Source organism: Martes martes, assembly GCF_963455335.1.
Source record: "Martes martes genome assembly, chromosome: 13".
In the NCBI taxonomy this organism is placed as follows: Eukaryota; Metazoa; Chordata; class Mammalia; order Carnivora; family Mustelidae; genus Martes; species Martes martes.
The window spans coordinates 5565906-5854263 of NC_137901.1; the positions used below are offsets into that span (position 1 = coordinate 5565906).

General features: G+C 40.0%; 1 protein-coding gene across 3 annotated transcripts; it reads left to right on the forward strand.

Annotated features, from left to right (window-relative positions):
• Positions 1–72566: 72566 nt before the first annotated feature.
• On the forward strand, positions 72567–179295 carry NETO1 (neuropilin and tolloid like 1; the record flags this gene model as incomplete). Of its 3 annotated transcripts, none has more annotated exons than XM_080821718.1 (10): positions 72567–72594; positions 74591–74644; positions 74878–75015; positions 80910–81158; positions 135952–135993; positions 136073–136239; positions 145798–146026; positions 169632–169745; positions 177685–178243; positions 179235–179295. In XM_080821718.1, the coding sequence occupies 10 exons, from the start codon at positions 72567–72569 to the stop codon at positions 179293–179295; spliced, it is 1641 nt and encodes a 546-aa protein (XP_080677844.1). The 3 variants fall into 3 exon arrangements, with proteins under 3 accessions (XP_080677844.1, XP_080677845.1, XP_080677846.1); XM_080821719.1 differs by having other exon boundaries at positions 136112–136239; XM_080821720.1 differs by lacking the exons at positions 72567–72594; positions 74591–74644; positions 74878–75015; positions 135952–135993; positions 136073–136239 and having other exon boundaries at positions 81108–81158.
• Positions 179296–288358: the final 109063 nt, after the last annotated feature.

Sequence of the window (288358 nt, forward strand, 5' to 3'; positions counted from 1 at the left end):
ATGATGAAATAATCATTTAGAATGAACTGATTTCTTAATAAAACATACATATACAACCATCAAAAATGATCATTTGAAATTTATACTGTCACTGAATTTTCAAATATCGAATTCCTTGAGAGTTGAACCAAATATGAGACTCAATGATCATGATTTCTGAGCAACACTGAAAGTATTTTAAGATGTCCAAGAGGAAATTCAGACGCTCGGGACTGCTGCAAACACGCACCAACCTGGCGGACCTTATCTGTAAAATTTTGTCCCTCCCATTGCCTGCTTCCACCAGGGAAGATTTGGAGATGCAGTAATTGAATGAATAGGGGTAGTTCTCTTGCATGGTGACTCATGCAACGGTTCTCGCGTCCCTCTTCATGTTCTGCGCTCCCCTCCCTCCACTCTGCCCTCTCTCTTCCCCTCTCTTCCCCTCTCGAGGCTGGTCCCACTGCTGAACAGAAGTGCTCACTTCACGTCCAGCCCACCAGCAGCCCTCCCGGTGTCGCCTGTCCCCCGCAGGACTCCCTGTCAAGCTGCTAGCTTTATCTTATCTCTCCAGTCATACATATGCGCTGTTAGCCAAGTGTGCAGTCGATGATACATAAGTTGTTTGGGTTGTTTGATTGATGTTTACAGACACAGAAAGGTATTTGATTTTCTAGTGTTTATTCTAGGATAAGCTCGCATAAAGCTTCATTCTTACAGAGCGGAATATGAATCACATACCAGAAGTAGCCACGTTTTGATTTTAGAAAAGTCATCCTGGGAAATAACTTGCCAAGTGTTCATTTAAAGATTATCTCTTTTAAAATCCAAATTATTCTAGGCTATCCAAAATCTTAGAATCTGAGAGGAAGCATATGACGCGGGTATATAACCAGTGCCAACTTCAGACAAATACTTAAATGCGTGGTTTTCGCCAGTTTTACCTTTTTGAGTCACTTAAAAATCATTTAATATAAAATCCCATGGAAATTTACCAAAAGTATACCTTAAATAGATATAACATTTTGAAAATATCTAACCCATACCGTTAGTCCTAGCTGTGCACAGCTCAGGTCTACAGAGACTTCCGCGGGGCTGGACAGAGCACGGACAGCATCTGCCTCCACCCACCCTTTGCACCAGGTGGACCCCCTTGTGCTCAGGGTACATTTGCTTGGTTGTATCGCCGCTTCTTCCAAATGGCCATCGCTGGAGAGAGGCAAGGAAGGGTCTCTCCAGAGAGGGTTTGTGGCTCAAGCTGCACTTCCCAATGTTTCAGTCTGTCTCGGGGCCACTTCTTAGACCGTCATCTCCTTCCTCTTACATCGGTTCGATGTAACCTCGGCCACCACTTTGTTGATTTGTATTGCTCTGCAGAATAACCAAGCCCCCATGCATCCCTCCTGGCTTCTGCACCTGCTTATTGCGTCTTTGGCTACAGTTATCGTAATTGTACATACACAGTTATTTGGGGGCGTGGGTGCCCAAAGAGGCACCTTGAAGAATCTGCTGCATTCCAGATATCCTTCTCCCTGTCCCTGACATGAAACCCCTCTTCCCAAGATGATCTGAGTCAATTACCCTGGCAGCATATTAACTCTTGATATGCCTGATGGCCAAGCAGGATGAGGAAGCCAACATGACCAGACACTAGCCATAACCTGGAATGCCGTGATCACTTACTCTGTCCCCTGGTACCAGCATATCTCCCTTGGGAACCAGGACTTGTTCAAACACAGTCTGAAGTGGCCAAGACAGGAAGTACAAACTATCTGAGTGGGCCTCTTCTATCACCGCATGCTGGCTGGTTGGGGCATACACTGCATCTTACCAGACAGTTGCTCACGAGGTCCCACCTTTCTCATAGGGTAGGTTCCTTTGCCTAAGTGATTCTGGGAGTGATCCCATGACAACAGCCATCGTCGGAACACTAACACAGTGATAATGACTGGCACTCTGTAGGCAAAGAACGCAGCTGCACAATGTAGCCCTTCTTAGTAAAGACAAACGCTTCCCCTCCAAGGTGGGTCTGATACAAAAGTCTATCATCACACAGCGGACTCATTTTCTCAAAGATTTGTAACTTATCTAGGCTCTGCCTCAGTTTCTGCCGCTGGCTGCTCACGCTTGCAGCCCTGCCAACAATGAATGTCCCTTGGCTAGCAGGTGACCATCCTGCCGAGCTCATATCTGGGCTTCCATCCCGGCAACATGGCGGCTCTGTTCACCAGCGGATGATGGAAATACAGAAGCGAGTACATCTGGAAGTCGGCTGACTTCCACTCAATGAGCTAGCCCATCTACCCGGTCGCTTATTGTCTCTTCTGAAGTGATATGGAAGAAAACCCCCCAAAGCATTCTGCACACTCTTGCCTGTCGTCTACAGCCATACGACCCTGAACGTGCCTGATCTCGTCTGATCTCGGAAGCTAAGCAGGGTTGGGCCTGGTTAGTACTTGGATGGAGGACTCTTGCCTCTGTATAAGTTTCTTCTCCATAAGTTTTTGTCCCAGTCTTTCAGTATCTCTCCTTCAAGTCTTCTGACCACCCAGCCAAACCATCCCTCTGCCCAGGAGTGGATGTTTTTCTCACCTGTATTTCTTCTCCTGACACATAACCACGTGCACTGCTTACAGCTGGCCTCCTGGGAGAATTTCCTTACCACGGTCTTTCAGGGTCCCCCCTCAATGCAAGGTTAGTGCCGTTCAGTGTGGTTTTGCTCTGAAGTAATACATAGAGGCCCATCCTTGAATTAGGCTTGAGATATTGCTTCCTTTTCAGTTGGTTGAAGTACGCCTTCCCAGCACGTGAGGTCACACTTGGGAGCTGAGTGATAGCCGTTGGGGGTTACAGAGGCAGGTAAGCGTGGAGTCTGGGCCGCTGTTTTGTGTGTAGCTTCCCTTGCCCTTGAACCTGCTCAAGGCTGATCCCCAATAAATCCCATCCCTTACATCGCAGGTTGCTGCTGAGCCCCTGACCCCGAAGCCTTGCTGAGGGGTGCGGCGGTAGCCTTCTGGCGATGCTGAACGCCCCAGCTTATGTCATCCCCCGTCCCTTCAGCTACGTTTTAGTGTCTGTCAGCTGGTTTTGGAATGGTAAATAGAACTGTCCCGAAGATGGCGCCGTCTTGCAGCCGACTCCTCGTGGTCCGCTCTGTGGCTTAACTCTTGGGGCTTGCCAACGACACCGCAGGGCATCCGCACGATCACCACACTAGAAACAACCACCATCGGGGCAGCTGCATCGACCGCCCAGACGGCAGGTACTTTTGAACCGCAGCCTGAGCCTGCTGCAGTCTTGCCCTCCTCTCAGCTCCACTTAAAGCCAGCAGCCTTCCAAGTCATCTGATGAATGGGCAGATGAGAGAGGCCGTCTCAGAACACCAGGAGGCTCGCCAAGGGCTGTACTTCTTTCTCAGGGCTCAGCGGAAAAAGATGCGATAACTTCCCCTTTAATTCTGAGGGGTCCCGGCGCGTCCCACGCTGCCAGACTCTGAAAAATTTCACTGATGCGGCATGCAGACCCTGAATGTTCACGGGGCGCTTCTCCCAGCCTTCAGGGTAGACACGACTCATAAGGGCATCCAGAGTGCGCTCTGCTTCAAGCTCCCATGTCCAAATAAATGCTGAAGGCAAGATTTCTAGCTGAGGCTGAGTGACAAAATCAGCAAATATCGCTGCCTGAAAGTAACTATAAATTTGGCCGAAATTGATGACAACAACACTGTGCTCTGGAAATTGACTAAAGGCAAATAACAATCTAAGAACCTCTTATGCCTGTAAAATTTCTGAATTTATGGAAAAAAAAACAAAAAACAATTGGAGTTTGTGCTAGTCTGGCCTGAGGGTGCTTGTACCCCCTGCTTCCAGCTTGGCAATGACAAATTTCTGCCAGGGAAGCGCATACAGTGAGTACAAGATTCTTCTGGTTAACTGGGGCGGGCTCGTCTTTAAGCAGTGGGTGATGACCATGTCCGGCAGCTCTATTCGTGGCCGTGACTTCTTGGAGGCAGGCAAGGGGTGCGCTGTGCCAAATGCTGGGCTCTCTTCGCCTGAGCTGCCATCATGGCCGGACCAAGCATCGTCCTGGTTAAGGCTGAGCACGTGCACAGCCAAGACCAGACAGAGACCAAGCGATTACGCATTCCTGGCCAAACGTGAGCACCATGCATGAGCAAAGAGACCTGAAGAGACCCGGTGCAAACTAAGACTGAGCGTCCATCACACAGGCTGGCTTCTCATATCGGTTTATAAGAAGGAAACAAGAATTCTTGGAGAAGTGGCTTATTCAAGGGCTGGGGCAGGGAACATGCAAGATGAGCCCGAGACACCAGGTTTAAAGGAAGGGCTCAGAAAGAAAAATACAGTAATGGGTGTATGTCAAGGGACAATGGATCCAACTGAAAGAGCTCCCAATGGACAAATCTAGAACAGCTATGCAATAAAAAATGTATTCTTAAAAAAAAAAATGTATTCTTGAATGGTCATCTCAATTAGGAAATAAAGACCCATGACTGTACTGATATGGAAGTGATAAATAACGAAATAAAAGAGAAAAGAGACAAATTTCTCAAGCAGAGTTTCAAATTATGTGTGTAGATACTCTGCCCTCAAGGGGGTGGAGAATAACTCCTTACCTCTTAAGTTCTGCGTGCAGGGAGTGACTTCCTTCCGAAGTGCACACTGCAGAAACGGTTAAGAAGAGGAGATTCACAGTGGAGGAATCTGTCAGGCGCCCCCTCAGGTTTAATATCAACCACAAAAAGGCATGTTGATAGCATGCATTCATGGGATGGTGGGAGGTGCACCATGCCCTGTCTTTGTGTTCTTCGTCCCCAAGACCGGTAACCTGTATTTCATCAAGCAAACCTGTATTAGAGGATATTACCTATCCTAGCTGACTGGTAGTTCTCCAAACTGTCAAGGTCATTGAAAACAAGGAAAATCTGGGACACTCTCTCTATCTGCTGTTGCTGAGGAGTGTTGGTGGTTAAATGTAGTATCATATTCTGCATGGGCTCCCAGAAAAGGTGAAAACCTAGGGTATTTGAACAAAGTGAGTCCTTTGGTTAGTAATGTGCCAGTATTGGCCTATTAATTATGAAAAATGTACTCTGTTATAATGTAAGGTGTTAATGATACAGGAAACCAGATAGGAAATATATAGGAATTCCTATACTACCTTTCAACACTATTTAAACTTGAAACTACACTAAAAAGTTTTTTTTTTGTTTGTTTTTTGTTTGTTTGTTTTCAAATAAAGAAAGACATGGGGCAGACCTGAGGACATCCCCTTTTCAATGCCTTCCCTACTCACCAACAGTTAGATCCATGGAGTTTGGAAGGTGAAGTGGCTGGATACACTCGCATGGAAATTCTGTCCAGTCATGGGCTCACTCTCAAAAATTCAGACATAAAATTAAAAATAAAAATACATACAATCAAATAACAAAAACGGAGTGGAAACATGAGGCTGCTTAGTACAGGAAATACAGACCTCATTGACTCAACCCAGACAAGTACTATTCAAACAAAAAGCGGCAGCAACAATCTGCTGGGACGACTGGCAGACCACTTCCCACCCCCCTCGTGCACTTCCTGCCTTTCCTCTGCTTTCTCCCCTTCCATTTAGTTTCCCCTCTGTTCTGTCTTTCCTACAAAACTCCTTATGAGTCAATGATGTACCATTATAGAATTGAGAATTTTTAAATGAATAAGAGGGGTTCCTGGGTTGATTAAGTATCTGACTTGATTTCGGCTCAGGTCATAATCTCAGAGTCATGAGATCGAGTCCCGCACCGGGCTCCCCACTCATCGAAGAGTCTGCTTGAGCCTCTCTTCTCCCTCTCTTTTTGCCCCTCTCCCTGCTCTCTCTGTCTCTCTTTCAAATAAGTAAATAAAAGCTTTAAAAAAAAATGAGTAAGAATCTTAGACAAAGCTAGTGTTTTATTTTTTCTATAAATGAGCATTCATTTACCTAGAGAAATAGGCTATTGGAATATAAAAATATGAAAGCCAACTTTAAGGTTGCCTCTCATTCCCCTGAACCTGCTGGACAAGTGTGAGGAGTGTCCCTAACCCAGGGGATGATGAAAGCTATGGCTTTTACCAGCTCAGCAAATACATGGCAAAGGCCAAAGGCAGAGAAGAGTGTAAATGACAACCTAACAGCTCAAGTCAAACACACTCTATCACTTCAAACAGAAAACGCAGCTCAAATTAAACTGGCACATTGAAGTCAAGTGCTGCATTTTAATTTAAGGCCTGGGGCATCAGCTAATTTAGTTGGGCGTTAACCAATGTGATAAAGTCTGATTACAAAATGGCAGATGTACCAATGACTGTGCCCCCAAGGACCTGGCATCTAATAGTAAAAGAAATGCATGAAGTGATCAGAATACAATAGGGTCACGGAATAGTCCCAAGGGCTATGCAACACAGAAATGAATGTTTGCCTGATAGGTGCTTGGGTTTTGACCACAGTTCAAACAGGAACCTAACTTATTCACATGGAGGCCTCAGTAACCGCTTGTGGAAATACAAAGGGCCATACATAAGTGATCGAGAAGGGTTGATCAGACAACCTACTATTTGCCAAATTCAGCTTTTTTTTTTTAGGATTTTATTTATTTATTTGACAGATTGAGATCACAAGTAGGCAGAGAGGCAGGCAGACAGAGAGAGGAGGAAGCAGGCTCCCCGCTGAGCAGAGAGCCCGATGCGGGGCTCCATCCCAGTACCTTGGAATCATGACCCGGGCCGAAGACAGAGGCTTTAACCCTCTGAGGCACCCAGGTGCCCCAAACTCAGCTTTCAAACACATTTGCTTATTGTAATAATCCTGCATCTGGTTATCACTAAAGATATTTGTCACACAGGAAGAGAAGTGTGGCTTCAAGAAGTGCAAGAAGCCAGGTTAAGCATCCCAGGTCACCAGGCGGGAATGAAATGGATTTGAAGCCATGCCTGAGAGACCCTAATGTGGAGTGCCCTGCCATTGAGCCACATTCCTGGCAACCAGCACAACTATTCAGTAGAGCCCAAGGAACACACATACGTGTATCTATAGGAAGCCTGTTCAGCTCATCAGTCAGGGTCCAATGAGGACACTGAATCCACACCAGTTGCTTTAACAGAATTGAGAAAGAATTTAACCTCCAAGCAATTGTTACCCAGCTTTTGAGATCTGAGAAGACAAAAAGGCGACACTGGGATATCTTGTGGCTTTGCAGTAGGCAGCTACTTTCTAAGTTTAAGAATAAGGGACAGCACTTGTGATAATTTTGAAGTTTGAAAGGTGGCCCCTTTATGTGAGATACAGATGTCTAAGGACAGCTGTATCTGGCTACGACCCTCATTTAGGAGCTCAAAGGAGAGAACCCCATATATGTGCCAAGGAATAATGTGGTTTCAAGAGGCCAACCCTATGTTACAAAGCAGTCTACCAGAACAGGTCTGAAACAGAGAGAGGGAAGCTTAATAACTACTATGTTCACTAAGGCTGTATTTCCAGAAACCCGGATGCCCTTCTTGCAACTTTCAGAAATTCTTCTTATAGTTGCAACTGGTAATGAGTCATCTACATTACTGAAATTAACTAATATCAGGAGCTGCTATTAAGTATTTTTTTCTCGAAATGCCATAATTTAACAAAAAGAATTCAGAACTTAATTGATTTGATATGTAATTCATGTTAAATTTTATTTATAAAATGATAGTTAATTTTAACTTGCATTTCAAAATTAGTACAGGAGTGTTGGTATTTTTATCATAGACTCACCATTAAATATAGTTCCTCTGCTGCAAACTTACATAAAATATTTACTTAAGCATAATTATACCACAAAAGCTTATTCAAATGCCAAGCTCCTTTAGGAGATTTTCACAGTTGTCTTAAATCTAGACAGGATGGTTAATCACGGCATAATTACTCTGACCTTAAGCCACATATATCTTTTTATACATCATGCTATTTATAGTGCATTTTGGCAGATTAGCATTTCAAATGTATAGGAGCCTGTTTAGTAAAATGAGCCATCATTATTGTCATCGAGAACACATAGACATCCGTGAGGGACAGCAACAGGACTCCACCTAGATGCACAAGGCTCTCCTGGAGACACAAAGGACTATACAGAAGGTCTCAGGCACGCTGTGAATTCACATTTGTGTGGAAGATAACTAATGCACACGTGAAAACTACATTGCTCAGAGTATGTCATTAGAACCAAATGTATGCAATAATCAAAAGTGTTAAAAATTGAAAACAGAGAAAGAAATTCCCTGTGGGACTCAGTGAAGTAGAATGAAGTAGAATTCGAGTTTGACCTTGAAGAATCATTGGTCTCTGCTGTCATGCACCACCCACGCTGAGCACTGTATTAGCATTTAACTCACCCCGCGTTAGCTGTCTCTCCCATCAGTCTCCTGAGCTCTGCAGCAGGGATGTTGCCTTCGTGGGCCCTGAATATTTAGTTTGTTTTAATGAGCATAATCCAAATGTAAGGGCCTATTTAGCCAGAGCAGCTCCAACCGGTTAAACAGTGATTTTGTTGTTTATGCAGTAAAACTTAAACTGCCCCTGCCCCCCTTGCCCCCAGGGGACTTACTTAAAAACAAGTCCCGGAAACCAGTCCCAGGTAACAAAGCCCAAATACAAGGGTGGGTCAGGCCAGGTGGAGGTATCCAGTCGCTGGGGGCACATACTAGCTCCCTAGCTACCAAGTAGTATGGGCCCCGCCCGTTGGGTGCCCTTTGGGTGCCAATTCTGACCAAGGCGATAGACTAGTTCAAATATCTACTATAGGGCAAATTGTAATTCAATTGGTCACTTATGTGTGACCTAGCAGGACTGTGCAGCTTTCTCTGTGTGTTACAATCTCATTGGCCACCTGTGCATGGCCAGGCTCAACCACATGGCCTTTGCCCTTAAAAGCTAGTCTGTAAGGCAGAGAGGTCGCCTCTTTGTAAGGGGCCGCTGTGGCTGGTGGGTTTGATTCTCAATGCTTAGCGTGAAATAAAGCTTTGCTTGACCTTCGCTTTGTATCAGTCTTGCTCCTTTGATTACGGACCCAACACAAACATTATGTTGTAAGGGACTGGATTACCCATTAATGAAGAGACAACAACCCCTATTCTAGCTCAGAGTCTCCCCAGGAAAGCAGGCATGTCAATGAAAAGAACAGTGTGCTAACCCAGAAAGGCAGACAATCCACCTACACCCAAGAGAGAAGTAATGATGTACCAGGCAAAATAAACAGCCACATATAATACCAATTCCATGAGTTTTTATAGGTGTTTCACCCGGAAAACCACCACTGTGATTGAGATGTGGAATATTTCCACCGTCCCGCAAAGATTCCTCAGGCCTCTTGGCAGTCTGCCCTCCTTCTGCCCCCAGCCATAGGCAACCACCGTTTTGCTTTCTGCTATTATAGATAAGTTGATAGTTCATAAAAATGGTATCATATAATATATATGATTCACATACATGTAGCTATGTGTGATGAGGGAGCAGAAGGCTGGCTGAGGACGAAACAGAAGGCTGACACCTCGCAACCTCCCCCTCACCCCAAGCAAAAGGCTGACACTTCACAATCTCCCCCTCACTCCCAGCACTCCTGGGTGGGACAAATGTGACATTCTTTAGGAATCTCCCAACTATCTTGATGTTAACGGTTTGCTAAAAGGGAAGGACAACCTTGATCAAGCCGCAAGACCTCTGGTATCCCGGCACCTTGTAGGTCCTCTTCAGCATATGAAAGCTCCGTTGAAACCTCCCTTTCCCTCACCTTCCCCCAACTGCAGGGTACATAACCTGCCATCCCTCACAACCCAGGGCAGCAGCTCTCCATGCCCACGGGTCCTGTCCCCGTGATTTAATAAACCACCATTTTGCACTAAAGATGTCTCAAGAATTCTTTCTTGGTCATCAACTCCAGACCTCACCCCACCGAACCTCACCTATGTTCTAGAACGTCATCATGTGTACCCAATTTAGTGACTGGTTTGTTTCATGCAACCTGATGATTTTGAGTTTCATCCATTTTTTAAAAGATTTTATTGATTTATTTTTGAGAGAGAGTGAGCGAGCACATGTGTATAAGCAGGGGGTTGGGAGGGAGCAGAGGGGGAAGCAGACTCCCTGCTGAGCTGGGAGCCGACCGGAATCGTGACCTGAGCCTTGGCAGATGCTTCACGGATGGACGCACCCAAATGCCCAATTTTCATCCATTTTGTTTCACGTACCAGTAGTTGGTTTCTTTTAATCTCTGAGTAGTATTTGTGATGCTACAATTTTAATTTTTAATTTTTTATAAGGAACATATATTTGGTCTTTGTCCTTTCTGGCACAGAGCTCCTAAAAACCTTGGAATTTTTTAAGTGGTGACAGCAAAAAAGGTGTATTTTTTTTTCATGTTAATGAGGCGACTTTTGGAAAGCACCTAAGGATGAGGGCTTGTTGCCAAAGGAGCCAGCCATGTGATTAGAGGCTTGGAGTTCTATCCCTCAGACTTCTGGGGGAGGGACGGGGCCTAGAGGTTGGATTGATTGTCTATGGCTAATTTAATAAGTCATGTCCATGTAATGAAGCCTCCATAAAAACCCAAAGGACAAGATTCAGAGAGTTTCTGGGTTGGCAAACACAGGGAGATTTGGACAGAGTGGTGCTCTTAGAGAGGGCCGGGAAGCTCCATGCCCTTCCCACATACCTTTCCCTGTGCATCTCCGTCTGGCTGTGCCTGAGTTATATCCTTCTTTACTAAACTGGTCATCTTGTAAGTAAAATGTTCCTCTGAATTCTGTGAGCCACTCCAGCAAATTAATCAAACCCCAAGAGGGAGTCATTGAAGGCTCCAGTCCATAACCAGTCCGTCAGAAGCCCTGGTGACAACCAGGGCTCGTGATTAGCATCTGAACTGAGGGGAGTTTAATGGAACTGAGCCCTTGGCCTGTGGGATCTGTTGCTCTCTCTTGGTCATATCAGCACTGGGCTGAATTGTAAGACCCTCAGCTGGTGTCCAACAACTCATGAATTGGAATTGCTACTGGAATTTTAGTATTCAATTGTATGGACTTTTTGTCTGTTCAAGTGTTCATGGGTATTGGTGTTGATTCCAGTTGGGGGCTTACGCATAAACCTACTATAAACCTCTTATTACAAGTTTTTGTGGACACGAATTTTTCATTTCTTTTGAGTAGACGCACTTCTTTCTTTTTTATGGCATTATTGTTTTGGGCCCCTTGTTACCGCAGTTGAATCTCTCTGTTACGTATCATAAAAGCTAAATCTGATAAGTCATGTATATATTAGAAGTACATTTTCCCCTTCTGTTATTTAGATAATTCCACTGGTCTTCCTTGTTTATTTTTGAATATTTAATATTATTTTCAAATGATCAAAGAACCTATTCATTTATAAGGGAAACTAGTCTGTGTGATTAGACTGTCTTATAAATTAATAACCAATTTTAAATTGAGTTTTGAAGAAAAAGCATGTAAGGAGGCAGTTAGGACTTACAGTGGTCAAATCACACAGCTTCAGACATCCTTTGAAATAAGAAAGTGAACAAACTATTACATCTCAAATCAGGCATTGCTTGGAACACAATACAACTATTAACCACATCCACTCCAGACAACAACCACAGAAGTGGGTATTTTTATATTTCAGATAAGAAAATGAGAGATTCAAATGTTAAGTAACTTGCCCAACATCACAAAGCCCATAATCAGGAGGACTTGGGGGACAGTGGTGGGCTCAATCCAAGCCATCTTCTCCAGGTAAGCAGCGGGACTTGGGGGACAGTGGTGGACTCAATCCAAGCCATCTTCTCCGGGGACCACACACTAAACCTTCAGTGACTTTACTAAACTTTGCTGACTGAAGGAAGGAACCATGACTTGTCACTCTGCATCCCCTGTGCCCACTAGAGTGACTAGACATTCAATAAATATAACATATTTAATTTAATAACTCCAAAGTTTTCAGTAAAAAGCTCTGAACATAAAAAAAAGTTGGTTCTTTGTATTTCATTAAAATTTTCAGATAACATTGCTCATCATATTTTTTTAGTTAATTCTTTTTGATAAACTCATGAGTCAACAGAGCTCTCCTGGAAGTGAGGAGACTGTATGCTGTGGGAAAACTCTCCATCCGTGATGAATTACATTCCGGGAAACAGCCTTCAGTGTGTTCAGTCAACACCAGCTATTTGTACAGAGCAGACAGACTCGCTCTGAGACCTGGAAATCTAACTCAGTTCCTTCTATTGAACTCCACATAAACTCAGCTTTTACCTTTCCTTTTGGGGGGAAAAAAAAAGTAAGAGAAAAAAGAAATCAAAGTTTAAAAGAACAGAAGGCACCTCCCATGGAGGAACGGCTATCCCCAGGAAGTTTCTATTCGTGGGCCAGAGTCTGCTCTGTCAGGTATAAATTATGCAGTGGCAGAACTAAGTGATGGAATGACTATAACTTACTGGCAGTGCTCAGTAGGCATAATTGACATAGGATTTGCAGGTCCCATCTCCTGAACTCATCTAAGCCTTTTACGCCTCTGGAGCTGATGTTTTTTGATGTCTACAAGTGGGCCACGAGGATTTCCAATGGACCCAACCTCTGAGTGGTTTGCACCCACTTGAGTCAAGTTGCATTCACCTCATCATCCTGTTCTTATCCCCATAGGAAAGGAAAAGAAGCTGACTTCAGTCACTGCTATGCATGTCTAGCTATCAGAAGGGACTGAAATGCAAGGGAAGCCAGTGTTTTAGTCCATAGATGGAATTTAGGCAATGATGAATTATTAACTCAAGCACAAATAACCCATAAGTCTTCATACTGTTAAATGCTTTGATACCTATTTTATTCATCTACTTATTTAAAGATTTTATTTATTTATTTATTTGAGAGAGAGAGAGAGAGAGAGAGAGAGAGCACTTGAGTTGAGGCAGGGAGAGGGAGAGAATTTCCAGCAGACCATGTTGAGTGCAGAGCCTGATGCAGGGCTCGATCCCACGACGTGAGCTGAAATTAAGAGTCAGATGCTCAACCTACTGAGCTACCCAGGCATCCCTTGATACGTATTTTAAGCTCTCTTTTGTTCACATTATTCCAGACCAAGAAAGATAATGAACTTAAATGAAAATTCAGAATGGGAAAGGGATTGATATCAGGGAAGAGATGCATCTGTTCATGGGAAAATACCATTGTTGCCCACCATGTCTAGGACCCTAAATGGTACTAAAGGGAAAGTTAAAGCTTCTGCTGCTTGAATATGGATGTTCATCTGCATGTTCCCTTGAAATAGATGATGAGAAGAAAGGATCCACATTCATTCTTCAGTGATGTAGGGATAGAGAAGCTATTCTTTATAAAAATAAATTCAATTAAAATAATAAAGGTGAAAACATTTCAAAATGATAGAGTGCTTATTATATAAATGTAGGAAATTTATTACAAACCTACCACAGAGTATAGATATTTAACAGAAATCAAACAAGAATAAGAACATGCTCTTTTCTGTCCTATTTCCTAATCTCTACTTCCATTCTGAATTATATGACAAGTTAAACATCATGCTTGGCCTTGAGAAGTGTGAATAAAAAGGAGTTTAAAATAGCTGTCAAATCACTTAAAAGTATGGAGATTGATGGGCCATTTGCTCTTGAGTTAATTATTCACATTACCTAAAATTCTATCTATAAACGGAAATGTCAGCTTTCTTTGCATTTCAATTAATTTTTTCTTGAATTCCACAATTATTATTTCCTTAGTTTTTTGTGCTTTTAAATAACCTTTTACTTCACTGACAATATTGATTTTAATAATCTTCCCTTAGATTTATAACTTGGTGTGTGGTGGGTAATGCTCACAGTTGCAAAAAACAATAATTTACTGATAAATACATAAAACTCTTCAAAGTGTAATTAATATATCAGTAAAATAGCATTTACAGCCTTGTATCAGAATATAATACTAAAATGCTGAATTATAGAACTGGTCATTTATTTTAAGGTTTTCTATACAGTGACAGAGAAAAGTATAAATATTGAACCCCTCAAAATTAAACACTGCTCTAAATTAGCCAGTGTGTGTTGAATTTTTAAAACTTGAATATTTTTTCAATATCTATTGAGGGGCTATTATGTATAGCATTCTGATACTCTATTCAAAAAAAATAAGAGATGTGAGAGCACCTAAGTGTCTTAGTCCATCGAACATCCAACCTTTGGTTTTGGCTCAGGTCATGATCTCATGGGTCCTGGGATTGAGTTCTGTGCTGGGCTCTGCACTCAGTGGGGAGTCTGCTTGAGATTCTCTCTCCCTCTGCCCCTCCCCTTCTTGCATGTGCATGTGTGCTCTCTCTCTCTAATAAATAGATAAAATCTTTTAAAATATTAAAAATAATATATTAAGTGACTGTAGAGGGAGAGAACAGTTTAGGCTGGGGAAAAAACTTTAAAAAGTGATTTTTTAGGAGTTATGAGAGGAGAGAAAATTGCACAGTAAGGAAACCACATATGAGCATGTTGGATTCAAGATACATCTTAAAGAAAACTAAAATTTGGGTGGAAGAGAGAGAGAAAGCAAATTCTAGGGCAGTGGAGTGGTTTGAACAAGATATGGAAATAAAAGAGATCATAGCCTATGTCTTCCACATTTGGACAACCTATCTGGCCAGAAAATGGATTTCACTTGGGAGCATATGGAGAAAGTTATGTTACATGCACTTATTTTTAATTATAGGAGGATTCTTATGGCAACATACAAAACAGCCCATTTCTCTGCGTAGCTGCTAGGCTATCTAGATGCTAACATGAAAGTACTTTGTCCTGAACCACTCAGTCCCTCCTTCTCACTTACCTCTTCATGGGTAACAGAGGGCTGGTGGTTTGAAAAACTGCTATAGAAATATGACTTGGCTGAGGGGTGTGAAAATGGTTTCGCAAGTCCAAGGATCGATGCCAGAAGAGAGAAGGTATTTTTATGACATTTTAGTCTAAATGACATTGGTTCTGGGTAAATTTCTCTGTCAGTTGGCAAACCGGTTTCTTCTCTTTCCACGCATGCTGTTGGAACTTCCATCCTGACAGTGATCCTGATGTCCTTAATTGTCTTTTCCTTGTCTGTGTCTCTTCCTGGGTGTCATGAAAGCCACAGAATGTAAATGGTGTGAAAAGAAGAAAAGTGCGTTTTTGCTCAGCACCTGAAAAGAAGAGAAAAAGAATTAGGAAAGTAAGAAAGACTCTGCTTCTCAAAGACTCTGTTTGCTTCGTCACATTTCCCTGGCTTTCCTGGATGTTGGGTTTTAGTCATGTGACCGATTTGGGAAATGGGTTGTGCATGGAGATGCTGTCATTTTGGGGCTGTGGGATTAAAAATCCAGGGTGTTTCCATTATTTCTCTTTTCTCTTGGAAGTGCCTGTTAGAAGTCTCTGGAAAAGGAGATGATGAGTCTTAAAATAAAAATAACCCAAAAATCTGTGAAAGTTGCCAGACCCACATGGGACTTTGTACAAGAAATAAGCATTGTTTAATAATAATTTTGTGGTTTGAATGTTACAGCAGCCAGCATTAATTATTCTGAAGGAAATACATATGTTCCTAACCAACTTAATGCTCGTTTCTCATGCTTGATACTGAAATGTGTTAGAAGTCTTGTTTAAGGTTGAAACAATGGTTTGGTAAAATGTAATACTGCTGGAGAAATTAATGTCGAATCTTCAAGTACCACCTCAACTTCAATTGCACGAAGAGGATAATTATAATCAAAGATATCCTAAATTTGAAGGTCAAGGTAAAAAAATAAACCCATCTGAGGAGACATTTACATGAAGATCATGCAGCCAATATCATATGGATAATTTGAGATCTTGAACTTGTAATATTCTGCACATGTCCCATAAGTAAATAACAAATAAGTCAGTACTTCAATAATTCATTAAGCAGCAATTCCAGTTGATTTATTCTATGAGGGCTCAAAATATTTTTTGACATAAATTTAGCCATTATCCATAATATAGGTCACTACTTTTTTCTTTCTTTCTTTTTTTCACAAAAGCCCTTGAATAGCGCTATCACATTTAAATTGGGCCCTTAAAATAATTTCTGCAAGTATATACAGAGAATGAATTATTTTTTAACCTGAAAGGTTTTACCAATGCAGTTGAACTACTTTTGAGTAAAAGACTTGCTTTTGAGAAAAATTGGGTTATCAGTGCTGTGTGAAGGAAAATGCTATATTTTACTCATGAAAACAAAAAACAACCATTCCCCACCCCTGCCCCCCCAAAACAAAACAAAACCAACCAACCAAATAAGCAAAACACTTGTTCTCTGGGGTACATTAAGAAATTCTCTAAAATCATGTGAGGAAATTACTATTGTTTCTCCACCATTATGCTAACTGATAGAGGTGTCGTCTCGAAACTTGATTCCCATGTGAATTTACCTTAAATTGTAAGTAGAACAAGACTGCAAGTTTGAAGGGATTGTGCAGGAAAAGTTAACACAACAGGGTTAGCAGGGTCCGTGGGCACCAAGTCTCTAATGGGCGTTCCTTGTAGACATCGCGTGTGCTGTCTCATCTCCAGGCTGAGAGGGTTAGCGCATCCTGTGTGATTTCACAGGGAGAAGACTCTTGGGGGTTTGCACCCGATTTCTCCCTGATTTTGTCCCATCTGCCTTTTCCCTTTGTTGATTCTGCTTTGTGTCTTTTCACTGTAATAAATCATAACCACAAATATGATGATACATGGAGTCCTATGACCCCCCAGGACCCCTCAACACAAAATGAAAATTACCAAAATTGTGCATTTGTCTGTGGAGAACTTTAAGTATGAGCTTCGTTTTTTAAAGATTTTATTTATTTATTTGGGGGGGGTGGAGAGAAGCAGACTCCTCACTCAGCAGGGAGCCTGAGGGGCTCAATCCCAGGACCCTGAGATCATGACCTGAGCCAAAGGTGGATACTTAATGGACTGAGCCACCCAGGGGTCCCCAAGCTGCTTTTTTAAAAAGCAGCACATTCCCTTGGGCTCTTATGTCCTCACTCAGCTGGAAAGAGAGGGAAGTTCCAGGAACAGGGATTGGAGCTTCTACAGGAAAATAAAATGCAATTAATGTGAATTCTGAAAAACTAGACTATGTCAAAACAATAAATAGAAGTCACAATTAGGGCTCAACCTACAAATCTGTCTTTAAGAAACATAAATGTCTTATTTCATATATCAACTTGTGGTTTTATAATTCTGCAAGCAATTACTTGGCTGAAAAAAAATTTTGTACATATCATAAGAACAAGGACTGATTTACTATTCACTTTCAAAATACCCTCATGTATGCACACAATTTCCAGGCTTTTATTTTGCCCATTTTATCTCTTAACTTCTGTGTTCCATGGTCAACCTATTAACTGTACTAAAAATTTCTTTAAATCAAAAGATCTACACCTTACTTTGATTTCAAATGTTATGGTATCTCTTTAGGCCTTATTTGACTATAATCTACAAATTTGGTTGCTGGCTTTTGGGGATTGAAAGATGAAATATCATACTGTAAAAGAATTTAAAAAAAGTGTTATTGATAATTTGCTTCTATCACCACATTTTTAGGAGAAAGATACTAAATATTGAATAATATGATTGCTCTAAACCTACTCCACATTGTCATATTTTTAGGACTGGTTAGTTATTTTTAAATGTATGTTATGGACATTTTATATGCATTTCAGCTGACAAGTTTCTTAAGTGCAGAACTTTGATATACTTTTGAAAAATTACCCAGAATTACATCAGTAATACTCAAATAATATTTTAGGTTTTTGAAGTAGTAACTTCATATCACATGTTCCAGGGGTTATCAGAACAGTTGACCATGAGAAATTAGGTGGAAGGGATGATTGCCCAGCAGCCCATTCTGAGAGCAAAAGCACAACCCTGCAGAGTATGACACTCTCTTGTAAGAGTAACATGGGTGGCACAAGGAGTGGGTTTGTAGAAGGAAAACTGATGGTTGTTGTTATTAGACCCACTCTACAAAACTCCTGAACATTTTCTGTATCTTCCTTCTGGTGCTCATGTTACTTCACTTTCTGCATTTCTACATTCATTTATGAGTGACCAACCCACTGTAGAGACTCTGGACCATTTCTTGAACTTTGCAGCCACTTTTCTCTCTACCTTGGCATGGCCATCGCCCAAGTAAAACCAATGTCCTGGACATTTGGAATTTCACTGAGGCCCCGAAGTTCACGCAGTTTGGTTTCTCAGGATTTACCCACAACCCAGCCAGCCTTGGGGACTGAAGCAGAGAGACCAGCAGTTCTGAACTCTAGGTACCCTGAAGGTTTGCATTAATGCCCAAGCTCAGCCCCATGTCCAGGCGTTCTGATTGAATTCCAGGGCCTGGCTGGGTATAAGCATTTGTAAACTCTCTCCAGGTTCTGGGGATGGATAGCCAAGAGGAGCCTTGGTAAACACGTGATTGCAAACCTTGCTTCTCTGAATACCTTTCTCTAGTAACTGTTCCAAAAATGCGTGCATGGTAGAGCAGCTTAGGGTTTCAGAGAAGAAATGACAGAAAGGCAGATCTTCAAGCACGGAGTAGCCAATGGAGGGCTGGGAAATGAAATGGTCTGGACAGCAGTGATGGGCACTGGCATACGGGCAGGTGCATGGCTTTTAGCTCTAACTTTTTGGCTTCCCTATGTGTGGGATCCTTAGACTTCAGGTCCCACATCTAACCCATTAAGTAAGGATAATACTACTTTCATTTCAGGTTTGCTGTAAGAGTTAAAAGAGATCGATAAACGTGAGGATTAGTGTGTATAAAAAAAAAAAAAGTCTGGTCCAACTCTGGCAGTTGATATTTTACAAGTATCAGATGTATGCTCTGAACTATTTTTCTTTACCTATGGCAGTGATAAGCACTAGTTTTTATTGAGCTCCACCTGTGTATTAGACACTCTTCTAAATATATGACATATAGATTACTTCAGCAGATTTAATTTTTCACCGTATTCTCATAGACGAAGAAGCTGAGGCATGCAGAGCTTAAGTAACTTGCCCAATAGTAATAATAGGAACCGAGATTAGATTTTCAGGGGAGCCAAATCGAGAGTTTATATTCTAAAATTGCATTAGACCACTTTCTTTATCTACACTTCACCTTACTATGCCTCCTGTAATATGTAATGTCGTTTGTGTGCTACATGTATGTTTATTATTATCTCCCCAATAGGATCCTAAGATCTTTATTTAAAGAGAGTGTCTTAGCTCTTTAGGTTCTATAATACGTTATATAGTGCTGGACACATTGTATATCCATTTCATAAGCACATGCTCAGTTGCTTTGAAAAGTTTACTGAAATTCACCCCAAGTCTTAGGAAAATGTATCTAGGGATTTTAACAAATGAGGATAAAATAGCATATTTTCAAAAATCTAAATTTTTTGATCTAAGAGTTGAATTTAAGATTATTATTATAATAGATGTAGTAGGAACTGAAGAAGAGGGGAAGACCCTCATGACATCATCCATTGACTGTCTCTCTTCCCTATCAGACTTCTACATGAATGTAATGATGCTTTGATGAATATTGATAAAACTGAGTGCCCTGTGACCTATTTGCTTTGTACCAACACTGATTAATAAGCATTAATTTAACTCAAAAAAAAAAAAAAAGAATCAGTCTCTAAACTGGAAACCTTTTAAGGATGAGTGGGGTTGTTGCCTGATGCTCTAACTCAGCATTTGCTTTCAGACAACTAGAGTTTGCATTCTCAGTCTGTTGCAGAGCTGTGAGATGTCCAGCATGTATTTTTGCCTTTCTACATTTCGTTCTTTCTTTCTACAAACGAGTATCACAGGTGTCCTGTAAATAAGAACTGAGAAGTGTATGCTAAGTACTTGATACAGAACTTCTCACATGCTATCAGCTAGGTGAGTGGAAGCTGTCATTGTTGTTTACATGTGCCCATTATGATGGATATAATATAGCTCCTTGCAGTGTCCTAATTACCAACAGCTTAAAGCTCAACACATTGAAATCCAAGATTATTTTTCTGATCTTGAGAAATAAATACCGTAAGAATCAAAGTAACTACTTTTTCACTTTGTCATTTATTTAAGATTTGGTGCTTATTAAATTAAAGTTATTAAATTAAATTAAAGTAATGTTATATATCTCTCTGAATACAGTGTTGTAAAGTTCACGGAACTTTAGTGTGATGCTGAATGCTTGCAACTGTGAGTGTGTTTAGTCTGAGAAAGAGGCCTGAGCTAAGTCAGAAATCTATATACTATAGGAAGAAATTATAGAGAGTCAAAGATTAATATACCTGCAGACATTGTATTTCATTTCCTATGGTGTAAAAATTTAATTTTATTTTATCAAAAACCATAAACCTCAGGTAATCTTAAGCAAATTATTTTTTAAAACTTGTGGTAAGAAAACACAGGTGAATAATAAATAAGATGCTCACTTACTGTATTAAATATGTGTATAATGCATATTTCAACAAATATGAAAAGTGGCATTTGAATGTGTAAATGATACATACAAATGAATGGCATACACAGTTCTCAATTCATGGAAAAAATGTTATTTATTGTTTTCGGGTATGATGCCCCCACATATTTTCCAAGAAATGGATTATCTCTGAAAATATAATACTTATATTTTTTCCTTTTTCCCCCAGGTTAGTCCATCTCACAAAGCTTCAAAATATATTATTTTTATTTCAAAGTAAAAAAGATATGCTTACTTATTCACCTTGTAATTATTATGAAATTACCATTTTTCCATAAATTTAAAAGCAATTACCATATACCAACACATCCTAGCCATTAAGAAAGAAAAATCACTGAATAACTAGAATTTCGTCCTTAATGAAATTAATATTGCACTCCCCTTATTTTGATCATTAGTCAATTAGCAGTGATGATCAAGCATTATAAAACTCAGGAAAAGTTAGTAGAAAGGAGAGAAAAGTGGTGCAGGAGTCTTTAGAACTGGATTTAAATCTACTTTTATCAAAGATAATATCAACACCCTTTAAAAGCAGATGTTTTTGTGGATGTCAGTGTACATACTTATAAAATGTGACAGTTGACCTTGTTCTGTGAAGTGTCCTCCAAAAAATAAATTGCTTGATTCAATTCAGAAAACACTGAATAAATATTAGCTATTTATTAATATTAAGGTCACTAATTTAAGCTTCCCCTTCTTTGTTTTCAATTGGTAAAGCAATCAGCATATTTAAGCAATCATTCACATGTATCAAGCAATCTGATATATAAAAGGTACCTTTCTTTTAATAAGAAAAATAATTTATAATGAAAGCAACCACCCATAAGAAATCTGCTTAGGAAATTTAAGTTTTCTAAATTCTTCCTTTTTCATATGTGCTCACAATTCCGATAAAGCATATAACAGCTCTCATGTATTTGACTTCCTAAACACAAGTTATTTTTATTTTCTTGTATGCCATTACATAAAATCTAATTTGCATCATATGATGGTCTATAAAAGGTTGCCAGACTAACTCATGTGTTATGACTCTGGATATGTTAGCATGCTCTGGAATCCTAATAGAATATAGTGTTGAAAATACTCAGCATTTCTTTCATGAATCAGTACTCTGTAGTTGAGAGCAGTGATACCCCTGGGCTTATTGATCAAAATCCTTCTCAAGACTTCTAAAATTTGTAAGTCACATGGGAATTTAATGCAATCCTGCATTATTCTATTTTATTACTTGCTTATGTTTTCTAAAAGGGAGATTATTACATTTGATAAACTAAAAAAAGAATAAGAATAGTAGCTAATTGATTTGTTTTAGATTTTAAAATAGATATTTTAAAATTTTATCTCCAACTCTAGAAGACCAGCATTTCCACCAGTAATAACTAAAAGAATGTTAAAAGTGACCTTAAGAATCTGTTTAAGGGTTGGGACACCTGGGTGGCTCATTTGGTTAGGCATCTGCCTTTAGCTCAAGTCATGATTCTGGGCTCCTAGGATAGAGCCTGCACTGGGCTCCCTCCTCAGTGAAGAGTCTGCTTCTCCCTCTCTCTCTCTGCCCCTCATCCCACTTGAGTCTGCTTCTCCCTCTGCCCCTTAACCCGGTTCATGCTCTCACAAATAAATAAATACAATCTTAAAAAAAAAAAAAAAAGTATTTGTTTAAGGGCATCAGAGCATGACCAAAGCAGCACTGATATTAAAGTCAATGTCGTAGAAGGAGGGAAGCGACCCATCTTTGGCAACCCTTTTGTCCCTGGGGTATTTGCTGATTTTTAAGCAGCAGCTGATACTGAGTAGAGCTTTTAGCAGTTTCAAGAAGTGGTATTGGGAGCATAAGAATGTTGAATTCAGGATTCATCAAGGAGTTGTTGCCTCAATAAGCATACCGTACTTTTAGTTTGGACCAAATAATGACTATAATGAAGGAATAAAAGGAAACCTGGTAAGCCAGGTCTCATAAAAACTCAAAGCTAGGTTTAAGTAGCCAAATTTTTACTTGGTACATAATGATTTGCCCTCCTCCTCCTCCTCCTCCTCCTCCTTCTTCTTCTTCTTCTTTTTAAGATTTTATTTATTTATTTGAGAGAGAGAGAGCAAAAGTGGGGGGGGGGGCAGAGGGAGAAGCAGGCTCCTCACTCCTCCCTCCTCACTCCTCACTGAGCAGGGAGCCTGATGTGGGGCTTGATCCCAGGACCCAAGGATCATGACCTGAGCTGAAGGCAGACACTTGACAGACTGAGCCACCCAGAAGCCCAATCCATCCTTATTCTGTTTGTCATAAGTATAATTCCTTCTCTGGAGGAAAAGAACATCGCCTAGATTCTTTAATTATCTTTCCAATTTTTTAGACACAACCATTATTCACTGGGAAATAACAATGCATAAGAAAGTCAAGAATTGACAAAAAAAAAAAAATGAAGACCAATAGGCCACCACAATATTACAATTAATAATAACTTTAAAATAACCATGAATAATCTAGAATATCAGAAGAGATTAAAACACTATGCAAGATGATCAAGATAAATTCTACAAGTGAAGAAAATATAAAAACATAAATTAAGTCAATCAATAGTTTTAACATTAGTTTAGACACACTTGGAGAGAGGAATAGTAAACTGGAGAGTAAGTCAGAAGAAAATATACACATTGAGGCATGGAGATAAAAGCCTGAATTATACAGAAACAAATGAAAGACAAAAATGGAATATAACAAAAGGGCCTGAAATAACTGTGCTTTGAATTTTGGAAAAGAGGAGAAAGGATAAAAGAAAAATTAGACCAAAGCGATATTCGGAGATGTAATAGTTGAGGTTTCCACCCCCGCCCCCCAAAAATTAAAAACCTTGGTGTGAAGGTCTATAACTCCAAGCAGGAAAATATAAAGGAAACCACACAAGCATATCATAGTAAAACTGTTAAATTTAAGATAAAGAATCTTAAAAGCATCCAGAGAAACGTTGCCATTAAAGACATAGATGGCTTTTCAACAAGTGAGGATAGGAAACTAAAGAAAATGGGTAGATCAAAGTACAAGACAAAAATATTGTCAATTTAGAATTCTATACATAGCAAAATGTCCTTAAAAAAGGAAATAAAAATGAGGATTAATGAAAAGCAGATCTGCATTAAAAGAAATAATCTTCAGACAGAAGAAAAATGATCCCAGATGGAGGTATAGATAGAAAAAAAGGAATACAAAGCCCTACTAAAAGTAAATCCATGGATATAAATGAGTATAGATAGACTAAAATAATAATGATAAAATCTTGGGTATGTAAAAGTATATAAAAGCAAAATAGTTGGCCCCAGTGATACCAAAAACTGAAAGCTGTTTTGGGGAATAAAGTAAGAGTTAACATGTTTTAAGTTCCTTATCATTTCTAAGTTAAAAGTCTAATGCACATTAGATTTTAATAAGTCTAATGATGCATTTTGTAATTTTCAGATTAATACTAAAAATTAGCGAAATGACCTATAATACAGGAAAAACACAATACATTACAATTTAATTATTTGAAAATTAAAAGGAGAAAAGAAATAGAGGAGTATAGACGAGGCAGGACAAAAAAGGCACAAATAATATTATAGTTGATTTACACAAATTTATAGCAGTAGTCACATTAGAGATAAATCAAATTATCCAATTAAAATTCTAGACTTATCAGACTAAGATTTATGGTGCATCTACTATAAGCTTCTTGCAAAATAGATCATTTAAGTATAAAGTTATACTTTTTTTAAACTTTTTTTTAAGATTTTAATTAATTATTTGGCAGAGGGAGACACAGTGAGAGAGGGAACACAAGCAGGGAGAGTGGGAAAGGGAGAGCAGTCTTCCTATGGAGCAGGGAGCCCAATGCGGAGCTCGATCCCAGGATCCTGGGATCATGACCTGAGCCGAAGGCAGGCACTTAATGACTAAACCACTCAGGCGCCCCTAAAGCTACACTTTGAAAGCAGACATATTGCAAAAGATAGTAAGTTGCAAATATGAACCAAAGGAAAGTTGGGAATAATATACAAAAAACAGATTCAGTATTCTTTAAGAGAAAATATATCATTGAGACAGACATTTCAAAATGTGAAAGGATCAATACATTAGAAACATATAAAACATCTAAATGTGTTTGAATCTAATAATATAGCCTCCTGAAGTTAAAGGTATCAGAACAAGTGACATATCAATTTTAAAATGGAATTTTGTATAATTGTGTTAAATTAGCTCTTAACTAAATCTCATTTAATATTATAGGAAAATAATAATTTGTCAGTATCAGTGATTATCAGCTAATTAAACAACTTGAAAAAATTGAAATAAAAAAGATAATATTATTTCTCATTTCGTTCTCTGTTTTCTCCTCGGTGCAGAAATTTTCATTCTGTCATGTTTTAAGAACACAGAGATGTACGGGCGCCTGGGTGGTTCAGTGGGTTAAAGCCTCTGCCTTCAGCTCAGGTCATGATCTCAGGGTCCTGGGATCGAGTCCCACATCGGGCTCTCTGCTCTGCAGGGAACCTGCTTCCCCCTCTCTCTGCCTGTCTTGCTGCCCACTTGTGATCTGTCTGTCAAATAAATAAATAAAATCTTAAAAAAAAAAAAAAGAACACAGAGATGCTTCCTATGGGAAGTAGAATCTTTACTACTATTGTTTCCAATTTATAAAATAACTAATATTAAAGATAACGATAAAATTAAAAGCAATCTCTATATTGTGGCTTTACATTTTCAATAATGGGGAGTTTCAACGAGTTTTTTTTAGATTTATTTATTTATTTGAGAGAGAGACATTACAGAGGGAGAGGAAGAGAGCACAGAGGGAGAGGGAGAAGCAGATTCCCTGCTGAGTGGAGAGGCCCACGTGGGGCTCGGTCCCAGGACCCTGGGATCATGACCTGAGCTAAAGGAAAATGCTTTGCTGCCTGAGCCACCCAGGCAGCCCTTGAAGAGATATTTAAAAATTACTAGAGGGGTGGCTGTGTCTTTAAACTTTGTCAAGGATGATTCATTGTAATTCCAAAAAGATTTCAATCAAGAAGCTATGAACTGTTAGGAATATTGTGGATTATTAGTATTTATTTACCAAAGGCAGTAGTGGAGGCATATGGACATTTCCTTTTGGTGCCTCTTGTTCCTCATCGCATAGAGATCTTAGCACCACACTGGGCTCCAGGCAGTGGTGTTGGGCTATCAAGACTTCACAACTATGCCCCTCTGGACTCGCCTGGGCCTCAGACCTTTGCCTCCACTCTTCTGTCACCAACTCATATGTTCTCATGCTTCTGAATCTGGATGGGTAGTTTCATAACTTACATATAAACAATGGCTTTTTAGAGGCCTATAGGTTTGTAACCTATTTTTCAAGTTATAATTTCAAGTATTAATTATTCTACCCACTGAAAAAAAGTGATTAATAAAGAAAATAAAGATAAAAATGTTGTTTACGGTAAGGTATTACCAGATTTCTTACATCTAGGACCTTACACTCATAACCATTTTTAAGTAAATATTCAGTGATTTTGTTTAGTGATGGTATCACTTCACTGTTGTTTCTGCTTATGAATAGGATGTTGTTTTCCATTGATATATGGATTGATTTTTTTTTTTTTTGCTAGACTTTGAAAGAAATAAACACAAGAGGAGAAAATGAATAAGCACTTGACTTGGCACAAAATCAAATAGAATAAAAAATCTTCCATAGATATGCTTTGATTACTGTGTAATATCATAAATCGAGCTTTCCAGAAGTTCTTGTAGAACATGGTAGAAATGTTGCATTTCTACACTGCCAGCATAGGAGTGGAAACTCTTTATTTGCTTATTTGTTTATTACAGAGAATGGGTGGTAAAACACTTTGTATGATTTTACCCCAAAATATCTCACATTCTTTCTTTTTCTTGGATATTCCTATAGACTAATGTCTTATTCTTTTGTTTAAGGATTTCAAATTCTCTATAGAAAGTTGTGTGTGTGTGTGTGCGCGCGCGCGTGCGCGCGCGCGTGTGTGGTGTGATTCATAAAAAGAGAAAAGAGAGATGTCATATGTTCTTTATATACACTAAATTTAATTTGGGATGAAGTAATGTATACAGGCATAAAAATAGTGAGAATTTTCTATTGCTTTGATACTTTTTATTATCCATTACAGATACACATATTTTCTCTTTCCCACAGATATAAGAGAAGAGCTCAATATTATTTTTTCATTTCTAGAAAGAACAGAGACCATAAATGTGATGACTATTAGCTTGTTAAAGTCTAAGTCTAGTGCTTTGTGGAGTCAACTTTACATGTATAATGTTTATTTATCAATGGGTTTATTTATTTTGGGCTGAATTTCATTTGGGGAGAATTCTGAGCAAATTAAAACTGCTACACTTTAATATGAAATATATAGCCATAAGGAAGACAACCATTCAAAATGACTCATGATCAATTATAACAAGAATGAGCCGCATGGTCCTGCTTTTTTTTTTTTGGAGGTGGGGAGAAGGAAAGTGACTTTAATGAGAAACCAAAATATAGAGAGGCAAAGTGCAAATTGTCTACCCCCTCGTGGTCCTTCTTTTAAAAAGCTAACAGGATTACTTCCCAAGTTGGGGTGAAACCAAATTTTTGAAACTAAAATGGAAGAAGTGTGAAAAAGAAGGGAATGGGTACTTTTGCTGAGATGTAGATTTCCAACTGTCATTAAAGAGTTTTATCTGGGCTGATTTCGATGTTATAGTGCGGAACCCAACTTAGAATCAGTTTGCGGCTTTCTCTTCACTAGGCATCTAAGTGAGTTGCTCTGTGTTCTTTGCTGATGCTGATGTCCATGTAGCTACAGAATGACAACAGAATGGTGGCTGTCATTGGAACTGTTTGTTCTTCTGAGTTTTTGCTCTTACTGAGTTGAAATGTGGGAGCTCTTTCAGTCTAGATCTGCCAGTGGCCCCAATTCTTTTTGTGGCCATACTGGATAAAAACAGAGGAGAATACTAACAAATGCTTTCTTCTTTTTTTCCAGAAACATCTTCACCTTGTAGAAGTCTGTATATTCAAAGCCATGGATCATCTTTTTTTTTTTCCTAAGAATGCCATAAAATACATCAAGTTACATTACAATGCTGACTCTATCCGACTAATTGTGCACCAGAATAAGAACATGTTGATGATAAACGCTGAGAACAAATCAACCAAGACCAAGATCAAGTACTCTTAGTTGACCACATATCATTTAAATATATGTCAAATAATTTATACTGAGTACCTCCTACCTTTAGGTAGAAGGGATGCAAGTGTTATCAAGATGTATTCCCTATAACGGAGAACAATTTTCAATCATGCCATTACAAAGCTGTGACCAAGACTATGGAAGGAGCCTACAGGCTTCAGAAGACATAAATAAGAGAAGGTTTTCTAAAGAAAGTTAACTTTAAGAAAGAGTACTCATGAAGAATAGTGATTAGCCAAGGGAAGAAAGTAAGGGTGCGGCTGGAACCTAGTGAGGGTCTGATAGAAGTTTTATAAGAGCATTAATCATAATAATAGCTATAACAATTCATGTACGGCCAACAATATAGACCGAGTGTTGTTTTAAGTACTTTTTTTCTTAAATGACCTCACATAGTGCTCATGACCACTTTATGACAGAAGTAGTATTACTACATACCTATTGTAGATGAGGAAGCTGAAGCACAGAGATGTTAATTAACTTCCCCAAGTCACACAGCTAACAATTGGTGGAGGCAGGTAATCTGTCTCCTCAGTCTTACTCTGGTCATTGTCTTAAGGAAGAAACCTTTCTGGAGTGCCAAAAAAACCTTTGATCAAGACACATGTATATCCCCCCTTTCTCATTAAAAGGGCCATTTCCAATAAAATTTTGCTCTTTATGCTTTTTTCAAAACTTTTGTATATTTACATTATTTTTATTATCTGTATATCTACAATAATTATAATGACACACCAATTGAGAAGAAAACAATATAGGGTCATAAGAACATTTTAATTTATGTATATATAATATATATTATACACAAATACATATAGAGAGATATTATGGATGTTCAGTGAAATATTTTTAAAAATCAAAGCACACTATATTGGGATGGGATACTGTGGGGAAGATGAAATGCAATTAGAGGTTCAGAGAGGAAAATGCAACAGTATAAAATTCACAACTTAAGAAGAGTATTTCTTTCTTTTTTTTAAAAAAGAAAATGTTTATATGGCGTGTTTATAATCCGTGGCATATATTTAGGGGAGATAACTCAGTTGTAGTTCATAATGCCTACATTTACAACATTACACAATACAGCCTTTATAACGATTTAAACTCACGATGAAAACCTCAAATGCCAATTTGAAACGAGAGGTGATACTCGAGAACTTCATAAAAAGTACCTGCTCTTTCTCCAAAACCCAGAAACCATATCTTTCTGCCTCCTTCCTTCGCACCGAAGAAAAAGGAGACACCCGCCAGTGTGGCCCCATCCAAGGGAACGTCACGAAGAACTACCCAGAAGGTGTTAGGAAGGACAAGTAGCTGGTTAAGCTACAGAGCCTGAGAAATTCATTGATGAGGGTTAAATTACAAAACGTTTTGGTTGCTTGTATCTCTGTAAGTACATCCGGATTCTTAGGAATGATGCATGTCTGCACATGGGACATCTTAGCAAGTAATTTTTGACAAGGGAAGACCCAAGAGACCTGTTCTCCCTTTTATTTTCACTCAAGTTCAACAATGGTAAGTCACTTAGGAAAAGTATTTGGCAATGAATCTTCTGAGATTGTTAAGAGCTTTAGAATGTCTATGGTCTGGCGTGCCTCCAGGGCAGTGTTCCCAATCCAGATTAAAACAAGTTCTGCAGAAGGAACTAACCGAGAGTGACTTGGTAATGCTAATTATTTGAAACTGTTGGCTCCAGAGATTTAAGAGCATTCTACAAGCCACGGCCAATGTGACAGAGCTGTCTATTTCCCTTTATGCCATAATTCTAAGAGAAGTGATTGTTGCTTTCCAACAACGGAAAACTTAGTCTGTACTGTTCCTTCAACCCCACCTGATGGCAGATGGGGGCAAATCCCCAGAGAATGAAAATGCTTCTTTAAGTCACTTTCTTTTTCTACTCCACCCCCCTCACATTCCCGTAGGTAAAAAACAAACAAAACCAAAGATAAAAAGTTCAAAGTTTAAATTTCAAACTTTCTAAACACAGAAGTGAGCCTCCGCCTGGCGTGGAATGGATAAATGCTCTCAGAACGTGGCGGGCAGCATCCGCATCACCTGGAGGAACACCTGGAATGTGTTAGAAACACAGACTCTGGGGCCCAGAATGATGAGTTGAAGCCTCTGGGGTGGGACCCTAAGTCAGTGTTCTCCCCAGCTCTCCAAGTGCTTCTTGCACACACTGAAGTTTGGGAACCGCTGGCCTGGAGTAATGTCCACGCTCCTCGGAGCCATCAGAGCCTGGTTTGAATCCCAGCTCTGATGCTCACTGTGCACATGGCATCTGCCCATTTCCTTAGCGCCTCTTGGTTTTAGTTTTATTATCTTCAAATTGCAGACAGTATGGACTACGATGAAATTCTAATAGACAGGATGGCACAGCTGGCTTCTCAGTCACCGACACTGAAGTGCCATATAAGGGGATGATGGAAACGGAAAGTAATCTGAGCCTTAGAACAGAAGACACTGGAAGCCGAGCCAGATGGGTGCGTGCACACACACTGGGAGAAAGTTACTCCTGCTGTCTGCTTGTAACAGAACGCCGCCAACCCACCCACCCAGGCTCTAGGGGTCATAAACTTCCTGAAATTGATCATGCTGAGTCTTTCCCAACCTGCCAGGTGCATTTCCAGGAAATGGCACGGAGATGAATGGACGATTACTGGGTTGTGAACATTTAATATTCTTGACTCTTCACAGATGCTCACTGTGAAAAGCACTAATTCAGTTAAATTAACGACTATTAAGAATTGGTGAGTCAGTGTGGGGGTCTAACAGTTACTCACTGTTAGTTACTGTTAATTTCAAGAGAAGACATATCCCATATTCAGAGCAAACAGTTGATGTTTTCAGAGATAAGGCAGTGAGGAGTTGGAATGTCTCTTCTGTCCCAACGGAGGGCTTCCCAAATCAGGCTGACATCCATCAGGAATCTGAGCAGAGTGCCCCATTAGAGAAGCTTCCCCTATAATCCTAGTTAATATTATTTAATGTTCCTTCTCTCTCTATCCCTTTCTCTCCTTTATTTTTCTTTATAACATTGATTGATATCTGATCTTTGAAACATACCTTCCTAGGTGCCTGAGCTCTACAAAGGAAGGACTCTGCGTGTTTGTTCACTGTTGTGTCCTCTGCACATAGAAGCATGCCTAAATACGGTAGCTGCTCAATAAATAAATATTCTTTGGATGAATGAATTATTCTCTTTGCTGTTTTCATCACAGTAGGCTCATCAATACACATTCTTCAATATACAATCTTTCATTAGGCACTACATATCGTGCCACCTATATTCTATTTTGAACAGCAATGATTCCAAAAACTTTACGTTATCAGAAGCCTAACACTCCTATATGCCGAAGTGGTCAGTGTCCCTTCTTAATTAGAATTTAACACTGCAGCCCATTTTCCGTTGTCTTTGAAGCACTGTGAAGTAGCAGTCTAAAGATGTACGCCTCCGTTTCCATGTCATCCTTTTTTTTCCCCAATATTTAACATGAAAAAATAGAAAGTACACAATGTCACATGAAAATACAGGGGAAGAATTTTATTTCACTTCCTGAGGTAAATCTGTATTTGGAAGGATAAAAACGAAAGAAAGGCAGCAATTCACAGATCTTGTGGCGGGGGCGGTGGGGGGGAGTCGGATGGATGGTGGGAGGACGGAATGACTAAGAGGAAGTGCACAGAAAAGAATGAGACATCGATTTGCTTTTACAGCTCCTCTGACAGGACAGTCAAGAACGCCAAGAGCAGAAGAAGGACAGATCCGAGAGACAGAAGGGAGCCTGAGGAGCCGGGGGAATCTGCCTTAGAGGAACACCTGCGTGAATATAGCTCCCTTAGTCCTTTAGAAACGTATCTGTGTGATATTTCTTGAGGGGGGAAAAAAAAAAAGAACCACAGACAATCACTGCAGTCAAGTAATTCAAGAAGGAAGAAGGAACTATCAGGATTAGATTTATGGCTCTGCAGCTTAAGAAGAGTTGAAACTATTTTAAAGGAAAAAAAAAAAAAACTAGGAGAAAATAAAGACACCAACTTTCTGATTTTATGTCAAGGAAAGACCAAAAGGAGACTAAATCTCATTTCTTCTTAACATGGGTCTGTGGAAGTTGGCACTTATCTCTTTCCCCGTTTCTACTATTATGCTTCAAGAATGCCCTCAAGAGTCTGTATCCTCAGAATGATTGGGATGTCAGGTCTAAGGGGTGGAAGCGCATCTCTGGGCCATGGCCCACAGGTTCCTGTATCACCAAGAGTCCTGCTGTGGAATTGGGAGGACGGGTCGGGTCATCAGGGCATGGGTCAGGAAGACGGACCTTCTGAGCTGGACGATCCCACCCACTGCCTGAGCCCTTAATTTTAGAGGCAAGATTATCTATTATGTATTATGATCTGAAAGTCTTCATTAGGGAACCCTTTCACATCGCTTTGCGTGGACAGAATCTTGTGTGTGATTACGATGTCGATATATTTCCCTAAATCATGCCCTCCCTTAGAAAACACAGTCTGGGTTTCCACAGTGTGAACTCTGACCTTCACAGACTAATCCATTGCCTACAAAAGCCCCATTATGCACACTGCTGTGCATGAACTGTATTATTATGGGAGCTTTGACACACCCTTTTCATTGACGAATCCTTCAATTAAATTTGAACAGTGTTTAGACTGGCAGATGCCTTGAACATAGCAAGCTTAATTAACAACCCTATTTATTCTCAGTTTCACCTGGTTTAAGAATCTTTATTTGTCTGAAAAGGAATAATTTGAACGTGATTTTCCATCCTTTCATTCCTAAGCAGGTAGGAAGCAATCACGCTCCATTCATGGTGCTGAATAAAGTAGATTCACAAAGGAAAAGTTCACACAATATCTAAAAACTTGTGAAAGTCCAGAGGCAGAGTGTCAGGTATGAGCCAGTCATCCATGGAGCCTATGGACCAAATCAATACAAACCAACATCTAAACGCCCACCAATCACAATTGATTTCTGTTTGAGTTTTTTAAAATTTGTATGAAAGTAGCAAAATATATATTAAATTAGATAAAAATTACCATTATATGTACAGGCAGACATTACTCAAGAGGTAATAATCAAGATCTTTGTTAGTAAAATGGAAATTCAATGAAAATGTTGATATTTTCGAAACATTTTCTCAAAGGGAGAAGAAAAGTGAGAACACAAAATATCTTCCAAAATAAAATTTTATTAGGTCTAGATATTTAATATTGACTTTGGATGTTCTCTAGTCCTCTCCTTTAACACCATTTTAATATTCACTCCCCAAAACATTTGAGTTAATAACAAGAGATCTCCTGTAGGAATAAACTTAAACTGGCATCCAACACTATGACTGCAAATGGTATTCAATTCTGATATTTGGTCTACAGGGTCATATTTATCTGAACATTATTTCAGTATTAATACTATAACATGGCCATTTCAATCTATGGGGGAAAGATGGATTATTCAATAAATACTGGGATAATAAGGCAGCCAGTTAGAGAAGAATCACAATGAATCACAAGTTTACAGCTTTTACCAAAATAAATTCCAAAGGGATTTATTATGTGAAATAAAAACAAAACAAATCATAAAGCACTAAAAGAAAATATAGATTATAAAACATTTGGAGTATGGAAGATCTTTGTAAACATGAAACGGAAATCAAGAATCACTAAAAAGAGACATAAAAAGGTTATTACCTAAAATTTGTGGTATTCTGCATGACAATAAGTTACCACAAATGTGGAAAAAAAAAAAGAAAAAAGCTGAAGTTGAAAATGAAGAAAATCACTTGTGACAATGTGACAATCACGGCATGGTAAGCTTCATATTCCTAAATACCAACAATAATAATTATAGATAAATAAACCAATGGGAAAATGAGGAAAGGAACTGTCAGAGTTCTCCATAAATAGGAATGACTTTCAATCAACATAACATATCATTAATCTCATTCATCATATGAAGAAAGAAACTGAAAGGGATGATATATCATTTTTATCGAGCAGTTAGCAGAGACCGAAAAGTTAGGTAACTGTTGGCAAAATGTGAGAAAAGAGGCATTCTCATCTTCATTAATAATTATTTATTATAGATAATTAAGGAAATCATAGATAATTAAGGAAACAACCAACCCAGAAAATTTAAAGATTCAGCGGATTAAAAAAGGTAGATGCTTTTTTCTCCCTGCATCCATGTCTACCAATCTCAGGGTCGTTGTGCAAATGTTGCCCAGGAGATCATTAAGAGACCCAGGTTATTCCCTACAACTGCCCGGCCATCCCCTAGGAAGACATCCATCCATCTCCGCACAATGGGAGGTGGATGGCTGCTCGTTCCGCATTCTGACGGAATGGAGGAGAGAAAGGCAAGTTCCAGGGCTCACGATTCCCTACCAGTCCCTGCCCAGGACTTTCCCTACTCTGTTCCAGATAAGAGGACAAAGGGAGTCCCTAGAGAACCCTAGACTGATGACAGACAGGCCCGGGGAATGAATGTATCTGTGCATTCACTGAAGGTAGTGAGACACTTGTCTCCACTGGAATATGTCTGGACTCCCCGACCATAAGCAGGAGGGAAGGTAGTGAGCAAGTGTGATGAGTTTTTTCTTCTAAGCTTGGGGTTGACCTGGGGGACATCAGGTGCTTAGCTAGTGTGCTGGCAGTCTCCCGATGACCAGCTGCTGCTACTTTGCCAGAATCAGATTATCAAATTAGACTGGCAAGAATCTGACATTTTGTCAAGGATGAGCTTAATATTTGCAAAGACTGAACCCAAGAGATCCAACCAAAGGAAAGATTTGAAACCATCAACTCAGCTCTGCAAGGTCGTTTCTCACCACCTTGACATCCTTTGGTCTTGAAGAACATGAAAGGTCTCTGGGCAAGTTTTGCACTTCCTATTACGTACAAAGTTGAGAGTTATTTTGTTATGAAAATATTTTATACTCAGTTGCACAACTGCTATAAGCTCATGTAATATTTTCATGGATCCATGCTCCACCAACCCTCAGAATACAGCCTTGTTTGTTATAAGTAATTCTAGACAGCCAGGTATATCCTGCTTAAAGGGCTTCATAGATAAGCAGTCCTGCTAGCAAGCACGGTTATCCTCTTGCATGAATATCTGATAATAGGATGTTTACAAGCAAAAAGTTCATTCACATTCTTTTCCTTCTTGGGGTCTTCCCACTGGTGTTGGGAGAGAGGAAAGCATAGAATTGTTGCTTAATCCCCCTGCAATATTCTTTTCCTCATGATCCACAAATGACATTTAGTTTTCATGTCTCTTTATTTTACCCAACTCTTGAGAAGTCCCTGAGATTTTCATTCTTTTATGAGAATAACATCTTTTTGAAGTCCAGATTGCTTATCCTGTAGAATCCCCTATATTCCAAATTTCTCAGGTTTGTCCTTTCTTTCTCATTTTTAGAACACAAGTAAAACATTGCTGGCCAGAAAACTACACAATACTACATATATTATGCCATATACAGTTTTACTTTTTTAATCCCTAAATTATTTAGTACCAGTTATTATTGATAGGATGTACAGCAAATGCTACTCACTGACTGAGGAGTTAAACTGTTAACACCATGAATTAATAGCGCCAGGAAAGATTAGTCACTAGCACAAAAAAAAAAAAAAAAATCAAAGGAAGGTGACTTTCACTTGCATCTAAACGCTTCATCAAAAACATGGTTACTTAGATACGCGGCTTTCCTCAGAACCAGGAATTCTTGCCTCTTGGACTCTAAATGGATTCTAGATTGATAAAGCAATGGGAAAATGGCCCACTTAGGGTGGGTATTGACTGCAGAAGGTGCCATTCCTAGTTTGATTTGCGTCTCTTAACTGTTTTCAAGAAGATAAACAAATGATTCTTGGCTTACTTCTTATCTATACAGTTCTTGAGTTCTAAAATCTAGATCAAGATTTGTGTAACCTTCAGTAGACACTGCATTGATTCTGTGAGCGTATTGCATACCTGGGGGGTGCCATGAATTGCTGTTTTATCACCTTATCATTTTACTAAACGCTCAGATAATTTTCTTGGTGATATTTATATCTTAACTGTCCCTCTTGATACAAAAAAAAACATTTATTTGCCTTTTTATTGAAATGTCGTCATACATTCTTAAATTGAATGTGAGTCTCATTGATTTTTTTTCTCAGCGAACTCTTCTGTGTAGACTGCTAGGTAATTTCTTCTTATGAATATAATTTTTATTCATTCTATTGTCTCTGTACATAATATCAGGAGACACTAATTTGATATTAAATGGTTTTTCACATTTGTAAGTTTACAATATTTTCTGCTGAAAAATATCAGCATCTCACAGTCATACTTTAGGAGGGTCCTTTATCCTCAATCTTACTGAGCTCTTAAGCTTCTCAGAAGTATATCTGACATGCTCTTATAATACTTCATGTTTTCTCAGTATGAAACCTTGATGATACCCAGGTAACTTTCTATGTCAAATCATCATTTTCTGAGAATTAAAAATGAATAAAAATATTAGGTATTATAATGACATTGCTCTTCGTCATACATACAGGTGACAAGACATTAGATGATTATTGATTCTAGCAATAATAATTGTTTTATAACCAAGAATGAATTTGCACAGTTGAACTACATACTGGGTATCCTTCTGTTGAAATGCAACAAAAAGAATTATTTGGGAGAAATAATTATTTTAAGCTATAGGAAATGAAATGCTGGAAAATCATATTTTGATAGTTTTAGAGAGAATGATCCTTCTTAGTTAAGACCACTCTCTCAAAACATGTTTTACTATCATTTAAAAAAATATTAAAGGGCGACCAGCTATAAAAACATTTCTGGAAATAAGTGAAATCTTGCTTATTTCCACATCAGTATCCACAGAAAAGGACTTGTAATGTAAGCAGCTTCCAAGAATGAAGAAGTCTACTGGTAGAGGATGGTAGGAGGTGATGGTGATAGGGAAACATTAGAAGAATGTATTTTGAGAATAATCTACAGGATGAAGAATGACTCTCTCTCCTAAGGGTTAAAGAAAGGAGTATTTTTGGACTTGTAACCAAAGGAAAAACCGTCCACTTGAATCTCACAGTCCTTGACATTATTACGGGTGATGGTCACAGTATAATTTAATAGCCAACACTCTCAAGATTATGCCTATGCACATACACTCTTTAGGGACAAGATAAGTAAAATTATATCATTAGATTATTTTGTCATTTGCATAACTAATTAAGTTTGTTCTATTCAATTTTTATTTTCTAAGACTTATTAATCAACACACATTTAGCATCTAAAAGCCAGGCATGAAACTTGATGAAGTTAAGAATATATATAAGTAATATTTTTAATTTGATTAATATTTGAAGATTTCATTTCATTATTTATTTGACACAGAGAGAGAGATCACAAGTAGGCAGAGAGGCAGGAAGAGAGAGAGAGGAGGAAGCAGGCTCCCCACTGAGCAGAGAGCCCAACGTGGGGCTCGATCCCAGGACCCCGAGATCATGACCTGAGCTGAAGGCATAGGCTTAACCCACTGAGCCACCAAGGTGTCCCTAATTTGATTAATGTTTGAGTCAGTCCCATATGTTCTTCTGATTGAAATCAGTTGTCACAGGATTAAGTCAATCATAATAGGTTAAATTACTTTTTGTTTAATTTTTCCAACACTTGAGTGTGGTTTAATTTCTACTTTTTAAGATCAAATATTCCATCAGAAAATATCATAAATCCAAATTCCATTTCAGACTTAAAACTATGTAATTTGTGACAAAGGCATTAATTTGTCCTATTAATAGCCTCTGAAATACAACATCATAATTGATAATACAATGTAGTTAGGTGGTAAATTTTGGCCAGTATAAATGATTACACCCAAAGACTAATAAAGGTTTAGAATATTTGAACAAGTTCAATGAATTTTACTAATAACTTTCTTTGGGAGATTAATGCGTAAAATAAAAGCGAAGTCAGTTTCTGACTTTACAGTTAAATTATGTCAAGGATTTTTATCATTTGATTACCATGTGAGATTAAAGTAAAGCACCATGTGATCTCTCCTCTTCAAAGTTAATGTCATGAGAAAAAATTGTCCCTAAATCATGACTTTATTTCTTGTAACTAAATCATAAACCATCTCTTTTTTTATCTGGTTGCCAGGAAACTTAATATATGTGTGCGCATATATTATAATAATCATAATATATGCTTAATTTTACTGATGTGTTGTATGTAGTATGTAAGTTTTTATGATTCATGTATTTAGATATTTGTGATACAGATTTGTGTCAATATTTCATTGATATATTTATATGCTATTTCTTATCACAGGCATTCACTATAAATTAGCTAAAATATATTTTTCATAGCTCAAAGGAATGCTTATGATAAAATAAATTTTACAATCTGAAACCTCTCTCTTCCTGCTCTCCAAATAGAACAGGCGGGACCCATGAACGCAAGCCCCACTAACTATTCAGAGCCACACGGTCCAGGGGACCCGTCCTTAGGGCAGCAGTCAGATGCTGTGGTGTAGATTGATGCCGGGTGGACCTGTCCTTTCTCAGACTGACCAGGTTTTTGATTTGAGGATAGGCTTCTACTCACTAAAACTCCCACCACTTTCCTTATTAGAGAAGACATTCTGTTCTTTTAAAAAACCAGGCACCATCAATTTCCAGGCTGAACGGGGTTTGCCAAAGCCTTTGGAAATTTCTCCTGATCCTATTGATTGCTCCTCATAGATGGTCTCTTCACAACTTTCCTACAAAATCTTGTCCAATCTGAATTCTGTCCATTTCCTGGCTCTCCTCCGTGGCAGATTTCTAAGTCTTAAGATCTCTATGTTATCAACTTGGAATATAATAAATGTGTGGATCAAATAACAGCAGATAGTAGAGTTTACCAGACAAACAAGCATTGTATAGATTGCTGCTTGAGATGTGTGAGCACCAGCCAGATGTGTTCTGTCCTTGACTGTTTATTGTAATATTTTATCATTTACTTGCTAAGATATAAAATACCAGTTGCACAAATATATCAATAGTGCAAAGTGAGGAGGCTGTCACGAAGCATGGCAACAGCAGAATTTATAATATGGATTTCGAAAAACTATAACGAAAGGCTGAAACAAGAAATACGAAATGACATATAGAAAAAAAAATGTCCAGTCTCGTATGTCGATGTGTTTAAGGAAGAAGGATTGCAGGATTGAAAGAAGCAGATTCCAGAGTTAGATGGAACTGGGATCAAATCAATGAAATATCACTCTTGCTTTTGTGACTTCAGTCAATGATTTATTTCCTAAGATTCAGTTTCCTTTTTCCTAAATGAAAATGTGAGGATTAAACAAGATAATACGCATAAGATGCTTAGCATGGTACATGACACTAGGTAATCACTCTAGAAATATCATTTGCTCTTATGACAATCACCATTATCATCGCGTGGGAGAGGCTGAAATTAAAATTGATTCATTAAGAAAAGCCTGGATTAAGAGTTAATCACAAGCATAATATGAGCTGCAGAAAAAGGTTGTCGGTTGTACCCTATATTATGAGAAAAAAAACAGAGCTACCTCAACGTTCGTAAACAACCTCTGTTAGTTCATGGCCTGACGCTTCCTGACCTTGAAAGTGCGCATGAGTCACCTGGGAATTGGATCATATCAGATGCTTCCAGAAGTGCGGGTGAATTCTCAGGATCATCGTGCCAACTGCCAGGCAGATGCTCATGCTGCTGGCGGTGGTCATAAGCAAGAACGAGTCTAGAGTGTATGTTTCACGCGAGGTACTAAATATGAGGAATATTGACCATCTTTCAAGGACATGCTTTTAAAGAAAGTAATGAAGAAAATGAAAGATCAAAAATTTGTTCAAATTACAAGATAGTTAATAGAAGGCACTGGGTATAATAGCACAGACCTTAATTGTCTTCAAGTTATATGAAAAGCATTACAAATAATGTATTAAATCTTTTTAAAAAAAACTGCTTTTTTCTCATATCCCACATTTTTGAAGATTAGGAAACTTATGAACACTTTAAAATACTAATTTGGGAAACTTAGCAAATGTCATGTACAAAAGTGCCAAAAATTATTCTATGTTCAATTTTGCTGATGTTATCTTGTTAAAGGTCTAAAGTTAATTTTAAATATTTATTAAACAAACTTTGAATATATGTCATTGTACTTTGCCTGGAAATTCTGTGAAACACTCTGCATTTGAAAATTCACACAGAAGTAGGTGAGACACATATAGAAATATCTATTTATCATATAATAAATAAAGCATAAGCAAATACAAACCAATTTATGAGATAGCTATCATAATAGATAAACTGAGTGTCCTAGAGAAACAAAGATACAAAATGTGTTAAATTTTGCAACAGCAAACGAAATTGAAAAAGGTTCCATAATATTCTAAGAGTCAGAGATACAGCCAAGTTCTACATCATATTTAATTCATTTTTCTGAATAATATGTCATGCTTTCTTCCTAAAATAATCTTAGCCATTTTCATTATTATAGTTTATTGTGGTAATGCATCTATGAAATTAATGGTTATACCTGAAAGTCATGGTTTATAATCACCATGTGATAACCCCTCATCCTTTTAAATTGTTCTAAATGAAACATCAAATTTCAAAATAGTTGGCTTATTCTGAGGTTGCCTCATTTTCATACTGGTTTTCTGCTTCCTTGCCAGAATCACTATTAAATAGATTGCAAGTAGCACTAATAATAGTACTTTCCTTTAGGGACTGCTTTGTCAAGGTTACAGACTGTATGTATTAGTTTAAAAATAGGGGGACCCAAGTGTGTGTGTGTAGGGGGTGCATGTATGTGCATATGTGTGTGTAAGTGTGTGTTGAGTTAGATTTTCTTAAAGTGTTTCCATATTGCCAGCATTATTCAGATTTCAATGTGGACGGGTGGCAGGGACAATAAGAATCTTTGCCCACGGTCAGCATTTTATCTTTCCAGAAACTATGGCCAAAATAAATCCACAGCTATCATAATAGATAGGGGAGGGGAGAAGCATTTGAAGAGCTTGAAATGTGTAGGCGTCCTGCTATGCATGAAATGTTAGAAATAAAATAGATCAATTTATGTTCAATTTTAAATTTTAAAGCAAATGTCAAATGAAGTAGTGATGCTCCAATGATCTAAAGAAGCAATGGTAAAAGTGGCCCTCGGAGTTCCCGAGCTGTGCTGCCCACTGGGCGTCCTAGTGTGGGTGGTATTACCATGCACGAGTCTGCCTCCTAGACGTGGTCACCGGCTGAGATAAGGATCGCCCTGTACAAAGGGTGGAAATTGGGAAGACAAGAACTTTAAATGTTCTCTTTGACCTGGACTCTTTCAATTCTGGATGAGCCTGAGGCTCGTGGAGAACATGGCATTTAAGGGGAAATGACCACACCTGAATTACAACCTTCCTGGCTTCCTGCAGATCAGAGCAGGTCGGCTGATCTGTTTTGTTCTGTGAGCTTTGTTTGTATTTTGATACAAGGCTATAGGCAAATTCGCCTTCATAGCTCATGATTCTAGAGTCAGGTGAAATCACTGTGGTCTGCTTAGTTAGTGGCTTAAAGCCTGAAATAATAGTTTTGTCAAAGGAAGACTTGCGGCCGCACAAGAGAGAGCCAAGGCCGAAGGACGTTGCTGTGAACCCAGGTTTCTCCAGGAACGTATCCTAGGACTCTGGGAAGGTAGGAATGCATACTTCATTTATTTTTTTAAAAGATTTTATGTATTTATTTGACACAGTGAGAGAGATCACAAGTAGGCAGAGAGAGAGGGGGAAGCAGGCTCCCCGCTGAGCAGAGAGCCCAATGTGGGGCTCGATCCAAGACACTGAGATCATGACCTGAGCCGAAGGCAGAGGCTTAACCCACGGAGCCACCCAGGCACCCAGAATGCATGCTTTAAAACCATGTTCATCTCCTCGAATCCGCATGTGGGGGCATTAATGAAAAGAGACTCATGCTGGTGACTGCTAACAGCCAGGTTAAAAGAAACACATAGGAAAGGAAATAATGGAGCTCTCCAGGATCAGTGAAAGATGAAAGGAGAAAGTCTCCTGACTTCCCTGTTCCAGAGCATCTTTTGAAGTAGAAAGACAATTTAGCTAAGCCTTCATTTCAAATAATGCCCTTTTGGGAAAATCTGGAGGGGCCAGATAAATGAGGTGGGGGTATGGTACCGTGGAAATCACGCCAATGTGTCCATTTCTCGTAGCGTAAAGGAGCAGGGGAAGAGCAGTGGTTGGTTGATGGACAGGTCCTACAGATTATTGGAAGAGAATGAGTACGACACCTTCAAGATCAGCATAACTCACCCTTAAATAAACTGCTATACGCAGAGTGACGAAGTCACTAAAAATATCTGTAAAACAATATATATGTGCAGCTGCCTTTCTTATTTTATTAGAGTTTGAAATGGTCACACTTGGAAGTGGTATTCACAATAGTCTAAGAAATTAATTTGTGTTTGGCTTTTCCTCAGTTATCGTTCAGGGTGGACCTGAAGTGTGGAAGACGTGCCCAGCGCTCTTAAATGCCTGAATTGTGGGGTCACTGGTCCTGAGAAAGATCCGAGTGCCTTTGTATGTACAAATAGATATGATGTGTCTGTATTGGTGCTTCAGATTTACCTTTTTCATCACACAAAGTGGATAAACTTCGCCCTGCTTCTTTGATGAGCTGTGGGTCCTTCCCATTAACACAAGCTTAGGAAATCCCTCTGTTCCCGACTTAGATGGAATTCTGCAGATTGAATGATGAGAACACAATTTCTCCTCTTGTATAATATTTGAAAGGCCAATTTATTGAAATACAGTTTTCACACCAGCTTTTTACAAGTAGAGACAGGGTTTCCATCTAGGTTTTTCAAAAGTAAAAAGGTTTTGCTTCAGATACATGCACGTTTTGTAATGAGTAGCACGAGGATGTGATTTTTGCTTTACTGTTGCCTCCCTTTGAATATTAAGCTGTGACTATTACTTTTCTCCAGTAGAAAGTGCTACGTAGTAAAATTGCTCTGTTTCTTAAAAATACAGTTGTTATTTTGTAGGTCAAAGAACTAAATTTTCTTCTGTACCTCACAGACTTTCCAAAATCGTATCTTAGATTTTATATCAAAATATTTATTAGTAAGAAGAAAAAATATTAAAAAGGAAATATGAAAGACAGAATAACTGATAAAAGTTAAACCTATTAGAGAGATTTTTTAAAAATTTTTAGAAATTATTTGAAGACTCGGTTCCTTGATGTTTTAGACAGTCTAATATTTCCCATGATATTCTGTTTTATTTTAATTTCTATATAATATTATCATGCTTGTGATAATATTATGATGATATAAAATCATGTCAATTTTATGAATACACATACAGTTTAAACTTAATTGCAGGAACTTACCGAAAATCATAATGTTCTAAATGTAGTGTGGTGTCCTGGATTGAGTCCTAGAAGGAAAAATAAAAGATGTTAGTGGGAGGAAAATCCTAAAATGTAAATTAAGTGTGGACTGGAGTTCGCAGTGGTGAGATGGTTTTGGTTTCTCGTCTCTGACAAGTGTGCCAGGTACCGTCTACATCAGCGGACACTAGATGAGGGCTTACAATGACTTTATTACCTTTGTGGCTTTTATGTAAATCTAAAATTATTCCAAAGTAAGATTTTTATTTTAAAATTATAAAACCTCGATCATGTATTTCTATGCCTCTATAATGGGAATTACAAGTAATAACATGACCTTTTTAAAATAATTTGTAGGAAAGAAAATATTAATTACAATTAAAATCTGGTTGTTACATTTCCCTAAAAAATTCATGGTAAAAATTAGCTTATTTTCTTGTCCTGGTAAATTGTGCCATGCTGCTGGTGGTAATGAAGGTGAGTTTATTAGTTATGATGAGTCATTTTCATACCTTCATTTGTTTAGCAAATTGCATTTTCTATTTAATACACTTTTTAATTTTTATTTTTTAAAATATTTTATTTATTTGTCAGGGAGAGAGAGAGAGAACACAAGGAGGGAGAGGGACAGAGGGAGAAGCAGACTCCCCGATGAGCAGGGAGCCCAATGTGGGGTTTGATTCCAGGTCTCCGGGATCATGACTTGAGCTCAAGGCAGAGACGCTTAACCAACTGAGCCGCTCAAGCTTCCCTCTCTTTAATGCATTTGAGAATATCTTTTTGGATCCATAAGACACTGATCCATTAAAAGCCAATAAATGAAAAAATATTCTCCGTGACAATAGACTATCTCTTACATCAGAGTCTAGGGTTAAGATCGTTGACTCCGATGTTTCCCAGCTATATGAAGTGTCACAAAGATTGTTCCCTTAGATCAAATATTGCTACCAAAGAATGACACACCTACAGTGTTACTCCCACCCACCAGAGAAATAAAAAAATTAGCAATACTTGTCACAGATAACGCACTCTATTTACCAGATGCTAAAGAGAGAAATCCACTCACCAAATTTTGAATTGATAATAATCATCTCATATTAAACTCAGAGTCTGGCAGGAAAGAGACACAGATTTAAGGTTCGGGGAATCTGCAGCCAAAACACAAGGGACACATCTACTTTTACTGACAATGTTCCCCAAAGTCTAAGGATAACTGACAGATACTTACCGAAGATGAAGGCTGGATGATAATCAGATGTGAACTGAAAGCTCGAGAAACTGACATTTTATTTAAGCTCGCATAAGGATGTTTATAACAGCCCGAACTGGAAACAACCCAGTGTACGTCAACATGTCAATGAGAAAACGCACTGTGGTCCATTCACACACGCACCGGAACTAGGACGTTATCATGAAGGTTTAAACTGCCACGAGGCAGAAAATAGTGATGTTGCTAAGAAAAAAGAGGAATAAGTTTGGGATGGAGGAGAAAGATGAAATTTGTTAGACAATACAAAGCAGAGAAAATGCAAAGAATATGATCCCTGCCCTCATTGTTTAGTTGAAACCAGGCCTATAAAGAAGATTCTCCTCTAGGTTTATTAGTTTAAAATATAATGTATTTTTTAAAATGACTTTCTCACGGCCAGAGACCTCTTAGTAAGTGCATAGTAGTGAGGAGCAATCCATTAGTATTTATAATTCTTTTAATTAAAACAACACTTTGGAAAAACAAACAAACAAACAAACAAACAAACAAAAAAACACTTTGGGACGCCTGGGTGGCTCAGTGGGTTAAGCATCTGCCTTCAGCTCAGGTCATGATCCCGGGTCTTGGAGTCAAGTCCGACATCAGCATCCGGCTCCTTGCTCAGTGGGGAGGCTGCTTCTCCCTCTCCCTGCTGCTCCCCTTACTTGTGCTTGCTCTCTGTCTCTCTCTGACAAATAAATAAATAAAATCTTAAAAAAATAAAATTAAATTAAAACAACACTCTTCTGAGTCTCAGAAGTAATTTTTTGTACTGTTTCTTCATTTTATTAGTGTATTGTTTGATCCATAGGAGAAGTGCATAAAACTAAATGCTTTTTATTTTCAGTCACTTATGCAGAATATATTGAGTAGATTGGATTATACTTGTGCACTTAAACATAAAATAACATCGAAATTCATATACTTGAGTCTAAAGTAAAGATGGCATAGGAAGTCTGGGTAGAGAGATGACCAGCTTCCTTTGACATTAACAGTTTAATGATGCTAAATTTTCTCTGGACTGGGACTTAAAATATCATTAAATCTCTACCCCAGGTATCCTTCTGTGGGGTAAAGAACATTCCATCTGTGAGCGAGCGTCTCTCATGAGACAAAGAATTTACAAAACTTAGTTTCATGAACTCACATTAGAGCCAAATGGATGTTTTCTATTCTGTCTTTTACAAAAAGTTAATTTTTCCTCTTTTGCAGGCCAATGTTATAAAAATTACATGAATACTCTATGCTTCATTTTATTGAATTAGATGAAATACGGTCTATGGTAACTGAATTCTGAATGTTTTCATTGACACTCTATCCTTTTAAATGTTCAACCTTCTGTAGACATAAGTAATTTAATTAGAATCCTGCCTGGTAGGCTACCAGAAGTCTTATTAATAGAAGAAACATATTTAGAACTGAATTTCTCTTAAGGGATGCTGCTCTTACATATACTTGATACATTTAAAAATATTTTAAATAACTACATCCATTTCAATAGTGTTGGTTCCTGTCAAAATTTACATTATAATCTTCATGAATGCATGTCACTGTCCCGTGTGTTATGTGATTTAATGCCATAAATTCAAGGAAGTTATTGAATGTAATTATCAGTATTTACATAGTAGGGTTTTTGACAAATGCCCAGAGAGTAGTAAAGTCTGTTATGTTTAGAGATAAAGAGTATAGGATAGGTTTGCTTTATATTCTGATGTTTGCTATTGCTTTTTTTTTAAGATTTAAAATGATTTTTTAAGTTAGCATATAATGTATTATTTGCCCCAGGGGTACAGGTCTGTGAATCGTCAGGCTGACACACTTCACAGCGCTCACCATAGCACACACCCTCCCCAATGTCCATAACCCAACCACCCTCTTCCTACCTCCCTCCCCCTGGCAACCCACAGTTTGTTTTGTGAGATTAAGCGTCTTTTATGGTTTGTCTCCCTCCCATTTACTATTGTCTTTAAGACTATACTGTTTCCATAGTTATGGCAAGAAACTCAAAAAGCCTTTTTTTCTTTGTAATATGCTAAAGGATAACTTTATAATACACTCATAGTATAACATTCCCTGAACAAGCTACCTTTTAAATACAGCTTTTATCTTATTGTCAGACCCCACTATATCAAGCGTGAACTATGAGCAGGAATTTTTGATTCTGAATATGAATGTTTACTATGTTTGGGATTCTCATCAAAACAAGCTAAAGGAAGGGGAGAGACACAAAAATGATTTTTAGCTTACTTGATATTGTTATATTACTATCATTACACAATTTCATTTTTATTCATGGTACTCTAAGGCACTCATTTGTTTTTCCAAACCAATGCTTGAAAATTAGAGCATAATTTGCTGTTTCTTATATCAGTCGAGACCCACTGTGACTTGGAAACAGTAAACATTTGACAGAACCTTCTGGCGCGGAGGTCCTCTCTCCCCCCACTTTCGCATCTGAAGTCCATGAACTGTCCTCCACTCTCCCCTCAGCACCTAATTCTGTTTCTCAGGATCTCGTCCCTTCTCTCTGCAGTCCTTTCTTTGCACCCTGTGAGGACAAAGCTGGCAGAGAAGGATGCTTGGCCTCTCCCTGGAGAAATGGGGAGATGAGCAAGACAGGAGTTGTGGCGGTGAACAGAGCTTCACGTGCAGAGAGAAGTGTGAGCTTTTCAAAAGCATGATTCGAGCCCCTTGAGCTTCTTTGTTTGTTTTCAGGGCTGCTTCCTGGAGGGCAGCAAGGGTAAAACCAGCAAACAAAGGTAAAGAAACACCTTGGCCTAAACGGCGATTGCTGAGAATTATCTTTCTTGAACTCTTTGGTTTCCGTTTTCCATGTGCAGCTTTAGAACAAGGTGAGCTCCTGTGTTTGCCCTAAATCACCTCCCTGCCTCGGCGTCTAATGGCTTAAATACACCCGTCATCTCTTGCGCTGGGAAGTCCTATGAACAGATTCAGCAAGACTTTTCATTAAGGAAAAAAATAAAGATGGTTTCTATTCACTCCTTTCATTTTCCTCAAGGAAGGGGATTTTGTTCTCAATTTAAAACCAAATACTATTATCAATATCCCTTGGAAATTCTACTTAATTAAAACACTCTAGTCATAAAATCTGCCAAATAAAAACTTCGTTAGGTTTTTCAATTAACTGCATTTAATTAGAACTATATAATATGAAGTAGATAGGCCTGTGTACCTTATCCTAATCAAAGAGGTTTGGGTTTGGTCAAAATAAAGAGAACATTAAAAAAGTAATGGATATCCATGGGATAAAATGTTCTTCATTCCAAATTAAGCTCTCCTCCCGCTGACACAACAAAGGGAAAAAGCCTCCCATTCTTGTGCAGTGTTTGTCAGCCATGCCTTCCCTGGACTCCAGCCTGTTGGTGCAAAGGGGCTGGGGCTCAGACCACAAGGAAGTTCTGTGTCTGTACCCAGTGCAAACCCACATTACCTGACCGTGTTCAGGGCACGGACTTGAAAAACAACAACAACAAACTGCATGTAAGTCATTCAACTTACGCATTTTATTTTCTTCAGCTCAAAAAAAAAAAAAAAAAACCCAAAATAATTTCTACTAGCATTCAGTAACAATAGGACAAGATCCTAGCCCCGTCTTTAAAAAGAAAGGGGAAGAAAAAGTTCAGCTCTCAGGAAAACTATGCGATCAGGGTCTGTCATCTGTACTTCTCTTTAAGGCGATGGCAACCTTTTCCAATACGTGAACAACAGCCGCATAAGAACAGCATGCTGGGCTGGAGGTCCACTTCTTTTCACGAAAATCACATTTGCGACAAAACATTTGGGAATAGAACGTCCTGAGATCAGCTGGGACAGTCCCCATTTCTGGTCACAGTCATAGATTGAGAGTTCTAAATTTGTGTTAGGAAAACTTTCATGCTCATAAAATCGTGATGTGGGGGTAAAGAGTTTCTTTAGAGTCGTTCAGACTGTAGTGAGAAGAACAGAAGCATGTATTTTAGATTTGGAGGCTTGGAGAGAGGGCTTGGTCTTAACCAGAAGCAATCTGGCGAATGTGGGCATTTTAGAAGCAGAGAGAAGGCAGCTCAGCAAAGCCCACGTCCTGACCTCAGTCAAAGGGAGGACAGCAGAGGGACACCTGCAGCCTGAGGGATGTTCACGCCTTTGACTTAACTGGCCAAGGTACTTATTTGTTTGGTCGCATTTTGACTTATTTCTCTTGCTTCTTCAACTGCATTAATATATTATAAGCCTTCCTAATAAGGTCATACCAGCTGCTATGATCCAAAGCAAGACTGGTTGGAGGGGAAAGCCTAAAGCCTCAGCCCACCCACAGGGCACTGTGGAGCGCGACCCGCCAGCCGGAGTTCGCCTGCAGATTTTGTGGGCTGCAGGCTACGACGGAGGCAGCTGGGGAGAGGCTCCCGAAGCCGCGGACATCTGGATCGTAGAAAATCGTCTATTTGACACATGGCCTGTAGCCGAGGACCTCACGACGGCGGTCATGACTGTAGTAGGGTGGCAGCATCTTCTGGAACCTGCCCTTTTTTCTGTAGGGACCAGAGTGGTCAGCAGTAATATATTGGGGCTCTGAATCATTTCGATCAGGAAAGCAGAGTGTTTCTGTAAAGGATCAGATACTAAATATTTTAGGCTTTTTGAAGCACCTCTGATCTCAGTGACATTTCTTCTTCTTGTTTGGTTTTAGGATCTTTTGAAACCATAAAAACCAATTTTCGTTTATGAACCATGCAGTGGTAGTTTACAGCCTGAATTTGGCCTACAGGCTGTAGTTTGCTCACCCCTGATTTATATGCTTAAAGGTGGCTCTGATTTCTGTTGTGCTTACCTCCCCTTCCAACACAGTGTAGTCTGGATTCACTACCTTGGCGGATGGGAAGGTGCGGCTCCACAGGCTTCTGCCCGGCCCTCCTACCATAAGTGACATCTGTGACCTGGCTCCCACGTGCTCCCATTCTAACAGGGATCATGATCATACATGGGGTCTCTACATAGTAAAGCCAACCTAGACTTTGTGTCCAGCAGTGCTCAGAATGGCTGGACATACCCTTTCCTCCGTATTATGGGTTGAATTGTTTCCCCTTGTACTGTTAGGTTGAAATACTAACCTCCAGTACCTCGAATGTGACCTTTTTTGGAAATAGGCCATTGCAGATGCAATTGTTCAGATCAGTTATCCTGGAACGGGTGGGCTCTAACCTGACTGGTGTCCTTACAGAACAAGATTTGGACACAGACACAGACACAGAACGAACCTCATGTGAACATGAAGGAAGAGCTTGGGGTGATGTTTCTACAACCCAGAGGGCACCAAAAATTGCGAGCCAGGTACTAGAAGCTCAGGGAAAGGCCAGGAGCAGACTCTCCCTCCCGGCCTCCCAAGGAGCCAACCCGACTGACACCACGGTCTCAGATTTACAGCTTCCAGAACTGTGAAAAAAGACATTTACTCTGTGTGAGCTGCCTAGTTACAGCGGCCCTTGGAAACTAGTATTCTCAGTACACATACGTCCAAGGACATGACTGGAGGGTCCTTGGTGGAAGGACAGAGGCAGTGTTGCCAAGGATTATGGTGGCATCATCGAGTCCTTCCTTCTGGGAGCATGGCCTCCTCTTCAGCGGGTGGGCTCCAGTTTGGAAAGCTGGCACAGGTCCAGAAATGGAACAAAAGATTTTGACATTTGGGGGGAGGAATGCTTCAGCATCCTGGGCATATGTCCTTGATTTATACTGGTAGTTCAAACTTTGCTGACCTCACATCTATGTTGTTCTTAGGGTCCCCGTGTCCTATTAATTATCTCCGTAACTTCCACTGGATTAGACTTCTTTCCTGCACTCATTCCAACACGATAATGGTGACGCTCTGTCCACTTAGTTTCTTTCGTTTTAGGGTCCTGTCATCCCCATGGCTACCAGTGTGCCTAATTCTGTAATGACCTCCCTTGCCATATACCCTGGTGAGGAGGAGGGCCACCACTAAACATTTGGAGATGCTGGTGCCTTTGTCATCAGCTCATTCCTCATGATGGTAGTTAATGGTCGGTCCTTTGGACTTTATTGTGGATAGTAATCCTCTGCAGGTCTTACACAGTATACCCGCCCCAGCATGCCCATTTACCTGAGCCTGCCCAGCCCTTAGCCACTCTCTGTTATAGAACTCTGACATTTCAACTTCACTTAGTGCTGCAGATGCAAGAGACAAAGGAGCGTAGCCATTCATCTAGACTGGAAAGAGGAGAATTAACTGAAAATCTTTATATACATTTGTAGGCTGTCATACCCTGCCTTCATGCACAGAATTTTACATGTCTGGCATCTGTCCTCCCTCCCATTCCCCAGGCAGGAGATCCAAGCTTTCATCCCTGGGGAAATTAAACTTTCTTAATAGAAAGGCAATTCCATGGTCTAGAATTTGGTTATCTCTCAGCATAATTACATCTAGCTTACTTCCAATCATTCTTCAGCAAATCTGACAATAGACAAGTCTTAGAAATGTACCCAAATTTCCTACTATCTTTTAATCACATTATTTTAAAAAAATAAGACAAAGTATGGACAGATCCTTGAGAAAGCCTCCAGGTTGAAGTACATATTGAGGCTCCTCCCAAGATGAATAAAAACAAAACTGACTAAGTATACCAAGGTGACATCTCGTAACATTCAAGATAATCAGAATAAAGAGAATATGCTGAATGCTCCCAGAAATAAAAATGCAGTTAAACTACACAGGAAAGAGTTTCAGAATTTTATTTTTCCTTTTACCAGTTATTCTCAGTACCAGACTCTAAATGCTTTCAAAATACCAATGGAAAAAAATATTTTCAATCTAAAATGTTATACCTCACAAAGCTATCAATTAAATGAAAGTCAAAAAAAGACTTTTCAGTCATGGAAGAGCTCAGAACAATTTCTTCCTCTTGTAAGCTTCTCACAGGAAATTATATGACAGCGCATTTCAGCCAAACCGAGTATGAAACCAAAAAAAATTATTAGATCTGATGTATCATCTAGGTCACGTTCCACTTTGAATACCAGAAAACCAACAAAAACTAGCACAAGCAAAGAAGAACAGGAGGGACACTAACGAGGCGGGTATCCTTTACTCATTTGCACGATGGTTTAAGGGCAGGGTTGGTGTTAGTCTCCAACAATGCTATCCGCAACTGATGACCTCCACCTTGACTCAATTCTCTCATCCTTCGATGGCGATGGCAGGTGGATGCAAAGGATTCTGACACACTCTCTCAGACCCCTGTTCTTAAGGGAAAGAGAGCCTTTCTTCTCACAAAAATAAATAAATAAATAAATAAAAATAAAGAATAGTATCAGTCCCAATCACTCTTCTTGGCTTAAAGTGGTTACTCCATCAAAGCTGGAAAAAGAAGAATTAGTTAGAGTATGTAGCTTAAACTACTGAGAATCCACCTCTTATGATGAAGGTCTCTCTCACTGAAGTCACATTATCTGAGAGTGGGATAAGGTGATCCCCCTGAAAGATTTCATGGATGCTGACAGAGCAACAGAGAACACTGTACTGAAGAATCATAAAACAGTGCATTAAAAACAAAGGAATGAATGAATATCCCCGGGTTTATAACCCAGAGGGCTACCAGATCAGTTGGGAGCTGGAAGAGACAACATTCAGGTTAGAGATTACCAGGAAAAAAAAAAAAAAAAAAAAAAAAAAAGGTAATTCTCCTAGAACACCTGCTAGGCTAAACCTTTTAAAAAATGATTTTATTATGAAGAGGATATTATAGAAGGAAAAAAAGTCTGAAACTCCAGTGAAAAACAAAATTTCTAAGTGAAAGAAATATAATTGCATTCCACCTTTTGACTTTGGAGTGAACACTATTTACATAATCATGTTTTTATACACGCTGAATATTCATTTTTTATTTAAGTAAATATACTAAAATCTCATGAGAGCATGAAGCAGGGGAGCTAGTGTGCCATGAACCATAGATAAATCATTAGCTGTCATTACAAGAAATAAATAGGTCGTGTCTCACATGACGAGAACTCAGGATACGGTGGTCTAGTAACTTCACAGATATGGTTGTTAGCACCCAAATATAAAGCTTCAGGATGTAAAACCTATTGCCTTGGAGGGAAAGAAAGAGGGAAGGAGGAAGAGGTTTTTCATTGAAAGTTTTTTACAAGGGACCGCTGGGTGGCTCAGTCGGCTAAGCATCTGCCTTTGGCTCAGGATCCCAGGGGTCGTGGGATCGAGCACAGCCCCCCACGCCCCCGGACTTATGCTCTCTCTGTCTCTCTCTCAAATAAACAAATAAAATCCTTTAAAAAGTCTTTCCCAATTATGTTATTTCTGTCCATGTTCATGTTATTTGGGAAAAATTAACTTTGTAAAGAGAAGCTCAAGTCATCTCTGTTGGTCTAATGCCAACTCCAGAACCATAGACTCTTTCAAGGTAAGAATTATCCAGTGTCATTTCAAGTTTTCAATAATTTGTAACTTTTTTTGTTTTTCCTTAGATGTGCTTTGTCTGAACAAAATGCAGCCAAGAACTAATTTGGAAACAAAAATGGCCATTTTTCTTCATGCATTCCACTAATGCCAACTTCTTACTATGGGTTGGTATTATCACTGGTCCCAAGTTTGTACAGCCCCAGTTTTGATGTAATGGATGAACCACTGGGCATATGAAAGTGGATGGGTAAATGAAGGTATGAGCCATTATATTCATGCGGTCCATGTGGTGCTCCTCTAGAATACAAAATGGCATATCCAGTCATTCACCTTCTCCCCAGACACTAGAACTTGTCTTTAGGTAACAGTGACAGAAAAAAAACAAAAAGGATCACAAGTAGTTTATCTGTTCATCTTTCTACAACTTAAATGTATCTTCAAATGAACAAAACCAGCAACCTTGAATGAGAAACTAGAAATGTATTATGTCAGGAAAAGAAGCCTACAGCTTGTGAGTGGATGTAAAAGAAAGGAGAGAGAGAGGGAGTGTCTTGCGGCTTGCCACCATCCCACCTGTTTCTGGTGAGCGCGCATCTGTGAATACCTCAGCCGGTCTTAGTCCTGCCTGCCGGGTCCCCCTCCACCTCCCCCCTGCCACTTCTCCACCTGCTCCACATCTCCAGACACCTGGTCCTCTCCCACCAAGTCTCTACCATACACTTGTGGCAACAACTTTATGCACAGTGATATCTTTGCTATTTGATAATCCTTGAAACTGATGTAGCAAAAGGGAATGGATGAAGCATGATGTGACACTTTGTGTTTTTAGTTGCAAATTATGCATTCAGTTGTTTCTCTGACACCTAATCCTTTTTTCTACGAGTGTCACGGGGTGCTTCTAACAGGACCAATATTCTTGAAATGGTTTTTCATCACAGATGTTGAATTTTAATAGAAACACGTCTAAACACAATTTTAAAAGCTTTAGAATAAAAAATCTAAATTTCAGTATGTTTTAGAGAAAATTCGTGTGCATTTTTTTTTGGAAAAATAAAACAACTTAATAATGGTATCAATTATTCTCTACTGGAAATTCTGGAGGTGATTTCAACACCCAAGTGATATCATCAAATAGCCCCTTTCAATCTTTTCAAGCTATCATCTTCAATAAGTTGACATTAGTCTTAAGCTTGACCCCTCGTGGTCAAAGTGGCTATGCGACCATCTCTTTGTACAACCCGAGGAAGTATCCTAGCAAAGAGTTATATGCGAATGCTTACACTAGCTATGAGTTTGCCTCTAGGCTGATATAATAGTTTCAAAACTAATAGATTATATTATCTTATTTCTTAATATTGGGCCCTGTAAAACAAAGTATTTATCAATAGCCAACTAAGACATAGAGATGATATTTTATCTCCTTTTTATTTAGTTTTTAAAGATTTAAAGAGAGAGAGAGAGTACGAACACAAGGAGGGGTGAACAGTGGAGGGAGAAAGAGATTAAGAATCCTTACTTAGCAGGGAGCTCAATATGGGACTCATCCCAGCTCCCTGAGATCATGACCTGAGCCAAAGGTAGACACTTAACCAACTGAGCCACCCAGGTACCCCAAGTTGTGCCATTCTTGATAGTAGTTTCTCTGCATAATAATAGGTCCAATTTATTTATTTGTTTTTTAAAGATTTGTTCATTTATTTTATAGAGACAGAGTCTGTGCTCAAGTGGGGGGAAGGGCAGAGAGAGAGGGAGAGAAAATCTCAAGCAGACTCCCCACTGAGCCCAGAGCCTGACGTGGGGCTCCATCCCACGACCCTGAGATCATGACCTGAGCCAAAACCAGGACTAGGATGCCCAAGCACCTCATGTTTTATCTCAAAATAAACAAATAATAGAAATTCTTTCTCATATACAGAATATTTTTGTTAATTCAATTTCCAAACTTAGGTCTTCCTCCTAAAATATTTCTAAATGGCAATTCTAGTAATTTCTTATCATGTCAATATTCTGCTCATTAACTTACCATTCATTCATTTACACATTAATATTTATTCAATTGAACAAGTAATAATATAGTGGAGAGACAACATGATCTAATGTTGAAATGTATGGACTCTGCAGGAAAACTGCCTAGGTTTGAATCCACTTCTTGGTATATAATTCAATCTCAGGGTGCCTGGGTAGCTCAGTAAGTTAAGCAACTGCCTTGGGCTAGGGTAATGATCTTTGGGTCCTGGGATCAAGTTCTGCATCCAGCTCCCTGCTCAGTGGGGATCCTGCTTCTCTTTCTCTCCCTCTGCCCTTCCTCCCTACTCTCTCTCTCTCTCTCTATCAAATAAATAAATAAATAAAATCTTTTGTAATTCAATCTCATTGTGCCCTAGTTTTTCTATCTGGACCAAAATGAATAAAATACACATACCTTACAAGGTTATCCTTTTTATAAGAGTTACCATATGTAAGTTGCTTAGAATGTCTGGCTCTCAATAATGAGTAAATAATCATTATTATTTAGTTAAATACAAATAAACAAATACATAGTATTGAAGGAAAAGGCATACTGTTTTCTTAATTGCCATATTTAATTGTTTCTGTATGACAGAAAAGACGGCAAAAGCAAAAATAGAGAAGTGGACCTACATCAAACTAGAAAGCTTCTGTACAGCAAACAGTCAACAGAGTCAAAAGACAAACTTACTAAATAGAAAATATTTCTATCAGATAAGGGGTTAATAGTCAAAATACATAAGGAACTCCTAAACTCAACAGCAAATGAACAAACAAATAAACAACAACAACAAAACCTACAGCCAAATAATCTGATTAAAATGGTAAAAAAAAGTTGAATAGACATTTCTCCAAAGAAGACATATAAATATCAAACATACACTATCAAACGAACAAACAAGGAAAAAATAAAAAATAAAAAGCGTGGTAGGGATGGGGAGAAACTGAACCCTTTTTACATTGTTAGTGGGAATAGGAAACGGTGCTGCCCTTATGGAAAGCAGGATGGAGGAAAAATAAAAAGATTGAACTACTATATGATCCAGCCATCTAACTTCTGGATATTTATCCAAAAGCACTGAGATCAAGATCATGAAGAAATGTTTGCATTCACATGTTCATTGCAACATCGTTCACAATAGCTAGGTAGTGAAACCCACCTAAATGTCCATCGATGGAAAACTAGATAAAGAAAATTCAATGTATACACACACTGGAATATTAGTCAGCCTTAAAAAAAAAAAAGTATACCTTGCTGTATGTGCTAACTCAATGAACTTTGAGGACATTGTGTGAAATGAAATGAACCTGAGTGGGACAAATACTGCATAATTTCATCGACGTGAGATTCCTAAAATAGTCACTGTCCCAGAAGCAGAAAGGATAATTGTGGATGTCAGGGGCCGGGAAAGGGGAGATGGAGGGGAGCTGGTCTGCAGGCATCTGGCATCAGTCATGCAAGACGAGAAAGTTCTTGAGATCTGCCCACAACAATATGCATATAAATAACAATATTGTGCCCTTCACTTAAAATTTTGTTAGCAAGTAGATTTCACGTTATGTGTTTCTACCACAATCAAAAAAAAAAAAAAAAAAAAGTCAGTTCAATCAATTCCAACCCCAGAAAAACCGGGTTTGTTTTGGGCACATATCCCACACAATCTGACTGCCGGCTGAAGACCTGTATCGTCCATTTGCTGCTTCGACTCCTGGTAGGACATCACCTCAAAAGCCTCGGCTCTCTGCCACTATCCCCGTGGTCCAGCTTGACCAGAGCAGGATTTCATCAGACAAAATTGCTTTAAATTGCATTGTATCAATTTGGACTCCTTTCCTGTGCAAATGACTATAAACCAATGTAGACTGACTTTTGCCAAACTAGACTTATTGACTCATAAAACCCAAAGACCCAGGAGTAGTACTTTAGACATAATTTAATCCAGAAGCTCAAATTATTTGGAATCATTTGTTTCTGGTGGGGTTTTTTGTTTGTTTGTTTTGTTTGTTCTGTTTTTTGTTGTTGTTTTCTTGGGGCTCTTGGCTTCTTTTCTGAGGTTCCTCTTTATTCCCAGGCTCACGTCTTCCTCTCTGGCAGCCGTCCTACCCTGAAGCCATCCCACCCCTTCTTCGCTAGTGCATCTGTATTATCCTGCATAATACAGATAGATCGTATATTGGTATAAAGTTATCATTCCTGGGGTGCCTGGATGGCTCAGTGGATTAAAGCCTCTGCCTTCGGCTCGGGTCATGATTCCAGGGTCCTGGGTTCGAGCCTCACATCGGGCTCTCTGCTCAGCAGGGAGCCTGCTTCCCCCCCCCTCTCTCTCTCTGCCTGCCTCTCTGCCTACTTGTGATCTCTGTCTGTCAAATAAATAAATAAAATCTTAAAAAAAAGTATCATTCCTGAGTAGGCTCGATAATATTCAATAGACAACATAACCATATCCATAAAACCCTAAGGTAAATATTCATCTGGACATGTGGACCAAAGGATTCTCCCTGAATATTTGACAGAAATAGTGTCATTATATCTCATTGTCTTGATCACATGTTCATTCCTGAGCAGTCACTCTGGCCATAGAATTGTCTGCATTCGTTGGCTGACCTTAAATCATCCTGTAACCCTAGAGGCAGGAGTGGAGCAATGTATTTTTGTATTTCATATTGTTTAAGCAAAGCCTTTAATTGTTAGATTTTAATAATCCCTTTGAAGCCTGTGTTCAATCTTTCATTTCTAGTCTCCAAATTCTGCTTTCAGTGATGGGCTTTTATTTTGCATTCAGTATTTCAGAAGAGCAGATTTTCTTTTCAAGCACCTCTATCCATATGTATGTAGTTACGAATCCTGAGTTGTGTGCCTAAAATAAAAGAATATGAGTCAAAGGTATATACTAAGAATAAATCATAAAAAATCCTTATTGCTAAGGGAAACAAGAACAATGTGTTCCATCTTTAAATTAATATATAGATTGTCTAAGGCAAGGCAAATCCTTCATTTCAAAAAGATGGATAGTATGGTACTTGCAAGTAAATTCTCAATAGATAAAAAGAAGGTATTACATTCAGACATGAATATTTGTTTTCTATCTACCATCTATCTATCAATCATCTATCTATCATCTATTTCCGTACTTGTTTATCCAATCTATTTTCATTTATTGAATGCTTTTTTCCTATTTTGGAGGGTCAAAATTATAACTCTTTCAGTCTTTTAAAGGGCACTACATACTCTTGGTATCACTGTCGAATTCAGTTGGCCTAGGCTTTGCAAATCAGACCCTTTGGCTGTGTAAGAAGTTTACTCTAGCAGCACCCAGCTCTTCATGAGTCAATCTGACCCTCTTCTCTCGCTGCCTTGCAAATCTACTCTCTGTTTATTCAATGCAGAATCTTCTTGCAAAGGAAAATAAAAAACGCCAAGAGAAGAGACTTTCTATAAGAGCTTTGCTCTTCCCTTGAGGACTTTTTCATTTGAAAAAAAAAAAAAAAAAGAAAAAGAAAGAAAAAAGTTGGGAGAAATTCCAAAACCAAACAAAAAGATTAATTGCCATGGCCACAAACTGGCACCAGTCGTGCACTGGACACGAGGTCGACCCTTCCCTTGAATTCTCGTGACTCTTCCTCGGTGCGTGCTGTAGGCGTCTACCGCTGTTGCACCTATTACAGATATGTTTCCCTTTTTCAGTTTCGAAAAAAATTTTTGCATTGAGTGTAAGATTTCAGGTGGAGTCTCATCTCCTTGGTAGCTATATGCATGTCATGAGGAATGCGTCAGTCAAATTTGGAAATAAATTTGTTTTCCGGAGCAAAGGGAGACAGCCGGGTGTAAATCTAGCAGACTAGGTACTCGGTGAACAAAAACATGACTAGCTCTATTTTCTTCTTTCTGAACTCAGTCTAACCCTCAAACTCTAATAGTTGCTCAAATACAGGAAAAGAGTTATTTTCCATACTGAGGATAGCATGACCGCTTATGATTTAAAACTCCCTTCCTCCCTTCCCCTCATTGATTCTAGACCAATGACTAGGTTCAAGGACAAGCATGCCCCACTTGGGGAAATCCTACTATGGCTTTGAGAGGAACAGAATTAGTAGCAAGAACTGGGAATGAATGAAAAGCTGCCAGGCTGGAGACAAATATAATATAAATATCAATAAGACAATTTGGATACCCCACGACTCAGAACTTAATGATTTGACAAGGACACCTGAAGCAGGTACTGATAACAAACTACTGGAATGTTTCCTTGAAGCCTTTCCAGAATAATGGCTTACAATGAATCATCTGGAGATGCTGTTGTCAAGGGTACGTAGCACCTCCAAGATCCACTCCCAGATTCTGCTGATGATCTCTTTTGTCTCAGAACAGATAGGACTTCCCCAGTTGAGCCACCCTGAGACCTTAACTTAGTAATTAGTCTGGAGTCAATGAGGGGAGATGAGGTCAGACCTTGAGAAAGTAATTATAAACCTCGCAACATTTTTCTGGAGGGAGGGAATTCCACAGTTTTGAAACAAGGGGAGGCTGCTCTAACAGGTGTAGATGAGACACTTAGGCTGGCCCAGAAGAATTAGGGGTATCTGAATAGTCAAAGTTCTCAGGCATGGCGACCGCCAACTCACAGGTCTCAGGATCCCACTTCCTTCCCATCACAGCCTGACTTTCGTATAGACAGAGTCGTGATAGGCAAATGCCAGGGCACCCTGTTCTATTTTTCTGGGTCAACTTTCCATATACAAAAGTCTTAGCAATTGTGATGTTACATAGTGTGCTGGGGGCATCAGGATTCCAATTATCCCCATCAACGGGTATCTGTTACTATAAGGCCAGTGAATTCTAATCCAGAATCCCATCCTAAGGATCTGCCTTCTAGGAACACTTTGGGTACCAAATCAATTGTTTTCTTTGTCTTCCCCTTGGAGAAAACCAAAACCAAACCAAACAAACACAAACACACAAACCAAAAACAACCTCTGGAATAAGAATCTGTATATTAAATGGTTATTTTAGAAGTTCTTCTAGGAAGTATTATCAGGGTATTGGGCACTGAGGCTAGGAAGGGATTTAGCCGTGTATGTGTGTGTTATCCAACAAGCCACGGGTGTGGGCAGCTCCTTAATCCTGCTTTGAAGTCTGGATCAGGGTCAAACATGTACTTGGAGATGGCGCTACAGAGTGTGTGAGGGACACCAGCTCCTAGCAGTCATTGTTTGAAAACTGCTTGTAGTTTTCCCTGCTGAGAGCTACTCAGGAGGAGGCCCCCCAGAGAGAGCCTGTAGAAAACCCTCTGCAGGTGCTAGCCTTGGAAGAGTAAGCCAGTGTGAATGGACAGGGTAAGTAAGGCCCAAGAGGCCTCTATGCTTATTCTTTTCATTGGCCAACTTTGTTTTTTGCATTGGTTGTATTTATTTTTAATAAATGTCTGCTAGAAATTTAAAATATGTTTATTTTTGTCGGATTTAAATTTCTGTGTATGACCTTATATCTATGTGTTCTCAATCTTTGCTAACTTTAGGTATATTTAATCAGTTTCTGAGATGATTGCCTTAAGAATTTTAAACTAGTTATTATTTAAAAGAATTTTCTCACTATTTTTTTGTTTATTCTTTTTTAGAAAAATGTTCATCTGAGGCTAAATTTTAGCTGCATATATGTTCAGGAACATTCTTTCAGTTTACTATGTTCTTTTTTTCTACAAATATATGATAACATTTTTTCCTTCATGATGTTTATTTTGCTTTGATTCTATTTGGTTAATATTAAAATTGTCTTCCATATATACATATTTGCCTGGGATGCCTTTTACTAATCATTTATTCTATGTCTGTAAACTATGTCAAATATTTCCCTTATAGATATCTTATTGATGGATTTCATTGTAGTTGATATCATTTGACATTGAATCAGAAAGACTCATTGCATTGACATATTTAATCCTTATATGTTCATAGCAAATTAAATTATAATTTAAATAATTTTTGTAGATCTGTTGTAATTACAGTTTTCCTTTTTTTTTCTTTTGCTTTATTTATTTAATAATTTATTGTTTTTACTTGCATCTTCCATTGGATGGGTTGAATTTTTTTTTTTTTTTTTAAGATTTTACCTACTTATTTGTCAGAAAGAGAGAGAGCACGAACACTGGGGGGCACCAGGGGGAGAAGGAGAAGTCTACTCCACACTGAACAAGGAGCCCCATGCAGGGGTCCATCCCCCAGGACCCCGAGATCATGACCTGATGAAGGCAAACACTTAACAGACTGAGCCACACAGGTGTCCTGAATGAGTTGAATATTTCTTAATTGACATGAACATTTTACGTTGTTCTAGTCATATAGTGATAACCTCTAATTTATTTAGACAGAGTTATGCTTGTATTCCCTACCAATAGCTTGTGATATTCAATATCTATATTTTTTTATCCAAACCAGACAGGAAACTTAGAACACACTCATCCTCTCTGTTCTTGCCACCTGCCCACCATACCCAATATATGTCAATTGCTCACTTAGAGAACAATACATTTTTCTAAGACTTTGCTCACCTTTACCTCCATATTGCAATATATCCTCCTGAAGTCATTATTCTTGCTGCTATAACTAGCATTCTTTAAAATCAGATGTGCTGAAAATATCTTTCTTTTCCATCTTGAATTTAAGCAATGGTTTATATGCAATGCTTTTCTTTAACCCTGATAATACAGGCCTCTTGACTTTTTGTGCCCAGAAGGTCTCTGTGAATATAATTCTACTTTTCAGAAGATTGCTGTGAATATAGTCTACTTTTCTGAGGCGCTCTCTGTTTTTTTTTTCTGTTGGGCTTTGTTTGCTATTGTTTTTCTCTTTCCTTTCTTCATAATCTTTCAGAACTTTCTCCTGCTTTTGATTTTATTAAATGTTGTTATTGGATTCAAGTTGTTTCTTTTTCTCCAAAATGTGCTGCTCAGTACTCATATGTGTTTTTGGCTTGATGTCTGATAAAATTCTTTAATTACGTTATTATTAACTTAATATTTCTCATATTTTGTCATTTTTAACCTTTCTTTCATTCTGAGATGTATGCATAACCTGATATGTCTATCCCCTGTATCCATTAATATTTTCTTGATGTCTTCTGGGAAAGAAATTCAATTTTGACCATTTCAATACATTCATTACGTTTTTTAACATTTCAACAATGATCATTTGTATACCCAAATTTCCAATGTCTCCTTCTGTGTCAGTGATCTATTCCTAAAATAAACCAACTCAAAACCTAGTGGCTTAAAACAATACTCAATTTATTAACTCACGAATTTGTGGTTAGCAGTTTGTACTCTGCTCAGTTGGGTGGCTTTGTAGCTGGTTTTATATGAAGTCATTGATTCAATAGTAGTCATTAATGGCTCAACTAGTGTTGGATGGTCTAAGATCATCTCACGCAGATGTCTTGCAGACGGTGATGGCATTTGGCTGGGAGTTTGTTGCTCTAGAAGCCTTCACTGGGATGGCACATCTATGTTCCAGATAGTATCATCCTTCAAGAGGCTGTCATTTTTCACCAATGATGATGGAAGACTTCTCATGAGCAGCAAGTTGAGTCCAGTTTATAAGCACTTGCTAAGTCTCTGCTTATATCACGTGTGCTAATGTCTCATTGGCCAAAGTAAGTCACCGGGGTTAGGTGATGGAGAAGCGAACTCCAGCATCTTTATGGGGGAAGCATCAATGTCATATAAAAGACTGTGCAGAGAGAGAGGAAGGAATTATTGTAACCATGGATGTCAACCCTCTACTACACCTTTGTAACTTCTTAAAGTTTTCAATAGCCTTCTTTTATGGTGAGTATTTTTTTTATGCGTGTATATGTATTACAGAGTGCTTGTACAAAGTCATTTGTTATTCTCTTGGGACTAGCAGCTGTCTTGAGAGGATGCTTATATAAAAGAAAAGCAACAATTCGAGCCCTAGTTTGTTCTTCTCCACCTGAGTTTGGAGTATGTCTCAGGATAGGAAAGCTCTAGTGTTTTCATCTTGACTTCCCCATCCTTTGTGCACCTTATAATAACACCGCCCCAGGTATTACTCTTGTTCCAGGGCATCCAACACCTTTAGTAAATGCTTGATCCAAGAAGGAGTGGATATGGACTAAGTGAAAGGATGCTGGTAACTTCATTATTTCAATGGGTCCCCACTATAGCCACACTCCTGTATCTCCCTGGGTATTTATTGCTCACCCAGATGCATTCTAGCGCGAGGATGGCAATGGGGTAGGTATGCCAGATTATATTTCCAAAGATGGTTGTCATCATATCTCTAATGCCACATGTTCTTCTGCAATGCTACCATGTCATTCCCCTGCTGTGAGGTGGATCCTAATTCTCTATCTCCTAGAAACTGAGTGGACCCTGTATTTGGTATTCCTTTGACCAATAGAAGATGACAGAAATGATAATGTGCCACTCGAGGCGTCCATTTCCACCGGGCCTGAAGTTAGCATTCCCTGTTGAGTCAGAAAGCACTGTGAGAAATGCAGGCGGTCTTGAGGGCACCAGTGTGAGAAGCCCCAGTCGTGTGAAAACACCAGAGGACACATCATTGAGGAGAGGGAGAGAGAAGAGCGTCAAGGGATTGGAATTGCAAGTAAGGGAGTTTTCTGAAGTTGAGCCTCAGTTCTGGCTACTTTGGCTGATACCAGCTTCATGGAGCAGCACCAAGCCACCCTTCCACACTCTTCCTGAGAGTTTGTTTTCAAATGAAGCCTTGGGGCAGTTTGTTACACAGCATAGCATTAGTACTTCGAAGGGAGAAGGTGCTGCTGTGAGAAAAGGCTGAAACAGATGGTGCTGTCTTTGGGACGGAGCTTCTAGAAGTCAGAGGCCTTGGGACCCCGAGGGAACTGTGTGTAGGAGCAGAAAAGACAACGCGTAAATTGTTGTCAGAGGCAGGAGAAAAGTTGGCAGCTACTGTGTTGTGATAGAAAGTGTAACACGACTGTCACCTGCGTTAATGTAGAAAATAGAACGTATACCTAGTGATGGAATGGATTTGGCTAAGGAGATTCCTGAGAACTGCCGGCAGGTTTCTTAGAGCCGGTGCGGTAAGACACAAGTAGGGAGGGAACAGCTACAGGTGGAACTGTTCATCTTCCGAGCAGAATTTAGAGGAAATAGAAAGGAATCAGAACTTGCTATGTTAAAAAAACAAAACTTTTTGTCATTCTCAGCCTTTCCGGATAGCAAAATACTCTCAAATTTGAGAAATGGCTTAAAAAAAAGTCGGCCTGGGGCATAGCCAGTAAAAGGGAGCTTGAGAGGAAATTCAAAACAAGGTTGAAGTTATAAGAACCTTGGTTAAAAATTCGGAGAGAATAAAACGTGTCAAGAATCTCCGGTGAGTCTTGTGCATCCTCTCAACTAGACCCACAGGACCAGGGAAGACCTTGAAGGCGTTGTTCCACGTGCCTCATGGTTAGCCCAAAGCTGGAGAAATCGCTCAAGGAGATTAATGAGTGTAATTTTTATCTGATGGAGGGGAGCCCCTCTAATAAGATCTACAGGAAACCCACAACATTTTTAATAAAAGTATACTTTTAATAAAAGTATACTGACAGAAGCTTCTGGAGCAATGCAAGGGTATATTTACAGCATTAATACAAACTCTCAGGTGTGTCTGGGTCACCCAGTCAGTTAAGTGTCCCACTCTTGATTTCAGTTCAGGTCATGATTCCAGGGTCCTGGGATCAAGTCCCTTGTCGGTTCCACGCTCAGTGGGGAGTCGGCTTGGGGGTTCTCTCCTTCTCCGTCTGCCCCTGCCCTTGTTTTCTCTCTCTGTCTCTCAAGTAAATAAATAATTTAAAAAAAAGACAAACTCTCCCTCAGCAACCCCCCCCCACTCAGCCTCTAGCCTATTGTGTCTTTGCTGCAAGCCCCAGTTTTCTCAACATAGGACACTAGTGTGTTTGATTTCTTAAAGAGCCTCTCACAATATTTGTATTGTTACGAGCATGGCCGTGATATAGGCCGACATTTCTCAGCTCAGCCGTGAATCAGCATTGTTCCATTAAACCGTAAAACCACATATGTCTTAATGATAGAACTATATTCTAGGGATTGATAGAGCTAGAGATGTAAATGCAGATATAATACAGACAGAGATATAGAAATAGGTTTGGGTGTACATATTATCCATGTACTTATGTTTTTATGAAATTGCTTCCATCTACCAAGACACAAAAATAGGTAGTTTTCATCACTGTGTTAATAAAAGTAGCAATATTTATTTACACACGCCTGTCAGTGTGCACAGTGCCTTATATGTAAATCCATTTCATCATTAAATAACTCTGTATATCACTATTCCTGTCTTACAGGTGAGAGAAATAAGCTAAGAGAGTTTAAGTAATGTTGATGTGTTTACTAACTGACAGAGCTGGCATTCTCACAAGAAATTCCTGACTCCAATCTTCTCAACTTGTACACATCACATTTAAACAATGTAAAAAGCTTATTAAGGAATTGTCCTTTCTTCCAACAGGTGATGTTATTCAGCTTGGTTATATGTAATGTGTCCCCACCGGCTTTCTCCTTATGTTGTACATGCGTTTCTTTATGAATGAGCGTGCAGGTATTTATTCATTCTAGCAAGACTTTAACAACAGCGCAATGATCGCTGCCGCTCCCCACTTTAACCTTCTACGTACCAAGGCCTTTCCGTTCCCTAAGCTTTTTTTTTTTTTTTTTTCCCTACATTCACCTGCTGTTTTCTTTAATTGCTCTTTGAATTTCTTTTTAAATACTAACCCTCACGGACACTTGCGCCCAGCAGCGGCAGTTCTAGAAGCGTACACACTCTAGCCGGGAGTAAGTGGAACAATGGCAGAAAACATTAGGTTTTCCTCTGAGCTCAAGGAAATGCATTCAAGTTGAACAGCAAGGTTTGTTTGTGTTTTCAGCTGTGAGTTGGAAGATCTGGAATCCAACAGTTACTGTGTTACAAATAAAGTAACACTGTGGAAATTACTGCACTTCCTTTGGCCTCATTTTCTTCATTCTTAAAATGATAAAATGGGAGAAGATCAAGTATTGCCAACTCACATGCATATGGAAGTGAGGCAAAGAAGTCTTAACAATTCTAACTCTACCGTGTGTCCCCAACAGTCAAAACTGGTGTCATAACAGTATTGGCAGAGATGTAAAACTGCTGGTGAAAATGGTATAGAAGTGTGGATATTTCCTACATCGTGTCTCAGAGTAGTGGAGGATGGCGGAGATTGTAGCGCGTGATCAAACATTTGATTGAATTAAAAAGGCTGCGGACATTGGGGAGGTTAGTTAATTGTGGTCCGATCAGGATTTTTCAGAGAAGCAAGGATTATTAAGCATTGGACTTAATAAAATACATACCTCAAAAGCAGCAACTTATAACCTTTGGGCAAAAGAACTCTGTTGTGCTTCTAAATTATGAATTAAAATGATTTTAACTTAGTTGCTCTCGGATGCTAACGCCAGTGTTACTCAGTTCTCATACCCTGACCTTGTCGGACGGGTTCCTGTAATACCAAACATGCCATCCAGCTTGCAGTCTCTAAGCAAAACCTGAAAACAAACATCTTTTTAATAGAGGATTCAAATTTGTATCCTATGCATATCCAACAGTTCTTGTGGGTCCCTCTCATTCCTTACCTGTCTGTTCCCTTGATAAAGGCGCATCCTGTGCAAAGGACTGTGTTCAGACAGCTTTCGGAGTGCCCCTCAGAAGGTTAATGCTTTACATCATTTCCAACAACCTCTTCTTTCCTTCTACTCCGTTGGAGAGCATCCTTTTAGAAGGAACTATAATTGCCACAGGAGGGTGTACTGTGCAGAGCCACTCATAACTACAACAAATCCTTTATTTCCAAGCTACATATATTGAGAAATGAACTATGTATGTCAATTAGGAAACTATTTGCAGACTACTGTTTAAAACAGTACATTTACAAAAAGCACTGATAGCATTTTTCCCTCGATGTTTTAAAATCATCATAACTGTAACAGCCTGGCAAAAATTTTGCTGCAGGATCACTCCCTTCTGAAATTGTATTTTCTTTTCTTTTTATTTATTTATTTATTTATTTATTTGCACCTTGGTGCTAAAACGGGGGAAAGGACCATTTTAAATTTTTCTTGTCTTGCAAAAGGAACAGAGAACTTTGGGGATGTTTCTTGATACATATTGAATATTAAAGAGAATGGATGGCCAAGAAAAGAATAGAAACATGAATTTGCTATTATATGTATTTAAAAAAAAAACAACAACAGTATTTTCATTCAACATTCATTTCCATACACCACAGCTTGTTCACCCTTTAGAATTATCTCATGAGTCAGACATAAGTCCTGTCCTAGCCCAACATTTAGCCTTATTTTCAACAAGCACATCCTGGCTTTTGCTGTTTTCTAAATCATCTACTTAGCGCCCAAGAAATCATAATCATAGTATGACATGCCCTAACAATGCAAAAGAAGACAATTTGGATGATGCTGTTAACTTTTATAATTAAGCGTAGAAAATGATACCTGATGCAAACAATAGTCACATATGTGGTTTAGCAACTTTAACTGAAACTTTGTATTTCTTAAAGGACAGTTTGTCATGAAATGTATACATTTCTTTTTTCAGCTTAACTTATACTTACCAAATGTGGTTAGATTCCTTTTTCAACTAGTGACTGTTTTTTCCCCAAAATTACAGTGAGTGGTTGCTGTGGCCTAAGTCAGTACAGAGGCGGATCCTTTAGGGAGAACAGTGTACCTTCCTATGTCAGGATGTATCTTCTAGATGTTTCTTTTGTCGATGCTGATTTACAGAATACTAGCTATTAATTAGGCTGGTGACTATTAAAAAAAATCCTGATGTTATCTTTATAAGCCACTGTCAACTAAATATTAATCACAAGTATGATAAAGCTTTTCTAAATTTTCCCATAGACAGATTCCCATGGAGTTATTTTTACTTGCCTCATTTCCCCAAACAGAGATAATACATTGTTCCTGGAGCACAACCATCATGGGATATGAAACATTGTGGACAATGACCACACATCTGTAAGTACTGATGACAACTGGTGGAATAATGCGTTCTGAAAATTCTTGCTCACAAGAGGCTAATATTCCTGCAATATCTAACCATACCATGTATTCATACTTCTAAGAACCCCATGTTTTATTTCTCTGTCATGTTCATAAGGTATCCTGCCTGGTTGAAATGTAAGATTTCAATGATTTTAACTATCTTCTGTATCACGAAGATTTTCTACGCTGCCCCAATATATTTACAGATTGTTGAAGGTAAGTGGCTTCCCACATTGGTTCAAACTAGTTTCATGTTAGACAATTGGAGATAATTTTTAAAGATATTTTGATATTTGGCAGCATTTATTAATAATTGTTTTTGATAAATTAATACCATGACGTGTAGATTGACGAGCTAGTAAAATGGAAAAAACAACTTTATGTAACTATGCAAGTAAATGAAAATAATTATTTAAAATAAGTTTATTTAATACAGAGTGTCAGAAGCACTATTTGGTTTGCTGCTTTTGTAACATCATCTGTTATGGTCATAGAAAAACAACTTTGAGGACGCCAATACTGCAGATAAATTAATGAAAGAGTCCTAGAGGATCTGAAGCTTTCTAATTTTTTCTACAGAGCTATGATCCTCAGACCAATACTACTTGCTTTTGAATCAGAAGAGCAAGCATCCTACGCCAATTCTTTGAAGGGTTTTGGGAATCTTTCTTAACATTTATCGTTATAAGATACAATGTAAGGAAACCAACGTTACCTTAATCGGGTTCCAGAATTATGCGTTCTGCATTCTTTTCTGTAAGTAGAATATACTTCAGTGCTAATTTTGAAGAACTGTGACAGGCACCATCTTCTGGGATAGCACATTGGGTTTACAAAGCTATCAGTTTATAACCACTCCCTTTCCAAACCATCAAGTCTTGAAACCTGACCATATGTATGCATAACCTTCCATGGAGAAGCTGAGCTTTTCCCATATGTTGGTTTTTCTCAGAAAGAAAAGTCTTGTGCTTTCCCATTAGGGAGGTAGCATTACTCAGCAAGTGGTGGTTCTAAACTCAAAAGTGAAAAGGCAGTTTGCCAAGACAGCAGAATGTGGTGGGTAGTTTAAAGTATTTCTGCATGCCTGTGTAGGAAAATGAATAGAATTTTCAAGGAAAAGTTGCAGCCACAGCCCAGGAGGATTGGGCAATAGTGCAAAACCACATCATCCATTGGCCTCAAGTCTCTGGGTGAGTGGGCAGAGGACCTGGTCCAGGACAGGCATGCTTCTGCCCTCAGCACTGAGGTCTGAGCAGAAATGTCACCTCTCAGGCCCAGACACTGCCCAGGAGAGCTCTGGGGTTCATAAATCAGAGAGGCCACTATGTCTGAGAATTTGACATCCAACAGAGACATATGGAGCCACTAGGTTATTGTGGAGGAGTGAGAAAATGGATAAAAAGTTTTCCTCACCCTCCCCTTTTATCCTTCTGGGATTTCCTTCCTGAATTCCTTGCAAGAACCACTTTTGTAGCAAAATTTAGGAATGGCCACTTCCTTGGCCCAGTAACACAATCTTTGTGTTGGGAAACTGACCTAGGCAAAGGCGAGGAAACAGGTTAGACTTACTTGAGTGGGTGGATTTAGCAAAGTCCAAGTTTGTGTTCTCTTATGTTCAAATGGCAACTGAGGAATGTAGTAATTTCCCTAAGATATTTTTTAACATTGTTACTATTGAATGGTTTTATCATTTTCCTGAAGAAGACATATTTTCTGGATGTAAAACATAATTACCATCCAGTTTTAAAAGTTTCAACACTCTACAATCAATATTTGGGGATGAACATCTTTTGAGGACCCTCCCTCCCACCTTGGGGACCTGTGTCTTTGTCACCTATTCACACATCTACTAGCCACTCTAAAGGTCTGCTAACCACCCTCTGGTCACTCCTGCTTCTTTGCAATTGGGGCACTTCTTCCTCAACTCCACTCCCATCCACCCCCAACACCCATGTTGGGACAAGAATCACATGTGGGTCCTACGACTCCCAAGGGACCTCCTGCTTACTTCTCCTCTCGACCTTTTTACAGGTACAAACCTGGCCAGATATACACCGGTTTTCTGGGGGCGCTCCTCCTGATTTCCCATCCAGCCACCCACCCATCCACCCATCCCTTGCTATTTCCTTGAGCTCCTAGCTCCTTTCTCTGGCTCCCATCAGGTGGGGTTGGCTCTGTCGGTGCGCAGTCTGTCTGTTCCTCTAGCTCTTGGTTCCCCCCTGCCCCATCTACTCCCACCCTCTCCGTTCACTGAATGGATGTAAACACACACACACACACACACACACACACACACACACACACCCCTCTCTACCCTCCACCTGGTCACTTTTACCCACCTCGAGGACTTGCAGCTGCCTCGAACCCAGAAACCAAAAGCTCAGTGGAAGGAGACTTGGACGTTGTGTCTGGACTCGGGGATCCCCCCGCCCCGGCCTTGGGGGTCGCCTCACTGTGCCTTTTGTCACGTGGCGGACCGGAGCCCTCCACCCTCGCGGCCGCGGTGCCAGGGGAAGGCGCGCAGCGCGCTAGCACGGCCACCCGCATGCACGTCCCCACGTGGGCCGCCCCGCGCCGCAGCAGCAGGTGCCGCGAGGGGGAGGCCAGGCCGGGAGCCCGGCGGCGGCCGCAGCCCGGCGCTAACGCTCTTCCGTCCGCTCTCAGGGCCCTGTCCTCTCCCCTCCGCCTTCGGAGGTGGTGCCCCGCGTCGCCGCACCGCGCCTCTCCGCTGACCGCCTCCCGAGTCCTCCCTACCCCCCAATAATCCCCGCCATCGTCCCCAACCCGAGCCCCAGGCCGCGCTCGGGGAGTGGGTGGGGGAGCAGCCCTGGGGTCCAGGACCACGGAGGCGGTGGCCGGGGGTAGCCGGCTTCGGGGTGGCGGCGAGGTCCTGCCCGCGGCGGTGGTGGCGCGGGCGGTCCGCAGCGGCCGGGGAGGGCGGGACGGGGCCGGCGGGGAGGAGGCGCTGCTGCAGCGGCCCGGGGGACTCCCCCTCACCCCCGCGCGCTCGGGCCCTCCGCCGGGCGGCCCGCTGTTCGCTCTGCCTCCGCGGTCGTTCATTCGCATTGTACGAGCGGGGCTTTTCCGGGCCGTTTCCCAGCAACTCTCCCCCGCCCCCTCCTGAGTTCACCGCGCTGCGCCCGCGCGTGTCGGCGCGTGTCGAGGTGGGGCGGGAGGGGCTCTGTGTTTGCCCTGGGGCTGCGATGTCGGGGCGGGGATGAAGGCGTGCTCGCAGAAGCACTTTGGTGGGGGCGACCTCCGCATCAGGCCGGGCGATTAACCGCGAAACTTTTGCCGCTGCCTCTCCCTCCGGCGCGCCCCCGCCTCGTCCCCCAGCCCGAGCGCGCGGTAAACGGCCCACCTCCCCCCACAAGCCCCGATGAGAGACAGCCCGCTTCCTCTACACAGACGCAATATAAGGGGTGGGAGACACAGCGACCGCAATCTCTAACCGGTGAAAAGTGAAAACTGAACCCCGGAGGGAATTTTCACGCGATGGACCCTCCCCCTTGCTCGCCTTTCATCGGGCATCGGGGTCCAGCTTTCGGGTCCCCTCAGCCCGGGCTGGCCGAGTGACGGATCCCAGCCTGGTCCTCACCCCCTCCCCCTTCCCTCCCCCCACCCCCACCCCCCCCAGGATCCGAGCGGGTGTGATGTCCTTGCAGCCGCCGCCGCCGCCCCAATCCGCCGCGCACCAGCCCCGGGGGCGCCGGCCGCGCCGCGCTGCCCGATTTCGCCCCGGCTCCGGGCTTCCTGGAGGGTCGCGCAGCCCACGGCTATGACTCAGGCGCCCACTTGGTAACTCTGCCATCTTCCTGCTCCTTCCCCCTCCCTCCCTTCCCCGCCCCCTTGGCCACCCCCGTTTCCCTCCGCCACCCTCACGCCCTCCTCCCAGACGCCCACCCACCCGCTCCTCTTTCCGCAAGATCGCAGAGGTGGCGCGGAGCCCGGCGAGCCGATGACGGACCCCTTCCTCCTGTCTTCAATGCCTCAGCGGAAGATCCCCAAGGGCTGGAGAGAGGAGGGCTGCCGCTGGACATCCTCCCGGAGAGGTTGCTCCGACCCGCTGCTCGTGGTGTATGAAACTGGGGACTGAGCGAGCCCCAGCCGCCGCCGCCGCCGCCCGCCCGCCCCGTCGCTGCCGTCGGTCTGGACTGGCCCCCGCCTCGCCGCGCCCGCCGCCAGCCCCGGCCCCGGCCCCGGCCCCGGCCCCGGCCCGGGCGCCCCGGGGCTCGCCCCGCGCCCGCCGCCGCCCGCGCGCAGACTGCCCGCGCGTCCTCCTGACAGCTGCGGCGGCGGCGATGATGCAAAGGAGGAGGGTGCTGCCGCCGGCGGCGCTGATGGTGGCGGTCGGCGCCCGGGTGTGATGCGAGCGTCGCGGCGGGGATGCTGGCTTCGCGGCGGTGAGCGAGCGGGCGCGAGCCAGGGCCGGAGGACGCCAGAATTCGGACCTTGCTGCTGTGTGGGCTCGGATCGCTCTTCCCCCCCGCGGCCTCCCCCCTTCGTTTGGTTCCTGGTTTGCACATTTAACCCCCCCCGACTCCGTCCTCTCCCCACCACTGGAAGTCTTCCGGGCTCTAAATGGAATTAGTGGAGATCGGAGCCTCTGGTGTAAGGAACAGACATGATCTATGGACGCAGTTTGTTTCACAGTGAGTACCTCTCCCGCCGCGCGGGTCCACCTGCGGCCCCTCCTCCCGCCCTCCTCCCTCGTGGCCGAACGCGCAGGGGAAAGCCTCGCCGCCGCGCTCCAACCGGACCCCGCAGTCCCCGCGAGTCCGGGCACCTGTAAACTTTCTGGGCTGCAGCACGATCGGTCGAGGCGTGGGGGCGGCGCCCGGGCCGTGGTCGCTGGGGCTCGGAAGCCGCGGGGGACGGCATCCTTTCCGTCCGCAGGGACGTCCTGGGGGCGGAGGCGAGCACGTGCGGGAGCGCCTGGGAGCGGGCCCGGGCGAGGGCGCGGGGGGAAAGGAGCGGAGCGCGGGGCCGGCAGTCTGTGGGCTGCGGGGAATGGCCCTTTCCCGGGGCTTCCGCGGGCTCCTGTTTTCCCTCCAGGAGGGAGTTCAGGGCGCGCCCGAACGCAGCGCTGGTGGGGAGGGCGCGGGCCAACCTCAACTCTGTGGCCCGAAGACCTTTAGTGTTGCGTTCTGGGTGTGCGGGAGCGCGTGCGGTTGGGAGGAAAATGGCTTCAGAAGTCATCAAGCCAAAGGCAGTGGAAGAAAATGTGTGGTGGAAATTCCACCTTAGAAAGCGAGGATTCCAATGTTAATCCTGTGCCACGCAGTTAAAAGACCGGCTTCGTGGATGTGTTGGTCCTAGTACTTGTTCCCCCGTGTGATTCCATCAAAACAGGGAAAGCGGAGTAAAGACAACACCGCGAGTACGTCCCGGTATTGATGGCCGTGTACCTGTGTGTGTGTGTGTGTGTGTGTGTGTGTGTGTGTGTGTGTCTAGAATCCCGGCACATTAAAATGAGATTTCTTTTTTCTGTTTAGACACAGACGACACCAGTTAATGTTTTAGCCTAAAAGCGAATGATCAGGCAGGATTAGGAAGTAACATAACTGGTATACTCTCTCAAAGGCCAGTATAAAAGCCCACGTTCTCTTCCCGGAATAACCTAAAAGCATACATTTATAAGGTCCTGCCGTGAGCTTCGGTTGAGGAAATCATTGCAAATTATACCTTCCCTTTCCCAAGTTAATTTTAAGTGGAAATATGACTATCTACCTAACGGAAGTTACAGCTTCTAGGGAATAGGCAACAAAATAAATAACAGAGATAAAGTAGAAGAGGGAAAACCAGTCATTATGAAGACTAGATTGTTTCATTACTCGTCCAGTTTGAGGTTCTCTAAACATGGTGTGTAAATCAAGGTACAAAAGTCAAGCAGAAGTTTGGCTTGCAGCGGTCTTTGCGGATTCACTCTTGTTAGAGCTCGGGGTCTTTTTTTGATTCTGAAAAACTGGCTCAGTCAGATGCTCATTTCTGGATAATACTGAATATTAAGTCAAAGTTAAGGTTAGAAGAAATTAATTGCGTAGCTTAGGAAGTGCTGAGGAAAGGGGTTACTTGGTGGTATAGTACTTTTTTATAGGAAACATTTGTGTAAAACTGCTTCATGCCCTCAGTCCACATTTATCTGTTTTTCTCCTGTTCCCCTCCCCCACCTGCCATGAGATTTGCCCTAGTATTTATTTTCTCAAATACATCAACACTGGCAGTGCCTTGGGGTCAGTCACAGAGCCCTTCCTCACTGTTGGCTTTTTCCGCCTTCCTTTGGTTCACTCTTCCTCTTCTTTGCTAGCAAAGCCATTCCCTGTGGGCTGTTAGAAACAATACAGGTCCTGAAATCCTACTGTAATGTGCTTGAGTAAACTCCAGCATTGCCTCTGAAGTTTTGAGGTTCGCATTTGCAGCTTTGGGGAATCATTCATCCTTAACTTGTATTACTTCCTGAAGGGAGTTCCAAATTTTCCTTATTTGTACATTTTTAACCAGTTTGGCACATTCTGAGTTAACTTGGAACAGTTAACAATAATACAGTGAATCTGCTTTGATATTATCTTATCTTTATGTTGTTATAGAATGTGATCATTTCGGTGTATATTAATATGATCTCTTTCTAATTTTTCTTTTCTGTTTCAGTTGTAGCAAGTTTAATCATCTTCCATTTGTCTGGGGCAACCAAGAAAGGAACAGGTGTGTTTCTTTGGGAAAATGCAGTAGAAGACCTCTAATTATTTACATTTTCCTATTTTCCCCATATTCCTAATATTCCAGAATATCTGAACATTTTATAGTGTGTATAATTGATTGATTTTGACTAAGACGACATTTCAAAATTAATTTACTAATGGATATTATAAGAATGTCCTCTCTATTTTTAGTTTTATAGAAAATTGGATGATGGCACTTGTTTTTATTTTTTACAGAAAAGCAAGCCACCTCGGAAACTCAGAAGTCAGTGCAGTGTGGAACTTGGACAAAACATGCAGAGGGAGGTATCTTTACCTCTCCCAACTACCCCAGCAAGTACCCTCCTGACAGAGAGTGCATCTACATCATAGAAGGTAAGGGGCGGGACAGCCAGGGCTGGAGAGAGCTCCAAGCCAAACCTGGCCATCACTATGATTTTGATGGACAGTATGCGTATATATTAAAAAATTGGTTTTGGAGACCATACACAGAAATATCTCTTAATGAATCAAATAACTGTAAAACTTGGGATCAAACTAATTACTGAAATTATTAGCAATGGGTTTTGAGTAAGTAAATTCTGGCAAATAAAAGCAAACGGTTTATTTTGCAGTTAACAATTGATTTAGAATTCTTAATTAATTTGAATGGACGCATAGTTGGGATAATATTACCTAATGTATAACAATTTTAGAAACTAGTATTTTATTGGTTACCAGTTAGTAGAAAAGCCTATACATTTGTCATTTTTTCTTTAATAATATAAAGTACAAAAATAGATATTAATGTCAAAATCAATCTATAATCATGTTTCCAAATAGTCTGAATGATAGTTGCCTTAGTTTATGTTAACAAGTGGCATTATCATCCTTTAATGCCAAAGTCAGAATTCCAAATTATGATGCTTCTTTTCATCATTTTCTTTCCTAACTCAAAAGCTAAATAGTTCTGAAAAAGAGATTCATTTCCCTTTGAACATTTCCAATTTCCATTACCCTCGTAGACAGCACTCGATTAAGTAACAGCTTTCTAAAATGAATGATCATTTCATCTAGTGATGAAGATTTCAGTATTATAAGTGTTAATACCTAAAAGCCCCAAACCTGCAGCCCTTCTCCATACCCCACACACATAGACAGATTGGGCCATCTTAATGAAAAAGACAGTGTATACTCAGTGTTTATATCTAAATGAGGGGCATGTTCATGTGGTAGATCTTGGAAAGGAAAAGGCTTTCTGTTTAACTGATTTCAAGAATTCCTATTTAGCAACGATTCTTTTTTTCTTTTTATAACTTTTAGTTAAGGATATTACTTCTCTCCTTTCTGTGGTTGAGGGTGAACTTTTAGCGAAGATATACTGCACTATAAGAAGGAGGAAAAAAAACATAAGCTCCGATAATAAAAGGAGAAAACTGAGAAATCTGAGCTCTGCAGTTTTATTCCTCATGTGATTGATAGAAAAGGAAATTGAAATATGGAAATTCTGGGTTCAACTCAGTTGTTCTCTTCACCAAGTTAATGTTACCTATCTATTATATGTATATCTGTGTGCATACGCATAAAACGTTCAAAGAACTTAACGTATATTAAAACATTTAAACATAGGTGGTAGGTACTTTTTGTTGTCCTCATTTTATGACAAGGAAACAGACACGGAGGTTAAATGTCTTGCTTAAACTCACATAATTTGTGTTTTGAAGCAATAGTATTTTTAAACTTAGAATTATTAAAAAGAATAAAATCAATCTGTTCTCTCATTTAAAGGATTCATTCAGAAGCAGATCTTTGTATATTAATTGTGCTTCCATGTTTATTGTTATTTAGAATTGAAAAGCATCTCTAGCATTTTAGTCTCACATCATGCACATATCTACATTCATTCCTGGTTATGTCAAGGACTAAACATAAAGTTGAGACGTCAGGAGAACATCCTGTTACTATTAATCATACTTCTGCACTCTTTTTGAAATATTTCATACTAGCCATTGTTTTCTTCCAAACATTTATTTAACCGATATTTATTGAACAATTACTAAGGAATAGCCACTCTTCTAGGTACAGTTTAGAGAGCCTTTAACAAAACAACCATGGTACTTGCCTGTGGAACTTAAAATGTGGTCTGGGGACTGTGCCTCATTCAGTCAACAGTCTAAAGGGACCCCCAAATTAGCAGTGTTTGGAGCAGAGAGGAGAGGAGCCTACGAGAAGAAGGAGATGATTTCACTCAGTTTTGAAAAACTTCAGGGAGGTAATTCTCTATTCAGAATGGCCTGTGCAAAAGTTCAAGATACGGTGTGGTCTGGACCCAGGTGAAGCTTCTGCGTGGTGTGAGGAGAGGGAGAAGCAAGGAGTCTCAAGAGGTCGACCGTCTCAGATAAAGGAGATCTTGGTATTTTGTCTGGTCCAGCTGTGAAAGTTTGAACTTGGTATCATAGACAACGGGGTGAAATAATTTAATTTAATTTAAGTGGAAAAATAATTTAAGTGGAAAAATAATAAGCTGATATTTTGGTGAGGTGATAGAAGGAAAAGTAGTAAGCAGAGACTATTGTGAAGGACCACATAAGCCATAGCTCTTATGAGTAAGAGCTAGTATAGTAAGAGCTTGAACAACACAAGTAACATTGGCTGTGGGTCAAAGGGAGAGATAAGAGGTCTTTAGGAAACTGAGTCACAAGTGCCTGGATGTAGGCAGGAGATATAGGAAATCCCGACGTGATTCTTGGTGACATATAGATGGAATTTCCATGCCAGGTAAAGAATATGGGTGGAGAAATAGGGTTTAAAGGAAAAATAATGAATTCTGCTTTGGTGTTTATAGAGATGTCGCGTAAAGAGATTGGATATGTGAGTCTTTAGCTCACTGGAGAGCTCTGGGCTGAAAATAGATATTTATAGGTCATAAATATGGATTGTTGTTGAGGCTCTTGGTATGAATAAAATTATCCAGAGAGAGTATTTGGAGTACTATTTTATAAATCTTTCAAAAAATACAGATCCCTGGGTCTGTCCCCAAGAAGTCTGGTTTAATTTGTCTTTGATGGAGCTGCAGGCATCATTATACTGTAATATATACATCCATTGGGATGCCAGTGGTACCCAGAACTCTGGTCTAGAAATAGTGGAAAGAAGACATAAAATGGGTCTCTGCAAAACAGCAGGTAAGGGATGGGAGAGTAAGGAGAAGGCAACAAGGACTGTGAAGGACAAACCACAGAGATGGACTAGAGGTCAGGTAAAAGATGTCCCAGCACATAATGGAGGTGGCATTTCAGCAGGAAGGGAGTAGCCAAAATGCCAACTATTACAGCAAAGAAAAGTAAGGTAACAGCAAACACATCTATTGCATGAGGCCACTGAGAAGCTGATAGTAACTTTAGGACGTGTGCACTCATTGCCCCAGTGGAGGTGGGAACTGGCTCACGGTGGGGGGGGGGGGGGGCTGTTGATGGACCCACTGTAGGAAGGCAGTTACTTTCTTTGTTTTTTTGTCTTTTCTGCTTTCAGGGGGGCAAATTGTCATGTTTAATTCTGAAAAGAGTAGCCTCTTCTGTAGAAAAAGGTGAATGTAAAATCCAAGAATGGTCTAAATCATCAGTCAAGTTTCTTGAGGTAGGACAGGTTCTGAGGAACAGTGGAGGTCACAGAAAGGAAGATCCCTTTCGTGGTTTCAGGTTGTCCTAAAACTCCCTCGAAGAGGGGGCAACTGCACATAGCAGTTTTCAGGTGAAAGTACTCAGGTCTTCAGTGTGCCCACGGGCAGGCTAGGAGGGTAAGACCTCTCGTAAAGGAACGTTAGAATCAGGTACCAGACGCCTTAGAGAAAACGTGGACGTGAAAGGCAGCTGTGAATTGAGAGATTCGAAGGGAAGGGAAACGTTAAATGTAAGGAGCTGAACCTTGAGAGCTTCCAATGCCATCCAGGTACTATAATCACTTGTTTTGAATTACAACAAGCACGTGACATGCTCACTTATAAACCCTATTTTATTGCCTTTGAAAATTCAGTTAGTGGAATTTTGTATGTGAGTGTATGTCGTTCACTTCAACATGCTGACCAAAGGAAGATGAGCTGTCCATGTAAGTGGGGCCTGCCCAAGGCCATGGTGATAGTATGTGTCGTAAAGGAACACTGGGAGGTTTGTTCATCCACGTTGGGCAGAACTTAAGCAACAGTGAAAATGAAGGTATGCGTACATGAGTTCATGTTCGATGGTTGTGCCTTTCCTAATAGGGAAAAATAGATGGATGGATGTTGCTTCCTAGAGTTTTAAGTAAATTAGCACAGAGTTGTTCTCAAGGCTTTATTGTTCCCTAGCCATACGTAATTTACGTCTGAAAGAAATACCCTACATTCTCAAATAGCTAATTTCCTTATAAAACTTATCATACTGTTTTGCCGATGAGCAGATAAACAGGCACAGGCTATAAGATGCTAATGCATACAAATGATATACTGAATTCTACTACATCAGTAGGTCCAGTTTCTTTAGCCTTTGCCTTTTTGTTGCTGGACAAATAATCTCAAGGGGGGAAAAAAACACCTGATTTTCCAAGTAATTTCTTAGGATACTTTCCAATTTACAGATATTTTAAAAAAACTATTGAAACTTCATCAAATCTATCAATATGGTAACACTACAATTGTTGACTTTTGTGAATATACCATAGTGGTAGGTAAAACCATCCCTGGTTTTTCTCGAAGAGTAATAAATGTCTCTTTTACAATGTCTAAAGACTTACAAACATTTTTAGAGATTAAAAATGTTCCCTAAAAGTCTTGTCACATGCATTGACCTTTAACCAAATGAGCTTCGATTATTCTGTACGTCTCTAATTTCCAATTCATCATGTATCTCAATTCCCTCTAAATTTTTGACATCCATGCATGCAAGGCTTTCGTTTTAAAGCCATCAAGGGTGATATTCAATACACATTTAGGAACTGGTGTGGTGTGGACAGCAGTCATTCAGAATGATTACTGACCACATGGGGAGCAGGCCGTGCTGTACCGGGTCATAACTTGCAAGTTTCTGGAGGGGGTTGGTCCCTGATGAGGGCCACACGGCAGGAGAGCACTCAAAGGACTCAAGGCAACAGCTGTTTACTAACTAGGATAAATGTGTACGGATATTTCGACAACTGTTATGGCTATTCTGGGGTGTCCTGGAGGAATACCCGTCTGGAGTGCCAGGATTTTGAGCTGTTTTGGACAGGACAAGGGAGAAACGGGAGGGCGCTAGCAAGTGCGTCCAACGTGGAGGTCTGTAGAGCTGCGAGCCCTCTGAGGCTCTTCCTGACGCCGTACAGAGCTCTAAAACACATTTATGAAGATAACCTCATTTACTATTCACCCAACAGAGATTTTTTTTCTATTTCTTGGCTTTTTTTTTTTTTTTTTTTTGAGAAATCCTCAATGACAAGTACTGTGCTGAGTGCTGAATTAGGAAGGTGAACACATTTGTCTTTAGTGAGTAGATTCAGACGGGTGGTTCTTGTAAGCAAGGTTTTCCTGCATAAACAGGAGTCAGTAAATTGGAGGTAGATACTCCAGAAAGTGCTAAAATACATGAGAGCCCGAAAGAGCACGCTGCGTTAGAAAACAGTGTTTCTGCAGTGGCCAGAGCTTGGGCTGTGTTTGGAGTAGGTAGACCCTGGAAGTCTGAGTAGTAGGATACCCTCAAGGGCCCTGCAGTGTCAAGTGCATCGATCATTTTCCTGTAGCTGATAGAGAGTTGCTAAGTTTAAACCTGAGGGTGACGTGGTGAGATTTGTGTACTAGAAAAATTCTTCTTAATACCCTTGTATATGCACTTGGGTCTAATCAAGACATCTGACTGGGAGTCTTCGAATGTTTGGGTAACTCTATGCTTAACAACTTGTAAGTGGCTTTTGACCTTAAAACTGGACAGCTAAGAAGATATGAGCAAAGTGACAGAAAGATGTCTTTCTACTTTCTAAACCTGATGTTAGTGGTCTTTCACAAAAAATTCTGTGATTTTTGAGGTCTGTGTTAGACATTGAAACAGTCATTTTATATCTGAATAATCTTTTGTGCAACATCACCAGTTTTAAGGAGCATCCCCGAGACATTCTTGTGGAAATGTTATCCCTTAGAATGCTCTGTATACAGGCTTGCTTTGGTCTTCTGCGCACGTCATGCTCAAAGTTTGATAGATGTGCAGGTAAAATCTGATGTAGAATTACAAATATCTACCTAAAGATTGAAAAATGGCCTTCTAGACATAGTCTTTCCTTTTTTTCAGCTGCCCCAAGACAGTGCATTGAACTTTACTTTGATGAAAAGTACTCTATTGAACCGTCTTGGGAGTGCAAATTTGATCACATTGAAGTTCGGGATGGACCTTTTGGATTTTCTCCAATAATTGGACGTTTTTGTGGACAACAAAATCCACCTGTAATAAAATCCAGTGGAAGATTTCTATGGATTAAATTTTTTGCTGATGGAGAGCTGGAATCTATGGGATTTTCAGCTCGATACAATTTCACACCTGGTAAGTGAGGGTTTGGTTTATTTTCCTATGTTTTTTCTTTCTTAGTTGTCTGTTGTCATAGTAGAAGAACTTTTGTAAGACAACTTAATATTTTCTCAAGAAAGTGTCTAGCTCTACTTAAAATCACACCTACGGTGCTTTCTCTTTTCATTTCATAAATTCTGAAAGCAAAATAAATTTTCCTTAAAATTTAGCCTCCACTAGAGGTGAGTGTAATGACTCAGGGGTCTTCATGATCATCAGGAGTACAGTTAATTAAATGGACTTCCATTATGCTGAAATGTGTAATCTGAGAGGCGGTGTGTAATAAAGAAACTAATTACAGTATACATTGAATCCCTATAAACTTGAAAAGGCAATTGTAGTATTGTAAAATGTATCCATCAAAATGATCTTTGGAGAACTTGAATAAAAAATTCTTTTGTCCTGAAAATTATGATTTTTAAAGCAAATGGATCTTACTATAAAGCAGTCTAAACCCTTTTTAGAAATGCAAATTCCTGAGAGTTCTGATGAAAGCAAAACTGAGACCCATAGCAGCCAAATATTCATTTGCAAAGTCTACAGACATTATTTGTCATTACACAATTATGCATTCTATGTCAATTTTCCTTTTAACTTGCTAATATTAAAAAAAGGGTCTATGATGTTGACTGGCTCACTTGATGATGAGTTGCCATTTGTTACAATAAAAATTGGTTATCACATTTTTAAATTGCAACATCAGGCTGAAGCGATTTGATGGAGTGAAGTCATTTTTTTTAATGGAAAGATGACTCAATTTTACATAAACCATGTTATTTATACGTAATTACATATTTTTTCATTCTGTATATATTGCTTTACTAAGGTTATAACAGACAGTAGATGAAATTGTAGTATATATAAAATTTGTTGAAGTTTCCATTACATGTTATGGAAGTAATGTAAGAGCAGGGCTTAGCTGCTCAGTTCAAGCACTGAAATTAAAAAAAAAATAATATAAGATTGATGAGGACTTTGGTTACAATATCATGGTTTATGTTAAATAAGTCATATATTAATCTGTCATATGTATTAACCTTAAACATTAGGAATGTTTTCACAGTATCACTAAGAGGTATTGTGGTTTTAATTCTGTTTTGTTAATACTGGATTTTTCACAGAAGGCACGGTTATTTCATATTGGTGATTAAACTAACTTGATGTGTTCTGAAAAATTGCAAACATTGAGATTGCTCTAATAGTTGCTAGAGTTATACACGGAAATGCGTCTTTTTTTTTTTTTCTTGGCTGATAATTTCGAGTATAACCATGACCTAAAGATAGTTCTAGGCCTTTATAAGTTATGTCTTCATCCTGAGATTGGAAATCATGGGGATAAGGTCTAGGATTTAAAATTGAGGTTGCATAAAGTTGTAGGGTCAACTTTATCAACATAAGCGTTGCTGTCCACGTTTCTAACTCTGCCAGAGAGAACATAAATGTTGGAGCTCAGTGTGGCCTCCCAGGGTTTGAAAAAGCCACTCTGGTCCCTGTTCTTTGCGCCTTGTTTCTTTAGAGTCCCTTTACTATATCTGTCTAAAAAAAGAGATTTTATTGCCAGGAGCTACTGAATCAGAAGGAAACGTGAGGAGATGGTGCCATGAAATTGAGGGTGAGTTAAGGATTGAGCGAGGCTTCTGTTTCTATTTAGATAAACTAGAGTAAAGTAAGGGCAGAGGGAGGTGGAGGCTTGGAGTACGAAGGAAGAGGAGGACCATCAAAGAGAGACTTGTAAACCTCCGTGATTGCGGACGTTGATCGTCCATGGCTCAAGGCCATTGCCTGAGTGGCACAGTCCTCTACAACTCATTTCATAAAGAGGCAGGACTGAGGAAGCCAATTAGTTAATGAAAGAGGAAGGGGGCAGGGATTAGTAATAATTCAGACAGCATTTAGGGAATAGGGAGTCAGGCAGGCCTCAGTCTAATTTGGGCTTAATTTTGATATGGGCGTGCGCTTCAGGTGGTGATTTGGGGAAATTGAAAAGGTAGAGTTCGTGAATCAACTTCATGATTTAAATTACGAATCACTGTTGCTGTCACCAAGTGGTGACACCAGGTGCTGTCACTAGGTGCGGTCTGAGTGGACCCCACATGGGAGGGGGATGCCCCCTGCCCACCAGGTCGCTTCCAGAGCTAGACCCCACCGCGGTTCTGAGGAACACTAGTTTTGGAACAGATCTGGCCTCAATGCTGCCTCTCTTATTTCTTGCTTGCTGTAAACTGTGGACATGATCCTTAATGTTCTATGCCTCAATATTTTAATTTATAAAATAGGGATGATATTGACCACTGCGTTGGAGTGTTCGGAGATCGCTTGTTTGCCAACCAATGCCTGTCTATGGATTTTTCACTTCATATGAGATCTCAACTCTTGGTTGCTATTATTTTTGTTAATTTGGTCATGTGTTCCTTAAGAACAGAGGGGCCTTGTTATAGTTCATTGGGAGAACAAGGGTCCCAGAGACTTTAAATTACAACCGCTCTCGCTCTGATTTGGGCGGCAGATGTGCAAAACGGGTGCCTGTAAGATGTCACTTTTCCCTGTTAGTTTGTTTGAATGGGTCCAGGCCTCTGTGTGGGGCTGTAGTTATTCGCGTTGGAAGCCATAAAATATCTCAAAGCAGAGACAACAGTGGGAAGGCCAGGTGGTCTTTACTATGTTTGTGAGCTTCCTCCAGTCTGAAACCTGGATCTTCACGGATAGTCTCGGAAACTTGAAGTCAGCATACTGAGAACATACCCACTTTTAAGAACGAATGACATCAACCAAGCCAAAAAGACTGAATATGCTTATAGACTCGTATGCATCGATAGCACACACACATACACACATATATACACACATGTAAACCTACAGGCACTTTCAGTAAGAATTCTTGGAATCACACGGCTCAGTTTTCCTTGTAAGGAAACATACGTGCATGGGTATCCGGTTTATAATGAGAAGATTACATGGTGGGTGTGCGATCCACTTATTGAAGCTTAATTACGTGGATGCCTGTTGACTAGCACGCGGCTAAGTTTCGTGATGACCCATCTCTGTGGCACTGGACCAGTTTTCCAAGGGTGCTTTTACGTCTCAGACTGCCGTGGCTCAATTCCTCTGTCCTGTCTCTGCTTTCATCCTGCCTGACCGGGACACTAATTCGGGTCAACCCTTGTCTCAAAATTTGTTTCTCTTTCTTAATACCTGAGTCTCTTTGGCTTTTCTTCCTACACACCTTTAAAAAAAGCCTTTTCATTCTGGGCACCTGCGTTCCGGGGCGATGGTGGGTGGGAGCTAGCGAACTGGAGGTCCTGTGTGGACGTGCAGGGTAGGAGGGCAGAGCCAGGAAAGATGCCACGGAAGCACTGCTAAAGGGGTAGCTCCTCTCTCTCCTGACACACTGGACTAGTCCTCACTTTTTATTTCATGGATTCTGCTTATCTTTTCGTACTGTGTCAGTGCCCGGGCCCACAGTGTGCCGGTGAATCACCCAGGGCTGTAGTCAGGCACGTATAAGAGTTGCGATGTTGAGCAGGACTCAGAGAGCGGTTCGCTGGGTCTTGCCTTGGGATCTGCAGAAGCAAAGGACAAGGGTGGGACCTGAAGAGGGACCAGGGGACCCAGAGCCCTGATGCGAGGCCCCAGGGTGATCTGTAAGGGAACCTCTCTTCTTCCTTTGTAAACACAGTTGTGTTGTGAGTGCTCCTCAACGATGTGCTCCCGCTTCGGAGAAGAAAGATGAATTCAGAATCACCGAAAATGTTAAACGTTACATGATGGACAACTTGGGAGCCCACAGTTAATTTAGAAAACATAAGAAAGTGCTCATTGTAGTAATATGATATTGTTTTCTCATCTTCATAGGACTTTTTTTAATCTTTTTTTTTTTTTAAAGATTTTATTTATTTGACAGAGAGAGATCACAAGTAGGCGGAGAGGCAGGCAGAGAGAGAGGGAGAAGCAGGCTCCCTGCTGAGCAGAGAGCCCGATGTGGGGCTCGATCCCAGGACCCTGAGACCATGATCTGAGCCTAAGGCAGAGGCTTTAACCCACTGAGCCACCCAGCACCCCCCTTTTTTTACCTTAAATAAAGGGAGGGCACGTATTGCACGGAGCACTGGGTGTTATACGTAAATGATGAATCTTGGAACACTGCATCAAAACCCAATGATGTATTGTATGGCGATTAACATAACGCAATAAAAAAAATAAACAAAAAAAAAAGAAAATAGGATAGCTCGAAATAATAAAAATAAACAATGTAAACAAAAAGAAAGAAAGATTTAAATCAAATATATTGCAGAAAAATGAAGAGCGGTTGCCCCAGCTAGGTAGGGGTTGGTGGAGAATGAGGAGGAATTGAAGGAGCCCAGATGGGGACATGGTGACAAGGTATGAACATTATGAGTAAGACTTTCATTTTTGAAAAGGATGTTATATTTTTGGTATGACTTATGTAAATAGAAGTCTTTGAGATTAAAAAAAATCAAAAAAGAGAAATACTTTAGTCAGTAATATTTAAACGAATTTTGGAGCAGAAGAATACCATTTGTCTATAATCCACATTTTCTTTTTTACTCAAACTGAGAATGCTTTTCAAATTGAAAATAATTCTCCCCTACAGCCAGATCCCTATATGCCTCAATTTTCTTTACCACTGGAAAACATAAATGAAGGAGAAATCATGTAACATCTGCTGTGCCCCCAGTCCAGTGGCATTACGAGGGGCTTTATTCAATATTAAGGAAGACAAATATCTAGGATGCTCTACTCTTGGGGAAAGTAATCCTTTCAGTCTCTTTAGGAACAAGTCTCTTTTGGTAGCCTTGTGCTTTTCTTCCTAGTAGAGGCATTTTCTTCTAATCACCAACATACAATGTTTATGATCTTCCTCTTTCGATGATTTCTTTTTCTGAATTAGTTTTATGAAACAATGTGATATATACCCTATTAGAGAAATTCAGCTTAAGGATTGTGCCTCAAAATACCAAACAGGTGAGGCAGAGTCAGGTGTCCCCATGCAAGTGAGTGGAGTTGTTAAATATATTGAGATTATTATGATACTTTGTACTTAAACAGCACCTTTCATCTGAGAGCTCAAAGTGTTTCAGGAACCTTCTGCCCAATTCTTAGCTTCCTCTTAGACTCCAAACTAACTGACATCAAAGGCAGTGGAAGCGATATACCACAGTGATTTAAATCGAGTGTTCTAAAAAGATTTCTATGCATATTAAATGAAATATATTATTTAGGTAAAATATTGTCATGGACTCGATGCTGTTTTAATTATCCCACACAGTGCTTTTCTTCTTTGTATTTGAAATGTGAATGCGTGTGCGAGTATTCACCCTATTGGAAGTTCCTACACTTGCTTCTCTTCATAATCAGAGTTGTGATACCTGCTCTGGTAGGAAAGAAAAAAAAATGCATACATCTATCTATCTATATCATTTTTTTTAACAACTAAATTTTAATTTGAACTTTGCTCTAAAAGATGAAGATATAAAGGGTTTTTTTTTTTTAAGATTTTATTTATTTATTTGACAGAGAAATCACAAGTAGGCAGAGAGGCAGGCAGGGAGTCGGGTGTGGGGTGGGGGGAAGCAGTCTCCCTGCTGAGCAGAGAGCCCGATGTGGGGCTCTATCCCAGGACCCTGAGATCATGACCCGAGCCAAAGGCAGTGGTTTAACCCACTGAGCCACCCAGGCGCCCCATTAGAATAAAGGGTTTTAAAAGCTAAAATTGAAAGGACTTTGATTACTTTGTTTTTTACATATAAATAAAAAATTGCATGACTTTAGATCAGATAGCATTGTGTTGCCTTTCTATTATCTTTACACTGTAGACCCCAAATGGTCTAACTTCAGTCTAGCAAAGGCTGTCAGATAGAATATGTATGAAATAACATCACATTTTCTCTCTTTTTTTTTTATTTCATAATTGAGGTACAGTAACATTGCATTGGTTTCAGATATACAACATAATGATTTGATATTTGTATACACTGGGAAACGTTCAAAATGAGTCTAGTTTCCCCATCACCATATAAAGTTATAAATAATATGCAATACATTAACTAGAGTCACTATGCTGTACATTACACCCCCATGACTCATTTGTTAATGACTGGAAGTTTGTACCTCTTGATCCACTTCTCCAATTTCACTCCTGCCCCCTAGTTCCCTTGATCTGGCTACCACTAAACTGTTCTTTGCATCTATGACTTGGGTTTTGTTTTGTTAGTTCATTTGTTTTGTTTTTTGGACTCCACACATACGTGAAATCATACAACGCTGGTCTTCCTAAGGCTGATTTGCTTCACATAGCATAGTGCCCTTAGGATCTATCCATGTTGTCACAAATGGTAAGATTTCATTCTCTCAATGGCTGAGTAAGATTCCATTGTGTGTGCGCGCGCATGTGAATTAACCCTTTGTATTACATATAATATATATACACACATATATGTATGCACATGTATATATTATCTTCTTCATCCATCATTCACTGATGGACACTTACGTTGTTTCCATATCTTGGCTTTTGTAGACAAGGCTGCAATGAACATAGAGGTGCATCTGTTTTCAAATTAGTGGCTTGTTTTCTTTGAATAAATACCCAGAGTGGAATTGCTAGATCATATGATAGCTCTATTTTTAATTTTTTAAGGAACTTCCATCCTGTTTTCCACGTTGACTGCACCAATTTATATTCCTACCAACAGCGCTTGAGGGGGTCCATTTCCTATGCATTCTTGCCAGCAGTTGTCATTTCTTGTCTTTGTGATGATGGCTATTCTTAGAGATGTGAGCCAATATCTCTTTGTGGTTTTGATTTGCATTTCCCCCTGATGGGGAGATGCTGAACATATTTTCATGTGCCTGGTGGCCATTTACAGGTCTTCTTTGGAAATATGTCTATGCAGGACCTCTTCCCATTTAGAAAATCAGATTGTTTTTTGTTATTGAGTTGTATGGTTTCTCTACATATTTTGTTGTTGGTTTGCTTTACCATGTAGAAGCTTTTTAGTGTGATATACTTCCATTTGTTTATTTTTCCACTTGTTGCTATTGCCTTTAGAGTCAGAGCCAAAAGAAATATTGCCAAGAATGATGTCAAGGAGCTTACTATCTATGTTTTATTCTATGAAGTTGTGTGATTTCTGGTCATATATTCAAGTCTTTAAATCATTTTGAATTAATGTTTGTGTATGGTGTAAGGTAGTGGTCTGGTTACGTTCTTTGCTATGTGGCTGTCCAGTTTTCCCAACACCATTTATTGAAGACACTGTCTTTTCCCCATTATATTCTTGCCTCTGTCATAAATTAGTTGACTATATATGCATGAATTTATTTCTGGGCTCTCTGTTCTGTTCCACTGATGCCAGTGCTGTGCTGTTTTGATTATAGCTTTGTATTATAGTTTGAAATTAAGGAGAACGATACCTTCAACTTTGTTTTTATTTCTCAATATTTCTTTGGTATTTAGGACCTTTTGTGGTCCATGTGAATTTTTGGATTATTTATTCTATTTCTGTGAAAAATGTTATATTTCTGTGAAAATGCCAATGAGATTTTGATATAGGATGCATTGAATCTATAGGTTACTCTGGATAATATGGATATTTTAACAATATAAATTATTACAGTCCATGAGCACAGAATGTCTTTCCATTATTTGTGTCTTCTTCAATTTCTTTCACCAATGTTTTGTGGTTTTCAGTGTATAGGACTTTCACCTCCTTGGATAAATTAATTCCCAGACCTTTTTTTTTTTTTTTCTTTGAAGCAATTGTAAATGGGGTTGTTTTCTTAATTTAAGGATTTTCTTGATTCTTAATCTGATGGCTGTTCGTGTATAAAAAGACAACAGATTTTTGCTATTGATTTGCATTCATTTAATAGTTTTTTGGTGGAGTCTTTAGCATTTTCTGTATTTAAAATTATGTTGTCCTCCAGTAGTGACAGTTTCACTTCTTCCTTTCTAATTTGGAAGCCTTTTATTTCTTTTTCTTGCTCCAGCTAAGACTTCCAACACTCTGTTGAATAAAAATGGCAAGAGTGGGCATTCTTGTCTTGTTCCTAATCTTAGAGGAAAAGCTTTTGGCTTTTCACCATTAAGTAGGATGTCAGCGCCACATCTATAGCCACAGGTGGTGTTTATTATGTTAATGGACGTTCCCTCTATACCTGCTTTGTTGAGAGTTTTTATCATACATGGATGTTGAATTTTATCAAATGCTTTTCATGCGTCTATTTGAGATGATCATATAATTTTTATCCTTCATTTTGTTAATGCGGTATGTTATGTTGATTGATTTGTGGACACTGAACCATACTTACATCCCTGGAAAAAGTCTCAGTCGATCTGGTGTATATTGATCATTTTTATTGAATTCAATTTGCTAATATTTTGTTGAGGATTTTTGTATCCGTATTCATCAGGGATAAAGGCTCTACTTTTCAATTTTCCTTTCCTTCCTTCCCTCCCTCCCTCCCTCCCTCCTCCCTCTTGCTCTCTCTCTCCATTCCTTCCTTTCCACCTTTCTTCCTTCCTTCTTCCTTCCCTCCCCTTCCTTCCTCCTTCCTTCCTTTATTTATTTATTTATTTCCTTCCTTCCTTCCCTCCCTCCCTCCTTCCTTCCTTCTTTTTCTGTCTTTCCTTTTGTGGTGTCCTTGTCCGGTTTTGTAAAATGAGTTTGGAAGCATTTCTCCTTTTTAATTTTTTGGAAGAGCTTTAGAATGATAGCTATTAAAATCTTTGAATGTTTGGTAGAATTCACCAGTGAAGCCATCTGGTCCTGTGTTTTCTTCATTGAGAGGTTGTTGATTGCTGGTTCTATCTCCTTGCTAACAATTGGTCTATACAGATTTTCTACTTTTGATTCAATCTTGGAGGACTGTATATTTCTAGGAATTTGTCCATTTCTTCTAGGTTGTCCAGTTTGTTGGTGTATGATTGTTCATGGTAGTCTCTTATGATCTTTTGTATTCCTTTGGTCACTTATAACTTCTCCTCTTTCATTTCAGATTTTATTTAGATGAGCCCTCACTCTTTTTCTTTGTGAATATAGATAAAGGTTTATCAGTTCTGTTAATCTTTTTAAAAAACCAGCTCTTTGGAACAACTCTTTCCTCTTTTTAGTTTTTATTTGTTTCCACTCTAATTTTATTGTTTTCTTTCTTCTACTAACTTTGGGCTTCATCAGTTCCTCTTTTTCTAGTTACTTAAGTGAAAAGTTAGATTGTTTATTTGAGGTTTTTTCCTTCTTTCTTGAGATAGGCCTCTGAGCTCTTCCAAACTGCTTTTGCTGCATCCCATTGCTTTTGGTGTGCTGTATTTTCACTTTCATTTGTCTCAAGGTACTCTTTTATTTCTTTTTTGATTTATTCATTGACCCATTAGTTGTTCAGCAGCATGTTGTTTAATCCAGTTTTCTTTTTTTAAATTGATTTTCAGTTTTATACATTTTTGGTAAGAAAAGATGCTTGACATATTTTTAATCTTCTTAAATTTATTGAGACATATTTTGTAGTTCCTCTCTATTCCTTTCTTCTTCTCTTGCTTTATTCTGTGGTAGTTTGATGTCTTTTGTGTGATGTTTAGATTCCATTCTTAGCATCTTTTATGTATCTGTAGTTTTTTGCTTTGTAGTTACCATGAAGTTTATGTATCAGTTCAAATATACCAATCTGTTTTAGGTTAATAGCAACGTAAGGTTTTGTTTTTGGTTGTTGTTGTTGTTGTTGTTTTTCCTTAAGATTTTATTTATTTATTTTAGAGTGAGAGAGAGTAAACAGTGGATGGGTAGAGCTTAGAGGGAGAGGGAGGAGGGAGGAGGATAATCTCTAGCTGACTCTGCTGAGGGCAGAGTCCTATTCAGGGCTTGAACCCAGGACCTTGAGATCAGGACCTGAGCCCACATCAAGAGTTAGCCACTTAACCGACTAATCCACCTAGGCGCTCTACAAGTTAAATTTGAATATATTCTAAAACTCTATGTATATACTCTCCTCTACGTTTTCTGTTTTCGATTTCACCTATTACACCTTTTAATTTTGTGTATCCCTTAACTAATTGTTTCAGTTAGGGTTATTTTTACTACATTTGTCTTTTAATCTTTCTGTTAGCTTTATAAGTAGTTTCTTCACTTTACTATGTATTTACTTTTACCAGACAGACTTACTTTCATATGTTTTCTTGTTACTAATTAGTGCTATTTCTTTTCAGCTTAAAGAAGTTCCTTTAACATTTCTTATAAGGCCAGTTTAGTGGTGGTGAAATCTTTTAGTTTTTAAGGAAAACATATCTCTCCTTCAATTATGAGTGATAACCTTGCTGGATGGAGTATTCGTGCTTAGAAGTTTTGTGTTTTTTTGTTTGTTTTGTTTTGTTTTTTCTTTCAATACTTTGACTATTTCATGGCATTCTCTTCTGGCCTACAAAGTTTCTGCTGAACAATCCGCTGATAGTTTTCTGGACATTTCCCTGGATGTAACAAGTTGTTTTTCTCTTGCTGTTCTTAAAATTCTCTCTTATCTTTAACTTTTGACATTTAACTATAACATATCATGATGTGGATATCTTTGGGATTACCTTATTTGCAATTCTCTGGGATTTCTGGACCTGGATATCTGTTTCTTACAACCTATCGGGTCTCCTGGATAGAAACCCCATTGATTTTTAAAGCCAGACGTTTGAGAGGCTCATCTCTCCAGTGCAGGTTCCAAGAGTTGGGATGCCTGATGGAGGGCTCAGACTTCTCCTTCCTCACCGATACATTCCATATCTGTGACATTCTTCCCTCTTCACCTGCTTGGTGGAATTTCTCTGCTTCTTCAGAATTCTCAATATCCTTTGTTGTAGAAAAGCTGTTCAGCTAGTTTTCAAGTCTTTTTCACAGAAAATTGTTCTATATGTCACTGTTGATTTGATGTTTCCATGGAAGAGGGGAGTTCAGGGTTTTCATATGCCACCATCTTGACCCACTCTTTTTTTTTTTTTTTTTTTTTTTAATTACTTATGGGGGCTTATGTTTTAAGGAATAAAATTAAAAACTTGAGAGTCACAGCAGGGACAAAATTGAGTGTGTAATGGATACCAACATGTTCAGGTGAGGGCAGTTTTATCTATCCCCTACTCTCATCCACCCAGCACATCCCTTGGTTCCTTTGAGCTGTACAATATAGGGCTTAGGGGGAGGGATGAGGAATAAAGAGAGAGACAAAATGCTATTTGGTCTTGGTGGGTGTTCAGGAGAGAAGTTGAGAGTGGGAGAGAGGATTTCCAGGATTAGCTGCCATCTGTGCCGAGAATACTAAAGGCAATAACAAAGGAGAAGGAAGATGTTTAAGAAGTTTCCCGTACAGGAAGAATGCCTTCTTAACTTGTTTCCTGGAGAGGCATAGAAAAGTGTTTTAAGTTGTCTATATTTATTTAGTGGTTAATTGCTGGCACACAAGATTAATTATGGCACATCTGGGCCTCGACCACATGGAGACTCGGGCATATTTCTGCTGTAGATGTGGTTTCTTTAGATCTGAAAGAGAGCTTGGAGTTCACCTCATTCAGCCTTTTCATTTTAAGGATGAAGATACCAAAGGTGTAGATAAAATCCGCGGCCCAGGTTTAGGACTCTGTGGAGAAGTTAAGCTACTGCTCGTTTATCTGTTACACAACCATAGTGCTGATACACCTTCTTCAAAGGGTAGAGATTATGACTTTAATTATATCACGTATTGCAAGCACTTTTAGTACAGTTATATTAAGAAGTTTAATTAACTGGTGTATGAATTTAAAAATTTATCTTTTTCATGTTGTCTAAAATGTCTTTCAATTCAAAATGGCCGAAGAGACAATGATTTGTGTCCTCTCCCTCTACCTATGATATTATAAAACTCTGCCTTTCAACCTGTCTGAGTCTGAAGTATGTAATTCATTCCCTGTTCTCAAACATCTGCTATGATGGACATGGTCAGTTGCTTCTAGTATCCAGCACCATCCTTTACTCCAAGGTTGCTGTAGACAGCTGTGTACCCTAAGGACACTCAGTTGAAGGAGAAGGAAGGGCTGATCCCATTTACATTCAGATGCCCTGGCGCAGAGCTATATCCTGAAATCAATACCGCTTACTAATTTCACAAACGTGTATTACGGACTAGCTGAGGCCATGCCTCAATCAGTCATAATAACATCACCTCTGTACCCAATCACACAGTAGTCCCAGCATCAAAGGACCAGCGTCCACCCTTCCTTTAGAGAGTCCTAATGAGAAATTGTATCATTTAAGCAAGAGGAACATCTAAAAAAAAAAACCAAACAAAAGAAGGAAATAATGCGTATGTTCTGTCTTCATTTTGCATTGTCATGTTTTTTTTTCTGGATGTCTGGAGTCACTAAGCTTCTTGGTAAAAATAATCAAGAAAACTCTATCATTTCTTTTATCACTGCATATTCAAGAAGAATGTGTTTCAAATTATAAACATCTGATGTATTTTGCCTCAGATAATATTACCTAACTATAATTTTTTAAAACATTTTCTTCTGTAACAATTTGCGTATAGTTTGAGACTTAATGTTATTTTATTTATATGCATAAAATCAAAGGATTATCAGGAAAGAAACCCACAGTGTTATTTTCTTGATCAAAAGTGTTTTCCTATTTTAGCATTTGTGTGCCATTATAGCTACTTGAATATAGTTCATACCACTATTCTTAAAGTGAATGCAGAGAATCGCAATTTCCACTAGGCTGTATTTGCCACTACATTTACTCAACACATGTACTGTGGAGATGTAGTATATACATGATGTATGTGCTGTATATCAACATTGTAGAAATACAGTATAAGCAAGATTCCATCCTCCATACAATGAGTTTATAGTTTATAAGATAACAAAAATCAGAGAGACTGTACTAAACAGAGTAATGCCCCTCCCTACACTTCCCCCCAACCAAAAAAAAAAAATGATATTATGACCAAATCCCTGTGAATATATTTGGTTAATGATAATGGTAATTTAGATAATAGACTGGATCAAGGGTGCTACTCAGGGTGCTACTGTGAACACAAAAGTTCTTCGGTGTGGAAGAGGGAGGCTGAACAGTCAATGTTAGAGCGATGTGATGCAAGCAAGAATCAAATGCCATTTCTGGTCTTAAAGTTGGAAGAAAGGACCATGAGCCAAGGAATGTGGGGAGCACCTAGAAACTGGAAAAGGCAAGGAAAGGATTTTTCCCTAGAGCCTGAAGAAGGGAAAAGAAAATTAATAACCTTGCCATCACCTTGATGTAACCCAGCGAAACCCATTTCAGACTTCTGACATTAAGAACTGTAATATAATACATATGTGTTGTTTAAATCATCTAAGTTTATAGTAATTTGTTCCATCAGTGATAGAAACTGATACATATTTTCCTACCTGCAAGTAGAATGCCGCTGTAAAAACTCATCTAAAAAATGTGGATATGTTTTTTGCAGTTGGGCAGTGGGCAAAAGGTAGAAGAATTTTGCAGAGAAGCGTGATAGAAAGAGCCTATGTTACCTTAAACAGACTGTTAATAGATACATGGATATTAACAACTTTGCCAATAAGGAATCACAAGGAAGTGAGGAGGGTTGCTGGAAACATATATGCCTTCAAGAATACACGTGTCATCATAAACAAACTGCTGGTGGAAATGTGAATGTGGAAGGTGCCAATTTTGGGGACTCAGAAGGAATTGAGGGATGTGGATTTGGAAACAGGAGGAAAAGGAATCTTTGTTCTCTTGAGTCAGAAAGCTTAGCAGAATTGTGTCGTGGAATTATACGGAAAGCAGAACTTTTAAGCAATGAACGTGGGTATTTCACTGAGGAGATTTCCAAGCAAAGTGTTGAAGGTTCAGCCTGGTTTCTCCTTAATGCTTTAGGGAGAGACCAGCAAGAGGGAAGAGACAGATTGAAGAAATAACTTTTAAACCAAAAGTAATTGAGGCTTAACGACTTGTTAGATTACAAACGATTCTAAAATTAAGAGATTCACTGCCTATTGAAATTTAGGGAGCTTGGGATGGGGTTGGAAAAACATGCTCTAGAGAGAAAAATGAAGGTTTTCTCGTTGGACAACCTTTTGCTAATCCTATGGAAAGATAGAAACATCAAAATATTCAGTCTCACAAAAGGCTCTTTCAAATGATTAAGTGTGTGACTCATAAATCTCTTCAGTCATCTCAGCAGAAGCCAAAAATAGAGATGGGATTATCTAGAAAAGACCTGTGGAGGAGACTCTTGGCTAATAGAGTGAATCTCGTGATATACACAGGAGACTCATGAGGTTGCTGGGAATGTTGTTATATCAGCAGAAACATTGCCATCTTGAACTGAAGGAGACAGGATGAAATGGAAGAAAATGGTTAAGACCACCAAATATCTATAGGCGAGAAACCTGCGATAAAACTCCTCAGCTGCAGACACGTTCTACCTTTTATGAAGAAGGAAGGCTGATTCGGAGGGCGCAACCCCAAACCCAGAGGATGAGGCTTTGAGCCCCGAGGCAGAGCTAAGAATTACAGAGGATGATTTGCAGGCTTTGAAATTAAGGGGAATTTTCCAGGTGGATTTCATAGTTGCTTGGGACTGTCGGAATTCTTTTTCTTTCCACTTTTTCCTCTTTTAGGGAGAAATCTCTGTAAATGTTACCCTATGCCTTCCTCACCATTGTGTTTTTGGAGCAGGTAAGATGTTTCTTGGGTTAAAGTTCCACAGATGGAGAGAACTTGTGCCACAGGATTATACCCAGTACCTGATCTCTACCTGACTTAAATGACACAGATGTTGAGCTGATGGGATTTGGACTTTGGGTTGATGCTGTAATGGGCTGAGACTTTTGGGTGCCTTGGGATGGAATGAATGTATTTTGCATGTGGGATGGACTTGAATCTTGGTGGGCCACAGGTTAGACCATGGTAGGAAGAATAATGGCCCTAGAAGATGGGCCATTTTTCTACATCCAGAAATCTTGAACCTGGCTATATGTTCTTTTACATGGCAAAGGGAAATTAAGGTTGTGGACAGAATTAAAGATGCTCATCAGCTGATCCAAAGATAAGGAAATTATCCTAGATGATCTAGATGGACCCAGTGTGTTGTCTTTCAAGAGGGAGGCAGGAGAATCGGTGTCAGAATGATACGATGTGAGGAACACTCAAGAGGCTGTTGTTGACTCTGGAAATGGAAGATGCCCATGGGACGCGGGTAGCCTCTAGAATCTGAAAAAAGCAAGGAACAGATTTTCTCCTAGAGGCTTCAGAAAAGGAACAGAGTACTGCCAAAACTTTGATTTTAACTCAGTAAGACCTATATTAGACTTGACATCCAGAACTGTAAGATAATAAATTTGCGTTAAGACATTACATTTGTGATCATTTGTTTGAGGAGCAAAAGGAAACTAGTTTGGCATGTAACTGGCCTTCAAAAATGTTTTGGAATTTGGGGGCTGATACAGAAAGTAAACAGATGGTGTAAGAATTCATTGTTGGGATGAAGGACATAATCCTTTGCGTCCGTCAGCTCAAACTTTGAAAACACTTGTGTTCAAAATGCAGAATACCCAGTCGTTTCAGCCTGACTTTCCTACACATGAATTGATACTCTTTCTATGTAGATGTATGCATGTGTCTATATATATCATTTGATTTTCTGTGAATGCCATCATTATGCATAACTATGGCTGAAACCGCAACAAAATAATGACTTGCAGTCCTTCCCGAAGATGTGCGTTGGGACGGTGGTATTTTTGTTTGTGGTAATAATAGCTATTTGTAGAACCTGGCACGCTTGAAGCCTCTGCCTCTTCACGGTGTATCTGCCCCATGCCTCTGCTTCAAAAGAGCTCTGCTGTCTGTTCTTGGTTGCTCACTTGGCCGGGTTCCCACCATTTTCACAGCTATGCTGACTTGCTTGAAATTCTGCCTCAGTACATCCTTATGGCATTTTCCCTTTCCAGCTACTTTCAGATACCTCGCTTCAACTAGACTACCACCAGAATTACAGAATGATAATAATACAGTAGGGCTTTTTGCAATCAGCAAAGGCATGTACCCATAAAAGAACTAAACTTGACTTTTCTAAGCAGGTGGACATCTTAGTCATAAATATGTCACTTCTGTTCTGTTGATCAGAACCCAAACCAGAAGACTGTTTCCTTCCCTGGGAACTTTTCTCTGAAATTTGCACTTCAGAGCCCCAAGGAGGTTCTCTGAGTGATTCAGGGAGGATTGTGACACAGAAAACCAGTACTCCCTTAAAACATTCCTAGATTCTATCATGCTCGCTGATGGGTCTGAAAGGAAAGTGTAGCAGATTTGGTGGGCAAACAACGTAGAATTTGTAGACTGGTGAGTGTCTGTGCGATGAAACTGGGAAAGAAGATGGTTGTCCTGACAAGGGCTGGTAAGGCCGGCAGTCAAGGGCTTCCATGGGCCTTACTATGCCTGCCATAGACCATTGGTTAACTGGTGAGAAAGTTATTCCTGGTTTTTGTTGCATGTGTTTATTACTTTCTTTTGATAATAATTTTCAAATTGTATTTACATCTCAGTTTGAAATTAAAGGACACGAGCATTTAAACAGTGATACAACCATGCTTATTTTTGGTTGACAGCTGTTTCTGTTTGTTTGTTTGTTTGTTTGTTTGTTTTTACCTCATTTCCACTTGGTCCGTTCCCTTTGTTATTTTCTTGGATTCTTCCTCTGCTCCCGCCTGCCACCCATTCCTTCTCAGCAGTTCTCATGTCCGGGCAGAGGCCGCACACCTCTTTCCTTGAGACTCCCTGGCGGTGCATCTCCACACCCTTCTTCCTGCTCCTTCTGGCTGCCGAATCCCCCAGCTGTCTGTCGCACTTCTTCACTCCGCTAGCTCTTATTTTTGTTTTTCTTTTATTTTTGTTTTTCTTTTGGTCTGCGTCCACATTTTCTAGAAAAAAGATCCAGATGCTATTTCCATCCGAACTATTTATGGACCCTCAACAAAAGAGAAACGTAGCAATTGCATAAATAAATATGATAGTTTTCTGTTCGGAATGTCAGGGTTGGCATTTATGTTCACTGTGCCAAACTTTTCACTTCCCAGCTTGAATTGGATATAGTTTTTCTTTTAACAACAACTTCCATGTTCTATTCTAGAACATAAAGTAATCTACAATGAAGTCCAACTTTTTGTGGAGGTAAAGTCACTCTAAAAATGTGATTTGGTATGGTTTTCTCATTATCTTTGGATGAAATTTTTCTTAATGCCTTTAAGCACTCATGTTCTAGAGAAGTTCCTCACTGGTTTCAAACTATTTCTAGTGTAACTTATATTTCCTCATCAGGGAAAAAAATAGTAATTTTAATTTACAAATAATTTGAAGCTGTAATCTTAATACATATTCAACTAAAAAGAATTTATTTTAGGTCTTTATTTTAAAATATATTGGAAAATACTCTTTCTATTCAGAGAATATTAACAATGTGCCAAATAATTGCTAGAGTGTATTTGTGTATGTTTTTAGTTCTCCATTTCTTCATAAATGCATTTTTCTCATATTCATAGTTTTTTCATAGTTTCATATGGCATATAAACTTGCACACACATGCATATATATAAACACATGCATATATATATAAAATAGTTTTACGAAACATGGTCAGACATGGGCTGTGGTGCTAGCTTGTTGTCTAAGTTCAAATTGTGGCTTGGAAACCTTGGTATGTGACTTTTGGCAAAAGCAATTTACTTAATCTCTTAGCTTTAGTTTCCTCATGAGACCAGCACTCGACACATTATCATTATAGAATTTTCTACTTAGTGATACAGTCAGAATATTGGCATTACTTCACCTGTGGTGTGATTTTCCCCGAGGTCACATCTAAACCTCTGATTCATTATTTCATGAATTCATTCAATGACAATAGAAGATTGTTGACCCATAACTGGTCCAGACTCTAAATGCTGAGCCATGAGATTGAGACACAGTCTTTGTTCTTGAGGCGATTACAGTGTATTTGAGGGGATAATATTTTACCCAGTATGATGAGTGCCACGGATAAGTGGGGGAACTTCTGGATGTGACATGAAGCCTGTGCCTCAATGGTCCTTCCCCACGCAACCCTCCCAGCATCTCTAGGATGGACCATGCGTCCTCCTGTGTGTACCTGCCATAGCTCTGTCATGCCCTTATAGAATGCATCACAGAAATATTCTTTCTCTCTGTCAACACCAAACTTCTTAAAAGGAAGGAACTTTGGTTTACACCTTTAAATTTCCAGTGCATTGACAGTGCCTAGCATTCGTTAACATTTATTGAAATTTATTTGAAGAAATACCTGGCTGGATAAAGTAACAAATGAATAAATGACTGCATGAGCAGATTGAATAATCAAATGAGGAAGGAGTAAGATACTAGGTATGAAAAAGTTGGTAAAATGTACAGCAGGTAGTCAAGACCATTTAAAAAGTAAATGTGTGACTTTGAAAGGAGAGGCATTGAGATAAGACCAGGAGAGTAATCTAATTCAGATGCTGAATGGTTCTATAAATGATACAAACACAACTTCAGGAAAAGTGAGAAATGTACTAATATTTTAAATTGAATTGCAATGGACGGATTGAAAAGAGACAGACTAGAAGCCCAGAGAATGAAGATGAAAAAATTCAAACACTGCAGGGGAGAAATTGTGAGAACGAAGATCAAGTCGTGTTTGGTCCTGTGGTGAAAGGGCAAATTTGAAGACTGAACGACACATCAGATGTGCATAGTGAGCAAGAGAAGTGGAGATGTCTGAGGCTGCTGTCCTCCATGATCTGGTGATTGGTTGTGTCATAACTTATGTTGGAGAATAAAATAATAGAAAATGGTACGTTTGTTTTTAAAGATACTGGAAGAGAGGGACAGTTGTGATATTGTAGACGTGTTCTACAGGCTCTTAGCGATGTTGAGCTAGAGCATGAGAAAATACCAAGGGAAGGGGAAGAGAGATCATTAGAGAATGAAGCACAAAACTCCAACTAGTGATGACATCCTCCTATTAGAGCAGAATGTTAGAAGAGTTTGGGCCGCTGATTGCAATTGCAAGCTTTAACAATGTAAATAGCAATGCTGCTCACTATTGGCTATAATTTAGATGATTGGACTGAGAAAGGGGACACTATTTTGCAAAATATTCTTATACATTTATCCTACGTATTTGCAGAAGAAAAATAGCTTCTTCCTCATCAAAAGCATCTGGATTTATTTATTAGATAAAACACCTTTCTCCCAAATTTCTTTATGAAATTATCCAGCATAACAATATATGATAAATTAGTCATTCAAAATTAATTCAAATGAAATAATGGTATAATTAGGCAGTGATTCCTGCTTTCTACAATCTTATTATAAGATATTCATCTTAATAAAAATAATGAGTTATTGAGTTCTTATTATATGCCAGACATTGTTCTAAGCAGTTTGCATTCATTATTCCATTTGATTTTTGTAGGTATTATGACATTGCCATTCTTCTTTTGGGTTTTGAAAAAAAAAAAAGAATAAAAATGTTTAAATACTATGCTCAAGGTCATCTCCCTAGCAAAGCTGAGACTTGTACAGAAGAAATGTATATATTTAGGTATAGGCCCTACAGTCAACAAATTATCTATTTGCTTCAGGGCCTCATGTCTCAAAACATTCATTTTTTTTTCATCCTTTGTGATTTTATTATGGAGTTTTGAGATGTTTTTGGTGATCCTAGAATTTCTCTTTTCACTATAGTCTAACACGTTTCATAGAGCAGCAACATTTTCCTCCTGTATTGTAATTAAGCAAAACAATTGCCCTGGAGTTTTAAAATCTTAATTATAATATTTTATTTTCATTGTTGGCATCATCATCATTAGTCATCAATATTAAGAATCAATAATAATAATATCACTGCTTATAATTATCTTGAGTCCATTTTTATTCCATAAAATAATATTCGTATTTTTCATGTACATCGTAATGCATATTTGTCAGAAAAAGACTAATTCACTCAATCACTATGTTGTCAGCTAGTAACAAATTAGTAAATGACAATTTCAAACACTAAAAAAATAATAGGCCTCAGTCCTCTTCATTTTGAATATTTCCCCTCAGAGGCTCTACTTTATATTTCTTTGCACTTTTAAAGAACATTGTGAAGCAGTTTCAAACTTAGAGAAAAGTTGAAAGTGCAACAAGACTCTCTTCCCTCCCCCCTCCAAATCTTTCCTGTAAATATTTTATTTGTGTTCGTAAGTGGAAAAATAGCATCAATCAGCTTTACCTTTTTATTAAGTTTCAGGAAGGGCTCAATATCTTTTCTCCTTATCACGCTTTCTTGACCATGAATGTCAAAGTGGTGCAGCCCCCAGTGTTCGTGCGTGGTGACAGGCGGGAGTGCCATGGGACACAGCAAGAAAAGCACAGCTTTTGAGCCAGCCAGGCTGAAGCTGAGACTTTAGACCTGGGAAATCTGGCAGTAGGTTTAGGAAGTAAGGTGAGCCTGCATTTTAGCTGAAGTTAGGATGCTGTCCAGCTATTAATAAAAGCAAAACAATTAGCCCTTCTGGGCTTGAGATTTCTTGTCTGCCAAGTGCTTGTTATAATGACAGTTCAATCCAATTTTGCAAGGACTAAGTAAGATAATATATGTGTAACCCATTTGATAGGACACTTTGAACCTTCTTCTCTACCTTGGGCCTGTGTGTAGACTGTGGGAAACCATTTCATCCCGTCCTGCCAAAGCCACAAATATCATAGCCAAGTCTTTGATGCATGATGCAAATGTTGCTAAAGCTTTCTTGAGGAGCTGGGTGAGGTAACTACTTCAAATATCAAACAGCAAACATCCTAAATGTTTTATTTAAATATTTACTTCCCTCCAGATATTCTTTTCCTCTCCCTTACCTCAAATTCTTCTGTCTCTCTGAAAGTCTGACCCAGTCGCCTCTCAAATGCCTCCCCCCCATCCTTTTGATGATCAGAACAACAGCTAGACGGACTGTCACCAAAAAAAAGGGTGCTGACAGTTACATAACCAGCAACTGTTGTTCCCCAAATTTACGCTGCTGGAGCCCCAAAGAAGGGGCTCCCTTCTTTGGAAAATAGTATGTTGCCTGGGACAATATGAATTAGCAGGCACACTACAAAAGGTAGCTAATAAGCTTATATTAACTATGTTGGTAGTCACCATTCACCTCTATCTGGTGTCTGTGAAGGTGTTCATTACTATCCTACTGTGATCACATCTGGTGTCAATCATTCTACCTTGAACCCCGAAAACAAACACTGATCTCACCAGGAAATTCATCTTCCTTTAAACTTACATTAGCCACAATCTTTTATCCATGTTATTGGTTAAATCCCAGAGTACAATTCCCAAGAAGCACTTTTTTTTTTTCCCCCACTTTACCTCTGAATTTGCTGTTGGAGCAAACTCAAATTCCTTACTGGGTTATATAATGCACGTTTGTGGAAAATTTCTTTAGGCCACTAGCAGACTTTCTGAGATCTTTATAAATCACCCTCGATAATTACTCCCCTCTTGCTTGTATCATTGGAAGGAAGAGTGATCCTTGAACTAGGAAAGGCTTGCCTGACAGCCCGAGATTGATTTGTTGGGTTGTTTGTCTTTAATTGGCACTCTGATAATATCTATGGTGGCTTCCAGATCTATGGTAATAATTGTACACATAAAAATTGAATGTTACCAGACCAATGATGCCATTTTGGGGCTCTTCTGGCTTCCTGTGAGAATTAAAGGCAAACAGAGGTGCAGAAAGAGAATTGTGGTGAGCCCATGAGTAACTTTCTGTTTTGCACTTTCTTGCTTCCTCCTGCCGTGCTTCCTTCCCTTGTCCATGTTCAGAACGCGCCTTGGAATCCTATCTGGTCTCTTTCATGCAGATATTTATTCTGAACCCCTGTCCTGACTGGACAATGGTCTTATATACCAGTCTCTACTGACGAGGAATTGTACTCCCTCAGCCAGGGCAACTGCCTTTCAAATGGTGACTGACAAGCCCTGAAGACGGTTGGCCTCAGGGACATGAGACACTGAGGTTGTACTTCTAGGCAGTGGGACAAAGGATGGAGGAATTTAAACAGCTTCTGACTCTGAGAGCTTTGGAGGTCCTTTACTTGTAAACTGCGTTCACTAACTGGTGGTCATTTAGCCCCTGCTTTGTGTTAGGGGCTAGAAATAATAGATAGAGACTGTCACCGTTCTCCAGGAGTAGAAGATAAACAGACAAATACAATTATGGCAAATACAAAAGGCTATGGCTGAATTAAAAACAAAAACAACTTAATAATAACCTTTCTTAAATATGCTCCGATGTTGGAGCCTCAGAAAAAATTAACCTTTCCCCTTCTCTAGTTCTTTAATGTGGATAATATCTCTATTTACACTCTCTGTATACCTTAGGGAGAGTGTGTACTTTTTTTTTTTTTTTTTTTTTGGTGGAAAGAAATTAAAGAAGTGGGCATTTTAAAGGCATTTGAGGTGTTCTACTAAAATGAGAGAAGGTTATCTTCCCTTCAAGGCACTTACATAATGGGAAGGTCTTATGGGGCCTGGATTAAGAACAAGTCATATGACCTTGAACATGTCCTTCACCCATTTAGGACTCCCATTTGCTCATTTATAAAAAGGAATGCATAGAACTTGATGTCATCCAAGGCTGTGAGAGCTCTAACATTCTAAAATTGTAGAATCATTCATAGTCCATTAAAAATGTTTTTAGAAACATCTATCCCTTGATTTTTCAAAACTAATTTGTATTGTTTCCCTTGTTCCTCTGTTTTATAGATGAGTAATCTGAACTTTGGAACATGTCTTAGTCCATTTGGACTGTTTTAACAAAATATCATAGACTGGATAGCTTACAAACAACAGAAATTCATTTTCCACAGTTCTAGAGGCTGGAAGGCCAAGGTCGAGCCACTGACGTGTTGAGTATCTGGTGAGAGCCAGCTTCCTGGTTCGTAGGTAACACCTCACTGGCCTCACATGGAGAAGGGGCAAGGCGGCTTTCTGGGGTCCCTTTTATAACAGAACTAATCTCATTCTTGAGTTCTCTGTCCTCATGGCTTAACCACCCTTTGAACGACCCACCACTTAATACCACCATCTTGTGATTAAGTTTTCAGTAAATTAATTTGGGGGGGTGGGGGGGCAAAAACATTCAGTGGATAGTGGTGCGGTTAAGCGCCTTGTCCACTTAATGAATGAATGAATGTGTATAATGAATGACTGAGGAACAGGAGGAGCTGACAACGGCAGCCGCTCTTCCGACTCTAAATTCTGCATTGTTTCTTTTTATTCAAATAGGGAGACAACAGATTCAAATTCTTCGCTTCGTATATTCAGCAGAACTTCTTGATATTCAGTACTTTTTTTTTTTTTCAAGATTTTGTCTATTTCACAGAGAAAGACACAGCGAGAGAGGGAACACAAGCAGGGGGAGTGGGAGAGGGAGAAGCAGGCTTCCCGCCGAGCAGGGAGCCTGATGCGGGGCTCGATCCTAGGACGCTGGGACCATGACCTGAGCCGAAGGCACATGCCTAACGACTGAGCCACCCAGGTGCCCCTTGATACTCAGGTCTTAATAATAACTCTGCAATAAGACAATTATCATTATTCCATGTACTTTCTCTCCACATTATAGGAACAGAAGTATACATTTGTTAAAGGTCATGTGATTTTCAGTACTTTGTGAAACAGTAGGAAAAAAAAAAAAGATAACAAGAGGCAAGTCTACTTAGGTCCTTCATGCATTATTGCCTTTAACCTCCAGGACAGCCCTAAAAATTTAAGCATTATTACAGATATAACAAGATGTAATTTTTTCCTGTTGCCTGCAGATTTTAGTCAAAGCCTTACAGTTGAGAAAAATAGGTAAAGAAAAAATTTTAAATACCAAAGACCACTGTTAGGTACATCCATGTGGAACTTAAGTGACCAAGATTGTGCCTCAAGTTTCACCCACCACTTCCCAAGAGCCTCTCATTAAGAAAAAACCTGAAAATTCACCAAGTCTTAGAATAGAATTTTTATCCTGGTTGGGGATTCTCTAAGAAAACCAGTGTTAAAAATTGGGGGTTCCCACAAGAAGTGGAGCCACAAGAGATGAACTGAAATGATGTGACCACGGAGTTCTGGGACACCTGTATCCTGGGGTTTGGAAGTGTATGTCAGCAAAAAAAAAAAAAAATGCTGCCTGCTTCCTACTTAAAGAACTTCACAGGCGAGGGTCTGAATGGAGCAGCTTGTGATGGAAGCAGAAATATAGGGGAGGAGAGGATCCCACCTGCTCTCTCACATCTTTGTGTAGCAAGAATGTATGTTTCCCATGGGCCGGGTGGTCGCTGCCCAGTCAGGTGGACCATCAGGGAGGTAAATGTCTCGGAGATGCCAGAATTGTCTCATTGCAGAGTCAAAGAGGACAGGTTGGGGAAGAGTACAAACTTCGCACGTAACTGTGACCTCTGTGTGAGAACCATTATTTAAATGTCTGCACTCATGGCGATTCATCCATAGTCAAGAGAGGACCCTGAATTTCCACAGCTAAACGTATACACTTATGATCCTTTTCTTTTAGCTTGTGCCTCAGCCAGACGGGCAAGATGAGAGGGGTGAGGAAGCTAAGAAGAAAGAAGGACATGTCTCCCCTCTCCCTCTGCAGGGTCCTCAGGACATTTGTTAGGGCTGGAGATGGGGGGGAAGGAAGAATGTGTGATAATGGGTGACTATTGGATTCTAAACAGCTGAAATATCAGAATGGGAGTCTTAATGACAGTAACAAGAAATTTCTTAGAAATTAAAGAGCTGTAGGAGCATCCCAAGCTCTCCTTTACTCACGGGGAAAAGAAATTCTATATCAGTCAAAGGCTAGACTGGGAAATAAAATAAGATTATTCCTCTTTGAACCCCATTGAGATAAGCCTAGCAAATCAGTTAGGTATATAATTATTTTCCCTATATTAGAAAGAAGAAAATGGAAGCTCCCCCCCCCAAAAAAGTGAAAAACCTACTCAGCATCACTCAGTTTGCAAATTCCAACAGAAAATTTTAAGTTCCATGCAGTCTGACCCTAACACCTGTGTTAGCCCCTATGCAGACTTCCTCTGTAAACAAAAATGACAGATTAAACTTACAGGTATCTTCATGGTAGGCAGGCTAAAAGAAAAGGAGCATAAGTTTCTATGTTTAGCTGTGGAAATTCAGGGTCATCTCTTGACTTACTGAGAAAGGGAATGATTGTTTATTCTTAAACCCAAGCTACTCATTATTCTTCCATTTGTGTTACCACACTTTATCTGGAGATCCAATTCTGCATTCCAAGCCATTAACTAGGTATCACTTAAATGCACCCCAGAAGATGAATTTACAATGTCCAGACTTGAGCTCACTGATTCCGCACCCCAGATGAACACCACATACTGAACATTCCCCACGCCTAGATCTTTTCCTAAGTTCCATTTGTGGTTGGTCAACAGCAAGGTGGCTCACCCAGAAACTCAAGTCCATAGGAAACATGCTTGATTTTCTCTTTCCTACTCACTAAGTCCTCATCTCTCACTCAAACGGAAGTAGCAGATGAGGGAATCAGAACCAATCTGTGCATTGCTTTGAACACCTAATAACCATTTTAATTTAAATCTTAAGAGAATGAGGAAGTGTTGACAGTTTAGGAATATGGGAGTGCCATAGTTTTATCTGTAATTTACAAAGATTGTTCTGGCTCTCGGGTCCACCTGATAAACATTTGTTTTTTGAACTGACATATAAAGTTATGTAAGTTGAAGTCGTACAACACTGCTTGATACATGTATGTATCGAGCAGGGATTACTGCCATCGTGTGAGCTCACGCCTCCATCACCTCACACCATTATCATTTCTTCTCTGCGGTGAGAACACTGAAGGATCACCTCTAAATACTGCCCCCTTGGTCACTTCTTTCTCTTTACACCGTCCCTCTTCCCTCTCAAGGCAGAGAAGGATCATTTCATGCCACTCCAGTGTGTGTGTGTGTGTGTGTGTGTGTGTGTGTGTGTGCGCGCGCGCCTATATCTTTCTCTTGCTCTCTCACACTGTCTTGTAATTATCTATTTACATATTTTTCTCCCACTACACTGTGAGATTCATAAGGAAGTAAGTGAGTCACATTTGTGTTCCAAACATTAGCCATAGTGTCAACATATGGAAGAATATACTTCTCACCCATTTATTTCCCAACACACTGCTGCTTTCGCTTACAGGTCCCATTTCCTCTTCAAACTCAAGAATATCAGTATTCCTTTCCCAGAAAACTACCGTTTCCTTCTGTGTTTCACATTTGGGGTAATGACCCTACCAACCCTGGTCTGCCACACAGTGACCTGTGATTATCCACCATTCTTTCCTCTCCTCTATCCCCACATGCTACAGAAATGCTTTCTGATAATTTCCTGAGTCTCTGCCTTATTATTCTACCTCATCACTACTTGCAGGTATTTCCAATATTTTACTGTTATTAGATTTTTAGCCTATGTTCCTACTTCAGAATTGCCCGCCCCACCATACTCAAACATCTACTAGAACAAGTTTCCTAAAATTCACTTGATCAGGAAACTGTGAAGGTCATGAAACTCTTTGATTGGTAGCTCATTGCCTGCAGAATGCAATCTAAACTCTTGAGCAGAACATATAGGGCGGTTCACGGTCTCCCTCCCTCTCTAGCTTCATCTCTGGAGGCTCCAGTGCCAGAACTCTGAGAGTCTTGAACCACACTCAGAACACCCACTGCGTTACCACTGGAGCCCCTGAGAACACTCACTCCATCTAGAAAGTTTCTTCCATTTACCAGCTCCTGGATTACAACCCACACAAAGACCACCCTTCTCGCTGAGGTACTTCATATGTTTATCCCTACTCAGACATTCATGACCTTTCTATTATAGTGTTAGCCATGACCTCCCCACGCTGCCTGCCCACCATATTGTGAGTTCTCCAGCCTTGAAGCTATACCTTATTATTATTTTTTTAAACCAGCAGTGCCTGAGAATTACCATACACATGGACCGTAGTTTTTACTCAAACAAATGTGCCAGTAAAAACTCAAATAATATTTTATTTCTTCAGTCAGTGAGAAAGTTGGAGATGATTTTAGGGCCAAAAATAAACACGTAAATAAATTAATGAGTTACAAAACATGGATTTTTCTCTATCTTCAACTTCACTACGATCTCAACGATACCGTATGAAATTGACACCGAAGTTTTTTTCATTACTTCTGTATCATCCATAAAGAAATCAATGCTCAGCATAGCTGATGAACTTCAAAAATCATACAACCTAAAGATGTGATTGGAGCATGGGCCCAAGAATTTTGTCCGTTTTTTATTGTCTAGTATAGATTGAGTCTGTATGAAAATTGTTAGTGTTAAATACTGAAGGTCTGCCATAAAGTCACATGTATTTAGATCCTTTAAACCAGTGTTCCAAAGATTTTGCTACAACAAAATAGAGGCTGTGGTTCAGAAGGAAGTAGCTCAGCACAGAGAGTCTGATTAAAGTCCTGCTCCAGTTGGCAGTCACGTGGCCTTGGGTGACCTTTAGACCTCTCACCTGTAAAGGGGGAACAACAGCGTGACGTTCGTTAGGGTGACAGTTGAGCATACGAGACCATGCAAAGTTTTCGGGACAGTGTATTCCATATGTGGTTTAATAAGGATATATTAAGATCACTATTCTTCTCTAGTTTCAAGGTCAACCCCTGAACCTTCAATGAACATTTGGGCAAGAAGGCTGATTAGATCTGTTTCCAGGCCAAGGCAGGAAGAAATATTTCTAGGGGTCACTTTCAGTCATAAGCTAAGTGCAGCCTGCCAACTGATTATTTGTTCAATCAATGATTACTTTGTCTTATTTTTCTGTCTTTTGATTTTGTATTCTATCAAAATTACCTTGGCGGTTGTCATGGCCACAAAGAGACAGAACTGAAGGAAGGGAAGTGTGATAATAAAGTAACTTTTTTTGCTTTCTCTGAGAAGCTCTGTACCACCCTTTGCCACATTTTTCTCAGCCTCTTCACCATTAATCATCTAAAGGGCGAGTCTCCCTGGATTTTACCCTGTGGAGAGAATATGTTCTACTTCTCTTATAAAGTATTTCCTTCCTGAATCTTCCTACCTTAGTGACCTTTCTTTGCTTTAAGTTCCTGTAACATTCCTTCTAGAGACCGTATCTACCAGATTTGGCAGTATTATCTATTGTATGTTATTCTGTAGAGTTACATGTTGATGTGTTAAATATTCCCAGGTAGCTTTAACATTCTTTGGTCTAAGGCTGTATCTCATTCCATGCCTGCCATGGGTCTTTTGGAATCGATATATACACAACGATTATAGGCTTATGACCAGAGAAAATAAAGTGGAATAAACAACAATTTTTTTAAATTAATAATAATTATTTACATTGGGCAATGCTCAAACTCTCCAAGAATATTTCTGACTTTTTTTGTTCATCTTGTTTCGTATTACCGGCATTATAAATCCCGCATTAGAAAATAGAATGGAATTGTATCATTTGCAAATAAAACTATAGCAATATTAAGAACAGCTTTACTACACTACTTTATAAGTAAAAATATGCATATGAACATCCAAAGTATAAAGTTTTAAACGGAACACTGAATTATAATAAAGCATACTTTAGCCTACCCATTACTAACAGCTTGTAGAAGTGAGAGCAGCAGGCAGAATAGATTAGGTTAGTCCAGTCACACATCCGTCCCTTGGATGACACTGGGAAGCCAGAAGATGTTGTGTCACGGGTCTTATAAACATTAACTGCCAGATGTTACCTACAAGCTCCGGAGACAGAGTTCTAAGAGCTGCTTGTAGCAGTGCATGGGTTAGTAAAAGCCCAAGGAAGACTACTTGACTACTTCTTTATTCTTTTGCAGTACGATTGAGAAGCGGCTGTCCCTCAAGAGGAAATACAAGTAAATAAAATCTTAAGTGTTTATATTGCCCTGAAAGAAACTTGGTTTTTATGAAGGTGATGCAAATCTCTCTAATTTCAGACCTCAGACTTATGAACCACTGCAAACAATAACATTTCTTCTAAAAATATTTTGAGTCTTACTGGAATTTTCTTTGATGTGTGAAATATTTTTAATAAGTTTTGGGGACTATGTTTTTATTTTATTTTCTAAGAATCACAAAACGTTCTACATTGCATCAAAACAGAAGAAGCAGCACATTGTCGAGCTAGCAGGAATTTTTAAGATATCACCTGGTTCATCTATCAGTTATATATTTTTTCCTGTGCTTGGCACTGGAGGTAACAAATAAAACTCAGACGGAACTTGCTCATATCCTACCTGGGGACCCAGGGGGTGGTGCAGTGTGACATATGTCATAATAAAGGTAATATATGGCTTCCAGGAAGTAAGAGACCCTGAACTCTGATGAGGTCAGGCAATAGAGAAACGGTCAAGAGGGAAAACCAAGTCTTACCTCAAAGCACTTAGAAGAACTAGCGAGGCGGAGGGTCTGACTGGGCTTCCCGGGATCTAGGGCTGCGGTGCCCGAAGACAAATGTTACTGTTGTTTTTCTACCAAAGAAATTGCAAATGATTTGACTTGTTGACATCAAGACCATGCCCAAAAATGTAATGAGTGATGTGTTTAGAAAAGTTATCCCAGATGAAAGTCAGCATTTGCTAAGCTAACGTATTTGAATTTAGTCATGACACGGTGGAAACCACCAGGAGATTGTATATACGGGTAGGAGCATAGTGGAAACATAGAATCGCCACCCGGCCACAAGAGAGTACAGTGAAAGAGGCTGCGACTGTTTATGAGTCGGAAAGCAGTGAAAGGTGTCCAGGTGAATTAATACGAGTTCCAGTGGTAACACTGGAGATGAACAGAAAGATGTAGCTTCAGGTGTTAGGGAGCTATTAAAATTTATAGCATATGGTTTCTGAATATATGTAAGGAGAAATGACAGCGAATTACATTGGTACATCTTTGCTTTGAGGTACCTTTGAAATAGGGAAGTGAAGTAACCTGGTGTCTTTTGTTATCTGACACAACAGACTGCAATTCTCTGAAGAAATAGATCATTTTTAATTCATTATCATAGCTCCACTTGCTGAACAGGGTCTTCAATTAAAAAGAGGATCTGGTCAGTGAAATCATGCATCAGGCCTCTGCATGGAGGTGGGAGTGGAAATCATGGGCGTGGATGGTGTCATTTCCCATCAGAGAAGTATCAAGAAAGATAAAGACAGACTATCTGCATAGATGTATTAGCGAGGGAACAGACGGGTGTTTTGGTTGAAGGAGCCAAAAGTCAATAGTCAGCGGCCTGGCTAGTCAGGGTCAGGGCAAGTGAGCTTCAGGTGGGGGGAGTAGAGGTCCTGGAAACCAAGGGAAAGAGACCTGCTCAAATCACGCTAGTGGAATGCAATTATCAATCAGATTTTCTGATTAGAAGTTATTGATACTCCTACCAAATACAACTTCCTTGCAGTAGCCAGGGTGGAATTCAGACTGCAGAGAACTAAGTAGTGGATGAAGCTGAGGACTGGACCCTGTAAGTGTGGGAATCGCATCCTTCTGGATCCTTGTCTGCAAGAGCAATGGCGGTAGGAAGAAGAGAGAGTAGGTGGTTGAATTTAGGAAGAGTGCAGAATCAAGGAGACACTTTAAGGTTGACCATTTGTCCCTCTTTATGCAAGTCTTACTTCCACTAGGAATTCGCTTCGAGATAAGTTTCCTTATGCCTTGCTTCTACCTGGTGACACCGACCCACCTCCCCCCTGCCCATCCTACCCCCAAAACAAAGTGTGCTCCTAAAAAATTTTCTCAGGTTCCTTATCCTAACTACTCACTGCGCAATTGCAAGCTAAACTTCAGCCCCTGTGACTTTTGCTATTTTTGCCATTTTTCTACTTCTTGCTTGGGCTCCTTATTTAGATGCCCCAGTCCCTTCTAGTGCCCAGTAGAAGTGATAAGACAAGAGTGTTCGAAGACGCATGTGGCGCTACCGTTGCTGAAATTCACACCTAGCTGCCACCCCCACTTTTGGCGTTTGGAGACTGTCCAGGACGCCAGCGTGTGGATGCCAACACCTCGTTTTTGCCAATTCCAGGCAGCACAACCTCCAGCCTCTCTCACCTCCGCCAATACAACACTGCTGTTCCTACTCAGCATAGCGGCTTCCTCACCCACACTGCCACTTCCCCAAGTCCACGGACGCCTTATATCCCCATCGGATGGCATGATGACACACTCGAATTTTTAGGACTTCCTTTGACTTCAGTGGCGTATGTAGATCTGGGGACAGGACTGAGGCAGTCTCAGGGACAGACGCTCTGATCTTCCAAACAGCCCACCTGCTTTATACATATAACCAGAAGTCTCTCTTTTCTGGAAGTGAGGCTTCCTTACTTCACCCGTGGACACACTCCAAATATATTCAGAAGTGTCCTCACCTCCCAGGTCAACCCTGGGGGAATGCCTTTTAGCCTCAAGCTGGAGTAGGGCAGTGTTGGGCCCTACATATGTGCACGTTGCCTTTACAGCTGCAAGGATGTGACAAAACCACACAGCTAGAGCGACGTACATGCTCTCGCTCCCAACCAAAGAGCACTGGTGTGGGCACCGCCTGGTTCTGAGAGAAACTGGCCCAAACTGTCTTGTTTCCTAGGGTTCCTATTCTGTCCTTATCATTCCACTTGTTACTCAGTGAACTTTTCGGCAGAGGAGCAAGTAATTTGCTTGTGTTTCGAAAAGTCAACAGATGCTAAAGTAAAACAAACATAGATCCATTTTAACGGCTACGGTAGAAGCTGGATGTTAAAGTAGACCTCTCAGTTCACAGGTTTGAATATGGCAGGTGCTTTGGGAATGAGCTAGAGCTGAACACACAGCAATGATAATAATAAAGAATGACATTGTAATAAGACTTCATAACCCATTGGAGTGTCTTGGTTATTTTTGACCCTGTATTCTTCCAGAGGGAGAGAGCGCGAAAGAGAGAGAAGGAGAGAGAGAAAGTGAGCTTCTCATCTTCATGTAAAGAAAATCACTTTTGGGGCTTTGGTTGGTCTATCGATCAACTTGAGGAGAGCTAGCATTTTTAGTATGGTGAGCGTTGTGTTTAATGAACATGGCACATGCTGGGCCTCTCCTCTTATTCAGGTCTTATCTATTCAGTAAGTGTTTTAAAATTTCTAGAGCCTCCCCTTTCTTTTTTGCAATAATGGTAGTATTCAACTTCCAAGTGAAATGAATTTACTTTTTGTTATTAACATTTAAATTGTGTTGTGATCAGAAAATGTGGAGTGTTCCCTGCTACCGTTTTATTTGTTTGCTGTTCTTTCCTGCATTTGAGACTATTCTGGGATCGTTTTTTCTTTTGGAACTACATCAAAGTCTCCTTTAAGACAAGCCGCTTCGAGATAAAATCCCTCAGTGTTTACTTACTTTCTAAATGTCTTCATTTCCCTGTTCATCCTTGAAAGATCCTTTCGCTCACTGACAATTCTTGGCTGACAGGTATTTTTTCCCAGTTCTTAGTAGATATTATTTGACTGTCTGTTGACTTGTGTTTTTGCCATTGAAATGTCTGCAATCATTCTGTCACTTCCTTTAATTGACATGGCCTTTCTCTCCGACTCGTTCAAGGTTTCATCTTCATCTTCTGCTTTGTGATTCCATTGCCATGTCTGTAGGCATGGGTTTCCTTTTATTTGTTTTTTTCATGGAAGATATTATACTTTATAGATCAGTGGCTGCATAGTTTCACCAGATTTGATGATCTAATATTTCCTTAGATATTGCCAGATTTCAATTCTGTTCTTTAACAAATTTGTATGTGGAAATTCCATGTTCAATCTCTTTGTTTCTTTGTAATTTCTGATTGTCTACTTCGTTTTGAAAATGCCACTTTTGAAAAAAGTATATTCTATATTTGATGATTCCAAACTCTAGAATCTATTATTGTGCATTACTTCTACTGGCTGTCATTCAGAGTAATTTTCATTTGTGTGTGTGTGTGGGGGGGGTGAGCTCTTTATTTGTTTTTTTAAATCTATTCCCATTAATGTGTACTAATTTGAGGGAAAACTTTCCTCTAAGGATGACTTGTTATCTGTCTTGTTTCTCCCTGTAGCAAAAGAGAACATTTGACCAATATCATTTCAGCATCCCCCAGAAGTGTTGATATAGAAAAGATGATCAGACCCAGTTTCCTTGTGTTCTCTCCCAAAGTCCAAAATTCCCCCAGAAGTGTTGCTGAAGAAATCCTGCATCAGGGAACCATCTGTTTCAGGTCTGACATTCAGACCATTTTCTGCACTTCTGCTCCTCACATTCCTTCCTCCTATGGGTCTGTCTACCCATTCTGGATTCCAAGCGTTCTCCCAGATACTGAAGGCTAGTGTGGCCCAGGGTCCAAGCATAACAGGGGCTCAGCTCCCCGTTTGAGGATTATTTGGGCCTGAGAGTCATCCTGTGGCTAATGAGACCAGGGAGGCCTTCGTGAGTGTGCCTGTCAGGAATTCTGTGCGGGAAGCGTGTGCATGCACGTGTGTGTGGATGTGTCTGTGTGTGGATGTTTACATGCATATGTGTATATGTGTATGGTGCCTCTCAGAACTCTTAATCACTGATATTACAACAAACGGAAGTCCTCAGAGTTATTTTCCAAAATTACTTTATTATGAATATATTAATGATCAAGAAAATATAGGGGGACTAAATATAAAATTCTACAAACCTACCACTGAACCTTTACAGATATTGGAAAGTTACTATGAGAGAGGTAACTTACAAACTTGAGTTAAAATGGTAACCGCTAACAATACAGAAATACACTCTATAATGTCCAAGCCGTTAAAAGGGAAACAAATCTTATAAATAAAAAAAAAAAAAAGCAGGAGAGTAGGAAAAAGAAAATGAAAAGAAGAAAGAAGGCTAAGAAAATACAAATTATGATTATAAAAATAAATTAGATGTTTTACTAATTGATGTAAATATAAATAGAGTTAATTCACCAATTAAAAAAAAATGGCGAAACATGGATTCTGCAAAGGAAAAATGTCAGGAACCCAATACTTAAAAACAAAACAAAAAAAAACAAAAAACAAAACCCAACTAAACTTAAAATATACCCATCTACCTGCAGGAGGGCTAGAAATAAGGAATGTAAAAACATAGGCATTAGCTAAAAGAAAACCATAGGCTTCTGATCTCTTTCCATGGATGTTACAGTTGGCTTATGAGTCCATGGCTGGAGGTTTCTTTCTTGTTAGAACATATGACAAATTTTCTTGTTCTAATAATTCTAAAGTCAAGACTTAATTTTATATTTAATCCCAAATGTCTTTTATGATAATTTATTTTCTAGTCTGAAGAAATGAAATAAATACTTGGGTGCTATTTTTGTATTGTGATGTCCTCAGTAGTTAATGAGTATTTCTCAGAACATTTTCTGTTGTTCAAAAGGGATACCTAACTCATCTGTACCAAGCATACAGAGCCAGGTAATTATAAATTCAATTTGAGATCATAATTTTAAGATTGAGGCTCACAAAAATGTTATGAGGGAAGAAACATATTAATAATAGAATGCCATGGAAATATAATTAGAAATAAAGTCACTTCCAGCCAAGCCCCAGCCTGTGATTTGAGCCCATTAGTTCTTTAACGAGTATAACATGAGTACCCGCTGCATGTTAGGGATTCTGAGGTATATTTACTGAGATTAAAACAACCTGGAAAACTCTACCGACTTCCAAAGTTTGTATCTAATCCGTTAGGAGTTCAGGATGAGTAAACATTATTACTGTAGAACAAAATGCTATAATTCAGACATAAAATTGTATAATAAAGTCAAGCCCTTGTTCCCAACAGAGTTTTTCCCACATAGCAGCCAGAATGATCTTTTAAAAATAGAGTCAGACAAGTCACTCCTCCATATAACCATTCACTGGCCCTGCTCTTTGATAAGAGTTCTTCCATTAGTAAGCTCCTCTTTGGTGAAGGGCAAGATAGTAAATATTTTGGGGTCACACCATTTCCATGGCATTTCCTCAGCTCTGCCCTATGGTGGGTAAGCAGCCCCAGACAAGGCATAAATAAATGAGTGGGCGAAGAGTGTTCCGGTAAAACTTACTGATGGACAAGAAGCTCTTTTGACTACCTTTTGTTTATTTGTGTGGTTTTTTTTTTCTTTTTTGTTTTGTTTTGTTTTGTGGGTTTTTTTTTTTTTCTTTTTTGGAGGGAGGGAGGGAGGGAAGAGAGGAGAGAGGTTGAGAAATTTGTTGCGATTGCTGATTTCACTTCCAGAAATCTGATTGTATAAGCAAATTTAATAATTTATAAAACAGCTTACAGAACAGTGTCTGCCACGAGTCTTCAGCTTTTATTCCTGTGACAAGCCGCGTTGTTTTGATAAGAGTAGCGCAATTATTCTCTCTATTTTACAGTTACAAGATGCACATAACTCAGGGGCAGAAAAATGTCACTCTATTTCATAATCAAAATTGTGTTTTTGACTCTGAGCTCACAGTTGTACTTGGCAATAGTCAATTAACTAGTGAATTTTCTTTTTTTTTTTTAAAGTCATATTCAAGATTCAACTCAATTATTTTTGATGTATCTTCTGCAGATGGCTCTGCTCCCTGCTCTACTTCCCAAAGTCCTGCAAGGGGACATGAGGGTGGCAGTAGTATTGACGTTGTTTTCTTTGTTTTCTGTGCTGTGGCCACAGTTGCCATCTATTGGTGGTATGGGTTGTCCCTGTGCTGGCTTGTCTACATGCCACACGGGTCAGCCTGCAGCTTCCGGGCATCATGAGCCCATGGGAGTCAGGCTCCCTCTCCCAGTTCACTGACTTGCTCATGCACTATGGTCCCTCTGGTGCCCACCCCTCCCTGCCCCCCAGCCTCTGAGACTGGAGAACTCCTACCAAGCTCCCAGAGAACTCCTACCATCCTCTTTCTTTCTGTAAATCACATACAAATTCCCCAGCAGCTGTGAGAAGCCAAGGTCTGGTACAAGATCCTTGCTCCTCTCTTGGCAAGGTTTCCTCCCTCCCCGATCAGATCCTAGCAGGAGAGTATCAATTCCTTTCCTCCTTACTTCCTCTACCTTACCTCCATGGGGACAATTTAGAAGACTCACAGGACCCAGCAGGGGAAGATTCAGCATGTAAGCTGAAGTGTAATCCTCACACCTTGCCCATTAAAAATCCATTAAACTAAATCTTAGAAGGACATTTTAATTGTGGGACAGTTAAAACTGTGGGCTCTGCCTGCATTCAGATTCTGGCTTTGCCACCTGTTGGCAGCGTGACCTTCACCAATCCTCTCAGTCACCTGAAGTCTCACTTTCTTCAACTTTGAAAATTAGGAGGATAGCCACCCTCCAGGATAGGTGTCACTCTGAGGATTAATGAGAACATCAAAGTTCCCACACATGGTCTGGCGTATAGTAAGAACTTGCTAAATATTGCATGATTCTTCTGAGATATTCCCCTACATTTATTGATTTATATAAAAGGAGGACATACAGGGCAAATACAGCTCGTTTCCTGGAGATAAGTAAAGAGCTAAGGAAATGACAAGATATAGTGTGTCAGCCGGGGAAGCTGTTTCGGGGTCAAGAAGTAAAAGGGGATCTAGGGCTGTTCCCTAGGCAGGAGGTGGGCAGGGATACAGGAGAGATGATGAAGGGCTCTGTGCCATCAGAATTAGTCAGGCTTTTGAAGTGAAAGAGAATCAATAATATATATGTGTCTGTGTATATATATAATATATGTATGACATACTTTGTGTGTGGATTTATTTTAAGGATTTGGCTCACATGATTATGGAGTTTGAGAAGTCCAAAGATGTGCATCCCACAAGCTGGAAATCTAAGAGCTGTTGGTTTAGTTCTCGTCTGTAGCCAGAGGTCTGGGAACCAGGACAGCCATTGGCACAGTTACAGTCCAGAGCAGGCAGGCTCGTGACTCAGGAGGAGCCAGTTTTTTAGTTTGAGTCCAAAGGCAGGAGAGGACTGATGTTTCGGCCCGGCAGTCTGGCAGGAGTTCTCTCTGCCAGTTTCCCTTTTTGTTCTATTCTGGAATTCAATTTATCAGGTAATGACGCCCACCCACATCAGGGAGGATAGTCTTTTCACTGTGTTAACAGATTCACAGATTAATGTCGTCCAGAATCAACCTTAAAGAGACACTCAGAATAATGTATGGCCAAAGGTCTGGGCATGCTGTGGCCCAGTCAGGGTGACACCATCCTATGTTTTCAAAGCTGTGGCAAGGAGATCGCATGTCTGGTGAACAAATGGCACTACCACAAAGAGAGTGAATGGGCTGGACTGGAGAGAAGCACCAAGTTCTGTTGCCTAGTGAGGTAAAGGACGCAACGCAGAAAGTAGCCCTGTGTATTCTGTAATTGATTTTGCTTTCCAGTCTGCCTGGTGGTTTGCCACACGTGAACCTCCTTGTTGAGTTGAGCTATGTTGAGGCACATTGCAACTCTAAAGATGAAGCTTTGGAAGCAGGAGCTTATAAAATTTAATCTTCACACATTTATTGTTATTCTTTTCTGAAACATAGAAAATAATTTCTCCTTCTCTCATTGTGTATATACAAATTAAATGAACAAGAATTGGCTATCCATACATCAAAAAGCCTCTTCAACATTTTTTAGAATAGCTTATGAATTTGAATTTTCCCACTTAATGTGGCTTTAATATAAAATATATTATTTCTTTCTAGTACAAAAGCAATAATAGAAACCTTTTAATCTTTCTGGTGCTAGAGTAGTGCCAACTACATGTTTACATTTATGTTGCATTCATCTCTCATCAACAAAATAAATTTTGAAATAGAGATTGGGATTGATTTAAATCGAATGACCTAAGAGAAATTAGGTCCTAATACAATATTTAAATATAAAATCCTGAAATGCAGTCTTTGCCACATCAAATATAATTCAAAATGAATTTTATGTATTTAAAGAAAAAAATATGTTGTTTTTTTTTTTACTTTCAGCATATTTTATTTAGAAATATCCCTATACTTAACATTGTAACTTTGGTCGAATATTATTTTATTTTTGCTGTATGTCTCACTGTGTGAGAATTTTCATGATAGAAATTTTAACGTTTAAGAGAACGAATTTTGACATACAAATTAAAGAATGAAATTACAATTATATTAAGAGTTTTAATGTTTTCAAATATTTTAAAGGTGTCTCTTTAATCCAGATTTCTTTGTATATTTTAGTGCTGATTTAAATGCTTTATTACTAGGACAAAACTTAGGAATGTTATGAAAATATCTCATTTTGAAATATCCAGTATTGATGTCAAATGTTTTTGAAATCATAGCATAGTAAAGTGTTAATCAATCTCAGAATTTCAGCAAACATACAGCTCCTCAGAATCTTTTCATTTTCTGTAAAGAAGTAATATCCAACATACGAATAAACTAGAGTTTGTTTTAAGTCATTGGATTGGAATGTGTCACACTCTCCCTGTGGCACAGTTTTATGTAACAGACCTCTCTTATCCCTGCTGGGCTGGATGTGATTGCCCAATGATTGCTGTGGCCTTACATTCACACTCTCCAGAATAGTTCTCAACACAAGTAGGGAGGAATGTTGAGAGACAAAGAAAAAGGGAGAAAGTAAGAAAGGAGAATGAAAAGGGGCAGAGACAAAGAGGAGCAGTGATTTAGAGTCACTGTGGCTTCGTATGCTAATGGCAGGTGGAAAATAAATGGAAGAAAGGACAACTTAGTGGAGCTTATGCAAAAACATTTTCTTCTAAACCAATGGAAAAATGGAATTCATTGTAGAGGCATGTGTGCATGTTTTAGGAATAGAATATTTATAAGCACACACACACATACACACATATATACATGTATATATATATACATACACATAGATATAACTACACTTCCATTTTAATATTTTTAGCTAATTTTTAATTTTCTGTGCTATTAATATTGGAAAATGATACATGTAATATAATTTGTAATAACTATCATGGGAGTTTCAAAAGGCTATTGCTTATTTGCTTTATTTGACTCGTAGATAAACAATAAAGGGTCTTTTATAAAGTTATAGCAAGCATAATGTTTATGGCATAAGTTTTCTCCACAAATTGTAATATTAATATTTTTATCCAGTCATAACATCCCAATTGGCAAGGGATCTTCCATGATAAAAAAAAAAAAAAATGTCTCAGGCTTAATTTTAAAGTCTGAAAATACTAGCTGAATAAGGTCTTGATTTCTAAAGAATAGGCTTAAAATGGTAAAAGGAACACTTTGTTCTGAAGATCAAACCCTCTATTTTTATTTTGAAGAAGTATACAAGAAGCTTCCACATTTTTTCCCAGCATGCTTTTGCCACACAAGGATTCGAGCTCTCCGCAGCAGAACGCCCTAAATTGCTTCCTGTACTTTAATACTGTTTCTTAAATATGGAGAAGCATATTGCCAGAGGCCAAATCCAGCATCTATTCTATTGTCAATATTTTCCTTAATATCCTCAAGTTGCAAGAGACGAGTGCATGGGAGAATTTATATTTCTCTTTGAAAATTGTATTGACCTCAGGTGTCTTCTAATAGTGAAGAGGTAGTGTGGTCAAATCCATTTTATGTGGTTTTCCTGCTAATTTCCAATTATTGCTAAAGATGTCCGTATCCTTTTAGTTTTGTTTTTGATCATTGTGTGACATTTTTGATTAAGAACAACTCCTAAAAATCAGGAAGTACAGAGATTGGATTTTCTTACTGCATGCCAGCCAAAGGCTAATATTATTTAAGACACACACAGCTGAAGTTGAGAGCTCTGTGCATAACATCTTTATCAGCTCAGACTGCAGATCTCAGGGAAGGTGGCTCTCCGTGGCTCCCTCCACTCATGGCTCAGTCCTCACCATCCATTGGTCCAAGACAATATTTCCTTGCTGTGGGGTTTCTCTATAGTTCACAAGATGAGAACTGACTTCCCTTAGAGCAGATGAGAGACAGAGAAAGAACAAGAGAGAGAATGTGATGAAAGTCACTGTCTCTAACAAATTTTGGAAGTCACATCCCATCATCATTACTGGAAATGAGTCACTATTTGTTAGAAGTGAGTTACAAGTATGGCTCACACTGCAGGGGAAACAGTTACACAAGGACATGAATACTAACTAAGAAGTGGGGAACACACAGGGTTTTCTTAAGGCTACTTAACTGCGTAGTGTTTCAATCTCTGTATGTAGGTTTTATAGATAAACGATCTTTTGGTGTTCATATGAACCTTTTTGAGTAAAAACGACAAAAACAACAAGAACAACAAGCAAACAAAAAGCTCTGAAATTTAGTGCATTAAAACAATAACAATGTGTATTTCTTCTGTTTCTGTTGGTTGACTTGTTGGGTCCTCTGCTTCATGTGATGGTGACCTGAGCATGAGTTGGTCCAGTGGCCTCACTCTCATGCCAACCAGTTGGTGTTAGTGACAACCTGGGAATTCAGCTGGGGCTATTGCCTGGGGAGACTTGGTTTCCTTCTGCCTGGCTTCTCTCAAGAGCCAATGCCCCAAGGGAAGGAATCAGGCGCTGCCAGTCCCTTGAGGTCTAGCGTCAGTAGTCCACGATGACACTCCATTCTGTTGATCAGAGCAGTTCCGGGGCCAGCTCTGGTTCAAAGGGAGGGCAAATAATATCCACCTCTTGACTGGTAGCTGTCATCCCCATACCAGAGAAGAATTCTGCTGGAGAGCATCTTTGAAGATTGGCTACCTCTGTGTGCCCCCTGCCGTAACTATCCATATACCTCCCACAAGCTACAGGTGCTTACCCCTTTCCAGGGCCCTCCAGTTGTCACGGATGAGACACAACTTGAAATCTAGTATCCTATCATCTGTGTTGGGTCCAAGTGCGGATGGCACTGCGTGGCGGCAACCCAATGGCATAGCTGTTCAAGTGCAGTGCCCTTGATGGCAAGACCTGTGAGCTGAAAAGTCATGTTATCTGCACACCCCTCCACCCTTGGGTCCCACCCAATGTGCAACGGTAAAACTAGGATGGAAAACCATCATGCTCACTCCCATTAGAAGAGGGAAATTGGGAGGCTCACTGTAGTGTCACCCATGGTAATTCTAAAATCCAGCCTGACCTAAGTTACCATTTCCTCTGATTGGCAGCAGGGACTTTTCCTTATTTGAGGTCCTTTCCCTTTGGGTGCCTGGAGTGGCTCTGGCCTCTGGACTCTGAGCTCTGATTTTGGAGTCTTCCCTCCTTCCCCATTCAAAGTGCCCATGTTCACAGCGAGTAGGTTTCTCGGCGTTCTTCCTGACTATAGGGGGTTAGCACACTAGAGGCCTCTTTTCATGTTGAAGTTTCTCTGTTGCTTTGAATCAAAGCAGCTGTGAGAGTCGTCAGAGCTTTGAGGTTTACTGTGTAACACAACACGATCCACTCCAGCATGCTTTGAGAAGATGTGCTTAAGATCCTCTCTGAGCCAGTTGCCGAGCTGAGCGGTCAGCTGAGGTGGCCCTTCCCATCTCTCTGCAGTGAGCCGAGAATCACACAGCTGTTCCGCTCTCCCATTAAGGAGAGGGTCCACTGCTGCACTCTGGATCGATCTTTGCCCCCCCGACTGTGTTTTACTTTTAGAATAATTTCCAGGTTGGGGAAGTAAGAAATAGACAATAATGGCGTCCTGAGTTGGCAAAGTCTCCCCTTGTTTCTGACGAAAGTTTCTTCTCAGGTCGATCTGTATCCTATGCACTTAGAAGAAAGCATTTGGCCCTTTCAACATTCTTTCTGGAAATCTCCTTCGTTTAACCTCTCTCAAGTTCACGGAATGTATCTTCCATGTTACCTAGGCAACACTGTTACCCATACCACTTCCAACCATGAAATAACCCAGCTGTCTGTTAAAAGTCTAGTAAGATTTTTCTAACCGTTCTTCCAGCTCTCTTTGATAGTTTTCTCAAGGGCTTTCTGGCCTTCAACCACTATCCAGTTCCAAAGCAGAAAATGGAATTCTTTTTAAATGGAGCAATAGCAGTGCCCACTACCATCAGCAGTGGACAAAAGTTCTCATTGTCCCAAACCCTCACAAAGCTTGATGCTGTCAATCTTAGTCTACTTTTCTGCTTAGTTAGCTGTGTAATGGGATCACATAGCTCTTTTAATTAATGTTCAATTCTTGATTATTAATAAGATTAAGTATCTTGCATTCTGTTTTCTGGACACCTGGATTTCTTCTTGCGTGAAATATCTGTTTAGAATCTCGCCCATTTTATATGGTGGTGTCGCTCCCATACTGTCAGTCTATAGATATTCTGGATATCAGGATCTGAAGGTTATTACGTGTTGATAATGTCTTCTTGCAGGTGCAACTTGGGTTGGCACCTGCTTCTTCCAGCACGCCGCATGTCGTTCCAGTGCCTTCTGGAGTCTGGATCTCCTTTCTCTCTGGCTGTTTTAAATAGTTTCTCTCTCTCTCTCTCAACAGCTTTTAAAACTCTGAATAATTACTTCTTTAAATATTGTATGCTCCCCATTTTCTTCTTTCTTTCTAGAAATCTGATATGATCAGCATTTCTCACTCTGTCCATTTATTCCCACCCAGAGGTGAAATTTTGGAGTCATATGGTGATTCCGTCTTTAATTTTTTGAGGAACTGCCATATGCTGCCCTCTGGAGCTGTACCGTTTGACATTCCCTCCAACAGTGCATGAGAGACCCCGCTTCTTCAGATCCTCACCGATACTTGTCATTTTCTCTGTTACTGAGAGTAGCCATGCTAATGGGCGTGAGCTGCCATCTTATTGTAGTTTTGTTTGGTTTCCCTAATGATTAATGTGTGATATTGAGGATCCTCTCATACGCTTATTGGGTATTCATGTCTTCTTTGGAGAAAGGTCTATTCAAGTCATTTGTCCCTTTTTGCATTGTGAGCTGTTAGGTTTTTATTGGTGGACTTGTTGCATTTTAGGAGTTCTCTATACATGCTAGACATTAGTCTCTTATCAGATACTGGCATTGCAAATATTTTTTCCTGCTCAGTGAGTTGACTTTTTTTTCTGTTGGTATTCATTTTGATGCATAAATTTTTTCAAGTTTCATGAAGTCCATTTGTTTATTTTTTCTTTTGTTGCTTGGAACTTTGGTATCATATTCAATAAATCATTGCCAAAGTCAACGTCATAAAGAGCTTAAGCAATGTTTCCTTCTATGTTTTATAGTTTTAAGTCTTACAATTAGGTCTTTGGTATATTTCAAGTAAATTTTTGTACATGTTAGATAAAGGTCTGAATTCATTACTTTGCATGTGGATATCCAGCTTTCCCAGCACCATTTGCTGAAAAGACTGCCCTTTCAACACTAAATGTCTTGGCATCCTTGTCAAAAATCATTTGACCTTATATGAGAGAATGTATTTCTTCCTTTTATGTCAATTTTAGCTCAAATATTCACAAAGTACCATAGGGAGGAGGGACTAAGGCAAAAAGATTGCCTAGGCTTCTGATATCCTAAGGTGATGAATGCCAAAAATAAGAAGACCATGGCAGACTGGAAAGGATGGTTAGTAGTGAAAGATTTTTACAAAGAATAATGGAAAGCTCTTGGTGGTGTTTTGTTTTGTTTCATTTGAAAGCAAAGGTGTGAAGGATTCAGGTTATTTTGTTTTAGGAATTTCAGCTCAGGTAATTAGGAGAAGGCCAGTAATTAACAAAAATTAAATGAAAAGTCTAGAGGAATAAAACTGATGGCATCCCATCAGTCACACTCTCTGACTTAAGAGAGACCTAATTGTCTCTTTTCAATTTAAAATTTATGATATTGATTTATATTGCATTAGACCATTACTTTGGGGAAACCTTCCATTATTTTCACACCTCTTAATAAAATAACTTTAGATGCTCTTATATTTGAATGACAGAAAAATGAGCAAAGGGAGAGCAGATTTAGCAAGTGTCTCAATAAACAGCTGGGTCTCAAACTGCAGTCTCCAGGCAAATGAAGCATTTTCAGGTTTTGATAATGTAGCATCAGCTTTACAATTTACAATTTATTTCTTAAATGCCAATGAAAACAAATGTCAGTACAGCACTATTAAGCATTCTAAGACTTCCATTTCAATGGACATACTGAGTTGTATTTGATCTAGGCTAGAAAAGCATTTGATTCTTGCAATCTTTGGATGAGCGATGCACGGCCAAGTGGACCCTGACAGCCCAGCTCTGTCTGAAGCTCCAGGATCTGTAATTCTCTCCAATTCCCAAGATGGAGGCTAAACTTCCCAGAAATAATTCTTTCTCAGAGGAGGAGGAATTTAAGAAGCTGTATTCTACCTTTCTTAACCTGTGGTTCAAGACTAGATACCTGACTGATCACTTATATTCTCAAATGAAATACTCATTAAAAAACATTGGTTTCAGACACCCATTCCAACCTTCAGAATCACTGTGGTATTGGAGAAATTAATTCCAGGGGGATGACAAGAAATGTGAGAAATGGAAATGAAATGATCCTGGATTTTTATTTTTGTAGTCGTTTAATCTCCCTAGACTTAAGTGGACCAAAGTTACCTGCTAGTGGAGAAGGCAAGTACATGGTGAGATGTCCAATTCTCAGACAGGTGTGTGCTTCTAGGAGAAGTCCTCTGAGATCACCAGCTGTGACAGAAACACGATGTTTTTTTTCAGTAGCTTCATATGTATTCAGATAAGCTCAATTTTACCATCATCTAAAATTAAGGTATAAATTTTGAGCTAAATTGACATAAAAGGGCTTTTTATACCCCGTATATATTGTCATATGTTAAAGGAAAAGTGGTTGCCTGGGCATTTACCATCTATCTATCCTTATTTGGATATTTGTGAATATTCAGTAGGAACTATGTTATTAGTTTTCTGCAGGAATTCTCCAGCTGATCCCAGGCATTTGAGGAAAAGTGATGAAATCCTCATCGACCCGAGTTAGATGCTACCCAGTAGAAATACGTGCAACATGCAGAATTGTCAGTGAGGTTACAGCAATGGGATTTAACTTGTAAATAAGGATTTTAGAATAATAATAATAATATTTTAGGTACATTTTAAAAACAATATTTGAGGTATTTTTTATTTATTTACCATGCAGGAGCTTAAATTTTGGTGTGCCTGGATGGGATAACTTATATTGCATCTTATACTTTAGGAAATCTATATCCTATCCATTATCTAGCTGATTTTCATAAGTTCTCTGCTTGGTACCGAGTCGGTTGATATTTTTATCCTAATTTTTTTTTTTTTTTTTTTTTTAGAGAGGAGGCAATTGATACCTCAGAAGGTAGAATTCTGCCAATAATTGTTGTTACATAACACAGGTTAAACATCATTAAATCTTTCTGGTGAATTTTTTTTTTTTATGAAATTAGTATTTGACCTCCTTTTTGATTATATATTTTAGATTTGTTTTTAGGGCCATTTTGCTTAACATAATATTGTTTCAGAGTTGTTTTTCTTTTTAATTTTTTCATTGACTGGAATATCAGTTTTTGTCCTTTTAATCTCAGTCATTCCACATCAGTAAGCATTGCACATACATGGCTTTTATAAAAAGTATGTGGCTGGATTTTGTGGATTTGAAGGATGGCTAGAGTTCTGTGATTCTGACCTTGGTCCAGAAAGATGAGAGTTGTGGGTTAAAGTAAGGACACGCTTCCTTTTAAAGACAGAACATGGTAACTCAGCTCTTCATCCCGACGGGCAGGAATGCATCTGTTTAGATCATTCCATGGGCATCTCCAGGATGAATCAAGAGAAACCTCATGCATGCGTTCATGACAATCTACTGGCAGGGGCAGGACTTGGCGCTCTGCATTTGCTTGTTTTTTCCAGTCCCATGATGGCTCCACTTGCCCAAGTGCACTGCTGGCGTCTGGCATGACAACTCTAGTGTCCTTGCCAAGGGCACCAACAGAGGACGCTCCCACAGTCTCCAATTAGAGGCCATTCCAGCTCTATTTAGAACCAGTGAAGGCTCATCAAATCCACTGTTAGCACGGAAGATCTTGTCTTGAAGCCACATTTGTACGGCTTGTGCAGCTTTCTGATGTCCGCAGTATATTTAGTGAACTGTAACTTGCAAGGCTTCCTCATGGTTCTTGCATTTATATTTTTAAATAAGGTTGGGAAGACATAACTTTTTCTTATATGCATTTTTCATTTTCAGCGACAATTTGTTAAGCATACAGTGACACAGTGGGATAAAAGAGGTTGGTGTGAGGCTTGTGCCAAACCCTAGCATGCTCACGCGTGCACACACACACACACACACACACATTCACGATTGTCCCTATGCTGTGCCTTTTATTCCTGTGGCTTATTCATTCCATAACTGGAAGCTTGTGTCTTTCTTGTGTATATAGGTAAACATTGCTGGGTGTTGGGAAAGCAGCAAACATGAAGTTGTTGAGAGGAAGTAGAGGGCGTGGGAAGTGTTCATTCAGGGGCGCCTGGGCGCCTAGTCAGCTGAGTGTCTGACTCTTGGTTTTGGCTCAGGGCATGATCTCAGGGCTTGTGAGATTAGGCCCCAGGTCACCAGGTTCTGTGCTCAGCAGGGATCTGCTTGGATAGTCTCTCTCCTTCTGCCTCTTCCCTTGCTCTAGTCCTCTCCCCTTCTCTCAAAAGTAAATAAAGGAAATTTTTTGTTAAAAAAAGGAAATGCTCATTCACTGACAGGGCTGGCACCACAGTTATGCCAGCAAGAAATGTCTTATTAGACCAGTTCTATAAAAAAGATGGTTCAAAAGACGGATTCGTTCATCTGAGGTTTCATGTCATTTAGGATATATGAAGTGAATGAGCGAATAGGAGCTTCTGAGACAAGTGGGCAGGGGGCAGGGGGCAGGGGGCAGGGGCTGCTACTAATCCATCAGGAACTTCCCTGGCTTCCTTTGCATTCAATATTCAAACACAAATACCAGTTTTGGACAATCTAGGTTTTAAAATTTGTCTTTATTACTCTCTTGGTCTTTTGATGATTTCTTCTTCCTTTCTTCTCACAAGTTTTTTCTTTATTCTGTAGAGTAAATGCACATTTCCCCCATAGAATAATACTATTATCTGGTGACTATCAAAAATATTGTAAAATCCTGGTTAATGGGAGCACAAGCAAAATCCAGATTCTTTGCATACATTTTATTAAAAAGAGTTATGTTTCCTCAATATATTTAAAAATGTGAATACGAGCAACATGAGAAAACTTTCTATATTATATCTAAAGTAATAAAATAGGGAAACAAAAGATCTGTACAAGCCCATGCGAATATCAATAATATTTTAAAGGGCTTGCAAACTTCCTTCCTGAAATTCTTTAAGTTTTGATTTCTAAAATCCATGTATGAGTAAATTTTATGTTAAGCCAGAAGTCATGATATATAAACTCGGTGCCAACATTAAAACCCTTAGGAAGAGAAACTCTCTGTGAAGATGTATGCCAGCCTTATACTTCTAGATAACAGCGACCTTATAAAGGTTTAAAGTATTATACTATGAATTTTATATTAAAGCAATGTTGCTTCTAGACAAGAGTGAAATAAATCAGATAATATGATAATGCAAGCTATTTTAATAGTATGTTGTCAACATTTTTTGCAATTGCTTTTAAAATGGCATTTTAAGTTCAGTTAACTAATTGTAAAACCCCGGAGCCAGTGGTTTTTCAGTCTTGAGTAGGAAGCTGGGAGCCAAGGCTGAGATGTGTTCTAGATGGGTAGAGAAGGGTGGAGATATCGAGGTGGCCGTTGGAATGGCAGTTAGTTTCCGTGCAAGAGTTGACAGAATAAAGATATATCCAGAGATACTTCAGGACTTCCCCAAGTAAATAAACAGAAGTGGAGATATTATGTAAGCTTATGACATAATTCAAAATGTGTGAGAGTGGGGAGTTTGAGGGAAATAGTGACTCACATTCTCTAAGGCTATCCGGTTGGGTAGTTGAGCTATGCCTTGCAAACATACCCAAGTATTGAAGTGAAGTCTTGTAATCAGAGGGTTTTGTAGTTCTGGTTACACGGCCAGGTCGAGCAATTCCATTTTCCCATAAACTGCTGTTCGAGGAATAGCTCTGTGTTTTGTGATATGATGGCATCCGTGAGTTGTAAAAGCCTAGACCAACAATATTTTCAGCTCCGGAAACGGAAGTTTCGGGGATATTAAATGAATGGCTCAATGTTATAAGTTAGCTATAAAGCTGTTTAGATTTTAGGTCAAAACCAGTTGCATTTTTCTAAAGTAACTGAACCTCCATTTTGTCCATTTATGAAATGAAGATACCTCTGATTTGGTTCAGGGATAGTCTAATTAGATAGACATTAATTTACTGAAAGTCCATTTACAATATGGCTAGCAGTCAAACTTTCTCTTGAATATGAAATAAATGTATCACACAGTCCTCAGTTAATAAATTGCGACTTTGAATTTTGTTGGAAGAAGACATTTACCCATGATACAAAGGTGGGGTTGGCAGGGTCAAACTGCAATACTTTAGTCTTAAAACCCCTGTCATTTCTTATGAAATATCGAAGACCTCGAAGTGCTTTGGCTTATACGGCCATATCAGTCAATTCTTATTATATTAGACATTCAAGCTGATAACATTTTAAATAGCTATTTTTTAATTCATAGAAAAATTATCCTGTGGTAACATAAAAACATATGTTAAAGGCATTGATTGATGTTAACCTATTAATAAATATTAAAATAATAATTAGAAGAATTACATTTTTCTACATTTTTGGAAACCTACTTAGTGTCTGGCTTATTAAAAGACAACTAGATTCTCACATCCACTTCATTAAATGCGTCACAATGCATTCCTATGGTTGAAGTCAATGAAGAAAATTCAGCCTCACACAGATGGGTAGCTGAAAAAAGGAGGTGTATTTTCGTAGCCTTTTCAGATGAATACTACCTCAAACCTCAAAAAGTAATAGTTTTTGAAAGGTTAGTTGCAATGAGGAATGTGAAACTGTATCAATGAAGTTTTTGTGTTCTGTTCATTAACATCTGTCTATGGAGTTTTTACCCATGCAGGATTTCTTAAGGTCATACATTACTCTTTGACAATTATTGGATCACTGTAACGCAAATCTTCCAAATGTTGATCCATTTCATTATTGAACATCAAAAATCACATTTGTTCATTTACTCAACAATCCCATTTAAACATGCTTTAAGTACTGAGAAGCTGTCAGATACACAGTGATGGATATGATTTTCTTTGCTTGAAGCTTGAATTTGATCATTGGCAGCAAATATTGTCAGTTGTTTTTCTTAAAGTCAACAGATTCACTATGTTCATTCTGCAGAAAAGACATGTATTCAAAATTTTAGTTTAAAAAAAATAGCACTTTTTCATCAAGGAGATTTTTAAGCAAAATAGCTCTCTACCCCCACAAATGCATCGGCACGAATCATACAATAAATACTAATGACTATGGTTTGGTGCCATTGTCTTGAAGCCTGCTAAGGCATCAGCAGTTTATTTACCGTTGCTTTTGCACCGTCGATGCAAATGTCAACACAGATGTTCCAGCATAAATTCAAAATTCAAAAGTTTTCCAACAATTTGAATATTTCAGCACAACTAGCATTTGCTGCCAAGCATTCTCGTAGAAGGTCGTTGATGATTGGCTCACAGTGACACTGGATGAACTCAAGGAAAAGAAGCAAGCTCACCCATGTCTGTACATCTATTTGTTACACAAAAATAAAATTCTCTAGACAAGATGTTAAGTCTTTCTTTTTGTTTAAAACTTAAACTTTCAGTCAGCAAGTTGCTGTACGGCCGGAAAGCAGCAGACTCCTGTTTTTTGTTGTTTTTTCATTTTTTTCCTGATTACCCCTCCAGTAGGCATCCATCAGTGGCAGCCGTGCACTGTTTTCTTAGTCTGTCCTCTCTCGCGTGTGCTTCTCTAGCCAACGCAGGACAATAACTTACTTTGTAGGATGCCTCAGGGACTTTATCAGTTTCAGTTTCAAACGTGTAATATAAGATTTTTAGCTTTTGAAGAACTGATTATGTCTGCATTTGAAGTATTCAATACTTCTTAAGCAATTATTTATCTCAAAATAATGTTGCAATCAAACTGTCACAATAAAATTACTAGGAAATAAATCACAATAAAACAAATTATTACCATCCATAAAACTGAAGGGATGATCGCTTTTGTCATATTCTCATTTCTTATGGACAGCTTTCCTATCTTATTGGGAGTAGATTTCTCCTTTTCATGAGTAGGAGGCCTCGTTGGAATATTAGCGTCTCCTTTTCTCCAGCTTTAGAAATAAACTGTGTAAGGACGGTGGGGACAGGAGGCTGTCAGTCTCCTCCATCTCCAACAAATGTCTCCCCTGCCCAGGAAGAAGAATACATTACAGATCTATTTCTTTTATTTCAGGGAAAATAGTATGGAATTTCATAATATTCATAGTTAGATGAAAATTTTAAAATTAGGAGAAAATTGAAAATATTTTATGTAGGTATATAATTATAAAATAAGACATAAGTTGCCTAAATTCTGGTTGTGCTTTCATGTGTGTTAGAGATGTAACTCCAGATTTCATAATAACAGTGTCTTGGACAGAATGAGCTTACAGAGATTACAGGAGGGAATATTGAACCAAGCCAGTAAGTGTCCAGTAAAATTATGAAGAATTAACTGGATTAATCTCTGGAAATGTACATCATTTACACCCTAAATTCACTACCTTAAGAATATTCTTGGAAATGCAAGCAAATATTTCAATAACCATAGTAGTGATGATGTCATCAAATAGCATGTAGGGTCTGGAAACCACCGTACATATCCATTTAGGAGCTGAGGCTGGTGGTGGTCTGTCTTCTGTGTATGGCTTTTGAGGTGGACCATGGAAGAGAGGAAGAGGGAGTGGAGAATTGTTTCAAGTAGTTTTTATGGCTCAACCTTCAAGTGAAGTTCAGCCATTTTGTCCACATTTCACTGGGCAGAACTCAGCCATACAGCTACCCACAACTGTAAGGGGGGCTGGGGAGTGTAGTCAGCTGGTGCCCAGAAGGAAAGAGACTCGTGTTTTGTTGATTAGAGATTAGTCCTTAATACAGCATCTAATTCGATAATTTACTGTGGGAGCCTCTGATTTGGAAAGGGGTAGTTTTATGTGTTGTAAATACGTCAACAGTATAAGAAAATCAACGTGGTATAAAGTCACTGTAATTTTTATATACACAGAAAAATACGTTAAATTCAAAAGTATTTATGGGGCTCCCACTAGGTCCCAGTGGTATTCTAGGTCTTGGAGACAAGGAGCAGTAGACAAAAATCCCTTAGAGTGTGCTTCCTTATAGTCTGGTGGGAGTCGATGGCCAATAAGAAAGTAAACCAATAGTAAAACAATAGTGGATTTTGATAAAAGAAACCATGAAGGAAGAACATAAAGGAAGAGGTAGAGTTACTTTAGAGAGGCTCGTGAAGGAAGGTCTTTTGAGAAGACGGTTCTCCAGTCGTGAGCTGAAGAAGGGGAAAGATCCAGCTGTGCAAAGAGCTGCGGGGGCGGGGGCAGGGTAGACGGAGCAGACAGCAGGTTCTGAGCGCTGAGACGGCCTCCCGTGCGGGAGGAACAGGAAGGCTCCCGTGTTTTGAGAGATGACAGAAAAGTCCAGAGCCTGTGGTACACTGGGCCATGGGGTCAAGGGCAGGAACACAGAGAATTACAGTCCTTTAGAAAGATCTGTGGTTTGATGCTATGAGGAGTGATGAGCCAGGTGAGTATAACGATTTGATTTATATTTTTAACAAGTTTATTTGGGTTGCTTAGTGAAGGACATTTTGGGAGGGTCTAGAGTAGAAGGTGGCTTACTGAGTCTGACCTCACTGTGCTGCTACATAATCATTTCTGTCATTGCCCCTGAACCACCTGGGGCAAAAAAAACCCAAAACAACAACAACCACCAAAACAAAAACAAAAACAAAAACAAAAAACACAACTACAACAACAACAAAAAACCCCACTAATCTTACTGTTCTTAAATTTGGTGTAGGCTGCTTTAAAAAAATCATTGTGTTGTTTATTTTCTATTTTGCAGGTCATAGGGGCCATCTGTTATTGTGACTGTGCTATTACTGGTGGTTCATTCAAATGGAAGTACAGAAACAATTTCTCCGTCTCTCCCCCCGCCTTTTCTTAACCATCAGTGCTCTCACCATTAATACAAAGACAAAAATAAATTTTCAACTCCCAGAACTGGCATTTCTCTCAACATTGTCTAGTACAAGTTATAAAAATGACAAATGTTAGCCTTCAAACCAGAAAATGGAACACCAGCTACATTTCCACAAGAATCATAGGACCAGTCATGCCGCCTGAAACAGTCGAACCTATGATGACTATTATTAAATGTTATGCAAAATAGTGAAAGGGACATAATAATAAAGAATCTGGAACACCGAGGTGGGCAAACTTGATGTAAAAGTGAGGGGAAATATTGGGTCTCTTCAATATCAAGAAAACTGCTCAGTGGTGACAACCAATCTGAGTAATTCTGTACAAAGCATAGTTCTTTTATTGTACACAGTAGGCATTAAATATACACTTTTTTGAGGGGCACCTGGGTAGCTCAGTCGGTTAAACATCTGTCTCTTGATTTCTGCTCGGATCGTGATCTCAGGGTCATGAGATGAAGCACTATGTTGGGCTCTCTGCTCAGCAGGGAGTCTGCTTGAGATTCTCTCTCCCTCTCTCAAATTATATATTATATGTGTGTGTCTGTGTGTGTGTCAACATAGATATGATATATATCATAACTATATGATATATATTTAAAAGAATAACCAAATATCCATTAATTTAGATAAAAGCAAAAACAATCCACTTGGGGATATCCTGATCCAAATTAACTATGTGGTCCTCATTTCTGCATCTTTCATGGAAATTGCATACCAGTTACTTCTTCCTCCCTCCTTCCCTCACTCTTTACCTTTTCTTTCCTTCCTTTTTTCCTTCCTTCCTTCTCCCTTCCTCCCCACCCCCATTCCTTCCTTCCTTCCTTCTGAAAGGCAAAAGAACTGTTTTCAAAATAATTATACAAAGGAGTTTGTATCTCAGTTCAGAATATATTACCACATTGCAATCGTTTTCTATAATAAAGTGCATCTAAGTAGTGGACCTAACTAAATTGTGGCCTGGCATATCCAGGCCTTTCAATCTCAATATATAGTATGTATTATTGCTTAAGAAAATAAGGGGAAAAAACTGTAATGAAAATAAGTACAGTGATACAGTCGCTGGAAGTCATGGGCTTGGCATCTCCAGGCACACGGACATAGAAAGGAGCACCCCTAGATACACCTCGACATCTATGCACACACAGTCTTGATGTCCAGAAATTATTGCCTCCCAAGACTGCTGCCCTTTCATATTTCAGCCCTAGACTCCTGTCGAGCAGTGTTTCTCAACATATTTCTAACTTTATAAGATTTTTCATTTATAGCCAATACCTTGATAGTATAAGGAAATTAAATTTCATAGTCCCCTTTTAAATTGGATGCCACGTGTCGCCAAGAAAAATTTTCATAGCCATTAATGCCTTTATCCTTAAGGCAAAGAAAACGCAATTCAAAGTAACTGAAATTATAAGGACGCACATCGTTTCAAAAAGCGAAAGGGGGAGGGAAGTGTGACTACAGGGTAGTTGAATACGGTGCCCCAGTGATGCCCATTAGGATTTGCGTTCTCCAGGATTCTGTTCTGCTCACCCTTGAGAGTTAGCGTCTCCTCACGTTAGTGCCTGTCAGCATTGTAAGCTGACCAGTGTGCATGATCCCAAAGGGACCCCATACAAGCCAGATCACAGAGGGAGCCAGAAAACTATATGCCTTGTTTCTTCTTATTACTGAAGAAAACTTTCTCAAAAGTCCTTCAAATGGCTTACCGTTACATTTCACTGGTTGCATACCTATCTCAAAATCAATTTCAGGAAATGGAAACAAGCCCACCATGATGGCTTTTAACATCTAGGACGCTTCTGAGGCTCATGATAAATCAAGCTTCCCCCAAGTACGTGAGCAGAGAAGGACACATATGTGGACCTGGGGTGGGGTGAGGGGAAAGCCAGAGAGGGAGCTGGCTTTGAGAGGACCCAGCGTATACTGAGGAACACTTTGGAAGCTAGCATGGACTAAAAAGTTAAGGAAAAATGTCGGCTGGAAGCAGGATAGTGCATTCTACTGGGGGACGGAGGTCCTCGGTTTCAGAGATGAAATTTGTACTTCCAGTATTTCAGTGGAAAAGAAAATTGTGTTTCAACAACTTACAGAATCTGTTAAATCTGACAAAATGATTATATGTGTCATAGATGGAAGTTTACTCAAAGCTTGACTTACCTATGGATACATTTTACAAAACCGTCTGGTGTCTGATTATGGATTTAGAGGTAATGAATAATATTTTTACTTGATGCCTAGATGATGAATGGCGTTGGAAAGTTTTTAAAAATGGCTTCTTGTGTGGTGATAAAAACGCTGTGGTAATAATTCTGTTTTATAAATTAACATTTCAGTCATAACATTATCATGCATTTTGTTTAACCACTTAATTTCTCTTAATATATTTTTTGGCAGATTCTTGAATAATTTAATGGTATATTACTCACCATCATTTTAAGAAATAAATGCAGAATAAGACTAATTATCTTTTTCTCAATTTTTAAGATCCTGACTTTAAGGACCTTGGAGTTTTGAAACCATTACCAGGTTGGTAAAGTAGATACTCGATAATGTTCAGAGGTCTTTGTTTTCTGCTCTGAAACATACTTTTGGTTTATTATTCAAGCTCCATTTTTGTGTGTTTGTTTGGCATTTCGTTATTTAGCATGTGAGTTTGAGATGGGCGGTCCTGAAGGAATTGTGGAATCTATACAAATTATGAAAGAAGGCAAAGCTTCTGCTAGTGAGGCTGTGGATTGCAAGTGGTACATCCGGGCACCTCCACGATCCAAGGTCAGTCTGAAGGTGAAAACATTTGACAGTCAGCTTGGGAAGTGTCTGGAGCACGCATTGCTTTGAACCAACTGGACATGCTTAGTGAGTTTCAGAGTACAATCATAAGCTTTCGTTTTATTTTAGTTTGAAATGCAACTTGTCTTACCCCTCCCAAGGACATTTTTGATGCCATAAATAATATGGAGAAGGTGCTTTGAAAAGATCATTTGGTCACCTGGACAGGAGACCCTAATGTGACACCCCTCCCTCCCTGGAAAATGGATTGAAATTCTCTACCTAAGCTGTGGGTCTAAGTATAATCACACTTATGCCTTTATTGTCAGTATCTGTATTTTGCTCACTTTTCAACCTAATATAGAATCTTTGGAAGAAATTGTCCAGGCCTTGCCAAAACCCCATATCCCTGGCATATAAAATATCTTGTGGTAAGGCTGAGGGACTGTGGCGAACAGGACCTGGGAGAGCCTGGCCCAAGCAAAGAGGTCAGCCAGGACTTCACTGCCTCTTAAGCTACTTTCTATTGTCGTTATGAGAACATTTTGGTCTAACATTACCAAGCCCTCCAATGTTCTCATGACAGGGAAGTCGGGATTTTATGTTATCACCTTGATTTTTAAATACTGCAATACATTTTTTAAATTGTAAATTTACATGCTATTAAACGAAATACATTATGGGTCAGATTCAGACTCAAAACACTATTTTGGAACTACTTCCTTAGAACAACCATATTTATCCTCTTGTTGAAATTTTAAGGAATACTGGGGATAGTGACTGTGTCAGTCGCTATCATCGGTGGGGACTGTTGATTATTTGCCAATCTCCCTTCCTGTATTGTCATTCCTCAGTTATATAGTTTCAACTAAGCCTTATTGATTTATTAGGTTTGTCGTTGACTTTACTGAGGTTGAAACAGTTTGTTATTTAATTAATAGATTTAGTGGCTCTGTAAAGTCCTGAGCATTATGTTGGAGAGATGAAGAAAGCTGCCAGCCCCTGTCCTCTTCCTGTTTAATTCTTAGACAAATGTGTAACCAAATAACCCACGGATTGACATGAACACTGAGGGTTCCCTAAGGTGTAATAGAGAGAGGGGGAAGTTGCGTACACCTGCGAGGGTAAGTCAAACGTGGAATCAAATTCATCCAGGGTGTCCACTGACTCTTAGTAAGAAACAGTTTTGTGTCCGGTAGATCAGGGAAGGGGTCTCCAGGTAGAGGGAAGAACATCGGGACCATAGAATCAGAAGACAGTTAGGAATTAGATAATTGAATGAGACCAAATAAAAGCATGGAGGCGAATAAAAGTACGGAGGTCGATGGTGAGTCTTTGAGCCCAAGGGCTGTAAAGAACCTGGATTCATTCCGGTAGCATTAGTGATACACAGAGGAGCATGAAGCGGGAAATCGATGTGATCAGATCTGCATTCTGGAAAACGAGCTTTTCCCTGGGAAGCAGGGGCAGAGACATGAACACTGCAAACAGAACACTCAGGAGGAAGATAGGGCAATGAGCCCCATGGTTGAGGCTAGCTGATGACGGTTGAGGCCGAAGACAGATTCAAGATCAGTAGAGGAGAATTTGGTGGCTGGATATTCAGGATGGTGGCGGGGTGGGGGTGGGGGGGGGATAGAGACATCTTTGAGGAGGCTGGCATTTCAGGAAGTATGTTGGTTTTCTTCACTTGATTTTCCCAGGAATCTGTCTCTGGGTCTGCATACGATTTATAAGTGCGGCACACTTTGCCCCGACATCGCCGTCACAGACACTCAGAGCCAAGCTCCCTCTTCCAGCTTTGCCCCTGGCGGGCCTCTTTGCATCTGTGCAAATCTTTGAAAACTTTTATTGTATTATCAAGAAAGACCCAGTGATTCCTCCTTTAAAAAAAAAAAAAAATCAAAGACTGTTCGTGACATAAAAGCCAACGCACTCCCTGGATTATAAAGGAGCTAGATTGCAGTGTGTTATTCTCTTATGTAATCTGTGGGTTCACATGCAAGTGCTATTCATTTTTCTTAAACTCTATGAATGAAAGATGAAAAAAAAAGTTCTCCAGCTGGAAGCATTTGAGCCCCCCCTCTTTGCTGTAAGCAGCATCTTTGTCACGGCAGTGTTCAAGAGAGGGCTTTGATGGGAGCGTAAACACACGTCGTTTTTTTCCGGCTGGTAAATAGGCTGTCTTTTGTACAATTCCAGAGCAACAATACCCAGTGTACCTGTCTGTTACAGAATTTGGCATTCTGTGACCCAAAGGGGAAGCCTCCTGCAGAGCTGGACAAAGATGACTCTATTGTGACAGGCTTTCTCCGTTAAATTAAAGGTTAGAAGCTAGGAAGTGGCTTTGAATAACTGTGGAGAAAAGCAGCAACTGGATATGACTGCCTCTGTGGGCTTTCTATTTTTGTGGAGTTCCTAACAGCTTATGAGAATAGACTATCAAAGCCTGAGTTAAACTTGAAGGGGCTCGTGGTGAATATTTGAATGATAACTGAGGAATTGAAACATATTACACAATGCAAGTGCTAAATAGTTTCCCCGGGGTTCTATTAAAATGTATATCAAGGCTATATTGCTTCTCAGACTTTTGACAAATAGAAAATAGTCATACAGATGACCACCTTTAATTAGAAGGTGATTAGTCCAGATTTCTTAGAATTTGGCATACTAGAGCCAGAAAGAACATTGGGAATCTGCTCCTGATTAACTCATTTAACAGAAAAATAAGCTGAGACATGATCGTCAAGTCTTACATGGCTAATAATGGAATATAGAGATCTCTTTGCGTAGACCCCAGAGCCAGGATGGTGGAAGGGTGTTACGGTATCTTGTCCTGGACCTGGTACAGAAGAGAACTGACAGAAAAGAATGTTGGGTGATGACATCATGGTGACTATTTGAATGTTAATTCCCTGAAGGCTGCGGCTTAATGTATCTCTAGATACTCAGTACCAAGTGAAACGTCTGTCATTCAGTTAAAATTCATGGAATACAAAACAAACTGATGTGTAGCTAGAAAAATGGACATGGTGGCCATCTTCAGACGTTTGAAGGACTCTCATATGACAGAAGAACAAGAGGATAAGGGTTAATCTGCATGATTTCAAGTACTATAATTTATTTGAATGCTTGAAACTGGAAATATATAGCTTTTGGTTCAATATAAAGAAGGTTTGTCTTTAGTTTTAATAATGGAGTTGCTCAATTTTAGTATATGTGCTGCCGAAGCGAGCACAATGGAGTTGCTCAAAAACAGAATGATATCCCATAAGGAGGAATCTAAATAAAGTTTGGCAAAGATTTGGTACAATAATTTAAAAGCAAGGTAGTTCTTTAGCATAGATAATATTAAATAAACTCCCTTCAAGACCAAAACTTGGTGAGTGTATGGTAAGTGACTGCCCAAGTATTTTGTCTGTTGGTACAGAGCTAAGGCAAGATTTCAGTCTCCTGACTCGCAGTCCAATGTGGTGTCACCAAACCACACTATTTGAGGGAACTGTCAAATTTGTTAAGATAGAAAAAGAGATAAATCCAAGACTTATAAGAGTACACAAATGAAGATGATTAACTTAATGATTAAGGTGTTGGGACAATAAAACTCTAGCTTTTAGTAATTGCCCATCATTTACAACTTCACATTAATTTTTAATGTGTTGTTACTCTAGTCAAAAATGTTTTGAATAAAATTAGCATTAAATAAACAGGAAAACTTGACAAATATAGTAAGTCGATATTTTATAGTGAAGTTGTTTTAAGGTAAATTATATGATGAACTTAATTGTAGGTGGAATCTTAAAGATGACACCCAAGATTTCCAGCCCAATCAGTGACTGTGAATATAAAATATCACATACCTGATTATGTTAAATTATCTGACAAAAGGGATTTTGCTGATGCAATTAAGGTTACCAATCAGTTGGGTCTGGGTTAATTAAAAGACAGTTTATCTAGGTGAGCCTATTCTAATCACATGAGCCCCTTAAAAGCTGGATTTTCTCTGGCTGTAGGCAAAAAGGGGGAGTCAGAGGAACTAAGAACGTTTTCTAGGAGCTAAAAGTGATCCCTGGTAAATGGGCATCAAGGAAACAGGGACCTTGATCCTAGAATGGCAAGCAGGTGGGTTTTTCAGCCTCATATGCCCTTAGCAGAGAACACAGTCCAGCCCCCAGTCACTTACCCTACAGAACTCAGGGATACTGAATGGGTCTTATTTAAAGCTGCTCTATTTCTGGGAACTTGTTACGGGGCAAGGAGAAAACTAACAGCAGATGAAGGGTAGTACCTATACTTGATTACAATGATAAGTTTTAGGGTTCTAAAGACTGAGTCTTCCTTTATTATCTCTAAAAGTGAAAATAAAAATCGAGTCAACAAAATGGAAATTTTAACTGGCTAGATAACCACCAATGAACAGCTCACAATTCACTTTGTTTTTAACTGAAATCTCAGTTTTGTACGATCAGATTTTGGAGATGGAGTGTTTTGATACTTGCTTTTGCATGCCAGAAATTCATTTTAATATTCCCATCAGAATTTGTTATAGGATGTGTCATTTCAGCATTTCAGAGAATATGATGTTGTGATTTTCTCCTCCGAATAAAGGGGATGCTGCTACGAGTCTCCAGATTCATGGGATATCGAACCTAAAATTCTAAGACCTGGAATGTCCAGTCACAAATCAAACAGTAAACAGGGAAGTTCTGGGCTACACATTTTTTTTAGAATGTGGCTTTATTTATTAAAGTAGAAAGTATTGAAACCATGGACAGCATTTCTCAGGCTGTGGTGTGTATTTAATTTGTATTTTCATGGAGAAAATTGTTCTGGCAAGTCTTAAATAATTGCCCCAAACAATGTCTGTTTTCTGCATCTCATTGCAACACGAGGGGAAGGACCAGGTTGAAAGGTTGGTATTAAATGTTTTTTTGTAAATATATTACTTGGTAAATTGTGAGCTAGATTTACTTGCCTTAAGTACACAAAAGGGATTCTGCTCTCCATATTAGTGTGATTTAGAAGACAGATATTACTAGAAATTGCTTATGTGTTCTGAAGCTTCTCTGGTCCTATTCAATAAATCATTTTGTCAGCTCAAACTCTGTGATTGATTAGAAAGAAGAATGCATCAAAATGATTCACTGAGAGGAGATAGTTATCTGACTATTTTACTGGAGTTATATATGATTCTGTTTATCATTTTCCCTTTTTCTCGGCAGAGAGACTAAAGAGCTTTCTGTAGTTTTCCACCTCAAATAAAACCCATGTCATGGGGCATTCTCCCCCTTGGTGATCTTATGGCACAAGTTTTAAGCTGGCCAGATATCATTTAAATCCCAATCTAAGGAAGGCTTTTATATGATGTATCCTAGAGCTAGTGTGGGGAAGCTTGATCACTTCTCTGACTATGGATAATTGGCTTTTGCACCAACAGCACTGCACCCGGTAAACCAAAATATGCCAGTGGCATATTTTGTATCTTTTCTGAAATGATTTTTAAAAAATGAAGTTAAAAAAATAATAGAACGCTTCAGAAGTGAATATATAAAATCTAGTGACTAATTGTTCACTTCCTCTATAAATGGTGTCCTGTCTAAGAATGGCCTTTAAATACAGAAGGTGCTTAGACTGCTGTCATTGAACTTCATGTGAGAATACCAGTCAGTTGCCTCGTATGGAAAAATGAGGACGCTCTCTTGAGCTGTCAAATGAGAAACCACGGGCTGAATATGCAAATTGTCTTTCTAACTATAGCAGTGCTCTTCTATGAAACAAACTTCTTTTTAAGAAAATTTAAGACAGCCCTTTATTTCAGTGGGACACATTGATTTTCCATGAATCTCATTTTTATCTGGATGGTCAACATGTTTCCTCGCCCCTGTAAGAAAATCGAAATAGTTTGGCTTTGCTGGTTTAGACATTTATCTGGTTGTGGTTTGTTTTCCTTAAGATGATAATTTTCTTTCTGGAATATAAATCTGTGAGAATTATTAAAAAAAAATACATCAGTCTGCATAGTGCGGTACAAAGGAGGAAACTGTCGGGTGGATCTCCGTGCAATACTGATCTGTCACCTGAGGGCCTGGGTCACTTTGAAAAGGTTACTTAGTTTCTCCCAGTCTCATCTTTTTCATTTTAAAATGGTTATAACAAGTGTCTGTTGTCCAGAGATTGGAATGAAATCATGTGTTAGCACAATGTCTTAAGTTATTGCCAGTTTGGGATGCAAATAGTAAAGTAGCATTTTAAGCTGGGTTTCTTCAGGCAGGGTAAGATACTCAAAATAGGAGGGCAGGCACCTTAGGCCACTGACTCACTCAACCTGGAAACATCTGCCTCTCAAATATCTTTCTTTCTTAAATTAGTCAAATGATGATTTATTTCTCTTTCTGTGGGCAGACTGTTTGGTTTTGTAGCTCTGAAATGGCACTGAAGGGAGGGGTTACTTTACATTCGAACTCCAAAGGACCTTTTCATGTACCCTACTCAGTGTTTCCTCCTGCTGATAACTATGTGTATTTACAATTGTAATTGCATATTCTTTTGATGGCTAATTCTTTTGAGGTTGGGTTGATTGTATAGTATTTGAGAATATAAATATATACTTGATTTTTATTGCATTTAACAAGTTTATATTACCTAATAAGAATACCTAGATTTTGTAAGTATTTGTATTTTTATAGTACTTTCAGTCTGTTTACTTTTAGGTCAGGATCAGGTGATGTAGCGTAGTGAAAAGAGCTTTAAAACAAGAGTGAGGTATTTTAATCCTACTTAAGGCTCCCACATCGATTGCTTCCATCCCTTGAGCAGGCTGTTTTGTCTCCTTTGCTCCGGCTTCCTGGTAAAGGTCATCTGAAAGACCCAATCCCTTTTCATAAGTCCATGTGAAAATTTGAAAACCACAGTAGTTAGTGAAAACTTGGAAGGTTCAACATTTTCACATATGCCTTCTTAAAGGAGACATTTGGGGATTTCCTGGAGAGCTTTCAGGAAAGTAATGGCTGGGAAGAGTGCATCCCAGATGGATTACGTGAGTAATAGCTGAACTTCTGATAAAATGATGTAGAACATAACCTGGGAGTGAGGAACATGAAGGCTTTCTTAGGGCATATGTTTTATGTCTGTAGTAATGGCAGTTAAAATTAGCATCAAAGTGTTTGGAAACTTTAGAGTAGCTCCAACTACAATGTTACAGATTGCCTTTGTATGAAAACCTCACCAAGAAAAGCATCATAAAACTCAAATGCTTTCCACTGTTTCTCAATTTTTGCCCATTTCTCCCTATTTCTCTGCTGTTCTTCCTCAAGGTTATATGAGTATTTCTTGACTTGGGACTCACAGTTTATTTTTAGTCCGTTCTCTCCTGTAAAGTCTGCAGCATACTATTTTGTGGTTCTCTGACAGTTCAGAGTTATAAAGAAACACCCTGTCTGGGGAATTTTTGCATTTGGTTTCCTACTGCAAATAATAAAATGTCAATTATTCCACATAATTATTATTTATAGCACTTTAAACAGTCTGGCATATAGAGACCTAATCAATAGTCGATTGATAATAAACAAATGAAATCAATAGCAAAATCGAATTCTCCAATCAGTCAGTCATTCACAGGTGTATGCCCTCACAAACTCTGATGGAATGCCTAGTATATACAACACGTGGTTTGATGCCTCAAATGGAAAAATGTATGCCACTGCCCCAGCTTTTTAGGAAAGTAAAAGTAGTAAAAATTTTGTATAACCTGTAACTAAAGCTTAAAATAAGTTCAAAATAATATTTTGGGATAGAGGATGCATAGATTAATTCTGCCATGGTTGGGGAGTGGGGGCCATGGATATTCTGGACTGGGTGTGTAACCATTGAACTGGACCTTGAGAAACCAAGAAGAGCTTAGTAGGCAGAGAAGAAGGAATGGTGACTCACGTTTAACTAATGTCCTGTGCAGAAAGGATGGCATTTTGTAAAATAAATATGTGGAATGTTCAGACATGAGAAGAAAAATTTGGCAGGTCATGGTTTCTAAACTTTTTAAAATTATAACCATTTGGATACCAGTTAAAAGATGGTAGTATGATTATTAAATACGTTTCTTAGAAATATAACTTTGATGGGCCTGGGCTTTGGAAGTGGACTGAAAAATTAGAACCTTGGGCAGATCCAGGCCAGCTGGGGGACTCTTGAAATATCATAGACCGACCTGCCAGCAGACATGGAAACGACTCTTTTGAAGTTCAAATTAACAAGTGTCACTGCCCGATTCAGTTAGAATGTTGAGGGCAAAGGAGAACTTTCTTCTACTTTGAAATACTGAAACTTTTAAATTTAAGGCAGACAAAACGAACCCAATAAATCTCTGTTGTATGGGATTCATAGTTTATAAATAAATAAATAAATAAATAAATAAATAAATAAAAATGAGTGTTGAGATGGAAGAGGTGGATATTTAGGTGAACACGTGTCTTCAGTTTACACCCCGGGTACATTAATAATAGAAGGGCGTCTGAGAGCAGATAGCCCCTAGCTTTTCACGTTAGAAAACATAAAAGGCTTAGTAGATATTTGTGAAGGGTGCCTTCTTTATTTCAGAACCATTCCAGATACCCTTCTCATAGTACACAGATTTTTTTCTCTTTATATCCCTTCTGTCAGCATGACATTGTGTCCATGTGTCATGGTTTAATGAACACATATTTTCAACACTGAGCCTCATTCTTTTGTGCACCTGCGTTTCCCCAGTGCCTTGAATAGTGACCGGGAAGAAGTCAGAGGCCAGGTTGTAGATAACGCTGAACCGGTGGCTGAAAGGACCGATGACTTCTTTTCACACCTATCTTTGGCTGAATTAATTGCTTATGATTTTGTAAAGCACACTGGAACAGAGTCAGATAAAATCTGTTGATCATAAAACAGCATGTCCGCAGCAGTGTTATATTGTGGAAGGCTCGTAGCCTAGGGAGTTAGAGAGAGCCTGACTGATGTCCAGTGTATACCACTTGAGTCTCTGTTTCATCATCTGAATAGGACAATAAAACTGTATAGAGTCGTTGGGAGTATTTAAAAATAATCTATAGAGTAGGTTACAGGGCGATTCTACTCATTAAATGTTAATTTAATTTTTATTTATGTGGACTTCACTAAATGGCTTGACTCTATGCTGTGGCAAGAATAATCACAGATTCGCTCTCTTTTATTTTATTCTTTTTAATGTGCTCTACTTCAAAAAGGAAACAGTGTGGTTCTGTGAAATGATTTAAACAAAGTGAAATCAGAGACTATCTTTTGATACCGTTTCTGTTTTCCTTTAATAGTAACACAGATTATTTATTTCCATACACTTACGTACGTCAAGAAAGGAAAATAACATTTGAAAAAAATACTAAGCACGGTTTGATCTTAGTTGTACATCTTTACCTCCTCCGCCCCACGGGGGAAACATCCTAAGATTGATTGCAATCAAGACTGTCTTGTGAGACTAAAGAGAAAGCCTGGTGCTCGCTGTACTACTTTCCTGTTCTGATTTGAGGAAATTACTGCATCTTCGTTGTTATGTTACAGATCTACTTACGCTTCTTGGACTATGAGATGCAGAATTCAAACGAATGCAAAAGGAACTTTGTGGCTGTGTATGACGGCAGCAGCTCCGTGGGGGACCTGAAGGCCAAGTTCTGCAGCACCGTGGCCAATGACGTCATGCTCCGCACGGGTCTTGGCGTCATCCGCATGTGGGCCGATGAGGGCAGTCGGAACAGCCGATTTCAGATGCTCTTCACATCCTTCCAAGAACGTAAGAACCCCTGCGCTTGACGGTTTGTCCTAGGCTGCGGGTCCCCTCAGCTGCTCCCCGTGATTCTCCTTGCAGTGCGAGCACACTGGGGTGTGTCTAACGAGTTCTTTCTGAGATTCCCTTTCCGTCCTTTGGGCCCGGAGACAGGAGAGCGTTACAGGTCCTTTTTGATGACCTGTTTCTGCACAGGAATCGTAGCCTTGCTTGAGACAGCTCAACGTTCAACCGGGAAATGACGATTTTGTTTCTCTTTGCTTTAGCTCTTACAAAGTGTATGGAACTTGAACAGCTTCTGATGAAGTTTGAGTTTAAATCTTAAAAACCTGCATAAAAATATGTGATAGCTTCTCTTCAGAAAGCTCCTCCTGCAGTCCCACTTACTGCAAGTAGGTCCGAGAGGATAGAGTTTCAATTAACGTAGGCAGAGAGAGAGAATTGTTTGGGAAGAGAGTAAACAGAAAACGTTTCAGAAAATATTTAAAATGGCACAATGGGTGATATCCAGAGTTATGTGCAAAGCACAGCAATTTTAGAAAATTATGTTCTAACAAATAATGAGTCATATTAATAGATATATTTGGAATGTTCTTTACAAACCCTGAATAACTCATGTTTAATAATTTTATACAAACGAAAAAAAAAATCCTGAAAAATTCAGCTTTAAGAAATCAACACCTTGTATTTTGAAACAATCTATTTATTAAATAGGAAAAAAAATGCTTTTGAAACCTCCAGGATTTCTCGGTGATAGACACAGCATGCAATATTTTTTTCAGTTCATAAATATTAAATATACTGGACAATTCTTTTATATAGTGAAATTCCTCTCTAATTACCCAGTTGGAGAGTTCTAGGACACCAGAAGTACCAAATGTCACTCAGTCTTTCTAAATCTTGATACCATGATGGAGCGAATTATCTTGCCCAACGTTATTGCAGATTTAAGCAGCATGTTCCCATCATGTCCTCATTTCAGTGGTTGATCAAAAGATTAGAGGTAGTGCATCTTGATTTCAGCAAGGTATTGGGTCAAAAACAAACAAACAAACAAACAAAAACAAACAAACAAAAAACTTGTCATTTTCTTGACTATAGTAGGAAGAAATTCAGGCTACAAGATAGCACATTTAATGTCCTCACTGATGATTACTCCACAGTGGACGATAGCTCTTGCCTTTGGTGAGAGGTTAAAGGTGCTTATTCTATATTTTTATCAGTCTTGGATGATAATACGTTGAGAACTCCTATTTAATTTAAATGATACACAAATAGTAGGGTTAGCTTACATGTTGGAGAATATTATCAGGTTTTTAAACAGTATCACAAAAGTCTTCAATTTTTATCAAAACTGTACCATGAAAGGTAATAGGGGGAAAATGAAATTATATATCTTTGTCTTTCAAATATTGACTAAAACAACAGCAGTATAGAAGAACCCTAACTCCTAGGACTTCCTGAAGTTGTATTTCATTCAAATTCATTTTAAGCCAATACTTAAAAAATAATAATAATGGACAAAAATAGCTTAGCGGTATTAGCTTATATTAAGGAAATTGAAATAAAAACTTAAAGGAGATCGTCTCATGGGAAGACTGCAGATGACATAATCTGTTCTTTTCTGGGTTTTGTGAATGAGGAGGAGAGTAATCACTTGGAAGAGGCTGAGCAGGAATCAGGAGCCACTGGAAACACGAGACCAGGTCAAAGGAGGAGAAGTGTTCATCTTTGAGATTATGTTGTTGTTAGAAATGTGATAGCTACCTTAGACTTATGTTGGTTGGATGGATTAACGTCTGAGAGCTGAGATTTGTTTGCTAGATTGTAGGGAAACATCTAAGTGAAATTCAGGAAAGACATATCTAGTTCATCGGAATGCTCCAAAACTGAATGGATTCCCGTAGAGGATGTGGGCTCTGGATGGAGAGTGATCAGTCAGAAAATGGATCATCATGTTACCTGAATGGGGAAGGGGGAATGTCGGTGTTTTGTAGGGAAAGGACTGGTAAACCTTGAAGGTCCCATTCAACTCTAACAGTGACTGAGTTCTGTGAGTATTTAGAATTCTGCTTATGCAAGAAATGGTGAATTATATCATACTGTGCAAATGCCATTAGAAGTATTTCTATCTGAGCTAAAAAATAGAGTTTTCGTGCGTGTACGTAAATGATCTCCAGAAGTCCTTCAAGTGGGTGGACATTTCAATGTTGAATTCAGAAAAAAAACTTGGTCTTCTTCATCCGTGGGAGGAAAGCACACCAATCCTTTACATTCCGGCGCGAGGGGTGGGTTATCACTCTCATTTCAATGATGAGTATGACGAAGCTTTCTCTGTGATTATCTCATCACTTTACAATAAGCTTCGATTAGAACAGATTTATCCTCTGCGTCATGTTGCCTATGCAGCTTTTGGATTTCTGCTTTTTCTTGCTTTTTTGGGCAGCTAAAACTGGGTGGAATCTACCATAGCATATGCCTAAAATCAAAGTCATTGTGTGATGAAGGATGTGGGGATGGACTAAGTCTTTCTGTATTGAAATCAAAGTATTCCAGATATGAGATGATAATTCCAAAACAACAAGAACTGAACTTCAATCCGTGCTACTACTCAGAAATGAGTGGTTATGTCATTTTAAAGGCTCTTAATGAGGAAACAAAGGAATTCCATTTAGAGAGTTTCAAGTTCCACAAATGGTATTGTTTTATTCAATATTGGTGCCTAGGAGAGTATGTTGCATTACATTTTTGTTTTTCTTGATGATGATAAGTATAGAGTTTATATAATATAGATCACATACATATATAGCTTATAGATAATATACTATCTTATATATAATTCCATAATACACATTAATACTCATATTTAATATATTTCTCTAATCTTACTCCATACACACTTGTACACATGTGGAGTAAAGATTAGAATTGTGAAAGCAACGACCAGCTTTGTCATACTCAAATGAGTTTTTCTTGGTTCCCTGATTCCTTGGTTCCTTGCTGTTTTTCTTGGTTCCTTGATATTTTTCTTGGTTCTCAACATTTATAAGGTAGTATTCCCCAGCGCAGTGTTCAGAAGTGCTTATAGCATATTCAACAATATTCTAAAACCTGTCAAAGGTCTTGGGACCATGTGATGTATTTTTTTTTATTGTAATTGATACCCCATGTTACATGAGTTTCAGGTGTACAACTTAGTGATTTGACAAGTTTATACATGATGCTGTGTTCACCGCAAATGTAGCTCCCGCCTGTCCCATGACATCCCTGTGACAGTATCATTAACTGTAATCCTTATGCTGTGCCTCTTATTCCCACGATTTATTCATTCCATAACTGGAAACTTGTATCTCCCACCCTCTTTGCCCATTTTGCCCAGCGCCCACCCACCTCCCTGTCAGTTCATTCTGTGATTGTATAGATCTGATTTTGCTTTATGTTGGTTATATTTTTAGGTGTTAAAGGACAGCTTAGGGTCCATCTATTTCAATCGCAGACATTTTGTGAAGTGAAATAGAATAAGAAAAGATCCAGGAACTTAACTGAATTTCCCAGCACACCCTCAACTCCATGCTTAGTGACTGAACACTACTGTGGCCAGGATTGAAGACCAGATTGAAAGGTGCTAAGCTCATTAGCTTAGGATACCTTTGTCCCTTGTAAGCAATGACAGAGCTCCCATTTTCTAAAGATGATGGTGATAAAGATGGCAATAACAATAGATAGCACTTACACGTCACCCATATAGCACAGATATGTCTGCACTGGTTTATACGTTTACAAAGGGAGCTTTGATCCTCTGGTCCTATCTGCTGCACCTGAGGTCTACATGTCATACAAACGTGCTATGATCATACCGTATACCACTTCCCTATGACCTACAAGATTAGATGCATGTAAAATTATAACAAGGGACTTCTATTCTGGAACATACTAATCTGGAGACTAATGCAAATAGAAATATACTTTCAATCATCATATTTTTGCATTTTTATCTGAATAAATTCCCAAGAGGGGAGAGAATGTGTAAAGAGAGGGGGGAGAGAATCTCAAGCAGACCCCTGCTGGGCATGGAGTCCGATGTGCAGATCCGTTCCATGATTAAGAGATCATGACCTGAGCTAAAATTAAGAGTCAGTTGCTTAACTGACCTGCCGCCAGGAGCCCCTGGATCACTTTTTATAAGTCATTGATTTCGCTCTAAAGAATCACTAAATTTTTTAGAAATTTGATTATTGTTAGCATAATTTCAATATTAAACATACTTAATATATGAAAATTCATAATCAATTAAAATGGAATTGTATAAATATACATAAGGGAAATATTATTGAAAGGTGTTCAAATTGAGCTGCCTGCCAAACTTTTTGAGACTTTTCTATGTAACATAAATTTGCAATGACTGGAATGGATGAATGACATAAGTAATTCTGAAGTTCCACCTTCCGTCACTCTTCTTTCACTGAGAGGTTTTGCACAATAAAATCTTAGTCACTTAATACTTGATTAATGAATAACGTATTTCTGTTAAAAACAGACAAGTAAAAATAGGTGAAAAACAAATTGTCCATTTTCAGGTTGTAACATGTTTTTTAAAATAATTTGCTGGCACGCCTGGGTGGCTCAGTGGGTTAAGCCTCTGCCTTCGGCTCAGGTCATGATCTCAGGATCCTGGGATCAAGCCCCGTATTGGGCTCTCTGCTCAGTGGGGAGCTTGCTTCCTCCTCTCTCTCTGCCTGCCTCTCTGCCCACCTCTCTCTGTCAAATAAATAAAATCTTTACAAAAAATAAAATAAAATAATTTGCCAAAATGACATAATTTGTTTAGTTTTGTATTATTTTGTGACAAAGACTGTATCAAGTATAAACGATAGGTTTATTTACAATGAAGACATACACACAGTAGCATCTAAATTCCTAGGAAAACTGAGTTGAGGGGCGCCTGAGTGGCTCAATGGGTTGAGCCTCTGCCTTTGGCTCAGGTCATGATCTCAGGGTCCTGGGAGCCTGCTTCCCCCTCCCTCTTGCCTGCCTCTCTGCCTACCTGTGATCTCTCGCTCTCTGCCAAATAAATAAGTAAAATCTTTTAAAAAAACAAACAAACAAAAAAACAACTTTGAAGGTGAAGGATTCCGTGGAGGGCAGAATTTTGAGATGAACCAAAAGACCCCACCTCTGGGTGTAGAAGTCGCTCACATCTCTTTCCCCTTGAAGTAGGCAGAAGCCATGAGAACCTTGGGATACCATTCAGCGATTCAGTCGCATTCTGTGGCAAAAGTTATTTTGCAGATGTAACTACATCCCTTAATCAATGGACTCTGAGTTCATCCGTAGGGGGATTACCTTGGGCGGACCTGAGGGATGAGGTGAGCTCTCCGAAATAAGGTGAAGCCTCAGCTGCTGACGTACAGAAAGAGTGTGGACAGGTATGTTGTGAACAGCGACTCAGGGCGCTCAGAGCATCCCTGGCCAACAGCTCACAAGAAAATGGGAACCTCCGTCATAGGACTTCAAGGAAGTGAATTCTGCCACCCAACTGAGTGAGCTAGTAAGAGAACCCTGGACCCAGGTGCAAACCGCAGCCCCAACCAACACCTTGTTTGTGCCTTATGAGACCCTATCAGAAGGCCCGTTGTCCAGGCTTCTGATGTTGTGTGGTTATAAATGGGTATTGTTTTAAGATCCTAAACTTGCGGTGGTTTGTTACCCCGCAGAAGTGACGCTCTGAATTTGGTGCTGAAAGGGAGCTGTTGCCATAACAGATACCCAAGATGTGGAGCAGGCTGGGATTAGGTAGGCGTCAAGGGTTGGTTAAATTTTGAGGAGCATGATAGAAAAAGCCGAAATTAGATGGACACAGTAAATCTGGACTCAGAGGGCTGCCAGGGACAGAAGTGGGAGGGGTATGTTGTTAGGAACTGGAGGCTGGGAAGTCTTTGTTTGGCAGTGGCGAGAAAGCTCAATGAAACCGTGTCCTGCAGGCATGCAGCAGGCCGCCTGCTGAGTGACTAACAGTGGCCACGCGGCAAAGCAAATTACCACGGAGAGAGCGTTGAAGGGATAGCCTGGTTTCTCTTGTTGCTTGTAGAAGCTTGTGAGGGGAGGGGGGCACATGGAGGGGAGAACCCTTAAGCAAAAAGCAATTAGGACCCAATGATTTTGAAAACTGTCAGCTTCTCTGGGTGGCGGAGGTGTTAAAAATCAGAATAAGCGCTGAATGCCGGCAGAGAGATGAGGTGGGACGCGTGACTGTAGAGCCTTTGCTAAACGACTGGAAACCGAAAAGCACAGTGTCAGTAACAGAAGGGCCCTTTCCAGAGGTGAAAGGTGTGCCTCATGGATCTTTCAGTCAAACCAGAGGGCATCCAGGCGGACAAAGGCCGTGACCCTCGGCCACGTCAACGGGAGACAAGGAGAGACGCAGGATTGTCTCAGAGAGAGTTTGGGTGAGTATTTCAGGGTAAAACACAGTGAGTTTCAAGCAAGGGCCATGGGGTTCTTAAGGAAATCACTCTAGCAGAAACACTTCCAGTTTGGACTGAGAGGAGTGGGGTACCGATGAGAAGATATCATCAGAACCCCTCAATTCTTGTGGCAAGAAGCTGCCGGCTGAAACTGCTGAACTGCCAACATGGGGCACCTTTCAAAGAAAGGAAGAATGGCTCCAAAAGCAGCACCAAGAGCCTGGAAGGTGAAGCCCAAACCATCAGAGGGCTTTTCCTAGGACTGGAAACATAGTCCAGTGAAATCCAGCATTTTCCCTGCTGAACTGCAAAACTATTACTATTTACTCCCCATTCTCCCCATTTCCAACCAGAATCTCTATGTCCATTATGCTGTGCCTCTCCCACCATTGTGTTTGGGGTGTTGGGGTAGGTGGCTTGTCTCTTTGGTTCCCTGGGTCCCTGGGTGGAGGGGAAAAGGACCCCAGGGGCTGCAGTACAAGGATGGCACCCAGAAGCCTTTTCTGCACCACATTTAGATGGTTTGGACATGAAGTTTGGGACTTTGAGTGGGTGCTGCATTGCGATGTCACTCCTGGGAACCTTCAAAAGGGGAGAATCTGTTTTGCATCCATGAGGGAAGAGAAGCACTGTGGGTCAGTGGGTGAGCTGTGATGGGCAGAATTTTGTGATGACCCCAATATTTCCACCTCCTGCTGTTCAGGCCTTGTATATACCCCCCACCCCCCTTGTGTGCAGGAAGAATCTGTATCATGGGATGTCATGTTCTGTTTTGTGACAAAAAGGATTTTGTGTAAGTAGTTACAGTCCCTAATTAGTTGATTCTGAATTAATCAAAGGGGGGGACTATCCTGGTGGGTTTGACTCTAAACAAAAAAAATACTGGTAATAGTCTTTAAGCTCTTTTAAAAGAAGTTGGAAAGGTCAGGGATGGAAGAAGTCAGAGTCATTCTAAGCTGTTTTTAATACTCCTGCTACCTTAAAGAAGCACGCTGACCAGTTGTAGAGAAGGCGAGGTGGCAGAGCAGGGTGGGTGGGCTTTGGGAGCTGAGAATGTCACCCAGTTGAGAGCCAGGAAGAAAGGAGGAGCCTCAGTCCTTATAGTCCTTATAGTCCCAGAGACTGAGCTCTAACAACAACTTGAATGAGCTTGAAACGGACCCTCATGCTGCAGGTGAGTCCCAATCCTGCTGCCTCCTTGATGTTGGCCTTGTGAAACCCTAAGAAGAGAACCTACTCAACCCAGACTTCTGACTTACATAACTGTGAGATGTAAGCGGGTGTTGCTTTAAACCAGTAAGGTTGTGGTACTTTGTTACTCGTCAATAGAAAACCAAACACCTTCCTATTGTAATGATGTACACTTTCGAGTGCAAGAGATAATCTAGATGTCCATCTACATATGTTACTTACATATATTAACTAATATATTATTATTTATTAACTGTTTATTGCCATTTCTAGAGGTTTGGTAGTTGAGATGTGACAAGGTAGAATGGTAGGAAATATGTAAAAATAATCACTCCAACATCAGCTTGACCCTAAAAGTTGAGTAACCACCACTATGTTATTAACTTAGTCATCGGGGTTTTCATTTTGATACTTGCTTGTATGCTTTCGTTTGTTCTTTTTTACTTCCACAAACACGTGAGCACCCAGGCGCAGAAATGAATGGATGGGTTGCTACCGCACTCACTCAAACTGAACTCCAGCCTGTGACTCACTTCAGAAAATGTGGATTTCTGTCTGGTACTCTGCACCACACTGTGACCACATATGTCCTCAGTTACTTTAGTAAGTTATCCACTGAGACACTGTATTCTAAAACACCCGGTTCTTTTCTTGTACGGGATTTTTCCTCTCTCTCCAGCCTTGGTTTAGATTGGTAGAATCTTTATGCTTCTCCCGCAGTGATCACTTATTATTTCATGGTTCAGTTTTATTATCGTTTCTTGTCTGGAGCCTACCTTGGTGTGCCATCTGCCTCTTGTGTACACAATTTATGTTCTGTCCTCGATAGTGCGCCTTCCCATTTTTGCAATATACAAGTATGCTTGTCATAGAACCTCAGTAAACTAACTTTGGTAGATCCTAAAGGGGGAAAAGTATATAGGTATTTGATTATGAATGTAAAATGCACCAAGTTCAGTGGCACTCTGAGATTATACACCAGAAAATATTGATGATGATCAAACTCATAACAATAATATTTAATGTCCTCTCCAGAAAAAGCAAGGCCAAACACATTTACAAGATTAGCGTAAATGGTAAGACTGAAAAGCATTGTATTTACATGTATTTCATGAAAGGAGAAAAAGTGGTATTTATTACAGGAAGCCATGTTACCAGTTATAACACAGACCAAAATGTAAAGTGATGTGTTTACTGATAGAGATCTCCATGCCTCACTGTTATGGCTTGGTGTGTTTTAAAAAGTTTAAGACTACTTCATTGATACAGGAAATATTTACTTATATCTCTCCTACAGCTGCATCCGTACCGGATGGCATAGATTGAAAGATCAGTAATACACAAAATAGGCTGGGAAAATTGCTGCATATATGTCTGATTTGGGCCTGTCTTCTAAAACAGACATAAAACACTTTACAGACAAGGGGACACATCAGATATATAAATACATAAAATTTAAGATATGTATTATTATAAAAACATAATTAAAATTCAAAAAGGAAAAGCTGAATTGAGCAATTGGCAACAGAAACTGCAGGCAGTGGGTAAATATTCTTAACTGATAAGGAATAAAGATTGCATAAGATGATTAGAGAAAGTTATATAAGCATAACAAAAGAAAATGGGGCAGATAAAGTGAAAATTTAATATTCAGAGAAGCATAAATGGCTTGTTGGTACAGGAAACACACACCTATCCATATTAGTGACAAAGAGATGTAAATTCCAATATGAAAAAGACCTCATTTTCATCTATCAAATTGCTTTACAAAAATAGCGACAATAAAATACCCAGTTTTGGAGATGGTGTAGTAAAATGAGAATAGATGTCTGCTGGTACGAAAGGGGAAGTTTTCCGAAGGTAACTTAGCAATATCTATCTAAATTCTAAAACAAGTTTAAAAAATTTTAAAAAGTGTATTGGGTGGCTCAGTTGGTTAAGCATCCGACTCTTGGTTTCCACTCAGGTCATGACCTCACGGTCCTGGGTTAGAGCCCCACAACAGGCTCCCTGCTCAGCACAGGGTCTGCTTGAGATTCTTTCCTCTCCTTCCTCCCCCTCCCACTCCGCTGCTCCCCTTACTTGCATGTTGTCTCCCCCCCCCAAATAAATAAATAAAATCTTTTAAAAAATCATAAAAAACAAAAAGATTAAAAAATAAAATTAAGGTCTCTCCTGTCGATTTAAAAAATTAACCTAAGAGTACATATATTAGTGATAAATATATTTAGAATCATTTAAAAAAATGAAACTCACTTAAGTTAATGGTTAGATAGTTCTTGGAATATCCATATACTCTTTTCACTCTTATGATTTGTGTACTTCTATCAACATGTGTGATAAATGTTTAATATAAAGTATCTACTATATATGCAATGCGTGTGTGTAGAAGGTCATGCAATTAAGGTAGTAATGGCAATTATTTTTAGGTGATGATGTTTTTTGATTCTCAATGTTTTGTGATTTTTCTGCAATGAACAGTTTTTGTTTTCATAAATATTTTTTAAAGCAATAAATAAAACATTTGACATAAATGACTTTCTGAAGGGATGTATTAAATCTGAGAAGAGTATGTATTCCACATCTCTCTCTCTCTCACACACACACACACACACACACACACACACACATTTTAGGTAGGCTCCATGCCCAATGTGGAGCCCGATGTGGGGTTTGAACTCATGACCCCAAGATCAAGACCTGAGCTGAGATCAAGAGTTGGACATTTAACCAACTGAGTCACCCAGGTGCCCCATATATACATTATTTTCTATATTGAGAAAATCAAGACACATCTACAATGTCAGGAAATGATAACTGATCAGGAGTTTTTTGGGAGGTTGTAATAATGCCAACACATGAGGACAGGTCACTATCTAATGACCTGCTCTTTTAGACTAGATAATTACCATGGTCTATACTAAAACTTCTCAACTTTTTACCTCCAAGACCTTCTTGCCTGGTGGCTTGTGTATGGCATGACAGATGCTGATGGGTAAGCCTACATTTTTGTAATGTTCTTAGAACACTAGAAGTCATGTAGTCTTTCCTCTGCTGGATGACATGAGTAAATCTTTGAGTTTGTGCTAATATTTGAAACGTTGTATGTAATTAGAAAATGTTGCTTTTTGGGCGCCTGGCTGGCTTGGTGGGTTAAGCCTCTGCCTTCGGCTCAGGTCATGATCTCAGGGTCTTGGGATCAAGTCCCACATCGGGCTCTATGCTCAGCAGGGAGCCTGCTTCCCCCTCTCTCTCTGCCTGCCTCTCTGCCTACTTGTGATCTCTCTCTCTCTGTCAAATAAATAAATAAAATCTCTTAAAAAAAAAAAAAGGAAGAAAGAAAATGTTACTTTTGATCCATTTCACAAATCGTGACTCAAGAGTTGCTGAGTGTCCTGGTTGAAAACCATTGCCCTCCCACGTCAGAGATCTCATTCTTCACTTTTCCCATTTCTGACCTTCCCGACCCTGACCCTGTTGTGATGTTGTTTGGCCATACCTACATTAACAGTTGTGTTCTGATTACCCTCAGAAATAAGCTACTAGGTTTTAAATATATGTTTTTAAATATATGTGTTCAGAACAGAGCAAATGGTGGTTACCTATCCTGTCAATTAATGGGATAATAACATAGTGAAATTTTCATAGTCAATAGTTTCTTACTTGCAAATTTAATGAGGACTTTGAGCAAGGAATTATAATATAAAATTGTATAGTCTGCTAGGGACCCAACCTTCCTTTTAAAGCATGTGGTTGAGTCCAACTGTAGCATAAAGAAAACAACTATCAGAAATATTTTAATATTTGAAGTTAATTATTGGTGGACATTTATTATTGACTTGGTCATTTAATTCAAATTATGTTTTTAAATAGTATGTATGTAGATACACAGGTCAGTGGAATAATTAACATTTTAAAATCAATTTCCTCGGGTGACTTTTTAGACTAAAATATTTAAATCATGTTGGTTTCTATGTGTATTTGTTGAATTACTTAGAAAATTTTGCAAAAGTTTCATTGAACTTTTTAGGTCAACATTGTCTTTAGTTAAGTTGTCAGTCTGCCAGGGAGCCTGTGGACAAGAATAAAGGCAGTAAATTCCTTGTAATTTTTGGTAGGCTCCTTGGGGATAACATATATTGATTTCTTTGATTCTGACTTTACAGCTGGTGTAGTTTATGTCTACCACGGGAAGTAAACTGTGTATAGTCATTGTATGCAGACAGAAAACTATTGTTCTGTGTTGTTAGCCTTTGAACTAGGAGAATCACAAACTCGAGGTTATGATGGTCCGTGTTTTCTCCACTCTAATCTTTATTTACCTCAGTTCCCATTTTTGGGACTTGGCATGTTTGACAATGAAACCAAATATAGTAACTTTAACAGAACAGCATGTCTCTACAAGTGTTGCAGACATGGGTACAACAGTCATGAAAATAAAGCCTGAGACACATGTCCAAGTACAATAATCATCAGAGTACAGACCCCAAAGAACCATAATATCCTCCTTATGGTCATGCAGTCCTGTCTGATTACAGATGATGAATAAATCATCATGTCGCTGACCCAAGGCAGATGTAACATAGTATAAAAATGTACACTCATTCTTGGAATCAAATAGAATGGATAAGATCATGATGTGTCTCATGTCCTATGTGAGGAAAGAAATGGCCTCTGTGGGATATAATTTTCTCATGAAGATGCTTTTCTTTTCTTAATATAATGTCTTTTTGGAGCCGTAGCAATATGCGATTCTAGCAGAAAGATTGGGGGAATCTAATAAATGTGAGTGGGATTAGACTGAAATTGTGAATAGATTTTCTTGCATTTAAAAGAGATTAAAATGTATCTTAATAATACTGGATATTTTGACAGATAACTAAGTCACATTGGAACATAGAGTTTTGGAGGCAGATACTGATCTTTCAAAAAAAATATTTGAAGATGATAAAGGAGACGAAGAGAAGAGGCACAAATCTATTTCTGGCCTGAAATCTGGTCAGCATTTTTCAAAAAAAAAAAAAAGGTCATTTTCTCTAATTGCATAGTCTCAGGGCTCTTTTAAGTTTAAAATATGGTGGAGGGGGAGTTTTTCCATTTATTTTAGGGAAAAAGAAAACATTTGTTTTGGGGACAATTCTAATGGCCAAATATATATATTTTTTACATTTTATTTTTCTGTAATTAGAATATCATGATTAAAAATGATACTTAGCAGCAAGCTATACACTTTTGAATCCAGTTTTTGAAGTTTTTGAATTCTTACTCAGATGCTTACTCATAATTGTTATCTCTGATGTTTTAGATTTTTCTTCCCTTTAGTTCATTAAGAAAAGTTTACCTCTTTCTTTTTTTTTAAAGATTTTATTTATTTATTTGACAGACGGAGATCACAGGTAGGCAGAGAGGCAGGCAGAGAGAGAGAGGGGAAAGCAGGCTCCCCGCTGAGCAAGGAGCCCGATGTGGAACTCGATCCCAGGACCCTGAGATCATGACCTGAGCCGAAGGCAGAGGTTTTAACCCACTAAGCCACACAGGCACCCCAAGTTTACCTCTTATTTAGAAATTAAAATGATCATCAGAATTTAATGGGAAGTTTGCCCTCCATATCCATCTTACTATTGAAAAATTTTTGCTCTGATGCCTGTCAGTCAATCGGTATTTAGTAAGCATCTCCAAAAGGCACGTGTTATTCAAAGCCCAAGTGATAAAGCAGCGAATAAGACAACTCCCTTGCTTTACCTTTTTGTAAGAGGAGGGAAAAGATGTACGGGTACATTAAACTAAGAAGATAAACTCCAGTCCTAATAAGTACTGTGGGAAAACAACAACATTGGGTAACATGTGGACAAGGGTGTGAATCTGGGGGTCCCGTGGTTGTGGTGGGTGATGTTGGAGTTCAAAAGGCAGCTGGGTCAAGATTTTGGAAGAGCAAAAGTGGTCCTGAGAAGTTTGGGATTTAATCTAACTTTTTAAGTAAGGTTTTAGAGTGTTTGAAAGTGGGGTGAACCATGGTCTGATTTATAGTTTTAAATGACCAGGTTTCCTCTGGCGGCTGTGTCCATGGATCTGCTATAGGAGAGAAGTTGGTGACAAGTGCCCATGAGCCACTTGTACCAGTGGAGACGACGGCAAGAACTTGGTAGATGGATTGATGATAGAGAGCTAGACAGATAGACAGATAGGGCAGACACAACTAAAGGCCTTTTGGATGTAGGTGTTGAGGGAGAAAGGGCCCAAGAATGACCTCAACCTTCAGTGTTAAGGGCCAAGAGGATGGGGGATAGTCCTGCCCCTTATTAACGTCAGGAAGGTGTGAGGGGAAGAATGGGTTGGGGAAAGGGTAGTTAAATAGGATTAAGGTTACAGCAGTTTCTGCAAGCCTATCCACACATGTTCCATTTGAGATGGTACTTAGAATCCCCAGTGGAGATGTTATGTAGGAGTTCGATGGTTTCGTATAAAGCTGGACCTCAGCTGCGAGACAGAGCCAGAAGGGTGAGCCCAGGAGAAAAGAGAGTGTCAGAGACTTTGAGTCTGCTGGGATCCCCTAGGGGAAGGCTGTGGATAGAGAAGAGAAGGGACCTCGGATGATGGCCCTGGAGACTTGACTACAGGGTTCTGAGAGGCAGAGGGAAAAATCCTCTCTGTCATCTAAATCAATTAAAATTATTGAATAAAAGTAATTGAATTTCCAACTATGCTAGATCTCACTCCTTAGTATGAATTCATTACTTAAATATATAATGTGGCTATGTATCCCATTTACATATTTATGATAAATTTAAGCTTTAATTCCATCTCCCAGGCAAAGGAACTGATAGGCTCTAGAGCATCTTGAGTGTCAGAAAGTTTTCATAAAGCAGTGTCTTCAAGGTTGATAAAAGTTGAATTAAAAAATGGAAGCAAGGACATGTCAGTGTACTCCAGGCTGCGGCCTCACTCTCCTGCAGCTCCGCACATTTCTGTGACCATTTCCACTCCAGCTTCACATGGGAGAACCCACGAGGGATAACGACGAGCAGAAGTAGAAGACCCAGTGATGTGGGTGTGTGAGTGTGTGTGAGCATGTGCACGTGTGTGGCTGCACCCACACAGGCCAGAACAGAGTGGGTGGGCTTTTGACACACTTCACATCAAAGAAGTTCAAAGCACCTGGGGCAGGCGAGAATCGGGAGTTTGTACATGGAGAGAACAAGACTCGGGTCAGGAGGTGTGAAGGGAGCGTCTGAGCTGTCATTTACACGGTAGAACCAGGAAGAGGAAAATGGGATCATCACTTCTATTTCTTGGTGGAGTATCATGTCTTTTGACTTTGAACGAACCTACTAATGATAGTTTTATTAACCATAAGACACACGTATTTGAAGTACCCGTGTTTCAGAAAGAAATCTGCCAGTTTCTAATTTCCGTTTTAATATTCCCTAAGGGTAGCATTTAGTGAATTACCGAATTTCAAAAGAATGCAACTGGGTGAAAACACTAATTTGAAAAGAGATGTGCACCCTTATGTTTACTGCAGCATTATTTACAGTCGTTAAAGTATGGAACCAGCCCAAGGGTCCCTCAGTAGATGAATGGATAAAGAAGATGTGGTGTGTACACGGTGGAATGTTACTCAGCCATTAAAAGAATGAAATCTTGCCATTTGCAACCACATGGATGGATCTGGAAAGTATTATGCTAAGGGAAGTAAGTCAGAGAAAGACACATACCATATGATTTCACTCATCTGCGGAATATAAGAGACAAAAGAAAGAAAGAAAGAGACAAACCAGAAAACAGACTCCTAACTACAGAAAACAAATGGGTGGTTGCCAGAGAGGAGGTGAGAAGGGCGATGGGAGAAACAGGTGAAGGGATTAAGAGAACACTTACCATGATGACCGCCATGATGACCGCCGAGTCATATATAGAGTCGCTGAATCACTATATTGTACAAATGAAACTGAAATTCTACTGTATGTTAATGATACTGGAATTTAAAAACAACTGAAAAAGAGAAAAAAAATAATAAAAATAAAAAGAAAGCCGTTGTGAAGAAATGACCCCAGTAGTGAGAAGGAGCGTTAGTAACTTCAGCATTAAACACTTACTAGAAATTTTAAAATTTTAAGTACAGAAGTGGAACAATATTTATAAACATGTGGCACAATACTGAAAAATGATGAAACATTCAAGACTAGACCTTTAACATTAGAGTAAATGCATTTTATGACTCTTTATTAAAATTTTAAATAAAACTTCCTTTATGTTGAGTGTTGTGACTGCCCTTCTTTCTCTTGTCCTCCCTCACCTAATTCAGATATGCCCAAAATTATTTTGGTTGTATTCTACGGAAGTTTTTATTTCTTAAAAATCAGCAACATACAGGTATGTGTTGTTTGTCTCAGACGCCTGTAGGATTTAAACATTGGCTAGAGTGAAGTGCTATTTCAGGAAATATGGTGCATGCTTGCCACCTTGTGGTGAGAGTGGGAACAAGCGAGCCGTTCAAAACAACCCCAAAGAAAGCAAGGAATTCAGTGAAAACTGAGTTCACTAATTATCTTTAAATATAGTAAGGTATAAATGTTATGTGAAGACTATTATTTTACTGGTTAAGTTATAAAAGAGAAGATAGATTTTTGAAAATATTATTTGGTACTATTTTCATGAAAAGTTAAAAGGTGTCTCCGAATTACAAAAAATAAATGTGTGTGTATGTACAGATACACAAGTGTAGGTATACGTATTTTTATGTGTATATGTTCATATGGAACACTTCTCAATAAAAGCTAAATATAATTTGTGAATATCCTAGAAATAGTCATTGCCCACATTTTTGCTTAATATTTTCAGTAAAATCTTCCATGTGTATATTTGTACGTGAGGCTTTATAATTTAAAACTATCTGTTTCTTAATGTCTCATCCAACTTTATACCTTAGTAATTTCCCATGCTGTTCTCTATTCCCTCAAGAAATAAGAATTCTGTCACGATAATTTTTGAACACCAGGGTAAGACTGCTCAAGAGTTTGCCTTGGCTTTTGTTTTTGTTCTTGTTTGTCTATCAAGCGGGAAACTAATAAAACTGGAGCATCTGGATTAAACAAAGTTAGATGGGCTTCATGGTACCCACTTCTGTGAACAAGGGAGGGTTTACCAAAAGCTGATAATGGAAGGGCACCATGCTTCTCAGTCTTACTGATCCACAGTACGTTTCTTCCTTGCTAGAGCAAAATGTTGCATTAAATTTCATGTTTCCGAAGAACTTATCATGAAATATTTGGATAAATGTTCACTTAAGGTATTTTAAATTAAAATTTTAAAATTGGACTTAAAGTATTCATCGATGCTTTCAAAATCTGCATCTGTATGTTGTGTTTCTCTGTTCCTAAAACTTTGTTATTACAGTTGTAGAACAATGTTGTCACTTTTTTCCAACCTCAATTTATGGGATCACTAAAAACCAGAAAAAAACACTCAGGGAGCCAGAAAAAACACTCAGATTGGAGCCAAAACACCCAGATCTATTATACACACTTGCTGGTCTTGGCTTTCCAGGATGGTACTTGAATCTGTCTTTCCAATTTGGTGCGAGAAAAAGCACGTATCTTGATTGTCTTATTATCCTGTGAATCAGAAGTATCATAACTATCTTCTACATCTAAACCTTCCTCCTTTAGTGTAGTTTAAGCATGTGGTAAGATCAGCATTTGCCATTGTATTTAACATGCATAAAATCTATTTTCTCTTTCTTTTTTAGAATTGAACTTAAGTATATAAAGTATAAAATACTAGGCATGAGTAGAGCAAAGAAATTACTCCCCAAGATGTTAAAATAACTCAGCAAGTCTCAGTTTCAGGAAAGTCCTGAACATATCTAGAAAGGTGTGTAGTTGACTATAAAAATGGAGACTGGTTACAGACTTACCTTTTTTTTTTTTTTCCTTTTTATATGAAAATACTACAACAACATAGATTCAAAGAGTTGGAGCTTCCAAGTTTCTGGTGTACTAGTGACTTTGTTTTCACATTTAAATATATTGCTAAATTCATATAATTACTTTCAAGAGAGAAAAGGGATAAACGCATTAATTTCTGCGAGTCTTGTAAAGTTAATTATTGATATTACCGGTCATTGTTCCTTCATGTTATATTAGAAATAATTTGAAACCATTTTGTGACTCCTAGAAGGGAGTTGTCTGCTTTGCATGTGGGATTGGATTTTTGTGAAATGAACGATGGGTGTTGTAGGAAGTAACAGTTTGGAGAAAGATATGCTAGGGACACACTAAAATTAATATTCCCCAGACATTTTTGAGAAAAATATGTTTCACGATACATTCCTGGCTGTGAACGGGGCTGTCCCAGAGCTGGTGTGCACCGCTGTGGGGGAGTGCCCGGTGAGGCATAGCGGTCAGCGTCCCACTGCCCCCAAGGGTTGGTTCCCGTGAGCTGATCGCTAGATATTTCAAATATCACCTTGAGATATAATAGCTTATACACCTATGTGCTGAAACCATTTAAATATTTCTCTTACAGTGTTGTACTCGCTACAGAACAGCTATGCCTTTTATTACACAAAAGAGTAAACACATGTGTGTATAACTCATCTTTTTAGACACCGTTTATTGCACGAAGGTATGAAATCATTCGTTTAGGTCTGCATGGTCATCCAGTGTTGGTGAGAGATCTGTGAATGACCATGTTCTCATAAAGGTATTTTTTTTACTTGACGGGCAATTACTTTTAGAATGACCGTTATTTAATATTACATCGCTCTACTTTCATTTTCTGTATCTCCTTAATATTATAGGTTGTATTTATTTATTTATTTAATTTTGGGTAATTATCATCATAATTCAAAACCAGCTACCATGTGTCTATCCTATATTGGCTACAGTTTTTCAAGATAGATCACCTTTCATTCTCACAACTGTATGTGGTAGTCAAGATTAGCCTCCCTTATATGGGTGTAACCGAAATTGGGGGATTTCAAGGAGCACTGGCTCAAGTTTGCACAACCTGGGAGGGATGGATCTGGGTTTCAGTCTCAAGCAGTTTGGATCCACAGCCCCCGTGTAAGGCTTGCATTCTGGGACAGCCTATGATTACAGCATCCACAGTTCTCAGCATTAGGAAATCACTTAGGTAAGTATGATCCTTATTCCCATTTTACAGATGTGATAACTTAGTAAGTGTTCATGGAAGGAGCCATCTATCCTTTGGGATTACCACTCCTTGAAGCTGAGACCCAGCTCTGCCCACAATAGAGTCATCAGGACTCTGCTGTCCTGGATTGAAGTGTCTGGAGAAACACAGGCTAAGCTTCGTTCTAATGTGCAGTCCCTTATATAGCCAAATAATAATAATAATAATAATAATAACAACGCTTTGCACAGAAGGATATATTTTGGTGCAGGAGGGAGGAGGGAACGGTGAGGTAAGACCCATTTTGTGGGGTTAGAATATCCAATTTCTATGTTACCTGCAGGATTTGTATCAAGAACAATGCTGCAGTTGTGCACATGACGTTCTTTTGATTGACTAGAGTAGCTCACTACATTCAGTTTCTGTCCTTCTCTTAAAAAAGAAATACCTAGCATTGTATCTAAATAATAAAATGGGGATGTTCAGTAAGTCCTTCCATGAAGCAGGGTTGCAGAGCATACTCATTTTTCAATACACTTTAAAATAGTTCAGAGATGGGGCACCTGGGTGGCTCAGCCAGTTAAACATTTGACTCCTGATTTCGGCTCAGGTCATAATCTCAAGGTTGTGAGATCAAGTCCTGCATCAGGCTCTGCACTCAGTGGGGAGTGTGTTTAAGTTTCTCTCGATTCTCTCTCTCTCTTTCCCTCTATCTCCCTCCCTCCCTCTCTTGAAAAAAAAAAAAAAAGACAAAAGCCATGAGAATATTTCTTCTATATAGTTAGTTTTTTAAAAGCCAATATGAAGCTACATGTGTGGTATTTTTTAAGATTTTATTTATTTATTTGACAGATAGAGATCCCAAGTAGGCAGAGAGGCAGTCAGAGAGAGAGGGGGAAGCAGGCTCCCTGCTGAGCAGAGAGCCCGATGCAGGGCTCGATCCCAGGACCCTGGGATCATGACCTGAGCTGAAGGCAGAGGCTTCAACCCACTGAGCCACCCAGGCACCCCTACATTTGCTATCCTGATAGCAACAGAAAACCTCCTTCCAGAAATAAGTAGATTCTTGATGTTGGGAACCATGCACGTGAGGTACTCTGAACGGAGTACTGCTTCCTCGATGGCCACGTTATTGTGAGTAAATCTCACCCTTCCGTTTGTTACAGATAGTTTTAGGAAATAAGGTGGCTGGTTTTTAAGAGGCAAGAGCTTATGACAATGCATATTGAATTTCTAAGTAGAGCAAGTCCTTCACAAACCGGTAGAATGTGTCTCTCTCTGCCATAATAAGAGCCAAGGAAATGATCTGAGGTGTAGTGTCTGAGAATATCACAAATTGGATTATACCTGAAGGTTAGCTCTCCACTAATAAACACACCTGTTAGAGTCTTCTGCTTTCTGGGACACTCAGGTAGGCACCCTGGCCAGAGTTAATCTGTTTTTTCTTTCTTCCTTTCCTTCTTCCTTTCCTTCTTTCTTTCCTTCTTTCTTCCTTCCTTTCTTCCTTCCTTCCTTTCTTCCTTCCTTCCTTCCTTCCTTCCTTCCTTCCTTCCTTCCTTTCTTTCTTTTTAGGATTTTATTTATTTGAGACAGAGAGACAGAGCAGGGGGAGGAGCAGAGGGAGAGGGACAAGCAGTCTCCATGCAGAGCGTGGAGCCTGACACGGGACTCGATCCCAAGACCCTGAGATCATGACCTGAGCCCAAATCAAAAGTCAGATGCTTAGCCAACTGAACCACCCAGGCACCTCCAGAATTAACCTTCTGCTCAGGAACAGTCATCAATTAAAAGTATCTGTTGGATATTTACTATAAGCCTAGAAATGTTAAACCATATGAGAGATGAAAAATGAACATTTTTAAGAGGTGGGCCCTTAGTCTCAAAGAACATGTGGGGAAAGATGATAAGCATATGCTACATGCTAAGCTTTTTAGAAAATTTTAAGTATAATAGGATTTAAGGAAAAGATAATTTTCTTGGTAGCTTGGAATACTATTTCAAAACTGCACAGAGAATACAGTGCTGATACGATTTGGATAGCAGAGTGGAGAATGGATATTGCAGGACAGAGAGAGGGGAGGAACATATTTGGCCTCTGAGTCACAGATATCCGGAATGTGCTGATGGTCACGGGAAATAATGTCAGTGTGCAGAAGGTGTCCAGACATCCTCGAAAGCACAATAAGAACGTAGCTTGCTTTGCGAGGCAGGAAGGTGCCATTTTGTCTTTTCAGCGGGAGGTAGAAATAAGATCTTTAATGAACAATTGCCTATGTGCATTTACATGAGAGAAATAGTCAGACATACAAGAACATTCAGAATCCAATATAAGTTGTTATACATTTGTTTCTTACCCACTGCAAGATTTGAGTCTTTATTTGTGTTTGTCATTTTCATAGCAATTCTGTGAATTCTGGCAAAAGTAAGAAGAAGATGGAATGGTACCAAGAATAATAATAATTGGGAAGAACGAGATGATTAACTGGCACATTTCCCTAATCACTTGATGTAAAGAAGTGCGTCAGGAATGTGATTTCTTGACAGTCCTGATTACCTGTCACGTTACCAGTCAAACCACCAATATTAAACCATAGCTGATACTGGCACATTGCTTTATAAGAGACGTTCACAATTTAACAAACCAGCAGAACTAGAAGCAAAATCCCATTTGGAGAATTCACAATTCAAGTTTCAGCACTCTTACCAATATTCTCTTGTATTGCATTCAATTACAGAATCCAATGTCATTTTTACTGACATACTTAAAATTTTAAAAACTAACCCATTCTGCTTAATAGTAATTGTAGCAATTTTTCCAACTTATTCTGGAAGGGCAATAAAATTTATGCCCTCTTAAAGGTATTTTTTTTTTAACTTGATGGATAACTGTACTTTCAGAACCATCCCAATCTATTAGGGCATACTTATTATTATTATTTATTTATTTATTTTTACTAAGGCATTTTGCAGCTACTCCATTTACAGAAAACTCCTTCTTGTTCTATGTACACATTTTGACAACATTCATTATCTGCTTAACAGACCGTATCAGTTCTGCAAAAGCCATTATGGTTGAATACAGAAATTTAAATTTCATTCCTTACTAAAGAGCAGATTTTTGCAATCATATCTCAGATCATTAAATTTTACATTATAAAAGACTTATATGATGCTTAACAAGTCACCAGCCCATGTTTAGCATGATACTTTCTTTTCAAAATGACTACTGTATATTTTCTACTCTACAATATGTTTGTTTGTTTTTTGTTTGTTTTCTTCAAAATGACCACCGCATATTTTTAAATCTTTAGCCAGGGACCTAAAGTCAAACCAAGCCAAAGGAAGAAGGAACTGTCCTTCTGGGAAGGGCGAGGGAAGAGTGTGGAGGCAGGGTTTTGGAGATCCAGAAGGAGTCACTTTGCTTGAGTTAGCTCTATCTTTGCCGTATTTTTTTTATATTCAAGATTTGAGTGTTTTTATTTTTATTTATTTTTTTTTTGTTATTACTATTGTTAGGATTTCTCTAGGCGTGTTAAAATACACTAAGTTGCTGTATGCAAATTATTTGCCTGATGTTTTTGGTTAGTATAACAAATACATTTAAGGAAGGTAACTTTCTAAAATACCCATGATATATATAGTCTTAAAGGTGAAAAAGATATTACCACATGACTGGCATTTAAGTAGTACTGATCATTAATAAATCTTTACTCATCGATTAGCCACTGTAAATGATGTGTTTTATATCAAATACGTTTTTCTAGAATCTATCCTTAAAAGGGTTATTATTGAAAAAAAAATTGAATTATTGAAAAAAATTATTGAATTTTGAAAAAAATTGAAAAAAAAAAGTAATACTAAAGTCACATTTTATAAGATAGGTGGGATCACTGTGAAGGTAAAAACAAAAGTTAGCTATAAAGCATGATCTATAAACTACCATCCCTAATTCACTGTTGTTCCAGAGACTGATTATTGTAAACATCCTATTACTTTGATAAATAAATATATTTCCTAATATTGAATTCATATCTAATGTTATACTTTGCTGTGTTAAACTCTTCACTATTTCTCATATCTACGTATTGGATACCTCCCGTGTGTTCTTAATTTACCTCCCAGCACCCTGAGTGTACATTGTAACCTGAGATCATGGATCACTGTACCTAGAGTTACTAGGACGTGTGAAATACATGCAAAGTAGGCTAATTTCATCAACATGTATATGTTAAATGTTGATGAGAACAATACATTTTTTATTATGTTGTTCAGGATTAATTTTCCCTTGTTCTGAATTCCCATGGCATTCTTTGTTATGTTCATGTGCTTCAATGATGCTATAAGGATGTTTGATACATACTTTCTTCATTAGTATTCTGCAAGTCTGTGCTTTACGCAATTATTTCAATGCTAATTGAATGAAGACTTTTCGCACAATACTACATTTGTACAGACAGAATTTCAGTGTAAAGCATAGCATTATCCATGTAGCAGGCACTTTATTTTTGTTAAATGAATGCACCGAGTCCAAGAAAAAAAGAACCCATATAGATAATGTACTTCATTTTTATGATGGAAACCCCCTGTGCCAGTTTTATAAACTAAGCACGTCGAGAGAAGTGCCAGCCCTGTTAGCAACACGAGGAATAATTACCACAATGGCAGCGTTTCTGAGAATGGAATGTCGGGTGATTTATCTCAATTTGACAGAAAATTATCATTCTACTCTTTTTGTTTTTAGATTTGCAATATGAGTGATTTACTACTGAGCATCAGGTCTAACTTTTTTCTTCATGTTCCTTTCCGACTCTTATCTTTAGCTCCCTGCGAAGGCAATACGTTCTTCTGTCACAGTAACATGTGTATTAACAACACACTGGTCTGCAATGGACTCCAGAACTGTGTGTATCCTTGGGACGAGAATCACTGTAAAGGTAATGATCAAAAATTTGCAGAAGTCCTCTGTCTGTAGAGTGGGAAGCCTTTATTAGGATGTGGAAATGTATCAGAGCACCTTGAAAATTGACACGCGTGTGGGCTTTGTGGAGCCTTCTGTATACTTTGTAATTCATGTGTAAACGTCTTTCTTTGCTTCTGCCAGAAGTTTCCTTACTCATTAATGTATAGTAGAGAATCTTTAACATTTGAATGCTCATTAAAGACACCTTGTTAGCGCCTGCGGAGCCTTGGAGAGGAAAGGCAGCTTTTAGTGCAGTGTGTTTTTCCTGTCAGACCTGGTGCCTTTCCTCTGTGCCTGCACCTCTCAGGGGTCTGTCTTCATGGACTGTGTGCATGTACTCTAGGGGAAAGTGCATTGAAGGAACGTCTGTGCTTTCAGGTACTTCCAGCCACTTAACTTGACTTCAGTTTTGCTACCAAAATGCTTTCTTCCTTTCCAATGAAAATAGCTCCCAATGTCCCTGCTCCCTTTTCTAGCTTGAACACAAAGGTTTGTTTATGTTGGTAACAATCCATGGGTTGGCTATGAATGTTGCGTGTTTTAGTTAAGTTGAAAAATGCCAGGCGTATTCTTTTATTCAGGTTCAATATTAACTGATTTGTAAAGGGAAAAGAACAGGCAATTAGCCTTTTCATGCTTCAAGTACAGTATTGTCTATTAAAATGTCTTCTGTGGATGGAAGCCAAGAGGCATCACGGTAGTGACATGGTTCATGGTCAAGGAGAAAGGCATATGCAGCCTTGATTATTTTGATGGTGGGAGTAGGTGATTATTCAAGGAACCACTTCTGAATAGATGGGAGAGTAAGTTATCTATGTAGTGGAATCTTAAATCAGCATCATTAATGATTGGTAGTCATAAGCTTTATTTGCCCAATGGGATTTGTTCCCACATATATAGGACCATTTGACATGAGAGAGAAGTGAAGAGAACGTGAATGGATAGGTTTTATGAGCTTCCATGTTTATCTTCTCCAGATGGCAAGACCACTATTTTGATTTCTACTTCATTCTCTTGTAGGGAACACACCTTTACCATCTTGATCCTTGTGACAGGCTACCCTCAGAGATACTGCGGGTTCCATTCTAGACCACCACAATAAAGCTAATGTAGCAATAAAGCGAGTCAAATGAATTTTTTGGTTTCCTAGTGGATATAAAATTTGTTTACGCTACACTGTAGTCGATTAAGGATGTGATAGCAGTATGTGTATAGAGACAGTGCATTATGAGGCTTAATTAAAAAGTACTTACTGCTAAAAACTGCTAGCCATCACAAAACCTTTCAGCAAGTCAAAATCTCTGGTCACAGGTCACCATAACAAATATAGTACTGATGAAAATGTTTGCAATATTGCAAGAATTATCAAAGTGTGACACAGCAAAACATAGTGAGCAAATGTGATTGGGAAAAGGGTGCTGATAGACTTCCTCGATGCAGGATTGCCACAAACTTTCAGTTGTTGAAAAACAGTATCTGTGAACTGCAACAAGGTGAAGTGCGGGAAAACGAGGCCTACCTGTAGTTTATTGGAGTTAGTACCACAGACTAACATAGGGTGTATCCTAAAAAATGTCCCATGTGCCCTTGAGAAGAATGCATGTTGCCATTATTAGGTGGCTTGCTCTAGAGATGTAGGTTTACAGCATTGTTCAAGTTTTCAGTTTCTATTTTCATTTTCTACCATATTTTATCATTTTTTTTTACATTTGAACTTTATTTTTGTTTTGTTTTAAGTTTCATTTTATTTTATTTTATTTTATTTTATTTTAGTGTTCCAAAATTCATTGTTTATGCACGACACTCAGTGCTCTACGCAATATATGCGCTCCTGAATACCCACCACCAAATTAAGTGTTAATCAATTGTTTACATTATCATAAGGTTTCCAGTCAACAGAATGCTGTTAGTAGTTAGCTTTTGGGGGAGTCAAAGTTGTACATGGGTTTTTAAAAACACGTGGATCGGGGCACCTGGCTGGCTCAGTGGGTTAAGCCTCTGCCTTCGGCTCAGGTCATGATCTCCAGGTCCTGGGATCGAGCCCCGCATCGGGCTCTCTGCTCAGCAGGGGGCCTGCTTCCCCCTCTCTCTCTGCCTGCCTCTCTGCCTATTTGTGATCTCTGTCAGTCAAATAAATAAAATAAAAAAAAGTAAAAACACGTGGATCGTGTCCCTAACCCCTGCATAGTCAAAGGTCAATTATGTATTGGTGTGTAACTGAAGACTCTGTCAGTGGGTCCAGTTCAGGTATAGATTGATCCAGGTATTTATTTATTTTTCCATTTTATTTTATTTCATTTCTTTTCAGTGTTCCAACATTCATTGTTTATGCACCACACCCAGTGCCCCATGCAATATGTGCCCTCCCTAATACCCACCAACAGGCTCACCCAACACCCCCCCACTCCCCACCCCTCCGAAACCCTCAGTTTGTTTCTCAGAGTCTACAGTCTTTCATGCTTCATCTCCCCCTCCAGTTTCCCCCAGTTCACCTTTCCTTTCCTTCTCCTAATGTCCTGCATGTTATTCTTTATGCTCCACAAGTAAGTGAAACCATATAATTATTGACTCTCTCTGCTTGACTTATTTCACTCAGCATAACCTTTTCCAGTCCCGTCCATGTTGATATAAAAGTTGGGTATTCATCCTTTCTGATGGAGGCATAATATTCCATAGTATATATGGACCACATCTTCTTTATCCATTCGTCCATTGAAGGGCATCTTGGCTCTTTCCACAGTTTGGTGATTGTGGCCATTGCTGCTATGAACATTGGGACACAGATGGCCGCTGGATCTTTGGAATAAATATCCAGTAGTGCAATTGCAGGGTCATAGGGAAGCTCTATTTTTAAGTTCTTAAGGAATCTCCACACTGTTTTCCAAAGTGTCTGCACTAACTTACATTCCCACCAGCAGTGTAAGAGGTTTCCCCTTTCTCCACATCCTCTCCAACACTTGTTATTTACTGTCTTGTTGATTTTGGCCATTCTAACTGGTGTAAGCTGGTATCTCAATGTGGTTTTGATTTGAATCTCCCTGATGGCTAATGATTATGGACATTTTTTCATGTGTCTGCTAGCCATTTGTATGTCTTCTTTGGAGAAGTATCTGTTCACGTCTTCTGCCCGTTTTTTGATGTGACTGTGTGTTTTGTGTATGTTGAGTTTGAGGAGTTCTTTATAGATCCTGGATATCAGCCCTTTGTCTGTAGTGTCATTTGCAAATATCTTCTCCCATTTGTGGGGTGCCTCTTTGTTTTGTTGACTGTTTGTTTCCTTTGCTGTGCAGAAGCTTTTGATCTTGATGAAGTCTCAAAAGTTCATTTTCACTTTTGTTTCCTTTGCCTTTGGAGACATATCTTGAAAGAAGTTGCTGTGGCTGATGTTGAAGAGATTACTGCCTTGTTCTCCTCTAAGATTTTGATAGATTCCTGCCTCACATTGAGGTCTTTTATCCATTTTGAGTTTATCTTTGGATCCAACAGTACATTAAAAAGATTATCCACCATGACCAGGTGGGATTCATCCCTGGGATGCAAGGGTGGTTCAACATTCGCAAATCAATCAATGGGATAGAACATATCAGTAAGAGAAGAGAGAAGAACCACATGGTCCTCTCAATGAATGCAGAAAAAGCATTTGACAAAATACAGAATCTGTTCCTGATTAAAACCCTTCAAAGTGTAGGGATAGAGGGAACATTCCTCAACTTCATAAAATCTATCTATGAAAAACCCACAGCAAATATCATCCTCAATGGGGAAAAACTGACAGCCTTCCCTTTGAGATCAGGAACATGAGAAGGATGTCCACTCTCATCACTCTTGTTCAACATAGTATGAGAAGTCCTAGCAACAGCAATCAGACAACAAAAGGAAATAAAAAGTATTCAAATTGGCAATGAAGAAGTCAAACTCTCTCTCTTTGCAGATGACGTGATACTTTATATTTTATCTATTACCTATTTTTGAAAGTACCTGTTCAATTCTCCAATTATTATGGTTGAATTTTCTGCTTTCTTCACTTCTGTAAATTTTCTTTTTATGTATTTTTGAGCTTAGTTGTTATGTCCATATATGTTTAAAATTGTTGTATTTTTCTGATGGCTTGGCCTTCTTATTGATCATTAAAAACGATCTTCTTATTTTTAATCACTTTTTGCTTTATTTTGTCTAATGTTGGCACATCCACTCCAGCTTTCCTCTAAATGCAGTTTTCCATCCTTTTGTTTTCAGTGCATCTGTATCTTTGAATATATATCTTTGAATATAGAGTATGTTTTCTGTAGACAGTATACAGTTGGATCTTATTTTTTGATCCAGTCTGAAAATATTTGCCTTTTGATTGGATTGTTTAATCCACTCTTAGTTAGTGGTGATATTGATGTATCTTTGGATTTACATCTGCCACTTTACTTCTTTTCCCCTCTATGTCCCACGTATTTTTGTTCCTCTTTTCTTCTTTTATTGGTCTCTTTTGCTATAAGTGAATACATTCTAGTGTAACATTTTAATTCCTTTAGTGACTTTTAATGTATTTTTTTGAGTTATTTTCTTAGTGATTATTTTAGGTCTTGCAACACACAGCCTAACTTCTCAGAATATTTCAGATTTATACTAATTTAATAACATTATTTCAATACAGCTCTGTTCTCTTTCTATTTACCTGTTACTTTTGTCCATATTATTTTTATGTATTTTCAAATCAAAGAATACATTGCTGTAATTATTACTTTACATAATTTTAGAGCAAGAGCATATTCATGCACTTCATTACGTAACACTTCTTCTTTACCATTTATGATTATCTTCTTTTGTTTTTATAGATTCACATTCCCACCTGATGTCACTTCTTATTCCAGGACAGTTTTGCTCCTACCTACATCACTTGTATTGTTAATACCAAATATTTACTATTTCTTTAAGTTATAGGCCCAACGTTACAATTTTATACGTATGACATTACTCTTTTAAGAAGTTAAGGGAAGAATGCCAAAGATATATGCAACTATATAGTCCTTTGTAATTATGCATATAATGGCCTTTATTGGCAATGTTTATTTGCCTCTTTAATTTGCTCTCTATTTTTTAATTTGGGTTTGAATTAGTGTCTGAAGTCCCTTACTTTCAATCCCAATAATTTCTTTTAAGGCACTTTTTCAGCATTAAATTATCTTTAGTTTTGTTTGCCTGGAGATGTGTATTTTATCCCCATTTTTGAAAGCTAGTATGCTGGATATTAGATTTTTGATCAATGGTCTTTGTTTTGGTTTTTTTGGCCCACAGCATTTTGAATATGTCATGCCTCTGTCTTCTCTGATGATAAATCAGCTATTAATCTGATTGGGGTTGCTTTCTATGTGAGGAGTTATTTTTTCCTTGCTGCTTTCAAGATTTTCTCTTGCAACATTTTTGATCTTATAGGTCAGAGTGTGGGTATCAGTTCATTTATCTTACTCAGAATTTGTTGAGATTCTTGGATGGAATTTACTCACCAAATTTGGGAAGTTTTCACCTTTTAGTTATTTATTTGAATGTTTTTCTGTTACTTTCTCTCCTTTTTATACTCTCACCCATTAGGTTGGTGCCGTTGATGGTTTGCCTCATTTTTCTGAGGCTCTGTTCATTTTTCTGCATCTTTGGATCTTAGTCGTCTTCAGATTGCGTACTTTTCCTTCATCTCTCCTCGTTTGCTGTTGCTTTCCTCTTTCAGCTGAAATGTGCTGCTGAGTCACTCAAATCAAGTTTTTATTTCAGCGACTGTGCCATTCAACTCTAGATTCTTCACTTTTTTCTTTTTTGTTATTTTTGTTTCTTTGTTTGCTATTCTGCATGTGATAAGATCTTATCCTCTGATTTTTCTTTACTTCCTTAGCTATTGTTTCCTTTAGTTCCTTGAACATATTTGTAACAAATCATTGTCTGTTAAGTCTGATGTCTGGCCCTCTCCTAGGCTTTTTTCCCCTTGTGTATGAATTGCATTGTCCCATTTGTTTACATGCCTTGGGATATTTTATTGGAAACTTCATGTTAGATAATGTATTGTAGCAATTCTGGATACTAATTCCTCTCTCCCCAGGGCTTGTTGTTGCTATTGTTTTGTGTGTGTGTGTGTGTGTGTGTGTGTGTGTGTGTGTGTGTGTGTATGTGTGTGTCAGTGTAGAGTTGGCTGGCCTGTTTCAGCGATGTCTGTCACTGATGGTGTTGCATGGAGACCATGCTGTGGGCAAGCATACCATAGCCTCAGATGGTCATGGTTTAGTAAGACACTCTCTGACCATCCTTTTCCTGTCCTGTTTATCTGTCTGTCTTTTTTGATATCACACCCAGCTATTAGTCTCTATTAATTGCCAAATGATTGTTCTGTTATTTTGGACAGTTCCCAGGAGTGTAAATTGTTCCAATTAAATTCAGTTCCTTTCATCAGTCTTTGAGTCTTTGAGGGTTAGTCTTTGAGTCTAGGTTTTGTGATTTGTTCTAAACTAGGAGGGCTTTCTTTACCTGTTACTTTCCTGGTATTTTATGTTAAATTTCTACCTGTTCTAGTGTCTGGCTTATTGCTACTGTGGAGCTTGACAGTCTCCTCTTAAATCGCTTCCCAGAAAATGTTGTTTTGACATATCCTTAGGCTTGAACTTCTCCACACTGTTTCAAAAACTGTAACTTTCTTTGGGGAAAGTTATAGTGCTCTCTGTTCTTGTGGCCCGCTTCCCTTCCTTGGCAAAGTGTCTGCATTACTGCTCTGGGTGCTGAAAGGAGGCAGGGATAGTGACCAACTTCTTTTGGAGTAACACCTCTGCTTTATGAATAGGGTACTGGGTGAGGGTGGTAACCTCTTGTCTTCTGAGCTTGCCTCTCCAGGCAGTTTGACTCTATGAGTGAGCTTGGGCAAGGGTGATGGGAGACACATATTCTCAGCCTTCTGCATCTGGTGTAGGGTTTCCATCCTACCAATGGGGGCTGGGAGGAAGAATGGAACCCTTGATAACTCAGGATCTCTTGCCTAGAATACTGTACGTACCCACACTATGGATTCTGGGGGTGGTGAGAGATGCTTGTGGTTTGCTCCACTTGGGGAGGTACCGTAGCTCTAGGTGGGGGAGCATTAGGGAGGGGAAGCCCTATGCTATTGTCTGAAACCTCCCTAAATAAGCTTCCATCATGGCAAATTGGGGTGGGGGTGGGGAATGGGTTTAAAGGACAGATTCTCACTGTTCTTAAAGAAATTGAGTAAATTTTCCTGAATAAATGTACTTCCATTTGCTGTTTCCACTATGACAATATCCAGAAACGATGATAGATGATAGATAGATAGATATAGGTATAGATATAGATATATAAGTATAAATATAGATACAGATTTTTGTTTGTTTTTAATAGTTTTTACCAGTTGTGGTTGTTTCGTTGGGGAAAAGGCCCAAAGATGGAGTCATGCTACCATTCCAGAAGTGTCTGTCAAGAAATTTCATTACCTTTTGGTATTAGAATATTGGTGTTATTGTGAGTTCAGTTATTTAAGTCAGGAATAAATTCAGAACAATGTAGGTAGAGTCGTGTTCCCACTAGTCGAGTTTGGATGTTTTCTTATACCTATGAGGAGAAAAATAATTTACTGTTTTTAACATTACAAATTTATTTCCAAATGTCTTGCTACAGACCTTGTAAGAACTTTTTCAAACGTATGTTGAAAGTAGGGATGCTGGGCAATGGGAGATCTGTCTCTAAGTTTAGAAGATAGGGCCCTTGTGAAAAGGGAAGCTTCTTGTTTATTTTTAAAGATTTGTTCATGTTACTTTAAGCCTGTACAAATTCTCGGCTCAGTGTACTCCTTTTTATGTGCTCTGACTACCATATTAATGCGTGGTGGATTGTTTCTTGTTTTGTTTGTTGTTTTCACTCTCCTCAACCTGTAGAGAAGAGGAAAACCAGCCTATTGGACCAGCTCACCAACACCAGTGGGACTGTCATTGGCGTGACTTCCTGCATTGTGATCATCCTTATTATCATTTCTGTCATTGTGCAGATCAAACAGCCTCGTAAAAAATATGTCCAAAGGAAATCGGACTTTGACCAGACAGTTTTCCAGGAGGTGTTTGAACCTCCTCATTATGAGTTATGTACTCTAAGAGGGACAGCAGCTACAGCTGACTTTGCAGATGTGGCAGATGACTTTGAAAACTACCATAAACTGCGGAGATCCTCTTCCAAATGCGTTCACGACCATCACTGTGGGTCACAAGTGTCCAGTACGAAAGGCAGCCGCAGTAACCTCAGCACAAGAGATGCTTCTGTCTTGACAGAGATGCCCCCGCAGCCCATCAAACCCCTCATCCCGCCCATGAGCAGAAGAAATATCCTCGTCATGAAACACAACTACTCGCAAGATGCTGCAGATGCCTGTGACATCGACGAGATCGAGGAGGTGCCAACGACGAGTCACAGGCTGTCCCGCCACGACAAAGCCGTCCAGCGGTCAGTATCAATAGATTTTTTGATGACACCTAGAACCTGAGGACTGAAATGCCTCCAGAATACTGTGTTCTAGTTGATCTTCCTATTTCAGTTTCTCTTTTTATTAACGATTTAAACCGTAGTGTCTCGATTTTTTCCTCTCCCTTTTCCTTTTCAATGCTATCCAGACCCTTCCTAAGTCCTATTTATATACATAGGTGTTTGTGTGTGAGCACACACAGACCAAAGATGCTTCATTTATTTCTACACATATATAGTATTTATTTCTACAAAAATTATGGTTTTAATTTATATTATAAATTTGTATTGCTAATTTGCTGCCACGTAGTCATGAATTTTGCTTTCATCAATACTTAATATATTTTCAGATAGGAAATGCTATTTGGAAATAACTGCCTTACCAAGATGGGTAGCCCATCTCATTGAATAATTTTAATGTAAAAATAACATATTTTGCAATATGATGTATAATATTTTTTGTATGAAAATGAAAATACCGAAACCCTTTTTTCTCCCTATCACATGATACTTACATGACAAATTGCATATAATAGTATGGTATGCTAAAATACTAAACATTTATATTTAAATGTAGAAAAATAGTAGAAACATTTGATTCATCTTCAACATAAAGATAATATTATCTGTATCATATTATTAGCCCTAAAATTGGTAAAAATTTTAGGGAAAGAAAATTTAATTAAGGAAAAAAAATCTATTTTAAACCCCCAAGCCCGAAATACATATGTCTTGTTTTGCATGTTTACTAGCATTTAGTTTGTTTTATAAATCGACATACTTTCTCAATTCATCATGCATCCTCAAAACCTAAAATATTTTCAGTTGATTTAATATTTTTGCATGCTGATGGAAAAAATCTATTTCCATAGTTTTATGAATTTTTAGGAATGCTTTTAAGTAAATATTTGTATGCATATTTATTTTTTGTGCAAGTATTACTTTGTTGAATGAAATAGCCATAACATTCCAGGTTCTGCCTCATTGGGTCTCTAAGCAAACATGAATCTGAATACAACACAACTAGGGTCTAAAAAGAAAATTCAAGGTAAGCGAATGCCCTTGGTTCCTTCTCCCACCTTGTTGTATTCTGTTTTGTTTTGTTTTGTTGCAATTGTCTTGTAGATTTTTTTAGGGAATGTGCTCTTTTTTCATTATCTCTTGAGATAAGTGTTTCATAATACTTCATAATCAGAAATATGCTGGATTCAGTGCTGATGGAGTGATGGTTTTTAGCATACATATCTTTAAAATAAATGCTCATATTCTTATCATCAGGCATTGTACTAGAATGTTATTTCAAAAAGGATGTTAAATTAGCAAGTTAAATTTTACATGTTTTAAGGTTAAAATAAAAATAGTAAATTTTCAAAAATATCAGAAGAAATGCAAGTTTTTCATAACAAAAACAATGGAATATTGTCTCAATATAACTGAAGTCGACACATGCAGTTGGTAATTTTCTCGTTTAATTTGGCAATATTCTACTCAGATTCGTACACTAAGAGTTTGGTGATATTTATAAGGTGTGTGCACTCTTTATTTTTGCATGAATATGTAGCTTATTTCATCAAAGTTAAGTGCAGCATGTTATGCCAAATTCTATGGTATCAGATTTGAATGCTTAACAATGTAAATGTTCCATAAATACTAGCTGTCTATGTGTACATCTATTTTGTGATCAAATACCATAAGAGCTTTACTTTTAGCGCTTGATAATCTATATCTCTATTAGACTAATTTGTCTTCAATTAAATTTGCTTGACAGCTAAACTCTTCAAAACACTTCAAGCCTATCAACTATTCTTGAATTAGGTGAATGCATTTCCATGCTCTATATTACCTTGATAAATTCGTGTATTTGTATGCGTTTTTCACTGGGAGAAAATGTTTTAACTGTGTTTTATTTTCAGAGAAGAACTATTTATACAAACATGGGGACTGTGAAACGAAAATTCTCTAGTGAATTGTGAAAAGTGGACATATTTCTAAATTCATTCCACTGCCTTTATCCAAACTTAAGAATTAGAGACATTTGTTATTCCTTCGGCAAGACATCCCCGCTGCACAATGATATGTTCATTTCATAATTTGGTTGCTGGTCACCAAGTGCTCCTTAGTTTTTAAATACATTTTGAGATTTACTGGAAACTTGAAGAAGAAATTAGTTCCTGATTAAGACTATCCCAATTTTTCTTTTTACTGTTAGTTTCACTTTGTTTCTATGTTGTTTTATGTCCTTGTTATATAATTGTACGTTGTGTGATATGTGAACAACACGATTTTGGATGAACTTTGTGTTACATGTACATTGTTTTCATTAGATAGACTGCTTGAGACTAGTGCGTCCCTGAGGGATTTTGAACGTGCTACAGTTAAGAAGTGAAAATATGGACCACGGAAGCACCAGCTAGAGGTTTTATGGACTATTAACATCTGTTATTGTATTATGATTAAATTCAGCCAAGAGTCATGAGTAAAAATACTAGATTGCAATAAGAAACTTCTGATTTTTTTCTTTTTTAGTCTTTCCCAAATATCCCCAATTTCCTTTTTGTTTTATATCAAAGGAAGATACTAAGTTTCAGAAAGAGGTTTTGAAATCAGGTAATTTCCCATTCAGACCCATCAGTAGGAATGTTTTTTGATTAAGCACTTAGCAATATGACTGAATTGACAGTTTGAGAAAATACCCTGCATGTCAGCACTGGATATTTGAGTTGGAAAAATATCCTTTTTATGAGACACATTGTAAAAAGCATGCATTCTCGAATACTGCTGTTCCGCTTCCATTTCTTTGTGTCATATGCTTGCTACTTGTAACTTTTTATATAAAGATATATAAAAATGTATAATAATTTCCTAACGAGTTAAGAAAAATGTTTTCTTCTATTAGAGTGATAAAAAAATTGACTTACATAAGTGCACACTTTATATCAACTCTTTCTACCTGTTAGGCTCTAGGATGTCTTTTAGTATTGAGGCTTACTTCTCTAAATTTGATCTCTCAAATTTTATGGACTATGTTCTCCTTTTAGAATAGGACAATCTTTTTAAACGCTTTAAAATCACAGGCCCTTTTATGAACCAAATTATGCCATTCTGAGTTGTTCTCCTACTCAGACACACATATAAGACCCTAAAGCTTATTAATCATGATGTGTTTAATATAAATAAAGCAAAATCATATGATATATTTAATTGCTGTTGAATCATATACACACTCTCTAAAGTTTGATTTAATAAATGGGTACTTTTTAAATATTCAATGTATATTCCTAGAAAATACATTTTAAAAATCAGAATTCCTGTAAATCCGCTTACCAACATCTCCAAAACTGCTGAATTCTATGGAAGTCTGTCCTTCAAATAGTGAAGTAGTCTGGTCTATCACAGTTAAAACTTTGTGACTCAAGCAGGCTTTACAAACCTATAGATGAATTACTTGCATACATCTCCGTTAGGAATTAAATTTCATATATGCTACAGAAACAAATAAATGGGAAAGAAAATAAAATTTTATGATAGAAACATTAAAGAATTATCATAGCAATTCTGAATAACCTGTATTGAAAAAAATGTCAATATACATAAATAATCACTTCCATGAATGTGATACACTGATGTGTAGAAAAATGTATTGAATATGATAAAGAAAGATTATTTCTATTGTTTTGCTACCTATTCTGTACACAGTTTATGTCACAATCTAGCCTTTAGTATTTGACTTGACTGATTTATTTAGTTGCATGCCAACCCTTATGCCCTTTAATTCAAATTTGATGCATCCACAGATTAATTTTGAAGTGTTTAGCCATATTTTATTTTCCCTATTTAGAAATCTTCATAGGACCACTTACGATTTGGATGAATAATCTCAAAAAAGTACGATATTCATGTCAAGACTTATTTATACAGCAAAAAAGGAAAATAAATTAAGTGAACCGCTTGGCTCTTCACTTGCCCTATAGCTGTCCACAGGCAGTTCTCCGTAAATATGCAGAAAGCTCCTGATCTGCTGGTTCAATGCTTAAAAGATATTTGCACCAGAAATCCACTCATCAACAACCAAAAATCCAACCACACTAAGTAAAATGACAAAGATGGATGTCTTATGTATATTTAGTACACAACAGCTCCATGGGAAAACAAAAATATTTCAAGTGAAGACTAGGTCTCCTCAGTGGTCGTACAAAAAAACCCAAACAAACAAACAAACAAACAAAAAAACAAAAACAAAAACTTTAGCAATGGTCATTGATGAATCATAAGAGAAGGTAGTGATGACGTGAAGGCAGGGACCCGGGGCTCCCTGTTGGCCCTTGATGTAACTCTAGATGCTAGATCTGGGAAAGAGGGGAGTCCGTGATGCCTGGGAAGTCCCTGGAGGAGGCTCTTTAAAAGCCAGGACTGACATTTATCCATATATTAAAAATCCCTATTGACTGGCACACCAGATCTTACACCTAAATATCAAACTTTGGTTTAGATTCAAATAGGGAGACACATTGTGCTTAAGGAACGAGGTGTTTCGAGACATTCAAGATGTTTCAAGATATTTCGAATCAAGTTATTTTAATAAATAATGATATCTTTTGATAAAGTGAATTCAAATATGACTTACACAAGTGCTTTATTAATTCCACAAGATGTTCTCCAAAAGCATAGTTACACGCTATGTTAGTTAATTTGAAAATAGCTGTTTTCCTTTTATTTCTTTATTTTTGAATTCACTTTCAAAAACTGGAAGACATATCATGAGTCTCTGCAACACCTGTGAAACCTTGCTTTCAGCCTCTTCTATTTGCCCAAGTGCATTTTGATTGCCTAATTCGAGATTGATGTGCTGATTTGGAAATGCGATTTTTTGTACCTGATTTTATATACATGCACTTTCTATGAATCATATTGCAAAATAGAGATATGTGATGTTGAGCTTCCATAATTCATTTTCATTTGGTCAGATAGTTAAATGTGGCTATAAATGTAACTGGAGATGAGTGTCTTTGGACTTTTAAAGGAGAACAATCCACTTTGTGGAAATGTTGGCTTTTATGTTTTGCATAATTTTTTCCACTAAAAATATTTCAATCGGTCTGACTCTATAAACTGTTATTCCTAGTGTTTAATAAAGTTAGGTCTTTGACAAAAACTGAATGAATATTCACGTAAGCTGTTGCATCAACTTCTTCTTTGTTTTTTCCCTTAGGAATTTGGGTTTTCCTCAAATTTGATAGCTTAAAAAAAATCCCATGAATGGATTTTCCTCAACCTCTGAATATCATAATAAATGGAAAAATATGATACTGGTTCCTGTTACCTTAATTAAAGTAATGGCAAATAACTTATTGATGTATTAGTGGTAAAATAAATAATAGAATTTTATCTTATTATGGAGTTTGTATATTTCAATGATGAAAATGATTCCTGTCAGATTCCAGCTCTAGAGGGAGGTTAGGTAAATAAAACCTGTAAAATTCTCCGAATCCTGAACGTATATGACTTGAGTAGTGAGTTTCAGTTTTTTCCAATTTCACTGAAGTGAGTTAGTTTTGATGTCATGTCTACTTATGATTCTTTCTTCCTTTTGTTTGTTTCTGTCTGTCACACAATGGGACAGAAAGCTCAGCCAACAAAATGTTAAATAGATGAGGAATAGAAGAATCTATTCTTCTATAGAAGAACTTGGACTTGAATTTATTATAATTCTCTTATCTATTTAATTAATATTTCTCATTCCTCTCTTAAAGGTTGAAAAAAGTAGCAAAGCAAAATATATTGTAAAAATAGCAGAGATATGTTTTTATAAATAATCTTGTTCCATAAATCTGAGGCCCTATGTTAACATAGATTTATCCTGATTCATTTTATTAATGAGTTGTTTAAATCATACTACAAATTTCTTTAACTTTAACTTCTCTTGACTCACTTGAATAAATCCAACAGTGTCATAGAAATACCAATGTGGGTGACCAATGTCAGACACTCTTCTTACCTCATCAATTTTTTATCAATTCTTAATACGTCAATACAATTTTTTATTGTAGCCTCTGGTTCTCTACTTCCTTGTGCATTATTTAAAAAACAAATGCCCTCTTAACATGCCTTTAATTCCTCAGAGTTAGGAATAATAAACTCTACCTGCTTCAGATGTATGTCATTTATGAGGGTCTAGGGTTGGTTTTCAGAAAATTGTTTATTCTTGCACCAGTACAATTATGTAGTTAAACCACCATTTTATAGTCCTAGTAATTATGCAGTTCAATATATTCTGGTTTGTCCCCAACTTCTACCACCTCTCCAAGGTCTGAGCCATGCCATTTTACATTGGTCAATTATTTGAAAAGTTATTTTTTTGTTCTCCAAATAGTCACAGGTGTAGACACAAAATGTAACAGTGAGCAGAAAACACAATGTTTAAATTTTTTAAAAGAAAACATTTCTATTATGTCATATTATGAAATTTGTACTTTTTTGTCACTTTCTCATGAGTTAAGTTTAATAGCATAGCCAATCTTTTGATCCTGTACAATCTATATACTGGGATTCTGCCTAAGTGATTTGGGGATGAAAAAAAAAAAAGGCAGCACTCTGTTGGGGAACATGATTATGGAGTTTCATAGAAGGAAGGGTGTTTAGAGGAGCTAGGTCAGAAAAATGAAACCCAAAATTATTTGTCAAGTTTTTCACCTTAAAAAGCTAATTAGTTATCCCCTTCATAATCTTGAATGGAAGATAAAATATATTCAATTGTCAAGAGAATGCAACACAGATGATTTTTCTAAGATTTTATTTATTTACTTGAGAGAGGGAGAAAGAGAGAGCATGAGCATGAGCAAGCAGGGGAAGGGATAGAAGGAAGGGGAGAGAAGGAATCCCAAGCAGATTCCGAGCATGGAGCCCAACGTGGGGCTGGATTTCAGGACCCTGAGATCACAGCCTGAGCCGAAACCAAGAGTCCGTTTAAGGGACGGAGCCACCCTGGTACCCACCCCTCCCCAACCGAGATGATTTTTTGTAATAAAGAATTTGGTAGCATAAAAATGGGATACAAACATCTTCTGAAGGGGATCGAGAAAGGCTTAATGAATAGCTGTCCTGTTAAGCAGATCTTGAAACGTGGAGACCATCAAATAATGGGCCAAGGAAGTATTTTCACCTAGAGAAACTGGAGCAGGGAGTAGTTGGGAGGCCACATATTTATTTCAGTTAGCTGGAGCGTAGGAGTAGACAAAAGGAGAAATAGTAAATATAGTTGGAAGAGTAGGTTGGCATTTGCATCATGATTTCTGAGTGCACGTAGTTTCATCTAAAGAGGTTCATATTTTATTACAAGGAGAATATTTTAATGCTTCTTAGCATATATGGTTTATGAATTATACTTTAAGTCAAATCCTCTGATAGCGGTATGTTTGCTCAATTGAATGAAACTGGAATAAGTAAAGGAAATTAAAACAATACAAAGGCAAAACATTAAAAAAGAATAACTGATTGTTAGATATCCAGAAATATCTGTTTTGCTTTTGTGTTTATTTTCTGCCATATTTTTTTAACTCTCAAGATTATGATTAACTCACTAACCAACCCATTGAGCCTTATGTGCTAAACACCATATGGAGTGTTTTACAATCAAGTGTTCTGTTGGTCATGTTGGCAGTCCTAACACTAGTAATAACAATACTCGTTGTTACAGTTGTTGTTTTTTTGTTGTACATGTGAGGAAATTGAAGAGAGTTTTCTATTAACTTTTCCAAGATTCCATGATAGGGATGATAAATCCGGCACCACCCTAATGAGTAATGCTAGAATCAGCCAACAGTCTTCACCCTTGTGCTTATGGCTCTCTAATGGTCAACATGGCACTAGTTCATATTCATAGAAACCCCATAGTTTTGTGTTTCCTCATCTGCAAAAATATGTATTATAGCAATTTCTCTCTACCCTGTAGCACTTAAGGGTCAAATAATGCATTGGAGGATATTTTTATATCCCATAATACATTATAAATATGTAATTTTCCCTAAGTCATGTGTAAACTTCATTTATTACCATCACGGAACAAGTACATCATCTATAACGAGCAGTCATGAAGAATGATCCCAACCTTCTTGTCTTCACAGTGAAAAGACTGACTCCCAGAACCCACTGATTGTTATTCACTGGAATAGCTTTTTCTCTGATGCTCACTTTGTTACATTATTTTATTGAGTTCTGAAGTGACCCCAAAAGCCCTAGACATAAGTATACAGCAAAATTCCAACACTTGAAAGAAAATCCTGTTTTCAATCCCAGCCAATTGCTCAATATACATTTGCATGATATAAATAGTGGATAAGCGAGCATGTAGACAGTTACGTAGAAGATTGCACTCTCCAAGCCACAATTATGATATAAAATGTGGTATAATGCACTAAAAATAATGTATCCTTTTTGAACAGGAAAAATTCAAACTCAAACTTTAGGTTCACTTCATACTACTTATGTGCTCTTAAAAAAAGCTATTTGAACCCTCTGTTCACAGTGCATAGTCAATGTGGGTCTATTAAATGAGCAAATGAGTAGAAAAATTACATTTAAGAAGTAACTAAATTTATTTGACACAGAAGCACTGTCCTGACCTGACACCCACCCGTATTTATCTAGCCCTTCCTTCTAGAACTTAAAGAACTAAGCCGGATTCTAAAGGAAGCCTAAAGAAGTACTGTTTTATAACTGGTATGATAGGTATATTAGCTTTAAAAAAAAAATCAGCACGTTGTGGTTTCCAAACAAGCACACACAGGATACAAATGAACAAACAGCAATGGTAAGTTTTGAAGCACAAAAACTTAGAATAACATTTAAATAGAATTGCTTGAAGTAGCAATACTCATGGATCAATTGATACATATCAATTCAGTATACTTAGGAACCTTGGGTGGTTCATGATTTTTAACTTCTCACATATGCTAACTTTAGGAGTGGAAGTGTCTTTTCAAAAATATCACTCTTTAAAATGCAGCTTTTCCAAGCAGCTCGTCATTGTTAAGATGTATCCTATGAACACATTTTCCTATAATATATTCACCCAACTTTCTGAAAGGACTGTCTTTATGTGTTTAAAATGATTCTATCATTAATTGATAATAAAGCATTTTATAAAATGTTAGTGCAGTTGGGAGAAAACACTCTCTACTCCCTTATAGCCAAGCTTTTTCTCCCATTGACATTGAGACTTATAAAATAGGGAGGTATTTTCTGACCAGACGCTTATCCTTTTGTCTCTTGTAAATACGTATCATCTATTGAAGGACTGTGTCTGTTGGTGAGATAAACTATCTCACCTTCAAATTGACAGCTCTGAATGACCAGGCCTGGGAACTGCAAACCGGTCATTTCCTTTGCCAGCTGGTCCCCGCTCAGATCTCCTCACAGGACGGTAGAGGAAGATGGCGTCAGCTGAGGCCCTCAGAGACTTAACTTGCTGTTTGCTTCTGTCCCTGTAACATCATCCAAGCATCCTCGCTTGGGTTCAACAGCAGCCTCAGCCTCTTTTGGCACCTGGAGACCATGCCTCCTAGCATCCCTCAAAGGTACCCACAGAACCAGGCGTGCGCTCCTCAGACCGCTGAGCCCGGCCTCCAGGACGCCTTCTAGGTTCTGGATTATGAAAAACCTCGTTCTGTTCCCATTGTTTCCTGAGCCTGAGGGTTGGTCAGCCTTCACATACCTTACGATCCTTATTCTCCTTTGGTTTTCCTGGCCTTCCAACCTTCGCAACAGATCCCCTTCATCACACGCCCTCTCGATGTATCTGGTACGTTTTCTGTTTTGTACCGGCTGGAGGATTCTGGTGGGTTTTACCTGGCATTCTTACCCAAGAGCATTTTGAAAAATTTCCCTGAGAATCTTTTGCTTACCTTGTGAAACGTTGCCCTGTTAAATTTCATATGCTGGCTCAATTATTTCTGAAATATGACTTCTATAGCATGAACTATTAAAATGTATGTGACCATAATGTGTATGTTGGTAATGAACAGGTATTCTTTTTCATGGGGTGGGTATTTTTCAAGTCTCGTTGGGACTTAGAAGGGAGGGGGGAGAGATACCATTTGTAGTGATATGACACTGAAATTAAAATCATCATGGATCCTCTTTCTAATTTATATTCCTGACCTAGGCAGGCTCCGGGCAACTTCTTAATTCATTTATGTGCACCATAATCAATTTTTGTGGGTCTTTAAATTTTACTTTATTCTTCAGGAATAAAGTTTTTGTCAAAACGGCTGGACAGTTTTGGTCTGCTGATGCCTTCAGGAGAGCCTAGAGATCCTGCTCTCGTCTATTAGAAGTTTCAGAGCATTTCCTAGGGGCTAATAACTTAAATTTGAACTCATCAGCCACAGAGCTTGGCAAGTTAAAATTTTATAACTTCAGTTTTTCACAGGGAATGCCTCCGGATCTAATCACCTGGTGGTGAGAATTTTAATCCCTCTAAGTCAACCACCATCAAACTTTTATCTCAAGGGAACAGGGAGGCATCGACGTCTGGCTGATAGGTGAACTGACCAATTTTGACTCAGTCTGTGGTCTATTTAAATTGTGATTTTCTGCAGTTTGTGATTATACAGAGGGAAAGGATCCATTTTTCTGGTCTAATCAGATGAAACCATAGCTTGTTATGATAAACTCATTTCATACAAGAAATATTCTTGACACTACTTAAATTTAGACTTTTCCCGGAACACTTGCATGTATCTATCCCTGTTTTCCTAGTAAATCTAGCAAATGTAGCCATTTCTGAAGGCGCAGAAAGAACAGACTTTATCTCGACAGAGTTTTAACCAGCAAAACAGTAGCTCTGCATTGAAGTGTTAAGAGTACGTAACCATTGCTGAGTTTTCGGTGTGTGTGAGATACTGTTCTGAGTATTTTACAGGTGTTCACACAGTTAGTCCTCACAACAACCTTACAAGGTCGTTATTATTAGTTTTATTTTACAGATGAGAGAAAAGGAGTTCCAAAGATATTAAATAGCATATCCGAAATCATGTCACTAGTACATGGTGAGGCCTGGATTTAAACTTTGAAAGTCTGGATATGGAATCTATAGTCTTTTTTTTTTTTTAAGATTTTATTTATTTAATTGAGAGAGCACGCACAAGCCAGGAGGAGCAGAGGGAAGGGGAGAAGCAGGCTCCCCACCAAGCAAGGAGCCCAATGCAGCGCTCCATCCCAGGACCCTGGGATCATGACCTGAGCCAAAGATGCTTAACCCACTGAGCCACCCGGGCACCCGGGGAATCTATAGTCTTGAACTGTGAATCAAATTGCTTCTCACTGATTCTCCACTTGTTGATTTTAATGAATGGGAAGAAAAATATTAGTTACTGATTTATATCCACTCTTTCTAACCTCGGTGAGTACCGAGACAGGAGAGACAAGGATCAGACGATAGACATAACAGTGAATTCTCCTTAAAAGCATGCTTAGGAATTCCCATGGGGATACTGGAGAAAAATAATGGAGGATCTTTATCTACAATTTTAGCATGATGTATCTGGTCTGTCTAGGTTGCTTATGGTAAATGAATTTAGAATTTATGGATTTATGTATGGTACAAGACCTGCTGAAATCTGTTGGGAGTCAGCATGTGACTCTCTTAGTAATGCTTCATAACTAAAATATGTTTGCGTAAGCGGTGTCCTACATGCGTCCCTTAGAGAGTTCCCGTACATAAAGTGTGTTGGGGTTCTCCTGCTACACCAATAAAGGACATAGTAAGTTCAGTTTTTACAACGGTGCTTCCACACACATCACATTTAACTCAAAAGTACCTGTAGTCTTTGAATTATTGGTAAAATCAGATTCTCTGTAAGATATGTGATTCTTGTAAGTTTGACTTCTTTTGCTTTCTTAAGGAATTTTGTACAATCTCTTTTGGAACTCAAGAAGTTCAGTGCCAAAGCTGTGTGCTCCTTTGGCTTGTGTTGGTGGTTATCACCAGCTCTGTGAAATTATTCAACAAACACACCACAGCTCCTCAGTAAATATTCACTGCATCCATACTAGGTGCACGGAACCGTTTTAGTCACAAAATGGACAAAAAGATTCACTTTTGTGTCACATAATCTAGGTGAAGGAAACATAAACTAAAGAACAAGGGAAAGCAATAACAATAAAAATCATATGGCATGTTGTGAATTTACCTTGACAAAATAATAATATAATAATAATAATAATAATAAGGCTATTAGGAGATTTGAGTGTTGAGATACAGAATTGGCATGGCATGCACAACATCTCTGGGAATGTGATTTTTGACCACAATCTTAATGGACTAAAGTAGTGAGACTTGTCAATATCTGAGAGAAGAGATTTTCTGGCAGAAAGAGTACGCTGGGTGTGCCTGAGAAGACACTGTGGTGGGAACAGAGAAGGAGAGTGGACAGTAGGAAGCAATGAAGGGGAGTGGCCGGGACAGAGATCAGGTAGGGGTAATCAAGCAAAGCTCGCCAATACGGAGTTCGTTTGGGCTGAAATGGGAAGTCACCAGAGGGTTTTGTCAGAGCGCTGACGCGTTTGTCTCTGCTTTTCCTGCTCTGCTCTGTCCGTTGTGTTGAGAGGAGTCTGGGAAGGAGTAAGAGGGAAGTCAGTGAGAACAGGAGGAAATCCCGTGGTGCAGCTGAAAGGTGAAGCAAGTGTGGCGTATCCGCCGCGGTGCGGTCAGGCAAACCAAAGCCACTGTCCGTAGTCAAGGCATTAAAACATATACAGGAGTTAAGGGCTTAAATAAGCTTTGGAAAACCCGAGGAACAAAGGTCAGGGAAGCTAACCCGACGAAGCCCAAAGGTTCTGCAATTCTTACGAATCTCTGGAAAACGCCACAGAACTATTTGAATCTAATGAAGTCGAGGGGGGAGGTCGTTCTAAAGAACACGCCTGCACATACGTGCACATCCTACACGCATTTGGCTGCGTGTGCCTTTGGAGGGTAAGGGCCGCCTATCTCCTCCGGTGGAGTCTCACACAAATGCTCATCACTGACAAAGGCTATCCTTCATGTGTACTTTCTAAAGCTCCTGAAACCAGAATGATTACCTTTTGTAGTATCGCTTTCCAAGTAATTTTCTCTTCATATGTCATTCATTATTCAGTGGCTTGGTAGAGGAAGATAAATACAGTATGGTCACATTCTGTCCTCTGGAAGTCAGAGTTCACTGAGCGAATTTCGTTATTTTAAAAAGTACCTTGTTATTTTCATAGCTTGCTTTCCTACTAGTGTACTAGCTTTCTCAGGAAAGTAGAAATCCTTTCCATTGTGTATCCCCAGAATAGCACCTTCCTGGAATATCCTGGAATATTATGGATGCCCCATAAATACTTTTTGATTGAATGAAAAACTTTTCCGTAATAAAAGGAATCATCATAGGGAAAACTGAATGCTAACACACTGAAACAATCAATATGGACAAGGTATGGAGAGGTATATATTAAAATGTGTAAATCATTTTATGATTTATGACAAAATCATTTATGATTTATGACAAAATTATGATTCTAACGAGTGAATTTGTGAAGGTATAGAAAATAAATGTGAAGAGCAGAAAAATATAAGAAGCAAGGTTTTAAAAAAAGAAGTTATACAAGGCGCGGTGAGGCTTGAAACGTCTGTGGATTATTTTGAGTACACTGTTTCTTTTTTTCTATTATTATTATTACTTAATCAAGGGAATCTTTCAACTGTTCACGATGGACTTGGGAAGAAAAGATTAGAGATTTATACTCTCAAGGCTTACCAGTATAATGGAATCGATATGCTTGTATTTCTTTCAGATACAATTACGCTTTTGTTGCAGTACTTTGTAAATAAGACAGTTCAATCTTCTTGTCAAGTTCTGAAAGGATGTATCTAAGGACTATCCAAGAAAACATTTTGGAAATTGTGCTTCTTAAAAAAAAAAAAAAAAACAAAAAAAACAGCAATGCAATAACTACAAAACCCCTTTAGAACCGGACTTGATGATGTGGCTTTCCATGGCGCACTCTTGCTTTAGCTGATGGTCCTGGGCAGGTTAGAACACGGCAGAAGCTGGAGCTCAGTCACAGTAAAGGCAAAGCAACACACACATCTGTTAAGAGAGTCTGGTTTTCAACAGTAGACACTTAGTTTTCTCATGTCTTAGAGTAAACATTCATCATGAACATGACAAGTTGCTACGAGTAAGATAAGGTTAACTGTAAAGAAGATTTTTGGACACACACTGTTTTATTTAATTGTATCCTGACTGTCATTCTGGAGGAAGACATTATTACATTCTTCACTTAACAGGTAAGTAAACTGAATCTTAAAAGAAGTTATCCGATTTATCTAGTTATCAGAACCAATAAATGGAGGGACTCCCAGACTCTAAGCTTCCTCCTGACACACTCAGTTGCTACCAAAGTACTAATTTCATATACTGAGCCCCAGGGATGTGCTAATCCTCGATATACATTTTCCAATTCAACCCTCGGAACCACATTGCTGGGGGGTATGAGTAGCCCCGTGCTTTTTCTGAGGGGATTGACGCTCAGTAATGTTCAACGACCAATGCCAAAGAAAGAATTTGTAACCATTTGGAGGGTAAAAGCAAAGCAAAACAAACCAACCAAACAATCGCATGCATGCATCCTCATCTCCACGACAACTATTTCCCCCCACGTTAGTAGTTATTTATTTGGTTTCTCTTTATAGGAATAATGTTGGATTGTCTGTTTTTAATGAAGCACCACCAACACTCTCTACTAGGACTGCAAACTAGCTTTGAAAGTATCCCTTCCCTCTTTGGCTCTGAGTTGGAATTTGTCAATGAGAGGAACTCACAAAGGATTTGGAAGGGAAGACGGAGTGGAAGTCATTCTCCTTGGGAGGTCGCAGAGGGCAGACGCAGCAGCTCCTCGACCACATCTGTGAGTTCCCAGTTCTCCATCACAGTGACTGGACGTGGAGACCCCAGCAGTCTCCAAGAGCTCTAGCTTCTCTCCCATCCCCGAGCTTCAGTCCTCAGGCCTCAGGGACCGCTTCTCCAATCCTTGGGCAGCTGCCCTTCCAGACTTTTACTAGCCATGTCCTCTCACACCTGTGGGATCGCCAACTCTCATGCTAAAGTCCTCAGTCTTATAACGCTATAGAAATTCTATTTTCCTGACTGCACCCAGACCAATACAGGTGGAAGATTTGTCTTGGGGCCTAATCCAAATTGTGTTATTGCCAGTAAAGTTGCAGTGATTCTTGACTATTGGGTGGAACACACTTGAAATTTTGAAAAATTATGTGTATTGCAATAAATTCACTTAGTTCTACCCAGTTGACTCTGGAAAGGAAGGAATGATGGAAGGCATCAGAGAAACAATTAACATGAGCAAATAAGCCTGTGGAAATGACGAGGTGAACGTTTACCCTACTGCTTTCACTGGTCAAATAGTGCCATTAAGAGAACATGAATGACGTGTGTTAGCTTTGATGTGAAGGGGATTGCACACACACATGGGCGAATGGATTTTGACATTGTACAAGCAAAAAGAGGAACAGTATTCTCAGTATCTAGAAATGAGACTACGGATTTAACGTGTTGATAATGATATTGGTATATTCTATGTATTGACTATATTTTTAAAAGTCTGTACTCTAGAAAATGTATTTTACTTTTTATTATCAATATGGCTACCATTTTCGAGTCTATACAAAGTTTGAGCCCATTGAATTTATAAGAAATTACATATTTTTTGTGATAAGTAATGTAGCACAAGCATATGAAAATAACATGTCCAGGTAAGCCTATGTTTTAAAAGCCTAGGTTTTTAAATCATAGATCATAAGACCTTAAATGTAAGGTCTTACTACATGCTAAGGGACAGCATATTAAACCATATGTGGTGGGAAAACAAGCAGCTTCTTGGGTGCAGAGTGTACAAACCTAAAACAAAATGATGGTACTGTCACTGATTCTGTCATAAAGATTAATGCAGAGGACGCCCTTTGAAAACGAAACCCGCTATTAAATGTTCATGATGAGATCCAGCCCCATCTATCAATACCCACTGAATAAAGATTAACAGCCTTCTCTCTATCACAGATGTGACTTCTTCTGTGTCTCTGACAAGTGAAAGAATCTTTATCCATAATACTGCTGCAAATTTATTATTGAATAGAATCACTATTAAATACATTGCTTGTATACACAAATATATTATTTGACTCTTAATAATCTGATCCAAACAGTTGTACACTATGCTGCCGGTCTGTGCCTAAAACAGATTATAGACAACATTCTGTCAGGTGCAAGTGAATACTGATTTTTGAATTCAAAATATGATTTATTGAGAATAATATTTCCAAAATAGCATGATGAAGAACTAGGAGATGATATGGTAAATGTGTAGTGAGCCTTTGCCACAGTGTCACACAGAATGTATCTAGAGCCAATTCCCAAATCAGAATGTTGCTTACAGTGACTACAAAGGCTTCTGGTTTCTGCCTCTCTCTCTTGAAATATGAAAACTCTTGCAGTCATCATGAATGATAATGAGTTACACAAACGTCCAGAAGGAGACTTACCTTGCAGTGTTTGCCTTCGCATATGTTCAACAACATCATGTGAAGTTTAATGTATAAATGTAAAGAATAAAAGAATTGTTTCAGAAAAAAAAATCATTCTAGTGTTCTTGCAAGACTCCTATCTTGGTTACTGGATTTTACAGCTTCTATAATGACAACTTTCCCTTGTTTGACCTTCGTTTTGGCTGAAACACCGTTTGTCACTAATCTGCAGTATCTGCATTCCTGTATCCCTGTTGTGCTTACTTGTGTTCTGCAACCCACCTCCCCACTGAGATAAATATTACTCCAGTGGACCAACAATTAGTATAGGAAATATACTAATTATATAGGAAATAGTTATCCCTCTAGATGGAAAACTTCATGGGGAGCAGGAGCTCTGTGTTGTTTGTTTCAACTACCTCTCTATATACTGTATTCAGTATAACTCCAGGAACATAGCAGTCTATCAATGTATATCTCATGAATGAATATATAAATGACTCAGATAAAATATTTTTTAAAATAATGATTTGTTCTTTCCTTCCTTCCTTCCTCTCTTCCTCCCACCCTTTCTTCCTTCCTTTCTTTCTCTCTCTCTCTGTCTCCCGCTCCCTCCCTCCCTCCCTCCCTCCCTTCCTTCCTTCATCTCTCCCCTTCTCTCTTCCTCTCTCCCTCTCTTTCTCTCTCTTTCTTTCTTTCTTCTTTTTCATTTCAAGGGGTCTTATAGCTTCTAGCACTAGGACATTTTTCTTCTATAATAGTCATATTGGCAGCACTAAGATATGACACATGAACTCAATGGCTCATGCCAACAAACATCTATTTCTTATTCTCTTTTCATGTCAGAGACAGTGGGTTGGCTCCTCTGGCTCTGCTCCCCATGTTTCTCATTCCAGAAGCTGGTCTGGAGGAAATGCTTTCATTGAGGACATGCGATTCTCATTGGGTAGAAAAAACAAGAGAGCTGGAAGACATTCCAGGATATTTCTGCAGTTCTGTTTGGTCTTGGTTTATGGCATGTTTATGTTTATGGCATGTTTGCTACATTTGCCACTGGCCAAACTTGTGACATGACCAGACACGGAATCAGTGGGGAAGAATATAAAATGTCTTACAAAGAAAAGGGGAGCAAGTCACTGGAGACAGTAATGCAATCCACCTCATCTCTCTATAAAATTTCTCCTGTAAAGTAAGTATGTTTCAGAAAATAACCCCCGTTTTAAGTATGACTTTCAAGGACCAGCATTTGTTATTCAAAATGTTTAATTAAAATCATAGAAATTAGAAAGGACTTAGGTATCAAACACATGAATTTGAGCTTTGCAATGACTATCTGTGTGTGATGTTTATAAGTTTCATAGTTACCTGCCCTCTCTGCATCTTAGTGTCAGGATATGTAAAAACTGAACTAAGATAACTACCTTATAAAGTTTTCATGCAGATTAGTAAATAACATGTAAAAAAATTTCTGAGGACAGCTCCAGACTTAGAGCAGCAGCTCCCCCCTCTTCTCCTTTGTCTGAATCATCTTCGTGCTGGGATAAACACTTAGCTTCACTGCTTTGCCCCGTACCTGCTGGCTCCCTGAAATCTACCGTCCTTGGCATTCTACACCTAGGGCACTTAACATCAACTGGCTTTGATACCGAAAGCTGGGGATTTGTTCTCCACCTCTAGGGCTTGGGGTTCAGCTGGCTTCTATAGCCACCCTCAGGCAATGTTCTCCCAACCTACAGGATTGGGTATAAATAAATGAGTGGTTTTGTTTTTCCTTCTTAAATCTAGAGGTCTGCTAGGTCATCGTCATCCCTTCCACCCTTTCCTCTATCCTTCTTCATAACAAAGACATTGAGAAACTTATGTAAGAATATAGTTCCTGGCAACAGAAAACTCAACTTTTCAATTTTGTTCTTGAAGAAGAATCTCTCTTCTCTCCCACCCACATTCTTGTAAAGTGTCTCAGAATAAAGTGACTGTTTGTACTGTCTTCCAACTTGAATAATCTGACAGATTGCTTCTGAAATGAATCTTAACTTAAATCAAAATACAAAACTTTAATTAACAAATGTAAAATTCTGTACATATGGATTTTGCCTAGCATCATGACAGTTTCCTATACTGTTTGTCAGGCTCTTGGTAAAAACCAAGAGTGTTGGGGCACCTGAGTGGCTCAGTCATTAAGCATCTGCCTTGGCTCAGGTCATGATCCCAAGGTCCTGGGATGGAGCCCCATGTTGGGCTCCCTGGTCTGTAGGAAGCCTGCTTCTCCCTCTCCCACTACCTTTGCTTGTGTTTCTTCTCTGGCTGTCTCTCTCTGTGTCAAATAAATAAAATCTTAAAAAAAAAAAAAAACAAGAGTGTTTGTTAGTTTGACTTTTGACCAGCAACAACAACAAACATATTTATGGCAAATATATAAAGTATTGTAATGTGCATACATAATTATATATGTGCATTTCATACATATATAGCAAAATTTAACTACAAAGTGATTTGTGTTCATGTAAAACTGTCTCATTTTTGTATTTCAGAAAATATTTATTTGACCCCTTAATCTTTCAGTCATGTCTTCATACATTAAATTGACATTTATGTATTTACAGGCTCTGTACTAGACACTTCTCCTGAGACCTGGAAATGTATATATGATCATTCATGTTCCCATGAGGAAGACAAGTAAACAGATAATTATAGTGCCATAGATTCAAGCTACATAGAAATAAGTATCAGTATTTATATAATACAATTTACACTGAATATTGTAAAAGTAGTAGTTCCCTCAGAAAATTAAAAAGATATGCTCCTATATGCTTGAAATTGGTATTTTTTTTTCTTCTTAAATACCTTGCCTTCCTGTGACCTCACAATGACAAACTTCTTTGGCAGAGGCCAAATTCAAATGCAGTTTGCCTGGTGACAAAACTTATGCCCCTTAAATGACTCTCAAGCTGGGAGTCAAAGGAAAATATAAGGAGTTTTCCAGGTGGAGAAACTTGCCAAAGCCCTTCCAAGAAGGAGGAGGGTTGCCAGTGGCTGTACAAGAGGGCAGTCTCTCCCAGAACCTCTGCCTGGGAGGTGGGACCAGACAATAAGTAGAGGCCGGGTTATGTCCTTTTCAATGTGATGGTCTGGCTCAGGTTACCTTCTTTGAATTAGTATATTCACTCACCGTTCACTCTTGAACTCAAACTTTGCTGAGAGCCATGTCAGATCTGAAGAGCCAGCGATGCACAAGAAGAGAGTGGTTCTCTGACTTTGAGAAGCTTTTGATCATTAGCAGAGAAGAAAGTCATTGAGTATTCGCACAATCCAATGCAGCATGGTGGGGAGAATGAGATCATATTCTTGGAAGGTTGATGTGAGAGAAACCACCCTGGGAAAGCCTGAGTTTAATTAGTCTGAACCAGCTGAAACTTGGGGATGCTCTTGGCCTCTAAACATGGAAATTACCTAAATTGCTGTCACTTGCTGGGTAGAGTTTTCTGGATACATTTTCAAAGCAGCCATATGCCATTCATGCTAGCTACACCCACCCCTCATCTCTTGTCCTGTAAACTTCAAAGGTTTTTGAATGTTTCTTTTAGTTTTAATCAGTTCAGACTATAGCAGATCAAATTTCAACAAAAAGAACCTCTTGACTCTAAGTATCTTTGAAGGTTCCCCAGCCCTTCCTTCCTCAGTCACCACATATATTATTTCCCATTAAATGCCATTACTGACACTGAGACATATACATTTTCTAAGTAGACATCCTAGATTAATTTACCTTCCTTTTGATGAAGAACATTCTGACCTAATATTTCTTTTGTGCCAGATTGACATTTCAGAGACCCAGTTTCATGACAATAACTTCTGTTTTAACCCGGGAACTTTAGGATCATCATACCTCCTTCTTCTTCCAGATTGACCCTTGGCAATCCTTTAGGAGGTTCACCATCTTTCTTGCATTCCATAATATGTCTGACTTGATCAGTCTGGGGTGGCGACCTCTATATTCCACTCTCAGAAATCTGAATTCATATATCAGAGCTTGTCATCACAATGACAGGTTTTGTTGGTTATTTTTCTTCATTGTATTTGAATATTTGAGATGAGGGATGGTTCTATTTATATTTGATCAGTAGAATTCAGCAAAACGTCTGATGCAGATTATGTCTAATAAGTGTTCATAGAATTTATTAGCAGATATTTTCCACCCCAGTCTTAAGTCAAATTTTTATTAAGCATTCTAGTCATCATTTCTTGCATGTCTTTTCCAAAATTGCTGTTTATGAATAATTATCTTGCATTATGTATTAGTAGACACTTTTTATCAATTAACCCATCTGCACTGTATTACCATGTGAGCGGGAGTGGTTGGATCTCTTTGTTTCTCTGTCATAAAAGTTTCCCAAGAATTAGGTGGGTGCTACAGGGTTTTTAATCTCTTTCGATACCTGAGGATTAAAAGAATAACTTACCAGAGAAACAGCAGGGTGAATTTAAGTTAAAAATTCTTCCCTAAATAACTAAATTGTTGGCCAATATTAATCATACTAGTTATAGTATTCATTATATAAAGATTATTAGGGACTGGGAGGGGATATGCAAATACATGGTTTTAGAGAATGCAGATTTCAGGGCACAAGAGGGGCAAAATACTAAAACTTCAATATAGGAATTAGCATACTGAAACCCTATTTCCTTATTTATTTCTATTTTCTTTAACTCCTTAAATTATTTTTTTAAGATTTTATTTCTTTTTTTAAGAACTTTTTTTAAACTGTATTTTTTAATTGGAATATAGTTGACATACAATATTACATTAGTTTCAGATATACAGCATATGGATTTGACAACTCTATACTTTATGCTATTCTCACCACAGTTTAACTACCATCTGTCACCATACAACACTATTACAATACCATTGACAATATTCTTCATGCTGGACCTTTCTTTCATTCCTGTGATTTATTCATCCCATAACCAGAAGCTGGTGCCTGCATTACTCTTCACCCCTTTTCCTCCAGCTCCCCACTCCCCTTGCCTCTGGCAATCATGTTTGTTCTCTGTATTTATGGGTCTGTTTTGGCTTTGTTTATTTTTTAGATTACACATGTTAAGTGAAATCATATGACATTTGTCTTTGACTTAGTTCACTTAGCATAACACTCTCTAGGTCCATCCATATTGTCATGAATGGAAAGATCTCATTGTTTTTTATGGCTGAAGTAATATTCCTGTGTGTGTGCACGTGCGCATGAGTGTGCATGTGTATACACACACATACACTACCTCTTTATCCATTCATCTATTGATGGACATTTGTGTTGCTTTCATATCTTGGCTACTATAAATAACGCTGCAAAAAACATATGGGTGCAGGGGCACCTGGCTAGCTCAGTTGGTTGGGTCTCTGACTCTTGGTTTCAGCTCAGGCTGTGGTCTCAGGGTGGTGATATTGAACCCCAAGTTGGTCTCGGCACTCAGCATGGCATCAGCTTGAGATTCTCTTTCTCCCTCTCCCTTTGTCCCTCTCCTAGCTCTCACACATGCGCACTCCCTCTCTAGTTTTCCCAGAATCTTCTATTGAAGAGACTGTCTTCCTCATTGTATATTCTCGCCTCCTTTGTCATAGATTAACTGACCATATAAGCATGGGGCGGGGGGGTGGGAGGTTGGGGGAGCCAGGGGGTGGGTATTATGGAGGGAGCACTGGGTGTGGTGCAAAAACAATGAATTCTGTTATGCTGAAAAGAAACAAAACAAAACAAGAACAACAACAACAAAACAGTATGGTACTGGAACAAAAATAGATCAATAGAACAGAACAGACAGTCCAGAAGATTTTATTTCTTTAAGAGAGAGAACACACAAGTGGGGAGAGGAGCAGATACAGAGGGACAAACAGAATCCCCACTGAGTGTGGAGCCCGAGTCCCTGCTTGATCTCAAGACCCTGAGATCATGACCTGAGCAAAATCAAGAGTCAAATGCCTAACCAACTGAGCCACCCAGGCACCCTCAACTTCTTAAATTATTAACAGTATTTATTTTATTTTTTGGTGACTTATTTATGGAACAAATGGAACTGTAATAAATACAAAGCTTACTTCATTCTTTAGCATGAGTAAAAAGGACAGGGATCACTTCTAATTAATTTACATTACTGAGCATTATGCCCTTGTATTGATCATTTATTATCATTTTCATTTCCTGCCTTTTCATTTCTACCCTTTCGTGGCTTTCCTGATACCAAAATAATGAAAGCTCTGCAATCCTGCCACCACGATCATCAGGGTGACATATATGACTACTACAAATATTTCGTATATAGAAGTCCTGTCCTCCCCACCAACCCATTAGGGTGACCACAAGGACTCTTGCCAATATCTTGTATATATAAATGTTGTACATACTGCATTTTCATATATAGTGTACTTTTTGGTCCTTTATTGGGGATATTTAATTATTTATATAGTTTATGAATAATTAGGGTGATCTAATGGCTAAGCCTGCCTGTGAGTGGTTCTAATTGGTTCCCACCAAGGTGGCACTCGGTGTTGTCTAGACATAAACTAGTATTTTTTACATCTTTTTGTGTTTATATCTTTTCCAAAATCTCATTCCCTTCTCTGTCTTCTTTTTGAATGATTTTTGAATGATGGTAACTGGAAGCAATGGGAGAGCAACTCTTTGCCCTCTAATGAAAGGAAACTCTATCAAATGATCTATGCAGCATAAAATAATCTGAGAGTCATCGAGTGCAAACTACTGGCCTTACAGATGAGAAATTGGAAGCCAGAAAAGTCAAGTTACTTCCTGAAGGTCTCTCACCAGATCAGAGAATACCACCGTTTTCTTTCTAATTGTCAGTTCAGTGCTGTCTGCCAACTGCCCCACACAGTCTACCACATGAGCTATGTCAGGAAGAAACAAATAGATCTAATGTATCTGCAAAGCAGATTTCATTTCGTAAGAACATATTTTACTCAATACTAACAAAATCCGAAAGGGGAAATATCGTCTCTTTGAAAAAGAAAGAAAGGAATGCTGGGTCTCGGCAGTCATGACATTGTGGACTTTAACGATTTCTTGAAACATACTGTAGGTGGAGAACTTGGGTTGGGGGTTCGTGGCTAGCAGAAGAGTAAGTTGCAGATGTTCCGGAATACTAATTACGAAACCAGTTGACACAGAGCCTTAGGTGCTGCCGTTGTCACAGCAGATAAAACACATCCTTTTGGCTCGTAAAGATTTTGGAGTCCTTTCATGAAACCAGATGGGTTCTAATTAATGCAGTATATGTACACAAGCCTACGTCTTTTTATTCCTAACTGGCAGCCTGAGATCCATTTGGGATTCACCTACGAGTCTATTCCAGGAAACTACCCTTTGCATTAATTAACTCTATGGCATGAATAGGGGGGACATGGAGACGACTGTTAAAATTGAGGACAGAATGACAAACTCTCAGTTCTCTGGACCTTTACACTTTAAAGAATTTTTTTGGTGATGAGGAAAGCTATCTTCAGTACCCTGGAGAGTTCCCCAGCCTCAAAAGGGTTGCCAATGTGTCCCCTTTCCCTTTAACGGCAGAATCTCAATTTTGTCAGGAGCATCCATGAGTCCAGCTAAATGTCTACCCACCCAGCTATGCATGGCCACGTTAGTGATGCCCAAATATGTTTGCTGAATGTGGTTTCGGCGAATGACATTGTTTTTGGCCAAAAAGGAGTCAAGTGGACTTTCTCATCTTTCTACTTGGGCTATAGATATACTGCCTGAAGGTGAAATGGTTATTTTGATTTTATAAGAAAAAAATCCACATGGTGAAGGAGGCAGACCAGAAAAATGTAGAGTCCAAAACAGGTTGGCCTCATGTATGTATATACCTCTCTGAGCCGGTCAATGAGATTAAAGACCCAAATCCTCATTTGGCTGATCATTGAGATCCCAAACCACAAGGTTGTCTAAGCTCTTTCTAGAACTTTTTCCCAATTAAGTAAAAAAGATCTTATATTTTAAGAGTCATTTTTGCTTGTATGTCTTTGAGTTTGCTTATTGTCATGAAAATACAGGAGAAGAAAGTCCAGCCTCTCACTTCTTTCCAGTACACCCACAATCTATTCACACAAAGCATTTGTGAGCAAGGAAGACTTCTCCAAACACTTGAAGATCACAGGAAGTGTCTCCAATCTTTGAATCCCAGTGCACTTTTAAAATCACATAGCTGAGATTTTAAACTTTGTTTGTCTTTTTGGACCCTGCAAAAATGGAGATTTTCTTGACAACATTTCCATGTAATGGCTAGGGTCCTATCCTCCACTGAATCTTCTCTGCAGTCTTCAATTCCCACTTTTATGTTTTTATGTAACTTCTCTTTGAAAGCTTAAAAGCAATTCTCTCCTTTTATCTCATGAGCAATAGTCTGATTTTTTCTTTTGAAGACATCATACCAACACAAAGCCTGACTTTTTACCTCAACCATGTCTTAAAGTATTATGTATTTGACCATATTTTTAAAGAAAATTTTTTATTGTTTTGCTAAGAAGATATTGGCATCAGTTATTAAAACATACAGATTGTTTTCACTTTTTTGTAAGTAAAGGAACGATGTATACATACATATTGATATGGGTTTATGTCTAGTTTTATATTTCTAAAAATGACCATTTATGTGAGCTGCATCAATTAAATTTCTACTTCAAAGTGCAGACATAGTCTTTATAAATGTCTTCTAAAATATTGGTAGAATCTCAGAAGATTTGAAGAGGGAGCAAGTGTTGCATAGCAGGAAAATCAGATGAGCTGGCGGGCGCTTAACAATTTTGTGTGTGTGTGTGTGACCACTTATATTTCTGCATCATTTCTTATATTTCTGCATCTCCCTGATTTTTCATCCATTAAACAGAAATAAAACACTGTGGTCATTATGTGGCTTAACGAGAACACTAAATCTGGTGATTAATAAGACCGTAAAAAGAGTCTGCATGAGACAAAACAGAAATGCTGTAAAATTGTGGAGTGGTTGTCTGTTGAAAAAGACAACAAATCTTAATTTTTACATTGTGGACTGTAATTTTTTTAACCCAAAGTTGATCTGAATATTTTTAAAGATTTATTCACTTATTTGAGAGAGAGAACAAATGAGCATGATTGGGGAGAGGGACCGAGGGAGAAGAAGAGAGGGAAAGAACCCAGCAGCACACCCCCCTGAGCACAAGGGAGCCCAACATGAGGCTCAACCCAGGACCCTCCCTGAGATCATGACCTGAGCTGAAACGAAGACACCACTGCTTAACTGACTGAGCCCCCAGGCACCCCTGATCTGAATTTCGATAATTGTGGTTTGCCTCAGATTTCTTCTTAGTATCTATCCAGCCAATGAGAATTCAGGCAATGAATCCATGATGCTAGGTAGCGGTGATCACACCATTTAGTAGCACGTTACTATATGATGATTGCTGCTAACCAATGACGCAACAGGCAATGAGTACTCTACAATCAACTCAAAATAGAGTTTTCTGGCGTGGTAAACTCACACAGCACGCCACCACCAGCACCCTACAGTGTGGCTTCAGGATGACTCACTTGAAAGTATTTCCTTTTTTGCAAGTGAAATCATCTGTAGATAGTTAATGTGAGAGAAAACAAGTGAAAAGAGGTGGTTAGTGTTAAAGCTTGGAATGCAGCTGACGATCATTAACCTAAATTACCACTCACCAGCCCACAGAGACACCAAGTGGAATGAAACCAGGGAGGTTTCCTATTTGGATTCCAGAACATATACAACCATGTGGTGTGAATATCTGTCGCTTGATCCCTCTAGAAGGGTAGAGTTTCATAGTTTAGAATCTGTGTCAAGACCATGGTTAGAATACAGAAAGGAGAAATGCATTTGCTTTATTCTGTTCATTTAGACTCAAATAATGGATACAAATAGGTAATTTTTTTTCATCCTTTTGAAGTTTTACAAGAAAGAAAACTCCAATTTCAACATGAATTTTTTTAAAGATTTTATTTATTTATTTGATAGACAGAGATCACAAGTAGGCAGAGAGGCAGGCAGAGAGAGGAGGAAGCAGGCTTCCTGCTGAACAGAGATCCCGAAGCAGGGCTCGATCCCAGGACCCTGGGATCATGACCTGAGCTGAAGGCAGAGGCTTTAACCCACTAAGCCACCCAGGCTCCCCAATGAAATTGTTATATATTCCTCTGATTAGGTAAGTTTTTTTCTCCCCCCTTCACTATCCAACTATTTTGGCATGAGATATAGACCTGTGTGTGTTTGAGGGATGTATATGACTTTGGGAAACAATTTTGTTTAAAATGTCCTTGCTATAAATGACCTGCATCTCTGTGTTCATATTAGTGTTCCTGTCCCCACGTAGGATGTTTCTTTCCAATCTCAGGAACACATTCTGAAATGACATACAGAAAAAATAGTTTAAAATATGAACACTATAGACTATTTCATGACTTATCCGCTAAAAGCTACACTTTATAGCCCATTGTTAGGTGGAATCAGGTAATGCCACGTTCTGCTGATACAACTGACCTCTTTTGGAAGCAGGAATTCCTCATGGAAATTTTTCCAAAATGACTTTTGTAATACTATAAAACCTGTATCATATTATATAATAAAAATGCAATGAGATGTTTTATTGACCTCTTTAATGTATTAGGTGTGAGACTTTCATAGGTCTTTACATTTTAAGGAGTATTGAAATTGAGTCTAATACATTTTATTCCTTAAATATAAAAAATAGTTTAATCATTTAATTATTTTTCTAATAGCTACAGCTTATTAAGTGCTTCCTATATGCCAGGAATTATGTTCACCAAATTACAGGTATTCTCCTATTTGACACCCACAGCGACACTATGAAATAGTATTATTTTTCCCATTTTAAAGGGTTCTGAGGCTTAGAAAGATTGAGAATCTTGTCAAAGTCTACTCGGCTGCAGCTGGACCCACACCAGTTTAACATCAAAGCTGATATTCTTAACAATATGGATGTTCCTCTGCAATATTCTGCCAATGTTTTATGTCCTTATTTCTTTTCAATACAAAACTTTTTAAAAATTTTAATTTATTTTTTTTTCAGTGTTCCAAAAGCCATTGTTTATGCACCACACCCGCTGCTCCATTCGATGTGTGCCCTCCTTAATACCCACTACCAGGCTCACCCCACCCCCCACCCCTCTCCAAAACCTCTGTTTCTCAGAGTCCACAGACTCTCACGGTTTTTCTTATCTCTATGCTCCTGGCTAATACTCTTAAGATTTTGAAAATTGTTTTCCAAAGTTTATATAATAAGAGTGTGACATTAGAGTACTTCTCTTTGATTCAGACAACGCATTCCTAAGGCGACACATAGTTGACTCTGTGTTCAGATTGACATGCTTTATAGGACTGCTGCTGCAGAATTCTTCATGTGATGAGCTTGACCCATCTGCCTTAAATCCATGCATTTCCAGTTGAAGAGAAAGTCCTAGAACAGGGGTCTGTGATTGTATCTCTCTTCCTTAAAAGCTTTCTTAGATGCTATTAAGTACCTTTGTGCGTAATGAGCCATGTGGGTTTTGCATCTAGTCCAATTGGTGATTTGGGGTTTCCCAGTCTAATAATGTATCATGGAGGTAGTAAGCCCAAGATTCACGCTAGGTTTGAGAATAATGTTCTGAGCTGTCTTCAGCTTTATTATCGACTCCAATTCTCCATCCAGGAAGTGGAAGCTACAATGCTTAGATGTACCACAGGGGGATGCTGTGAATGGCTAATTACAAGGATTCAGCTTATTAAAGTTGTAGATAGCTGTTAAGCATCCTTTTAACCTCTGCTCTGTACTGCCAGAGGGATGGAGGTAGCAAGCTAAAGGGTTTCTCCCATTCTAAATGCTTCATCTTTAGAGTTTAAACATCTGCACAAGAGTGTGCTTGTTGGTGAAAATCAAGTAGAATGGAACATGTTGCTAAAATAAAAAGGGTTCATTGGTTCAAAATAAGGCATTGGCCATTGGCCATTCAATATAGTCCTTCCTACACAACCTTTCCTCAGCCTCTTGACATCCATCTCTCATCTCCTCCATGTCACTTAGAATGGCTTCCTTGCCTGTCATTTTGCCTGGTCAGTTCTTCCCCAAGATATCCATGGTGTTGCCTCTCCGACTCAAGGTCTCTGCTCACTTGTCATCCTGGCAGAGATGACTTCCATGGGCTCTCCACCTAAAGGGCCCCACTCACCTCTCTTCTCCCTCTACCCTCCTCTGATCCCCGCCACCACCTGTCTTTAGCCCTTGGTCCTGCCTTATTTTTTTTTTAATAGTCATCATGATCCCTTGGCACATTATATTTGGTGGTTTACTCTCTGTCATTTTACTCTATAAAGGTAAGCTTTATGAGAACAGGAAATTTTTTATGTTTTGCTGATTACTGTACTGTATTCTCAACACTAAAATGGAGCTCGGAACACTTTAAGCAGCCACTAAGTACATATTGAATAAGTGGATAAATATTTGGGAAATATTTCTGCATTATATATTCCTCAGTCCTTATTTCCCAAGTACCGGCTCTCAATAACCCATCATGTGGTCTATATTCGACTTTTGACATTTATAAGGCAGAGGAAAATCTTGTCCTTCAGAAAGTCTTCAAAAATAACTTACAAGTCTCACAAATTCTCATTCACTTTATAAACACCTAAAGAGAAGGCAACAGAAATCTGTGTCTCTGATGTAGAGTGAGTTTTATCATCATACACAACCAAACTTATTTTCATCTTTCTTGAGGATACGTGGTTTGGTGTAGGCTGAGGTTCTGAACGACCTGAGCTCTAATCTATTCATGATGTTTGCCAACTGCGTATTGTTGTGCAGTATACATGCAGGGATAATAATGCCTACTTACATTTTTTTTCTCATGAAAATGTATTAAATAAAATTATTCTAAGAGATTTAATATGTGTTGGTTTTCCTTCTTCACAGAACAAGACAGGTAAGTCTTTAACCTGGAAACTAGGCAAATGTTTCAAATCTCTAACTTTTCTCCTTTCAGAGACCGGCTAAGTCCCTCTGCAGGTATATCCGCTGTTGGTGAAGGTCTGGAAGGTTCTTTCTTCCAGCTACTTCTTCTCTCCTTGGCTTTTTTGTCCCTTTCCAGCACTCATTATTATCTGAACTTCTTGTCCTGCAACGATCCCATCAGTATTGGTGTTTTTAAGAATTCTATCCTTGTCCCTTCAGTCCCCTTATTCCATAAATGTTCTCCAAGTGATGTTGTTCATTTTCTTCTTTTTCACCGTGGTCCACATGCGAATGATTCCCCAGCCCAGCCCTTCCCTCTAAAATCAAGCTCATACATTCATTCAGTGCTCTGCCAGCTCTCTACTGATGATACCTCTAATAATTTTGAAAAGTGGAAAAGCTTTTCCCTCAAGTGAAGTTGGTCTTTTGCTGTATTTGCTTGATAATTGGATGGGAGGAAGTGGGAAAAGGGAGAAGCCAAAGCTGAGTTCTGGTTTCTAGCTAATGTGACAGGAATAACTGAGAGACAGAGAGAGAGAAGTGGGTGACAGTAATGTCTTGGCTCTCAGATATGGTGTTGGTGACACAGACAAGTAACTTTACAGAGAAGTCTGGCAGATGCTACCTTAAGTTAACTTTAAGCTCACATCAACAGAGAGGATTCAGATCAAACTTGATAGGATGCAATGAAAAGAACACACTATTGTTTGTAATTTTTGCTTCATGGATGCATTACCTGAGTCAAATCCTACAAAGAGATGAGATAAACCCAAATTAAAGGACATTCTAGAAGATAACTATTTTGTAATCTTCAAAAGTGTCAGAGTTGAGGGAAGACTGAGAAAGAGACATAATTAATTTTAACACATGATTTTGATCTGGATCATTTTGCTATAAAGAATGTTGTTGAGGGGCAACTGGGTTGCTCAGCTCTGCCTTCAGCTCAGGTCATGATCCCAGGATCCTGGGATCGAGCCCCACATCGGGCTCTCTGCTCCACGGGGAGCCTGTTTCCTCCTCTCTCTCTGCCTGCCTCTCTGCCTACTTGTGATCTCTGTCTGTCAAATAAACAAATAATATCTTGAAAAAAAAATGCTGTTGAAGTTACATTTCCCTTTTAAACATCAGTTTGTCCTTCTGTAAAAGGAGTAGCTTGGATTAGTTTACAAAAATGACAGCTGACATTTATCAAGTGCTTAGTTTGCCCTAAAACATACACACACACACACACACACACACACACACACACACAAAGAGTATTGAAACAACTCACTAAACTTGAATGGGATCTAAAGATGACATTGTAGGAATGTATCTATTTTTGTTTCTTTTGTCGGTCATACTGTGATTATATAAGAGAAGGCCCCATTTGTAGGAAATACACACCGTAATATTGGGATGATGGACAACATGCTTTCTACTTTGAAACGGTTTGGGGGAAAATGTTCTTAGTACTGTCTTTGCAATTTTTCTGTGAAGTTTGAAATTGTTTCAAAATAAAAATATTTTTTAAAAAGTATAGAAATTTTCAAATTGCTGGATAACCACTGGAAGGTAGAAGCTGTACAGCAACCCTATTTATATCTCTAAATGGTTGCCTGACAGCTCTGTGGAAAGTGTTTGGGGAGTGAGAGGGTGGGAGGCTTGTAACACTCCTGGCATGTGACTTTTGGGGGAAAATACGTTGGATTTCTTATTGGAAGGACGCATTGCAAAATAACAGCCCATCCTCCAAGTTGAGATTGTTCCAGGCCAAACTCTCAAAGTACTTGACTGTCTAGAGAGTCTCTGGGAGACGCAGACTAGATGGAAAGCTACGACAGCTGTCTACAAGAGAGGTGATAAGTGACTTCAGGGAAAGATGACTTCCAGGTATATTTTGGAGAGGTAGAAGAGGCTGAAAGATCTGATGTGGAAAGTGAGGAACAGAGAGCAATCAAGAATGACTCATGAGGGTTTAACCTGAACTCCAGCAAGAGCTTAGTGGTATCATTTATATGTGGAGAAGATGGATGAGCAATTTGGGGAGAAAATTCAAGAATTCATATCTTGCTATGATAGGCGACTCACTAAAGAAGAAACCCAATGGCCAATATGCACAGATTAATATTCAACTTCATTCGTTGTATTAAAAAAACGAACAAAACATCAAAGCATTTTTCATCTATCAGATAAACAAAATTTTTTCTTCCAGTTTCAATTTTTATTATTGATGCTCTGGGTACAGAGACAGATTCTTCTTACAGTGGCAAATAAGTTGGAAAAGTCGTAATGGAAAGAGAATATGCCTAATAAGAATCCAATAATTCATACTTTTTGAAAAAAGTAATTCAACTTTCATAAAACTATCCAGATGAAATTAGTAAGGATGTGCAAAAATAGCTATAAAGATCTTTTCTTTAAATGGATATTATTCCAAATATCCATATAATGGAATGTTTATTAGCTTACAGTAAACAGGGGAACTGGTCCTTTTTCCTAGAGTTTCTAATGTGTTCATGTAAAAACTGGCCCTGAGATCCTCATCCTTATCACCACCTGCTTCTGATGCAAGCCAGGAGGAAATAGTGGGAGACAATGGCTAACAGGCAGTTGGATTTTCTTTCAAGAATCCTCACCCATTAGGGACCTCAGTAAGGCTGCCTCCCCTACCTTCCCCTGAGCACCTAGAATGGAGGAAAAAAAAAAAAAAAAAAAAAAGGAGACTTCTTCTCCTTGCCTTCCCAAGGCAAATGAGATGAGATGGGATTCCTCATAGACACCACCATTTCTGCAAACAAAGCAAAAACCAACAATGAAAACCAAAAACACAGGCTAAACACCCTGCCCCCAGCGAGGTGTTTATTGACTTGAAGAAAAATACTGGCTGGAGGTGGTCTGTACTCCGGAGACAGCTAGGCAAGGACATCAAGTGCGGCTCAAACAGATCCTACAGAGGGCGCTCTCTTGAAAATTCTCACTATTGGGGGGATGGAAGGGGCTGTGGTGTTTTGGAAGAAAAATGTAATACCTCCACCTGAAGAAAGATAACCTTCCACCAAAAAACAAATAAATAAGTTAATTAATTAATTAATTAACCAAAATTTGGTACCAGCTAAGACCAACTATATTTGGGTCAAAGTTCAGGTACATGATTTGGCTTTTAGCACTTGACCTCCTTCTTTAATAAAGTGAAGCTGACTCTAATAGGTATCCCAAATCTTATGGCTTAACACACCATGATCTTGTGCAGATCTGAGGGAACGGACTCCACACAATGCACTCATTCCAGTCACGGTGGTCTTTGAGGGCCTGGAGGTCTCCGTGCAGCATCTGCATTCAGCAAGGATGGCCTCGTGGAAGGCTGACGTCACTCTACTGGCATCCCATTGGCTGCACTCAGTCACATGGCCCCACAGGATACACAGTAATGTGGTCCAAGGTTTGAGTGAGCCAGCACTCTCTGCTCTCATCCTTCCTCTCTGGCTGGGCCCTGGGATCCAGAGGAGCCAGAAGCAGTAAAGAGAATTAGAGAAGGGAAAGGAACAGAAAACGGACTTAAAAAAGTGAGTTCCCCTCGTCCCACTGCACCTTAGACATCATCTGGGAGCAGAGATGAAGGGGCAGATTTTGAATTGGGTGAGAATTGGATTTTTAATAACTGAAAATAAGACAATCGTAAAATGAAAATTAACCGGAAAAGTTCTGGCATCTTCTCTATATGGGATAGGGAAGGGAGAGCAGACAGCTTGAAGGCAGTGATTATGAAACAAAATTTTCCTCCTTTTGAGGCACCCAATTAATTAACCGGTTGAACTCTTGGTTCCATATGTTGAAATATAATGCTGCCATTAAAAATCATGTGGCATATTTAGATTTTATTTGCATGGAAGAATATTCTTGATGAACTACATTAGAAAATAAGTAATGGCATAAGATCGTACTTTCACAAAATAAGCATGTATGTAGTTTATATTATCGGCGGCAGTGCATGCGTGTGTGTGTGTGAGTGTGTGTGTGTGTGTGTGTGTGATTTGCATAGGGAGAAGGAGAAACATACACATAAAAAGGATGAAACTGGTCATCTCTGGCTGGTGAAATTTATAGTAACCAAATATTTCTCTCATTAGAACATGTGTTTATTAACTTTTACTTACCTGTTATGACTTCAGGAAGAGAATAAAAAACAAGGATAATGTGAAATAAACATTAACAAGTAAAGTTGTGAAAATATGTTCTATGTCTACCTACCCCATATGCCCTAATTATCTCTTAAGTATTATCCGTATTTTATGATTTTTTTTGAGTCTTAAAGAAGTGCAGCGTTAGCTGATGATGATAGATAAGCTGAAACCAGGAAGGATATTTGCCTTTAGAAAAATAAAATTTTCCGTCTTTTATCTCAACCAATCTCATTATATCTCTCTCTCCTTTTATGTTTTCTATTACGATAGTAACTATGAAATAAGAATTGCAAAACTTATTTAATAACAGATGTTCCTGCGGTTGGAGAAAATAGCATCCCTTACAATTGTGGGAGGCAAATTTGCATTACCCTAAGCTGCAGACACCCTTTCCAGCCTGTAGGTGGCGCCAACGTTCAGGCCTTGGAGCGGTCAGAGCCCGTCGGAGTCCGTGGTCTGGGCCAGAGGGGAAGCAGCAGCTTTCCAGGTGCAGCCAACTCTCAGGACCCCTCGTTTTCAACAGACACACACTTCCTCAGCCAACACACGTCCTCACGTGGTGTGTGTTCTGCTTGCAGAGGGTTGAGGGCTTCCGTGCTCCTGGTCCCTCAAACTAACACTAGGGACCCCCTAAATAATACAAATGATTAGTCTGGCCGCCTTATTCACTGCCCTGGTCTTGATGTATTTTCCTTTTTTACCGGCGGCCCGGCCGGCGTTTATTTGTGTGAGTCCGTCTCACTTACTGCACAGAGTATATGGAAGATTTTATTGGATAAGATTTAAGAAGGCAGCACTCCGATGCGTTACATGCACTCGAGTTCACTATATAAATGCGGTGTGCTACTTTATTGCAATCAAAAGTCAACTGATTTTTTTAACTGATAGTTGGCTCCCGGTGGACACGGGGATGATGTGCCTTGATTCCATGAAATTCCAGCTGAGGAACAATAATAGTGTATATGTGATATCCTAGACTCCAGTTATTTTATATTGTCACTAGAAAGGTATTGTGCACTTAAAACATCGGGATGGATCCTAAATCGATATCTATATGTTCCTTATAATCAATTAAAGCTGAAACCATAGATCCATGGATTTCATTAGTCCCAGATATATTCACTTGTCATCTTGCTCTTTGAAAGTAAATATAAATCATATTATAACATGTAAGAGAATTAAGGGGTTTATGTTTTTAAGTCAGTTGAACTAGTCATAAACAAAAATACGAGTCCTCTATTTAAAAATCAAAGCTGTGCCAAACTTTCGGTTTTCCCAAAAGTAATTTTTTTTTTCCTGAACTATCAGTTCAGTCGTTTGTAAGATATTTAGTTCTGTCATGACAGCTCTGAGAACTGGACCTCTCTTTTGAAAATATTAAATCAAAAAGCTTTAAAAAAAAAAAGAAAAAAGAAAATATTAAATCAACAACCTGTACCTTGCTTCATGCGATGCCATGCCCCTGCAATCTTCCTCATACAGCAAATGGTGTTTTAAAAGCACTCAGGGAAATCGCTGTTTGCGAGAATCGAATGATGCATTTCCTCTTAATGTGACTAACGGTTCTGTAAGTTATGTCCTCAGTTAAATTTGCATTTTGTTTAAATCTTGAGTTTCCTATCACAGGACCTCAAAATAGTGTATGATATTATTCTGGAGGCTGCTTGTTACCCACCTCCGGAATGTATTCAATATAATGTGAAACCGTTTTGAAAACCGGTTGGAGACTTTTTTTTTTTTTTAAATGGTGAAAAATCCCTGTGTTGAGTGTATTTGAACTACAAAATCGTTCCCAAAACACAGTCCCTGAGTGGGATGTCGCCATGATGCTTCTGTCCTGGCTTTTGCTGCTTCACGGAGCAGGCGACGTTTGGGCACTTAGTGAAGTGGAGGTTTTCTGCCGGAGAACAGAGAGGAAGGAATGTTCTGCTCGGGGCAACCAGGTGCAGAAAGGTATGGTTGATAAGGCAGGTGCTGTGTTCGGGACACCCTCCTTGTCCTGTGGTGTCCTCGGGGCCCCGGGCCGGGGGAGCAGAGGCTTGGGGGCTCAGGGCCAGACTGAGGGATTTATACTTTATTTTTTGTCATTTAGAGGACAAGGAAGGTCGTGTAGGAGAACTTATCGGAACAGGAGCCCAGGGCCACGCAGCTGTGAAGGAAGAGGGTGACTCTGCTCACTTTTTGTAAGATTGCTGTGACGTGGCAAGTGCTGGGACAATCACAGCAGCCACACTAAGTGTGTGTTCAGGCTTAGTCGTGTAAGCGATGTTTTTACATGTAAAGTTAACTCGTAGAGTAGGTCACTCCTGAGAAAACAGGCCCTGAGAAGTCTTAAACCAGTGGTGCCTGTGAGTGGCCGTGCTGGCGTGAGAACACCGGCCCGAGGATGGGCACCAGCTCGCTCTGGGCTCTGTGGTCGGTGACCTGCACCTGCCTCCCCATGGGGGGGACAGCGGTGTCCACCTCTCCGCTCCTCCCCAACTGCCCTGGGCCTCAGTCCCAGGAAGTAGAGCCTTGTGCATACAAACTGCAATAAAGGATCGAGCTCTGTTTGACACCAGCAATTTGGGGAGAAGGATAAGCAGTCCGATCAGAAATTGAGAATTGGGTAGGAATGGTTTCTATTACCAGCTCTGCTGCTGACTGGCTGAGACTTTGAGTAAATCGCTGAATTGTGTGATTTCCCCATGTGTAAAATAAAGAGCCAAGTGATTTTCAAGGGCCCTCTAGCTCTGAGATCCAGTTTATACTTCAAATGGAAAGTATCTGCCTGAAGGCATTAATATATTGTTCACAGTTTCCCAATAAACTCCTTTCCAACAGATGAACTGCCCGAGGCCATTTGAAGAAGTCTCTCTCGCTCTCCCTTTCTCTCAGTCTCTCTCTCTCTCTCCCCCCATTTCCTCGTTTCAGATCAATGATGCACTAATTTTACACTATGGCAGTGACTTCCGACTCGATGGGTCATACAACTCACACTTACCCTCCACCTGCCCTCTTTTCTCAGCTGAATTTCCGTGAGCTCTCACTCCTGGACTGGGTGCTGCGGGACTGAAGGGCCTTCGCCCGCTTGCAGAGAGCTCCTGGGGGAAGGCGTTGCACAGGCCTGGCTCCCGCTGGAGCTCGGCGGCCGTCCTGTCTGCCCGGAGCAGCGGGCCGCTGAGGTTGCCTGCTGCGCTGATGCGGCTTCCCGTGTTTGTGACTCAGACTGCCCGGGTTTTGAAGTACGTTTACACCTGCCAGTGGATTGCATAGCATCTCCCTTATGTTTTACATCAACAGTATTCAGTAGAGTGCATGGGGTTCATTTGCTGTGAGGCACAGCAGATGACATTTCGTTTTTCCTCGTATGACAATTATGAGCAGGGTGTTAAGGTGTCGGAGGTGGGAAGTGATAAGTACCGGTGGGTCAGGGGTAGCGCTGCAGAACACACCGTCACATCAGTTTGCCAGAATTTTGAGTTTAAAATGGAACAACCTCATAACGATTCCCTCTGATATTACATACAAAAAATCCGCTATAAATCCCTCCCAGTGTGTTAATTCAGTGTTTTAAAATGATTTGCCAGGTGTTTAGAAAGTCCACTGCCTTCTTTTCTATTTGAATCTGAATGGTCCTTATTGGAGCGCCTGGGTCGCTCAGTCTAAGCGTCTGCCTTCAGCTCCGGTCATGATCCCAGGGATTGAGCCCTGAATCAGGCTCCCGGCTCAGCGGGGTGTCTGCTTCGCCCTCTGCCTGCTGGTCCCCATGCTTGTGCTTTCTCTCTCTCAAATAAATAAATAAAATCCTGAAAAAAAAAAGTGTCCTTACTGTAATCAGGGTTGTGGAGTTAAATCCCTGTTGTTTCTCTGAACAATAAAGCCCTTCACAAAAAGAGGCTGTTTCTAGTGTGAAACAAAGTTAAGAAGATTTGAGGGCATAGCCTAGTTACCTACAGTGTCTATCCAGGATTTGCAAGTGGAATTACTTCTCTGAAGTACAGTAGGTATTTGTTGGCTCGCCATTTAATTTTTTATGTAGATGATAATAAAACAGTTAAAGTAGCGCAAAACTAGAACTTATTGGCAATCATTATTACTAATTACTAAAAAAAATGTGAAACATCATACAATCACATCATAATATTAAGAAACTGATATTCTGGGGCTAAGACACGGATTCATCCTTAGCTTCTGTGATAAATCTTAGTTCATTGGCTTTCCTTTTAATTCTCTAGAGATCATTCTCTAAATCCTATGAATATATTCAGTTCAGTGCGTTTGTATTTTCATTCGGTTTGAAGTACTTCTTTTATTTCCCTTGAGACGTCCCGTTTGACCTAAGGATGATTTAGAAGTATATCGTTTCATTTCCAAGTGTTTGGAGATTTTCTTGGCTTTTTGTGTTATTGATTTCTAGCTCAGTTCCACTGTGGCTAAGGAACACCTTGTATATTATTTCAATTGTTTTACACTTACTGAGGTTTGTTTTCTGACTCAGGGTATGGTCTAGCTTGGTGAATGTGCCATGGGCACTTGAAAAGACTATGTATCCCGTCGTTTGAAGTGTTCTGTGATTATGGATGAGAACCTGTTGGTTGACAGTGCCATTGAGTTCTCTCCCCTCGCTGATTTTCTATCTAGTTCCTCTATCAATTGTTTAGGGACAGGTGCTGGTCTCCAACAGGAGGTGTGGATTTATCTGTCTCTCCTCCTAATTCTGTCCATCCCTGATGCATTACCATATTGTGCAGCTCTGTAGCTCTGGTGTTTGGCACACACACATTCGGGGTTGCTATGACTACTTCTTGGTGGATCATTATGTAATGTCCTTTTCTGTTCCTGGCAATTTTCTTTACTCTGAAGTCAATGCTAACTGATTTTAATAGAGCTACTTCTGCCTTCTTTTCATTAATGTTTGCATGATAGAGCTTTTTTTCATCCTTTTATTTTCGACCTACCCATATTATTATGTTTGAAGTGATTTTCTTATAAGCAGCGTATAGTTGGGTCAGTTTTCTTTCTCTGTATTTTTTTGGTTGATTTTGCTTTGTTCTGTTCATTTTTTTATACATCTGTTTTGCAAATCTCTGTGTTTTAGCTGGTGTATTGAGATGATTCAAATATAATGTGCCTATTGATATCATTGGACTGAACGCTGCCATTTTATGTTTTCCTTTCAGTTTGTTCTCTCTGGTTTTCATGTATCGGCCTTCCTGGGAGTTGCTTAAAGAATTTTTAGAATTTATATTGATTTATCTGTATAGTGCTTGGATAGATTTTGTATAGCTTCTGGTGGTTGCTCTAGGATTATATCACTCTAACAATTCAGTATACTTGGGAATTTTCACTAGGTTGAGGACATATAGAAGCTTTACTTATCTTTAGGTTACTGTGCTCTTCTCTGTTTTTAATTAGCCGCCCTAAATATTTCATTTGCATGCACTGAAACCCACATTAGGTTGTGTTATATTTTTGCTTTTATCATCAAACATATTATAGGAAACTCAAGAGGAGAAGGGAAGTCTATCATACTTATCCGCATTTTTGCTTCCCTTTTGTGTCCTTCTTGTCCTTCTGATCTTCCACAGTTGGTTCTTTGGGGCTTTCTTTCCGTTTAGAGAACGCCCATTAGTCATTCTGTCAGACCAGGACTGTTGGCAACAAGGACTCTTAGTTTTCTTCATCTACAAGTATCTTGACTCCCCTTTCATGCCTGGAGGATATTTTCACTGAATCCGGAACTTGTGGATGAGAGGTCTTTTCTTCCAACACGTTAAAAAAACAAAACAAAACAAAACAAAACAAAACAAAAAAAAAAACCACACACACACAAAAACACCTTTATTTTGGTGAGAAATTCCCTAGTACTGGAATTTTCCCCTCTGGGGGTTAAGATGTTCTTCACTACTTTCAAAATTTTTTCTTGTCCTAGGTTCTCGTAAATTTGATGATGATGTATCTTGTGGATTTCTTCAGGTTTGTACTGTTTGTGGTTCCCACGGCTTTTCAAATCCATAAGTTTCTGTGTTTGGCCAAATCCATGAACTTTTTAGCCATTATTTTTCAGCTATTTTCCAGTCATGCCACCCTACCCCATCCCTATCTAGGATGCCCATAGCCCGTGGTTCAGGTCTTGAGTTGTAAGCACCCATGCCTCTGTTGCTCTGCGTGTTTTCTTCAGTCTGCTTCTCTCTTTCGTTTACCTACTAGACAATACATATTCTTCTGTCTTCAAGTTCATGGATTTCCTTCTGTTTCTCTATTGTATTGTTGAGCCTATCCACAGAGTTTTTGCTCTCAGTTATTACATTCTATAGTTCTAAACCTTCCATTTGTTTCATCTTTGTATCTTATTTCCTTCTTGAAATCTTCTATCTTTTCTTTCCTTTGTGCTTACAATGTGAAAACATTTTTGTTGTGGCTTCTTTTAATTCTTTGTCAAATAATTCTAGCATCTATATCACTTTGGTGTTTGGGATCTTTTGGTTGATTTTCTCACGTAGAGTTTTTCCTGGTTCCTGGTATGATGGGTGAGACCAGAACCTGTTGAGTATTATATTCGGATAATCTGGGTCTCATTTCCATCTACTTTTTTAGCTGGTCTCCCCTTCTATCCTTCAGAAAGAAGGGGCCAGCACTTATTCACTGCCAGGTGGGGTTGGAAGTCAAGTTTCCCCATTCAATCAATCTCTTAACCCCAGGGAATGGGATAGGGTTGCTCCTTATTTCATTTCCCTGTTAGACCCTCAGTGGCTTGGAGGTACAGGTGCAGCTTGCGAACACTCCAAACTTGGCCTCTGCTAACTTTGAGGGGAGTGGAGAGGTTAGCCTCCTTACGACTGGGTGCTAGAGCATTGGAGATAGAACCCAGCAGGGAGGTGAAGGGGCATCTCATTACTGTTGGGTGGGGCTGTCCATGTGAGGACACCTTGTCATTGCCCAGCGGGAATGATACTGTCCAGTGGGGAGCCCAGAGACTGGGGCAATCAGAAATCTAAGCTCCCTACTCCTTTTGGTGGCAGTGGTGGAATGAGGCCTCATTTTATTCTTGTGGTACATGTCAAAGTACCGAGATTACTGTCTCAAATGTTCTGTCTTCCCAGGACACCCCTTTCCAGATCCTTAAGCCAGAGGGAGCAGGCTTTTCTGACTGCATCCATTCATAAATCTGGGTTGCTGGTAGAATTCTTCAGCTTCATATATGGTTTACATGAGCCAAAAGAAAAAAACAAACAAACCCAGGAACTCAGTTAACTCCTTTATTGAGTTCCAAGGTCACTGATTGGTCTGCCTTCTTCTCTCCACCTTTCAGAGTTTTCTTGTGTTTACTTTCCATATAAAGTTCAGAGTTTTATCAGCATTTAGCGGAAGGAAGAGGGGAAAAAGTCCTTTTGTTTCATCTTTACCAAAGCAGAGTTGCCCCTATAAGATTCTTTAAAACAAAAAACAAAACAAACAAACAAAACAAAACAAAACAAAACAAAAAGACATGTCTACAAGGGCTGGCATTCCCATTAATTTATTAAAAAGGAAGAATGTTCTATCAGTTGACAATTCAGAAAGCTCATGGTGTCATCTGTCCCATCGCCAGCAATGGAGATGGTGTAACGAAGCCCTTCAGAACCTGGGTTTGCATCGTTGCTAAGAGATAGCAAGCATTTATAGAGACTGAGTCACGGAGGAAATGAATCGGTGACCTACTGCATTGGAATAATAGGCTCACATCACCCCCACGAGCACAGATCCTCATGTTCCAGGAAAGTGAACATGACCAATGTAGAATTAAGAAGTATGGAGAGGAGATAGTACACTTTTGACCGAGACATTATTATGATCATAATGATCATGATTATATCGTGACTACTTCCCACTTATTCTGAAACTGCTTCCAGTAATGTCAAGTATCGGGACCAAACAAAAGTGCACCCAGCTGTCATACTCACTCTGAACCACATTCTGCTGTACTATTCCCTCTGAGATGACAATTTAATCCGTGTCATTTTTTATTTGAAAGCAAAAGTGTACAATTTGTTAAACCTCAAAAATTTAGCTCACTTCCTTTACAAAAGAAAGTTTGATCTAATTTGGAAACTTCAACATTGAAATAGCCAGCTTCAATATTATTTTATATTAGAGGAATGTTGGTTTCTTCAGGAGTAATTGGATATTTAGGTTTTTTGCAGTAACATTCAATATTCATGATCTAGAGGCGTTTGGTTTACTCTGTCCCTGCGGCTGTTTTATATCACTGTTTAAAAGGGTATTTCAGTGGTCAGAATTGACAAGAATTGAAGAAAGCCTTCAAAGAAGTATTACTTTATTTACCTAACTTGAAAGATGTATGATAAGTAGAATCAGAAAAGTTGTTTTGTTTTAGAGTTAGAAGGATCTTATGGGATCCAAACCCTTCCTCTAAAATAAGATAGATTACCATTAATATTCACTTCCTTGAGAGAATTTGTTCAAAAATTAAGCAATTAAAAAAAAAGTTTGTTAAATTCAAGGTAACCTATTAAAGTGAGTGTCATACACATTATTTGATTTCTGAGCCCATATATGCTTGATGAATACTAATACAAAAGCCATATAAAGGTCAGATATTGCCACAAGCTACATGTAGGCCAAAGAGTAGAGTTCCTGTGTGTCTTGGAGAGAGTGTGACTCAGGAGGGATGCAGACACAGTTTTGAATTTCCAAGCAACGATGTTTGATTTCAGTTCTCTCCTTTAACCTCCATCGCATTTGTTGCCTCTCTTACAGAATGAGGAGGAAAGGATGACGGATTTTATAGATTTTGAATGATTATGGATGACCTTTCTTTGGAAAAGAGCACTTGAGAACATTTCTCCCCCTATAGTCTCATTCAGCTTTGGGGAAAGTGACGTAAAGGGAACAGCATTTCAAAAGAACAACTTCCTACCCAGCTCTCAAGACTCATTTGACTCAATTAAAGGAAATCACAGCTGTTATCCCACAGCTGCTGCCAGATGCCCTCTGCCAAGTGAAGCGGCATCAGGAAGTTAAACTAAGATCAAATAATCTGATGCTTGCTGAGGGAATGAACAGTATGCTTTGCCTTTCCAGAACATGGATGGCTCTGCCCGCCTCTGTTTCAAAGTGGAAGTAGAGATTGCAAACATCTGGACATAAAGGACCTCGCTTTCCTAAGCATTTGGTCAGCACCATTAAGAACCCGAAAGCCCCTCCCACCTTTGTAATTGTTAAAAACATCCTCCAATTTTATTTAAAGCTCTGTGTAGAAAAATAAAATAAAATGAAAGTCAACCTATGTGTAAATAGTAGGAATATATTTCCCTAATGATGACATTTGAATGCTTTGAAATTAATTTTCAAAAACACTCAAAGCTGAGAGTAAAAAGTATCACTAAACATGGATAGACAACCAACCCTCTTTAAAAAATCATTGCCTGGGATAGTTTCTAGATTCTTGAGAAAGTATAAGAGAGACATCTACTGGAGAGAAGAGGGCATACCTTGTTATCAGATAAGTTTTCGGTTTCAGGGAGATAACACAACTCTATTTCCATTGCCCCAAGACTTTACACCATATACTTCTGAGATGAACATGTTACCATAGTTATGAAGAGTCATTTATGAAAATGTGTGAACACCATATGCTCAATTGTCAGGAGAAGGCTAAGTTTAATTCAGAAACCACTTTGGTAAGTCAAAAGTGTTGCTCCACATCTAAAAAATTATATGTAAATCATAAAACCAATGACGGATTTTTTTGTGTGAGATACTAATTGTTATTTAAAAATTTCAGAACATTTCTATAAACCTAATATACAAAGTCATAGGGATTATTATTTTACAAGCTAGAAAACTCATATCTCTTTGAAATTGAACTAGTACAGATTTGTGGCTTAAAACATGACAGGCTGGAAGAGGCCCAGATCTGGAAATGGACACAAAACAATTGTCAGTTATCTAAGTAATACAGGCACAAGTCTAGCTGGGATACACCATGACAACTGAACAGAGCAGGATAAAAGTATGAGTTTTAGGTCCTGCTCCCCCACTACTTGAAGAAGCTGTGGATGAAGAGTTTCAAGAGCTTGAAAGTCACACAAAACGTACTGGAAGCTCAGGGGCACCAATGCCACAGGACCCGATTTATCTAAATAAAGTTGGAATAACTCTCCATGGAAGTTAGCCTGGGTGTGTGCTGAGGACATTGTATCAATCTTATAGGTACACCAACTAGGAATATTAGGTATACTCATGGATGCTGGGCCTTAGTTCTGGCTGTTCTAACAGAATATCATAGACTGGAGACTTAAATCACAGAAATTTATTTATCAAGTTTCGGAGTCTGAGAAGTCCAAGATCGAGGTACCAGCTGATTCAGTTCCCGGGGACAACCCCCTTCCTGGGTTTTCATAAAAGATCTTCTCCTTCACATAGTGGAGAGAAAAACAATCTCATCTCTTCCATTTTTGTAAAGGCATTAATCCTGTCATGATAGCCCTCTCCTCAATACTGAATCTAGCCCTAATTACCTCCCTAAGGTCTCCCCACCAAATCCCAACACTAGGGATTAAGAGTCAACATACGAATAGTTCGCAATACTGTATTTTATTGTATTGTTATTGTATACTGTATTGTATACTTAAAAGAAAATTGTCAGAGAGTAATCTCGTGTTTAGCGTTCCTACCACAAGAGAGGAGAGGCATGAAGAAATGTTTGGAGGTGATGGGTTGGATACATTTATGACCTTGAGTGGGATGATGGGTTCACAGGGGCAGACATATGTCCAAACTCATCACAATACATACATTAAATGTGCAGTTCTTTGTTAATTATACATCAATAAAGTTGTTAATAAAAAATCATGTTACTTTTAAGATTGTTTAAAAGCAGAACGGTAAAGGAGACTTTATGTATTCGGAATTCCAAAGAGTCAATATATAAGTTAATTAATTAAAATAAAAAGCATTTTCTTTTCCTAAAAGTTTACTGGAATGCTTGATGATAAAATGATATGAGTGTTGGGGTGCCTGGGTGGCTCAACGGATTAAAACCTCTGCCTTCGGCTCAGGTCATGATCCCAGGGTCCTGGGATCGAGCCCCAAATCGGGCTCTCTGCTCATCAGGGAGCCCCCTCCCCCCCCCTCCACCTCCGCCTGCCTCTCTGCCTACTTGTGATCTCTGTCTTTCAAATAAATAAATAATTTTTTTAAAATGATATGAGTATTATATTAAAAGCTTGAAGGATCTGAGATAATACCTTACTTAAAAGTCAACAGATGGGGTGCCTGGGTGGCTCAGTGGGTTAAAGCCTCTGCATTCGGCTCCGGTCATGATCTCAGGGTCCTGGGATCGAGCCCCACATCGGGCTCTCTGCTCAGTGGGGAGCCTGCTTCCTCCTCTCTCTCTGCCCGCCTCTCTGCCTACTTGTGATCTGTCTGTCAAATAAAAAAAAAAAAAAAAGTCAACAGATGATCTTGGGATAGGTAGATAGGTAAATGGCAGGTAAATAGATACATAGATACGTAGATGTATCAGTATCAGAATAGTGCTGTTTCTATTGGATATCCCTGTGAGGAAAAGATTACTGTTGATCCCTACCTTGTCCTTGTCCTTTTTTACATATTTATTAATGCTTTGAAAATTATATTGAGATACTACTCACCTATTCTTCATGAAACTCCAAGCCAAATAGGAGAGAAGATACATAGTACAGTGAATAAGGATGATAAAATTAGTACTCAACAACTTTGAACGATAGGATGTAAAATATCAGTTGTATGAAGAGAAGCAAGGGGAAACCGTGAACACAAGACAGCGTATGTTTTAAGGGTCGGTTTGCAAGTGACCTCTGTGCATGGCGACAGCATGTTATGACTACAAGAAAATCTTAGGTTGAATTAATGGAAGAACAGAATCTGGAAAGAACGATAAAATGCTGATGTATTTCTTACCCCATATCTGGAGCGGTACCCCTTTACTGTAGTGCAGAGAGAGATAAACTAGGGCTCCTGGAAAGAACAGTGATCAGGGAGAAGCTAAATTCTGGGTCATAGAAAGAACATTCGAAAGTATAGTGGATGTTAAGCCCGAAGGGCAAAAGTCTTGGGAACATGGGATACTCCCACATCGATAAGTATTGTGCTTATTTCCTATGTGAATAGAGTTTAAATTATGGAATCTATCAGGCAAATAAGTCAAACTTGAAATAAAGAAGTGTCATCTGAAAAATGTTGTCTAAAGAAAACATAATTTTTCCCCTTTGGAAGAGACTATTTATGGAATAAATATTGGTTCAATATCTATGATCATGGAAAGTTTCCCATAAATTGCCGCATCATATCATTTTTCAGCAAGCCCCATGCAGCCTGATCACTGGAACAGTTTGGACACAGACTTGTGTTTGGTCCAGAGAGCACAGGAGAATGATAAAGGCGAATGTCTATTGGGATGCGGGTCTGCCCTCCGCTGGCGCTTTTCTACGTGTTCCTCTTGCATTGATGGGGTTCATCTGCTCCAGCCCCGACAGTTGCTCTGACTCTCCTGCAGATAGAAAATAAACACAGATTTTATTTAGCTGGTTGGTTACTAGTGGGACCAGTACGATGGGAAAACGTTTTCAAACAATAATCCAAAGGCAGACACACACATAAAAGAACAGGAGTGCTGACATGAATTTGCATAAAATGTAGTGGAAGGTTGGCAGCATCTTCCCTAAAGGTAGAAATTAACTGAGGGGCGCCTGGGTGGCTCAGTTGGTTAAACGTCTGTCTTTGGCTCAGGTCATGATCCCAGGATCCTAGAATCAAGCCCCACATCGGGCTCCCTGCTCAGCGGGGAGGTTATTTCTCTCTCTTCCTCTGCCTGCTGCTCCCTCTGCTTGTGCTCGCTTGCTTGCTCTCTCTCTCTCTGTCAAGTAAATAATGAATAAAATCTTATAAAAAGAAATTAATTGAATTTCCACCTAATACAATGCATTTGAATATCTATGAAAAAGAATTACCATTACCTTCAATTCTCTATATCTTAAAGAGTGTATAAAATAGCTCAGTCAAAAAAAGAAAATAAAAGAAAAAGAAAGGTTCAGAAACTGTAGAATCAGATAACCTGTGAGGTCTCCTAGATGTTCCAGTATTTCATTGAAAGAACACAATCTCTCTGCCCATTATAAAGTCTTTGAAATTCTTTTCAGACGGAACTTCGTCGAGTTGGCACAGTATAGAGTATGACAAATAATTTTATATCCTAGATCACTCACTGGGTGATAGTGGAATATATCCTGAAACAGGCTTGAAGAAATAAATGGCATTGTTAAACCAAACGTCATTTCATTCCTGTCTCTCTGAGCCAGGTTTTTAAACATTTACATTTGTAAAAACAATAATATAAAATTGTGCCCAACCCTACTTCATTCTAGTAAGACATGGTGCAACTGCACACATCTGTCGGAAATATTTGAAAACGAAAGAAAATCTCATATCTCTCTCATGAGATTCATGTCCCATGGGTTTGCTTTTTATGTCTACTATTTCATAAATCATATAGTAATTTGTTTTTCAGTATGTTTTTGCTAAAAATAACTGCAATAGTAAGTTAATCTAAAACAAATGTTAACCCTGATGCCTTCTGAACACAGGGCATTGTAAAAATTAAATGGATATGCTCATTTGTGCGGCACAGACATACGGCAGGGCGTTCAATAAAACGTGCTTACGAACATTCTCCGGGGGAAGTGGGAAGGACATAGATTCAAGAAGAATCTGGTCAATGTAAAGTCGTTGGCTTTTAAAGAGGGGCTTGTTCAGGTGTGTTTCAAATAGTTTATGATGCGATGGATATCACATTGCCCTGATATGCTTTATTCCTGGGTTATATCCTTTATAACAATGCATACTATAATGAAAAAGATATAGATATCTACTTAAATACATAGGAGAAGGAGCCCCCCCCTTTTTAAGTAACATGGAGTAAAGTAACGACCCCAAGAAAAAAGAAAGGAAGGACTGTGCATGTTGAACCAGTTCTGCACGTGGAGGGAGGGGAGCTGCTGCACGCCCTCGGCCCCAGGGTCTTGCCGGGTCTCAGTCTCCAGGACTCTGGGAATGGATGTGCAGCTCTGGTGCACTCAACAGGACTATGGTGGCTTAGAAATACCGTTCTCCATCCTCGTCACTGAGTATCCTCTCCATAACGCAGCCAGAATTTTTTAGTGAAGACAAAGTTTGTTCCCTTTTTTCCCTTTCCTCTCTTTTTCCATTTCCCTTCCCCTTCCCTTCCCTCTTTCCTTCCTTTCTTTTCCTTTCCTCTTCTCTCCTCTACTCTTCTTTTTTCTTCTCTTCTCTTCTTCCCTCCCCCGCCCCTTTTTTTCAGCTTTCCGGGGCTCTTGGCATAAAGACCACCAGATCCCAAACCTACCTGCGACACCAGCCCCCTCCACCTTTCCTACTGCCCTCACTTCTTTCCAGCCCCCACCCCCTCCCACTTTCTAGGGTGGTCCAACGGACTCCTTCCCTCAGGACCTGGGCTCAAGCGGACCGTCACCCCCGCCCTCCCCCATTTCCTTCAGCTCCTTCTCATCACAGATCCAGTACGTCTGCCTTTGGTAATTCTTCCCTGACCGGCAGACTAGAACAGGCTCCCCATTTTGCCTTCCCAACACACCCCATATTTGCTCACATAGCCCTTCATGCTTGTCATAATAAGTATATTTGTGGAATGATTTGATTACCCTTAATCTCTGACAGTGAGTTCTGCAAAGGCAGGAACCGTATACCTTTGCACAGCACGGTATGCCAGCATCTACTTCGCCGCCTAGAACAGGACAACCACTCAACACATTACAAGGCACAGTGAATGACTGTTTTATCCGACATGATCTACCTAGAGAAGGAAAAGTAGAGAGTTTAGGAAAGGCGATATAAATGCAGTTTCACGTGGATAATTGTGCACTAATAAGTCAAGAAATAGTTCCTTTAATACATTTTGCAATTAATTTTAGATACGGCTGCAGATGCAATTTTGAGGCCAGTGTATGATCCACTGTAACATCTGACCACAGAGGGGAGACCATGGAAGGACTGCCACAGCCCAGGCGATGAGTTCAGCTGAAGATTTTGGTCATTCACCCGGTCTCTCTAGGTTTCCTTGCTTTCCCCATTTGTACAATCAGGATTTTGCTGGATCTGTATGACGTGTATAAGGCCTGAAGTTCAGGGAAAAGAGAAGTATAAACCTGCAAACTAATTTTAACAGCTGTATCGCATATTCAAACTTGGAGCAGTAGGGACAGAGGAGTCTGGAAGCTGGTTACCTATCAGGAGAAATCAGCAGGGCAGACAAATCAAGAGTAGAGGATACATGGAGAGAATAGTCAAGGTTTTGAAGACATGATGCTTGTTTCTTATTAAAAAAGAGAAAGAGAGAGAGAGAGAGAAGAATTCAAACTGGACAAGTTAGGGCCAGGACCAGGCAAGCTCCCCTAAGCAGTTTCCATAAATAGAAACAAAAGCACATATAATAAAACAAAAACAAGCCCATATGTAGAAATTCAAGAAACAGTTACAATGTAACAACAGTATTGGAAAGTGATTTATTTTTTCTCTTTGTTCTGGTGGACTATCTTGGCATTTAGTTGGATTGGGAAATCATCTTTAAGTTCTATTGTTTAAGAAGAGGTGTCCATGTACATAAGTACACTAGACATACACGTGATAGGCTCCAGTGGCCCCTCCGAGCGAGTATCCCTGTCCTGCGAATCCTCCTGGAGTGATGGGAGCTGTTTCCCCGGGGCCCCCAGAAGGGACTCCATTTCCTCCAACAGCCTCCGAGGGGGGCATACAGTAGTTCAGGTTCCAGACGTGTGACCCCCAGCTCCTTTTGACCACATAGCTTTAAGCAGTTTCACGTGGATATTGGTGCACTAATGAATCAAAAGAGAAGTTCCTTTACTATGTTCTGCGATTAACTTTGGGCACAGCAGCAGCTATAATTTTGTGGCCCATAGTTAATCCATTTTGACACTTGCCCACGAGGAGCTCTCTCTCCCTCCTTGCCAACACCCTTCCCTCCCCCCTGTGAAAAGCAAGCCACTGTTTCAGAGACAGAACTTTCAAGGTGGAAACGGTCTTCTTGGAGTCTAAGGGTTAGAGTTTTTAACATCTTTGGAGAACTGGGGCATGTCTGTCCCCGTTAGTGCGTGTCGGAGAAGGTAACAAGCTGAAACATTTGACATCACCCTGTCTGGTTGAGGGAACATGGGTGGTTGATGGCTGAGGGCTCACTGTCCCCTCCAGCTTCACAATTCTGTGAAATCCTTAATGAAAATTTGTTTGTTTGTTTGTTTGTTTTTTAGTATAAACTTGAAGTGATATAAGCATGTGTGTGTGTGTATGTGTGTGTGAATTCAGTGAGACTCCCGTAGTGTCTAGAAAGAAGTGTTTAGACGTTTGTCAACTAAACACCCATAATCACTGTAGTTGTGACAAAGTAGTCAAAGCATATTAAGGACATCATCCCCTTGGATGTGGCACCTGGCCTGGGATGCAGGGGAGCCCATAGAAGACGCAGGGAACTTCCCACCCCCTCCTTCCTCACTTCCCAACTCCCTACCTGTTCTGCCACCGTCTGTCTTTCAGCTGTCTTCTTGGACCTGTTGGTTGTCTCATGCTCAGGGACTTTGAGGGCTATAAGAGGTAGAATCTGGGAGGAAAGGAGCTATTCACCTTTCCCAGAACTGACTGATATGCTTGTGAAATACCATTATGTTCAACTTTTCTGGCAACTATTGAAAATTAAGGGCACATTTTAACAAGCAAAATCCAGTTTTTTAAAAAAGGGAGTAAGTACTTCGATAAAATGATTTATGGATTAACACGAGTTATTTCAAATAGCTCATAAAAACATCATGAAATATATTCGCTTTGAAAGCAGTGATGAGATTGCTTCAAAAGCTGACAAGCCCACATCTGTGCTTTCTTGTTTTTGTTCGCTTACTGGAAGTCCTGTCTTTGAGCCAAATCTTTCTATCTCCCTTTGAGGCTGAGTGGCTGTCAAACCGACAAGATGCAAGGGTGTCTGCTATGGGAAAGGGAAAATGAAAACAAAATAAAAAACCAGAGCAACAAAGATTAGAACTTTTTGATGCAAGAACCTCTCTGGGTCTCAGTGCATTATCTTCCCCCTGGGAGAATTCCTAGGACTTCTGAGGACATGAAAGTAATCGTAGGCTTATCTCTGCCTGGGAACCGCCAAAGTTTGTTGGGGCAAATACAGCTCCCCAAAGAGAACCCATCAGCCTGTGGCAGAATTGGCAGCCCAGATCCTGTTCAGGGTCCCCTGGGCTCTGCCTGGGTTTCCCACCTGCAGGAAGACATTACCTTGCAGGTGCTGCGTTAATTTCAGAAATGGGAGATCATGCTCAGATCCTGAGAGGCAGATTACAGAAGTCACAGGTACAACACAATTTCAGCTCCTTTTCCAACCCTGGCGGACTCCGTAGGTGCTGGGATGTCCCCAGGGGTCAGCTTAGCCCTTATGAAGCAAGTAGCAGAAGAAAAACTCTTCAGACATAGGACTCGGTTGTAGCCACCTGGCCACTACGTTTCGGTAAATTTAGAAACCGACCTCCTGGGCTGGGCAAGTCAGGAATCTAATGCAGGTGTCTGCGGATGTGTCCCTGGGAGCAGGCCCTTCCTGCGAGTCCATACCCCCACCTGCAGCGCCCAGGTCTCTGAGCATGTGGGTTGAACACTACACGTTTGTGTAAAATATATACCGATTGCCTCTGTATCCGAGAGATATTTATGACCCACTATACATGTGTAAATACCGACGGGTGAGAGGAGGAAAATTAAAGTATGTTCTATGTGACCCTGGCTTTAAACTTGGGGTGTCTGTGAAATGAGGGAGATGGGCAAGGCACCGAAGAAATAAGCATCTATTGGGTCAAGATAACACCCGCGGGTGGCGCCTGGGGGGCTCAGTGGGTTAAAGCCTCTGCCTTTGGCTGGGGTCATGATCCCGGGGTCCTGGGATCCAGCCCCACATCGGGCTCTCTGCTCGGCAGGGAGCCTGCTTCCTCCTCTCTCTCTGCCTGCCTTTCTGCCTCCTTGTGATCTCTGCCTGTCAAATAAATAAATAAATAAATAAAATCTTAAAAAAAAAGAAAGAAAGAAAGAAAGAAAGACAGACAACACCCACGGCACCACAAGGCCTCGTGATTTGTGGAGCCCGCGGCTGTGGTAGGCGGGATTCTGAGGACGCGCTTCCTCCCTACCCTGGTTATTCCATCGCCCGTAAATCCAGATGCTGTTTTGAGGGTCCGCGGCAGATAAAAACAAGGTTAAAAAATCAGCTGGTTTTAAGGTAGGGAAATCATCCCCGAGGAGGGGCCCCCAGGATCACGCGAGCTCTCAAAGCCGGGGGTGGAGAGGGGAGGGGCATCGAGGCCGGCAGGAGGGGGTGTGGGAGGAGGGGCCCGCAGACACCTGCCGCTGGGATCCGAGCCCAGGGTTGGGGGTGGGGGTGGGGGTGGGGGTGGGGGTGGGGGTGGGGCTGGGCGGTCTCTGAAAGCTGAGACTCCCCTCAGCTGAGACCCCGCAAAGAAGCCCCAAGGAAATCCTAAACCCGCAGGGAACTGGCTTCTGCCAACCGCCTGAAGAGGATGAAAGGAGAGTCTGTCCCCCTCGAGGCTCCAGGAGGGAGTCGCACCTGGACAACACCTTGATCTTGGCCTTTCGAGACGGGCTGACAACCGGCGGAGCCGCCCGTACCCAGACTTCGGACGTGTGGAACGTGGCGAGCTTCGTTAAGGCAAAGGAGGGAGGGAGTCGCCCGCCGCGCACGGTGCAGAGCCCCGCCACCGGCCCGCGGACGACCCCTGGCCCCACCGGCGGCCGACGGCCCCGGCCCCGGCCCCTCCTGCTTCTCCCACAGCTGAGGCTGCGGGGGCGGGGGGCGGGGGGCGGGAGGCGGCTCCTCCCTTTACAATAATCCACGATTTTCTGTCTGCGCGCGAGGCCCGTGACCAGGAAGCACTTACCGTCTCTGAGTTTAGAGGCTCTCGAGCCGCGCTGGACGTCGACCCGGTCGGCAGCAGGACGGGCTCTCCCGGCCCAGTGTTGGCCCTTGTGGGCCGAACCCACCAGCTCCCTGAGACGTCCGGTGAAGCTCCCGAACCGCGTTTCACGGCGGGGGGAGACGCGGTGGTCATCGGACCGTCTGCCGCGGGCTGCGGACCGCCCTTCGGCACAGCTACGTGGTCAGTCGTGCGGGAGGGCGGAGTCTGGCTCCCGGGAAAGAGCGGGAAACACCGGTGCCCCCGCGCCCGCCTCCCGGTGCCCCCGCGCCCCCCTCCCGGTGCCCCCGCGCCCGCCTCCCGGTGCCCCCGCGCCCCCCTCCCGGTGCCCCCGCGCCCCCCTCCCGGTGCCCCCGCGCCCGCCTCCCGGTGCCCCCGCGCCCCCCTCCCGGTGCCCCCGCGCCCCCCTCCCGGTGCCCCCGCGCCCGCCTCCCGGTGCCCCCGCGCCCCCCTCCCGGTGCCCCCGCGCCCGCCTCCCGGTGCCCCCGCGCCGAGGGCGCGACCTTGAGCTCGAGGCCCCGCCGGCCCGTGAAAGGCGGGAAGCCTTCTCCCGGCCGTCCGTGGCCGTGGCGGCGGCCGTGGCCGAGGGCTGCCCTGCGCCTTCGGGCGTGATCCTGGGGCCTGCGGTCCGCGGGGGCCCCCGACGCCCCAGAGGGGCCGCCTTCCTCCCGCGCTGCCGCCGACGGCCTGGGGGGCTGGGGCGCGGCCGGCTCACCCGTGCCCACGCGGGGGCTTCCCGGGAGCTCCCCGTTGGGCTCTGGGCGACTTCTGGGGGGACCCCACAGTCGTGGGCTCTGCTCGCCCAGGCTGCCCTCCCCTCTCTCACCCTGTCTGACCCCATCAGGCCTGAGGTCTTCCCCGGCCTCCTCCTGCTCCCCCTCCCCGTCCTCTTTCACAGGCATCGCCGCCCCCCCCCCCCCAGACGTCTTCTACGTCTAATTCTGTTGGGCACGTGTTTCCCGCAGGGACCCCGCAGGCACCGGCGTTTCTGGGGCCGCTTGCGCCCTGTGAGTTTTCTCACCTCCTTCGAAGTGTCCCCCGTCTGTGTCCGGGGAAAGCCGCGACCTGCTCTTCTGCCCCCTGCGACCCAGGAGCCTCGTGGAGCCACAGCTGCAGACACAGTGTCCGAACCCCGTCAGAACCTTCTCGAAGTGTCCTCAAGAGCACTACAATAGCGAGAAGCCTGTTTGTACTGACCTCGAACGAGAAACGCGAAGAGAGAACTGTTGCCTTGTGGAGGGAAGACCCTGAGCGAGGAGAGCTTGGAGGTCATGACTCCTGGGCCCCGCGGTAAAGGCGGCTGAAGCTGGATCTGCTCTGACAATAAGGTCAGCTCCGGGCTTAGGGACCGGCGGCCCGGTCTGCTTCTTAACCTCGTTGTATTCTCACATCTTGCCTGATTGAGACAGTTTTATTCCAAGGGCACATGATTACATCCACAGATGAGCCTTGCTTTGTCTTAATAGATACTCTCTTAAAAATAATTCTGATATCTAAAATGTATTTTTGTTACTATTTGAAAGTTTGATAGTAAATCAGGACAACAATATCCTTTGCGTCTTGGGAACCGTTACGTGTTGTAATCCAGAATTCTCTGAGAGAGAGAATACAGCACCGTGTTGAGTCTAAAGCTGCAAGGCCCCTCGCTTCTCAGCACCCTGGACTTTGTCACAGGCCACATCTCACTCGCTCATCACAGTTACTGTCAGATAATTTCATCCCCATGTAAGTGATGTGGAGACTCAGGGGCCCTGAGGTTAATTGACTTGACCAGGATCACAAAGCTCGTAAATGAAGTACCTGAGGTCCAAAATTAGGTGTCTTTATTGTAAATAACATTTGTCTTCTGGAAGAATACGCTGATTTTCTCACTGCATGTTATTCTGGTTTGAACTTATTTCTGGATTTGGAATGAGTTAAATTCAATTACATTGTGAGTGAGTTTTTTGAGAATAAGTTTCGATGGAGAACCTACATTCTAATTTTCTTATAATTTCTTATTCCAAAGTAAATTTATTTTTGCTTTCAAGATATAATTTTAGGGAGGGGATTCATGAAGAAATGAAGGGGAGGACACTCTTCTTCCCTTCCTTTCTGCACGCAAAATCGAAGGAGATACTTGACTACATCTATCTATTTATCTATGTATCTGTATGTATATATGTATATAATATGTATATATACATATACATAATTTACATATGGGCTATATCTATAGATACAAATGTATTTATTCCTGTTTTAGAGATATAGATACAAATATATTTTCCTGTTTAAATATATGTAAAGCTTATATATATATACATATATATATATATAAAGTTGACATGATTTCTTCAAATAATATGTTAGCAACCATATAGATCACTTTATTAAAAGCACCTTAAGGTGATTTTAAAACTCTTTTTAGGTATTGTCCTGAATTAGACCTACTACTGGGCACCTGGCTGGCTCAGTCTAGTAAGCCTCCCACTCTTGCTTTTGACTCAAGTCATAATCTCAGGGCCATGGTATGGGATCCTGCAACAGACTCTAGGCTCAGCGGGGAGTCTGCTTGAGATTCTCTCTCCCCCTCTCTCTGCCCCTCCCCCCACTTGAGCACAAGCTCTCTCTCTCTCTCTCTCTCAAATAAATAAATAAATATTTAAAAAACAAATAAGTAAATTGGACCTGTGATTACAGAGAAACTTCTATCAAGAATGGCACAACTTGGGGCGCGCGGGTGGCTCAGTTGGTTACGTGGCTACCTTCCGCTAAGGCCATGATCTCAGGGTCCTGGGATCAAGCCCCACTGGGGTGAGATCCCTGCTCTGTGAGAAGCCTTCTTCTCGCTCTCCCTCTGCCACTCTCCCTGCTTGTGCTCTCCCACTCACACTCTTTCTCTCAAATAAGTAAATAAAATCTTTAAAAAAAAAGAAGAAAAGAAAGGTACAACTTTTTGAAATTCCGTTAGCTGCGTTTGCAATCTCACTGCCCCCTTGCCTGCCCCTGGACACAGCGTGTACCTGAACAAGGCTGGTGTGACTCATCGCACCAGATCTCTCGGGAGCTTCCCCACGTGTGCTGCGGGTGTGGCTCCGCGGAAGTAACGTCCATGACATTGCCCACATCGTCAGTTACCACACACCGCTGCCACTCAAGGAGAATGAGGGCTGCGCGCGGGTCCGGTTAAAACTCGCCTTCGTGCCCTTCCTAATGTGACATGTGAAGTGCAGGATTTATATGCCCTTTGTCTCTGTAAGTGCTTACGGGGGATTTATGTAATCTTCTGCTTGACTGGGTAAGAACCAGGCAAACAGGGCTCCTTGTCTCACCATGTCAGCCTTTTCAGCTCCAAATTTTCAGATGGTCGCTGACATACTTCTGCTTTTGTTTCGAGGTTTGCTCAAGGTAAACACGATTTGAAAATCTTCAATGAAAAACAGACATTGGTCAAATTTATTAGAGATTCAGACTTTTTAAGGGAAAATCATTAATTTTATTAAAATTGATATAAACATAAATTCTTTAGGAAAGTCTAGAATGGATTGCAGTTGTGGAAACAAAAACGTATTCTTGATTATTTCTTCCAAATGACTTCCTGATAATAGAAAATCCAGGGACTTAACGGAAGAGGTGAATGGTGGTAGTACCTCAGTGACACCATGAGAGGGGGCTAGTGACTCTTATTTGGACTATGACTCCACACAAGGAAAAAAATGAGTTTGTATAAACACAGAGGTTCTAAAGTCTTGCTTTGATTGCTGGATCTCATCCAAAGAACTAACAATCTAGAATTATGTACTGATTTTTTAAATGTGATTAAAAGCCAAAAATGCAATTATTTTATGTTAATGCCTGGCCCTTCCCTCTGCCTCCAGAAGCAGTGCGGTAGAATAGGGATGAGAATTAAAGGAAAAGCTGGCCGGACGCTTGCCTATGCCAATAAATGCTTCCACTTCCACCCTCCACTCACAACCCCTCCAGATACTGATCACAAGTCAAATAAAATGCAATATTAATTGCGAAATACATCTTGACATCCTGTTTTCAAATCAGATTAAAAATTCATGGTTAGCTTCTAGTTTCTCGATGCATTAACTTTCCTTAATTAAAAAAAATTGTTTGTAATCGACTTGCTTTTTTGCGTGTAGGCGATTGAGCAGAGAGCACGCTGTGAAGACATCGCAAACCGTTAGTGTGCTGCCTGTTTATGAGGCTCTGCCTTCATGAAACGGCAGATGAGGGGCAGTCAGGAACAGGTGTCTGCACAGGTGTGGAGCCATTGGGAACAGGTGTCTGCGCAGGTGTGGGAGGGCGCGCTTGCTACCCTACCTCTGCGGCCTCCACTCCTGTGCACGTCTGTACATTAAGCACAGCCTTGGGAACATCAGCTTATTTTATGCTTCTCGGAAGAGTTTCAGGCAATAATTATTTCAGAAGTTAACTGGAGTTAATGGAGATGTTTTCTTAATGGATTATCATTTAACTCAGATTGCCTCTTTTACTTATTCATTTTATTTTATTTATTTTTTCCTATTTCTTAGACATATTGACATGAGCCCATGACCTACGACTGCTTCTGGCTTAGCTGAATGCTCTCTACTTTGTAGATCGTAGAATTTCCACTTCCTGTAGTTAATTGTATGCTTCCCAAGAGATGGGTTTGCTTCTTCACAATGCTGTGTATAGTGGCTGAGTTTATTATTTTAATCGTAGCATAAAATCAACTGTCATCCAAAGGGACGAGTTGTGAAGGCACATGGGGATATTTTTTTCTGTAAAAATTATACTGAATGGTTTTGAAAAACTTGATAGAAAAAGTGGAAAAAAACACACTGTTTACATACGAGTAAGAGATTTAAAAGATTGGCGAAAACATAAGAATTCATTCTGATTCTGAAACCAGATTGCTTCACAATTCTGCAGATTCCTGCTCTACGTTAAAGAAAATGAAACCGAAATCATAAAAGATGCCATATGGCTGTTATTTACTCAGGATAGACTAGATCAGACTTTACTAAAGGGAATGCAGTTCAAGCAACCTCAGGAGTCAGTTTTAAATGTGCTCAGTATACTTTAATAAATTTTCCTCTCTTTGTTTTTGTCAGTCCCTGTCTGCTAGATTGTGGAAAACTTTTAAATGTCCTTTTCTGAGGCTTGGTCTTCTGTTCAATTTATACAGCCGTTTCACGATTGAAGGTCGATTAAATTGGTTTCAACTTCCTGACACGGTTTCCCCAGCCTTCAGGTTCCTTTCTTTCCTTCTCTTTCCTCAGGAGGCATGTGTGGCGGGTGGCATCCTCCTGGGGGTCCTGACAGAGGAAGGTACAATCCCCAGTGTTCTAGGGTTCTATGTGGATGTTATTTCATCCTTGTCTCCCCCACCGCCCCCCCCCCCCGCCACCCAACTCCCACCAAAGTCAAGGAGGTCATGAACAAGGACGCACTCCGCTCAGTGGCCCTGACTCCTTTGGCGTCATATCCCTCTGGCTCACCTCCTCCACCCCAGAAGGGTTTTTGTGTCCTTCCCATGATGGAAGAAGTTATGCTTACAGACTGAATGGCCCTGTGCAGTGCTCATGTTACTAATGCCCGACTTTGGTTTGGGTCTCTGTGTGTGTGTGTGTGTGTGTGTGTGTGTGTGTGTGTGTGTGTGATGCTCTCTACTCTTCTTAATGCTAGTGGAAGTACAAGCTTTGAATATCCTCACTATTACGAATCTTTAAACACATTTTGACAGTCAAAGATGAGCAACGGATTCATTACAGAGTTGATATCCACCTTCTTTTTGAAACAAGGAACACATCAGTCCTGATGGGTAGGATGTCAATAGAACAACATTTAATGGAATAAGAAAAACACGTGGAGAACAATCTAAAAAGAGATCTTCTGCTATATTTAACAGTCAAGGGCTAGAGAGGACCGTACTAATGTGGAAAAAAAATTCGTGGAAACCAACAGAAGGGCAAATCCATTGTGTTTTTCACGTATTACTCTTTTGAGTTTGGAGAATGAAGCAAAAGTGATAACAGCTGGGAAAAAATAAATAAGTGAAGTTTCCCTGATTTTACAAACCTATTTTTGTTCATCCAATTCTTTCAGGACTCTCCCTACAGTGTTTTCAGGGAACTGAAGCAACTGAAGATTGTTCTTTAAAGGCAAGAGACTAAGAGAAACATATAAAATAAGCCGAGACATATGGATGCTTCGTGTATTCTGAGTTCGGCTGCTTATCTGTCAGCACCGTGACTTCAGAGCTATTTGAATACGGGGCTTTAGCACGGAGCGTTACCCTAGGTGGGGAAGGGAGGAGGAGAAGGAGCCCTCACCCAGCACCGAGGCCGTGCAGGTATAAATCTTTGGGCTGTTACTCCTTTAATTCTGCTGTTGATGGCTTTTCGGAGTGCCTAACTTGGTATCTCTACAGAACCCTTGATTGTTGAAGAGTGTTCATCCGTCTCAGGCTCCGTGATTCCGACTCGTGCAGGCGTTTGGGGCGTCCTTCAGCAAAGCAGAGATGTCTTCCCTGTGGGTCTCATGCTCTTGCACACAACGTCCGTAAATACAACTCGGAGTGGAGTCACGCAGTGAGGAGGTGAAAGGTGCTTTGGGAAAAGTAAAATGTCCACCAAGCCAGACTTGGAGAGCGGGTTGCAGTTTCAAATAAGCTGGAAAAGGTGGGCCTTCTGGGGGAGATGCCGGGGGGAGGTGCCGAGAAGCAGACGCTGCGAGGGAGCCTGGGAGTTAGCCTGGTGGACACCTACGAGAACATTCCATTCCGAGGAAATGGTGGGTGCTGGAGGCAGGAGGTGGGCAGTGGCCTGTGGGCTTCCTGGAGGAGCAGGAAGACAGGTCCAGGGGCAGCCAGTGAAGAGCGAAGTGTGGGCAACCAGAGCCGACTCCTCACGGTCTAATCCAGTGATTTTGAGTGAAATGAGAAGCGGCACTGTGACAGAATCCGAGATCCAAAAGGATTGCTTGGATGCTCCCGTAGGAGAAGACAGAATGACAGGGGAAAGACCTGCCAGGGGCTTTGATGGTCGTCCCGGCGGGAGGTAAGATGGTGGAGAAGGGCGTGGGACCAGTGAGGGGGCCCGAACCGCTGGCTCTGGATACACTCCACAGACAGAGACTCTTCAGTATGTGGGGCAACCATGTTCCCGGGATTTTCTACATATTCCTTCGCCGTGCTGTGCTCAACAGTGAGATGAGTGAAGGATGAGATAGAGGGTCCGGCTGAGGGGATGGAAGCAAAAATTTGCCCTCAGCATAGCTGGGAAAGCTGCCATAGAGCAGATCTGATGAGAGGTATTAGGGTTGCACTGTGCGCGTAGCATCTTGGGGGACTAGATATCCAAGTTGCAATTTCATATTGGTGGCTAGATATATGAGTCTGAATTTCAGCATCTTAAGACTTAAGACACAGATATAGGAATTGTCTGTATATAAACAGTGTGAGGACACGAGACAGGATTAGATTACCAAGGTGGGGGAGTAAGTACGGAGACGAGAACTCAAATCTGACCCCTTGACACTCAAGAGACTAGGGAAGAAAAGGAGGAATCACAGATGTGTTCCCAAGAGGGGCAAACTGTGAGGTAGGAGGAACGAACACCAAGAAGATACAGTGCCCTGGAACCAGTGAAAAAGTCTGTCAAGGAGGAGGAGAAGACATCCGTGGCAGGCTGCTGACAGGTCAGAAGGAGAGGATGAAAGCTGACGGGGAATTAGCACCCAACGGGGAGTCTCCGGGACCATGGTGAGAACCGAAACCCTGAACAGTTTTTCATGTGTAATGGTGTGAAATCCCAGATCTTTATTTAGTCTTTTTCTGGAAAGCAGGATGATTTATTTCCTCAATGGGCTATTAATTAGTGAAGAAGACCCTCATCATCTTCCCAGCTGCACATTTCTGCTTCTTTGAATTGGCTCCCGTAGTGATTCTAGATTTGTTTGTTTGGACTGGGGGGAAAAGGCATTGCCATCCTTGATTTCTTCAAGTTCTGTATGGTATCCGCATGAGACGCTCTGAAACCAGATCCCTAAGTTAGGTGTATTCTCTTCTCGGGTCTTCTCTAAAGATAGAAAAGAAGCACAAAAGAACAGATCAGATTAGTCTCCCTGTAATGCGCTGTGGTGTCTTAGTAATAGCATGCCTTTGCACTGAACAGCGTGCCCGCTTTGACTGGGTATTCTTAGGACCTAGTTTAGAGCCTCTTTATTTCTAAATGTGTTAGGCGGTGTGCCGAATCGCCCGATTCTTGGTACCACAGCTCACCTGCCATGACTGAACTGGAGAGGGACTCAGTGAGGGTCGTTAGTAGAACCTTGTGTTGGAAATAACAAACATGGCGCTATCGTCCTCTTACTGTATAGTGTGATGGAAATAACTGACCAAAGAAAATGCTTTCCAGTAAGAGTCAACCCCAACCTCAGAAGATGAGATTATGAGATTTGGTGATAAGAAGTCTGATATCATAATTGCGGTTGATGAGGAAATAATTCCACGGAGAGAGACTTCCTGTCCATGGAGGTGCCCGTAGTATCAATCTCTTACTATGGGACGATAACTTGGAATTTAGATAACGGATGCACTACTCTTTCTATCCCTATCAATGGTTTCTGCCCGTAGGTGGGAGTTGACCCTAGGAGGAAACAGCAACCATGAACAGTTTTCATAGCCAGCTAGATCCAAAATGATTCGGTTGAGGACTGACATACCATAATTTTGGATTCCCACTGACCCTCTGCTCAGTAGTGGGTGTCCAGCTGCTTCTTATGTATCCCACAGAAAGGGACAGCACTCTGCCTTCCTTTGGAACTCTCTTTGCCTGCCCTCAGCGTGCTCTCTGTACTTACGCACTTGGGAGCATCAAGGCCCCGTGTCTTAGGAAACGTGGGGACTCGGGATGCAGAAATGTGTGTGCGGTGACCAGTGCGGTGGGGAATCTGACATTCACCTGCCACAGCGTAACTTGCCCCTGCAGGTGCACGATACAGCAGGAGGGGACGAAGTTGCCTCAGTGAGGTCTGCCGGTGTCCGTCTCGGCCTCCGCACCTCAGTGCATCCATAAGAATGCTGACACCCAATTATCCCAGGAACTGAGGCCCAGGAGTGGAAAACTTTAATTGTGTCTCCCAAAGTGAGAAGCCACTTGAACAGCAGAATCAATTCCAAAATAATTACTCGTCCTCAGGGTATCTCTTTAAAGTTTATCTAGTGTTTGAAAATTATATATATATATATATATATATATATATATATAGTCCTTGGAAGTCAGGTGGAACGTGTGAATTGAAGTTCAGAATCAAAAGAATGTTGTTTTCTCTAAGTAGCGGTGGGTTATCTCCCTGGGAAAGCCAAACCCCCATGAGAAGCAGAATTGTTTTCAGACAGTTTTCATAGCTAATGTAGCAGGTGTGTCAGTGTGGAACGCACATCCTGGGTTGTACTTATCAGGAAGAAGCGGAGGGAAGTGGGAAAGGCTCAGTGAAAGTTCACCTTTATATTTAATTCTCAGTGAAGTAAGCCTTCATTTACTTGGCTGGGTTGCTAACAGTTTTTAAACAAATCAGTATTATGCGCAGCTGTATGAGGAAGGGGCTATGTGTGCTCACCAAAACCCAGTCTCATCTCCCAAAAACTCATACGTAGCCCACACTAAGTATGAGCCAGAACGTCCCGGCAGATGCAAGAAAGGACACAAGAAGAAATCATTATTTCAAGAAATACCCATGTTGCAGTCAGGATAAAGCTCCCCAGAAAGGAATATACCCACAGTGCTGTGAAGAGAAACATTCAGAGGGAAATAAATGTTTCATGCTGGAGATTTGCTGAAAAACAGAGTTGGTTCTCTACCCACTATTGACCCAGCCCCTCAGAGAGAATGACAATAAAACTCCTAAGTAGCTCTGGAGAACCCAAGAGCGGAGGATACTTCTGTGTTTCCTGGGGAAGTATCTGGAAAAAAAGTAGAACCGCACTTTAGAAACTGTCTGTGATTTCTCCAGGCAGGTTGACTCCAAATAGCCCTACAGAGTTCCTCTTGCTGTCACGAGCGAGCCATTGAATGCTCCCCATGCAACCTGGCTAAGTGTGTAGAGCAAGAGTGAGCAGAGACGAGAGGCCTTGATTGGAGATTCCATAATGGCCCAGCAGCACCTGAGAGGGTCATGGAGTGAAGATCCCCATGGAGGTCATGCAACTGAGAGACTGGCCATGGGGAACCAGTGGTTGCTCCCACAAAGTCATGTTGATGGTGCTGGAGTGAAATGAAGCCCCTTAGATCCCACAGAATGGAGAACAACACCAAACGTTTGAGATTAAATTTATGACAACCTAGGGTACAAAGGTGGATTTTGATAGATACATCCAAAGCTATATCTTTGTACACACGCGTTTGTGATTTGAGATCTGTATTCATGATATGCATTACAAGCGGAGAATCGGATATGCTGTGTGACATAACAAAAGAAACCCATTTTTGATGACAGAACCATTGACCATCTCTCTGATTCGTCGGTCTTAAGTTAAAAAAAATAATAATTATAAAGTAGAGAAAAGTTAATCAGGTAAAGAGTAGAGGAGAAGAGATTTTTCCAAAGAAGGTGCCTCAGATGGGAAGGTGTGAAGCTGGGGGAAGGAGGAGGAGACTCAAGGGGAGTACATGCAGGGCTGGAAACCCAACTGAGGGTGCAGGGCCACTGGAGGCCAGATCAGGTCCCAGATCCCAAGACTGCAGCAGGCATCCACTTTATCCTAAGTGAACTGGTGGAAAGGATCCCAGCAGGGAAGTGACATGCTCAGATCTATGTGTTAAGAATCCTCAACTGCTATGAGATGAATAGATTGGAATTCATACAAGAATGAAATCAGGGGAAACTATCAAGGGGCACATAAAATAGTGACTTTGAAGTGACAGGGATCTCTGCTCAAGGTAGATTTTGGACTCGGTGAGACACCGAATGAAGAGGATCCGGAGATGCTTTCTGGCTTGAGCCAACCCAGCAGGTGGGGAGGAGTTCTCTGGAGATGGCGGGCTGGCAGGGCTGTAGAGACATAGTGGGAAGAGAGGTTGCGGTGGGAGAGCAAGGGTTCCTTCTGGATGGCTCAGTTTGAGAAGTCCAGGAACCAGGACTAATTGACTATAACAGGCAAGGATTGTATCTCTACCTGCAATATAAGAAGATCAACGCCAACTGAATATTCAAAATTTGCTTCTAAGTGTATTCCTCTCCTTGGGTTTGGATTTGAAGACTCAGTGGTTATCTCTGCAACTATGAAAAGCATTATTTTTCTGATATATTTTTCTAAGTATTAAAAATCAACATGGCCCTAGAAATGTATTTATTTAATCATTTTTAGAGGTGACTGTGTAATTCTCCTTTGATCCATTATGGATAACTTCATAGCTAGTTCTATGAAAACAAATATATCTAGTTTTTTTTTGTTTTGTTTTGTTTTTGTTTTCAGATTCTCAAGTGATAACTCTGTTGCTCTCATGAACTTTACTGGTAAAAGTTGGATCCACGTTTGAAAAGAACAAGGCTAGATAATTTAGTCATCTTAAATTAAGAGTGTTCCAGACATTAAATACCCAGACCTAGGTTTCTAAATGTCATTCTCTAGTAAATACCACTTGGTTTTAGGACTCCCTGGAGAAAGGATAGATTCTAAGGCTGAGACAGCAAATGCATAAAATGGACCATATATACGACTTGGCAGCATGACAGAAGGACATGGGCTTCGACATGAAAATGCTCCCAAGTGGCCAAAGCAGGACCAATCTGAGCAAAAACAGAAACTGACAAAAACAGACTGAAATGTGTTGGATTATAACACAAAAAAATTTAAAAAATGTATCCACACTCAGATAAATAAGTGATTGAAGGAATGAATGAAAGAATGAAAAAAAAAATGAAGGAATGAATAGAGGAAGGAAGGAAGGGAGGAAGGAAAGAAGGAAGGAAGGAAGGAAGAAGGAAGGACTAATCTTCCTTACAGAAGAATCCCAGTTAATGAAGACAGACTAACAGAAATGAAGAGGAGATAACTGTTGGAACACCACAGTCATAACGGCCCTGGGCAAAATCCATCATGAATGCTAACATCAGTGAGCAAAACCTTAAAGGGTAACTAGACATCTGCATATACTCCAAGTATCTTCCTAAAATACTTATCAATTACTGTGGCATTTTTTAAAAGATTTATTTATTTATTCGATAGAGCACATGCATGTGCTCTTGAGTTGGGGGGGGTGTGTAGATGCAGAGGGAGAGAAAGAATCTTAAGCAGGTTCCATGCTCAGCAGGGAGCCTGACTTGAGGCTCCATCTCACAAACCCAAGATCATGACCTGAGCCGAAATCAAGAGTCAGAGGCTCAACTGACTGAGCCACTCCTCAGGTGCCCCACTGTAGCAGTTTTAATACATGTCTGATCCTAAATTATTGATACTCTTGCCTCCAAAATGTAGAGGTTTCCTCCCTTTCCTTGAACATGTGCTGCGTTTAGTGACTCTCTGCTAAGGAGCATACAATGTAAGGACAGAAGTGGCGTTAACCCAGTGGTCCCTGTCAACATCACAGTATCACGTTGCTATCACTTAGCAGTAGTAACCTGGCAGGCACGGCGTTAACCCAGTGGTCCCTGTCAATATCACACTATCACATCACTATCACTTACCTTCCTGATATGATTCATGGATATGAGCACATCACCTCTGAGTCATTCTTACCCCAAATCATAACCTGCATGCAACATCTAGGAGAAAGCATTAAATAAACCCACATTGAGGGACACGCTCCAAAGCACCTCGTAGGCACCTTCAGAAGTATCAAGGTCACGAAAACCACGGGAGGACTGAGAAATGCTATGGGTTAGGGCATCCTAAAGAGGCAGCATGACTAATACAATGTGGTGCTCTGCTTGGGATTCTGGAACAAAAAAAGGATGTTAGGGGGAAAACTGGGGGGGGGGGGGCGGCGAACAAAAGTCTACACTTCCGTGAAGGTTATTGTATCAGCGTTAATTTCTTAGTTCTGATAAATGTGCTGTGGTTACATAAGATGCTAACATTGGAAGTCACTGGGAGAAGGCTACCGAGGAACTCAACTATTTTGCAACTGTTTTTGGAAATCTAAGATTATTTCAGAATAAAACTACTGAGATGAAAAATAGTATTTGGAACTGGGATTTTTCTAGATTCTCCCAGCCCAGTAGCTGACAGGAAAGAAAGATGTGGAAGGCTGTTCTTGTTAAAAAGAAAATATATACTGCTACGTTCCTTTTTTTTTTTTTTTCTTTCGTTAACATGGTTACAGTTCCTCACAATGACTCTTGGACACTGTAAGTGATTTGAACTAAAGTACCGTGTGTACAGGGCTCAGTTCCTACATCCGTGCTGTGTGACTCTGTGTCAGCACATGTGCAGATGGTGTGCAATATAAGCCCTTCGTAAATGGGGACCTGCCCATCTAGGATAGCTCATCATCCATGTCACTAACAGCTTTTGCGCTAATCCACCAAGAGGTGGTGAGAAGTGCCTCTGCAGTCATCATGAGAACGGAGTTTCTCGGTCTTCCACCGGCAGCAAATTATCAGTCCCTTTCTGTTTCTTTGCTTCTCGGTAACACTTGGCAGCCTATAGCTTAATTCTCCTTCCTGGAATAGTCTTCTTGTTATTTCTTTTGGAGACTTCGCTGGTGCCGACACTTTCCCAGCTCGGTGGCTGCACCTGCTCAGCTCTCCCTTCCCCTCCTCCTGACCCCTTCCTGCCATAGCCCATAGGATTCTACTACCCTCCACAGGCACCCGTCCCGGGGGAGTTCCCCTTGTCTTTTTCATTAAAGACCCATGTAAGTTCATGAAACGGGTGTCTCCAGGCTACTAAATTTGAATATCTGATAGCATACTGACATTTCCACCTGCACCCAAACTTGACTTGTCCCAAAAGATAGCTTCCTTGGTTTTATGACCAAATATGGGCAGCTCCAGCTTCCCCATTTTGTTTAGACAAATGCTCAAATACCTCTTTAGAGAATCCTTCTCTCTATACTCTTCGAATCATTATCTCCTTACTCTTCACATTTATTCTGAGAGCTTATCACCGCCTGCCAAAACATACGTGCACTCATCGTTCTTTTGTTCTTCCCGCATTGAAATACAAGTCTCATGAGGACAGACATTTTGTCTCGAATGTTCACCTCTTAAATTCCAGCATCCTGAACAATGTCTATAGCGCAAGAGTCAAGAAATATTTCTTCAATAGATAAGTGGAGATGTAAGGCAATAAAAATACGAATGAATAAATGAATCAAGGTTCTTAACCCTTTTTGTTTGTTGGTTTGTTTTGTAATAAGCAGGACCTTTCTAACTCACAGGTATCTGTACGCACTAGGGTGTACAGTGTTAACATTTGGGAGCTCAGTTGGAGAATCACATCATGATTTGGGATATTTCTATGCTTAATGATCATGATCCTTAGAGTGTCCCAATGGGTGACATTTCTCTGGGGTCTGCTTCATCAGTGAGAAAATTTCCTTCCTCACTTTCTTCTATAACTTTACATCCTTCATGAAGCTTTTCTGATTCTGTCATACATTATCATCACTATTTTAAGACCCAGTACACAATGTGATTGTTGCGCTTATCACTAAATTATAATTACTATAATCATTTGTTAATATTCCTGTCTCCACAATGAGACTTGAAGTATTTTAATATCACAAACTATTTTATTTATTATTTATTGAGGAGGCTAGCAGAATGTCTATGATGTGTTGACTTGACCCAGTCCTCAAAATTCCTCTGTGTCTATTGCCCTAAGTGGGAGGCCCGTGGCAAGGATTGTGTAAGAAAATTACCGGTGCTTGGGGCAGGAGATATTAGAACTTCTAATATTTATTTTCAATATCATTATTTTAAAATGTCTATTCTGTATGAAGTTTGTATAAAATACATATCTATCAGTAGTTCATTAGTTAATTCATAGTTACAGTGCTTATGTTAATGTGGTTGCTTGATTATTTTTTTTCTGTTAGAGGTGTGAACGTAATTGAAAGGTTTGGAGCTGTTCCAATAGACTAGCTCAGTGACCTTGTATGGACCCCTCCAGCCTGTGCCTATGGATAGAGGCCCCGCTAGAGGGAATATCGTCATCGTAAGAACTGGACCTTGGCTGGCTCAGGTGGCAGAGCTCATTCCCTTGCTCATCTTTGAGAATGTCTCCTTATATCCCAGTGTACCTGACGACAAGCCCGTGAGCCCTCTCCTGTGTGCTGTTCACCATGTGCCCACGCCCTACCAGTCATGATCTGTCCTGCTGCCTCCCCCAGAGCTGAGTACTGGGCCTCACTCTTGCTGTCACGCATGCTCACAGGCTCCAGACAGAGTATTAACACTCCTCTCAGTGGACACCAGTCCAAAATCCGGGGAGTCAGATGGGCCCTGGGTTCGGTGTGGACATGGGGGGATAGACCCTGCAGCAGAGTCTGCCCCATATACATGCTCCACTCCCTCCTTTATAACACCGCCCAGCTTGAAGAGGGGCAGGAGTAAATTCAACTAAGGGACTACCTTCTCTATTCCCTTGTAAGTAGACGTGAATATATGTGACAAACTTTTAGCTAATTCCACGTAAGTGAAAGTATTGTTTATGAGACCAAGAAAGATGAGTTTAAAAGATGCTACGCCATATGTGGTGTTCCTCTTTGTGCCCCTTTTATTTCTCATCCCTAAAACTTGGAATACAGCTGCAATGGCTAGAAATCCAGCAGCCATAATGTGCCATGAGTTGATCTGCAAGATCGAAACAGATTTTGGCATGACTGAGTGGAAGGACCACAGTCTGATCCTGAATAAGTTGTGGGAATTGGCATACTAATCACAGCTGGCCGATCTCTAGGTTTATCATACATGTGAGGTAAAAATGTATCTTGTATTTGGCCATGTTATTCTATTTTATTTTTCTGATAAATGCAACAGAATCTAAGCCTCTTACTGGGTTTGAAAGGCATGTCATATGTGTGCTCCCACATATGTCTTCATAAATCCAGCCCACTCAGCGTTTTGGTGTATCCTTTGTTCCTGCAAGCCCATCAAGCTGCTTCCTGCATTTGTCACATCCTTTCCAGAAAGACACTCAGTTTCTCAAAATCAAGCAATAATTAAAACACAGTGAGTTCTCAATGTGTATATGCTGCCCAGGGACAGAGACAGAGACTGAGACAGAGAGAGAAAAACGAGGGAAGGGAGGAAGGAAGGAAGGAAGGAAGGAAGGAAGGAAGGAAGGAAAAAGAATCCCAAATTTATTATATTAACTGAACTAAACACTTAGAGTGTGTGTGTCTTTGTGTGTGCATGTGTGTCTGTGTGTCTGCAGGCATTTAAAGTTCCAAGTTTAGATAAAGAAAATGTTAGCAATTAAGAAATTCAAAAAGCATAACAAGCAAACAAAATATTCAGCAGGGAGAGTTTTGTTAGTGCTGGCTTTGCTTTTGGCTTGTCTGGTACCAGTTCGTACTTTAGGAGCTCTGTTTCCTCATGAAGTTTCTTATATCTTAGGGCAGAGTATCAGCCAGGTCACTCCGCTATAAATCAGCCCTAGGTCTAGAGAAAATTAAGACGCTGCTTGTTTTCCCCAGGAGGCAGGAGCTGCATTGAAGAGAAACAGATTTTTCTAGCTGCCATCCTTGGGCTCTTGTGTTCAATTTAGGGAAGTGTTTATTTTTATTCCATCATATTATGAAGACTATTGGCACCACAGATCCAGCCAGTGAATGAGAGGGAGAAAAGAAAGCAGTGATCTTGATCACGCCGCTGAATGTAAGGGAAGAAATGGAAACCCATCTCGATAGTAACGGCGACAGGGTCTGGCGTGGTTGCCTGGCCAACAAGCCGGGGGAGCTGCCGTGCTGGAACCTGGAGTCGAGGCTGACTGTCACACTTCCAAAGTGTTAAAGCAGAAGTAGGCTTCAGGAGTTTTTGAAGACTCATCTCTTTAAAACACTGCAAGATTTAGACAGGAAGCTGAAAGCACCTCAGTGTCCACTCATCGATGAGGAACCTCACAGATTGTGGTATATCCATACAAGGATCGCGTACTTGCAATAAACAGGATGGAGGTTGATTCCTACAACGTGCGCACACCACAGAAACATGCTCAGTATTGGAGGCAAGACGCGAGAAACCGTAAGTCGTCTGACTCCATGTTTCGGCAGTGCCCAGGTAAGCCAGAGACAGGAGATAGATTTGGGGTGGTGTAGGGCTGACAGGGAGGAGAAACAGCAGTGATGCCAGGGAAGTAGGGGTTTCCTTTTTGGGGCGACGAAAAACGAAAATCATTTGCATTGTTGTGATGGTCGTACTACTGTGTGAGTACACTAAAAAACACAGATTTGTATCTTTTTAAATAGGTACATTTTTATGGCATGTGAATTATTTCTGAATAAAGTTGTTAAAAATAGGGAAAAGGAGAGAGGAGATATTTTTAAGTCATGCAAGCTAACTTCTTAAAATAAAAGGCATTTCTCTTCCTCTAACAGAAATGAGCTGTCACGTATTTGTTGGGGGAAGCTTGTATCATAGGACCGTGAGTTGATCTGCAAGATAGAAGCAGATTAGGCAGTAATACAGGTGGCCGCATACAACTATGTGAATTATGCAATCGGGCGAAGTCCCTGGTTACAAGATGACACAGCGGATCTTTTCCTATGGAACAGTAAGTCCATGTTAAAGTAACACATTTACGCTTAATTTAATAAAAGTGTCTTTTTAGGGGATAAGTACCCAAAGCCCAAGTTAACCTAAATGTGCACAATTCAGCACAAATGGAAATATATTTATGTAAGTCACATATGAATTATTCAGTGTTCAGACACCAATCTTATTTTGCATGAAATTACATTGATAGAGGATACCTGATCCTGGCACAAATTAAACATTTGCAGAGTCTGACCCTCTCTTTCGTCCCTGCCCTGAATGGGGATGAGGGGACGACCCTCATTATACATAGTCAGTTCTTTCTATTTTTCTGAAAATGGCAGGTAATAAACCCTGCCTGAGGCTATTACTGTAAAGGACATCAACTGCATATCATTATGTGTATCTGTAGGACGCTCTTGTGGGCGATGTGGGGGATGAGGAAAAGTCCCAAACACTTGCCCTCAAAGATCTTAACTTCTAGATGAAGAGACGTTATTGACCAATGAGACTTAAACAATGATGAGCAGAGAATGATGGTCAAGTGGGTCTTAGAAACAGCCTGATGTTTATTATAAGTTGGAAAAGACCCTGAAAATATACAAAAGGAGTTAATCTGGTCTACAGCCATACCACCCTGAACATGCCTGATCTCGTCTGATCTCGGAAGCTAAGCAGGGTCAGGCCTGGTTAATACTTGGATGGGAGACAAAAGGAGTTAATCTGGAGGACTCTGTGCAATATGTTGTCGGTGACACAAGATTTTGACATGTGCAATTAACCAGTTCTTCTGTTTTCCTATTATATCTGGATTTTAAAATCTCTATGGCTCTTATCTAGGCCCCAAGTAACTGAGAGATCATTTTCCTTCCAGTCCAGTTTTGGATCGACTTACTGTCCTTGACCTCCCTGCCACAGATTTGATCTTAGAAGGAGCAATTGATGGGGGGGGGGGGCAGTGGGGGAGAAGGTCTGCCCCTTTTGGATGCTAGCCCAAGCCTCCTCAGAGCACTAATTTCTCACTGCGTTTTCTCTTTATTTCTTTCTGGCCACTGGCACAGATGTTCCAGCTGTTTGTATTTGGGCCCTCGATGTTTGGTGACATTACCTCTGTCTGGTTGTCCTATGTGGGTCTATCGTTCTGCGGGAGGGGAGCTAGCGTTCTTTGGATAATTATAATTCTTCCCATCAGGCCCCAGAGGTGATCGTGAAGTCCTACCTCTCTTCCCTGTCTCTCGTCATTGTGTCAATCTATCGCCTGCTCTATCCATTCTGGTTTCCAAGATTACAGAAACCTACCTTGTATGTACATATCCTCTCTGATTCTACTGAAACTTTTGAAATACACCCTGAGCAAATCAGGTGAATTCTGAGCTCACTAGTGACTTCAGAAACTTTGCAGTGTCAAGTCGCACAGAAGCCCAAGTGGACACCACGGCTCTGTAACAAGTGAAGTGCAAAAGAAACTGGTTTATGAATCACTAGGGTCCAGCAAGAAGAGGGATCCCGGATCTCACGTGAGGTTGGGTGGCATGGCGAAGGAGGTCTACACGGACTCGGGCCCTAGAAACCCCTCTTAACTAGGTGTTTGCTTCACTTGGCGGGTGGGGTCTAGGGAGCCAAGGCTGCCCTTGCGCCAGCCGCATCTCAAGCCGACGCTGTCCTCTGACCGTTGCAGCCCGAGCCACTGGCAGTGAACAGATGTGGGGGGAGCGTCCTCTGTCCAACGCAGCATCTTGTCAGCTTTCAACCCGCACCAGTCCCGGTGGCCTCCTTCCTTTCACTGGCCAATGTGGATCCATTTTCTTGAAAATTAGCAGCAATCCCATTTGAATTTTTTTATAAAGGGAGCAAAGGAGGAGAGATTTGGAATTGATAACTAGACATGCCAAGAAGACGGGAAATTGGCTGTCTCTGTATTTACAGGCAGGACAGACACAAAGAGCTAGGACCTCTCTCTCGGACGTCAAAGGGCCAAGGGTGGTTTCCTACTTCCAGACGCAAGGTCAGTCAGGACCTCAAAGGTGGTGGTAAGCTGATCATTCCTATCAGTCTCGGAGAATGTGAAACAAACTCCTTTATGAGGACGTTCAAACCTCCCTTTACAGGAATGAAAAATGAACATTCACGATTTGGAAATCAGGGAGCTTGAGTTTCTCCGCCTGGTGTTCATAGCTGGAAGTCCATGTCACCAAATGACCAAGTGAGCAGGTGGACAGGAGCCTGAGAAGCGACTGCCCGGGAGCAGAGCTGGTGTGCAGAAGCCAGGGGGAAAAGTCAGCAGCAGCAGCCGCAGTACCATGTGTCTCCAGAGCCCAGGAAGCGAGCGGGAAAGTCATCCCCGCCCACCCATACCTCTCACTGTGTCAACGACCTAACACGCCAGGCATCTAGTCTCCTGCCATGTAGCCCCTTGTAAGCTGAGTGACAGCTCTGAAGCCGAAAGACTTGTCAGCTGACCGTCCTAAACACACCCTGGGTTTGATTGCTTCTAATGTATGTTCTCTGCTGAAGTACTCTTTGGAATTCTCTGCATTTGCAAAATCCTTTAAGGACCAGCTTAATACATATTTATTAAATCTGTTCTATATGCAAGACACTCGCGGTATGTTGTAATGTGGGTATATTCATGTCACTGTCAAAAATTTACTTACATTAACTTACAGGCACAAAGGAAATATAGTATAACTTTTCATATCCTGCGTTTGATTAGTCTCTCCTGTAAGGCCCCCAATCTAAGTACCCCAGTGGGTATTAGAGAAATTAAGACATAATAATGAAGACAATAATAAAGGCCGCCTCTCTGTCTCTTCCCACTTTAACGGGTCCCTTCCCACCAGTCATTTCCAGCTATTCTAAGATCCACTCATCACCTTTCAGGTTGGGTGTCTGTCAGATATCATGGCCCTTCGTTAATTCTCAGCCTTCCAGAGTCCTGCCTTTTCCACCTCCTCCCCAAATGGGGTCCTGATGAGACGGTGGTGATACGTGCTCACGGCACACAAGGTGGGGACCTCTTGTTGGTTTGGGGGCGGCTGTTGTCGGGATCCACCAAGCAGCTCTCCTGACACCTTTCCGGAGCTCTGTCGGCATCCTCTGACAAAGACAATGACCCGGTCAGGGTGCCGTCCTTCCTCGGATGCTGTCCCGCACATCTTATCTCCTGTAGGTGATGACGTGTGATTACAACTCTCATTTGATCTCTGGCCTGAAGTCAACCCTGAAGACTTCTCCTTTTTTATTTCCCCCTTTCCACAGCTACCTTGAAAGCTTTTTGGAACGTCAGGATCCTTCCTGCCCCATAGGGATGGATGTGTTTTCTCTGTCCAGCCCTGTTGTGCCATCACAAGAGAAACACTGTTCCCTCTACACGGGTGCAACGTCTGCTGGGCACGGTGACACCTGCAAGATTCCGAAGCACGTGGTGATCAGGGGTCTTCCTGTGTTTCCAGATTTCCACTGAAACCACATAGCGGCTGTGGTGGTTGCAAAGCCTGTCTACAGATTCTTTTGACACTTCTTTCCACAAACAGTGTTGTTAACCTTCTTCTATGACGTATGGGTCAATCTTAGTAACACTTGTCTGATAAGTGTTACCTTTCACATTTCCCCCGCCCCTCTCTCTCTTTCTCTCTCCCTCCCTCCTTATAAATGAGCCACTAGGTAAGAAGCCCAGCGAACATCAATTCATCCGTATGGAGCTAGAGACAAATGTGTGAGGGGCCTCTGCTGTCTCCCCCCAGCTGTTGGGGTCCTCCTGTCCCAGCACCCCTGTGAAGGGATGAGTGAGGCTGCCTTGCGATGACTTTAGCCCCCACTTGACGTTGACACAGGTGGCACATTTGGGAGCAGTGCCTACCCAGGCTGCGGATTTGAGCTCCGTTAAGGTCCTGCATTTCTTTCTGGATGCTATCTAACAAACCCATAGCAACTGACTCATACCCTCCCCCACATCTGGGACTGGAGCTGGAGAGGGGAGGACAGCAGCTCTGTGTCAGCCCTACCTTTTCTTGATGATCTCCAGTCAGCCCTTTCTCAGTCACCCCAAAACCGAAGGTATACATTTTCTATCTCCTGCTCAAGTCTGTTTGAGGTTTTTCCTTCGTCCAGTCTAAGATCAAGTTAGCATAGCCTCCCTCTTGGTCCGTTAAGTGGGAGTTAAAGGACTGTGGATAAATGTGCAGCTTCCTTTCAACAAATCTTGGCTCTCAAGACTGTTGTCTACTGTAAGATTCACAACGGTCTTCTCTGTGGCTCTAAGAGGATCTGCGGCTCTTCTGGTCAATACCATATTCTCTTTCCCTGGGATCTTTCAGCTCTTTGCTTCGCCAAGGAGAGAAAAGACAGCAAGGCAAGGCAACCTAAGGAGGAAATGATGATACGCCATTTCATCAGACCTAAAGTAGTATCCGCATTAGACAAGGAAGCATAACACATACTCCCTGTCCTTGAATAGCTTTTGAGTTATTTCTAGAAGTAAGCAACAAATACCAAAAAAACCCCGCACTAAAAGCTCCTTGTATTGTTAGTTTTAAACGAGAGATACAGACAGTACTTGCATATTCAGTGAGTGAGATCATTCGGGATTGTAGCTACTAACGATGGTTGCGGGGGGCAGGACTTGAAGTGGTTTCTAAAGACAGACAGGAAGACTGGGTGGCAGATTGGGAACGGTGTCTGGGTAGGGGAGGCAGCGTGGCAGGGACGCAGCTTTGGGAAAGTACGAAGCGCATGCAGGGTAGCACATGGCTGAATTTGAGAGAAGTGCCTGTGTGTGTGTCCAGGGGACCACAGGACGATGGGAGCGGTGAGTAGTAGTGGGTTGGATCAGCAGCCGAGGAATTCAAACACTATTTTTACGGGGTATAATTAGGATCCAGGAAAAGATTTTGAGCAGGGAGATGACACGATCTGAACAGCAATTCAGAAATATGATTCTGCCCACGGTACATAAGATGAATTAGAGTGGTCGAAACGCTGTGAGAATCCAAGAGAAGGAGACTACGTCACATTATATGTGAAGCTCTTAAGGCATAGTATGGCAGATTGTAATTGTTCCCTTCATATTATAGTATCGATCTTACCAGTTTTATTAGTACCAAGCATGAAGAGGGAAGTCATATTCTCAAAGATAATGACAATGCATCTGGATTTGAAAGAATGAGTAGACTTTAACAAGTAGACACCCAGAGTCTGTATTAGGAAAATAGGGAAGCAAGAAAATAATGAGCATAAGAAAGTAGAATGCTTGTTGAGAACCTATTTGGGAATCAGTTTGATTAAAATATAGATTGAGGGTCTTCAAGTTAAAAACTTTGTCTGGAGTCAAATCACCAGGTGTCTTTTTAATATTCTGAGAAGTAAGTTGTATGGTAATAATAATCTTAATAATAGCTTAATATATTCCATATACTATCTTAAACACTGAGTAAGGAATATTGTTATACCCATGTTACAGATGAAGGAATTCCGGCCAGTCACAAAAGGCGGTATACCGCTAAAAAGTAGTATATCTAAGATTCAAAGCTGGCTCACTCTGACTGACTGCCTCTGTGTTTTAATCATTCTCTTCATATTACCTTAGGTTTTAGTTAAGTCCAAAGGAAGCCAAGAAAGTCTTTAGAGCAGGAATGCGGTGCACATAGAACAGTGAGTAAGGAAGATTCTGCTGGCTCTAGTGTGTGAGACAGAAGGATCCGATGGAGATTAGAAGCTGGAGCCCAGCAAGGAGGATGACCGCACTAGTCTGTGCAAGTATCGAGGACGTGAACCAAGATGGGTATCATGGGATTAGAAACAGGTCCAGGGTAGATACAAACAAGATATAGGAAGTCAAAGGCAATGGGGATGTTCCAAAGCATGGTAAGAAGTTGCTAACAATATTCAATAAAGGAAATACAAGAGGCAAATATGGATCAGTAGTTCCTGGGAGGAACAGATGGGAGGCACAGAGACAGCAGTGACCTTGATTTTGAATGTGCCTTAGTTTAAGTGTTTACTTTTGGTAACATGGTGGAAATGCGTCCAAAGACCTTTAAACAGATAGCCTGGAGGTCGAAAGATAAATGGGAACCAGAGAGAGATCTACACAGAGCCTTTGAAAACAGCTTATAGCATTCAGGGCAAAGTGAGAATATGCAATGTCGGACTAATAAAATTAACACAGAATGGGTGACTGAATGATTTTCATAAATATTTCTCCAAGTAACCCATCTTTGAAGTGTGTTGATAATAGAACGAGGTGGTTTTCTAGATATCAGTAAGAGGTCAGATGTCTTTTCTTATAAGAGCAGCTCAATTCCAAATGTGACTACATTAACATAAAGCTGTGCTTTTGGCAATGGGAAAAGATCTGGCACAAGGAAGTGTTATAATGACGAACACCCACCGGCTGACTGGTCGGAAACCCTGGGTGAGGGGACCGCGCATGAGGATTTGTCAGTATCACGCCGGTGCCGTCTGGCAGGAAGAAGATTTTCTGATGCGAATGACTAGCCCTGATGTCTAGGTGAAAATCATGTAAAATAGAGAAATGGGATTCATCTACTTACGAGAGCTTAATGTTTCTCTTAAAAAATCACTTAATCTCTTTTCCCTTGGCTCTAATAGCAACCTCCTGGTCGTTGTTGTTGTTGTTGTTGTTGTTTTTTCTCACTGGGGGACCTGAGGGTGTCGCTTGTCACTCAGCAAATCAAAAATATCATGAATCCACAAGGCAGGTTTCTTTCTCGGGTTGTGCTTGTCTCTAGGAAATGGATAAAAATGAGGACAAGAAATGTATAACACAATAGGCCAGTTGCTAAACTTAGAATGACTACATCGAGAAGCAAATGCCCCTCGAGGCAAATCTTTAAAACGTATTTGGCCATCTTTTCCTGTAGTTTTATCCTGAAATGTAACATAGACATGATAACATCACTACGAGTTAAATCTTTGTCCTATGCAAGATTGCATCTTGGGTGAGGGAGGAATGTACGGAGAGAAAGAGAGAGAAAGGAGGTAAAATTCATAACCTTGGAAGAGATCGGCACTATAAAGAGATAGAAATGGGTTTGGATCCATTAAAAGATAGAAAGAAAGAGCAATTAGGGAGGAGGGCAAGAAAACTCTCACACCCTAGCCACCAAGGCAAGAAATCCTTGGTAGGTTAAGTGCTACAGAGGATAATGTTACCTGAGGCAAAATAAAATTCATTGAGTTTGGTGAAGAAAATGCCAGTTAAGAAAACCATAAAGAATGGTTGGGTAGAGGGTCAGAGACATAAGCTGGATTTTAAAGGCGTGTAAGGCATTGAGGACGTAAAGAATTGTGATGGTGGTCGACTGTTCTGCAGAAGTTGGATGTGTAGGATTAGGTAAAATCTGAGGCAGTGTTGTGGGCACCAGGGAGGGCTGCGCAGGATTGGGTGGCCCGGTGAGGGGTTGGGAGGGGTGGGGGCGTAGGTACACCCACAACTCAGCAAGGAAATCTCAGGTTGATTCTTCTCCCCAGGGTGGATATCCACATTGTTTCCCCAAATAGAACTTGTATTTTACAATTGATGCGGTGGTAGGAGATGTCCTTATTCTGGGAGAATGCTTCTTGAAATTGCATTTTTAAAAGTAGAGATCTAGAAAATGTTATGACAACTTCTTGAACAAATGTCACATTTTAAACGTTCGTAGCCAGTGTTCATATTTCCACAATCTTCCCCATGTCAGGATATTTTATTTTAGCAAATGCTGCATTTCAGGGAATGGAGTGATAAATGTCAGGTTCTTAACTGTATTAAATGGGATTCTCCACGTACCTCGGTTGCTTTGCGGATGATAGCTTGAGTCATTAGCTAGGGCTTATCATGAAAGTCCTGGATCGTTGGAGTGGCAGCTGAGGGTTTTACAAATAGCAGATCAATTCAAGTGCCTTTCCTCAATCTTTGTTTTTCTTGGCAGCTCTACATTACATGATACTCTTAATGACTCTCTCCTTCTTGAATACACTCTTCCCAAGAATTTCGCTTTCTCACTTGCTGACTTTATCTCTTCCCCTCAGTCTGAATGCTCTTTTTTGTTCTTCTAAAATGGTTCCTCCTCCTTGCTTATTCCTGGGTGGGGATTTTATTTCATCCTGTTTTCTCTTTTCTCTCAAGATATTGTCCATCAATATCTCATGTAATCTGATATCTGTCACATTTATATGGCTTGCTCTTATGTTTTATAAGCACATTCTTTTCGTTTTCGCAGAGCTTACCAAATTTTATTGTAAAGTTCATCATCACTTCAATGCGTACGTGTATAAAACAAATATATTGCCAAAAACGTAGGGAGAAAGCATATTGTATTTGACCATATAACATTGTTAAAACAACCATGGTTCGATAATATCATAAGACAGTGACAAATTAGGAAAATAGTTTTATTAAAAATAATCAAAAAAGGATTCATTCTTAAGAGTTTCTTACAAACATATTTTTACCAGCACCCCAGTGAAAAAGAATGGATACGAACTTACAATTTATGAAAGAAAAATATAAATGACGTTTAACAAATAAAGATGATAAATATTCATATCCATTAGTAATGAAACTGCACCATGTAAACTGAATGAAAAATATTTACTTCCATCAAGCAAGCCAAGATGAATTAAGATTAATACTCAGTGTAATCAGAATTACAAAGGCACACCATTCTTTAGTATAAAATGCAAAATTAGTGGAATGTTTTTTAAAGGCAAAATATATATCGAGACTTAAAAATATTTCTAATCATTTACTTAGTATTTTCTAGTTCTAGATTTCTACCCTAAGAATCAAGTCATATATTCACCCCAAGACTGAAATGTAGTGATTTTTACTTCGCTAACACTGTTATTATGCCCCAAAGAAACATTCACCATGATTCCACTACAAACATTCAGTGGCCAAAACTTACATGCCAGCACTAATGTGGGCCATCTCATTGTCCATATCAGGCTCACATACCACAATATTACGATAGCTTTGCCTACTCTTAATTACAGAAGAGACGTAAACCTGTCTGGGCAAACGCATGATAACTCTATCAACAATCCCAAATTAGGCACACATATGTGTCAATGTGGGCAGGTCCTCCATCTCTCTCCTAGCCCATGAGAGAGCTGACCCGGGACAAAGCTGCTGCAGGAGCTTAACAGAGAGAAGTAAAAGTGTCTAGACTTTAAAAATAAAGGGAATGACAATGAACGTATATGCAAATGTCTAGTTATCCCAGCTTGTTCTGTTTTGGTGCCATAGTTTTGAAATGCCAGGTCTCACGTAGAGCCAGTAGGAGTCCATGCAATCATTTTTGTCCACTGGATTCCTTTAAATGATTAATATTAAGCCTCGGCAGCACCTGTCACTAGCTCATGGTCTGTGGCATATTCCTTCAGTAGGTTCGAGGCTCCGCCTCTTCTCCAGTTCCTTTGAAGCTGTCCTTTACCACACACACACACACACGCACACATGCACTCACTCACGCACTCACGCACACACTCACGCATGAAAGCAGTATAAGCTAGTGATTAGAAAAGTACCAGTTGGGCGCAAAGCAACATTTTTTGAATTAAAATCCCTTCACCTTAGGGGAAAAAAAAAAAAAATGGCAATTTGACCTTATTACACGAGAATGTGCATTCAATGGTGCCTTCCCTGACACTTTCTTTTTTAAAATTCACTTGTCAAATAGCAATGTTGTGCGTTCCTTTGTTATGAGTTCAAGTTCACGCGTGCTCAAGTGACATTATTCTGTTCTGGGGGTGCGTTCATTTACATCGTGAAGGCTGTGGCAGGATGAGGTGATCAAAACTGTCCTGCAGCCGAGGGCTTATCTGTAGGAACATAGGAAGGGGCGACGATGAGGTAACGGACATGTAAACCTGAAATGCCAAGACTTTGTGAGGACTTACGGAGAAGCTTCGGTCTGGGTGAGGCTCACTTCGCTGATACGAAGAGCACTTTGAAGACCTTGGGTCACGAGCCCCTGCCGTGGAAAGGCTGCTCCTTGCTGGCAGCAGGGAAAACCATGCAGAGGCCCCATGAAGAAGACCGTCTTCCCTGCCAACACCCGCACCGTGGATCCCCTAGCATCCTGCCCTAGCCACGTGGGCCTTTGCTTTGCCGTGGCCGCTGGTCGACCGTTCTTGGTTGGCAAAGCTGACTCCAGAGAACCGGCTCCCAGAAAGGGACACCTCAACAAAATTTGGGTTTTTATTTCTTTCCACTCCCCTTTGCCTGGAACAACTGGGTGATTAGCCTATCATCGGTTTGGAGTATGCTATTTCTTTGTTGGCTCATTAAGAGATGTTATTGTGTATGGTATGGGCATGTGAAATAGTGCTATAAATTATAATGCCCGCAGTGAACCTGCGTTAAATTAGTGGCACAAATAACCTGAGTCTCTGAGCATTATTTGCCATGAACAAAACCAGTGTCTACTAATGCCGAGCTGAGCTCGAAAGTCTGCCTTCAAAACGAAACACGGTCTCTTGAAATTCTAGCAGCCTGGTCTGAAAGCCCGGTATGTTTCATGTGGTCTAACGACGTGCTGCTCGAAGCAGAGGACACAGAGAGGTCTTGATCTTGCCACGAAGCATCAATCAGACGTCACATGCTGGAGAAAGAGCTCCTCTCTCTTTCTCAAAATTCTCAAGATAGCACTGAGTTTTAGTTGCCGGTGAACAGTTGTGCTCCTGGCTAGCATCGTACCCTCTTGCCAAATAATGCCCCGGTGACTCCATCGGTCGGTAGCAGCTGAAGCTGCTGCAATTTAAAAAAGCGTCCAGGATCTCCTGTTGTGGCATGGGAGATTATGTGGCATATGTCATTTGGAAAAAGCAGTGCTAGAACAACATATTTCAGAACTGCTTCTCCCTTGGCAAGTCTAAAATAGATGTGTAGGAAATAGCAGATGATTCACGGACCACTTGGAATTTCGTCATAAGCATAAATGGAATAAGAGCGTACAACAGGTCATCATTGCGTCCGCCTGCAAGGGTGGCGGCCGTAACTAGGCTACTCCTAGGTGAAATTAGATATGAAAATGGAATAAATTTAATTTACTTGGCAACTCCTCTCCAGATCTGGAGGGACCTATTTTCATTTTCTGCGAGTGTTGGAACGGAATAGAGGTGGGGGCCAGGGAAACTCTAGCATTTTGTCCTAGAAAAAGTCAGCTCCTGAAGAGCGTGGGATGAACAAAAAGGAGGTGTAATAAATAATTAAGAACTTAATGTAATCCAGATAGTTACACATGTTTTCTTGACAGTAGACACTCCCTTAGAACCTATTAGAAGCCACAGACTGTTTTGGAGATCAGCGTATTCGGGGGACATTCCTTTTGCTTGTGTATATTATGAGTCTGTAATTACCTCTCCTATCATATGTCATGAGTGTGCATAGTTACATGTTATAGCATATGTGTTACATCTGTGCAACTACGTAGTATATCATATACGTTGCGCAGGTAGAACTATCAAAGCCTGTCTCATCTCACAAACTCTCCAAGATTTGCTGCCACAATGCCCCTGCCCTGCTGTTTTCCCTCCTAGGAGGTTCCTCTCCTTGATTTTCACACAGGGCAGCTCTAACTCACCTGCTCTCCGCTGCCATGTCCTGGCCGCCACGTTCAAGGCTTTCCAGTCTTTCCGTCTCCCTTGCCCTGCCACGTCGGCTTCCACCTTCGCTCAGACCCTGATTCCAGATGGTCTTACCTATGGATCTGAGTTCTGTTTGATGCCTTTCTCCCCCATTTCTCCTTGGGAATGAAAGCTCCCTGAGGGTAAGCACCCCGTGTCACTGGGGAGCCACCACGCCGGGCAACAGTAGACACTTAATAAATAAATGTTGACCTCATTGAATGAAGTCTATTTATCAGGTACCGATTTCCCTCCAGGGAAAGATAACACGGAACGTGGGCTCTCACAGAGCCACAGTCATCGTGTTGACAAGAAAAGTCTTCCTGTCACGGTCGCTATTCATTCAAACGTGATGTGCAGCACACTCCTGTCACTTTCTATTCACGCCAGCCTGGGTGCCCACAAGAACCAGCAGCTGCCGGCGTGTCAGGGCTGGGGCTCGGCTCAGAAAATGTAATCGGAGTCTCAAGAGTCTTTCATTTGCTGTCATCAGACGGACTGCTTAACAACGGGACTCTTCGCAAACTTATTCTGCAGAGAAAAATAAGTCACTGGTGAGCAGGTCATACATTATAACCTAGGACTATTTTTATTTATTTTATTTTTTATGTCACGGTCACTGGACTTTGAGATGTGCACAAGGGTTTACACTTAGCTCAAAACGATTTTTGCCTTCAAGAAAATGTAAACACTTAGGGAACATGTCCCTGCGGTTTGTCACAGTTGCTGAAGTTCACAGTTTATGGGAAAGCAAAGAGGTTGCCCTGCACCTGCTCCCGAGTTTGCGCCCCCGCATTGTTTTCTTCACACAACCGGGTTTCGTTAGGCACTGATCCCGATCATGATCTCTTCACCTAAATGGGGTGAACATCTCAGATCCTTTTTCATACGAACCGATGGCTGCGTGACCGAACCTGAAATTTTAAATGTGAAATTTCAAGCCCAGTGTCGTTGTCCTAGTGAGCATGGTAAGAATTAATAATTTTTCAGGCGCATCTTGATGCCAGGAGTTTACAAATGTCACTTTGCTCCTTATCACAACCATCAGTCGAAATAATTTCCGTTCTCGATAGGAAAAATCAAGGTTGCTGGTCTTATTCGCAATGGAATTTCTTCTAAACTTTTATCATGGGACAGTTTCTCAAACTAACTATGAAACCAGGCTTGTGGGTTTTCTGTTGCTTCTGAAGGGAATGAGAAGGTAATCTACCCAAGGATACGTGTTTACCTCTAGGAAAGGGAGGTTCCTGGAGGGAGAAGTTGTCATGTGAACATTGACATATTGCGAAAGCTTACGGAATATTTGTTCCCCTCGTTCAATGTGTGGGAAAGCAAACACACAGACTGCTTTGCCCTATGGAGCAGAATCCCTCTCAGACACTTAATAATTAATTTTGTTTGTCATTTTATTGGCCACATTAAGTTACCTTACTGTGTTGTGACTTGTTAAATAATCAGTTCTGCCGTGTTGTATAATCTGTACAGAGTCAGAGAAAAAAAAATTCTGCTTATATAAAAATAACAGAATGTGAAATCTTCTTTTTGGGACCTACATAGTTGGCATTTGAATACTTTTGAGTAATATATCCTTTAGATAATATTCTATCTCGCAACAGAAAAAAAATAAATCTGAGGTTGGAAAATATAAATTACACATATTAATAGAAAACAGATGTCTGGATATTTCTGATATGAGCCATTTATTTAAAAACTTCTAACATGGAGGAAAATGTGATTTTTCTTTTTAAACAGTGGACATCAAACTTTAAATTGACTTGAAATAAAACTACATATCTTTCTCTTTATTTGTATTGGGAGATAATTTGCCAGTATAAGGCTATTGTGATTGTTTACAGAGACATTTATTTTTTTCTCATCCACTTTCTTTCCTTTCCCATGGAAATGCACCAAGATAAATGCCAATGATTACTGACTTCATTTTCTGACATGACAGGATTGACTATGGTTTGAGATGTTGTTTCTTTTCAATGATACCCTCATAGTTTCATTTTGAATAGGGCCTTTCCATCACACCCAGCTGGACTTTTGAAAGTTAAATATCTGAGTCTCTTGAGTTTTGAATAATCTTGTTTTCTTGCCTTCTCCCAACTTCTTACTTTTTTGATGGTTTAAAAATAATTAGGGCTGATAGTTTTCCTGAAAATGTCTGTCATATATTGTTTTACATAATACTGTTATAAAACCAATTGACTTAAGAAAATAAAATGAAAAACCACAATGGAGAGAAAAACCATAGTGCGCTGAAACAAGCGCGTGCATCAAGAAAGAATTGCCTTGTCTTGAAAAGGAGGGCCATGGCCAGTTTTTCCTATTCTCCTCAGTTGCATTTCCTGAATCTTTGAAAGCAAACATTCCAGGCTAAGAGAAGTGATATGGAAGACGGCCATTCCGGGCTATTTCCTCGGCTGCCCCTCACGCCCCAGAGTAAGTACAGAAATATAAGGGTACGAGCTCTAAGATTTTTTTTTTGAGTAACTAAAGGCTACCACCACTTTGTAAAAACGCCTTCTGACCACAGGAGGCCACTGTGACTACAATTATGAATCCCTGTTAACAGCTTGCCTTGCAGCATAATGTGGGTTTGCTTGTTAATCTACCCCTAGACCGTTCTTCCCTGGAGCTCCTAAAGCGTTTGCTTTTGTGTCTTGTGTCTTGTACACTGTTTCTCACACATGGTATCGAATACCTACTTACACAGACGTCACTTACCTTGTGCTGTAAGCTCTCCTGACCTGTTTACTTCTGCATTCCCGGTAAGGGTACAATTCATGGGGTCCTCAGTCTACATGAAAGGGAAGGAATGCATGAATTATGAGCGGCAGATAGCAGGTTTTAAAAATTAGGTTTAATTAGATTCTGATTTAAGAGTTAGTGAGATCTTTTCTAACGTATCTGAGTACATTGTGGATCATACGTATCACAGATTCCTTCACAGAGTAGGTAAAGATTAAGCGGCACTTAATTGAATTTAATTATATCATTGACCATAACAACAGGTTATTAAAATAGGTTAAAAAGGCAGTGAGTACTATTACATCCTCTCTGACATATTTGCATATGTTAGTGGGATCCCATCAAAATTTGTTTCTCACAAAATTATTGCATGATGGACTGAATAATCGATTGTTAGTTACATTTGGTATACATCTAATCCATATTATTGTTAGCTTTTTTAAAGATTTACTTATTTATTTATTTTTTAAAGATTTTTTTTATTTATTTGACAGACAGAGATCACAAGTAGGCAGAGAGGCAGGCAGAGGGAGAGGAGGAAGCAGGATCCCCGCCGAGTAGAGAGCCCGATGCGGGACTCAATCCCAGGACCCTGGGATCACGACCTGAGCCGAAAGCAAAGGCTTTAACCCACTGAGCCACCCAGGTTCCCAAGATTTACTTATTTATTTGAGAGAGAGAGTGGTGGGGCAGAGAGAGAGAGTCTTCAAGCAGACCCCCTGCTGAGCATTGACCTCCCCCCACCCTCGGGGCTTGAGCCCATGATCCATGAGATCATGACCTGAGCCAAAACCAAGAGTCAGACAATCAACTGACTGAGACACCCCGGTACACCCATTGTTAGTTTTAAAATTATAAATATAGGGGCACCTTGGTGGCACAGTTGGTTTAACATCTGACTCTTAGCGTTAGCTCAGGTCGTGATCTCAGGGTTGTGAGATTGAGCCTGAATAGGGGTCCAGGCTCACTGCAGAGTCTTCTCTCTGTTCTACTCCACCCCACCCACAATCTCTCTCTCAAATCAATAAATAAATTTCTAAAAAATAACATAAAATCATAAAAGTATACATTCTGTGATGAGGGAGCAGGAGGCTGGCTGAGGACAAAGCAAAAGCTGGCACCTTGCACCCCCTCTCCACCCACTCCCCTGGGGAATGCGTGTGACATTCCTCAGGCACCCCTGATTGCCCTAAAAGAAAAACAAATAGTTAACTTGCAGAGATCACAATCCTGTAAGACAGGAGTCTCCCTTGGTTTACCAATGTCCTAGAGATCTACAAAGAAGTTACCTTATCAATAGCACAATTTCCAGAGGCAAATAACTCAGTTCCTCAAGCCCTAAATAAAGTTAAATGTCTTCTAAACCCAAATCTCACTAACAAGGACACTTGATAGGAGAAATGTGAAATTTTATCTCTAGATCCCCAAGATAGTGTCGAGAATCATTCCCAAGCATAGGGCCCACTGATATACATCTAAAGGGTCTCATAAGAAGATTTTTACTACTAGTAATAAATAACCTTTCTCCCAACAATAGCTAGCCCCTCAAGGTCCTGGAGACCTTGCTTCCAAAATTCCTTAGAGACTAACATCATCCCCTTTGTTCTCACCTACCCAACTCCTGTGTATATAACCAGCCACTCCTCACATCCCCGGGGCAGCTGCATCTCTGCCTGCCCACGGGTCCTGTCCCCGTGCTTTAATAAGCCACCATTTTGCACCGAAGATGTCTCAAGAATTCTTTCTTGGTCATCGGCTCCGGACCTCAGCCCACTGAACCTCACTTAGGTTCTAGAACTTCATCATTCTGTGTACATCTAAATGCAAACAATGCACATAGTTTCTTTTTTCACTGTATTTCGAATTATTAAATTGTTTAGTGATTGTTTTTTTAATTAATTTAGCATTTTATTTATTTATTTTAATCTTTTTAAAAATATTTTATTTATTTATTTGACAGAAAGAGATCACAAGTAGGCAGAGAGGCAGGCAGAGGGGGAGGGGGAAACAGGCCCCCTGCTGAGCAGAAAGTCTGATTCAGGGCTTGATCCCAAGATGCTGGGATCATGACCTGAACTGAAGGCAGAAGCTTAACCCACTGAGCCACCCAGGCACCCCTAGTTTAACATTTTAAACTCACAGTACTTTAGAGAGGAATCTGTAGAATGCCACAATAAAGGAAAGTGTTCTCAAACAAACTTTGCTCAGATGAGTGCTGAAGTATTATCCTCTCTCTTTCTAAGGCAAGAGGAAATCAGAGAGGGAGAAAACCATAAGAGACTCTTAATCATAGGAAACAAACTGAGGGCTGCAGGAGGGGAGGTGGGTGGGGGGATGGGGTAACTGGGGGATGGGCATTAAGGAAGGCACTGATGGAATGAGCACTGGGTGTTATATGCAACTGATGAATCACTGAACTCTACCTCTGAAACTAACAAAGCACTGTATGCTAATTAACTGAATTTAAACAACAAAAAGGGAGCCCCCCAAAAACATAAAAATAGTTTCTAAATTAGAAATAGACCAGGATGTTAGTGAGGGGGAGCAGAATACATGACCCCAGAATATGCCACTTTGGCCAGTGGTTTATTTTGAGTTGAAGGCAATCAAGGCCTAACATACCCCAGAAGAGGATTTTAGGGGTTTCCCCCCCCTTTCCCTAATTGCCTCAAAGAATTTCCTTGGGAACCTGTCCCAAGAAGAGAGCTAATGCCAGGGATCAGTTTGGCATCCAAAAGACTTACCCGCATGATGTGGCAAACATTTACTTACCACACATTTGGCTCTTCCCCTCTCCCTGCAAATTGTCTTCCTCTTTTTTGAAGACCCAGGTCCCTACCCCCTTCTACTTCGTAGCTCAGGATAACTGTGAGCTCCAACTGCCTGACTGTCCAGGAGCCTCATATCTCTCCCGTTGTTCTATGTACAGAAATGAATTCGTGTTTTTTTCCTTTTGTTAATCTGTCTTACCTTAATGTAATTATTAGGCCCGTCAAAGAACCTAGAAGGGAGAAGACCAAAGTTTTCCTCCCCAGCAACGGGATGATAGCAAAGAAATAATACTGGCAATAAATCAAATTTTAATTCCAAAAGAAGGATTTTCATACTATCAGAATCATCAATCATAGGATGATATTATTCCTTTAAAATGCATATGTAATATTTGATTCAAACTGCATCCCTAGCACACTGTGTAATGCCTAAATTTGTGCAAATTTGAACTGCATATCCTGAATGAATTTCAGATGGAAATTTGTAGCTCTATTGTTGGTGAGATATTTTGAGGAGATCTGGGATATGGCAAGAGTGCCAGGCTTGACGAGAGATGAATTTTGACAAACGATGGTCCTGAGAGCCTAGTTCCATGACTTCTACCTCCAGATTTGCATACATAAGCAAGCGGGGACATATTGCTGTGATTTTCCATCCCCAAATTTCTTTAGTAACAGTGATGGAGAACGAAGGAGAGTCATACACCCCATGGCCTCACACATGTTTTCCACATATGCAATTCAGAAAGTGCTTTCCATATTTGGAGTGGGTTTTGAAAGGAGTAACTATGCAAGTTCAGGTTTTTGTTTTGTTTTAATAAGAAAACATTTTTTAAAAAATATATACTAGTCTTTTCTATTGAATCACTTTAGAATACTTTTGTAATCTGTTCATGTTCAGGGGTTGGTGGCCCCCAAATGTGTCAATTGGCCATACTGATTATTTTAAATTAAAGTCACATAAAGGAAGAGCCGGGGCCAAAAGGACATGCTGACCCTCCTTTGTCCCCCTGGAAGTAGGAAATAAATCTCCTGTGTGAAAGTCACCCTCCTTGGACCAGGAGGTAAAGGGACACCTTTACCACCAGAGACAAGGAATTCAGGGCAGAGCAGGATGAATAAACAGACCTTAGTTCTTCTCCTGTTAATCTGCTATCTAAGTGCAAACTCCTTTGTCTTATCAATTCTTCATAAATGTATTGTTTGTCTAAAAGACATAAAAATGGCTCCTTCTGGTCACTTCTTTGAGTCTCATATTTTTATGAGCTCTCATAAGTGCAAAACTAAATTTCTATTTCTCCCCTTAATCTGTTTTATATAAGCCAATTTCATTATTAGATGAGCCAAAGGACCTAAGAGGGTACAAGTAAAGTTTTCTTCCCCTAGTCTGGTTTCAATGTTGTAATTACAAACCCAAGAAAGCTGTATCAGGACCATATAATTTAAACCAAGACTCAGGATCAAAACAACATGACAAATTCTTTTCAGGTTGCCTTTCTCCTTTTTTTTTTTTTTTTTCTTTTTGAAGGCTCAAGTGCCATAAATAGCACCTGAGTTGATCTATTCCCATAAGAAGGTAGATATAGATTAGTGTAGAACTTTCCAGTTGCTAGGAAACAGAAATGCCCATTAAAAAAAAAAAAAAAAAAGAGCAGTTTCTTCACCAAAGAAGTTGGCAAAGCATCTAATCTCCTTGTTAGTATGTGTGTGTCACAGAGGTCCTCCACAGGAAAGCATATTTTACAGATTTCCTTGTAGAAAGGAACAAGTATCCTATTATTAGATAGGTAACAATTTTTTGGAGTTACTACAAAGATTTTAGTCTTAAAGCAGAAACAGTTTCAAAACTATGTTTACTCTTCTGTGCTTGAGAATTCAATGAGAACTATTTTCACACAGTAATGGCTTGTATTAATTTCAGAATAGGAGTGGATCTGTTATTATGTGTTTGAGTCGAGTAGAGTAATTTTAGCGTAAGGCTGTTTGTGTTCAGGTCTGTGTGAAAGAAGACAGCAAAAGAATTCAACAGATATTAAAGTGATTGCAGAGGAAAGAAGAGTCCTTGCCTTTGAATGAATGCCGGACTCCAAATGAAAATACTTCACATTATTATCAGACCTGCAACACGCTGAGTGCCCTTGCATCAGTCAGTTGAATGTTGAATCTCAATTTTCGTATCTGAATGGCAAAATTCTCTTTCTGTGTGTGTGCATGTGTGTGTGTGTGTGTGTGTGTGTGTTTGTGTGTTGGCTGGAGCAGCAGGGGTTCATCAATGCTATAACTTCTTCCTTCTGTAGTCATTCATTGAGAATTCACTATAAATAAGCACTACGCTAGGAAAATTCAGTTTCAAAAATAATCTTTGACTTCAGAAAGGTCACGGTGTAATGGAGGAAATAAATCATAAGTCAGCAATTAAGATATTGGGATGCCACTGCAAAGCTAGGAGTAAGAAGGAGACTAGTCACAATGTTTCACTCAGTGTTGTGCACTGAACTGGTCCTCTCACCACTTAAGCTCCCTCTCCTCCTTTAGAGTCCTAGCGCCTCTATCTAGACACCATGGGATAATCCTTCCAGTGGTTAAAAAAAAAAAAAAAAAAAGTGAGGACCATGATCAGATGTGGTCCTCTAAGGGATTACAGCAGTTTTATCAGGGATAAAATCATAGTGCATGAACCTATGGTAAAAGAATTCACGCATTTCCAGATTGTGGGATTATACTCTTCCAGTATATCTGAAATTGTATCACGTAAGATTTTATTTCCCCTTTTCAAGAAATAGCCATTTCGATGCTAATTTTATAACTTCCATGTTGATATCTTTTGCTTAAGAGACAGGTGGTTTGGGCTCAAATTGATTTCCAGTACCTCTGGAACCCAATATTAAAAAGTGTGTGATCAGAAATATTGGGGGATATTTGGAGTTGTTTATTCTAAATACTAAGAATGATGAAAGCATTCCATTTAGCTCTTTATATACTGACCCTGCTGGTGTTTTATCTGATCCTAGAGAAAAAGGAGTCAAATTACTGGAGAAATACTGTTACCTTCTAGGCTCTGAAAGTCTCAACACAGAATTTGCAAACAATCATTTTTCTTGCTCCGGTTTCTTTGAAACTGATCCAAATTAGTAGTAGTCGATAGGTCCACAGTTAAAGTTAAATGCCTTCTTCCTGCCTCACATAGAATCTCTGGAATGTTTCTAGAAAACAATGTGATCTGTTCTCTTTCTTTTGCTTCCTTGTCGTTACCAGACCATCCTTTGTTTATTTTTATTATTATTTTTTAAATTAACAAACTTCATTTTTCTTAGATTTTTTGCTTTCTTCATGCTAATAGAGGACGTCAGCGAGATCCTAATAGGGTGTCTAATTTTTGGTATTTTAGTTTCTGGTCCATGATTGTAAGTTTTTGGTCATGCACACACACGGGTGTGTGCATGCGTTTAATGCTGCCTCTGATTTTGTAAAGCGAATCAGAGTGGAAGGATTAGCTGACACTTGGTATTCTGCTAATTTGTTGGCATCGTTAACACACTTAAGCACTTATTGATTTGTTTTGTTATTAACTGATAATGAGGAATTGATTTCGTTATACTACAGTGGATAGCCGATGGATTGTTGCCTAAATTTGCTGGACTTTAGAAGCTATGTGTATAAATATAGTGGATGGTTGAATGGTCCTCACTCTTCTGCTGGCAACTGAAGCAGCCTAATTTTGTGAGGCAAATGCGGTCATTTTCTTGGGCTAGGAGGCACACTAATAAGGTCAGGGTCCTGGATTCAATTCCAGTTCAATTAGCCTTGCCCCACTCCATTGCCATGGGCTGAATTTTTAAGTGTAGATACACACCCAACAAATAAGTCCCTGCACAGGCCAAAGGGGAAGTAATGAACACGGTCCATAAAAATTCATCACAAGTTAGGGGAAAAATCATTTTATAGAACAGTGGCTCGGAAATGATGGAACAGTGAACACACTGGGTGATTGTCAGTGCCAGGAGGATATTTGAGGGTGCTACAGAAGTGTGTCAGGAGAGTAAGGGCCTACTCACAAATGCAGAAGATCACAAGGGACAGGGTGATGTGCGGTATAGATGCTTGTCAATGAAGGACTCTGTTCTAGATGCTGTCAGTGTTGTTGACTTGGATCTTTGGCTCTCAGGCCTTCCAACAATTACCTTGACTGCAGAGAGCATCTCTCCATCCAACCTGAGAGATCTTACCCTTGCGTGGGGCAGCCCAGATTCAATAACTGATTATTGGGAGGGACAGAGAGAGAAAGGCATGGCCAACTCAATTCAAATTTGGACACTTTTGAAAAGGACAGTCTAAGTCCTGAGCACCCAGGTGTGGATGGTCCAGGATGACAGCTCAGTTCTTTCCCTCTGTCCAGTTATGCTTTCTCCCCATTCCTCCCACAGATAGAGATCCTGCAGGTGTCTTTTAATACCTGGTCTATGTCCTGCATAGACCATGTCCCATGCAGCAATGACCTCCTGGGAAATCTGACTGTGGCAAAGACATTTTTACTTGCCATCTAATGTCAGGATGAATCCAAAATTTTCAGGTCCTGGCATAAAATGAAAATGCAGGACACCTTCTTTAAAAGGTATTAACAATTTCAAGATGGCAAGGCAGGGCATTAAGCCAAGGGTGGGATCTTCTAAGTGCAGGACCTGGGTGATGACACAGGTTCTACCCATGCCCATGTAACCAGCCCTATTTAAGTAGAGATGACTGTTTTCATCAAGAATTTAGAGAATATAAAACCATACTTCAGACAATTTACTGGGACAGATTATAGAAAGACAACAAGATCATAGTTTTAGAGCCATACAAATAGATTCCTGGTAATAAAAAAATAGACAGTAGGCATTTTACAAAATAATTTGACAAGAAACACAACGTCATTAATTTCTGTCAAAAACTAGACCAGCAATATCTGAATCTATAAATATATGTGGACCAGAAAACTTTTCTTTTTAAACTTTGACCTTTGGAAACTTAACAGCCCAGGAGAGTGAAATCACTTATATTTCTAGAAAGGTTCTGATCGTATTATGCATATCAACATGACAACAATTGTAATACGTGCAAGGGACTCTCCCAAGTGTTTTGCCCACATTCATACATTCATTGTGATTCCAGTCCCCTCCCAGCCCCAAACTGAGCACTGTCATTCCAGTTTTACAGACAAGAATGCTGTGGCAGGGAAAGGAATTCAAAGTCACGGAAGTCACAGGGAGCAGAGTTGGATCAGTGGGAATCTTGCTGATGGAAAATAGTTCATAATATTTAACTTGAGCAGTAATGAGAGAAGCTAATCCACGCTTAATTATCTGGAGACAGTTCTCTGAGATTTGTCTTGCTTTTAAAAGATTAATCCAACTTCTTCTTCTTCTTTTTTTTTTTTTTTTTAAGATTTATTTATTTACTTGAGAGAGAGAGAGAGAGCGCGAGCACAGAGCAGCAAGGGCACTGAGCACAGATCCTGACATGGGGCTTGATCTCTCTGCAAATTTGCTGAGGAATAACCTGGCTCTTGATACATCCAAAATCATAGTAAAAGAAAATATTTAGCAGTAAGTCCAAGAGACAAAGAAATCTATAATTATTGTACCACTCTCAGACTCATTTATTCATGAATCTGTTCATTGATTCAAGAAATAACTGGTCAGCTGCTACTGTGTTGGCAACAATTGGTACAAGAACAAACAGAAAACAGTTATGGTCCACATACTCACAGAGCGTAAATACCCAAGTGAAGAGAGTTTAAGGAAATAACAATAAAACTTCAGCAGTGGTAAATGCTAAGAAGGAAAGGAATCTGACTTTATGAGAATATAAAAAGGGATATCCGATCCAATCTAGGAAATAAAATAAATAAATAAATAAATAAAAAAGATCCGAGATTTGACTTATTGGTTGGACTCAACAGTAGGAAGGTCATGAGACATTTTTTAGACAACAGAGGGATGTGCAAAAGCCCTGAGGCAAGAAGACCCATGGCACATTGAAGGAGCTTAAAATGTCTACTGTGCCATTCCAAATAGGCTGCAAGAGGGCAGAGGTCTGTATCAGACAACCCCTGTGGGATACACGAGGGACTTGTGACTTTGTTCTAAGAGAAATGGAAAACTTCTTAGATTTATTTTAGATTTATGTTCTTAAAAGAGTACAGATTATAGTCGATCAAGAGTGGAAGCAAGAAAATGAGAAAAATGTCTAAGAAGCATGTGAATTTTTGTTTATAGGCAAAATAAGTAGAATTTGGTTAGATAAAGGAAATAAAAGAGCAAGTTGGTAATGATAACTTTTAGGTTATATAAATATATAATTACAATAAAGTATGTAATACTCATATAATAATATAGTTATATTTATCTAATTATTTTTATTTATCAAGAGAGTCTGGGTTCAGATTTTATCATATTGATTATGAAATGCTTTGGAAACTTCCAAGGGAAGGTGTCAGTGTGTTCACAGTCACTATAAAATCACTAGCCATTTAAGCTATTAGGTTGGACTAATACACTTGGTTCATTACACTGAATATTAGATCCTAAAACATAGGATGGACGTTCGTGGAAGAGCTCAGCTGATCAGGGGATATTCACTGAAAAATATTACGAAATACTCAAGAACACAAAAATGGAGAGAGCTTCATAACACGTTTTTTTTTTTTTTAAGATTCTATTTATTTATTTGACAGACAGAGATCACAAGTAGCCAGAGAGGCAGGCAGAGAGAGGAGGAAGCAGGCTCCCTGCTGAGCAGAGAGCCCAATGTGGGGCTCGATCCCAGGACCCTGAGATCATGACCCGAGCCGAAGGCAGAGGCTTTAACCCACTGAGCCACCCAGGCGCCCCTCATAACAAGCTTTTAAACACTCATTACCAGATACAATTTTCAAGATTTTGCCAAATTTGCTTCATCTCTTTATTTTTAAAATTTCATTTGCTGAAACATTTCCAGTATCATTTACATAATTTATTACATGTCTTTTAAAATGACCCTGCTATCATGTCTACTGCAAATAGCACACCTAATCTGAGAAGACAGAATAAAAGTATCATTGTTAATATAGTGAACATTTTTATGCTCATCTAATACCAAATTAACAATAAATGTTCACAGCTTAAAAAGTCTCTTTTTAGAATGAGTTCATTTGAATGAGGATTCAAAGGCCACAGTTGCTTTCCTAAAATTATTATTATTCTGCCTCTTCAATCTGTTTACTTGATAGCAGGTCACTCTCTCCACCCATGACTTTTCTTTTCACTTTTTAGTCATACCTTGACATGCTGCATAAATTGAATTGTCCAATAAAGTATCTCTTATTCTAGACTTATCAGCTTGGTTTCTTGGGTGCATTTAACTTGTTCTCTTACCCATATTTTACTTAGAAGTTCAAGTTGGCTTTAAAGGATTGATCAGGTTCAACATTTTGGTAAGAATATTTTATAGGTGCTGTGATGTGCTTCACTTTAAATCATATCAGAAAGCAACATCAGCATCTGTGTTTAGTGGTGCTTGGTTGCATTTTGTGGATTCAACTGGTGACGGGTTGATTCCTTCCCTGTAAAGCCCAGTATCAATTTTTCATTTAATTTTTGGGATGGACTTTACGTGACTGAATTTTTATTATGTGTTGAAAATTGGCCATTTCCTGATTGTATCATTCCTGTCTAATGTAATAGGCAGAATTATTCTGGAAAGTACTTTTACAAATAAATTGTATCTATTCAGATATCATAAAATATAGTTCACACAAAAAGGCTTAAGTAATTCCTTTATCAATCTAATTTTTAGAGGAAGATGTGATATGCTCATTTCCCATGGGCCCAATTGCTGTTATCGTTGCTGGCTTGGTGGATTTCTCTCCATGTCTGTCTTACCTAAGTGCATTATGGGTTTATACTGTGTAATATAGTTCACCGAATTGCATGGTCTCTTTTGATATGTAATTCTCACAATTTTAGACAATAAGTGCATCATCATGTTGGCTTTCTCGTCCTTTGGGGCTACCACTTGTGTGTTTCCTATACCACATGTGGGACTGGTCTCTTCTCGGAGGATCTCTAGTTCTTTACAGTGAAGAATGGCATTTAGAAACCATTTTCTGGGTGTAGAAGGTGCTCATTACTCTTTCACTGACATTGCTTCTAGGCTTCTCTGAGGACAGAGTTAAGATATGCATATTTTTAGAAATTAAAAGAAATCTGGATTTCAGCAACTTATTTCCAATTCGAGTTAAGCACTATCAGATTTTCAAGTAACATTGCTGATTTTTATATCCATGTACTTTCTCCTACACACACAAAAAATAGACTTTTAATGATCTTAACATCATTAAGACCTACAAAATAGTTTCAAGATAATCTCAAACTATAACTACTTATACTGAAAAATGAAGTCTAAATTTAAAATTAGGTTTAAGGGGTTTTTTTTGGTTTTTGTTATTGTTGGTGGTGGTTTTTTGGTTCATTTGTCCGTTTTGTTTTGTCTTTTTAGTTCTATTCATCTTTGCATTCATACCATTGTGGACTCAAAACCTTGACATTCTCTCATTATTTAAAATGATTCTTTTCTAAGTATGTTCATTTCACAAGCTTCAACATTCATTTGTATGTTTACTTTTTATTCTGAGATACTGTTTTTCATTTAATTTCATTTTCAAATATGTGAACCATTTAAATTTTTTAAAGTTACAAGAAAATAAGATCTATTCAGGAATATTCTTTCTTCTCTCTCCTCTCCATTTTCTTTCCTACTATGACTTGTAGGTAATAGTTTTTATTAGTTTTTGATTTGTTCTTATAATGTTTCTTTTTGTAAATATAAGCAAATGCAGGTATTTTCCCATTGCCTTTATTTTACAAAATATAACATTATATCTATGTGTGGATGTGGATATATATATATAGATATATACACACATATATATTCTTTTTTTTAATTTAGCAAACCTAAGTGTTGAAAGGAGTAAGACAAATATAATGTAACTAAAAACTGTTTTGTAAGAAGATGAAGAGGAATAGCAATCATTGAAAGATAAACATGAGGCATGCTACATCATCCTGGGAAAGATTCATTGAGATTATCTTTAAAGTTATTGATGTAATAAAAACACAACTATAGGATTACATGTTTGTTGCTGCTGCATAATATAGTAACACTAAGTACAGAACCAAACATTGCACTTTCCTCAGGACAACCCAATTTATGTGTATTTCTATTTTTCTGTAATGCAAATAAATATAGTCACCCTTATAAACATCCTGGGTTTACCTGTGGATTATGAGTAGAACTTGCTTGAACTAGTTCCATGAATAGACTAGGGTATTTGGAAAAGAAACTATACATGGGAGAGTTGTGAGATTAAATATCTAGATCTAGATATAGATATGTATGTGTGTGTGTGTGTGTGTGTGTATCTATGGGTGTATATATAAAGCTAAGTTGGAGTAATATTTTTAAATTTACTTATATATCACATATAATAATTAGGTTAACAGAGTAAAATTTTTTTGTGGCTTCCATCAACAGTTGGAAAATAGTGTAAATAAAGACGTATTTTAGGACCAATAATCCGGTGGTTCTGCTTAGTGTGGGTGTGAAGAGGTAAATTAGTATTCTAGAAAAATTTTGGAAGGTTTTTCACTGCTGAGGGTGAACCAGGAACTTTCAGATGGAAAAATAAGTCAGGAGGAGAAAGAGTCCAAAACAGGAAGGATTAATTCTCTCAGAATATTTGAAAACAGACAGAACTGGATCTTGTCTTTCAGAAGACAGCGCAATAGAATACTCTGCCTTGAGAGGGGCCTTCATCTCGCTTCTTTCTGAAGTATGAATTAGGTTGTGTCACTTGTTGCATTGTAAAAATTCACTAGACATCATAAAATAAGTAAATTCGCTTTACTGGGTCACTCTTTTTTTTTTTTTTAAGTTTTTTTTTTTTTTCATTTATTTATTTGACACAGAGAGACACCGCGAGAGAGGGAACACAAAGCAGGAGAAGTGGGAGAGGGAGCAGCAGGCTTCCCATCCAGCAGGGAGCCCGGTGCGGGGCTCGACCCCAGAACCCTAGTTTCATGACCCAAGCCAAAGGCAGACACTTAACGACTGAGCCGCCCAGGCACCCCATGGGTCACTCTTTATATAATCATCAAAACCAAAATAAGACAAAACAAAAGGCATTTAACGTATGCATTGTGCAATACCAACATGTATTACAGTGTAGCTAATACAAAAAAGAAAATTCATCCTATGTCTCCTAATCTGCATTTTAAAAGACTTTTCTTCATCTCTTTGAGTTGTTAACTGACAAACAGAAAGACTGTCTGTTTTACATTTATAGTCAAAATAGTCAGACTCAAGCCAATATACATGTATTATGCTTACAGCAAGAGATATCCTTATAATACATAGCTATGGTAATTTGGAGTCACTATTAACATAAACTTATTTCAAATCTGGAGTAACTATATTTTTCTGAAACAAATTACGTTAGCTTGATAAATGCATATTTTAGCTATCAAGAAAAATTAGCCAACTCTACAGAAGGAATGAATTTAATAACATCTATTTAACTGTGTAGCAATTTGTCAAAGTCTCAAAAGTACTTTGTATTTAATTTCATATTTCATCAGTGATTTGCTCTTTTCTCGGTTGACAACTAAGGATTTTCCTTAAGCTACATTTTTAAAAAATGTTTTAATAGTAAAGTTTACTTTCTTCTTTATTATTAATAATTTAAAAAAACACAGTTTACCTATCCTATCCCCTCTGGCAACCACCAGAAATTTGTTCTCTATATCTATGAGCTTTCTCTTTCTTTCTTTCTCCCTCCCTCCCTCCCTTCCTTCCTTCCTTCCTTCCTTTCTTTCTTTCTTTCTTCCTTCCTTTCTTTCTTTCTTTCTTTTCTTTCTTTCTTTCTTTCTTCTTTTAAGATTTCACATGTAAGAGAGATTGTGAGTGTATGTTGTCTTTGTCTGAGTTACTTCACTTAGCATAATGCTCTGGAGGTCTATCCATGTTATCACAAATGGCAAGATTTCATTCCTTTTTATGACTGAGTAACATTCCACTGCGTATATATGCCACATCTTCTTTATCCATTTATTCATCAATGAACAAGAAAATTGTTTGTGTATCTGGGCTATTGTGAACAAGGCTGCAATGACCATGGGGGCACGGGCGCATTTTCCAATGAGTCTTTCCATTTATTTGTATCTGCTTCAACTTCTTTCATTAGAGTCTAACGGTTTTCAGAGTATAGATCTTTCACCTCTTTTAAATTTATTTCTAAGAAATTTATCCTTTGGATGCAATTGTAAATAGAACTTTTTATTTCTTTTCCCAATTGCTTAATATTAGTGCAGAGAAACACAGCAGATGCTTGTCTATTGATTTTGTATCCTACGACGTCACTGAATTTGTGTATTAGTTCTCACAGTTACTTTTTACAGAGTCTTTACAATTTTTTTTTAAGATTTTATTTATTTTATTTGACAGATAGAGATCACAAGTAGGCAGAGAGGCAGGCAGAGAGAGAGAGGAGGAGGAAGCAGGCTCCCTGCTGAGCAGAAACTCCGATGCGGGACTCGATCCCAGGACTCTGGGATCATGACCTGAGCCGAAGGCAGAGGCTTGAACCCACTGAGCCACCCAGGCGCCCCTTTACAATTTTTTTATACATAAAATCATGTCATCTGAAAATACTGACCTCTTTCTTTTCAGTGTAGATGACTTTTATTTCTAATATGTCTAATGGATGTGGCTCAGAATTCCAATAAATATGTTGAACACAAGTGGTGAGAATGGGTATTTTCTTCTTGCTTCTGATCCTAGAGGAAAGGCTTTCAGTTTTCCACAGTCACTGGGATGTTAGCTGCTAGCTTGTCATGTACAGACTTTATAATGTTGAAGCATGGTTTCTCTATACCCAGTCTGTTGAGGATAAATGGATGTGGAATTTTGTCAAATGCTTTTCCTGCATTTATTGAGATGATCATGTAATTTTTATTTTTCATTTTGTTCATGTGGCGTAACACACAGACTGATTGGCGGATGCGTAATCCTCCTTGCATCTACATAATAAATCCTATTGGATCAGGGTGTATGTTCCTTCTAATGTATTGTTGGATTCAGTTTGCTATGTTGGAACATTTTACACTATGTTAATCAGGGATATTGCCCGAAATGTTATTTTTCTTGTGGCGTTCCTGTCTGGTTTGGGTATCGGGGATCCTGGTCTTGTAAAATATGTTTGGAAGAGTTCCCTTCTTATCTATTTTTTGGAAGAGCTTGAGAAGGATTAATATTATTTATTCTTGGAATATTGAGTGGAATTCACCTATGAAGCTATCTGATCCTGGACTTTCGTTTGTTGGGGGTGTTTTGATTACTAATTCAATATCCCCATTAGTAATCGATTCAGATTTTCTATTTCTTCATGATTCAGTCTTGGTTGGGTGTATGTTTATAGGAATTTATCTGTTTCTGCTAGGTTGCCCAATTTGTTAGTAATTGATTGTTAATAGTGGTCTCAGGATCCCTTCATTCCTGCAGGGTCAGTTGTAACATCCTTTCCATTTGTGATTTTATTTGAATCTTCTGCCTTTTTTTCTTGGTAAGTCTAACTAAAGGTTTATCAGTTTTGCTTATCTTGTCAAAGAGTCATATCTTATTTTAAATGAACTTCTCTATTGTCTTTTTAGTCTCCATTTTATTTATTCCAGTGTTAATATTTATTTCCTTCCTTCTGCTAACTTGGGGCTTCACTTGTTCTTTTTTTTTCCCCTACTTCCTTGAGCTATCAACTAAGGTGGTTTATTTGATTCTTTCATTATGTCCGGGGCAGGCACGAATCACTATGACCTTCTTTCTTAGAACCACCTTTGCAAATCGGCAATCTAGAGTTTTACAAAGGCTACATTTTAATGCCAATAGTTCGATTATTGTGGATATGGTATATAAATAGTGTATATTTTAAAATAAATCTTTGGCTCTTTCAGATCAGACGTGCGATTCTCAAAGCACCAAACTGAATGGACTATGCCTTTTCACTTTCCACATAGTTCGTTCTCTAATGAAGTCTTAATGCACACAGACACCAAAGAACAAGCAAACCACCAAAAAAACAAAACAAAATAAAAAGAGGTTATTTGGCCGTCCTAATGCATTCAGTGAAAGAAGAAATAAAACTCAAACCTCAGAATGAATAGCATAATCTGGCAAGTTCTAACAGTCAACCTCATGTTTAGATACTGTGTTAAATTAATTTTTTAGACTATATTTAGGTGACATATTTGACTAGAGACTACAAAAATTTGAATGTGTTATTTGTTTTCATTTTAAGATTTATTTTATTTTAATGGAGTTGTTATTTATGTTTAAGTTCACAAATAACATTGAGGCTAAATGCATCTTGTCATTTGTTTCTGAATTTGCCCCTCATGTCTGAAGGTAATAAGCATCCTTTTCCAGTGAGACTCATTCCAGTTGGCTTAGGTGAGCATTCCTGAACGGCGTCCTGTTGTGCGGCCAACTGTAAAAAAATTATGTAAAAGGAAAATTAAGATCATAGAGGCCATTTGGAAATCTCTTTGACAGAAAGTTACAGAAGAAATAGTATCTCACAAAGATACAAAGTATCTCAAAGTACTTCCCTGGGCTCAAGGGATATATTGTCTTAGAAGACATTTTGAATACGAATTGCATTTACCACAAGACACTAAAAAGAAAGATAATAATATAAATGTAAAGGGTAACATTGTATAAAATGTCTGACACTTCACCTCCGGAGTTAACAAGATTGGGATGTACAAGGCTTTCAAAGAAATGGACGGGCAGTGGCTTGAGGAAAACATGTAAATAAACGTGTCGCTGGGGCCCACGGCAGTGACACTGTTCAAATCGGTGATTTTCTGCATGCTGAACAAGCCAAATATCTCCTCCCCTCTGCCACTTCATCTCCCTTTGTGCTCACCCACTTACAACCACCCTCCTCCAGGCCACACCGTTATTCTCTGTTCATGTGAATACTAGAAGCTTCCACAAAAGCTTATATTAGTAGGGTATATGCCACAGAAAAGTGTAAATAGAACTGTTGTGTTTTTTTTTTCTTTTAAATGAAATAGAAGGATAAACTTTCAACCAGAATGTGTAAGACCAAGTCACATTGGCCAATTAAAACTTAAAATCTGTTGCTGAGTAGTAACGATGCACCCGCTCTTGGGAAAGATACTTGTGCATGGAGCATAAGTAACATCGTTCACTTCAACCACATCATTATGGGGTCACTGTAAGGAGTGAAACCCTGGGTGGGGCACTACGGCCCAACCAAGGCAGAAGGCGAAGAGCCCTCCTAAAGGAACTTGTTGAACGCGGGGTTGAATTGGGTCCCCACCCAAACTCAAATGAGGAGGTCTTCATCGGCAGCACCTCAGAAGGTGACCGAAGAGGGCCTCGGTTGATAGAATAAGGTCACGTTGGAGTCGGTTGGGTCCTAATCCAATATGGCTGTCTTTGTGAGGAGGAGAAATGTGGACACAGAGACGTCTCACAGGAACTTGAAGGCAAAGACTGGGGTTAAGAGGCAGAAGCTGAGGGACGCTACCGATTGCCAGCAAACCATGAGAAGCCGGCGCAGAGGGATGCAGACTCAGCCTCTGAAGGAACCCAGCCAGTGAGCACCTTGGTTGTTGACTTGTGGCCTCCCGGACTGCAGGAAAATCTGTTTCCGTTACTTAAGCCTGTTTGGGGCTCTTTGTTGAGGCAGGCCTAGCAAACTGACACAGAGTTCGTTCTGGGAGGAACGAGATACACACACCCCTACGAGAACTGCAAAGCAAGAGTACAAATCACGAGAGAAGAAAAAACAGAGTCAAATACAGCTTTAAAGTTCTTGGGGGGGAGGGCGGTTAGCCGGGTGTTACAGACCAGAACAATCTCCACAGAAAAGGGTAACATTTAAACTAAGCCTGAAGGCGACTGACAGAATTGGGGCAGGGGAGGCAGAATGTGTATAGTGTGGAGGGGAGGTTTCTGACTAGAGGAGGACATCAAGCAGAGAAAAGTATAAAAGAATGTGCATCTCCGCTGAGGGAGGGAAGGCCCCAAAGGAAAACGGGGGCCATTCTACAAAGGTCTTTGAATGTCAGGCTGAGGAATTCACCTTTAATTTGGCGACAGTGGACCTTTGATGTTCTATGAACACACGCATGCATAAACACGTATGAACAGGTGTTCGCAAGCATGTGCTCACGTGCACAGACACAGGCACCCATAAACAAGCTGATTCTTTAAATCCGACTTAACTACCAACGGATGTGTCTCAGCAGACAAATCTTTACATCCCAACGGAGAGAAAGACACAAAAACAGCTTCCTGGCTACTGGATGTAATTTCAGGATGACAATGGGGGAAGGCCAGTCATGGTGGGGAGAGCCAAGTGGCTCCCACTTCGGCCGGCTGAGGTTTCCAGGGGGCCTTGGATGAGCCGCAGCTGAGGGGGTCAGCACACACAGCAGACACTCTCAGGGAACTTGCACGTCCCCAAGGAATGATGGTAAGAGTGTCAGTGAGGTCGGACGCAGAGGCGGAAGACCAGGCACAGAAAGCAAGAAAAAACCATCCTGAATGGCTGAATGGCATAGAGAAGGGCGGTGGCAGCTCCGTACACCAGCTGGAGACGAGCATTGCCGGGCGTCGGGAAGACGTTCGAGAAGTCCACACGCGGGGGCTCCTGGGGGCTCAGTCAGTTAAACAACCAACTCTTGATTTCGGCTCAGGACGTGATCTCAGGGACGTGAGATCAAGCTCCTCCTGTTCCTCTCCCTCTCCCTCCACCCTTCTTTCTCTCTCCCTCTCTAGTAAAGTAAAGTAAAGTAAAATAAAATAAAATAAAATAAGTCCGCGTACCGCACATTTGCTCAGGAAAGGGATAAAGTCTCCGTCCAGCTTACCGGGAATGGTAAGGAACGACGTGTTGTGCACCTGCATATGGCACACTCGAGCCTCTCCTGTTAACCTGGTCCATGAAATGTCGAGAAACATCATTATTTTAAAGCTTCTCTTAGTTTGAACTAGAGACTAAAGAAGATGGTTTTCTGCGGCAGTTTGTTCCGGCAAAGAACCAGCCCCAGTGTCCTAAGCCGCACTGTCGCGCGCTTCTGGAGGCTGGTTCCCTCGGAGGCCTTGGCTCAAGACGGCTGTCGTCTCCCCGTGTCCTCGCATGGTCTTGCCTCCACCCCTGTGACCTAATCAACAGTCCTTACGAGGACACCAGTCATATTAGAGTAGAGCCCACCCATGGGGCCTCGCTTTATCTTCATCACCGCCCTAAAACCCCTCTTTCCAAATCTATGTACAGCTGTGTTCTAGGGTCCTGGGGGTTAAGACATCGACACACGAATTCGCGGGGGACACCATTCAGCCTGTAACGTTTCGATATTGATGAAAATGCATCAGTGTTCTAATTATTTAAAAAAAAAAAAAAAAGGTCAGTCATCTTCCCTTTTAGGCCTGTGCTTGGGCACAGAAGCTTTCCTCCCTCCTTCCTGTTGTTTCCAGTCAGCCCCCCACCTCTGCTCTGGGCCCACGAGAGCAAAGCCTCCTTGCAGGGCTTGCTGGGATGCACGAGGCCCCTGACACAGGTGCGGGGGCGAGGGTCGCGACCTTTCTTCAGGTACGCGGGACAGAGCGTTAATGAGGATTCTAGAGAAAGGTGGGGCCCACCATACAGGGACCTGTAAGAGAGGGTCCCTGTGACTCGAGCTGCGGCTGGCTCCCCGTGCCTTGCTTCCCTCGGGAAGAGGGGGGGCTGATCGGCGAGGGCTCCAAAGGGAACGGTGGTGCGTGGGGTCCCCGAAGTGGGGGCAGAGAGAAGCAAAAATACAAAAGGAGGACAGGGACTGCTCGTTCTTTCATTCTCCCTGCATTCAACTCGGCAAGAGAATAGAAATCTGAGGTGAACATGGAGATTTATACCGTGTTTCAAAAGCTAGGAAGGATAAGAAAGGATTTTTAGGAAGGATTTCTCTTTCCAAGATTTGCTTACAAGGAACAAAGCAGTTGCCTGATGAAAAGTATTGTGGGGACTGTTATTATAAATTCACCAAGAATAATTCTCAGATATTTCTACGGTCATATAAGCCAGAGAGAGAGAGGGAAAAAATTAGAGCTGTTTAGACGGCTCATTTTGGCAAAAATAGTCAGATAAGTCGTTGAAGGCTGTGGAGGGAGCTCAGGGAATATGCCTTCAAATATGTCTGAACTCAATGCTATTCTCTCCGGAAATAAAGCAGCTGCCAAGAAGGTATTGATCAGCCTACAATAGCTGTGGTGAGAAGAAAACCTTGCAGTATGTTTGAATGCTCCCAATAAAAGTGACAGCCCGATTAGGGCCAAGGGAATTCGAAAAATCAGCCGAAAGGAAGAGAAGGGACTCAGTCACCTGCTCACACTTTGAAATTTACACGTCAACGCGGCCACTCTGAGTCCTGGTGTGGCTAACATCTCATTTCAGTGACACACATTTATGTGGAATATCACAGGGGGGAGGGATTCGTGCAGGTATCAGAAAAGAAGCTGGGGCCAGGTGTTTTTTTAGGACGGTCCAGAAGCGAGGAGAAAGACAGCCCTTAGACTCTTCTCATTTGTTTCTTGCTGGAGGAACTGGGAAGTAGCCACAGGGGACCCTACAGGAGAAACGCTTGCTACTCTTTCTCCTTAAAAAAAAAAAAGATGCTCATTATTTGCTGAATGAGAAATGCACACGTGTCTGTGTCCGTATTTCTCATCTTTATGAAGACACCAGTCATGTTGGATGAATGACCGCATTTTAACGTGCTCACCTCTGTAAAGACTCTGTTTCCAAATAAGGTCACATTCTAGGGGGTTAGGATTTCAATCTGTGAATTTGGGGTGGGGGAAACCATCCAACCTGTGTCAGGGAGACATAACGTGTGCTTCAGAGAACAAAGTCCATTTCCTGCTCTTTGGAGCCTCCCGGTTTCTGTCTCACTACTCTTGACTTCCTGCTGTTATAAACCGCCCTACAAGACAGGCCCCGTTGACGCCCCAGAGCGCTGCCTCATCCTCCCTGGGGCCCCGGGCGGCGCTGCGGGCCTGCCCGCCTGAACTGATGTCCTCTCCAGGCCACAGTGGTCTGCTGCGGCTGGTCTCTCCAGCTGTCGGGCTTCTCCTGGGCTTAAATAGTAAGTCACTTGTAGTCACCACAAAATGGACTAAGAGCAGCACTGCCCTGTGATGTCAATACCTCTGCGAGATTTCAGATGTTAAACTCACGTGGGAGTTCAAAGGATCTGAGCTAAGGGAAGGTGTCAGTGTGCTCAGAATCATCATTTCTGGCATATTCCACAGGCGCATCGGCGATGTCCAAATATCTCTATATCTTTCGGGCTCTCGAAGCTGCCTTTGCAGGCTCTCAAAGCTGCCTATACCGCCCTCAAAGAAAAAGGGAAGAAATTATATATTAATATATGGTACATTAACATATAGTATTATAAAAGATATAAGAAATTGTATCTTCTATAAATGAATATTGTACTCCATGATTAACCTGTTGTTTCACATTCATGGCTAAGAAAATACGGACTTGGTAACTGGTTTTTGAGGGCTGTTGAGTTGAAGTGGTGCAATGATGATGAAAATAGGGACCAAGGAAAGAATTAAGATTGTATTGGATTGAAAGGAATGCAAGAGGAAGTCTGCTTAAGGATGTCTCCCAAACATTCAAAGCTTTCACATCAGGGAAGTACCTCAAGGACCTAGTGGGAAAGGGGCATCGTTCGACGGGACCCACACAGCTGACTGCAGAGCCAGGTACTTTAAAACTTGATCGAAAGAGACTGGCACTGTGATCTTCTTCAGACATATTTAGCCCATAGGCAGACTTTCTCTGTGCCACAGCATTTAGGCAAGAAACAAACTACTCCGTGTGCCCGGATGCAGAGATGAGGCAGAGACAGAAGTAACCCAGAGAAGCAGAGGAGGAAGGCGAGGCTGTGAGGTGTCTCTTTAAGGAGACTTTGCCTCTTGGTTATTCTGATAGTGGCTCAAATAAAGGGGAAACACCGTTAGTTAGGAAACTCTTAGCTACTGCCTGAGAGTTCTTGTGTCACTCACACATCACAGCGATTTGAGGTAGCCCCAGATATATGTCTAATCAATGTTTTCAAGGGACCCTTGGAGAACATTCCTTAAATTCCTGACTCTTCTTTATTGTCGGTATGCGATGGCATCATTTGCATAGAGTAAAAAAAAATTACAGAAGTTAGAAAAATCTATCATAAAAGCAGCATTTCATGATGCAAGCTATTTATTGTATGATCTCTCTGCATTTGTTATGAGAAGTGGAGAGAAATTAGTAGAAGCCGGTTGGGTTCAATTTCCAGACTTGCTTGGCATTGTTAACAGAAGGTCAGTAATTAAGTTCTGCGTTGCGTTAAAAACAAATCATGAGGCGTCTACTGAGAGGGGAAGGTGGAGAGTGACGAGTGTGCAGATCCATTAAACAGGAGGATGCCTGCCTTCTTGCCCCATCTTCAAATGTCACTTTGCGGCCCAAGAAAAGATGTGCCTCTGGGGAAGTGGGTAAAGTAATCATATTTTGCTTGACTATGAATTAATTTCAATTAGAAACTTATTTTGAGAGAAGAAGAAGGAAACATTGTTAATTTGTCATGAAAGGTAGGGTCAAGTGTTTAGATATGACAGGGACCTAATTACATACAAAACAGGGTGACATATTCTTCTAGAAACTTGCTCTAATCTGCCCTTTCTTTCATGGCAGGTTTGGGTCGAAAGGAATAGCGTTTTAGCCTTCTAATATAATGAAGTGCACGCCATTCATCCTGGTGTGGCTGGACCAGAAAAGATCTCTACGAAGAGCATATGGTTGATCAACTGTGTGTCCCCGAAAACACATGTACTCCACCTTAAAAAGCTAGCTACTCAGGTAGACAGGCAGGTAGATAAAGAGTTTGCATTATGCAGGTTAAATAGAATTTAAAAAGTGATCTACTAGGGTACTGCTTACATCACCCTAGAATATAACCTCGCTGGTCCTAATTCTATTAGAAATAATGAAGAAACTATGGAAGACATTGACTAAAACACGCAGGGGAATAGAGCTGTGGTTTTATAAGAGCAGGAGAACCATCTGTGAATGCTCCTAAAAACGGACTGATTCAATAAGACTGGGATGGGTTCAACACCTGTAAGTGTTATTAAGTCCCAACGAGGTGATACCATGCCAGTGGGCCTTGAACCGCACTTTGAGGAAGAGTAGTTCAGCGTAAATCGCAGATTCTCAAATTTGGTTGTACCCTTTGAGAAGTCCTGTCTCCTAGTCCCCATCTTCAAGATACTGTTGTACTTGGTATGGGACACGAGCCTGGGCATCAAGGGATTTAAAGGACACTCTGTGATTCTATATGCAGAGAATTTGGAAAACTCCTGGTGTGAGTAACATTCTGTTTTTTAGAAAATAGCAAGGATTGTTTCCCAGAGAAAGTGAGTTCCAGAGGCTATATTTTTTCCAGTTGCCAGCTGAGTCATTACGATACTTTCAAATAATTATTTCACGTGTTTTCTCTGCTTTGGGTTTCTCATTGAAATATATTAAGTAAACTATGGAATTTTGACTTTATCAGTTTATTCCCTTCAACGATGCAGGGGTAGATTAGATGTCTTAGCTGGTGAAATATTTCAAAGAGAATGTCTAGAAGTCAAGCACTCACACAGGTGACTGGTGCACGGATTTAAGGAGGGAATGGTGGCCTCAAGGAAAAGAAAAAAGTGGTATAATTTTCATTACCAAAAGTCCATTATTCTGAACCAGGCAAGAGCAGAAAACTAATAAAATATGAATGCGTGGATTAGCATTTTAAGGGAATCTTTGAAAGCTTTGAATGATTCAAAAATGTACAGTGACTACTTTTCACATATTGATCGGCAGTTGGCTGCCTATTTAGTGATTTAGATTGTGAATCCTTTGTTAGAAAAAAAATATCACTTATTGAATTAAAACCTGAAAAATGCAGAGGTCTGAGTAAAAATTCCGATGACCTTAGTTTTTTTCCAGGGCTAATGGCTCCATGCCATCTGAAGAGATATTTTATTATTTATAGATATTGGAGATTTAAATGAGAAAGGTTTTTACACAATCTAAATACGAATTGTAAAGTATGTCACAAGGAGAAGGAAAATGTAAATAATTAAAGGAAAAACAGGGCAGGGGAAATAAATGAAGCTAATTTATTGAGATTCTCCTTGCGGCAATGAAATATGTATACGTACTCCCATTTAATGCTTTCAGGAAGCCTGCGCTATGGGCTTTATTATGTTGGTTTTACAGGTGATAAGACTGCTCGGTGACCTTGTTGGTGGCAGTAAGCGGTAGTTCTGCTTGGCCCCACCACACTGTGAAGGGGCAAAACATAAAGGTGTGTGTTCCAGCCAGCGTTCCACCAGAGAAATAGAATCAGCGGAATATATATATTAAGAGAGTCAATGCAAGGAATCCGTTTATGTGATTAGGAGGCTGGGTCGGCGGGTTCAAAATCCTCAGGGCTAGTTGTTGGGAAGTTCCAGGCTGCTGACTCTAGCAGGTGCTAAAGCTGCAGCCCCAAGGCAGAAATTCTTCTGGGAAACCTCAGCTCTCCTCCTGAGCTCTTTCAACTGATTGAATGAGGCCCACCCTGATTATTTAGAATAACATCCTTTACATAAAGTCCAGTGATTATGGGCTTTCGTTAGATTTACAAAATGCCTTCACAGCAAGACCTAGATTACCGTTGGATCGACTGGAGCCTGGAGCCTGGATAAGTTGACGCATGAAATTGATGATCAGGGTGTCTTTGAATGTGGGATTGAGAGTACAGGGGTCAGGGGAGGGGCTGACATGGGTGAAAAGGAGCTTCCATAAAAACTAGAAATGGAAAGAGCTAGGAAAAAGAGAAAAGGTCATTTTAAAAAACAGATATGGTTGGACAAAAGTGAAAATAGTATTGGAGTGAGATAAACAACGGCACTGTTTAAGTATGGGGGACACTGAGAAGGGAGTCCTCCCGCCGCCCCCGCCCAAGAGGTCTTCTACTCAAAAAATCACCTCCCGCACTCTTGCCCTGCTTAACTGATGGTCCCTGTCTCCGCAACCTCTTACACCGGGCACTGGACTTTGTGTCCATGTGGAAACCCTTCGTTTTTGAAAACTTGAACTCCAATACACTACACTTAGTCTCACCACCTGGCCTTGCTAATGCCTTTGGTATTTGCTCTTGTGCCTTACGGAGCAACTCGTATCTTCCCCACTCCTCCTTTACCACCCATTTCCGTCCCATGTCAGCTCACCTCCTACTTACCCCATCCTAACTCCCTTTTCCTCTCGACTTTCATAGTCACCTGCCTCACACATCCCACAGCTCAGGATCAAGTTTATAAT